The following is a 272788-nucleotide window of genomic DNA, read 5'->3' on the forward strand; positions in this document are numbered from 1 at the left end:
CGTCGCTCACCAATCAATCCAGCCCAGTGTTTACGGATTACCAGTACACGGTTGCCTGCAACGCCAACCTCTCATTTTCTTTTCTTGTCTCTCCCTCAAGCTTGATGATCATCAATCTGCCAAAAACACCTTTCAATATTTCTGCTGGTTATCAGTCATCATCTTCATGCCTCCTCCACACATTCTCTTTGTAATAGTTAAAAAAAAACAGAAAAGGATGTCTCTTCATCATCTAGAACTGCATGATTACGCTGCAAAAACATGATTCTAGACAAAACCAGAGCTTTTTGTCTCGTCAAGTTTCTTTCAGGAATTATCTCAGTCAATATCTATCCGTGACTCTTAATCAATCGATCCCAGTTTTTTGGGGCTCTAATGATTTTCACTTTGTTAAATACATGAATGAATTACAGCAGATAAAAGCTCGCTGGTCGCTGCGCAGTGATTAAGCAGTCCGGTCGGATGCTTCCCGAGAACGGTTGCCAGGCCAATAACGTCGCAGAGAAAAGCAGGAGCAGAAGAGGATAACGACATCATTGATGGGTTTCCTTGTCTTTATCCCTGCAAAATATACATCCGTCGAGCATCGTTGCTGGGTTCGATTATTGGAATACCCGGTTGTTTTCTCTTTCAAAAGATGCCGGATCGAATCTTTTTTGCCCCATGGGAGTTGATCTTATGAAAGCTCGAATCCACTTTGTCATGTGAAGAAAACGAAACGAAATAATGGATGACCTTCCTCGTCTCTATGCCAGCAGATATAAATTAATCATCGTTTCTGTGGGCGATTATTGGAATACCCAGTTGTTTTCTCTTAAAAAAAAAAAAAAAAAGATGCTGGATCGATCATTTTTGCCTCATTAGGACTTTGATTTGATAAAACTTGGAACCCACAATTCCCAGTACGAAACGAATGAAAAGATCACCAAACAGGATAAGATGGTGATTGAGCGTTCGGAACGCTTACCAGGTTTCAAATTTCAATTGCTTCTTCCGTTTTGTCAATGAACTCTGGCGTGAAGCTCGTGGGCAACAAAATTTTCTTCTCTCTTCTCGTCAAGAAATAAATCCCTTTTTTTTTTTTTTTTTCTTTTTGACAAACAGACATGGATGCTCTGTAAATCCCATTATTGTTTTTGACCCTCGAATTGACGACCTCAAATTCACCATTCGCAGTCAAGTACCTTTCTTCTTCACTCAAGTTTAATAGAGCTAATTAAATTAAGCAAGTAAATAATAATAGGTTTTTTATTAAGGAAAAATAATTAATATATTTTTAATTGATTATTTCCATTTATCTTTTGTTACCCAACACACGAATAGACATCAAAATAAGTTATACATCAATTAAATAAAAATAAAAAATATCAATAAATGTTTATCAAGTATTCAATTAATACTAGTAATACTATTTCGTAAGTCTTAAATATAAAATCTTCTAATTAGCATGCTAATTAATACACAATAATTTGATTAAAAAATGTGACACATTGTAACAAACAAAAGAAAATGATTGAGCAATGTCGGAAAGTCCCCGCCGCCTCTCTTGAAGACACGTGTGACGGCCGATACATTATCCAAATTATTTTTTATAAATTATTTATAAAAACCTGCCCAAGGATACTTTAATCGAATAATTAGTAAATTAGGTTCGTTTGTTTTTTCTTGGACTATCTGTTGATTATTATATCATAAGCCCTAAACCCTAAACCCTAAGTAGTTTAGTTTGAATAGAAAGTCAAAATAAATTACTATAAAAATTAAACAATGGGATTACTATTTTTCCGACTTTGGATTATTTTAGATTTGGTTCTACAAAGCACAAGGTGACTTTCACCTTTGGATTCATCCCAATTTGTGTCACACCAAATTCCAAAGAGTACCACGTTAAGTAGTGTGCTTGACTTGACTTTGAATGGAAATTTTTTGTCACCTTTGGAGGTGGAGATGAACTTGGACTAAAACCCACCAAGATTCGGGATAGGACGGATTTTACCAAATATAAATTTTATTTTTTTAAAAGAACTTTTTATGTTCTCTTTTTATAATATAATTATTTTTAAATCATTCTTATAATATTAAATAAATAGTAAATAGTGCCAAGTCAGGTTGCGGAGACTGTTTTACATTTTTCGTGGAATTTTATGATCGGAATTCCAGGTCGGATTCATATTTTCAAAAACCCCACCGGTGCCCGCCCCTCCGAACGTCACCGCAGGCCTGTTGCAATTTTACAGGCAAAAGCAAAGAGGATGCATGGACGGACAGCTTCTGGAAGCAGAGATGCTGCACGGGACTCGATCGATTTTACAGGAACAATTGATGAAGCAATCATTGAATCATTGAACGCACAACTGGTTTCGCTTTTCGGGTTTCAACCCATTTTGTGTCTTCACATCATGGGAATGCTTACTGGTGTCTGGTTTCCAGCAGGTTCGGGATAAAAGCTTCGTCCGGGATGCGTGATATCTGCTGCAATTGCAGTGAGGACTTCTCGAGGTTCAACCTGATCTCAGAAAGTTAAAACGAAGCAATCGGATTCTTTTGGGTTTTATGTTTGAATCATGCAGCAGTTACGATTGAGTTCTCTGGTAAAGATTCAGCAACAGTGATTCTTGTTTCTCCTGGGAAGAAGCTAGAGAGAACCCACAACTGTTCGTAAGTTAAAATTTTTGAAATTAGTTGAGTTAATCATGCAGAAGACACGGAAAAAACTTTAATTAATCAGTGCGATTTATTTAATTAAATGTATAAAAATAAAATGATTTAAAATTTCCTTACTTTTATAATATCCAAATGTTAATCACTACTTTCACACTATCTGAATTCTCACTTTTAAAATAGTCATTAAATATAATATTAAAAATAAGGAGTTTATATAAATAAAAAAAGAGGATATTTTATTATATAAAATTAATTTTATATATTTAACTTTTATATTTACTATTATTTTAATAAAATAGAATAAATTTTAACTTGTTTTAAATTTATAAATAACTTTAAATAGTTTTAAATTAAAAAAATTAATATATGTATAATCATTAAATAAATACTCACTAATATCCAGATGCTTAATCAAATTATTATTTTTTTAATATCTAAATTTTCACTCTTAAGTTATAAATAAAATAAAATATTAAAATAATGAATTTATATAAATTAAAAGAGGGAATTTTATTATATAAAAATAATCTAATATATTTAATTTGTATATGATAATTTTATTTAACTATTTATTTAAAAAACTAAGATAAAGTTTAGCATGTTTAAATTAATAAATAATTTAAAATTAAATTAAATATTAAAGTAAAATACTTAAAGAATATTTAATTTTATAATAACCAAATACAAAGAGTGAGAGCAGTATGAATATAAGAAGAGTGAGAGAACGAGTGAGCACACGAGTGAAAGTAAGTTCACTAGTCTAAGTGAGTAAATTCATTTTCACTGGTCAAAGTATTAACATGTTTACTTGTACACTAACAAATTTTGAGTTACTTTCACTCGATTCCATAACGTACTTTCGCTTTCATTTTCACTTTCAGAATACACTACCATGACCCACTTTCAAAATCGTTTTCTTTCATTTTCAGTAATTCTTCTTGTACCCTCACTACCTGACCATGAAATCTTTAACGTATCTTCTCAACTTTCTCCACCATTTGATCTTACGGGCTTATAAAAATTTCACTAACCGCCCCCTTGCAACTCGATTCAAAAGGATCAACTACTATAGTTTGCTCCGGCTTGAATTCTTGAACATGAGAACTCAAGCTTGTTCCTCTAGGGGGGTTAGTCCCCCAAATGGATTTTTGAAGTTCAAGTTCATGTCCAATATGAAGATCATGTTAGTCATGTACATGAAGATCATCTTCGCACTTGGTGTTAGTATTGACGACTTCATGTGCACTGGAAAACAGTTTCCAGTGTTAGTGTCCCAACATGAGAAAAACATAAAAAACAAGAGAATTCCTAAACCCTTATAGTACATTTAATTATAACATAATCCTTGAACCCCAAATTAGGTAAAACAACCATTATTACTACATGAATAAGTTATTTAATGAATAATTAAATATATTAATATATGTATTAATTGAATTATATATTTTATTGTGCATTATATATCGTAATTACATGAGCCAAAGAAATATGCACATGATTAATTACGAATAATAAATAAATAATGTTATAAATAACAAAAACGAAAGTAATACGTTGAGTGATTAATTTATTAATAACATATGATATACTTTAACCTAAAAATAAATAATTTAAAAGAAAAAATTGATCTAATCATAACTTTAACAAACTATATATTTTTAAATAATATATTTTATGTATTATTAATTAATAATATATTATCACAAAATTTAAAACCATTGGTTTAATTAACTATAGCAATCGGATAATTATGCCAAAATAATTTATCAAATATTTATTTTAAAAATATTTTAATTATGACTATTAAATCACTATTTTAATATATTAATTATAAAATAAATATATAAAAATAATTATTTTATAAATAATAATAATTATTTTATAAATAAAAATAATTATTTTTATAAATTTAAATTATAAATTAATGATTTTTATGACAATAGTTTAATTTTTCCTAACTTAGGAAAAATTAAACCATCGTCGTCTTCCTCAGCGGTGAGCCAGCGGGCAACGGTGACAGGCCAGTGGGCAACAACGACGGTGGCGGGCAACACCGATAGAGGTGGCGCTCCGACGGTACACCGAGAGGGAGGCCGAGAAGCTCTGGAACAGATGCTCGACCTCCCATGCTCTGCCACGGAGGTCGAGAGAGAGGAGCGAAGTCGTCGTCGAGGGAGGAAGGTCTCTCTCCCTCTCCTCTCTCTCTCAACCTCCGTCGCAGAGCCTCTCGGTTTCCCGTATTCTACAACGGAGGTCGAGAGGGAAATCGAAAAGAGGGAGACCAGAGAGGGACGGTGAAGACGAGAGAGGGAGCAGAGAGCTCGGGGTTTAGGGAGACTACAGATGGGCTGCGGGAGCGAGACGGTATACGCCAGAGAGAGCCCTGCGCGTGAGTCATGTACATGATTTTCAAAATCGGGCGGAAAACACTTTCCACCATTTACTCTTGGGACATGAACTCCTGAGTCATGGATGATCATGTATATGACATGAAGTTTGGCGCTCCCTAACAACATCAGGACATGAACTGTGTAATGCGCATGAAGATCATATCCTGAGTCATATTGACTAACCCTAATGGCGATTCGGAGCTCATAAAACATCTGGTAGGTTGGTTACTTACTTAAATATACTTCTTACCATCTTAGCTATATTTTATTAGCTTCATTTCACCATTTGCAGCTAAAAACATTCCGCTTTTACATTAAAAAAGGAAATGGGTCGGAGGATTTCGATCCCTGTCTGATTCTGATCGACTTCTGTGAAAACCGAAAGCAGAAAAAGTTGAAGAAAAGAATATACTAGAAAAAAAGTTAGTCATTACAGCGATATTTGGCTTTTCTTATCCCACCTTCCCGGTACTTCACCATGCATCGCTCACATTCAAGTGAACAGCAAGATCTTCATCTCTTTCGTCTTCAAGACAGGGAGAGACCACGTGGGATTCTCCCTCATCTTCTACATAAATCGAGACGGCGGCCATGGGAAGAACGCTGGGCTCGCTTCTGAGAAGCACTTCTTCTGGTATTCAGTTGAGTGGAGGAGCGAGCACGATGAGGGAGTACGACGACGACGAAATCGAGTTGCAGTGGGCTGTGATCGAGAGGCTGCCCACTTACAAACGGACCAGGTTCTCCCTGTTGGAAACTGTTGAAGGTGAAGACAGAGGCGGGGATGGAAACGGGAAAGGGATGCGAGTCATCGATGTGACGAAGCTTCGTGCTCTGGAAAGGACTGGTTTCATTGGGAAACTGATCAGACACATTCAGGACGACAATCTCCAGTTGTTGGAGAAGCAAAGGGAGAGAATAGATAGGTAAGAATTCAAATCTCTCTTCCTTCTTTAAATGCTACGCTGTGACTTCCTTCTTCCCTGGTCAAAGCTTGCATTAGTTCTTCCTCTGCATCTTCTCCATCAATGCCTTCTAAATCGATTACTTAACAAGTAAACAATGGAAACCTACTAAAATTTCTTGGTTTTGCATGAAAATCTTGGGTTTTTCCGCCGAAGTTAATTTAATGGTGATCCCGTGCTTGAACGCAATAAAAATGAAAAATCAAGATTTTCAGAAAAAACGAGATCTTCGTATGTTCAATGGATGAGCTCGAGTGCAGACTGTAGATGCCACAAGAGATCCCTGACTTCGGCAAAAGCTCAAAGCTGCTTTCGCCATTTTTTGTTCTCGTCCGGAAAGTGGAAGCAGAAAGAGCAAGGCCACTGCTACTTGCACTGCTGTTCATTAGCCATCACCAACAAAATGACGACTCGCGCCACTCATGTTGCAGAAAAAAAGAACACAGAAACGAAAAAAAGGGAAGCGGAGAAGCGCTATCCAGAAATACCGGGTCCGAGCACCGCGATTCGCAGCATTCGCGGTTTTCGCCCCCTCTGATCCAAAACTAACTAAATAAATAAACAAATAAGACGAACAAGAAAAAATAGAAAAGGGAGCTCAATCGATCCGTCGACAACCCAGATTCTCAGATCAAATTAAGCAAAGTCGATACCGGAGAGAGTTACAGCGGCATGTGAGGAGTTTCTGCATATTGTACAGAACAGACACCTAGGAATCTTTTCTTTACCCTTTTTCATCCATTTCACTGCTATCGATGTCGAGCCTGTCTCATCGAAGTGTCAGACATGGTCACATGGCTGCTGTATCTGTGTTTTTTACAGTTCTAGACGATACCGGAGAGAAGATGGGCTCAGTCAACCGCTCAAGCGCAACTTCGTTGCCCACAAGAGCTGAATTCTTGTTGAAGTCTTTGATTATCGTTCAGAAAAATAAACTTTTCAACTGGCAAGGGCTGGTGTACGCAACGGGTTTGTCGAACAGTACAGATTCGAATTAACGGAATCTGATTAGATACTTATTGATTCCAAGATTGAGCTGAGTTGGAAAGGTTTGAGTCCCTCTCTGCGACTTAATTTGTCCGGTCTAAGATCCATCTTATTTGTTCGAAACACAAATGACTGGAATTGGCCCGATTAGGACATGACAAGTCTAGTTGGGTCAAACTCAACCCTTGTACAAAGGATCCAGGGAGTCCCCCCAACTTCAGCCAAGTTTGGTCCCGACCGGACTCACCTAATCCAACTCAGAAATTCATAACCTAGAACCTTGAGTTAGTTTTCAATTAAATCTAAAAAAAAAAACCATTATTTTATCTAGAAGAAAATTGTTTTTTTTTTTTTTTTTTTGTAGAGATTTGGGTTTTAAGGCCCTATCAGTATCTTTTCCAAGAAATGTTGGAAATTTACTTCTAGTAAAAATACGTTTCCAAGGACCATTAATGCATCATGTTTCTTATAAACACTTTTTTAGTTGAAAAATTCTTACTAGGAATATCTTATAATTTTTCAGGTAAGATTTTCCAATTAAGGTTTCTTGGAAATGTGTATGTTAGGAAAAATATTTCTAGTTTTTCCTGGGATATAAATTTTCAACCAGGAGCACTAATGGGGCCTAATTAGAGTTTAATATTTTTATTATAATGAGAAATGTACTCGACAAATACATTTTAGAGAAAACTGAAAGTGAGAGGAATGGTATGTAATATGCATATATAGAAAATATTATTTATTTATTTTAAAATATAATTACATTAATAGGTCTAGTTCTACTAATATGCATTATATAATAAATATTATTTTATTTTTAGAAAATGTATAATTACATTAACGGGTCTAGTTCTACTATCTGGATAATGTGTTTCAATCAATCTCACTTTTAAAGAAATTCACTTTTTCTTCTGCTGGAATAATAATATCTGTAGTAAATAAAATTATTGTTAAGTGGAAATTATTGACTATACACATGAAGGTATTATAGTTAAAATGATTTTATAAAATTCTATTTACAAAATGCCATTGTGCCATTTTTGACAGGGTTGGAGTGCAATTACCTAAGGTGGAGGTCAAGTTCAAAAACCTATGTGTGGAAATGGCTTGTGAAGTAGTTGATGGGAAGCCTCTACCAACTCTATGGAACACTATCACAAGCTGGATTTTTGTAAGTAGGCTTATTATCACAAAATTCAGGTTATTGGACAGATCAATTATGTGCTTACAATCTTGAACTATGAGTTGTATCATGCACTACATGATACATATTGAGTGTTACATAACTATATAGATTTTAAATATTTTTATTTTATTTTAATTGACATAAACCCAAAATACGTCGATACATTGAGAGGTATTGGCATGTATTATAAGATTTTAGGGAGCTATGAATACCCGATATTGATATAGGTGCCCTTGATTATAATTAGTGTCATTCATTTAATTTTTTTTTCTTTAATATTCTATTGTTTTGGTTGGGATAGGGATTGGCAAAGCTTTCAGGTGTCACATATAAAGAGGCTAAAATAAGCATTATCAAAGATGCTAGTGGTATCATCAAGCCCTCCAGGTAAAACACTAATTGTGAACTCTCATATGTTAGGTTATGAACAACTTCTCCAGAAAAATCATTTAAGTTATGTACATAACATCAAATTTATATTAAGTAATAATTTATTTATTTTTTCTCTCAAAATTATGATTTTTACCTCTTTGGAATAAAATTTTTAATGCCATAGAGAACAATAATTCTCTAATCAAATATTAAATAATTAATTTTTTTGTTATTCTAAAAAAATTCATGTCTCATATAAGAGCCAAATAAATCCCTGTAATTAAGTAAAGTTAAAGAAGATTGTGATAAAATTTATAGACTAAAAGGTCTAATTTACCCAATTATACACAAAATCCTACAAGTAATGAGACATCTTCTAGTGTGTATACCTAAAACCCTATATTTTGTAATTTGAGTATCTGAAACCGATTTTTCGTTATCATCGACTTAAATGAAATTTTAAACTTAAGATATCTCTCGAATTAACCCAATTAAAATATCTATTTTATAGAATTAAATTAAATATCTTGCATGAATAATTGACTATGGATTAGTTAAATTTTATTATAAAACATAATAATTAAGATAAACAAATTTTAAGGATTTTCAATATGTAAAAATGCTAAAAATTTCCTTAAGCTAGATTTTTTAATTAAGGAAAAAGACAATATAGACCTAAGTCCAAGCATAAATGCACCAAGTGTTCAATTAATTAATCATCAAACTTGGATGGAATGTATATTTATTTGTTATCTATGCATGCATATTGATGTTGATAAAAAAGACAAAGACTGCTGCTTTTGCATGATATCATCGTTCCATGGAGGTCTCTCACACAGAATTCGTCATGCAGGTTGACTCTATTGCTTGGCCCCCCTGGATGTGGGAAAACCACCTTGTTGTTGGCACTTTCAGGCAAACTGAACCCATCTCTCAAGGTTCATTCTTAGCTCCTCTTTTTTAGAAGTTTAGAGCAAATGACAAATCTGGAAAAGAAATTTCATTGTTATGGAGAAAGTTTCTGAGTAGGTTGATAGAAGAGTTGCTGAGCGTGATTACAAATTGAACATAATGAGCTACAGGGAGTAGCGCATTTGAAGCGAATAGCAGAACTGTGCAGCATTTTCGGCCGAAAATGACCTGAAGATTGAAGTGACGTAGTACATAACAAGAATTAATATGAAAAATTAAGTTTCTCCTGTGAAATTGTAAAGTGGGAACCGTGTTTGTTCATTTGAGTATTTGATCAGAAGTGCTGTCTTTGTAAATTTCAGGCTACCGGAGAAATCTCCTACAATGGTTACAGACTCGGTGAGTTTGTTCCTCAGAAAACATCGGCTTACATAAGCCAACATGACCTACACATTCCTGAGATTACGGTAAGGGAAACGCTAGATTTTTCAGCCCGATGTCAGGGAGTTGGTAGCAGAGCAGGTTAGCAGCTCTTGCTGTTCATTTTACTCGGTTAATTTTTCTGTTAATGAAAATCGAAAGTCATGAAATGTAATTTGTTTGGCGTATTTGCCATCTCATCTGTGAAGAAATTATGAAGGAAGTCAGTCGAAGGGAAAAGCTTGAAGGAATTGTTCCTGAACCAGATATTGATACTTACATGAAGGTAAAATCACCTGCAATTTTCTTCCTTTCTCTTGATTCTTAGTAAGTTCCTGCTTGATCTGATTCCAAGTAACCAAGCTTTTGAACGAGTGTCAACATAAAAAGAGCATGTTTTTCAAATACGTCTTCTTCACAGTGAGTAGCCAAATAAGTTGCTATCTTACTAATTTGCCCTTTATGGATATATTTATATATTTGATTATGGGATCTCAAAGTTGGATTTTTTTTATCAGGCAACTTCTGTCAAAGGACTGGCAAGATCTCTTCAAACAGATTATATACTTAAGGTACTCCTTCTCAGACATAAGATTCTCAAGGAAAACTTTGAGGAAAATGACGCTCATGATCTTGCATGACATTCTTTTTTATATTTATTGTTTTATCACGTCTCTGAATGCTTAGATCCTTGGATTGGACATCTGTGCTGACACAATGGTTGGTGATGCAATGAGAAGAGGCATATCGGGTGGTCAGAAGAAAAGACTAACAACAGGTAATCAGAAAATTCTAAATGCAGTAGGATACTCATTGTTATAGTTGTTACTGAGTTGTGCCAATTTCACCTATTAGTGCCGCCAGAGGATCTCAACGAACATTCTTCCATTTGTTGATTTGATTTGATAGGAGAAATGATTGTTGGCCCAACAAAAGCTCTTTTCATGGATGAAATATCAACCGGCTTGGACAGTTCCACTACTTTTCAAATTATAGAATGTCTGCGGCAGTTGGTGCATATCACAGATGCCACTGCCTTGATATCACTGCTCCAGCCGGCACCTGAAACTTATGAGCTATTTGATGATATCATTTTGATGGGTGAAGGAAAGATCGTATACCATGGACCCAGGAGTGGAATTGTCCAATTTTTTGAAGATTGTGGATTCAGGTGTCCCCAGAGAAAAGGGACAGCTGACTTTCTCCAGGAGGTACAAGAACATCTAATTAACGTTTCTCTCTTATTTGGAATTTTATCTGGTATCATCAGAATAAACCCCAGCAGAACAGTGAATCACCCCGACTCTTTAACTGTGAATAAATGGCAATAATCTGTCCTCTTAAATACAGAAAAAAATGATATATGCCAATAACTCTTAAATGCAGAACAAAATGAAGTGTGCTGTTATTACTATTATTATTATTATTATTTTCTCTCATCGGCTTTCAGGTTATGTCGAGAAAGGATCAAGAACAGTACTGGTATCATACAGACAGGCCTTACAGTTATGTAACTGTTGATGAGTTCTGTGAGAGATTCAAGGCATCTCAAGTTGGGCAGAGGATGCATGAGGAGATTCTGAAATCTTTTGATAAATCAAAATGTCATAAAGATGCTTTATTTTTCAGTGTTTATTCTTTGAGCAAATGGCAACTGTTTAAGGCTTGCATGACAAGAGAGTGGCTTCTGATGAAAAGAAACTCATTTGTTTACATATTCAAATCATTTCAGGTAACTCAGATCTCTGGGTGTATATTCGATTGTCATTTTTTATTATGAGTACCTACAAGTCTTTATGAAAGCATAAAATGTTATGATTTTTTTGTGTTTGTTTCAGCTGATAATCGTTGCAACAATTACAATGACCACTTTCTTACGTACAAGGATGTCTGTTGACTTGGAGCACGCAAACTATTATATGGGAGCTCTGTTTTATGCAATTCTAGTGCTCATGTTTGATGGGTTCCCAGAGTTGTCCATGACCGTTGCTAGACTTCCGGTTTTTTACAAGCAAAGAGACTTATATTTCTATCCAGCTTGGGCATATGCTATTCCTGCATCGACTCTGAAAATCCCAATATCACTGGTACAAGCAACAGTGTGGACAAGTCTTACTTACTATGTCATTGGGTACAGTCCTGAAGCTGCGAGGTGAGCTAGAAATGCCAAATCTTCCGATAATTGACAGGAATTTAAAAAATTTCAACTCATTTGTTTTTCTTTTTATCTTACTATTTCGAATTTCATTTGCTACTACTGTCAGATTTTTCCGACATATACTCCTACTGTTTGCTGTTCATCAAATGGCAACATCCCTCTTCCGATTTATGGCCTCAATTTTTAGAACAATTGTTGCATCTACAATGGGTGGTAGTGTAGCCTTGATGATGATCTTACTGTTTGGCGGTTTCATTCTACCCCAGCGTAAGTCCTCTCACTTCTCACCTGTCAAGAATTCATTCAACTTTTTGGATGGATTTGCCAATTAGTTTTATTGGACTGCAGCATCAATGCCGGCCTGGTTGAAATGGGGGTTTTGGGCATCTCCATGGACATACTGTGAGATTGGCATCTCAGTAAACGAATTCCTCTCTCCTCGTTGGCAGCAGGTGAATTCTATATAGCTTATTTTCCTTTTCTTTTTCTTTTTCTTTTTGCTTCTATGGCTTCTGGTTAATGTGAAAACTGGAAGTTTCCCAAGTGAATAAAGATCTATTTCTTCATTGCCAATTTGTAGAGTACACCTGGAAAGACCACTTTCGGAATTCAGACATTGACAAGTCGGGGACTTAATTTCGGTGACCATTTTTACTGGATATCTGTGGGTGCCCTGTTAGGGTTCACAATTCTATTTAATATTGGATTCACCATCGCTTTGACATTCTTGAAATGTAATCTCATGTGACTTTCAGTCAATCTCATTTACGTATGGTTTTGGTATTGAGTGTATGTTGAATCCTTGCTTTTACTCATTGATGAGCTATATTTGATTCAGCTCCTGGGAGAGCCCGTGCCATCCTTTCCCGAGACAAACTCTCTGAGATAAAAGGGAAACAAGATAAGAAAGTTGATACATGTCTACAGAAAAAACCAAATCCTTATGCTTCAAACACTGCTTCAGAAAACAGAAATGCTGGTAAAGTTTAGTTCCAATTAGATTATTGTCTGGTTATATGGAAGAAATTATAATGCAAATCTCACTGATCCTAAAATCTCTTGGTTTTTTTCAGAAAGAGTAGTCATGCCTTTTCAGCCACTGCCAATTGCATTCCAAGATGTGCAGTATTATGTAGACACCCCTCAGGTACCAGAGTTGCACTCCCAGTACTGTCCAACGTCAGTTATGGAGATGTCATAAAAAGATTATACTCTCCATTTTTTGTTTCAGGAAATGAGAGCACAAGGTTTTCCTGAGAAAAGGCTCCAGCTTCTTCAAGACATTACAGGTGCCTTCAGACCAGGTATCCTTACAGCCTTAATGGGTGTAAGTGGTGCTGGGAAAACAACTTTTTTGGATGTTCTTTCTGGAAGAAAGACTGGTGGGACAATTGAAGGTTTAATAACAATTGGAGGATACCCAAAAGTCCAAGAAACATTTGCTAGAATATCAGGCTACTGTGAGCAGACTGACATCCACTCCCCACAAATAACTGTTGAAGAGTCAATCCTATACTCAGCTTGGTTAAGGCTGTCACCTCAAATTGATAAAAAAACTAAAGCCGTGAGTCAGTAGATATAAGTTCACAGTTTAGTGATATAAGAATGAAGTGATCTCATGTTAACATTGGTTGGGGTTTTCTTATCGACAGGAGTTTGTAAAGGAAGTCTTGGGAACAATTGAGCTTCACACAATAAAGGATATGCTGGTGGGTATTCCTGGTGTCAATGGTCTGTCAACCGAGCAAAGGAAAAGGCTAACCATAGCTGTAGAGCTTGTTGCAAATCCTTCCCTAATTTTCATGGATGAACCAACATCTGGTTTGGATGCAAGAGCAGCAGCAATTGTAATGCGGGCAGTGAGAAATGTTGTTGATACAGGAAGGACAGTGGTCTGCACAATCCACCAGCCCAGTATTGACATATTTGAGGCATTTGATGAGGTATTATGACAACTAATATGCATAAATATGAATAATGGATGACATCTATCAATAACTTTCTGCTGAAGTACTTCAGTATTCTTTCTAGGATCAGTTGGTTATAGTATAACGTTTTTTTTTCTTTCAATGTTGATTAAGCACACGCACATAAGTCATGAAGACACTAATTTGTAATTTATGTGGTTTCTCTGCTATTTGATTACTTCTGATTTACATAAAGGAAGCATCATTAAAGGGGTATTCTTTACTGGAAAGAAATATAATCTTGATAGACTTTGACATGCAGAAATTAGATGAGAAACTACTTTTAATGTGAAAGTTACACTTCTTGCAGTTGTTTCTGATGAAAAGGGGAGGACAAATAATCTATTCGGGACCACTTGGTCGGCATTCAAGTAGAGTCATTGAGTATTTTGAGGTAAGCTATCAATACTATTATTGCCTATCAGAGTTCCAACTGGCACATTGTCGTAATCTTTAAAAATTATTTAGGCATGCATGGACCGATTGATGCAGATGTATTTGCTTATGTAAAAACAGAGGTTGCTGGCTGTGCCTTCCTCATTGGACACCAATCACTAGACAATCTGTTTAACTCTGCATTGACTTTTCTTCGGTCTTTTTTTCTTCTAACAGAGAATTCCTGGGATACCAAAGATCAAAAACAACTATAACCCCGCAACCTGGATGCTAGAAGTCACCTCCACCTCAATTGAAGATCAACTCGGTGTAGACTTTGCGAAGATTTACAGAGACTCTTCTCTCTACAAGTGAGTGTAACACTTATAGCAGTCTGCGGTTTCCAATTTGGAGAGGCATTGCTTTCCTGGCAGTGGCTGATATTGCAAATTATAGCACATCATTATGGAAGAGATATGATATTAAGACAAAAATTTCACACTAATGGGCATCTGGAAATGTAGTAGTTGTTGTTTGTAATTTACTCATGGAAGCCCATTAACTGTATTGCAGGGACAACAAAGAGATGACGAAGCAACTGAGTACACCTCCCCGAGGCTCAGAGGATTTGCGTTTTCCTACTCGCTTTCCACAGAATGACTGGGAGCAGTTCAAAGCTTGCCTATGGAAACAACATTTGTCCTATTGGAGAAGTCCATCATACAACTTAGTGCGCATATTATTCATGATAGCCACCTCTGTGGGTCTGGCAGTGTTATTTTGGAAGCGTGGTACTAATATGTAAGTCCTGAAAATAGTATATAACTCACACATATACATCAAATTTACTTTCCATGGGTCTCCAATGGATGAGAACTAAATTGCATTACTGATTAGACTTTCTGGATTCAACTAATATTCTGTTTTATAAGTTATAGAGTATTTTCTTACGAATGACATTATATCTCCATCTCCGCAGCCAAAACCAGCAGGATTTGTTCACTGTATTTGGATCAATATACACTGCTGTGATCCTCTTAGGCATATTTAACTGTCTAGCAGTTATGCCCTTCATTTCAATTGAGCGTACTGTCTTGTACCGGGAAATGTTTGCTGGAATGTACTCTTCATCAGCCTACTCTTTGGCCCAGGTCTTATCATCTTCATTAGAATTTTCCAATTATTCCATTTCAGATGGGTTGTTTTATTTTGTTTCTTCCGGACAATATTAAACACGTTCTTGTTTTCTCTGCAGGTGGTCATTGAATTACCTTATACTTTTCTCCAAGCACTTCTGTTCACAGTCATCACGTATCCATCAATGGGGTACTACAGGTCGGTGGAGAAGTTATTATGGTACTTCTATGCCATGTTTTGCTCCCAGATCTACTTCATTTACCTTGGAATGTTGCTTGTTGCTTTGACTCCGAGCATTCAATTCGCTACTATTCTGGCATCGGCCTCCTTAACCATGCAGAATTTGTTCTCGGGCTTCCTCATTCCTCAACCAGTAAGTGCCTAAAGGACTGTGTGCTGTCATATGAATTAAAATGAGGAGAAAATTATTTTTTTCTAACCAATTTTCCCATGCGAAAATTTTCCAACTAGAAAAAATTTTCTGTTGAACAGTTTTCTTGTGTTTATGCCTTTTCAGTTTATTTATTCAATCGTTTCCTATTGAAGCAGTATGAAACTGATTTTCCAATGTCTATTACCATTTTGTGGGACAAGAGGAATTGGGGTGAAAATTCTCCCATCTCCTATAACCTGGCACAACTACCAGAAAATTTTGATCAAACTGAAAATTTTTATTTTCACTTTTTTCCTGTAGTTTCCTATTCGCACAAACACACCTTAACTCTCTTGATAATCAATCAAAACCTATCCTAATTCTTGTGTTATTTATACTAAAGCATCATAATCTCCTTATTCTCAAGTTCATATATCTACCAGAAGCGTTGAGACAGTCTTTCAGTCTTTGCAAGCAGAGACTACAGCTGAAAACTAACCAAACCATTGTTCTTTTTAATCTCAGAGAATTCCAAAGTGGTGGGTCTGGATGTATTGGATCAGTCCTGTGTCATGGACCTTGGATGGCTTCTTTACATCACAATATGGGGACATAAAGGATGAAGTAATCGCATTCGGAGAAGCGAAATCTGTTAAGTCGTTCTTGCGGGAGTACTACGGGTTTCATCCCGACCGCTTAGGCATTGTGGCTGTTGTTCTTGCAGTCTATCCCTTGCTCATTTGTTTCCTGTTTGCATACTGTATACGCAAACTAAATTTTCAAAGGAGGTAGGATTGTGTACATGTCTTGATGCCAAACGAAAAGTAGTAGGAGTCAGGCAAGATTAGTTTAGCCAGATTCATGTGTAAAAAGAAATATACAGTTGGAAGAATTCAACTGTAATACTTGTGTTGTACTAATTACAAGCTTATTACTTTTCCAAAGTGATCACTGGGCAATGAAGTATTCAAGCAGCTGCTAAGACTTTCTACTCTGCCACAGATGGCAGAAAATTGATGTAGTGGGGAAAGAGACAAGGTGTAGGCCATGACATTTCATACACTTCTGAATTAACGCCACCACGTAGCAGTAAGTGGTCCACTTAGAAAGTACGAACACTTGAGAGTCTGAACGCAGGAGGAGGACGCTACCACACACGTATGGCGATAAAGCAGCAGCGAGTGCCTCTCCTTCGCTTCACTATCACAACACGTGCTCTTGTCGTGCTGCTCCCCCTAATTGCCATTCCAGTCGCCGTTCCAGTCGCCGTTATAATCTTCCTTCTTATCTCGGGGTCTCTAGGCGTCGGCAGGCCATTCATTCCCCTTCTTTTAAGTGTGCCAAGTATCTCATGTCTTGTACCTAATTTAGTCGGGCTTTAGCAATTCAAAATTATCCCACGTCGCTTACGTAAGTCAGTCCCCACGGTGATGTATCTGCTTCAGTCACCTCTGCCGACGCTTATGTCATATGTCCTTCTTTACCTTTTTTCACTCAACCTCATGCCAATATCCCACGCTTACGTGTCCTAATTAAATACTATCTAAGACGATTCCCACGTCGTATACCTAATTTAGTCAGCTAAAACGATGTTAAATCTCCCATCTTGTTAGGCCCACTCTAGATGGTGCATCAATTGAAGAAAAACATGCCATATTGGAGTTAACCAGCCAGGAGCCTTAGCGTCCCTATTAACCATTTCATGAGTAGAGATAATTTAATCTTTTTTTTTTTTTTAAGTGGATCAGAACCTCATACGCCACAAGCTAAAGCAGATATTCCTATGCCTACTGATATTAGCCATCTTTTAGCACTATCATGAGCACAGGACAAATGTCAAAGAGTACAATTCAATTTTATTTCAGGAGGAGACGAAAAAGAAAGCAATTATTACCATGCCTAGCGGTTACAAGCAATGAGGTTGGAGCTGTACCGTCTCAGATCATACTTCTCTAAGAAGTTGGAGGATCAGGTTGACTTTGTAGCGAACGGTGCAAAATGAATTTAATTGCTGTAAAGACACGAAATAACTTTTATCTTACTGAAGCATATGACGAGATTTGCTACAGTCGGACATGTTACAGCAGAGAGAACCTAAAAAGCTCTCTTTTCTTTTTCCATTTTGTTTCTCACACAGACACACCTCAAGCATAGTAGAATCTCGCATAAGATAACAATCTTGTTTTGTCTTTTAAGAATATCGTCTTTTCTTCTGCCACTACGCACAAGACAACGAACCCATAACGGGAAAGATAAAAACATAAAAAGGAGATAAAAATAGCCAAGGGAGAGAGAATCATGATTAGCGGCTGCGATCGAGTAAAATGATGGAAGACACGAAAACCATCCCCCGCAGCTGTCTAAGCATCAGCAGGCTTCTCCCACTTGAGGGGCTTCACCACTTCCCAAGTGAAATCGGTGTCGTCTCTGCCGAAGTGGCCATAGGCAGCTGTCTTCAAGAACCTGCCGTTGCCGCCTCTCTTGAGGTCCAGGTTAATGGTGATCATGCCGGGCCTGAAGTCGAAGTTCTCCTTCACAATCTTCAAAATCTCCTTGTCCGGGATTTTACCGGTGCCGTAGGAATCGACGAAGACGGACAGGGGTTCCGGCACACCTATGGCGTAGGAAACCTGCACAGTGCAGCGGCGGGCCAATCCATTGGCAACAATGCTCTTGGCTGCCTGCCTCACTATGTAAGCACCACTTCTATCCACCTTGGTTGGGTCCTTTCCGGAGAAGGCACCACCTCCGTGGGCTCCCCACCCACCGTAGGTGTCAATGATGATCTTGCGACCGGTGAGACCGGCATCACCGTGAGGTCCACCAATGACGAATCTGCCCGATGGGTTAAGATGGAAGATGGTCTTCTCGTCAAGGTATTTCTCCGGGATGACGGGCTTGATAACGTGCTCCTTGAGGTCAGCAGCAATCTCGTCGTTTGTGACAGTTTCATCGTGCTGGGTGGAGATGAGAACGGTGTGGACTCTGATGGGTACCATGGCCCCATTGTCGTTGTGGTATTCCACAGTGACCTGAGTCTTACCATCGGGACGGAGCCAAGAGCAGGTGCCGTTCTTGCGGACCTCGGTCAAGCGAGCACCAAGCTTGGTGGCAAGAACATGGCTGAGAGGCATCAGTTCAGGGGTCTCATCAGTAGCATACCCAAACATGTGACCTTGGTCACCAGCACCAATCTCCTCGGGGCGCTTAGTGAAGTGGCCGTGGACACCCTGGGCAATGTCAGGGCTCTGCTGCTCAATGTTAACGAGAACCTTGCAGTTGTCAGCGTCAAGCCCAACATCATCAGAAACGAAACCAATGGTGCGGCAGGTGTCACGGACAATCTTCTCATAATCAACATTAGCCTTAGTGGTGATCTCACCGAAGACCATGACCATGTTGGTCTTAGTACAGGTCTCACAAGCGACCTTGCTGTCTGGGTCCTGGGTGAGGCAGGCGTCGAGGACTGCATCCGAGATCTGATCGCAGAGCTTGTCGGGGTGACCCTCGTTAACGGATTCAGACGTGAATAGGAAGGTCTCCATTTCTCTTGCTAAAAACTGCAGTCAAAAAATTAATGCCAAAATTAAAGAGACGCAATCACCACGTAATACCAATATTAAAAAGATGCATTCGCCACGGAATTCAACTGCCACAATTAAGCGGCATCCCTAATAGCACATCTCATTCGAAATTCCAAATGAAACAGTATAATCACCGAAAGGTAACGAGTTGGACCTCTCGTAGACGAAAGGATGCACAACAGTTAGAACAATATAAGCGAATCATTAAAGAGAACAATAGAAGCGAATCATTAAAGAGGGCAGCCATGACGAGCGGAGAAATCAAATATTGCGCATATTCTACTTTTTTACTTCAGAAACGATCCAATACTAGGGCGAGCGAACAAGCTAATAGGGCAAAACAGCACTCCAGGCATGAGGCACCTAAAAGCGTCAAAACTACAGGGATGTTGAACATCATGCTATCAGGTGAAAAAAAAAGTGCTTGAAGAAGCGAAACAAAACCCAAATGAGAAAAAAAAAAAAAACATTAGCAAGACAACGACGAGAGATCTATTAAGAAGAAACAGATGAACCAAGAAAAGTAAGAGATCTCAGAGTCTGGACATGAAAATTTTAAATCGGGAGCAAAGGCATGTTAAGCTAAAAATATAAACAGATCCTTTTAGTCCAAAGCAACTCAACCATATCCAAAAAAGATAGAAAAGAAACTGAATACAACGCTTGGCAAACCTACTCTACTACATGAAACACCTCCATATCAAGCAAACGCAGATAAAACGCGACCAGATGCGGAGTTCATTAAACATAAGCTGAAAACAAGTAGAAAGAAATCTCTCTTTAGCCCGAGACTCCACTAAGCAAATAGATCTACGCGTTTGCAAGCATTCTGACGCAAAAAACCGGTTCCAAAACTTCAATCACTTTAAAACATAGACAAACCAAACACCAGTCACCTCAAATGCGCAAGCAGAAATCCTATAATCTCAGAGCAACATCACAATCCTAAAAAAGAAAAATGAAGATCAAATCCCACACATACTTCTGCAAAGAACGAACAAACACAACCAGATCCACAGCACATAACCTCAAAAAACATCCAAATCCCTCAAAAACCTACTCATCCCCCACATTTCCGTAAAGATCTGCACAAAATCAACAAAAACCGAAACAAAAACCAACAACAGCGCTCCCACAAGGAGGAAGAAACCGAACCTGGAAGACTGGCCTTCGCCGCCGCTGCAGCAGATCTGATACCAAACAGTAAGAAAGGTCTCAGCTGCTTCCCTCAAGCGTTTCTTTTCCAGCGCCTCTATTTATAGACGGACTTTTGTCCCCAAAAAATGTCAAGAGCCGATTCGGAAACGCGTACCCAGCACACCAGATCCAACGGTTGGAATCGTCTTCACCGTCAAACGCCAACCGTCCGATGAAACAAAATATCGTGCGGCCATGATTCTCAGGAGTCGGTTGAGGAGAGCGACTTTCTTCGAACTACCGCGCTAGACGTGGGTCTGGTAGGGGTACTGGCTATCGCCTGTCGTACACCAACCCCCAACCGGTCATCACAGCTCTGCTGCCTTCCGCTTAGCCGGACTTGTCGATCGGCTTCTAATTAAATGTCCAAAGTTACCCTCACATATTTGGGGCTCCTTGCCGGATTAGCAATGGCGTTTCAGTCTTTTCACTTTTTGTCTTTTCTGTTTCTCCCTGCCACGGACCTCGAAGCTTTAAAACAGGAAAGAAACTCTGTACAGATTCACCTGATTTTTTTTTTATAAATGAAAAGCCACGTAGGAATCTGTTGAGGTAAAATGGTAAATGTCCGAAAATTAGGACGATTATTAAATCTCCAAATTAAACATTAAATACGGAGGAAGCGTCCCGCGTATTAATTAGCTGTTAAATTAAATGAAATTACCTTCAGCTGGAAGGCGAGTTAATGAATGTATCCGGCGGCGTTTGCGGCCGAGTGAGAGAACTGACTCGTTTTCAAACATTTTTATTTATTTTTATTTTTGAAAGACATGTAGTCATAGTGGGACCATCCAGCCTCACTTTCTTCTAATCCGAGCAACCAGTGAAAAGAGGCAAAAGAAAAGCAGGCGAAGAGGTGGCTCCAATCGGATCTGTAACCACTTATTAATGGCGGAATCGGTCCCCTTCTCCACCGGCATTTGAAGAAAACAGGCGCACGAGGTCACACAACGCGGCCAATCCGTTCGCCCGCGGAGGATGCCGGCCCTTTCCTGATCTGGCCATGTGCAATTTCGTCGGCGAACGCGTTTGCTTTTTCTGGGATCTGATTTCATGCGAAAAAACTGACGCGCTTCCCTCTTCTGTGCTGAAACTGGAAGCTGCTTCGTTTCCGAACAAAATTATACACGTGTTATGATCAAAGAAAACATCACAACGATGCCGGTGCGCCACGTCAAAGCCCACGTCCCGTCACGCTAACAACTCATATCGAGCACACGACTGCAATAGCCACAGGACAGAGCCGAGACCGTAGAGCCGTGTCTCAGTTCCGGCGTGGCGGACAATCATTAGCGGAGCCTGAAGTGTTGTGTCCTGCGTGGGAGTGCGGTTCCGAGAAAGCTCACGCGATCTTCCGGAAGGGCACCAGCCGGTCAAGTGGGGTTGGTGGCAGTTGGCTTGGTTGACTACGATCCAATAGAGTTTCGTGGGTTGGTGATTCAAAGGGGCAGTGGAAATTTTTATTCTAGTTTTTGCTTAAGAAAGTGTTAGGCTTCGTGGTAGATTCAACTACCTTTACTAATATCTAGCAAGTCATTAATTTAATTAATTAATAGTTAGTGGAAGTTATCCTCTTGATTGGACTGCACGAATCTGAGTCTTCTCAAGATCATGAATTTATACGATTTTCTGAGAGGAGTAAATGAATCCCTTTTAAAATACAGAATCGATTCACTGGTTTTAATCCCAGTTCCTTCTAATCTCACCGAGGAAATAATCATAGTATTTAATCAAATAAAGATTTTTTTGGCTTAATTGAATCAAATTTTATGAAAAATCAACTTTCAACCTTCCATCACGATTAAGAATTTTGGGCAAGCTCATCTTTTTTTCTGAAGTACTGATTTCTTATATGATGATATGAAACATGGTCATATGCTGGATAATGCCTCCACGCAACCAGTCTTTCTAATCTTTCTGCAAAAAAATTATATGCCATGGCGTGCATTTGAGACAAAGAGTGACTAATTTCGCGTGGGAATGGCAGCTGAAGGTCAGTCACGAGGGCATGTCTCACGTGGGGACTCTTCGTCTCAAATGCTCCAACGAGGTGACGAGGAGGCTCGAATTTCTCTGTGGAGAGAAGACGATCCTAGTCGAGTCTCGAGTTGGAGCAGCCATGACTGTGCTTTTGACTCACTGTAGATTCGCGGACCGCACTTACGCGAGTTGCGTATTGTTGTGAGATGAGAGCGACGAACCAGGAAATTGAATTCAACGATTTGAAGAGAATCGGACAAGGGGAGGTGTGCGCAAGAGTTGACTATGACTGATGTTTGGGTGTCCAAATTGACTCTATGATGCCTTTTTGTTTTTTTGTTTTTTTTCTGGTTGTGTTGGAAGAGGAAGCACCGAGGAAGAAGGGCATGTTTTGATCTCGGAAGCCTCTGTTTTTGTGTTAATCTCTCTTCTGTGAGTTTTTTTGCTTTGATATATATGTTCTGCGTTTAAAAATGCATGCCTGCTTTGTGTTAAACTCGTATCTGGTTCCGATCTTTCGATGGTATTTTAGTTCTCTGTTGTTTGGCTAATTGAAGGATTCATGGAATGAGTTTGATTGTTTCAAATCAATCTTGGATGATTGGCATTAATGGTGGAATTGGGTGTCCATGATCGAGAGCCGATAACATCTTCGTCTTTATAAAAGTTGAATGAGCTCTTGCAAAACAGATCTGCAGTGAAGATTTCTTCGATTTATTTCTTCTGGGTAGATTATTCTACTACCGAATTAAATATTTGTGTATCTTTTGATTTGCCTTAATTTTGATTCATTTCATTGAAGGAACAGAACTTGTGTTCAATGAGAAGTATTTATTTCAGAAATGATTTATGATTGAAAGTACAGAGATGGCCAACAAGAAACGACCAGAATCAGATAACGTACTAGAACTGTAGCTAATTCTTTAGTAAGGAGGTGATACACCTCTCCTGTTCATAAATCTCTCCTACTTACGAAGTCTGGAGAGTATGATTCTGCTATGAAACAGAGCAGTAGCAGCTCTGAGAATAATTTTTGAAGCAGTAAACACAACCCCTTCATATCTAATTTCTTCTTCTCGCAAGACGGGCCTCAACCTAAACAAGCTTCATTTTTCTTCTTGCTGACTGAAAAATGGGGATGATCCATTCATACGAATTAGACAATTCTCTAAGAAGCAGTCTTCTCCCACTTGAGGGGTTTCACCGCCTCCCAGGTGAAATCCGGATCATCCCTGCCAAAGTGTCCATAAGCTGCAGTCTTCAAGTATCTACCATTACCTCCCCTCTTGAGGTCGAGGTTAATGGAGATCATCCCTGGTCGGAAATCAAATTTCTCCTTCACTATCTTCAATATCTCCTTATCCGAAATCTTACCAGTGCCATACGTGTCAACGAAAACAGAGAGCGGCTCCGGCATTCCGATGGCGTATGACAACTGCACAATGCAGCGGCGAGCCAACCCACTGGCAACGATGCTCTTTGCCGCCTGCCTAGCAATGTATGCCCCGCTGCGATCCACCTTCGAGGGGTCCTTGCCGGAGAAAGCACCGCCGCCGTGAGCGCCCCAGCCACCATAAGTGTCGATGATGATCTTCCGCCCGGTGAGGCCTGCATCACCGTGCGGTCCGCCGATCACAAAACGACCAGATGGATTCAGATGGAAGATGGTTTCCCCGTCCAGGTACTTCTCTGGTATCACAGGTTTGATCACATGCTCCTTGAGAGCTGCGGCGATTTCATCGTTGGTGACAGTCTCATCGTGCTGGGTGGAAATGAGCACAGTGTGGATTCTGATGGGAACCATGGCTCCAGTGTCGTTGTGGTAGTCGACGGTGACCTGGGTCTTCCCGTCCGGTCGAAGCCATGGGAGGATACCACTCTTGCGGACCTCCGTCAGACGGGTTCCGAGGTTAGTGGCAAGGACATGGCTAAGGGGCATCAACTCAGGGGTCTCGTCTGTAGCGTATCCGAACATGAGGCCTTGATCACCGGCACCGATATCCTCCGGGGACTTGGTGAAGTGGCCATGAACGGCCTGGGCAATCTCAGCGCATTGCTGCTCTATGTATACGAGGACCTTGCAGTTGTCTGCATCGAGGCCTACATCGTCTGCAACGAAGCCAATGGCTCGGCAAGTATCACGGACAACCTTCTCGTAGTCTACATTTGCCCTGGTAGTGATCTCCCCGAGAACCATGACCATGTTAGTCTTGGTGCAGGTCTCACAGGCAACCTTGCTGTCGGGGTCCTGGGCAAGGCAGGCGTCGAGGATTGCGTCTGATATCTGGTCGCAAAGCTTATCGGGGTGGCCTTCGTTCACTGATTCAGACGTGAACAAGAAGGTCTCCATTTCTCTTTCAGAAACCGAGGCTGCAATCGGAATTCGAAATCAGCAGAGCCTCCAATAGCAATTAAAGCAGTAAACTGCAGCTTCCAGTCCAAGTAAACTCTCCAGTATCAACATCTAATAAAAAAATGCGAGAGGAAGAACTAGACAAAAGATTAAATTTTTGGAGGAAGCGCAGTGGAGTTCTGGCAGTAAAAGAAGACCGAATAGCTTCTAATTAAGTCTTTCACGAGAACTAATTTATAAACTGCAACCTATCACAAACTGTATGGATAATTAAATTCTAGTTCGAAATCAGTTTCAGAACTACGGAAAATGAAGGATATCTCAAAGTGCAGCAGGAACAGAGGAGATGTAAACGAAACCCAAAAGAAAATCGACGATTTTAAGCTTAACGAAAAAGGCAGGGTAACTTTACAATAGTCTATGTTGATTTCATCTTAGCAGTTTTATAAACTGTAATCTACTAAAATTGAATGGATCAACTTAGTTTCAAACTGAAATCAGTTTCTAAGCTACAGAAAAGAAACTTCAAATGATATCGAAGATTTTTTTTTTTAAATTATGAGATTGACAGGGTGATATTCAAATGAAATCAATAGAAAACCATGAAGTAAAAAGACTAACGATGATTACACTTAGATTGGGTAGGAGCAGTCAAATTAATCAAGATTGAAAACCACAAGTCCCACGACTGATAATTGGAAACTCAGTAATAACCCAAATCAACAATTGCTCAGATCATCCCAAAACAGCCACGTCTCCCAAACGCAAACAAATACGAGGTTAAATAGAGACTAACCCATCTGCGGAAGTTAAGAAGGAGCACAACCTTGAACTAAAAAAGCAACCCTAGCTGCTGCTACTGCTGTTGGGAGGTGGGGAAGATGAAAGAAAGCTGGCCTACCGACGCACCTTGCTTCAGCTCCCTCTCTTCTTTCTCAATCTCCGCTTCTGTTTAGGTTGTGAATCGGAGAACCTTCGGCCTACCGATGTAACATATTCTGTTACAACATTATTAGTCGTCTAATAGGAAATCAACTAGATATTTGTCAAACAAAAGAAGTCAACAATGCGGGGATAGCTCAGTTGGGAGAGCGTCAGACTGAAGATCTGAAGGTCGCGTGTTCGATCCACGCTCACCGCAATCGGTTTTTCTTCATTTTTTAATTTTTTTAATTTCTAATTATTCTTTTTCGGGATGGCTTTAAGTGAAGAAAGGAAAGAGATTAATTTTTCAGAGGGAATTTCACTTAAATACTCATTTAAAATAAAATATTTTTAAAAATACCGACGTCATCAAAATATTTCTAAAACTACCCAACTTTGACCGGTCAAATGCCTATGTGTGCAATCAAAAGCGACACATAAGCTTTGACTATTTATGTGTCGCCATGTCATCTGTGCAGTAAACATAGATCAACACATCGTCTGCCACGTCATTATTTTACCATGTCATCTGCCACGTAAGTTGACATGTCATTAAATAAAAATTAATTTAAAAAAAAAATCAGATACATTTTTATTACCTAATATCTATAATATTGGACATTTATCTTTGGGAAAAATAATAAATGTTATGTCTGGAAGCCTAAAATTATTTTAGAGTTTAAAAATATAATTTATTTGTATAATTTTTATCATATTATTTACAAAATAATAAATTATTAAAAATATATATTAGTTAATTAAAAATCTTACAATACCTTTTATTATCGATTAAAAATATTTATTAACTGAAAAAATATAAAAATTTTACTTGAGTTTCAAAAATAAATGTACCGGTACACTTTTTATTACCTTATATTTAAAATAATAAGTTATAAAAAATCTTATTCTTACCATTTTAACACCTTTTTATTATCGATTTAAAAATTATTTTAATAAAAATTTTTGAAAATTTTAGTTTTGAGTTTAAAAATCAAATTTATCAATAAGTTTTTTTTTTCAAATTTAGTATTACCTTATATTTAAAATAATTAAAAATAAAATAAATATATAATTAATTAAAAAAATTTACTCTTACTAATTTAACATATTTTATTATCGATTTAAAATATTTAAAATTTTTTAATTTTTTAATTTTTTAATTTTTTAATTGAGAGGGGGAGGCGTCAAGGGCAAAGTCTGAGGCCGAGCGGCGGCAGCAAGCACTGCGGGAGGGGAGAGGAGAGGGGGGAGAGGAGAGGAGAGGAGGCCGAGGTTGAGCGACGGCAACGAGAGGAGAGAGGGCGAGGCCAGAGGAGGCCGAGGTCGAGCGACAGCGATGGCGGCGAGAGGGCGAGAGGAGAGGAGAGGAAGCCGAGCGACGGAGGGTGAGAGGGCGAGAGGAGGAGAGGAAAAAGATGAGAGGGGACACATAAGGCATTTAATTTTTATTTAATGACGTGTCAGCTTACGTGATAGATGACATGGTAAAATAATGACATGGCAGACGACGTGTCGATCTATGTTTACTGCATAGATGACTACTTATGTGTGGCTTTTGACTGCACATATAGGCATTTGACCGGTCAAAGTTGGATAGTTTTAAAAATATTTTGATGATGTCGGTATTTTTTAAAATATTTTATTTTAAATAAGTACGTAAGTAAAATACCCTTTTTTAGATCCTTCAGAGCACGAAGGACGACGTCGGATCACAACCCTGCAGTTGGTCTTGATCTTCACCATCGCCGCCGCAAACCTATCCGGCCAGGGGCTGGGGAAGACAGCGTTGTTGTCGACCATGCGGCCATAGTGGAGTTGGTGATGACCGCGTCGGATTAGGTGAGGAGACTCAGGTTGCCCTTTAGGCCCACGTAGTACTTATTGTCGAGCACGTTGGGCGTCAGTGCGTCGAGAGGAACGACGAAGGCTCGCTGAAGGTGCTGTTGGCGGGGCACTGGGTTTTCAGCTTGGCGGGGTCGAGGGAGGGAGCAGTGGCGTTGGTCACGTTGTTGAAGTTGTAGAGTCTGATGACGAAGGCGCTGCAGTGGGGTCGACGGAGGGAATAGGCGCCAAAGAGGGTGACCATGTCTTCGGCGGTGAGGCTCTTCCGGGCAAACACTAATACAGTTGTACTTTAGTCGGAAATAGCGCCTGAGTTTCCAAGTTTGATTTTTCAGATGAGAGCTGGTTATGAACTTTTAACTTAAAAAAGGGTTACCGGAGTTACGAACATAGGAATCAGTTCATGTGGTCAATTAGAACATTTGCTAGGTTCCAGGTTCCTCACACAGTGTGGTAGATTGCCTGAATGTCTGGTTGTCCTAACCCATCTATAACAATCAAGGGATGGAAACCAATACAATATATGAAGATTTTTATAAAAAAGCAGGAAAGCTAAGCAAAGAGCATTACCGGAGACGCGAGCTGGTGTGGGACATCCAAAAGTATCATCATTTTATACATTGTTACATATGCAGTTGCGCACTCTCTGACACAGGAAAAATTTGGTATCAACAAATTAATCACATTTTCAAACAGAAAATTTCTGCCCATGCTGGATATTTTTTATACAAAACCCAGCATAAATACACACAAGATTCATATGGATAACAAAACCGAAAAAGAAAAGAGAAGCGACATGCAAGTACCTCACAAAAGTAAACTATCGTTTAAAGCCGCACTTTCAAGAATCCCTTTGGGATATTGCCTTTAATCTCTGCCCCCTACCATTCCGCCAAACCCCACGAACTGGTAAACCATCTGAAGAGTTCCTGTTCATTGTTGGTTCTTCACGCTCAGGGCTTGTTTCTGGTCGTCCCAGATCAAGTAGGGCTGCGGCAGAGCCATCACCAAGTCGGACCCTGCGAAACTTTGATGTCTTCAACCTGCGTTTACTGTTGACACCATCACCCAGATTTTGGCTTTGGTGCTCCCCTTCCAAACTCCACTTGTTTAAAGAATTAACTTCTGCTTGATCTGGTCCCTTCATCTTTCCTTTACTCACTCGATAACCATCTTTCTGCAATACCTCCACCTCTTCTGTAGGCTTATAATTTGACTGTAGTTTCCTTGCTGAATCCAGGAAACTATCAGCCAACGTGTCCTTGGAAGTGTTTGCACCATTTACAAATTTACCCTTATCTTTGCTAGGACCATTCTCAGTTTTATTCTTGGAAGACTTGATTTTTTCTTTCGAGTTACTACTACGGCCATTTTCAAGAGTTAGCAAATTAGCATTATAGGTCTCAATGAGCTCCCTTCGTTTCTCAAGATCAGGGCAGAGTCGAGCTAGCTCAAGAACCAGGTGTGAGAGACCAAACTGCTCAACATATGCAAGATACTCAAATGTACCAATTTCACCAAGACGAAACTTGGCTGACATTTCTTTGAAAGCTGTGTATTTGCTCTCATCCATTCCCAGACCAGTACGAATCCTCTCAACTAAAGATCTGTTTGCAGAATGAATATCTTCAACCTTCAGCAAACTCTCGCTACTATGAATGCTTGAAGAACCTCTTTCAACAAGATTTGGAGCTGAAAATGAATGGCTGACTCTCTTTTTCATGCTCTTTGAATTCCTTGGCAAGCTAGCAGAATTTGATCCCACATGGCCTTGATCAGTCATAGGCTTAGCCTGTGAACTGGAAGAAGATGAGAGTTGATTTATTGCCGGCCAAGATATAGTTGGACGAGCTGAACTAGATGAAACAAGTCCAGGATTTAGCGAAGACCCTACTGGGGGATAATTACTTGATGAGACATGGTTTGACCATGGACTTGATTGAGCAGAATTGAGTACTCTTACAGTTCCCTTGTTGCGTTGCCGTAGTCGAGCAGCCATTGTATCCTTTGCTGGTGCTTCTGAATCTTGTGCAAGTTTGGTTGTACTGCTGCTTGGGCCCATGGGTAATGGAGGAAATGAAGATTCTTCAAGGTGTGAGTTTCTTGAGCTTTGGCTAACTGCTTGCAGATACCTTGAAGAAGGTTCCACATCAGAGGCGACAGTTAACAACTCAAAGGGGTTTAGCACATCATTCACATCAGTTGAGACTCCAGGAATGGGACCTATCATAGCATTTGATGTAGAATCAAGAGCCGCATCATCTGCATTTGCAGTCTCCAGGCTTGCTTCAATTGCCAATGACAGCTGATTATCAGCAGAGTCACGATGAAAACCCCGCCCACGACCTCGGCGCTGATCTGGTTCATTACTGCGCCGATATCTGAAGCTAACTGGTATCTAAACAAACAACCAGAGAGAGATGGTTTTAATTGTAAGGCTGTAATACTACACTGGTGCAGAAAATGATCTCAAAGCTTGATTATGTATTGTAGCTCTATTATTTACACCTTTTCTCAAAAAAAGAAGAAGCAATATTATGCATCACATATGCTAATCAAGACAATTTCCTCAAAGGTTGGAAAAAAGGTTGAATTACTTGACACTCTCACATAAAACGTGCATTGATGGCTATCGATATTTCTAAGAGAAGGAATTTGACAGATAGGTCATCCACACCTGAAGTGCAGCATTGCGCTTAGATCGCGACATATGCCCTCCATGCTCTAAAGCATTATGCCTCTAAACAACAAGAAACAAACACATAAGTTTCTGAAAATAAAAAAATTGAGAAACTCAACATAAAAAAACAGAGCTGATGAAATCAACCAGTTACCTTCATCTCAGCATCAGATAGGAACACAACAAACTTCTTTGCAAGACAGGCCTCATTCTCACACAGATAATGCTCATTGCGGAAATGAATCTGTAAGGGGAATTTTATACAACATATAATAGGATCTCAAACCTGAGCAGGTTGTAGAATAAAAATTATTCTCAGATATAATATGTGTCAACAAATATGTTACATCAAGGGGACCAAAAGAAACAACTCACCTCTAGATCATCATAATTTTTGTAGTACTCATACTGCCCAGGATGCTGCCTGTACATGCCACAACAAGTGAGTCACCATCACATCAAAACCAAAACTGAACCAACATGCTAAAAGAAAGTTACTGTACCTTTGGCATATGTGGCAAGTATAATGTTCGGTAGACATGTGCATATACAGCTCATTATCCCCATAAAATGGATTCTGGCAGAACTCACACATTGGATGCCCCATGAAACCACCCCGATCAGCCTCACTGCCATCCACCACAGAATCACCTGTGCTAATGTGTTGATTTAATTGTGCCCTTGTATAAAGCTTCTGTTCACAAATAAATACCTGCTCCAATGCCAATAGAAAAGTCACTCGATTGATTTATGTTGTGCATATATATATATATATATATATATATAGAGAGAGAGAGAGAGAGAGAGAGAGAGGGGGAGAGAGAGAGAGAGAGAGAGAGAGAGAGAGAGAGAGAGAGAGAGAATGCATGGCTTTTGTTGCTGGTTACAAAACTGCCTATGAGAATAACTTATTACATTGTCAAAGTGGAACAGCAGTAAAGATGTTCTTGAAGAAAAAGAATCAGCCATCAACAATGACAGAAAAGGGTCACAAAAAGCCTGGTCATGGATTCCTCTTTCTAAATACACCAGACAGACAATAATCTTTCTCATGGTTCAGACGTGTGATGTAACAAGCCAAGACAATTTGAGAGTGTTCAACTTAGTAAAATTAGTTCCAACAATGAGTTAAAGAAACGTCAACTGGCAATGCTTCAACTCTTTATCAAATGATCATTAATGCATTTCACTTTTACACTGTAATGGCAACAAAGTTATGATGAAAATAAAGATGATGGTGGTTCAACTTCATATCTCCTTTCCAATTTCTTTTCTAATCACGTCTATTAGAATTTTCTTAAATGGACTCTCTATTTAAAAAAAGATAATCAAACACAAGTAATATCATTGTTTCTCGTCCTTGCACCATTTTTATTCTCAACGAGTCTTTCAATCTAACTAAAGGCTCCTAGATTTATTAGGTGAAATAAAACGTTTGGATAGTCAGAAACTCACCTTCCTTCCCTCCAGACATAAGCTGCACATGAACAATTTGTGCCTATGGAATAAGTGACCTTTCAATTGTTCAATATTCCTATACTTGGCCCTTTTTTTCAAGCCTTCGTTTCCTTGCTCCTCTGCCAATTTGTCACAGACTCTACAGGACAATCTGCACATGGCTTTGATCATCTTGTAGTGATCAGCATCATCAAAAAATGACCCAGTATCCTCATGGTACCAATACTTTCCAACTCGACCCTCGATAGCATCAGACCCAAAAACGGAGAAGTCACTTATTGTTGCTGTATAATCTCCTAAAGCCTGTAAAATCAAACAAAAAATAATAAAACCAAACAGATACCGTTACCCACGTTAGTCCAAGACAACACCTAGGATAAGCGTGAGGCTAATTGTACCACTTGATAGCATTGGCATATGGAAAAATAAATGAATCTCGGACAGCCGAAGTTTCTAAATCACCTAGTTTTGTCCGTTGAATCGACTTAAACTATCACCAAGAACAAAACAAAACAAACTTTATAGGAAACATGACCTTAACAAGTTTAAACTGAAACAAATGGCACCTAACTTTCCAAACAATCAAAGGATAAAACGAGGAGACACCATTTCAAGTTTCGCAATGCCATTGTTACTGCTGGACCGAAAGAAAAAAAAATACAAAACCCTCGAGACATAACAAAGAGATTACAGGAGACAACATCCCAGTATAACCAAATTATATTTGACACTGAAAGATGGAACAATGATCGAAAACAACTCCCAATTCAGAAACCGTGCCAACAAAGATAAATCCATAACTACACGGTTCAGAAACGTAGCAACACAATGGTGCATACGATCAAACAATCAAAACATAAATACACAAAAATTTAAAATATCCACCAATCCCTAAACATCGAAAATTCCAAAGAAACCCTACCTTAGTCACAAAGACGACAGCCGATTCGGTCTTGCACAGGCAACAACGCCGATCATCGAGAACAAACTTCAAACGAACAACGCAGGTGGAGCACACCTCTCGATGACCACAGGGTCCGTAGGCGACCCACTGAAGCGGCTCGGCGCAGACTGCACAGCAATCCTCCATGAGAATTTGATCTGAAAAAAATTCGAAAAAAACGATGATGAGATCGAAGAGATCAAGGGTTTTGAAAGGACGCCGAGCTGCCGCGGAGGGGAAAGGAAGGAGACCGGACGGAAGACCGAAGACGTAATAGTACTTTTTAATCTTTTGGGGGGTTAGTGCACTGGGTGAAGGAAATGGAAAGCGAAAGCTAAAGCCAAAGTGAAAGTGAAATGGAACTTTTTGGATGGAAACTGCAAAGGAAAATATTTTCTTGCGTAGTGCCCAAGATCGAAAATATAGTGGTAATAACACACCACCATTACTGTCACTAGATTTTGAATGCTTCGATGGGGCTTGTATTTTCTTATGGCTTTATAAATACTACAAGTCTCTGTTCATTCTTTGGCAGGCAATTTCAGCAACAAATACAGGAAGTTCATTACTCATCTCTCTCTCTCTTGTTGGTATCTATTAAATTTCAATGGAACTGCCCAATACAGATTAGTATGATTCGGCTTCTGCTATTTTTGACCAATTGTTTCCAATATATTTCTTTTGGCTTTCTCTTGATTGAGACGAGTGGAAACAGTTTTTGTCATTAGATGAAAATTGTGACAAATTGAGATAACTTGATAAGAATCGTAAACAAATAGTTAAAAGATATGATACAACCTAGCAATCGATCAATCAAGATGGTCTGCAACTCAAACATCGATTACAAAAATTACAAGGAAAAAAGACCACCAACAGAAACGACCAATAAATTTTATGGATCCTACAGGCGCTAAGCAAAGTCTTCCATATGACCAGATTGAGTTCTGTAGTCTTCCATATGACCAGATTGGGTTTTGTAGGCATCTTTTCAATGAGTTCTCTCGCCTCTTTCAGAAGCCCAACCCGTCCAAGAAGATCAACTATACAACCATAATGTCGAATATTAGGAGTTACCCAGTAAACATTTTTCATTTCATCGAAAATAAGTTTGCCCTCATCAACTAAACTTGCATGGCTACCAGCATTCAAAATAGTAACAAATGTAATATCATTGAGATGAACAACTAATTGAATTCCAGGCTGATAACTTCTTGATCTGGAGTTTGTTGAAAACCCCAACTGCATCTTTCACACATCCACATTTACAGTACATATCAACAAGAGCTGAATCTAAAACTCCATCTACTTCCATTTCTCGTCTTTCTACATAAACATGAATCCACTTCCCATGAGTAACCAGATGAGCAATAGCAGGAAGAACACTCACAAGCGTTACTTCATTTGGTTTAACTTTTGTACTTCTCATTAGCAGAAACATCTCCGCCTGCCCACGTTTGACATACCCTTTCAACCATCATGAAAGTCCAAGTAACCACATTCTTTCCAACCATTCCACTAAAAATCTGTCTCGTAGACTCCAGCTCTCCATTTTCTCCCTTCCATGAGTATCCAAACAAGAGAAATTAAACCTCTTTTCTTTTCTTTTCCCTTTCTCTATCACTTTCTCCTTTTTTCCTTTTCTTTTCTCTTCACCATCTGTGTTCCAAACACAACCTCAGGCAAACCTTCTTTTTTCTCTATGAATGAAAATAGAATTCCAAATTGCATAACTATTAAAAAAATATATAAATAATTATTATCTTAACATATTTAGAAATTTTAAAATAATAATTTTCAACCAACTCCAGCTTCCAAATGCACAGGTTTCTTATTAACGGAATCGTGCAAATCCGGATCACAACATATTTACAAAATTGATAGCAAAATGAAGAATGCATGAAGAGGTAGATGAACTGGTTTAGTAATGGCTTCAGTGCTTCGTTAATAGAGTCTAGGGATTTGCAGTTAAATATGAGCTTATAGAAGCCTGGATGGAACCAAAAGGATCTCTTGGACCTGCTTAATGTTCTATGACAAGAAATAATAATAACAATAACAAGGGAATAACAAGGGCACACTCGGACGCTACATGCTACAGCTACTGCAAGAACTCTGCCTTCATCATCAACAGACAGCACTATTCTGCCTCGGGGGGCAGAAAAAACATAGAATGCCGCTGAATAGATTTAGTCAGCAGACATGACGCAATCGATAGCTTGCTTGCAAATGCCAGTCATGGTGGCCTCCGGGCCATAAACCTGTAAATTGAAATGAAAAGGCAGTGAGTAAGCAGATAGATAAGAAATAGGAACAAAGAAAAAAATCAAATTCCTGTTGATGAAGTTCACCACCAATAAGGTTCAGCAATCAGCAAATAAGAAAAGAAAATATAAGAGTAAGCTGGTAGGATTTTATTCATTCTCACCTCCAGGGAAATCCCAAGTTCCTCTCCAAGAGCCCTCATTTTAGCCAGACCAGTTTGATAGTTGGGACCACCTCGTCGAACATAAATGTGCATTCTTGCTGCCTTTAACTTGGACTCCTACAAAATCAAGAAAGCTTTAATGTAATGGAAGTTTGAGAGAAGAAGACATGCTTCTAGAAGTGTTTTAAGTGAAGCTCACCTTCTCCCTTAAGGCCCGAATAATGCCATTAAAAGTAGCAGCCACATCAGTGAAGTTAGCTATTCCTCCTCCAATAAGAAGGGCTCTCTTACGGCCATCAGGATTTGCAGTAGCACACTGCCACAGAATAATTATGAGAAAAACAGGACTCCAACAAAAATACTGGTAGTGTTCAACCAACGCACAGATGAGCTCTTACGTCAATAGCGACTCTTGCATACTGCAAAACTTCCTCCTCATTAGGAGCTCCACTGTATTCAGCATAATTCCCAAGCTCTGAGGCATATCCCAAGTCCCCAACCTAAAATAATAAACCACTGGTATCAGTGATCAGTTGATGAAACATCCTTCGTATTGGATATCTCATCCCATATAAAGTTGGCATTTTCTGTTGTAAAGGTGAATAGAGAGTTGACATTTGTTCCTAAGATTATAATGTATGATAGACTCAGGACATGCGGAATGGAAAAGTTACACTTACCGTATCAGCATAAATGACACTAGCACCGCCTCCAGCAACCATAGTCCAGATCCGCCCTTTAGGGTTTAGAACTGTGAACTTCAAGGAGGCACTAGTCTGCAGTGAAGAGGAAATGATCAGCATCCCTCTAATATCACTCATCATATAACAATTTCTAAGTTTAAAAGATATTAACATAGGCATCTGACACCATCTCCTTGAACGGCATATTACATAAATTTAAATAGGTCTTCAGCTGACATAATGGACAGTAAATGATGCAGATAGGCAGTGTAAAAACTTTTTGCTTTTGATCCTCCTATCCATAAACAGAATGAAGTAGCTTACCTTTTCATCCAAGGTATGAATGAAGTTTTCTGAAGGGCTCATGACTCTTCCAAAAGGCAACGGAAACTCGATATTCCCCCATCTGGAGGTTGCAGATAGAACATTAACCCCGGTTTTCTTTTAATTTTTTTTCTAAAAAATCTGAAATATGCAGTCATTAAAAGAATCAGCTTTCACAAGACATAGTAACTAATGGGAATAGGTATTTACTTCTTGAAGTTTTTAAATGCAGCAGTGTCATCCAACTCTCCTCGCATGTCCAAGGGGTATGGTTCCCCTTTCACCAATGTAAAAGGATTCATCTCTAGGAAAGAGAAATCGAGGTCTGTGGCGGCAAAACTAAGTTAGTACAAATAACCAAGTTCAAGAACAAAAGGAGAGAAAGTGCTGGAGAAGCAACTGCTATGCTGTGTTTCCCATAGTTTACAGCTGTATAACATTAAATCAATGAAAAGCCATTGCTTCCACAATTTTTTTGATTCATTTAAAAATACGAACATTTATTATTATAGTTACACAAGACTAAGCTAGACATAGACGCACTTGAATTGTTAGTGAGACATGACCAGCTCTTTGCTTGTTTCAGGACGAGAAGACATTATTCTTTATCTTCATGCCTAAACATACCTTGAAATACAGCAAAAACTCCTTTTATGAAGTCACCAATTTGTCCTCTCACCTAAAGCAATAGAACATATAACAAGCACATAAAAACCAAATAGTCCACGTTACTGTAAAGAAAAAAATAGAAGAGAATTCTTATATTTGCGGAATAAAATGGCAATCTAAAAAAGAGGATTTACCTCCAAGGGGAGTGTAGCAATCAGTGGAGCACATGTCTCAGAAGTCATAGGCTTCTCAGTTGGCAGAAAGATGGTCTTAACCTGCATGTTAAAGGATAAAATAAATGCCCATCCAATTAAACATGGAAAAAATTATTTAAACATGCATATTAACAACTATAATACCTTGTCCCAGTTCTCTTCTATCTCAATGCCACCACACTCTGAAAAGCTTATGGTGGAACCAAGCCTCTCGGAGACAATTGAAAGGTAATATTCTTGGTCATGAGGGACAAAAGGCTCGATGATGAATGTGGTAATAGGTGCTTTGCACCCACCCATCTCAACCTGAAAAGATCAACATCAATCAGCCATATGAAAGAACTTGTCCGAGAGTAAACAACAATAATCAAAAGGCACAAATTACCTCTACACCCAGCCTTTCTTTCACAAACTGAGCAACCTGCGCTAGATCCAGATTCAGAGCAACCAGACCACTTTTCCCACGCTTACCGAACAACATGTCTGGCTTGACCACCAATCTATTGGCAGAAAGCCATGGTTCTTGGTTTGCTAATTCACTGAAGTCTGTTGTTTCCGTCACCTAAGTTGATAGAAACAATGCAACCAAATTCATCAGCTCCTCGAGAGAAACAACAGATTTATTAATTCTTCTGACTAACCGTATGACTACAAGAAGCGTAAGGGAAGGAATCAAAGAAAATGCGAATCATAACGTGGTTATTGGATCTAAAAAGTGGATCACTTTTGTAGGGGAAAGCATTGAGTCAGTTACTATTTTCCTATAGCAATTAAACTCGACCTGCATTCCGAAACAACGACGAGTTGATTGGCTTACTTAAATTAAGTTCCTAAACGATGAAACAGGAGCCTACTGTTAAAATTAACAACGCAATCTCTATCTTGAGTGACTGATCTCCAAAAACAAGAAACGTAAACAAGATAAAAGAGTTGTGATAAATCGAGCAAACCACCTATCGATCAAAATTTTCATCCAACAATCTAATTGTCTAACAAGGAACTGAAGCACGGACATTAGCAATAACCAAACACCTCCACAAGCAACTAATCATTGTCTCAAAACCTAAAAATAAAAAATTCCATGATCCACGACAAATATTTCTTCACTCAAAACCAGGGAACCAGATCCAAACCTGCGCGGAACAGATCTCCAGATTAATCCCAGCAACCCTCTTCAAATGCTCCTTCAAGAGCCGCTTCGAGTCATACTCTCTGATCTTCTTCCTCGCCATTTTCTTCACACCAGATCTCGATCAAGGTCTGTCAGGAGGAGAGCTTCAGAGGCGAGAACACGGGTGGAAATCCCAGATGCCGAGAGGGCTTTTATCGCAGAGGATTGGGCCAACCAACACCGTTGGGGAGTGGTTCGAGTGAGAAAGACAAGCAAGTCCGATTATGTTAAAAAACTCCAAAAAAAAAGGAAAATAGGAACAAGAGGAGAGAGAAATTGGGAGGGGAAACGTACAGGTCACCTAAAGCCTCTCAAACAAACAACGTAGGCTGCTGATGCGAGTCATGGCGACGAAGCCACGAATCGAAACAAAACAGCCGGACTAGACAGCAGCGAAGCTTGGGTCGCCAGCGAACGAAATTACTTTTTTGGTAGCTTTTTTATTCTTAATTACGAGTGTCTCCTAATGGTATCCGTATAGCTTCTTTATACTTTTACCGTATGTATCTGATTTTGGCTAAACCTACATGATAAGTCTTATGTTACCGTCTAATCTTGCTTTTATAGACTCATCATGGCCTCATAGATGGGCGTATCGGCTTTTTTAGAGTATCGAGCACCCTAAATTTTGATACGTATAAGCTAATACACGTATTTGTATTAGACGGATCCCATAAATAAGGACTATTTTAACCCTTGCTTCAATCGTAATCTTGTACCACATAAATAACGTGAGACCAATATAATACGAGTATAACAATAAAATGGTATTTATATTACTTTTTTTATAAGTCAATTTGCATTGCATTTTTGGACCTTATATTATATCAACCATACGCATATTAAATATGTAATATTTTATATCTTTCGTGGCAAGGTGAAATTATTAATATTTAAGAGTAGGTGTAACTCGTGTATATCAACATTTATGCCATATTTCAGGGTTATATTAGTAATTAAACAGTGTCACATCACAATCGATAATCCTCAATATCTAGTCGCTAAATAAGATTAAAATGATCTTTAACAAAGTCATTAGTCCAGTTTGATGAGCTTGGAGTGGTGTAACAAAAGTAAATATTTTGACCGTGACCACCCTCCTTATATGATGATGCACTCGGTCTGATACAAAGAAACCTGGATCTCATTTCCAAATCCTAAACCATGGTCAAGGATGGACTGCTGACCCAGATCGAACGGGTTGGTTCAAAGCAGATTTCCGTTTAAACCATCCGCTTCGAGTCGGATCTCTGCACCGTCCTCTTCAAATTCCCGGCGGTTTCAAACTTGAAACATCCGAGACGGCGGAAATTTGATTTTCTTTCCCCCATCCAATGCTTGAAAAGGAAGTGAAATCCTTAGTTTAATACGATGGCTGCGACACGAGGAACCTGAAACTATCATGGCGAAATTAAGAGACGTCAGCTTGGAGAGTGCATGAATCTCGCAGAGCATATCGTCGCCCTCCATTGGAGACCTTGAAAGGGATTGAAGCTTCTTCAAAGGGCGTTCCGCAGTCAGCCTGCCTTGAACGGTGTTTTGACTTTACTTGGTCCGGCTTCTTACTCTATTTTTCTTCTTGGTAAGCATGCTTTTACTGACCAATGGAGTGATCCAATTCAAGCCTGCCTGACCATTGAATAATTGTGGAAGAAGAGGTATCCTGGATTACTTTGTTGATTTCCCGCAATATAATATATAGAGTCCATTTAAGCCGGGGCAGCTAATCGAAACAACAATGAAGTTAATTTTTTGGTGATATGGGGTGCAAGATTGCACTATAAAATTTTCACATAATTAAATTTGATAGGAGCTAAAAAATCCGACATCATAAAGGCCCTCGTTAGTATCCCTGGTTGGAAATTTATATCCTAGCAAAAGCTAGATTTTTTTTTCAGGATATACTTTGTTAGGATCTGTGTTTGCCTCGGATCTCGTCACCTTTCTTTCTCCTATTTCCTCCAGATTTGCTATTAACGAAGAGAGGAATTTTCTGTGCTTTGAACGCCAAATTACTTGGGATGGAACGAGCCTTGAAGGAGGCTCAACCTTGGACCTCAAAGAGAGAGAATCCGACCGTCTAGACGATTCAATGCTTGATTTCTCATTCCAGCCCGTTCTCCTTCATACAAAGGACTAGGGACGCAAAACATCAAACCCAAATCGAGGGGCGTAAATTAGAAGAAAATTACAAATAAATCGTCCTAACACATAAAAAGGAAATTACATAAATTAACTCCTGCGGTTGTTTATTACTCGGGATGCTATGGAGTCCGTAACATACTTTTTCAAAAAACCTTTAAATAAAAATCCAATTAGTGCCTTACTAGGAAATTACATAGAAATTTTTTAAATTCACCAAGCAAAATTAGATGGATCTATTAGTGCATTTTTTTAACAAATAAATAAAAATTAATAATCAGTCTCATACATTACCATACCTATCTGATAAAAAATTTGTAAAACATATTCAAGGGCAAGTTTTAAACATGCTTGATTCAAGGGACATTTGTTTCAATCAAAGACTAAAAATCTGCTAATAGAGCTCTTTGTCGAAAATTCAACTTAAGAAGTTATTAGTCAATTTGCCTCTTGCTTTTCAATCAAACTCAACTCAATATACATAGATGCACATGACAAATATGTTTGTGGAAGCCAACCCTCAATTAGAAGTCAAAAATAAATTCCTTCACTCTCTTGTCAACTTTTAACTCCATATTCAATTAAAAATACAAGGTGATGAGCTTTTCTATTTGATGTACACAAGGAGACATTTGCATTCAATTTTCAAAGATCAATCATACATGACCAACACAATCTATATTAAGTCAACCCTAATTTGCACTAAATAACTCCAAAATGGTTTACATAAAGAGGCAATTCCCCGGGAAAATCATGAATGACTCCCTCTCCGCTTGCCTGCCCAGGTTGCCACTAGAACAACCATCTCTCTTGAGGGGAAGCCAAGCGATCAGACTTACACTATGGTGAGGTGCAGATTTCAATGATTCTATTTTCACATGTTCTAGTATTACTCTTTATCCAAAATTTCCAAATGGTAGTTGCCAAGGAAAACTGGCAAAGAACTTTGCCAGTCTTCCCCCCAAGGAACCGAGAAAATGAAGCATATGGAGGAAAGATTGAAAGTAAAAATGGAGACCAAACTTATGTCTAAAGGCTGTCCAAATCTTCTGCAAGAGTCGGAATGAAGTAAAAGATGGCTTACTGTTTTATTATGGTCTGCACAAAATTTGCAATTCAGATCTTGAATTTGGTTTCCCCATTAACAAAGTTGGTCTGCGGTAAGAATTTAGTCCTTTATTGTACACCAAAGACAATGGATGACCTTCGGAGGAGCTTTGATCATTCAGATTAAGCCCATTATATGATAAAGAGCCATAGCCACAAAAATGCATATATCCTGTATGATCTTGGCATCAGATCTCTGTCCCTAAACAAATGTGGCATCAAGGATGGAGAAGATTGCATGCTTCAGAGCCCTCATCATTTTCTAAGGCTCTTCTCAACTTCAGATCCCAATGACATTATCCATTTATTAGTATATGAGTCTTTTTCAGTGATATCTCGACTTCTAGCTGTGCTGCAGATTTGAGGGAAAGCCCTTGCCAAGCTGGTCCTCCCGACCCAAGTGTCATGCCAGAAGGAGGTGAAGACACCACTTCTAACATGGATTCTGATCATATGATAATTGTACCATTTCTGTTCTCTTTGATTTGAATTTGCAATGCAATGCAATATTTCTGGTGTCTTCTTTTCCGAAGGGTTCAAAAGAAAAAACACCTATGGTTTATGACTGATGAATCTTTTTTTTTTTTTTGTATGAAAATGACTGATGAATCTTTAGTTGTTGTGTCTATTGTCATAAACTGTGAAATCCATTTGAAGTAGCCAGACGAAGAAAATGATTGAAAGGAATGTCTGTAACTTCTGCAAGGCATGCTGAATCTCTCCTTCTTCTCTGAAGAGAATAGAACGTAGTAAGAACCCATGTATACTAAGATTGTAGACCATCTCTTTGTCCATTGTCCACTTTGAAGGCAGATTTGGAGTGCTTTTCTCTTTTCAATATGTGTTTGCTATCATGCTTTTCCTCCACCTTGTCTGGCCTCCTTGACCAAATAGTTTTAGTGCCTTGGGGAACAATTGGAAATATCTTTTAGATGTTACTTTTTTATGCCATAATCTGGAATATGTAGGAAGAAAGAAACCAATGAATTTTTAGGGTAAACCTATTCTGGGAATTATTGAAGGAACAATCCATTGTGTTTTGTTTTGGGCATGAACTTCAAGGGGCTTTCCATCTTCCTAGCTCAATTATAAGGAGTTGAAAGGGTGTTGTCAACTCAATTGATCACACCATTCCTGATCTTGTAGCTTGGTTGCCTCCTTTTGTGGGTTGATTGAAGTTTAACTTTCATGACAGCTCATGGGGTGACCTTGGCCCAGTGAGAGGTGGCAGAATCATTAGGGACTCATCAATTACGATCTTTTTTATATACTTTATGCCCTTGGGCTAGTGTGATGCTATGGTGGCATGATAGCTCTCCTCCGAGGTTTGTGGCTCTACTCTCAGTGTTTTCAAGATCCACTTATTTTGGAAGGGGACTCTGTAGTGCTTTACTAGTTGGGCCAAGGAGGGAAAATACCCTTCTGCTTGTTTCTTACTCTGTTTTTTGCCCCTGAAGTTGAAGATATTTTAAAAGCTTTAAAATGTCTTTTGATCTCATAGCTCTTTGAGTTCCAATAGCACAATTGACGCATTGTCAAGGGAAGGTGTGACTCTAAGCAGAATAAGCGAGGAAATTGACAAAGGGCTCCAAAAAAGTAAAGAGCCTTATTTTTGGATTTTAACATACTGCTTCTTTTCCTCCATTTTCTTTCTGCTGAAACTTTTCCTTGCATTTATTGTTAGAATATTTGCTGGGTTGTAGATTTTCACCTTTGAGTCGTGCATTGCTTTTTCTTAAGCATTAGGAAATTTGCACATTAGCCTACTCGAATTCTAGAAACTACATTAACCGATATCTGTTTACCATGTTTCTGACCATCTTTGACGGGGGCCTTTGAATTATGAAATGGTGATGGCATATTCGCAGGATGAGTCTAAGAGACTGGAATCAAAAGGAAGAAGCTTGAACACAGATGAAGAAGAATCCTGAATATCCCTCTTGTGAGTTCTAATCCTATCCGGCACCGGAAAAGTTATTATTCAGGGACAATGGATGAATATCATCTGCTTCTTGTTCTCTTCTTAAATGTTTTGCTGATAATTCTGTCTGCATTTCTTTTGGCCATTGTTATTATGCTATCAGCAGTTTGTTCCCCGTATAAAGAATTCATTGTGCAGATATCTCTCACTGAACATTGTCGACCGTTCATGATATCAATTTTTGTGTGCCATGGCTATATGGTGGTGTTAGGATGTGCTCGGAGCCAAGCACTTCCCCGTATATCTAGCTTGGGATTGAATTGCAGGTGGGTTTTCTTTAGAATTTCAGGTCCAATGGGTTTGAAGTTTCACTCCACTAAAATCCTTTTATGGATGGGGTTTTAGACCAAATCTATAACCCCTTCGGTATACTGGGGCTCACATTAAGTTTATGTAGTTCTGGTAATCATTTACTAGCAGCATCCTCTATCTAATTGACATGGTTGAGTATATATATGTAAAAAGTTGATGTACCATCTAACTGGTGACTGGTAAAGTCTTGAACTCAACTCAGTCCTCACATTACTATCCTTCGTGACCATCAACTGGAATAAACACCTCTCTGCAATTTTTTTCTACAGAAAGTCATTTATGGTTGAGGTAAGAGGAGTCATGCCTCAGCACACACAGAGTACCAGACAAGAAAAGCTCTATTTCGTTCCAGAATGAGTTGCCAGGGGAGTTCTACCCGGCACGAACCCATCCACCCGGACCTCTAACAGTCTCAGTGACGTCTGCTCAAGCTGCAGCCCTGAGGGATTAGTATGAATACTTGTATTGTAGTCCCCGTAAAGGAGATCTATTTGTGGGATCATTGACATTCTGAGTTGCTGCATCACAAAAAATTTCAAGTTTCGGCAGTTAAGGGAGCAAAAACAAGACAGCTGACAAAATTTATTCCTCCGTTACTGCTGATATACAGTTAATCGTTACGTCGACATGTTGATAGCTTCGCAGTCAACCCAATAAATGGAAGGCCATCTTTGAAGCAAAACAGCCTTAACACTTGGCCATGCTGCTGCATGACCCACCTCATCCTTCTTCGTTTGAGTCCTCTAATCGGTTGTCAAATTGAATGAGCAGTTAAGGAGCCATCTCTCGCTTTCAGCAGGCCATCCCCAGTCATAGCCTTGAAGAAGGGGAATCATTGAAGCTTTATGGCATTTCTTATAAGCTTTGCTTGCTTCTGGAGTTATCTTAAAAGCAGAAAGACAAATCTTTTTTATGATTTCTGGTAGTTTGTCTGGGGGAGGTTTATCTTTCTTTTTTAATATTTCTTAGACAGAGGAGATGCAGTTCTATTAGAATCTAACGTTCCAACTTACCATCAGTTAAATGTGTTGCAGGTGTTGATGTAAAAGAACAGTGTGAGCAAGATGTTGCTATCTCTTATTTGACTGTTATCAGATAAAATCCTATTGAATTTATCTCATGTATTTATTTTTCTCATAGTCCCACCGTTCCAACATCAGTGCATCAGTCTCAACCCCGTCAAATCCTGCACTGAGCCTTCAACTAAGAATGTCGTACATCGTTACAAAAATTCGAACCAGAGGAGCCACTTAGGTAGAAGCAACCTACCTGGAAGAACGAAGCGCAGCCGTCCAATTAGGCCCCGCCATAAGGAACTTTACAGCGTAATTGGTTACGGAAGCGACCAGCGAGAAGGATGGTAGAGGGAGAAAAAGCACATGGTGTGAAAACTGAACCGAGACCTTCAATTTCTCTCTCTTCCTGAACTGAGCATTTATTATTTGTTGGGCCTAATATTTAGTGGTTTTACTTTTTTCCGTTGGAAATTAGAAAACCGCGCACTTGTCTCCCTCTCGCTTTCGTGCTTTTTTTCTCTGTCGCTCGGTGTCGCATCACATGAACGTACTAGGGTTTTTTTATAATGCGGAAATATGGAATCATCTTGTGTTAATCTGTCGTTGTTTTCGAACATCACCTTCTGATTTACGCGTCCTACTCGCCTCGGGTTCTCGCTTACGCGTTTGATATCGAACTGGGGGGTTTGGAGCTCCTTGGGAGTGTCATTTGTTGACGGGAATTCGGGTGTTTGCTCATGAGAATAGGGGATAAGGTTGTAGCTTTGCTCGCGGATGGCAGATAGCCGGAGATATGGTTTAAATCAGCCGCTAGGTATGTCTCGTTTTTTCAGAGTCATAAGTGGTTCTGTTGTGAGCTCGGCTCGTGCAGAGTTTGTTTTTTTTAGTTTTTGCAACCGGCGGTGGGTGGGAATTCTCGCGTTTTGGAATGGGTTGCGCTGTGTTTCGGTTGTTTGTTGAACGACTGTGAATGTGTTCTGAGGGAATCGCTAATGCTCTCTTAGTTTATGACTTCTGCTGGTAACTTCAGTGCGGCATGGTTTGTCTGTTTGAACTTTAGGCGCAAATGGATTTGACATTTTTGATGTACAGTAGTCAGACCTAAGCAATATGTTGTTTTAAGAACCCATTTTATCCTTTTAACCATGCTTAATGGGTCTGATTTAACTGAAACCGTGCTTTTGAGTTTTTTTTTTTTCCTGATTGTCTGTTTGGAAGTACTTCCTTTATTTTAACCATGTTGATTGACTTTTGTAAACAGACATTGGACAAATTTTAGCAGAAGCACAACATCGTTGGCTACGGCCAGGTGAAATTTGTGAACTTCTTCGTAACCACCAAAGGTTTCGTTTGACATCGGATCCACCTTATAAACCTCCTGGTATGCATATGAATGGTCTTTTAACAATTAAAGTGGTTAATTTTTATACTTCAAATTTCTCAGTTGTTTGTTTAACTATTGTAAAGTTTTATGTTTTAAGCAAATATTATTTGGATCCAATATCAGTGAAACACGTGTTGAGAGTTAGTTTTATTCATTGTTATGAAACAAGTTTTCCCCAGAAGCCAACATAAAACAGATCTATCAAAGTGGAAAGAACATCTGTTCGAGGAATGCAACTTCCATTTGACACTTCCTTTAGTATCATGACAAGATCAAGGATTTATGCAGGTCTCTAGCTATCTCTAGAAGGCATACCTTTTAGAGAACTTTTAGTTTGCTGACTCCTTGCTAATGGTAGATGACCCTGTTGATAACTTATTGAGGGATATTCTTTGCCAATGGATTAGCCCTTGTGTTTTTTCTTGTGCTCTTCTATTGCCATCGTCATTTCTTGTAAGCTTTGCCTTTGAGTCGCTGTTTTTACCTTTCCCTCTGTAATGAAACTCTTTCTCAACCGACTAAAAGAAACCTTCAGCCATCTGGCTAATGTTGGGAGTTTTCTTTATCTAAAATCTCGAGTTTACGTCTCTTAGATGCCTGAATTGCCTAGTGTGTGCATAAACTATTCACCTAAAGAACTTTGCCAAGTTATCATTGTGTGTTCTGTAATGTAAAAGTATATCTTGCTATAAAGAAACAAAGGCAGAACAAATTATTATTATTATTATTTGAAATGTAAAACACATTCAAAATGATCATCATATAATTTGAAACTATACATCTAATATATAAATGGGATTGAGCAGTACATAGACCAGTTTTGTCGTGGCTACAAAGCACCAGGTGAGGTGAAAACCCAAAAGAGAAATTCACTGCTTCATTTTTCAAAAAAAATAAAACATACTAGTGACAATGGAATAGGGTGTTTACTTATATATGCCTTTAGAAAAGTGATTATGTTGTAACTTTGCATGTTTATATGTTTCATTTTTTGTTTCTTTTATTATACATCTCTTCTTCTTCTTCTTGCTTATACAAAGAGAAGTCCATATTGTGTTACTATTGAGTATCATTGCCATCATCTCCATCATCATTACGATTTTTTGGAATCATATCATTTGCTTGTAAAAAAACTGCTACAATTGATTCTGCTGTGAAAAGAGTCTAAGTGTCACATTAAATATCATTCATGTGGGATTAACTACTGCAGAAACTAATGATACTTTGGTTGAGGCTAGATGCTTCTCAGTGCTGGTGTTATGTTTCTTTTGTTTGATAGAGTGTTTGTTCTTTGCCTATTGATTCTGCATTGGGAATTAACCTCAATATTTTTAGGGGGTTCTCTCTTCTTGTTTGATCGCAAGACACTTCGGTATTTCCGCAAGGATGGGCATAATTGGAGAAAGAAGAAAGATGGTAAAACAATCAGAGAGGCCCATGAAAAACTAAAGGTGCATTATGATTTCTCATATTCTAGAGTATCATAGAGTATACTTGTGTTTTACTATTTTAGCTTACATTTTAATTGAGATTTCTATTAATAAAAAAAGAATATTACAGCAAGATAGAGAGATCAGGTCTCAGCTCACAGTAGGGAGTGGGAATGATTGATCCATTGATACTTTATTACATGACATTCCTTACTTTGCAAGAGCATCAGATGTACATACACTAGTGGCAGCCCTCAAAGTTTGCTGCTAAACTACAAAAGTGTGCAAGCTTTTATAACTAAATGATCAACGTGGATGAGTCCTGTGTTTCAAAAAAAAAAGAAAAAGGATGAGTCCCCCTCTGTGATCCCCGGAGCTGAGAACCTCTGCAAGAACGATTTTTTCTCGTTAGGTGTGCTGATAGCTTGGCTTTTACTGAATCACAATGGCTAGCATGCCCTGAGTAGGCTAGCTTTATCCTTGCATTTTGGTCCAAACACTTAGCATGCTATCACTCAAAATAATTTCTGCCTCATTACCAAAATTGAGCATCTGTGCAAAAAATTTATCCTTTGGTTCTTTATCCAGGCTGGGAGTGTGGATGTTCTCCATTGCTACTATGCCCATGGTGAAGAAAATGAGAATTTTCAAAGGCGAAGTTATTGGATGCTTGATGAGTAAGTGTTTAATTTATCTACAGTTTCATCTCCTCTCAAATTATACAGTTTTTATCAGTGTTTATATTGGCATTCATTGCTTAAACAAATGTATTTATATGTAGTTATCATCATTTTTTTCTCTTGCTCTTGTTTCCAGGCTGCTGCAGCATATTGTACTTGTGCATTATAGGGAGGTGAATGAGGTAAAAGTTTGAACTTGATTTTGTTAATGTATCTTCTTCGCTTTTGAAATTAATAGACTATCATTTGCTCAATCACATGAGAATAAGTGGATGTTAATCCAGAACTTCCCAATGCAGCTTCCCACTAACTTCTCATAAAATGTTTAGGAAAAAAGAGATTCTTATGTTAGTTCTTTTTATTTTGACCTTGAGTATTCTGTTTGGCTTAAGTGTCGGGAAAACTTGAAGATTCATGTTCCTGAGTTGGAGTGCTAATGGGCGTTGCGGATTTATGGGGTAGAGATGGAGGCTCCGGCAACATCTCAAGATGCCAGGAATTCTGTCACCATCTGGATGTTCTTTATTTTTGTTACTTTCAGCTGACAATTTTTTATATATCCATATTTTGCATTTTTCTTCTCCATATTTTTACTTTTGCCCTTTGAAATCTTTCTTATTGGAGTGTTTTTTTTCTAATTATTATAAAAATAAGCGAAATCTGGGGAATTCTATCACCATATGGAAGCCCTTTTCTTTAGTTACTTTTAGCTTTATATTTTTATTATCCGTATTTTGTATTCTTCTACTCTTTATTTTTACTTTTATCTTTCTCGTTGGAGTGCTTCTTCTCATTATTATAAAAAAAAAAGTGAGATCCTTTATATCTTTGGAGATGAAAATGTTTTTATAATGGCCTACGGTCCTTTCTTTGTGCTAAATGTTAGTTGCAGCCCTTCATGCTGTTTTAATCATTAGGCTATTCTTGTATCTGCCAATCAACCATGCACTGAGATAGTATGAGAAGTTTTGATCTATACTGTCGGAAGGTTACTGAACTTTTATATCTTCGTGATGAGATCTTGTTTGTTAGATTCCCCATGGCCATGTTATTCTTTTCCTTCATTGGTTTTATCACATATTGGTCATGAATAAGGAAATTTATCGTGCTAGTCTTCTTGCAATTTTTTTTTTCTTGGACTGACTACTTGTTGTGTATTATAGACTAACTGACTAATCTCCAGGGGAGCAGGTCTGCTATCCCTCGCTTGTTAAATGCAGATGGGGGAATGCAGAATGATGGTGGCAGTGCTTCTACTAGTTTGGTTCCCTCTTCTTCTGCACAAGTGAATTCTCCTGTTCTTACTGCTCATGCTTCATATGCATCAAGTCCTAGTACAACCCATTGGAATGGACGGGCACCATCTTCTGAGTTTGATGATGGGGATTCTGGAGATGATTTTGGAGTCTCTTCCCTTGGAGAACCCACCACAGCTGGCTTTGGTGTTGGCTCTCTGCACCCTAATGATACTGCAAAAGAAAACACATTGGGATGTACAGGTCCTGTACATCTTCCTTATGAGAGCAAGGGGTTGAATGATCTCATAGGGGTTAAAAATGGACCAATTAATCCTTTCTATATGAACCAAGTGGACCATTCAAATCTTATATCAGACAGAGTTCTTCAAACAAATTATGGAGTCTCAAGGGAAGCTGGTATGTACAAATTAATAGTTATATATGTTCAACAGGGTAGTGGATAGGGCTTTCTCTAGTGGCATTGGGGTTCCTAGTGTGAGGTTTTGGCTTCAAGTCTCACCAGGGTGGCGTTCAACGTTCAAAAAAAAAAAAAAAAAAAAATCAACTGGGTCATCACAAATTATGAACTCCTGCCTTTATTTTGGAGTGTTAGGAAAAAAAGTGTGTTGGTTTTGTAATATGCTGACTCTAGTGTCAAATTTGTGTTATATAACTGCTAAACCCTGCAATTTTGGAGCTCTTTGTTCAAATTTATTCCTTGTTTCACATTTAAGGTTTTGCAAAAGACAACAAAATCTGAAAATTTATGCAGTAAAACTTGTAGGAGTTACCCGCAATACGTTGTTGTTGGCACTTCTCCATTTAGTCTTTCTGTGTATGTATTTTGGAGCTTTTTTTTTCCTTCAATGGACTAGCTTTTTGTTCCTCTTTTGGGACTTTTTTTCCAAATGAATCCTCTCTTCTCATTGTCATAAAAAATTAATTTTTAGCATTTTTAAGTGGATCAGAATGTACTTCTCCCTTTTCTTTTGATTAACAGTGGTGACATCTCCGATGCAGGACTTTTAGGAGGATTACATTTTGGTCTTGCTACTGGTTCATCCTCTTGGCCAGAGACTCATAGCTCAAACAAAGATAGGACTGCTATACATGTGCAAAGAATTGACCATGCTCCCTTAAAAGAAAAATCACCCGAACTGACATTAGATCCTTACAGTATTAACAAGCATGGACTAGATGGGGAGCATGGACCATTTTCTGATGCTCAATTACAATTATCGAGAAGGAATACTCAAAAGTCCATTCAGGTAGGTTTGCACTGAATAGTGATTGAAATTAATAATCTTGATTTGAGTTGTCCCAGGCCTTCGGGACTGTTCCAACATGGTTTTTTGTGTCTATTCTGGCCTATCATAGTGCTGTGTAATATTGCACAGTGTATAACACATCTACTCTAACTGCTACCTAAGAGATTAATTCATTTTCTTTTGGCGTGCTAATATTGTGTAGCGTATAACATATCTAGTCTAACTGCTCCCTCAGAGATTATTTCATCTTTTTGTGGCATGCATCTTTGGTCATTAGTCATTTGTCCAAATAGTTAATCCAGGGGTGGGTATATCAACATGTAGGACTCCCTGTAAAATGGTCGGTATGCTCTCCCATATCGGCTTTATCCCTCAGGGAAAAATCTGATTTATTTTTGGCGATACACCCACCTCTCTAGTTACATTCTCCTTTATCTCTTTACTTCTTGAGGCAGGTGAAAATTCATCCTTCTTTCTCTCTCCTTTTAGTGATACAGTCTAGTAAATTAAAGGGGATCTTTTTTGGTTGTCAATGAGCATGATGGAGACTAGACTAACTAGAATATTGTTGGAGAAGAAAATGGGCAACACAGAAAAATAGCAAATCACAAACAAGTTGGTTTGTTGCGAAACACTAGATTGTTTTTGGGATATATAAACATTAGAGATGGTGGGAATTTTTTTTTTTTCATGAGAGAGCACAAAGATTTGAATGTGCCATCTTATAGTGAATATGGAAGTTTTTTCAAAGTATTGGAATCAGACTCTTTAAAAGGAAAGTGTCAGATATCAGAATAATGCATATACTTATCCTTGTTGCTGTTGTTTAATTATACAGGAGCAAAGAAACGAGGTAAATGCAGTAACTGCAGATTTTCCTAGCAACAATTCTACAATTAATGATTTGCCCAAGATTTACGAGTCTACACGGAAACAAAATTTCTATTCAGTGAATCCATCACAAGAAAATAAAATTGGGTCAACGATGAAAGTTTCTGTAAATGATTCATCATTGGATTCATTAACTGGGGATGGCCACACTCAAAAGAATGATCCAAAAAATAGCTTGTACAACAGTGAGCAGCAGGAGCTTAAGAAGCTTGACAGCTTTGGGAGATGGATGAATCGTGAAATTGGTAGGGATTGTGATGACTCTTTGATGACATCTGACTCACCGCTGTACTGGTGTTCTCTTGGTTCCGTAAGTAACAAAGATGTGTCCAGCTTATCTAGTCACATGCAATTGGATGTTGATTCCCTAGGTCCGTCCCTTTCTCAAGATCAGCTTTTCAGCATTATAGATTTTTCACCAGATTGGGCTTTTTCTGGTGAGGAAACAAAGGTACGCAACAGTTTCTTACAGCACTGTAGGCAACTGCACATTTTTGGTGAAAAGTACTGATTTTCTTTAATATGTCAGGTTTTAATCTCTGGTACATTTATGAAAAATTTGAATCAATATCCTCACAATATGAAGTGGAGTTGCATGTTTGGTGAAGTGGAGGTCCCAGCTGAAGTTTTGACTACTAATGCCCTTCGGTGTCAAGCTCCAGCTCATGTTCCAGGCTTGGTCCCATTTTACATCACCTGTAGTAATAGGTTGGCCTGCAGCGAAGTTCAGGAATTTGAGTTCCGCGAAAGGGTATCTGGGCTGGGCCTGTCAAGTGCTGTTAAAATTGAACCTGGAGAGGAAATGCAACTTCAAATACGTTTTGCAAAGATGTTGTTTCTAGGAATAGACAGAAAGCAACGGATTGGTTGCTCTGAGGGTAATTGTGATAAATGTTTGTTGATGATGAATATGTTCTCTGGAAGTCCTGAACATGAGTGGCATCAGATTGGCAGAACATCTCAACAAAATCCTAGAGAGGCACTGCTCCAGAGACTTCTGAAGGACAGATTGTACGACTGGTTGCTTCACAAAGTTCATGAAGAAGGAAAAGGGCCAAATATTTTGGATGACAGAGGCCAAGGGGTTATCCATTTAGCTGCTGCTCTGGGTTATGAGTGGGCAATGAGGCCCATAGTTGCTGCAGGGGTCAGTCCTAGCTTCAGGGATGCTCGTGGTAGAACAGGCCTTCATTGGGCTGCATATTTTGGAAGGTTAGCTAGCAGGACTTTCCATCAAACGGGTGACAGTTCTGCCTATATGTTATGATAAATGAACTTTTTGAAACTACAATCACAAGTTATGTTCTATAAGATAAAACTGAAAAAAAAATCATGTATACTGGGGAAAATTAGTAAAAAATAAGGAAAAAGAGTAGCTACTGCACAAGATTCTATATTTGATCTGCGGTTTTTTGTCTCTTTTTTCCTGTTTGAATAACTGGAGTGGGTATAACCAGTGGAATCATTCTGTAATTCGTGGGCTAGTTCCCTCGTTTTACATTTGATATTAAAGCGCAATAAAGCCAACCAAAATTTCCAAACAAGCTAGTGGAACCATCCCAACAGGAAATTCTAAAAGCCATTTGACTAAACCAGTTGAATGGTTTAAACTAGCTGGTTCATCATGTCTCTTTAAGACCCTTGTTTTGGTTGAAGCCATAAAGCCATATGGATTATGCGCTACATTGTGAGGTCTTGGGTTCAAGTTTTACTATAGGAAAAGGGTGTGTATGTGTGTAATGAATAATGATAGTAAAGCGAGAAAAAAGGCCATACTAATTCATTCCAGTTCAACAGCTGGGCATCCACTTTTACCAGAGAATGCATTATTTCTTACAGTTCTGTTTGAACACGTTGACATTGTGTTAACCATTTTGGTGTCTAGAGAGGAGATGGTTGTTACGCTTGTTGGATTGGGTGCTGCTCCTGGTGCAGTGGAGGACCCAACATCAAAATTTCCTGAAGGACAGACAGCTGCTGATCTTGCTTCAAGTAGAGGGCTCAAAGGAATTGCTGGGTATTTGGCAGAAGCAGATCTCACTAGTCACCTTTCTTCATTGAGACTTGAGCAGATTGACTTTGGTAGTGTTTCTGGAAATCCTGATGTGGCAGAGGATTCTGTTCAGACTGCGAAGGCAGAACGAATTTCTTCTTTTGAAGGAAGCAAAGAGCAACAGTTCTCTCTAAGAGGATCACTTGCAGCTGTTAGGAATTCTGCTCAAGCTGCAGCTCGAATACAAGGTGCCTTTCGGGTTCAATCCTTTATTCAGAGGCAATCAACACGGATTAGTGATGAACATTCTGAAGTTTCAAATGAATTAATTGCACTTGCTTCTTTGAACAAGACCCAGAAGGTTGGTCACTTTAGTGATTCTTTGCATGCTGCTGCTGTGAGGATCCAACAAAAGTTTCGTGGTTGGAAAGGGAGAAAGGAGTTTTTAAATATTCGCCATCGTATAGTGAAAATTCAGGTATGCTAATTGATAGCTTTTGTATTCTTTTTTCTCATTTTGGATTACTTCGTAGTATCTAAAATTCTAAATGATTATCAGAAGATTTTCCAGATGGAGTGGGACTTCTATATTTTTTGTTTGACTCTGTTGTGTCATAAGTTTACTTATTATGATGATTGCAATTGCTTCATGTTGGAACTTGAATAAATACAGTTTGAATTATTGTGTTGTTCATTTTAATTTAGTAATGTATATTATGATAGAATCATAAGTGTTGAACTACTGATAGATTACCGGTTTTCTTTTTGAGAAGTTCTATTATCTGATTCTTTTTGAATAGTAATTTGTAGTATGTTAGGTGAATTTGGTTATTTATTATGCTTTTTAATTTTAAAAAAACTATCATGCTTTTTATCTGGATTTCTTCTAGAAGGTATGAACATTGGTTGGTGCTCCGTCTTGGCAATTCCTCTTTGGGGACATTGGTCAAATCTGTATTTTATTTTCAGCATTACTTCTGTAATCTCCTGTTCTTGGACTCACGGTCCCCAATCAGCTAACCCTTATCTCTCATTGTTAAGGGAGGGCCCCCCTAATCCTGTCTTTTGCTTTGTTGGTCTTTAATAAAATCTCGCACCATGTAAAAAAAAAAAAAAAAGGTATGAACTTTCTTGCCTATTCTTCTCTGATGACATTGATGAGTTCTCAGGTTGGGACTCATAGGGTGAGTGTTATTTGATGGAAATCGGTTTGCCATCAGTGGTAGTCATTCTTAAGAGTATGCTAGTTAGTACTAGTAATTTTACTTCTGTGGTGATATTCTGTGATGATGATTGTTTTAGGCACATGTAAGGGGGCATCAAGTGCGTAAGCAGTATAAGAAAGTTGTGTGGTCTGTCAGCATTGTTGAAAAGGCAATACTTCGTTGGAGACGGAAAGGAACTGGCTTGCGTGGCTTTCGAGTTGACAATGCAATTGGCCACTCAGGTCCTGAGTTAGGTAAAACAGATGAGTATGATTTTCTGCGGGCTGGCCGAAAAAAGAAAGAGGCTGGTGTAGAGAAGGCTCTTGCAAGAGTTCAATCAATGGCTCGGTACCCTGAGGCACGTGACCAATATATGAGGCTGGTTCAGAAAGCTAAGGTGATTTGAAATTCCTCTAGTTTCCTGTTCTGGTTAGGTTTTTCTTTGTGAGGCTGGCATTCTGTTTGCTGGAGGAAGTGGAATTAAATTCCAGCGTGATCTGTTTGCCTGTTCATTTTTTTTTTTTTAGTGGTTAATACCTATAGCAGGAGGCAGTGGGAGGATGTTGGTTACTGATAACCTCTTATGGGGAGTTTTAGACTTTCTTTATGAAGGGAAGTGGGGGTTGTTTCTGGTTCATCTTCCTTGCATTCACAATTCAACCTACACTGATACGGGAAACTTCATCATAAAAAAAGCGAAATCTTACAATCGCCCTTCCTTTGCACTTTGGGATCTCTCTCTCTCTCTCTCTCTTATCTCGCTTTACCTGTTTCAATTAAGATACTTTTAAAGCAGTTTTAATGAAGATGGTGAGCAAAAAAACAAATAACTATTTTCCAATTAAATTTTCAGATGAAAGATGGAGGGGCTGTGTAAAGTCAACCATCAGCTGTGCAGGTTTTTAAAGTGCAAAACATCTCCTTGCACCAATGACAGGTTAAGAGTAGTAACAATCTTACGGAGGCGGTGCTGATTATCTTTTGGTACAGCCCTCAGCTTTCACAATATTTTATTGTAGTTGTTAGCGTTAACTGACATGTTTTGTTTTACCAATCTGTAGATGTAACTGGTTTTGTTAATGTGTAAAAGGAAAAATTTAATATACATGTATCATAAAGTTGTGGCATCAGTTTTCCTTGTAAAAACAGTACTTTTTCTCTCTTTTTTTTTTTTTTTTTTTTAGAATTGTAAAAACAGCTTTACAATGGTCAAAGGAAGTGAGGCTGTAAATTACAGCCCTCGCTTAGTCTGTAATGTTGAGCTAAGGTTCTCGTTGAGTGACAAATGGGCAATTTTGTGATGGGTGATGCGTAGAAATGGTTCTTCAAAACCATATCAGGCTCGTGTTGAGTGACAAATGGCCAATACATGAAACATAGCAGCATATGGTTTTAAAGCTTCTTCATAAAATTTCTGATATTGATATAGGCACCCCCTGGTCAATATGCTATTAGTTTAGGCAAAATCCTAAGATCAATAGGAAACCTAACTTATGTGCTCATTAGCCTTTTTATGCCGATGAAAAACAATTAACGTGTTGTATGAGGATTCACCTCACTATGCTGTAATTTTTTGTTTTGAACATTAGCAGATATGCATATGGGCATCCATCCAGCTCCCCCTGTATCAGAGACATGGTAAAGTCAATTATAATTTCAGTCTGTTGAACGTTCTGGCTGTGAATTACTGATTTCAACTGTCATATTTTGACCAAAAATTGAGAAGCTGTTGATGGCAATTCAGCGTGGTGAAAGTTCCCCTAGAGGATTTCCAAAAGCTGTAACACTCCAGAATGCGGAGACTTCTGAGAGAACCTGATTTTGTAGCTCTGAAACTCCAGCTAACGATGTTTCTTGCTCTCCTTGTTGATAGAAATCCTGAAACCTAAGATATGGAAAAATGAAAGAAATAGACCTCCTTTGGCTCAACTGAACATGAAATTTCTGACTCACATGATACTTAACACTCTAAGCTGCTCCAGTAGTCTTGCATTCTCCAGTGCAAATTGAGTTAGTTCAGAGTTTTTTTAGCCAGTCTTGCTTTGAGCAGCTCAATCTCTTCAGATAAAGCACTATTTTCTTCTTTGAGGCACACTCATTGGCAGACAAAAATCCATCTTGAAGTAAGTTCCAGTCTTCTAAGTTTTGCTTCTTGGGAGTCTTTTTAAGTACAATTTTAGTTCGCTGGGCATCCTCTTCTCTTTGGTGAACCTACTATCAGTAATGGTTATACAGAGTTTGGTTCTAAAAGTTGTTCATAGAACCTCCAAACTGTGATAGTATGAAATTAAACTATTAACGTCAAATATGAATGGCAATGTTAAGGAACTAGCCATTCCAGACGGTTCAAGTGTTTAATTTCAGCTTCTAGCTTTTGTCACAACAGTTTCTGCCATTTTCTCCCTTCTCAAGGTACCAAATAGAGTAGCTTCCAGACATTTCATCTGAAACCGATTATTTGTGGTCTTTCTATATATTTACAAGAAGAAAAAGATACATCCCATTGGTCTGGACAATACCTGCCTATATACTCGACTCTTACAGATCTTAGCCTTGAAGACAGCTACTACAAGGGTAGTCTCACAGGCCTCACGGATGGCACTGCTTTGCTCACAAGATGGCACATCCAATGACCTGAGGTCTCACAGTATTCTGATGTGTGAAGAGAAACTTAAGTTCGTCCTGTTAGATAAACATCATATTCAATCAAGAATACCATTTATCAAGTTTCTATTGAGAGCTATACAGATAAAAACAACTATTTCAGATCTTTAATTGTTGTATTTTCTGTTAAATGCCATGATATCTCCTCTGAAGTCCAAAATCTGTGTGCCCCCATCCGAAGCTTCTGATTTCTTCTCCAAATATCGACCGAGTTTGGCCGTGGAATCAAGTTCCCTCACCAGAAATTCTTTTGAGCTTAACAACGGATCTTGAATCGTGTTCAGTGGGGTTCTTGGAGGAGGACAAGGAACTGCATTGATGGGATTGCTGAATTTGTTCTCGTTACCTTCCGGTTGAGTGTTTCTCGAACTCATTTTCTTTCTGAGAAAAGAATGAAACCTCTTATTGATGATTCTAATGGTACAAGTTTTCCAGCTTCTATTGCCTCTCACTCTGGGACTCCGTTTCCATCTAATCCAATTCTGAGCTGACCTTTGCGTCATTTAATACTCGAATTTAATTTTTCGTGCCACAACAGTGTTTCAATCATGGTCGAAACTTCTCAGAGTTTAGCGTCCTCACCTTGGATTTGTTTTTGTTTCAGTCATGGTGGAGATTTTTCGGAGACGATGAGCAGCAAACACGGTCAGAAAAAAAACACAATCATCTTACAAGATTTTCAATCTCATAATCATATTCCAGTCCAGAAAAACAAAATACGAGACGAGTACAGCAGTCCAAAATATCCAAAATACGAGACGGTCAAGTATGAACTCTTTTTAGTACAGCTGTAGTAGAGGAATACGAGCTCCGAAACTAAACTTGAACAAAGCGCAGGTATCCTTTCTGAGAAGGCAGATTAGCAGTCTCGAAACCCTGAGGAAACATCTTCTTGGCCTCCTCGTCGGATACGCTTGGGGAGATGACGACCGGATCACCGGGTTTCCAGTTCACCGGAGTTGCGACCTTGTGCTTGGCACTCTTCTGGAGTGAATCCAGAACTCTCAACACTTCATCCATGTTTCTCCCAGTCGTCGCCGGGTAAAGAAAACTCAGCTTGATGGTCTTGTCTGGTCCGACAATGTGAAGGGCCCTCGAGGGAACAGGAGCTCCCGCTACATCTTTCTCGTCCGGGTCGACCATGTTCAGCTGCTTTATGACCTCTCTGTTCGGATCAGCTATTATGGGGTAGCTCACCTTGCTCCCAGGCTGCATGCGTGTATCGATACAGTAATTAAATTTTGAGACAGCACCATCTCCGACCAGAATAAGCGAATGAAGAAGATGAAATAGAGGGAGGAATTAATAGATAAGACCGTTGTTTGTTCTTACAGTATAAGCTTCGATGTCTTTGATCCACTCTTTGTGAGAATTAACATCATCACAAGAGAGACCAAGAAGCTTCACTCCCCGTTTCTCAAATTCCGGCGCGTAGGCGGCCATTTTCCCCAACTCCGTCGTGCAGACAGGAGTGAAGTCTCCTGCACCAAACCCAGAAGGAGATCAGACCAAACAAGAAAAAGTAGAATGGCGGAAAAATCTGCCCAGAAGCCACGGATGAAGAAATCTATCACACTGAGAGCATATAAAACAGTCTGCAGGTACCTGGATGCGAAAAGAGGATCACCCAAGAGTCTCCAACGAAATCATGCAGCTTGATTCTTCCAATGGTCGTCTCCGTCTCCAGATTGGGCAGGGAATCGCCGATTGTGAGGCCCGGCATCGCTCAACTGCTCTTCAATTGATACTTCTCCTTGGGGAATTCAAGCTGAATGCTGGCCATTGCAGGCTTGGCTGGGGTTTTATGGACTAAGGTGGTCATCGCATGTCTTACACGTAGCAGAGGTCCGCTGCGGGGTTAGGTGGTCAGTAACGTGCATGAAACCCGAGACAGCTGACTGCGTGACACGTGATGCGCCATCCTGGTCGCTTCTAGTCGTTTCGTATCGCTCGTCCGGTTCAATGAAAGCGTATCAACTTCGGAGACGTCGTATCGGGGTGGTCGGCGCATCGGATTTTTCATAATTATCGGGGAACTTAAAATCCAACATTGAATCCATTTATGACTTAAAATCAAGTCTTCCTATCATCTTTACCTCAACAAGTTTTGTAAAGGAGAATCATTAATGCTAGGATAACATAGAACAATCTGCTTCCTGAATCCGACGCAAAAACCTAAGCTAGCAATTTGCTCTCTAAAGTTTGCTGACCCAAGGATGAGTAATATAGAGAGATTTGTGTCATCACCAATATCCAGATTCAGTGCCGTCATAAGTAGTGTTAATAAAGAGATTACTCAAATCCGTGGTAACATGTGTGATGTAATAGAGAGATTGGTCAAATTTGTGGTAACATGTGTGATGCGCCACTATGCAGAAGCCAAGTAGAACTAGTAGAAGAGTTTACGGTCGCAAGATGAGTTTGTGATTGTCATGGTGCGAGGTTGTTAGTGAGGAAGTTGGCGAGGAGCTTGGGATGGTGGCAAGAGTTGTTGCATCTGATGAAAGAGAGGGCACTGTGGAATGGTGTGTCATTTTTTGCGACACAATTGGCAACGACTAAGGTAGGGTTGAGGCTGATATCGACCATTCAGTGTGATGGTGTTGGTAAGACCTGAGGTTGGAGCTGATAGTAGGCGGTAGGAGGACGCCCCAGGTTGTCGTTAATGACAATTACTTGACTTGTCGGAATTGGAGCGAGAATTGGGTAGATTTATTAAAGCTGGAAGTGGAGAAGAGAATTGGCTGGACTTATTGGCATGCTTGAGTTGTTCTTTAATCTTCTTTATGTGGTTGCGTGAAGGTTGGGCATAAGTTCGGGCCAGAATGAGAGATGGCATGAGAGAGCCAACAAGAGCACAAAAAATCAATTTGTCCTGACGAAACCATGTATAGTATTTTAGATTGGGAGCGAGGACATTATTGACAGTCTCTGTAGTTGAGAACGCACAATGAAAACCATCAACGAACATGTATAGATTATAACTGATAAGAATGACTTCCATTTGAAGCTTCTAACAAAAATAATTGGTGGATGTGAGTTGTAGATGTTGATCACCATAAGAGGTGTAGTTGGGTCATGGGCATTAGGAATGGTAGTTTGAGTTTCTTCAGGAGCCATGAGTGTAGACTTGAATGACAAGGAAATAATAAGTTTTTGTTGACGAGTTGGATGATCGTCAAAATAAATATGATGTACCTTGGAAATCGAGCTAGAACTTTGCTGAGTCGTCAATGTAGAGGGGAGGGCAGTGTGACTTTTTTTTTTTTTTTGCACATGTGAGATTCACACGTGAGACTTCACACGAACGATGCACATGTCGAACTTTGCAGAGTCAGAATCTGATCTTCGTCGGGACTGCCGATCCGGGCCGTCAGAAGGCAGAGTGGTGGTTCAGTTGTGGTTGTTAGTGACTTTTGGATGTTTCACCAAAGTTGGTCACCTGGTGGCAGTGATTCAGACGAGTGCAAGAAGATACGACGACAACCAGGAGGGAGGATTCAGAGATATTCATCACTTTTATACCAAGTAGAAGAATTAGAAGGGAGAAAAAAATATTTTTCGTGTATTACATTAATGAATCATAGGTACTTATAGGTTACAGATTACAAAATAAGCGTTATCGAGAGATTACATGATAAACATTTTAGGGGGGGTTAGTGCACATGACTCAGGACATGATCTTCATGCGCATTATGCAGTTCATGTCATGATGTCGTTAGGGAGCACCGAAATTTATGTCATGTACATGAAGATACATGACTCAAGAGTTCATGTCTCAAGAGTAACGGGCAGAAAGTGTTTTCCGCCCGATTTTGAGAATCATCTACATGACTCTCGTGCGGGCTCTCTCTCGGCGAGCGGGGCTGTCTCTTGGGGGGCTCTCTGCCGCACACCCTCTTTGCCATTTCATTTCCACAGCCCTCTCTCGTTCCACAACCCTCTCTCGGTGTTGCCGCAACCCTCTCTCGTTCCGGAGCCCTCTCTCGGTGTTGCCACAGCCCTCTCTCGTTCCGTCGCCGGCCGTCGCTGTTGCCTACTAGCCCGTCCCCGTCGCCATCGTCGCTGGCCGTCGCCGTTGCCGTCGCCTACTAGCCCGTCCCCATCGCCGTCCCCGTTGTTGCCCTTTGGCTCGCAGCTGAGGAAGACGACAATGGTTTAATTTTTCCTAAGTTAGGAAAAATTAAACTATCTTCATAAAAATTATTAATTTATAATTTTTATTTATAAAATAATTATTTTTATTTATAACTAATTATTTTTATTTATTTAATATATTTATTTTACAGTTACTATATTAAAATAGTGATTTAATAGTCATAATTAAAATATTATTAAAATAAATATTTGATAAATTATTTTTGGCATAATTATGCGATTGCTATAGTTAATTAAACCAATAGTTTTAAATTTTGTGATAATATATTAATAATTAATAATACATAAAATATATTATGTACAAATATATAGTGTGTTAAAGTTATGATTAGATCAATTTTTTCTCTTAAATTATTCATTTTTAGGTTAAAGTATATCATATGTTATTAATAAATTAATAACTCAACGCATTACTTTCGTTTTTGTTATTTATAATGTTATTTATTTATTATTTGTAATTAATCATGTAGGTATTTCATTGGCTCATGTAATTACCATATTAATGTATAATAAAATATCTAATTCAATTAATAAATATATTAGTATATTTAATTATACATTAAATAATTTATTCGTGTAGTAATAATGGTTGTTTTACCTAATTTGGGGTTTAAGGATTGTATTGTAATTAAGTACATTGTAAAGGTTTAGAAATTCTCTTGTTTTTTATATTTTTCTCATGTTGGGGCACTAACACTGGAAACTGTTTTCCAGTGCACATGAAGTCGTCAACACTAACACAAATTCTTACCTGATCTTCATGTACATGACATGACATGATCTTCATGTTGGACATAACTTGATTTTCAAGAATCCACTTTGGGGCACTAACCCCCCCCCCCCCCTAATGTACGTGATAAAGGTAATCTACATGAGTGTTATCATAGAGAATAAATATAGGAAGATGGGGTTACAAAGAGATCTTCAATAATTTCACTTTGTTTTTTTTTTTTAGTTTGCTTGTTTTATCTATACTTTGTGTCTACTTAACAGTCTCGTGTGGAACCAAATTAATGCCCTACACTGAGTTGGTCACAGATCAACATGTTATTTCATCAAGGGCAGTTTGAGAATTTTACTCTTGTATCGCGGTTGCCCTAATTTTTTCTTTAAAATTGAGGGGCACCGCTATTAGGGTTTCATCATTTTAATCCGAAGAGCATCTCGAGAGGTTAGAGAGAAACACCTATAAGTGTGTGATCTCTCCCTTAAAGTATTTCATCTTCATAGTGGATTACTATAGCGACGAAAAACAAGATGGAGTCTCACCTTGAGGTGAATCTCTATAAATCTTGTTGTGTCTTTTCGTGCTTGTTTTTTCCTTATTTCGGTTTATTATTATTGATGTTGTTAGTTTGGATTTAAGGCATCCTTACATTATTGTACAAAGGAATAATTTTTTTGTTTGTTTGAAGCAGGCTTCAATCGACTACAACAACAATCCCCCCCCCCCCCCCCCCCCCCCCAATTAACTTCCCCATAGATATGTTGAATATCAAATAAGATGTAGTAGGGCTTCAACATGTATCGTCGTATCATGCGTATGAAATCCGATTCAAATTGGTTGATTCAGTGAATAGTATCGATGTGTTTCTAACTTGCGGTAGGTCATAAGCTACTATAGATGCCTATTATGTTTATATGTACAATTTTATATTGTAGAACTGAAATGATATATAAGAGCCCAATACATATCCCATAGATATGTTGAATATCAAATAAGATGTAGAACTTCAACTTGATCACATATCATATTAGCCACAAGATCGCCTTTGTCAATTATAAAATGTAATTAGGCAAAAAATCATAAAACATGATTAATCCTCCAAAATCCTACCAAACAAGTATATAAAACATGATGGATCATCCTATTATTGCCAAAATTTGAAAATGGTTGATCCTTCTTAGAATCAATCATAACGCAATAGGAACCCAAAAAATGTAGTTGTTTGTTGGGGGTTCTTCTGCATAAAACATGATCAATCAACATATATGATATAATTAACCATCCTCTGTTCATAAAGGCAAAACTTATAATGCATGATTGATCAAACCTAATGGGTATGAATGATCATATAGAATGTTGCGAGGCAAAAATCATAAAACATAATTGATCATCCAACATCCTATGAATCATCCTGTTATTGCCAAAATTTACAAATTGGTTGATCCTCTCATAGAACCGATCATAATGTTATAGGAACTCAAAAATCAATTAAAAGGTATGATGAAAAAATCAGAATGACAAACCATTTATTACATTGGAAGATAGACCCAAGTGACCATCAATCAATTTATAGTTTCTAATGTGCAAAATGAAGCTTGAAAGTGAGAATAATCTTATTTTGAGGGTTTTTTTGGTGTTTTTCAATGGAATTGATTCCAGAGCTGTCTCTATCTCTCAAGAAATCTTTCTTTGAACTGACAACACAAAACCAGTATTTTACCTCAAAAGTGGCCGAGTCGGCACTTTAAAATTGGAAAGAACAATCAATCAATAAATAAAAAAACCTCGGCATTCTTCCAGAGTTGTCTCTATCCCTCGTTCCTTTCACCTTAGGTGCCTCTTTTGATGATAAAATAAATGGCCATATAAGGAGCGAGCACCTTTCTCTGTTCACGCATTGCTTCTTCAAGCTACAGCAAACAAACAAAATCTCTAGACAACATTGGATCGACTTGATTTGCCCTTGTTGCTTTTTTTGCGATGTGATTTCTTTAACTTCGACCCTTTGACAGAAAGGGCACCTGAAGCACTCTTTCCTTCAAACTTCTTTGCTAATTTGACCACACTTGCCATACCTCTTCTCGCGGTCACCTTGTGCTCCTCTCTTCGACTTAACATCTTGCGATCAAGTGGCCAGTAAGCATAAGGCTCAAGCTTGCCTTTCTTCTTGACATCCCCACGTGCTTTTTTAGTTTTATATTCATTACCTGTGTAGGCCCAACCAGCATCTGATGTTTTCTGCCTCTTCCTTCCTTCCGACAAGGACTTTCTAGTCAAATAACTATAATTACTGGTCTGACTTCTAGTTTCTGTATCATGACCTGAATTGGTGCTCTCTCGCAGCTTAGGTCTAACATCCTCACGAATTACTAAACGCCCATCAGAATCCATCTCCAGATCATTATCCACATCCAGTTTTCGCTTGAGCTGCTCTGATGACCCAAGGGCTGCTCTTGTCTTTTGTCGGTCTAGGAGGTCAAGTGGGTCATTTTCCAATTGATCAGAAAGGTCTTCTGCCAAACTCTTACCTGCTGGACAGGTTCTCATTGACCTACAACAACAGTCACACTCAAGACTCTTTGATAAGGGAGAGAGAAGAAAATAACATGTAAATGACAACTTCCTTTCCTTCATATAAAGATGTGCATTCAGCCATTTCATGGTCAATGTATTCGTTAGTAAGTAAAAGCTACAGACCTCAATAGAGAACCTTTTGAGGTGATCCTAGATACAGCCCTGCTCCTTGCATCAAAAAATGAACTTGATTCCATGAGCTGAGTATCACTATTGTCTGCTTCTTCATCCCCGACATCAGAAAATATATTTGTGTGATTCCATCTGCTTAATCTAGATTTTCATGTTGGAAACAAAAGTTTGGTAAGACACTTAGTAATTGGCCAGACTGTAGAGTAAAAACATTTTCTACCAAATCTGATTAATAGTAAAGAAGGGACTGCACCTTGAAGTAGTTTCTATGGACTGACGGGATTTGGTTTCGGCCTCAGACCTAGCTGACATATTTCGTTCATTCCGCTCTTTGGTCTGATTATAACAAGAATCAATTAGTTAAGGTTACAGTAAAGAAAAAAGCACCAAGCTTTATAAGCAGGCAAACCTTTCTTATGTTGGTGAGAAGTTTCATATGTTCATCCGGCATTACAGCTTTAACAGCATCAAGACCACATTTCTTTACCAGCATTTCAAGAAGCAGCTTGACCTGATTTGAAAAGACATTGGATGCAGCTGTTTAAAAGTGAAGGACAATTAAACATGAACTATCTCAAAAGTTGACAAAGCCATCTAGGTTTTTTTTAAAACAGAGCAAAGAAATTGAACAATAATCATGTCCCTATCTTAGTTTTTTGTCAAATGTATTCTGCTATCATGGAATCAGAAAACTCAGTTAACCAATGAAAAAGATCAGGATTCCACATTCACTATTTCAACTTCCAAAGAATATTAGGAAACTAAATGGGAATTTGAAACAAATTAGTCACGACTCATATCTTTTTCATTTATGAGCTAGTGGAAGATCACGAAAATATAAAAAAACAAGATAAAACTAATTTAAAACATAATACAAAATAGACCTTGGCTTTAAAGTGATTTTTGCTGTTGTCCTGCCATTTCAGCAATCCTTCAACCATGCTTTTCAAGTGTGCCTGCAATCCCTCAGCTTGTGATTTGGCCACAACTACCTTCAGCAGACCTAAATTAGCCTGCATATTTAAACAAAAGATAATACTCCGGCCATTTTACATTTATATCTTAAAAATGAAAAAGAAAAGACAAGGAAAAGATGAAAGGAAAGTAAACAGAAGAACACATCTGTTCTTGATATTTGATAGTGAAAAATACTGAAAGCACGCAAACACAGGAAAGCGGGGGAATCCGACTTAATCACTGCAATAAGACTGCATAAACTTGCAAAATTGCCAGTTTACCAGGATCTAGAAACCCAGTGCAAGAGAGAGAGAGAGAGAGAGAGAGAGAGAGAGAGAGAGAGAGAGACCTTAATTATTTCTCTATTTTTTCTCTGCAACAGCAGGTATGCAGATGGCAGTAAATTGTAAGCAGCACTAATGAGATCAGAAAACTCATATGCCAAGCGGGCTAGGCCTTTTACTGCTGCACTAATCATGTGTGGGGTTTCACCAGCTAGGCCCCCAGCTACCTACAACATGAACACATAAAATTTAACAGCCGTTTGAAACTAAAAGATGGTAATTGTGCAGTTTGTAAAAGTGAATCTACTATACCCATTACCATGTTAAAGAAATGTTGCAAGTTTTCCTTCTTTCCACCCTGATCTTCATCTCCACATGCATGACCAATTTTCACCAGCAAGTCATAAGCCCTATTTCTTGTTTTCTTGTTGGCCTGAAGTCATCAAGAAAGTTGAATTAGCACAATCTTTGGAAGCTGAAAGTGTTGAATCTTAGGATCCATTTATATAGCTTTTGAAAACCTTTTGAGTAAGAGAAAGGTAAGAAAAAGAGAGATTTGTGGAGGAAGAAAGGTGAGAAGAAAGGTGGAGAGTTGAGAGGCTCGAGAGTGAAAAGAGATTAGGGTTTTGAAGTGAAAACCTAATTCCCCTTTCCTCGCTTTACATTATAACTTCAAGGTGCATAATTACATAAATACCCCTTATTACAAGAGCTGGAATAAGGCTTGAATCATAAAGTAAATTACAATGATGCCACTCTTCTCTCCTGATTTCCAACAGAAAGTATGTGGGATACCAAATGCTCCCTGAAATTTTCTGTTGCAATGTTGCACTGATAACAGATATGAGAAACTCAGGCAAATGAAAGCATGATGACAAGTAGAGGTTAAAGGTGCAAACCCAACTACATGATTCTGAAGCATAAACTAACCAAAGGGTATCACTAATATACATGATACTGAAAAAAATGAACAATTAGTTTTAGCTAGCAACTGGAGCTCAAATACATCTACCAAAAAGTCTAGGAGTGGATGCTAAATACCTCCTTCAAAGCGAGTATTATTTCTGTAAGAAATGAACTGATAATGTCATGTTTCCTTTGTTCTGATGGATCCTGCAACCACAGACCAGAAATTTCGCTTTGAATGATCAAACCAAATGGCAAAAGCCCGTTTTCCAATATAACCATTATTTTATTGCTATGCATATGGTGAAGACTCAAAACAGGATAAAAGGTAGTTTACAGCAACATTACTAACCCTCACAGCATAAGCAATTAAGAAGAACAAGCTGTCCAGCCTGTGACGCTTGGCTGAAAAGTGGCAAAAGGGCATCACTTCAATCATCAGCTTAAGTAATTTATCCAGTTTACTTCTTACAAATTCCATGCGTTCCTGACCACACGTTTAGCCAAAGGTTAGTCACAAAAACCATTTCTTGAAATAGGAACAAACTACCTTTTTCAAAAATCATGATATACCTTAAGGATGATAGAGAGAATTTTATAAGCCTTTTTCTGGACAAAACCTTCTTCATCCTGCAGTTCAGAATATCATAGGATTAAGTAACCAGGACCCGACCATCAAACAGGCTAATGAGAAATAAATCTCTCAAAATAAATAACCAGTGAAACACCATAGAGTCATCAGCAAACCTGTAATACTGGCTCTATTGCAACAAATATTAAGTCAACTTCCTGAGCTCCAAGCCCTGGCAGGAGTGATATTGCCAAGTCCAATAGTTTGATCCTGAAATCACAAAAAACAAAAAAAGTTTGGCCTCCTTGCTCCAAAATGGACAGAAAAGTTTTGTTTCAAGTACTGTTGTAGTGCAGCCCATCACAATGGGGTGCTAATCTATAACTTCAATGTCATAGATAGTGCTAAAATTTTAACTGGATTAGTGCAGCTAATAGTACACCACTACAACACATAGCCATCAATTGAATTTCTCTGTTATTATCAAATTGATTTTACCTAGACTAGAAAATAATGCAATGAGCAAAACAACTTGTTCCACAACATCTTCTGCAAGGTATCAGGTTATATGATCAGCAATTTACATCTCCATTATTAATTGCGGAACATTCTTCCACTGTTATATCTTGGCTTTCAGGATCTTCAATCCCTGCTCGGTGCCATAGGCATTGTTATGATGAAATCGTTCATCTATTACAAGGCTTTCAAGTTACTTGAAATCATGTCTTGTATATCAGCTAATCATCTAGCTGATGGTCCTGCAAAGTCTGGTGTATCCAGGAAATTTGTTGCCAAATGAGGGCTCTATCCCCCCCAGGCCTTGCCTCTTTTGTATTCAGCCTATATTAATAAACTTTAACCATTTTTTAGAAATAAAAAAATACAGCAGTGAACGACCAAGCCAGATATATATTTTCACAATTTGTGACTCCTGTGGCATAAGAAAGTATGTTGTCCACCATTTAAATAGGTACATATATTTCACAGTTCAATGTGGGTATTATACTTAGTATACCTAATACACTTCTCCTCTCAGTATTTTAGCTATCTATAGATACGCAGTAGTCGGTGTCTCAGTTTTCCAAGACGTCCGCCCATGTCAAAATATGAGTCTCGGGTATAATTACATAACATTACTTCTATACAAGGGGTAGTCTTACGTCACTGACGTCTCACCTGATATGCAAAACACCCCTATGGAGTCCTACTACTTCCATTTGCCATTAAAAAATAATGATGAGAATAATTAGAAATCATGTAAACTATATTAAATCCTTTCATTCTTCAAATGAAAATATTAAACCCCTTCATTAGAAGTAAAAAGCCCGAAAAAGGAAATGCCTAGGGGGTAGTTTCCCCCCTTGGCCGAGCAAAGAACCACAATAGAGTACCCTTCCACAACAAGAAGAGCCTGAAATCTGTCCAAAGACCTTGAAGAAGGGTTATTAACTTTGCCACCAGCTTCAAACTGACCAAAGGACACAGAGTATACAAAAAACTTCACCTGATGGGTCTCTTATGACTCCTACGTCGCCAGCCAGGCCAGGATTGCTCATTGAACTACAGTCAAAGTTTAACCCTCCAGAGGAGGAGATCACGAAACAAGATTAGGAATAGTGTCATCAGCTGAGCTGATGAAGTCCTTCCAATTTCTCATTGACCAAACAAGGAGGATCAAAAGTCCCTTACAACTTGGCTGACCAGAATAACATGATGGAATATTGCTTCAATGATACACCCCATGGGTTTTGTTTGCCTTCACAAGTCCATAGGTTTCATATGATGGTGACAATTAACATCCAGAAATATTTTCTAACTGAACTCCTTGGTGCTGAAATCTTTTAGTCAAGGGGACCAGACAAGGAGTACGGGAAACATGATTGCGGAGTCGGACCCCAGCAAGGTGTTGGAATTTCTTCCCTGTGTGAATCCAAGTAGTAACTTGGCCAATAATGCCACTAGAAATGTCTTTAGCATTGGAGTATTTGCAGTTGAAACTGCCATTGTTTCTTTCTCTCCAAAGACCCCAAGGAACATGAGCAAGGCAAGCCTAGAGGAGGAGCTTGCCCAACCAGCGAAGGGGGATTCGAGCAACAAGTTGCATAGGGCGAAGATATTGCTAGGAAGGCAGACTTGAATCCTCATGTCAATCAGCTGAGTGCAAAACTCTCCAAGTATAGGGGCAGTGGAGCAAAAGGTGGGAGATAATACCATCATCAGCAAAGAGGGCATTGAAAGGAGGGGCCCGAGTTACCTCTTCTCTAAAGATTGTCCACCGTCAAGATTTTATTGTGAAGAGTACTTCAGATAAAAAGATTGACCTTGTGTGGGGCAGAGAGGCGCCAAGCGATGGCAGCATGATGAGTCACATGATCAATGGTCTGTCCAAAATTTGAAGATAGGCCAAGGTAGTCGAGAATGAGCCACTATCAGTAGGTCTCCAGATCCGCTTGTCCTTGAGATTGCTTCTGATCTCTATTGGATTAAGAACATCTGAAGACTGCAAACATCCTGGGCCTCCAAATCATTTAGGCTGTGTCGAAAGTGGAGGTTCTAGCAACCATTCGGATCCCAAGAGTCAGTCGTAGAAATAGAGGGGCAAAGACTGAGACCATGTAAGGCAAGGTAAGAGGCACTAAGTGGTCCCAAAACATTCCACGAATCATTCCAAAATTTTGTTCGATTCCCATTGCCAACATAGAGTCTAATAGCTGTAGCGAAAGTAGGGAGCAGGAGGAAGAAGGATCACCACAAAGTTGAGAGCTTGTGATGCAAGCCACTAGAAAACCACCAAGTTAGATCCTGACAAAGCCTAGAAGCAATTATTGGTCACCAAATGGTTGTCGAAGACGTATTGATTTTCCATAGCCACCAAAGAAGGAGAGCAGTATACATGTCTTTGGTGAGTCTGATCCCCAAACCACTAAGGGCCTTTGCTTACAAATGTCCTTCCAACTCATAAGACGGTACTTAAAACTATCATATGCCCCCCACCAAAGGAAGCACTTCTTGATACTATCAATTTGTTTGCAGATGGAGGTTAGGCAAAGAAAGATAAGAAGTGAATAGGAAGGCCAGCAATGCAAGAGTTCGTGAGGATGAGAAGGTCAGCCTTAGTGAGTAGTCTTTCGTGCTAGGTAGCAAGATGATTCAGTCATCCTCTCGATTAGAGGAGATCAAATATTTTTTTTGTGGGTGGTAGTCAAATAGCAAGAACCCCAAATAAATTGTGGGGAGAGTGGCAATGGGCAACCAAAATAGGCAGCCATGGCATGGAGATCTTTTGCATCAATGTTGAAGCCCGTAAGTGTGGTTTTGCTCCAATTGATTGTCTGCCGAGAAGAGCCTCTATATGCTTGATTTAGTCCAACGTGCAGTCGCCAAACCAAAGGGTGTCATCAGAAAATTGAAGAAATGGGATGTCAAATTCCCATTGATTAGCAACTGGCAAGAGCCATCCAACTTCCTTTGTCGAGTATATTATAGATGGGAGATACTCAAGTTGAAGAGGAAGGGAGAGAGGGGATCCCCCTAACAGATACCACGACTGCCCTTGAAATATCCACAAGAAGAGTCATTGATAAGGATGGAATATGTACCCGAGGAGATGGAGCTCTTCATCCAGAAACGCCATTGCTTCTCGTAGCCCATTCGCTCGAGAATGTCGTCAACAAGTTGGTAGTCGATACGATCAAAGGCTTTCTCAAGATCAAGGTTAATAACGATTTTGGGCTTTCCAGACCTCTTAAAGTGATCAACCATCTCGTATGCTGCCATTGCTAAGTCAAGAATATTGTTTCCCTTAAGCACTCTAGCCCTGGTGAACAACCATAGGGAGAGTGACCTTAAGGCAGTGGGCAAACAGTCTGGCGATGATTTGTAGGGGCTAGAGACAAGGCTGTTAAGCTGAAAGTCAAACGGGTGTTCAACTGTAGTCTTCTTGCGGATGAGTGTAATAAAGGATGCACCTAAGGCTCGGTAGGTGATTCCTTTGAGAAAGAAGCTTTGGCCATGCTGAGGATGTCATCTTTTATGATCGGCTAGCATCAATGGTAGAATTCACCACTGAATCCATTGGGACCAGAAGCATGGTCAAATGACAAACCCAAGAAAGCAGTTTCAATCTCCATAGTGGAGAAGGGAAGCTCAGAGAGGGATGCAACACACAAGGCTAGAGAATCTGATGTGTTGGGCCAAGGGGAGAATGTAATTTGCATAACCAAATTTACAATGTAATCTTCTTTTTTATTTTCTTTTGATAATACACATATATATTTTTTTTCATTAATTTGGTGCTAATATTAATCTATTAGTGTGCGGCAAATGATAGAATCCTCACGAGGCACCAACTCCCTAGAAGGGGAAGTAACATTGAAGATAAATCTTAATAGGGTTGTGATGACCATCCTGAAACAGTAAACTACCTCTTCCTCCACTACCCTATTTCAGAATAGATTTGGAAGGCTTTTTTTTCCAAGTTCAGCCTTCAATATTGCCTTCCCTCTTACTTTACTCCCTCCTCGAGCAAATTGACTTTTTGTTGTGGGGATAAACAAGCTGCTCTCTTTTGATGCAGTTATTTGGAATTTTTGGAATGAGAAAAACCGACAGACCTTTGAAGGCAAGCAAAAGTCCATCGAAGGCATTATTGAGACATCCATCCATTGAATGCTCTTTCAGGCGAGCAAGTTCAATGGCTCAACCTCCCAACTACTCCTATTAGGCGAAACTAGAAGGTGACCATCAATTCCTTGGACCGTACCATTCTAAACCTTGTTGTCTGGAATCCTCTGCCTAAGAGTTGGCTAAAGAATAAATTTGATGGGAGCTCATGGAGCAACTAGGGTCCAATTGGACTGGATGCTATGACTAGACTCTTCAAGTTATATCCTCCTTGTTTCCTCTGCTCCATTAGGCTTTTGGGACCCCCCCCCCCCCCCCCCCCCCCCCTAACACACACACACACACAACAAGGGACATTTCTTAATGTATATGTAAAAATCTGGTATTACATGGCAGCATGTTAGTATTTTTGACACCTTAGCAGCACCTCATTATAGGAACATCTCTTCTTTTTGGACTTGGTCTTCGCACTTCCATGGGAGCTGAATTTATTTCCATTTCCTCTTGTATTTTTATCTCCCTTGGGAGCTTTCTCAATGGAGTCCATGTTCTCATTGTTATGTATGAAAAAAATGTGGATTGAGTCTTTGCCTCAATGGCCACATGGGAGGGTTTCTAGTGTGATTCGAATCTCACCAGACAATGGTGATTAATGTTCACAAAAAAAAAAAAAAAAAAAAGAGGCTCTTTCCGATACTCTGGCCACCTTTTTTTTTTTTTTTTTTAATTAGAAAAGGACTAGACAAGGTCCCTTGCCAGCCTAAGCATGTACTGATGAGGCGTGGTATATGCATGTGCTAGATATTTAAAACATCCCTAGTCTTCCCACATAAATGGCTAACTAAGAGACATTAGGAACTAGAGACAGCTTAAAGATGAAATTAAATCAAGAGAAATTTTTCCATATAACTCCAAGTGAAGCAGACATCATAATGGATTTCAAAGTCCATGCCATTATCAGAGACAAATGCAAGGCCCTTCAACCACCAGCAAATAGAATTTTGTATGGCAACTTTCATGTAAGCAAAGGTCCAAAGGTCCAAAGTGGTTATAGAGCAATTAGAAGCTTTATCTATGCTTTACTACTAGGACTTGTAGTTTCTATGAACAATACAAGCAAGCTCTTCAAAGATTCAAGCAGTTTAAAGGTTACATTTCCACCAGATCGTTGTAAATGGCAATTTGTTCCATTTTACAAGTTCGATAAAATGAAGTGTTTCATCTCCATCTGATCAGATTCAGAATATCTGTAAAGGCATTTCCTTTGTAGGCACTTATACTACAGATTGATTTTTCATGATGGACTTCCTCTCTAAAGGAGTCCTCCAGAAAAACCTAGTTTCCAAGAACCATATTTTTATCATCTTTAGTGAGAAGGGGTGGTCTTGTGCCACCAACTTTCTTTCATTGAGTCTCTTCCTTTTTCAAATAAAATCCAACTGGCATTCACAAAAAATAAGGACAAATGGTAGCCAATAATCTTCTGATGCAATACAATCCAATACCTACCTCATGATTGATTGTGAACCATCGCTAATTGAATCATCAACATGCATTGAGTTCAATAGTTTAGGTTGCTCCCTAACAGCCTTAGTGACCTTCAGAAGCTCCTGCATGGTATTTCTGAAGAATCTCTTCACAAACTTTTTTTCTGCTACTGAAGCAAATTCACAGATTGTAGCCTGGAAATCATGAAAAAAGGAAAAGGTAATCCATCCAAACCATCTCAGCATTCACACTACATGGATATCAAAATAACCAATAATGGCCCAAAAATCATTGAAGCAGATTAGGTAATTCACCATTTTTTTTTTTTACTTTTTTTTTTTTTTTTTTTGAGAAAAAATGAGAGTTATTAAAGATTAGCAGGTAATTCAAGAAATCTAACTCATGCTTTCTAACGATGGCACCCAAGAAGTGCTATTCAAGAGAACCCAGGTACATCAAGGTATTGTAGCATATTACAGTGCTCACCCACTGCTGCTATTTTCTCTACTTTTCTTTCCTGTCAATATCTTCTAATGATTTACTTCCTTGAGTCTTTCCAATAAGTATACAATGCTAGTTGGCCTCTTACAGTTGTTTAGATACATACCTATATAAAACCTTTCACAAACATGTAACTCAAAAGCAGAAATTGTACCTGCAACCATCCGCCACTGTCCGTTGAAGATTTTAAGAAAATCCCTGACAGAACAGAGAAAATTTCAGGAGCTATCATTCTCAATGCATTCAAATTCTCAGCAGCAACCTGCTTTGTGTAAAGACTCCTAGTTCTCTGTTCATGGATACTTGCTTCATCATTAGTTGGTTCAACATTTTCTTCAATCGCTCTCTTGTTCTGTTGAATCAAAATCTAAAAACCACCATCAGACAAAAGTGAGTTCAACATGTCATTGAAATAGGACAAGAAGGGAAAAGTGGAACATGAAACAATTTTGTTTTATGACACAGCATAGTTCTTTTTCCTGCCCTAGTACATATTGAAGAGAAAAAAAAGAGAATTTGAATCATTCAACCAACCTGTAGACCAGAACAAATTAGTCCATGCAAATCAGGCCCATCACGAAGAGCAGAGCACAATGCCTTTGTAAGATCACCAAAGCTTCTGGCAGTGTCAACAGGGTAGTTGCAAAATGCAGGAAACAAGGACCATAAAGAGTATACAAATCCATCCACAGTCCTTGATGACACTATCCGTCCCTCTCTCTCAAGCTGTTAAGAATCAAGGCATGCATAGAAGAATATTATGACTGGAAATCAGCATTAGAATCAAATAGGTTCTTCTAAAAAGGATTTTACCTCTTTAGACTTTTGTTCCAAAATTTCAACCAAGCCCAGAATAGTCTGTGCAAAGAAGCTTAAATGTGCTCCAACAATGTATTGCTTCAGAACAGGTAGCAACCAGACATTAGCATCAGATAAGTCATCTACATCCAAGTTGAGTGGCAGAAGGCTTAAAAAATTTTTAGGTCCCATGGCACCTACTGCAGACCCAACGCATTCAAGCAGCTGAAGATTATCAAAAGCGTATCCAGAAAAGTAAATTAACATCAGAACCACGAATATCTATTACTTTGAAAGAAAAAAAATTGAAAAGACTTGTGAAAGAATTTCATAAAAGCCTATTATCAAAGTATAATGTTTCTATCACTAAATGACATACTTGTTTCCTATAAATGAGGTTCTCATCTGAAAGTTTCTGCATATCTGCAAGGCTCTGAATACTCCCCCTCATTAGATGCATAGAGGATTCTCCTGTAGATTAAGAAAAAAAATCATCATACATCCAAAAATTTTCCTTTGTTTCTGAACAATGACAATGCTCATTATTCTAGAACAGGCTAGCGGCTCAGACTATCACTCATAATGGAAGAAAAAAGAAATTATACAGCCAAGAAAAGCAAACTTCATATGCCAAAACAAAATCAGTTTACCCATAAATAAGATAAATTTAAAGGACAACAAATCAAAAATCAACGCACATGTAGGAAAACTCCAACCAAACATGCCCTTTTTCAAAATGATGGAAAAGAAGTCATATTCAACTCCTAAACTATTTCAGAAGTAGCTTGAAATTGTTTCAAACAACGAGGCACGATTCGGAATACTAAGGAATGGTAGGACCAGTGACTCATCCTACATGCTGCAAATGCGCTTTGGCTATTCATATGCAAATGCTACAAATAATGGCAAAAAACAGATATTTCAGCTCCTTTTTGACATTGTGTTTTGTAAAAACATTTCATTCAAAAAAGAAAATTCTGAGAAAATATAAAAAAGATAAAGAACCTCACTACCATTTTGTAGTCTCTTATAGCAAACTCTTGCTGAGTACAAGTGTAAAAGAACGAACCACTTACTCAGACAGGAAGAATTTTAAAAAGATTAAAAAAAGAAACATAAAAGTTCATGGTCTATCTTTTCCATATTTTCTTCTTAATATTTCTTCATTGTTCTTTAATTCCACCTGGACTCTTTATAAACAAGAGCAGAATCTTTACAAATCCTCTTGTTAAGATCCCTGATATCATGTAATGGAGCAACCAAACGGCTACTTTGACGTTGTTATTTCTTTACATTTGTCTTTATGGTTTTTGACAAATTTTCATTTTAAACCTCAACAAATTGCCATTAAAAAAAAAATTAGTTCATCATAGTGAATATTAAATCTATTAGACATTGTAGAATAGCATTCAAGTTGTCAACAATTGTGCTTGTGAGTTCTGAGATCATTAGAACTCAGTGTGGTTACACTACCACTTGATTGATGAACACCACAAAGCATCATAAATTCTCTTCTGAGCTAGTCCTATCAATAGGTTGCACATCAAGAGCATGACTGAGGGAAAAAACATGAAAAAAAATCACATTTTTAGTATTCAGATTGCTCATAGAACTGCCAAGATATGTTCACAAACATTATGACTCCACATAAAAAGTCATCATCAAATGCCAGTTTTAAAATCCATGTTTTTTACAAAGATATATATTTTCATGTAAAAACAGTATTGCTTGTAACAAAACCACTAGAAACATTAATTTCTAGTACAAACTAGAAAGTCGCTTGAGATAAGAAGACGTGAGACAAAGACACAAAGGTTTTACCTAATTTCTCAAACATAGCAGAAACCACCTGAAATGACATGTCCCAAACTGCACTATACTGATAACCCAGCAAGCTTTCAATAGTGACACATATTTTTTCAATAGCAATTGGCCCAGACCTCTCAGGTGGATTGATTTTTAACAGATCCAGACCTTGGTTGATCATGTTTTCATCAATACAGGTGTCTATCAGACCTTTCAATGCTTCTGTTGCTGCAAGTATAGACTCTTCATGCTCAGATGTCAAAATTTCTGCAACAATACAGATGGCAAAAATCAGTTTTTCATGTTCATGTGGGACCAACACATAATTATTCTTGCAGATTAGGGTTACAATAATGTTTTCTTCGTTACAAGTTCCACTAGTATCCAACCATATATATGGCATATGTAGTAATGAACAATGATTGCTACCAGAAGGCACCCAACACAAGTGGGATTGGGTCACATACTTTCAACAATTTAATGCACCTTACCACCCACAATGTGCATTCAGGGTTCCGAGTGGACACAATGGGTTCACATTGAACCAAGTGGAAGGCAAAGTTTGTTGCAATGTTGTCCAGATCATCTCCACTCTGGGTGGCGTTATCAAATTAGAAAGACGAAATTCTCCACTCACCTAGTACATATTTTCCTAAATTAGGATATTGAAGTGGAGCTTCAACTAAGAAGGCCCCACTGATAGGAAGCAAAAGGTTTACTTATAGAAGAGAAATTAAAATCGAGTTACCTCCAAGAGCCCTGAAAATATTTGGCAACTTTGATGCACATATTTGTCTATTAATGGCATAAACTTTTGTGATGCCAACATGAAGTAAGCGTGCTGTAAAAGTCATCTCCTCTGCTGTTCTCTCCTTCACAGTAAGAGATAAGGCTAAAGAGCACAACAAATTCAATAATACCTCAGGAGCAACCTCAGATGATGCATTGGAGCAAAACACTTGAAAGGCATTCATAACATGACGGGTGACAATAGGTTGTTGTAGCTCCAAGAGTGTCTTGAAGTATTTAAGAATGTTTGTAGTGTACTTCATTGACATAAAGGGAAGACAATCTTTCATAGCTGCCAAAATATAAAGGACCTCCAAAGCTCCTTTAGATTCCTCTGTTGAAGCTGTTCCAGAAGGGTGAGACCCACCCGCAAGTAGAAGAAACCTTTCAAAAAGACTTGTGATGCCTTCGCTTGCTTGTGCTATCAAAGGTGACCCTTGAAAGCTTTTCAGGACATCACAGAGACATGAATGAGATTGTTTCCTTACCTGAAAGCATGAGGAAAATTATTCAATTAATAAACTCTCAGAAAATTGTGCACCAAAAGAGTGACTAACTGCTTGAAATCACATGTATTATACTTTCACAATTCTCAAGTTATGACAGTGTCAATCAACAATTGAAGCAACAAAATACAGGATAGTAGAAAATGTCAAAGACAGAAAAGGAAAACCTAACCTGATTAGAAAAGCCAAAATTTTAACGAAATAGATTCAACTACTTTTATATCTATAAAATATATACAACTTCTTTTGGAAAAAAAAAATAATGCATAATACATACATACAAGTGCTCAATAAATTAACTTTGAATGGCATAACAGATTCAAGTTTTAACAAAAGCACATCAATTTAACCAGAACAGTCAATTGGCTTCACACAAAGTTACAGCATTCTCATCACATATCCGTCTCCAGTTTCACAACAGACATCAAGATAGGCACATATATGCATCAAAGATGAATTATCTTTAGAAATACCTTTGGGCGATGATCTGTGAGGAAACGTAGAATAATTTCATACAAGGGAGCAATGTTCAACCAACTCTTCTTATCACCAACCATAATTAAATGTGAAATACATTTCAATCCGGCGTTTATGGCACCAGGGGAAACCGAGCTAAATCCGAGAATCCTTCCCACTGTCTCCGAGATTAGGCTTCCCTTCACTCTCAAAACTGAAACAGAAATCCTTTGTGCAGCCAAAGATAACACTGTCAATAAAGTAGCAATTACAGGGTCGGACCCGGAAGAATCAGAAGACAAACGACACAAAGAAGAAATCGTGGCTCCGAAGTAAGAAATTGGAGTCAAAGGGAGATTGTGATCTTTCAGCTCTTGAGAGATGGTGCCTATGACAGCACAAAGATGTTCATGATCGTCCCGGTTGGAATTCCGGTACCGAGCAAGCACCAAATCGCAAAGATCCTCAGATTCTTCCATTGAGAGAGGAATCCCGTCAGCTTGTGACGTTTCACGACCAGCAAGCACCATGCCTCGAGCTGCGAGTTCTTTTATCTGCTTGAAGTGCCCGCGTAAAGGTCGGAGAGAGATCGGTATTTATAGGTTACAGGCGTTATCTAGAGATAACGAATAAGTGTAGGAAGACACGGATAAAAGAGATTTTCCTGGTGGGAACGACGAAACCAAAGTCCGTTAATATTACTTTGCGGCTGGGAGGGGATTCAAATTCAACATCTTTTCACAACACAGTGCACCTGCAACTCCATTTTTTGGGCATTATGTCCATCAAGATGTCATCCGGGAGGTGATCCATTCCTCGGGTGCCCTAGCGTAAGTTTATTCTTAAAGCAGACTCAGGTGAATTTAGCTTTGATTCCGAATTTGGAATCCGTAGGTTGTAGAGACCAGCTTAAACACGTAGGCACCGACGTGATACCCAGCTGAAACGGAGGGTTGAAAGAAAAAAATGTACGGGATCCTGCAAGTGCGTAAACGTCAGGATTTCCATGATAACAGAGCTCCAACTGAAACACAAATTTCTGTAAACAGGGTAGAGGGTTTTTCCTTCGGCGGCAATTGCTCGTTAAAGAATACCCAATTTGAACAAATTTAAAATGTATTTATGATTAAATATATTTTTTTTGTGCGCACGAGTGAGAGTTGCATGTGTGAAAATCACGCGCTCTTTTCTTCCCGGATTTAAATTAGGCCTCGGATTAAACCGAAAGTCGAGGGAGTAAAAAAAAATACGGGAAGGAGAGAGAGGATAAATACCTGCGGCGGCGGCGGGAGAGCGCGCGGTGGCACGGTGCTGCCGGCTCTGGCGGGTGCGGAACGTCCCGCGGTGGCTGCTGAGCGACGGCGACGGGCGCCGCTGTCAACAGTTGCAGACGCTCGGCGGGCGACGGTTCTCGGGGGAAATCGAAATGCCAGTTGTCGGCTGAGAGTTCGTTGGATGGGTCTTCGAGCAGTGGAGACGACGATCGGCAAGAGCAGAAGGGGAGAAAGTAGCGGCTGCGAAAAGGGACGGAGAGAAAGGGAGGTCGGGTAGGGAGAAAGAATATCGATTTATCGGAATCGGAGACTGCTGTTGCGGGGCGTCGGGAGTGCTGTAACAGTGCGTCGTTGTGCGCCACTGTGAGAGGAAGAATAGAGGCCGTGGGACTCTCCAGGATGACACTGGTCCCATTTTTGTATTGTGATTCTTCAACATAATAAAACCCTAGCTCCCGTGGACGTAGGCAATTTGCCAAACCACGTAAATCTTGTCTCTTTCGTGGTTACCGTTTAATTTATTGTCATTGTTTTTCGTAACAGGGAGACCTAGCAGTTGTTACCGAAACGCGAACAGCAGGGGTTCTGCCACAGGGGAAGGGGGGCTCTTCGACAGGATAGAATACCAGCAGAGACTCGGCGGCGGAAGCACTATAGTGGAGGCGACAATGTGGCTCTGGATACCGTATTTATAGGTTACATATAAGATTTTACATATAAGGGAGTTTACGTGACCGTAGAGAGAAAATCTCAACTTCTCTTTATCATTTATCTTCTTTTATCTCAGTAAACTGCCGCCCAGCAATTTGGCAGCTTTTCCGGCCGTTCGTGGTTCGAAATCAGGTAGACTCATCCGTTTTTCACAATGGGACGGTCATGAAAGAAGGTTTCCCGGATAACAGATAACGTCTACGGCTCTGGTTGTTCTACGTTCTTCACGTAAAGAAGAGCAGAGCCAGTCCGCTCCGAGACAAAGGTGACTGTGCTGTTCACGTCGACGAAGGAACCATTGAAATTACCGGACGTTTCGTCAGTTAGACGATGCTCGGTGAACTTGAACTTCGACGGAGAAGACGTCGAAGCCGTAGAAAGAACGGCCGATGGAGGAGAAGAGCTCGATGCAGAAAGCATTTTAGGCGCCACAAGGACGATTTTCTTAGGTCGCTTTTCTTGTCGACAACTCTTTCGAGAAGAAAATGTTCGAAGGAGGGACTATTTGAAAAAGAACTATACTTTCGTCTCGAACCGGTGTAAATTCCAGGCCGTGGTCTTATGATAAGCAGGGTCCCATTCTCGAACGCCACCCACGTCAGTCTCGTCAAATGGGTCCCGTCCGATCTTACACGCATATATGTCCCCAGATAGCTAAAACAACTACGGCATCGTTACCGACTCCGTCGACAGTCCGGCAGGATTGCGCGGGAAGAAGAGCCACTTGGAGTCAACCCAAAACACCACTTGGGTCTTGGAAATCCTTCGGTCCCCACCGCCTGTAGGCGCCTGAGGCCATTAACGTCCGATGGTGATGGAGCTGCAAGAATGAGATTTTCTAAGATTTCATATTTCCCAATATGGACGCTCCATTTCCCGAGAATTTTTCTAAATATAATATAAATTAATTAAAGTATTTAAAAATATATTTTTTATCAGTTAAGTTAAATCTTGCACATTCATTTAAAATTAAATATAATAATGAGTGCAAATTAAATCAAATCCAATGGCTAAAATATTTAAATAAAAATAATATTAAATATATGAAAATTATTTAAGTTAAATAAAATTAGATAGCTTTTTAAAAAAATAATCAATTATTATTAAAAAACCTAAAAAAGAAATTTATTTTTTGAAACTGAAAATATTCATCAGAAACGAAGTGCTTTTAGTCTCTATAAGCGTTTGAAATGTCGACTTTCCGTGGACTTGAAGGAATCTATTTTAATGGATTTCTAACCAATAATTACCGGTCAAAGTGTGTCAAACCCTTGGACTGAAACTGGAAGCAATAAATTACACGGGTGCCACTGATGTACTCCAATCCTTACATTGAAACTATTTAAATAACGTGACGACAATCTACCGCGTCGGCTACCGACGGGAATATCTTCAGACCACTTGTCCGTTCAACAATGGCGATCGGCTCTGGTAAAGAGAAAAGATATTCCGTTACCCACCAATCTGGACTGCGGTCTGCGGTCTGCGGTCTGCGGACTGCGGACTTCATAGTTCGTACCGGCCCCTCCTTACTTCCATTAAGACGTCGTGTATCGTTATTTACAGATATGAACCATGATTCTGATCCAAGTCGCGGAATGGGACAACTGGTCACTGGTCACTGGTCAGTGACAGATCCCCCGTGATAAGATCGCACAAAAGCATAGTATCACTATATAATATAACGGTTTATGACGTAAAAAAGAACAGATTTTACTCAGCACATACCCACGAGCTCCGACCTAACGCCAGAGAGAAAAAGACAGAAAACTTTTCAAGAAGAAAAGGAAAAGAGCTTCCACGAGATGGAAAGAAAAGCGACTGTAAAAAGATAGAGAGATAGGGAACACGACAGCCGACGTGTACCCAATTGTGTATTGCAGAAGTGGAAGCTTAATCACTACTTTCTGGATATCCGTAGGAGGGAGGTCCGGCTCCGGTGGAGCTTTCCGGCCAACGGAGCTTGGCTTCTAGTATCTGTTCGGCAAGCCGACGTTCAGCCACTTGATTTCTTCGAACTGTCCTTCTAGCTTGTCGCCGTCGGCGGGCTTCTTCGACAGGGAGCCCATCTCCTTCTCGCCGTGTGGATGCCAAGTGGAGGGTCCGTTCTCGTACATTTGCCACGTTAGCCTCTGGAGCCCCGTGCCATCGATCTTGCAGGTGTAGATGTCGCCGTAGGCCTGAAACTGGTACGGCATCGAAAGGTTCTCCGCCGATATGCCGCCGTAGTTGCCGGCGAAGACGACCCACTGCGAATCGTTGGCGAAGGTCACGTGGTTGGCTTTCTCTATGGTTCGGTCGACCGAGCCCAGCGGCCACTGCGTCTCGACGCGACGGAGGCCCGTGCCGTCGGGGTGGATGAGGTAAATGCTGTAGAACTGCTCCGAAGGGTTGTGCCGGTTGGAGGAGAAGGCGATGTATTTTCCGTCCGGCGACCAGGTCGGCATCGTGTCAATCCATTCCCCGTCCGTCAGCTGCCGGATTCCGCCGTTGTGCTCACCCTCGACGGCGTCCATGATGTACAAGTTTTTGTTGCCTGTTCTTCCCGACCGGAATACCACGTATTTGCCATCCGGAGATACGGAGGGGAAGGCGTTATTGCCGGTACTCTCCTTGGTGAGGATCTTCACCTCCGAAGGGACTTCATCTCTGTCGTCTGTCAAATCCGGTTCGTTGAACTTCACCCGTGCTATGTTGACTTTATAATCCGAACCCTGGAAGATCATCCCCACGGACGTGTACAATACCCCTTTCTCCGTCGGGCTCCACGCCACCGAAAACGCGATCTGGTTGTTCAGCACCGACCATCTCTTCGTCCCGTCCGTTCTGATCACGCGAATGCCCATAGCGCGATCGAAGCCCATGTCGAAGTCGGGATTGGTGGCGACGTAACGACCGTCCGGAGATAAAGACGGGCAGTCCCCGTTGATTCGGATCATGCGAAGATCCTTCACCGGCGAGTCGATCTCCTCCAGATGCGGCATTGTCAGCTCGCCGGACTCGCAGTCGCCTCTGAACCGGTGGTAACCCAGGATTCCGGAGTCGGGAGAAAAGAAGGGATTGTAGTGGTTCGATGTCGGATTGATAAGCTCCGTCACCTGCTGGAACGACTTTGTTTCGAGGTCGAAGAGCTCGACATGTCTGTAGTAGCTCCCATGCCGTCGAGTCACAAGGGCAACTTTTTTGCCATCGTGCGATACTGATGGAGTGAAAGCATGGACTCCCGGCGGAGTGATCCTCTCGGCTTGGAGGAATTCACCGTCGACCGGTAAATTCTCCGGAAGTTCGACTCTGAAGACACTAAACCATCCATCCTCAGCTTTCCGGTGGAAGAAGATGGTCGAATCGCCCAACCACGACGGCCAACCGCCGTTATCGCATATAACAGTGCGTGTCGCGGGATCAGATTCTCTGAAAACGACGACATCTGTGGGATTTTCTTTATGATCCTTCGGGTCCCATGGCTGCCACTTCTTCGTAACGTACGACGCAACAGCGATATACTTGCCGGATCTCGACACCGCCGGACTGAAATCGGAGGTACCGAACGGCGTCAACCTCCGGAACGCCTTCTTTTCCTCCGTTAAAGTAGCGGAATAAACAGCAGTCCAGCAACTTGGCACTTTCTCCCCCGGTTCGTGATTCGACACCAGGTACAGCTGCCCGTTCGTCAGCACCGGGCGATCGTGGAAGAGGCTTCCGGGAATAGACGGAAGCTGCTCAGGCTCGGGATTCTCCGGGCGGTTGACGTACACCAACCCACGGCCGCTTCGCTCGGAGACGAAGACGAGGCTCCCGTCTTCGTCGAGGAACTGACCGTTGAAGTTGACGGAGACGCCGTCAGTGAGACGTCGCTCGGTGAATTTCACCTGTTCGCCGTCGAATTTTGGGGGAATGTTGACGGAGAAGATGTCAAAGCCGTAACAAGTGCGGCCGACGGCGGAGTAAATGACGGTTCCAGTGGGCGCCATCGTTGTCGGAGGTTTTGCAGTCGCAGATTGAAGACTGCGATGATTTGTGAGCATTTTATAGGCGCTAAAAGGAAAGAGAAGAAGTAACAATAGTATTTGTTAGACTCCACGAGCATGAGACGCTCCTAAGAATTGTTCGCTCACGTGGGCGATTTTGATCGGGTTCACGACAGGCGATCTGCAACCGGAAACAACAAATACGGGGATTAAGCGTTACCACGTGATCCAATGCAAGAAAAATATATTCCCTAATTACAAAGTTTGAACATGGTTTTAATAATTTATTGGGTTTTATATTATTTCCTATTTGTATACTATCATTAAACTTAGGTATATATTTTTAAATTTCATAATACTATTTGAATTGATTTATATTATAAATATTTGATTTATATTTATATTATAAATATAAAATCCCTATGATGCCACGATGGGCCACCACCACTTAGCGGCGGCGGGCGGACAAGATTAAAAGAGGATGGATATTCCGGCTAAAGAACAGAATTAGCGTGGCATGATTGCGGTGGTCGTCACGCGCTTCTCGTGCATTGCGACTCGAATTTGCATGGGACGCAGGACGCCACGTCAAGACGTCAAAGAGGTGAGGCACGCTTCCCACTATCCACTAACCATATCAGACTTGGACTGGAGCTCGTTGTCTCTATCAGGAGCCAGGATTTATAGGTTGACTCGACTCACGATTCGAACGAGTTACAGGAATCGTGCAGAGACGAGACTAAAATACCTCAAAGGGGATAAAAAATTACTATAAAATGATTATTAATATAATATTATATTAAGGTTCTTTAAATTTACTAATTAATTGTTCACTTATCGGCTGACCCGGTGGACGAGCAGCATCTCCAAAAACCCCTGAAACGGTGTCGCCATTAAGGCCAACGCTCGAGCATTTCTCGGAAAAAATGGATCTGAGAGCCTTCTAACCTGGAGTTATTTACGCAAGATCTGAAATCGACAGGATTCCTCTTTCAGATTGAACAGAGAATCCTTACTTACTCTGGCGGAAAGTTTTTAATTGCCCATTTTTTTATTTCTTAATGTAAAGTATTAATTACATATTTTACTAAATTACTTATTTTTTAACAAATTTTAATAAAAATAACTATTTTTAAAACTTATTACAAAAAATACCTAACTTTGACCCATCAACAATACATGTGTATAGTCAAGAACCACGTGTCAACTTTGACCACTAATGAGGTGCCACGCCTATATCAAAATTTTACACTTTTCATTACCTTCAATTTAATAGATAAAAAAATTATTTATTAATTATTTTAAAAATATTTTTTTCTCATATAATTAATACATTACACTATATATTTAAGATATTTTTTAATTTAAATCAATATTTTATAACATTTTAATTTCATTTTTATAAAAATATTTTTTGTTGGTACACATCTTATTACGTTCCTTTTATAATACCAAATATTAATTAGTTAAAAATCAAATTATAATCTATTTAGCATATTTCATTATAGATTTAAGATATTTTAAAATTTTATTAAAATATTTTATTTTTAAAAATCTTATTTTTCTGTACGTGTTTAGTTACCTTAAATTATATTTTAGTGATATATAAAATTTGTATATTAATTAATTAAAAATTATATTATAATCTAGGGAACACATTTCAATTGAAGACCTTTTATTTATAATAATAAAATATAAAATTAATATATTAATTAATTAATTAACTTTAATTTCTATTTTATTATTGTAAATAGAATCTAATAAAACGTGTACTGATAAATAAGATTTTTAAAACTAAAATAAAATTTAAATTATAAAAATATCTTAAATTGATAATGAAAAGGTGTTAACTATATTAGAAAAATATTTTTAAGTAATTAATATAAAATTTTGATATTTTATTACAATAAACAAAAGGCAATGAAACATGTACCTATAAATAACATTTTTAAAATAAAATTATTTTTAAAATATAAAATATCTTAAATCGATTATGAAATGTGTTAAATTGTTAACAATATGAAATTTTAATTAATTAATATACAAATTATATATTTTATTATTATAAAAATGGTAATAAAATATGTGGCTTCAAATAAAAATTTAAAAAACTAAATATTTTTTTCAAAATATTTTATTAAGTTAAATAATATATTAAATTGATAATGTAAGGTATAAATTACATTAGAAATTTATTTTTAAATAAATTAATAAAATTATTATTATTATTATTATATTAAATAGATTGTAATGAAATATGTAAGATTTTTAAAACAAAAATAATATTTTTGAATTAAAAAATAATTTAAAATCAATAATAAAAGGAAAATGCGAAAAAAAGGTTGGTGATGTGGCACATTGATGATGTGTCATGTTGACATGTCATGCATGTCTCAAGGTTTATCAATGTGATGATGTAGTTGGTGACTTGGTTTTAATTCCTTTGAATGTTGATGTGGCATGACGACTTGGTATACTAGTTTTAGAATATATGAATAAAGTGTCATAAAAATTTAAATTAAGATAATTCAGATAAATAAATTTAATAAAATTATATAATTAATTTATTTCTTATATTACTATTTACTAGAAAGAAAAAATTATAGATGAGGGGATAAAAAAATTTCTTATTGTTTTTAGGGGATAAAAATGTAATATAAATAATATTTAATGAAATATTTTATTATAAATAAAATAAAAATAAAATAAAATTATTCTTTTTTTTTTTTTAAATAATAGGACGGTCCAGAGTCTCCAACTGTCTTTCTAGCCTACAGATCCAATAGACCCAACTCAGTGGGCCTGAGAAAACCGTGGCCCAGTACCAATAGACTTGCTTAAGACTTCAGTCCTCGGACCTTACAGCCTTGCGGGTTCTTCCGGCTTAAAGAGGTCAGAATCGCATATTAAGCAGCAGCACAGCCTCCCTTTCTCTGCGCTGTTCCCACGTCGTCCGTGGAAATAGAGCCGTGACTCAGAATTACAAATTACAGAAAAGAAGGGAACATGACTATGTTCATATAAAAAAAGCGGAAATGGTTTAGGAAGAAAGACGGCTACAAATTAAAAATTCTCCTACGAAAGCTTGGTAAATATTTCTTATCTTGCCAGCAATCTGACTTTATGATTCTATGTTGATTACCAATTGTTTGTTTATTTGTTTTAGGATTCTTGTCGATTGGCGTACTTAAATCAATTCGATTTCTTTCTGTTTTCTGGTTATGCAGTGTTTGCTGCTGATTTTATTTATTTATTTATTTGTTAGTTCTATTTTCGGTCAAGTTAATGTGGTCATGGTTGCCAATGCTGTTTTTTTTTTTTTTTTTAGGTAATGTGGCTTTGCAAAAATTAGGGTTTTTTCAGGGGGAAGTTGTCTCTGCTTGTATCGTTTGGATTCGTATTGATCAACTTTAGCTTAATCTATAATTGTCTTGTGAATCTGGTCAGAAAGTCGAATTATTTATTAGTTTTACTGTTATTCTCGGACCTTCTAGAGATTTAGGGTTTCTTTAGCTTTTCCAATTATTTCCCCATTTTTTGAAGCTTATTTCATTCTTTGGCTTTTTTTCTTTTAATCTTCCTTTTGACTATCAAAATTTTTGGTGATTTATGGTTCTTATGGACCAGCAAGGCTTTAAAATATCAGTTACCCATGGTAATATTTGTTAGTCAATATGTTATGCCGTTTTGAATTTTACTTCAGCCTAAGTTGTAAAGAAACAAATCAATTTGTTTTCTTTTTCTTTGTTTAACATTATTTTTCCCTTATCATCGAGTGATTATGTTTTCCTTAAAACTAGATTTGACAAAGTAGTTGCTGACATTCCAATATTGTTCGAGAACTGTCTTTCACTTTGGAATCTATTTCTGTAATTTCAGAAAAATCAGGATGTGATTTGCACTGTCTTGTTCTTGGTATTTTCTCATGGAATATTGTTTCTGGCTACTCTGTCTTTTCTGGTCATCATTTTTTCAGTGTACTTTTTCAAATACTATTAGTTGTAGTCTGGAATTCAAGTATGGACTTTTACAAATTTCTTTCTAGTGATTTACTCTTTGCAAATGATACTGTTGTATCAGTTCCTTGTGTTATTATGTAGTTCGTGCTGTGCTAGTATTCTTTCATGTTATTAGGCCATCTAGATGTGAAAATTTAGTTTCTGAGTGTACCCAGGAGTCTCTACCTAATCCTTATGCAGGTGACATTCTTAATTTTCTTTAAATTTAATGAATTGATTCACTATTTTTGGACAATTTCGTTGCTCTCATTGAATCATGTACTTCCTAGAGAAATCTTCGTTTGGTGACTTGTTTTTTAGTATTCCTGTGCTGACTTAGGTTTCTGGAAAGTACTTCAGTTGTCAGTTCATGGGCGCTCCTAAGCAGAAATGGACAGCCGAAGAAGAAGCTGCCCTGAAAGCTGGAGTAGTCAAGCATGGCCCAGGGAAGTGGCGCACTATCTTGAAAGATCCAGAGTTCAGTAGTGTCTTATCGTTGCGTTCGAATGTGGATCTGAAGGTATGCATTTCTCTCTCTACTTTGTGAGTGGAATTCCTCAATGGTTGTAACTGTAGGTGATTGTACTCTTGAAGAACATAAGTTTTCATAAAATAATGAAATGACATGAATATGTAGACCATCTTAGATTCCTCTTTAGATTTTGGTTCTTTCATAGTCTTACTGTGAGAAAACTAGGCCCCTTGATTAGTGGCTATTGGAAGTGGCATGTGAATTACTTGTTGCCTTTCTGTCATATTTCATTATGTAGTCAATCCATATCTGGACCCTTAATGGTTGATCTGTTGCATTTTATCTATCATGCGACTTGATTGTACCCATCCTTAGTACTTTTGTCATTTTGTTTATCCATATGAGGTTCAGGAATATGAATTATGTCTTAGCTTCCTGTTTGTACAGGACAAGTGGCGGAACATGACTGTTGTTGCAAATGGAGGGGGATCTCGGGAGAGGGCTAGATTGGCTATGAAAAGGAGCCAGCAAATTTCTAAGCATGATGACAATCCATTGGCTCTCAGTACAGTAGCAGAGGGATATGATGACGACATTGTTGATGCAAAGCCGCTGGCAGTCTCCAGTGGGATGTTGCAAATAACAGGGTCAAAGAAATCTATATCGAGGTTTAGAATTATATCTCTAGTATCCTCTGTCTGTCTCTGTCTCTGTCTCTCTCTCTCTCTCACTTTGCCAGTTGTGTCCAAATCAGTCAGTGAAGGAAAACAAGGATTACGTTCATGCTAGGATTCTGGCTAGAGTAATAAATTATTTTGTAGTCTTCAATGAATGATGCCATTGCGCTTTTTGACTCAAAAAGGCACTAAAGATAGGAAATATGCTTGTTTGTACAGATACTACCAATTACATTGTTTGCATTTTTAGATGACTGATGTATTATATTGGGTTTCCTTCTTGTGTTTTAAGGCTTGACAATCTGATATTGGAAGCTATAACCAGTTTGAAGGAGCCTAGTGGATCTAACAAAACTGCCATTGCAGTGTATATTGAGGTATTTCTGATTTTCTATTTTTCCTTCTCATTAAGAATAATGGGTGCCACGATGAGGAAACTTTTCTCTGGGAAACTAAATAACCTTGGACCAATTTTCCCATTGCTGAAAATTTGCTGATGATTTATTTTTTGTTCAACTAGTTTTCTAGCAGTTAGTGCTTTTGCGAGACCTATAGGTATACAATTATTTTTTAAGTGCTTAAAATGGAACTGCTTAATTTAAAAAAAAAAATAATCATTTTTTTAGCATAGACTCTTAGTAGGCTAATAACTGATAAATAAGTTAACTCCATATGGGTTTTTGTCAAGGCTTAATGGGGTTAAACATTTTCTTACCATCTTTTATGATAGCTAATAGAAATAAGAAACATTTTTCTCTTCCCTTCCTCCCGAAGATGGGAATTGATGGGATTTTAATTTCTTATTGGAAGCCGAGCCGATTCTTGAAAATCCTGGTCAGACTGTTGCAAAGGAAGATGTATTTCTTAATGTGATGTCAGTGGCTAATCTCTCACCCTCCTGCCCATGGGCTGAGGCTTGGCCTCTTCCCCCTTGTTGATTTTTTTTTTTTTTTTTTGTCGTGTTAATGAAAACTCCAAAAGTTCAAAGAAAAGTGTAACATTACCTTTCAAAAAATACCCCACATTCTACTTGTCCAACTGGCACTGAAAAGTTCCTGAGAACTACTAATTTTACCTGATATTTAGGAGTTACCATTTAAAGTCTCTCTCTCTCTCTCAAATCACCGAAAACACATGCAAAATATACACGAGATTCCACTTACCCTTGGTAAAAAATGTAAGTTTCTCTATTGCTACAGGAACAGTATGGGGCACCTCCTAATTTCAAGAGCCTCTTGTCATCAAAACTAAAGGGTTTGACAGCAAGTGGAAAATTAATTAAGGTGATGTTTCTTTAAATATTATATTGTGATTTTTATTGTCTTCGTACTGTTGGATATAAAGATGCTTCCAGACTTCTGAAAGATTTGTTGAGAAAGCATGCCAAAGTAGCAACTAAGCATATGAGTTTAACTGCTTTGCTTAAGTAGTTCAAAGTTGTGAGTTCTGTATCTTCAAGATGCCTTTTATTTATTTATTTGATCAAAAGAAGCATCCTGTGGTAGTTCACTTCTTCTCCACTTAAGTACACGGCACCATCTTGACAATATTCTTTGACTGCATGTTCTTCCTGCCTTCAAAATCCTGAAATATGGTGATAGGAAATTTTCAGGTAAAGCGTAAATATCGGATTGCTCCAAGTCCTTCAGCATTTTTGGAAGGGAGAAGCTCTAGTATCTTAATGGATGGAGGAAGGCAGAGAGACCTGCCCAGAGTAGCTGAGAAAGATGAGTTCAAGCCTCTGACTAAATCTCAGATTGATGCTGACCTTGCAAAATTGAGAAACATGACAGCAGCAGAAGCTGCTGCAGCTGCTGCTCAAGCTGTTGCAGATGCAGAAGCAGCCATGTTAGCAGCTGAAGAAGCAATGAGGGAAGCAGAGGAAGCAGAGGCTGACGCAGATGCAGCCCAAGCATTTGCAGAAGCTGCATTGATGACTTTGAAAAGCAGGGCTGCCTCAAAGCTGGTAGTAAGTTGTTGCAATGTGCTGTTATTTTTCCCTCTTCCTTCATGATAGCACATGTGTCTTTAGAAATATTCAGCACCAGATGTCTATCCTTATCCTTGTATCTCTAGATATATGATGAGATCCATCAGAACTCTTCTTTGACTCATTATTGTTTTTAGTTGTGTGTTGTGATTTTGGTCATGTGTGGTAGACTGCTTAACTTTAGATGTCAGACTTGTGCATGGTTTTTTTATGGTGTGTTTGAGTAATCTACTGGTACAACGATAATTGATTTGGTATTCTTGGAGCTTTGTGGCATGTTCTTCTTGAGAAGGTCTTTGTCTTGCTTCTTTCCTTCTTTCTTCTTTTCTTTCTTCTTCTTCTTCTTCTTCTTTTTCTTTTAGTGTTTTATTTTTTATTTACTAATGTTTTCTAATTATATAGAGGTGACTGTCAGTGGATGCATGTAATACAAAAAATATTTTTTGGTTGGTTTCTGATTTTTTTTTTTTTTGGTCACTCATGCAGATGGTTCCGGGTTGAATAAGTTTCATTTTTAGTCAAGTGGTACGTTTGGACCATTTCCTTGATGTTGAATGATGGTGTGGAAAGGGCTATAATTTACCTCATCTTGTCTGTAAATATCGGAATCCTGTATAGCCACCGCATAAACTGTTTACATTCTGCTGTACGCAGTATGACAAGGAGTTTTTCTGTAGAGTTCACCGCAGAAGCCATTGAGTGTGGTGTCATCTCTCCCTGAAACAAGCGGTTTCATTGTTTACAGTTTTGTCAGTGAAGCAGCCACAGATTATGGACTTATCGTAACTTTTATGGGTAGATTAGATTAAGTGTTTTTGTCTTATCAGATTATTGTACAGGGGAATCCTCTGATATGTGGACCTCTTTTATCTCTTCACCACCTGGTGTATTTTGAGTTGTAATCCTCTGAACTTGAAAGGGGAAAGAAACAGAGTGTGTATCCTCGGGAAGTTGTTAATGCACCGGTTAGTCTCTGCACCATCTGATGTGTTTTGAGTTGTAAATATGTGATCTGATGAGTTAAAAGGTTGAAACACAGGGCTTGTCACCCTCATCTTGATAGTTTTTATATCTGAACGTCTAATCCAAAGCTGTGAAGAGTTACTGTTCTGGGTACAACTGCAATGGATTTATCAGGTAGTTTGGTAAAACGAGTGCAAACTCATTTTGTTTTCTAAACCTAACATTGTTTATATTAACAGCTCCATCGTGGCCTATATAATATTGCCATTTGCACTCAATCCACAAAAAAAATTTTGGTTTGATATCTCTCTTCCATTTTCAAACCATGTTGCTTACTCCTTGATTAATTCTATATATTATATGTTCATTTCCATGGGGCGACTACAATTTTACTCTTGTCGGGTGATTTTAGATCATTAGTCTTTGATACCAGTTCACATGATTCATTGCTTCTTTTTTTTTTTTTTTTGGGTGTCTGATTTTCATCTCGGTGTCTAGATCATCCTGTATTGGTACTAATAACTGAAGATTGATCAGTAATTTTTCGGGAGAAGAACAGAATGATGAAAATCGGAAGGAACAGTCGAGCAACTCTTTTTTTCTTACTTTTGGCTAAAATATGATCTCAGTTTGCTTTTGCATTTCCACCATTAGAGACGACTGGATCAGTTAACAGCTCTGCAGTTCTTCCTGATCTCCCCTTGGGTCCCTGTGAGCACATCGATGGAGCCCATACGAACCATGGCTGCCGCATATTTTGCAGCCCAGGCAGCCGGGTGCTTGGCGTTGTACTGAACGAGCTTCGCTGTGGAAGGACTGTTGAACAGCGTCTGATCAGACGTCAGTACTCCCTTCTGCTTCATCAAGTTCTGGTAATATCTGTTATCAAGGTGATTTGGGGTGACGACGTCGAGATTCGCAGTTGGGTTTCTGTTTCCTTCCCCTCCTTGTTCCGTTCGCCGGCACTTGGCTTGCAGGTGGGAAGCAAGCCCCGAGTGCATCCATGGGTCCTGCTTGTGAGTCTCGTTGAAGGAGAAGAGACGGTCTGAGAAGGAAGAACAGTGCGAGATGCCGACGGAATGGGAACCGGAGAGCGTCACCATTTCGTCGAGGGACAGCCCTTTACGCTGGAAGCTCTGCTGGAGCTGATTGGCATTGAGTGAAGGCGGAGGGAGGTTTTCTCCGGCTTCGTCTTCGATGGAGACACTTCCGTCACGACGGCCGGCGGGGACGTTGTAGTCGATGCCGCCGAGCTTGTAGGCACTGTCGCGAGCGGCGAAGGCGAGAATGTCGGAGCAGGAGACAGTCTTTGGGCATTGAGCTTCAAGAATGACCTTTGCTTCGTCGATCACTTGGAATCCTTTTAAGCTCGGGTTGTTTGCAGGGTGATCCTTCTCCGCCCGCTTCCCCTCCGTCGAATCGAGCAGCACAGACCCATCGCAGCCCTGAAACAGCGAAAGCTCTATGAGAATTCAGAACAAACGAAAGTAAATCCATTATGAATCAAAATACAGTAATCCGATTACCCGCACAAAGCAATCATGGAAGTGCATTCTGATGAGACCGGCAGCTAATCCAGGATTGCGAGCTACTGCTTTGCTCACTGTTCGTCGGACGATCTCCTCCGCGGACGGGCAGGTGGATTGGTAGAAACCCACTTTCAGGGATGCTAAAGATTGAGGAATGACAGCCAAGACGGCGATGAAGAAAACCCAGAGACGCATTTTCATCTTCTCGGAGATAGGGATAGAACTTGAACTTATTGCGAGTTCCAGTCAGGATTTAGATCTTTTTATAGCTCATAGTACATTTATAAGCTTCTCCACCGAAAGGGAAACTCTGATTTGTTGGAGGGTTACTTCACAAGATAGCGAATGCTGCAAGAAACCAAATTGACTCTTTCAAGTCCATTGCGCTTTAAGCTTCAGCAGAGGATCCAGACTGGTTTTGAGAGAGCAAGCAAGCAACACCAAACCATGCATTACAACGAACTGAGGACGGCACTCTGATTTGTTGAAGGGGTTACTTCACAAGATAGCGAATGCTGCAAGAAACCAAATTAACTCTTTCAAATCCATTGCGCGTTAAGCTTCAGCCGAGGATCGAAACTGGTTTTGAGAGAGCAAGCAAGCAACACCAAACCATGCATTACAACGAAAAGAGGACGACAGAATTATCCTTGTCTCTCCCTTTGATTTTGCTTTATTGTAATTGAAGTGAACTCGTACAGCAAAATACAATCTCCAAACGAAAATTTTAAAATACGTGAGTGACGATTATTACTCTCTATCTCGTCTCCCACTGTCGAGTAATTCACACTTGGGTTAAAAAATCGAAAGCCGCAGACGAACACGGGAAGAATCCAAGAATACCAGCAAGCAGAAAGTTTCAGACATTGACAGCAGGAAGCAGCGATGGAAGAGGACCGTTCACGCTGTTCACAAACCTGCAGTTCTTCCTGATCTCGCCTTGGTTACCAGTGAGCACTTCGATGGATCCCATCTTCAGCATGGCGTACCCGAATTTCGTAGCCCAATTCGACCCAAAAATTGCGTTTTTCTTGACGGAGGAGGACGTCAGGGGACTGTCGTACAGTGTCTGATCCGATGTCAACAAGCCCCTGTGGTTCTTCAAATTATTGTAATATCTGTTATCCAGACGGTTCGGAGTAACGACGTCGAGAGCGACGGTCGGGTCACGGGCGCTTCCGGGAGGGGGGCATCTTCTCTTCAGGTAAGAAGCGAAGGATCTGTCCATGGAAGGGTCTTGAGGGTGGGTGGCGTTGAAGGAGTAGAGGCGGCTGGAGAACGAAGCGCAGTGGGAGACACCGATGGAGTGAGCCCCAGAAAGTGTCACCATTTCGTCGAGAGACAGCCCTTTTCTGGCAAAGTTGTCCCTCAGCTGCTGAGCGTTGAAGCCAGGAGGAGGGAGGTTCTGCGTCACCTCGTTGAAGATGGAGACTCTCCCGTCACGGCGCCCGGCGGGGACGGCGTAGTTGATGCCTCCGAGGATGTAAGCGCTATCGCGAGCGGCGAAGGTGAGGATGTCCGCGCAGGAGACTTTCTGTGGGCATCGAACTTCGATGAGGGCCTTCGCTTGCTCGATCACCTCGAAACCTCGCAGGCTTGGGTTGTTGGCTGGGTGATCCTTCTCGGACTGTTTCCCTAGGACTGTATCCAGCAGAACCGAACCGTCGCAGCCCTGAAACAGATTCAAAATCCCCATAAGACCACCGAAGATTTCGCCTAACACTGGTCAGCTCTACACAATTTGCGATCATTTGTCTGTAATTCATCCAACCCAGAAGCAACAGAGAGAAACCCTTCCAGCTTCCAGGTTTTCGATTACAGTAACTGTTACGAATGCCAATTAAAATACATAAAAATGGGAAGAAGATGATGCTCACTCGAACGAAGCAGTCGTGGAAATGCATCCTGATGAGACCAGCTCCAAGTCCAGGATTCTGAGCTAGCGCTTCGCTAACTGTTTGTCTCACAAGATATTCTGCAGATGGGCACGTTGATTTATAAAAACCAACTCTCAGCGGCGACGCCGACGCCGGTGCAATGGTCGACACTGCAAGAAGGACGATCACACAAAATCCCCACTTCGGCATTGCGATTCTGCTGCTTGCGTTCCTCATCAGAGAAGAGATAAAAGAGAAATACAAGCAGAAAATCTTATCAAACTTCTGAAGGAGACGACAGCTGCTTGATTGCTGATTAGTACGAGAAAGAAGAGCTGCACATCTCTGCTTCATCTCTAAATGGGTATTTATAATCTTCGAGGAATGATGATAGCTGGTTCGATTTACTTCCTAAACTAGAACGTGTACAACATCATGGATCATCATTGGCGATAGACTGTTTCCCGTTTGAGCAAGTTGGTGTTTTCAATCAACAGGAATCGGTAGCTACCGTTGACATTACAGAACTGGAGACCAAAATCCAATCGCGAAGAACCTTTCTCCTCTTCCTGATTCTGGTAATATAAATGAAGATAATATAAACAAATTAAAGGATAGTGGATTTAAGCAATAACTAATTAAGTTCTTAATTGGTCGATTGAAAAATTCTAAACGCTGAGAATGGCGTTGATGAAAGCACGATGCTAAAGTAACATTCTTTTTGATAATTTCTAATCGTTGTATTGTTAATTTGGCTTTTTCAATCCATATTGTGGAGGCCCCTATTGTTCGTACATCATCCCTTCCGAACCACAAACAGCGTGGATCTCTGCCTTATATCCCTAGCGATAGAGGGAGAGAGAGAGAGAGATGGTTAATATTGGCTCATGCAACATCTCCAGGGGACGAACTAGCTCATCTGAACTTGCTAGACCTCTTAGCCCTATGTGAATGGGACATGAACCACATGGGTTTCAGACCTTCAAAGTTTTTGCTCTTTCTGCTTCATCAAATCTGATTTTTGAGCAGGAGTCGTCCAGGCGTTTGGTCTCATGGATCGGAGACTGCTCAGAAGTCGTGAGAGTTCCTACATGTCAACACGATTTGAACAACTCAACCTTACTGAGATTGTTCACCTAGTCTCCTTCTGTTTAAAATCCCCAACTCACCTCCGGCCGGCAAACAGAACATTTACAGCTATTATCCCCTAGCTGTTCTTCCACTCATGAAAAGCGCTGAGGTTTTTCCTTTTTCGTTACTGCAAATTGATATCGAACCAGTTTAATCTCAGTGTTCACACACTAGAGTCAAAACAACTAGGACAAAGGCTCAACGACTTACCTCTCGTTTCTTGTACATTTGCCATTTGAGCTCCCCCTGTTCAGAAGCCAGCTCATGAACAGAAAACAGAACTTCCATTTTATACACACAAAAGCATCTCTTACAGTTGTTGGTGAGACTGGTTTGATGGCTACTAAGTAAACTTTAGCAGGACTCGGTCGTTTCCGTGGACGAAATCTCTGAACCGAATGAGATTGCTTGGATTGAAGATGTCTATGTAATCGATAATTTATGGATTCTTTGCTCCTTTCTCTTGCAGAACATTAGAAAAAAATAAATAAAAAAAATTCTGGGTCTCGTGCTAATCTTTTAAAATGGCATTGCACCTCCAATGAGAGGAAACCGTCTAACTTTATCGGCGAACGAAAACTGTCGACCAGATGAGCTTCCTTGCGTTGAAGATGTCTCCGTAATCAATAATTTGTTGATTCTTTAATCATTTATGCCGCTGAATCTTTTTAAAAAAAATTACTGGGTCCTGTGTAACCCTATAAAATGTCATTGCGCCTCCAATGAGAGGAATCTCACTATTTCTTTTATTCATGTCAACACTACTGGTTCCTGTTAATAGAAAAGATCAAGTTGTTGCACGCAGGAAACCGTCAATCTTCGCCAGTGAATGATAATGTTATGCGCGTTTTGGTTTACTAAGTAAACAGGGCCTACAATCCTCGTTAATTAACAGAGACTATAGTTCTATAAATACTCGTCTGGAAACGGGGAGGCCTGCAGACTGCAGTTAGCTAGCTCTTCTTGCTCATAGTCATTACACGTCTTCTTCTCCAGTTGATAAGTTCTCTCCTGGTTTTTCTATTTGATCTTTTCTATGATGAGGACGGTAAGCAGCAGAACTCAAATGCCGAAGTGGGAATTTTGTCTGATCGTCCTGCTTGCAGTGTCGGCCATTGCACCGGCGTCGTCTTCGCCACTGAGAGTTGGTTTTTATAAATCTACTTGCGCATCTGCAGAGTATCTTGTGAGACAAACAGTTAGCAAAGCGCTAGCTCAGAATCCCGGACTAGGAGCTGGTCTCATCAGGATGCATTTCCATGACTGTTTTGTTCGAGTAAGTATTTTCTTCTTGCCATTTTTATGTCTTTTGATTGGCACCTATAACCGTTACAGTAAATGAAAAACCTGGAATCTAGAAGGGTACTATTCTCTCTGTTGCTTCTGGATTGGATGAATTACAGATAAACGATCGATGATCGTTGTTAGTATCAATCTTTTGTGGTCTCATGAGGACTTGGAATCTGTTTCAGGGCTGCGACGGCTCCGTTCTGCTGGATACAGTCCCAGGGCAACAGGTGGAGAAGGATCACCCAGCCAACAACCCAAGCCTGCGAGGTTTCGAGGTGATTGAGCAAGCGAAGGCCCTCATCGAAGCTCGATGCCCACAGAAAGTCTCGTGCGCAGACATCCTCACCTTCGCCGCTCGCGACAGCGCCTACATCCTCGGAGGCATCAACTACGCCGTCCCCGCCGGGCGACGTGACGGGAGAGTCTCCATCTTCAACGAGGTGACGCAGAACCTCCCGCCTCCTAGCTTCAACGCTCAGCAGCTGAGGGACAACTTTGCCAGAAAAGGTCCGTCTCTCACCGAAATGGTGACACTTTCTGGGGCTCACTCCATCGGTGTCTCCCACTGCGCTTCGTTCTCCAGCCGCCTCTACTCCTTCAACGCCACCCACCCTCAAGACCCTTCCATGGACAGATCCTTCGCTTCTTACCTGAAGAGAAGATGCCTCCCTCCCGGAAGCGCCCGTGACCCGACCGTCGCTCTCGACGTCGTCACTCCGAACCGTCTGGATAACAGATACTACAAGAATTTGAAGAACCACAGGGGCATGTTGACATCGGATCAGACACTGTACGACAGTCCCTTGACGTCCTCCTCCGTCGAGAAAAATGCGAATTCCAGGTCGAATTGGGCTGCGAAATTCGGTTACGCCATGCTGAAGATGGGATCCATCGAAGTGCTCACTGGCAGCCAAGGCGAGATCAGGAAGAGCTGTAGTGTTGTGAATTAAGAGCTCTTCCTTCGCTGCTTCCCGCTGCCAATTTCTGATTCTGCCATTCTTTAATTCTTCTTCTCCATTGTGTAGCTTCTGCAATTAACGTAGATTTTCAACCCAAGTGTGAATTAATGTAGTGAGAGATAAGCTATTTGTTGAAGATTATGTCATTTTGAAGGAGAATAAAGCCTTCGAAATTCGAGGGAAAAATTGAATTATTTAAATAATTGAGTTTAAGCGATTTTTTTAATTAAAAAGAGGCACTTATTTCAAAAATAATAATTAATTTTTTAATAAATAAAAATTAGATTAGAAAATTTGTTGGCTACTAATATGCCATACCCTATCCATTACCTACTTTGTCATATGGCGGAGGTCTGAATACGCATCCCGGCCTTTTTGCGCCATTGGGCCACATACGATGCCTGCATATAAGCCCACTAGAGATAGGGCTTTCTAGTCCACCTGTGAATCTCGGAATGAGATAATCGGTAAGCGAAATCGGGTTATTTTCGTCCAAACGCGAAAGAGAATACGATATAAGAACAAGCTTGAGTTAGCGATTGGCAACCCTAGACACATTGCATCCCCCGTTCGCCCAAACCCTAGCTGTCCCAGCAGTCTGCGAAAATGCAGATTTTCGTCAAAACCCTCACGGGGAAGACGATAACGCTAGAGGTCGAGTCCTCTGATACCATCGACAATGTCAAGGCCAAGATCCAAGATAAGGAAGGAATCCCCCCGGACCAGCAGCGTCTGATCTTCGCCGGGAAGCAGCTCGAGGACGGGCGAACTCTCGCCGACTACAACATCCAGAAGGAGTCCACGCTCCATCTCGTGCTTCGCCTTCGCGGTGGTGCCAAGAAGAGGAAGAAGAAGACCTACACTAAGCCAAAGAAGATCAAGCACAAGAAGAAGAAGGTCAAGCTCGCGGTGCTCCAGTTCTACAAGGTTGATGATTCCGGGAAGGTCCAGAGGCTGAGGAAGGAGTGCCCGAACGCCGAGTGCGGGGCTGGGACGTTCATGGCGAACCACTTCGATCGCCACTACTGCGGCAAATGTGGTCTTACTTACGTCTACCAGAAGGCGGGAGGTGATTGAGTCTGATAATTAGGGTTTTGGAATCTGGAAGTGTTTAGTTTTTTCTTTTTTGTTTCGAGTATTTTTCTTGTTCAATGCGAACATTATATTTTTACTAGTTTCTGATATTTGATGGCGAACCCAGATTATTAGCGGTACCTATTTGGATTCAGATAAAGGCATGTTCTCTTTATCAGTTTTATATTTATGGTCTTTTAGTACATGGCGATAAAATCTGTTATAGCTGCGTTCGTTCCTGGATTGGTTGGTGGTCTATAGTTTCTTAATATATAAGTTCCGGTGCCATGTAATTGCTGCATTTCGGTAGTAATGGCTTTTAAATAAATTACTATCATTCATCGTATGATTTATTCGTATATTCCTCAATAGCCAGTTTTCTGTTGTGATTTGGGATTCCGTCTTGTTGTCTTCGATTTATAAATGAATTTTCAAATGTAGAATGTGTGGGTTACTCTGTTGTGTTTTCATTATTTGCTGTAATTCTCTGAATGAAAGCTTTGTTTGGTTTGCTTATTTTGAGTTTTTTGCTCAAAGAAACTAATAACTGTTGAATTTATAATCTTAATGCAGCATTTTGTTTCTTCTGACCTTCATAATAATTCTCATATGTCTTTTAAAGAGGAGATCAGGATTCAATGTGGTGAATTGTTTTTGTTGAGTAAAAGATTGTATATTCTGTTCATATATACATACTACTCAAATCCATTTGAAGCTTAACGATAGAGCATGAAGTTGTTTTGTGCGCACAAGAGTCTTATTTCTGTGGATGTGGCTGATAAACCTTTTGTGCAGAGATTTGGTTCTATTCTATGCTGTTAAGTATTGTTTTATTGGTTTCATGGCTGGTCATATTGGGATTTCTGATACTTTACATTTCCCCCTATTTTAATGGTTTAGGGTTATCAAAAAAATTGTGATCGCCTGAGTGATTCCTTCTGTATGTTATTTACTAGATTCATTTCATTTACTGGATAAATTGTTTGTTTCCTTTCCTAATCCAGCTTCTTGTATCTTCTTTTGGATTCTTATGAGATGTGATGTTATTGATGTAATTAGTCGGTGCCTTTTGTATCTATCTTCTTCACTCTTCTTACAAGGGTGAAAGGTATAAATATAATATCTTTTTTTTCCTAGACTTGTTTTCTCTTCTTTAACCGAGGAATCCTGAAAATCAATATGGTATGAGAACATTGATTTTTAGGATTTACAGTTATGGTTTTTTAAAATTCCAATCTTGTTACCTGTTCAGATTATTACTTATGTCTATTTCGAGTATATCTTATTGCTTTCCAGTCATATCATGGCGCTTCCTGACTACATCCTTTCAAACAAAATCCTTTTGATCTACCTCGTCCAGAGCTTCCAGTATTCTATTTGATACTTTAGTCTTTGCTATTTGATTGGAAACTCAGGGTTTGCAATAAAAGGTGGCTGAATCGAATTATCTTGATCTGTAGCCTTCTCCATGGGTGTTTTATAATAATCATTTTCCTGCCGCTTAGCTACCTTTGCATCTTCCTGTTTCAAAGCATGCATTTACCACTTGGAACTCTCAATTTCTGCTTCTCCAGTGGATGAAAGTCAGCCTGGTTTTATTCTTTGGCGGATGTGTTTTGCTCCCATCAAACCCGCTTCTGTTTGAATCGTTGCTTATGGCTTTAAAAGTTGAATTGAACTTCTTTTATGCTTTGGAAATTCAACTACTGTTATGCTCGTCATTCCGCGTTGCTTCTCTATGTGAGCATTCAAGAAGGCGAGTAGGAATTTTTGGGAAGTTGCTGTTTTTACCTGAAGGCCCACAGAATCTTCTGTTCTTTTGATCTTCGTTGGCATATTTTCAGCTTATTTTGTGTCATTCCTGGTTTGTCTTGTGAGTTATCTTGGCTGTACTGATCAGCCTGACGGAGAAATCGTGTATAAAGAGTGTCAACACATCGAATTACCGAGGATTACTTGGTTTTATTTTCATTATAAGCTGCGACTCTCTGGATGAAACCTTTGTTTGGTTCGCTTATTTTGAGTTTTTGGCACAAAGAAACTAGTAACTGTCATGTTGAATTTATAATCGTAATGTAGCACTATGTTTCTTCTGACCTTCTTAATATTTCTCATGTCTTTTAAAGAAGATCCGGATTCAATGTGGTGAATAATTTTTGTTGAGTAAATATTGGTATATTCTGTTAATTAAATCCATTTGAAGCTTAACGATAGAACTTGTGATACATTACATTTTTTATCATAATCCAGCTTCCTGCATGTTAAAAATTGTGATCGTCTGAGTGATTACTTTTTCATTTACCGGATAAATTGTTTGTTTCTTTTCCTAATCCAGCTTCCTGTATCTTCTTCTGGAGATTGTGTTATGAGAACCATTGTTGCATAAAATGTGTCAAGCACGGAATGGTGAATGGTTTAAGCATTAAAGATTCTAGTTTTCAGTGGTTCTGCTTTGTCTAATTTCAACATAATTGCCAATGTCTTAATCGTTAATGATCTCGCTCTGGATCAGTTCTATTATGTTCTTGGCGTCTATTTTTTTATGGTTTTAATTGATTGCTTCTCTAATCTGTACCATGACGAACATTTTTGTTTATCCTGTTTTCTGATTTTTCATCTTCCTTTTTTTTCTGAACTTTATAATATCAAAATACCCCTTACTGTTGGACACTGTAACAATACCAAAATTGTTAACTAATAATTAGCATGACTCAACTAAGGTGCGTTAATTGTTTTGGCGGAACAAAAGTTGTGCAGTATTCAAAGTCAACCGAAGATTCTCACCTGCCAGTCTCGTCGCGCATTCCGAGGCTTCCGTCCGTCCGCTCCACCTTTCAAGCATTCTCTTTCTTCTGCATCGTGCAAGGGTCGATGAAGATGCCCGTGGCTCACATAACCCCTCGGCGCTTTACATCATTTTTGCGTGAGTGATCTCTATGACCGAAGCCCTCCCCTCTGCATCCAATTCCGGCCTTCGTCTTCTTCCAGACGAATGAAAAGATGTGAAAAGAAACAAAGAGTTCTCAAACGGGAGAGTTCCTCCGAGTTCTTACCCAAGAAATAAAGCAGGAATTTGGCGAGAGGAGGACGGAGATAGATCTCAGAATCACTACACGCAAAAATGATACAACTCAAACCGTAGGCGCGTGTAAGCCACGAGCATCGTCGACAACCCTTGCATGAACAGATACCTCTTTACCGATCTTCACAGAGAGACTAATCCTCAACTTCCAACCGAGAACAAAAATACAAGATCTGCCTTTTGAGATCCTCCGGATGCTTCTCTTATAGGGGGCAAAAAAACCGTCGAAGCTGCGGTGAACGGTTAACCCTAACTGCATAAAACGTGTCTAGAGCGGATTAATGACACGTCGCCAATCAAACGGGTTTTCGTGGGGAGAGACGACGAAGAACCGTTTTCCCAGAGTAACGCCCTACCGCTTCGTCGTGTTGCGTACGCGCTCCGCGTCGACTCTCATCGAGGAGTCCGCGCGAAGTTTGTGGGAGCCATTTGGTCCGTGGTTCTCTCTGCCACGTCCGAACGAGGTATCGAATCGGATCAGATACTCACTCAATGGCCTTCCCGTAAGTAATTGGCTCTCCCAATCAACAAAATCTTCAGTTTGTTCCAATAATGCACATCAAAAGTTTATGTTACTTTTAGCTACTAAACTCTACAGAAAGAAAACGAAAAACTGCTGTATATTAATGTGTAAATTGAAGGTGCATAAAGGGATCAGCTAGCTTTTTCTGTCATAGGAAACATATAAGCTACATACTAACAAGACTGGATATGCGCATTTGGGAACAATTTTGGGAAGAAGGAGTGCTTTGCTTTTACAATTAGACTGTAGAAACCATAGCAGGGGATGTGAATAAGAGCCAAGCAGAGATACCTGGAAGGAAGATGGATGTACAAGATTAGATTTATAAAACCAGGAATTGGCCAAAACGAAATGCGGAAGTGTGTAGTTTAATTACCATGCAGGTGCCCAAGGTGTTGCAAGCTCAAGAAAAGGGTATGGCCACCTATTGAGAAGACAGATACAATGCAGCATCAAGGAACTTAGAACCACAATGAAGAACCAACACAGAAGTAGCTAACCCCGAATACTTACCATGTGAAACCACATGCATGAAGAATCCATTGAAAAATTACATAGATGCTGCTCCAGAGCACAAAATATGCCAAACGGAAAAATGGAAATGGCTTAAACAATAAAAACATATCGAACGTTAGTGTCAACTATGAATGCACAAAATGCACATGCTGTTATTGAGGATATGATACTCACCAGACTGTTGACAGCAGTGTCTAGAACAAGAAACACCGCGTTGAGAGAATGCATGCAACCCATCAACTGCCAAGAAAATGCTAGCACAATAAGAGAGAGCATAATAACAGAAACCAAAATGGACAATCAAGAAGATGATTGATATGATGAAAAGAAGTTATTTTGGGCTGTAATCATAGAAAATTACTGTATTACTTCTCTGATGATGCCAAGTGTACTATTAAGACTGCCCACTCACTTAAAACCAGCTAAAATTTTATGCAACTCTCCAGAATGAATTACTGTTAAAAATAGCAGTTTGAACATTTCTGTCAGGTTAACTTGACCTGATTGAAACAGATTCAATTAGTCCATGCCTATTCTTACAAATGAAGTTGGTTGAGGCAGCTCAAAGTCAATTAAATACCAGCTCTCCTAGATATCCTAGACTGTACAACCTCTAAAAAAATGCACTATTTTTCTAACCAATTAGAATTCTAGCCATAAGATGCCCAACCCAGTTTCATATAGTCCACTAACTAGATTACCATTTTATTTGATCTTGCAATGAAGTAGGTGATGACACTTTAACCACCACTATAATGAACTATTTATTTCAAAAAATCAGTTACTTCAATAAATAACAATGAGTTTCTCTTTCCTTTCTTTCTTTCTTTTATTATTTTTTCTTTCGAGATATTCTCTTTTCTCTTTTCTTTCTCTAAGCAGCAAAATAAACAAGTTATATTTTATATACAGCATGCACACAGGTAATCTACACTTAGCAATCCAATAACGTTAGATGCTGCTGGAGAGTTCAGACAGCCAGTAAATCGAAACAATGACAAGGGTGGAAGCAATATCTTCATCTTCACAAGGTCTGGAAAATTGGAGCTTTCATGCAATAAGGTACAGTCCAATGATTTAACATTTTTTAACTCAAAGATTTGACAAAGTGAAGGTGGTTCTTTCCTTTTTCTTAATAATGGATACCGCCAAGATACCCAGACATTCACAAAATTTGAACCCGATTCTTCACAATAAGAGATGCCACAATGCAGTCTCTGAGACAAAGGCTATTTGAACAGATAAATATACTTTCAGACAAGTAAGTAAATGCACAGATGATACATTAGAACCCAAACGATTCCAGAAATTCCAGAAACAACACTCACCAAATTCAACTTGAAATGGTCATTTGTCAGAAATGGAACTATGACACACCAGAAAACTATATCTGTTAGCACCACAGCACCTGCACAAGTCTGTTAAAAGTCTCAAATAAAAGTACATCTTTTAATGTTACAATCTGGAGGAAAGGAACAGGGGATATTTCACCCAAGAAAAGACTGAGAAAAGGGAAAAAGAAAAAAGATTTCTTAAATGATCAGAAGAGGATCATACTCCATACTGTTTGTCTGAAAATTTGCTCCAGTTTGTTTACATCAACTAACCTGATATAATATTTGCAACAGATATCCCCAAAACCCAGCAACTCTTTTGTTTTCATTTTGCTCGCCATGACTTGGAAGTTCAATATTTCCATTAATTTTATTTCTTGTGAGAGGTATGCTTGATGTACAGTCTTCCAAATCTGAGTTGAGAAATGGACCCTCTTCCTCCTTATCAATATGATTCTTTGAAAACATCCAGCATCCATGAGCAGAAATCACAGTGCCAAGCTACACGGAGGAACAAAACAAATTAATATCAAATGTTGGTTTAAAAATTAATTCATCAGTAGCTTAAGAAACAATCTGAACAAACTAATTAAGTGTGAGAACACAGACATGAAATTCATCAATCTTAACTCCCATGAAATGAATGAGAGAGGATTTACCGCAAAATAGAATATGACTAATGCAAAGGTCCACCTGTAAATCAGATATTAAACAAGGCAATATGGTCAATGTTAGAGGAGCAGAAATTGACATCAATAAACTTTTGATTTGAATGAAATTTCATATCCTACTTCACAGATTGTTTCAACCCAATTACAGAACCTAGAAGGTCTCAGACATTAACTAAATCATTACTTGCTGCAAGTCAAATGTAAATGTGTCACTTGAATCATGTAAAAAAATGTCCCACTGGGTAAATAATGAACTGATGACCATGCCTGATGGTGGCAGTCCAGTCTCATTGGTACCAATGCCATAGCACTATGGTGAACGGTACAATCCTCAAAACTGAACAGAGTGAAGGAAACACTCATCATCATAGGGGACATCAAGAAACCCTTGAGAGCAAGACAAAAAATGTAGAAAAAGAAGTTCTATTTAAAATATAAATAAAAAGAAGAAAAATGTAATGCCGGTAAATCAATTAATCAAAAGATGGACTGCAGTGTATTATCTGTGAAGTGCAAAACGATAGACACCTCTCAGACATTTAGGGAGAGTCAATTAGGCTTCTTTATAGATTTTATTGTGAGCAGAATTTCCACTATAAAGATGAACCGCAATTCTTGTCAATCTCTATACGTCAGTGAACATATTTCTCTGGAGAATAGAACATGGTGAGCAGGCTATGTAAGGTATTGCGCAAAATCAATTTCTGGGTTCAAAAGAGGCACATCTTATGATGAGGAAATGAGAATGTCACCCTGTAAATATAATGTGGAGTGACTTCTACTTTTTGTCTAATGGCAGTGAACCAGAAACTTAACACAGAGCTCAGCTTTGGAATGCAACTACATCATCACACGCACGTAGACGTTTGGTAACTTTCACAAGGAACATTGGTCATTCATTTGTTAGATTGAAATACTACTTCCATTTTAAGGTTCAAGTAATGTTCATGAAAAAATCTGATCTTACAGAGACGACACGACAAGGATGACTCCTCCCACTTCGGCTTAAATGAGCTGAATTCTACCACTGGATGTCACCCACAAAAGTAAATCAATCAAGAAACCCTCTCCTTAGAGAAGAGCGGGACACAACCCAACAGAACTTCCTACAATCTTTCCCATATTAAAACCTAAAACCATGAGAGAAGCAAAATCAAGCAGAAATTATCGATTCCAAAGAAACCACTAAAAAAGTCCTTACTGAGTGTAGAAGTAGAATTCGAAAATTCCACGGTCCACCACCATCCGAAGAAGAATGAATGACATGAGAAAAAAGACGATGGCCCTGTAGCCGAGAAGCCATAGGGGATGGAGCCGTCTCCAGCAGGGCATCCAAAGGTCGACAGAGCTCAAAGGAGCTCTCTTTTCCCTGAACACGAAAACGACAGCTATGATCGCGGGGATGACGAAGATCAGAGCACACACAGGCACTTGCCATCGTAGCCAATACTGTAATCCCAGTTCATCATCCGTCGCCATTTTGACGCCACTACTCCCCTTGATACCCCAATTACCCCCTTCTTCCTCAATGAAACAGAGATCGAACAGGTGGGCAACGCAGTAAAGGTCGTGCGAGCCTCCCAACTGCCGAATTCAATATCAACTCTGGCAGGTCGACGAGTCGAACCTCCTGCAGTTAGTCAAAAGGATCCCAAAAACTGGAAATTTTGAGAACCAATGACGTTCATACACATTTCAATGGAGAACGGACAAAATTAATTTATTTCACTGATCTTGACCGTCCATTAAATCTAATCGTATCAAATTAATCAGTTGGAAGAATTTACGGTTGCTATATAGACAGAATCCAACTCCGTAACAGCTTACTCGGTGTAGTAAACGAATATCGTCGAATCGTATCGGCTGATTTCGCAACCGAGGAGAACAGCCATGACGACGCCGGCGACGCCGCGAAGTCCCAGCAGCCACAGAGGGTCCATCCATCTCCAGCAACACATCCACAACTGACGGTCTGATACCAGACCGGCCTCCTCCCCTGTTGGTTCTCCGTCCAGCAGGGCCATTAGAAAGCTCTCGCACTTGGTTCCTGCTCGGCGCATTCCGGGGCCTTCTCGTCCCCTTAGCACCCACAAGGAGCCCAAAATGGCGCCTGCGACGATTGCAAAGCAGAGCAGATCATACCAGTGGATCACCATTGCCATGGGGACGGAACAAGAAGGAACGAAATGAGAGACAATGCAGTGCACCAACAGCACTTTTGTGTTCTATATCGGGTTAGTGACACTCGACCATCAGAGAGCTGGTAGTTTTGACTGTAAGGTAGTACTATGTGAAGGAGAAGAGTGTGAACTAGAGAGATAACTCGGCTTTCTCTTTTGAAAAAGAGATTTGCAGTAATATTCTCTGATTTTTGTGTGTAAACCTGCAGCTGAATTGAGCTAATATGTGTTAATTCAAGAAACTCCAATTCATTTTATTGTAAAAGCTCAACTTTCACTCGAGCTAATGGCTGACTTCTATGAAGAAATTAGTTTAATGTATATTTTATCAAGTGTTTGTCTCTAAAATTCCTATTTTGAGGTCTCTGACTCCTTTTTGATTGCCTCTTTAAAGTTTGGTTAAGGGTAAGCGAATTCCATAGAAAATTTTAATTTTAATATTTTGGCGTTCGAGCTAAGGCTCTTCGTAGGCTGGCCGATGAACTTTTTACTGGTTTTCCAACTTGTTGCCTTTCATCTTGCTTCATCAACATGCTTGCCTTCCCTCTCCCGAGTCCCAACAAGCAACAAAGAATCAAAAGCATTTTTCCTCTCAACCACACCTCGTAAAGCTTTAAAAAATGAGAAATTAATTAGACTTGGTTATCCATTTCAAGGGTTATTCTTACCTTAAACGACTGTTTGCTTTCTTTCATGGCGATGGGGTTGGCTTATGCTCCCTACCTACACAAACGCGCCCCTACCTTGTAATCCACTGACTTGAATCACAAGACAAACAAACTTCCTGCACAGGTTCTTCTTTCCTTCTTCCTTCTTCATCCGCGCTTATAATGAGTCCGTAGGAGCAGTTCAATTAATTCACAATCGAAGGGGCTGGAAACGCAGAGTTGGGGTTCAGAAATGGAGATCGTGTTCTTTGACATTGAGACGACGGTGCCAGCTAGAAGCAGCGGAGAAAGGAGGTTCTGGGTTTTGGAATTCGGGGCGATACTGGTGTGCCCGCGGAAGCTCGTCGAGGTAGACAGTTTTGCGACCCTTATAAGGCCGGGAGACATCTCGGCGGTTCCTCTTTCGTCCCCCAGATGTGAGGGGATCACCGCTGACGCAGTTGCTTCTGCACCCACTTTCGAAGAAGTTGCAGATAGAATCTTCTCCATTCTTAATGGTATAACGATGATAGTTACCCATCTTCCCCTCTGTTAATGATCTCTGTACACATAACTTATCTGCGTCTGCATTTTTCTGGGTAGGGAGAGTATGGGCGGGGCATAACATTCAGAGATTCGACTCCGCGCGCATCAGAGAAGCTTTTGCTGACATTGGTCGTTCTCCTCCGGAGCCTGTCGGAATGATTGATTCGCTGAATATCCTCAACCGGAGGTTTGGCAGAAGAGCTGGGGATCTCAAGGTAAGCCAAGAAACCTGACGAAAGATAGAGCAGAAACAGATTAAAATTACTGCGAACAATGATTTGATTAAAGCAACTCGATCTGTCTCTGTTCCAGATGGCTACTCTAGCAGCCTACTTCGACCTTGGGCGACAAAAACACAGGTAGGATAGGATTACACAAACCTGTACGTCTGGTTTATTTATCTTTGTCGCAGTCTCTTCTGAATCTCCGGCTCTAAGACTCGTGGAAGCTGAGTTGCAGGAGCCTGGATGACGTGCGGATGAATTTGGAGGTCATTAAGCATTGTGCAACAGTACTGCTGCTGGTAAGTACTCCATCTTGATCAGAATGGTCTCTGATAAATCTCGTTACGAGGTAATACGATTTCTATTGATGATCAGGAATCGAGCCTCCCGGACCATCTGCTGGCTTGCAGAGCATCAGGCTCTTCAGGCATCGTAACAAGAAGCAAAGCAAACGGCACATTATGCCAGGAAGACAGTACCAGAAAATCTCTCTCTACGTCTTTCCCAGATTGCCAAAGAGTTGCTCCTTACGCGAAACCGAAGCTAAGAAAGGTTAGTAATTCCCTCTCTACGTTGTTTTCTGCTGCTGAGAAGCTACTATTTAATTGTCTAATTGTGAATGAAATTTCTGCTGAAACAGATGAAAGAAAGAGGAAGATCGAGCTTGGTCATTTGTCAATGACATTAAGCAGAAATAAAATTATCTATTCTTTCTCATTTTATTTGTTTTTGTGAATATCTCCATTTGATTGATTCTTCGTAAGAGCTTTCTACTGCTGAACTAATCTGACAACCACTCTTCAAAGCTCAAATTTTGCAATTATGGTGGCGGGTTTAGTCATAGAACCACCAAACGGGTAACAAAAAAATAAAAATAAAGATCGCCGTTGCCGGGGATCGAACCCGGGTCACCCGCGTGACAGGCGGGAATACTTACCACCATACTACAACGACTTGTTGGTTTTAGTTATTAATTTAAAGAAATAAAAAAGGATAAATTATTCATATACCACCTTTTTTTTAATTAAAATTACCTACATATCTCATACCTACCATTAAGTAAAATAAATTAACTCTAATTTTTACTTGTGAAAAAGTCATATATATTGTAACAAAATTTAAAAATAGATATAGGTCTAAATAATAAATTTTAGTAGGGGTTCATATTATTTTCATAATTTCACAGTATATCGATTTTTTCCGTTTAGTTTAGAAGATAAGATCTTTGATGATTGTATTTATATTTTCTATTTTAAATTACACATAAATATCACACTTAATTAATATAAAGATGTAGTTCAATTTAATTTCTTTTATGATATCATAACAGATCGATTGTCTTATTTTAATGTTTTTTTGTTCATCACGCCCTCTCTTCAACGCCATCTTTGACGGAAACTCGCACTTCATGCACCTCCAACGATTCAAGCTGAACCACCAGAAGTGAGTTCCAATGTCCTGCAACAGCTCTTTGTGCAACACCCTCTAAAACTTACACCGATTTCTTCCCCAGTGACATCTTCAAGTCTATTTTGATTTTGAGTCGACATTTCGGAACGAAGCCATCCTAGAATCCCACCAACAAAGCTTCAGATTTTTTTCTTTCTCCCCAACCTAATATTTTAACCTCAAATCCAAAGGTTTGTGATAACTTGAAAGTAATTAGCACCACGTTATGCCCATAGGGATATGTCAACAACAAAGAGAGCCACAAGAATAAAATTAACAATAACCACCCAAAGTTTAACCCCCTTTATCTATCTTATCCGATAACCTACATTTAAAGCAATTCCAGTTCCGTTTCGCTTCCTTTCGTCTCCGGCCACGAATCAGGAAAGACGAGAGAGAGGACTGCCAGTCAAACGGAGTCATCTTGGTTTCAAACTGGGTGGGTGCTGACGTTTCAATGGCAGAGCAAGTGACAGGTTATCGGATCGTGGATCCGCATATGATAGTGAGACGATACGTTTTGGTTTCATGATTCGATTCCCCTTTCTATTATCTTCTTTTTCGCGTCGACGCGGGTTTCGTTCTAGCCATAATTTTCTGCTTTGACCAATGACTCCAAAACTTCCGAGTTAGATTGGGCGAATTAAATTGGAACTCAGTGAGTCTAATAAGAGTCTAGTACATTATGGATTCGTTATTATCAAAAAATAAAAATATCCCTAGCCATAAATGAAATAAGCATGCGCATTATTGTTCCAACTTGGACTTCACATGGTACGTAGAAAGTGGTTCACATAATGCACGTTCAAATGTCACACGCATGCGACTGTCCTTTTACCCCCAGGAGGGGCCCCCACCCCAGGATCCAGCACATAATACAAAGTAGCCACGCGAGTCTTCCAAAATAAAGAGTTTTAATTTCAAGTTCAAAGGAACACGTAACGGACACCCACCCCCAACGCTGTCCCGTTTCCTGTTTTTAAAATATGGGTTGACTTTGATTTTTCGCCTGACCCGAGATTTCTCACACGATATTTAATACGTAATTTTATTTTATTTTTTATTTAAAAAATTACGATAAATTTCGTTCTCCCATGAACGCTGTTGAAATGAAATGATCATTCAATTAAAATTAAGGTGAAATTTGGTAGACCCAATTTGGTAAATATGATAACTTACGGAGGTCCATCTAGTAAAAGCATAAAAAAGGCTCCCCTTCATGAGTCATCGTGGGAGAGGTGACGTCGCCTAATGTGAACACAAATAATCCTCTCGATTATTCCGTCGGCGAACAGATACAATTCCATAACTACCCTCATTCGTTTTTTAAAATTACAATTACACGCTTCTTCTTAATTTCGGTTCGGTTTCGCCGTTTATGTGGTTGGGTACGTGTCGAATGGATGGGTTTCATAAAATCTGAACCCGACCTCCAACCTTAAACCAAAATCTAAATCCAAAAAACACGTTCATGGGGTTGGGAAGCCCCATTCTTTTTAGGTTCGGTCCAATTAACTTACTAGCGAACCCAGGGTTTTTTTCTCGCTTTTAATATGCGAGAGGCCAGGTAACTGCAACGTGTCGGCTCCTAAGCCCCATCATCGCGACCAAGGAAATGGTCTCGCAGTATTACCAAAAGCCACCCAGACGCACAGCTGCCATTTGCTCTGATTGGGTTCACCCGTCGCCGCCGGTTTCCCAAAGCTCGCGGGTATAAATATCCTGCGTCCACTACTTTTTCCATGTTCACTTGCTCCCCGAGGACAGTCGATTGAAAGACGACCCAAAGATCCCACGCCTGTAAAAGACTTTTTGGTGCTTTAGAAGGTTGAAGAGAGAAAACCCTAATCGCTATCTTGGAAGGAAAAGAGAACGAGGAAAATCTTTTTGCGGAGAGGAGAAGATTGGAATCGATTCCATAGTCGGTGGCTTGTGTTGGTGATGATCTTTGATTTCGAGGTGTGACAGATGGTGGCTGGAGCGGAAGTTTGTCATCAGAGCATGGTGGTGTTGGATGTTCAATATCGGTGCAACTTGTCGAAGAAGAACGACGCGCAGAAAATTGAGGAAATCGTGGAAATTCGCGCGTCCGATTCGGTTTCAGTGGAGATCTCGCCTTCTGAAGTGGTGAGTACCTTTTTTATTTGATTTATGGGGTATTGGTTCAGTTTTGGTGCTCGGATGTTTGTTTACTGGTTGAGGTAGGTGTTCTTGCGTCTCTGATTTGTGGAGGATTATTTTTGTATCTGGCTGCTAGCTGGATTACGACAAGTGGTTGTTCTGGATGCATGTTGATGATAGGTTTTTGTTGGAGATGTTACGGTTCGAGAAAAGAATAGCCGAAACTGATTGTTTGTATCGGATGTTGTATTGGGCTTCTAGTGTCTGGCGTGATGGATCTTTGCCTTACGGTGTGGAACTCTAGCAGGGCAAACAATTGGTCTTCTTGCTTTTAGTTGATGAAATATATACCAATTTGTTTTTTTTTTCTCTATTTCTGAACGGTGTGAGATCTGGTTGTCTCAGCGGAGACTGTAGTTATTCATCTAGGTTGAGACTCTCGTGATTTGGGGTTTGGACACCGGAAAGCTCTACTTAGGCTGGATAAAGGGTATTGATCTATCTTTGATTATTGATAGATAGGAAAATCTTTCTTTGATTTAGGGAACTCGTGCTGTCAAAGAACTGGAAAATCGAATTTGCACCTTCTGCGGGTTAATAGATAGAACTCTATGGGGCTATTCTTTAAGTTTTACCCTTGTTTATTTTAGATGTTAAAGTTGCTACTTATTGCCTCTTAAAGGAAGACTAATTTCAGGTTCCGGTATTGTATTCATTCCGTGCAAAAATAGTCTTCAGTTGTTTTGACTTTCAAATGTAAATTCTTCTTCTTGTTCTTGATAACTTTGACCGATGCCGTAGTGGAAATTGTTTGCAGATGGATTTATTTCTGACTTGAAGGTGCAATTAATGAAAATATGTTTTATCATGTGCACTTCGCCTTTCTGACCTGTAATTTTTTTTCTATTTCTTCAGGAGTTGGTGGCCCCAGAAACTAGTGCTAACAAACCCTTGGAATCTTCGTTGCTTCAGTTTGTGCCATGCATTCGCTCTGGGAGCTTTGCTGATATCGGACCACGGAGATTCATGGAAGATGAACACATAAGGATTGATGATCTTTCCTCCCACTTGGGGTCTTTGTTACATTGTCCTGTGCCGAGTTCATTTTATGGGGTTAGTGAGCATTGTTTGACTTGTCTGCAGCAGGCCTATTGTAATTCTAATTTCTGTTATTGAGCGAGCTCTGCCCTCTTTTACAGATCTTTGATGGCCATGGAGGCCCTGATGCAGCCTCGTACATGAGAAAAAATGCTATGAGATTCTTTTTTGAGGACTCTGATTTTCCTCGAGCATTTCAAGCAGAAGCAGATGAGAGTTTCTTGGAAGAGCTAGAGAACTCAGTCAGGAAGGCATTTCTTCTTGCTGACCTTGCATTGGCAGATGACTGTACTATCAGCAGTTCATCAGGGACAACAGCTCTGACTGCTATGGTATTTGGAAGGTTGGTTTATCAGTACCTCGTTTCTACTATTTTCCTAACCCTGTTGGTGGTTTCTATTCTTATTTGGCTTCCATTTAATTGACGGGGTTGATGATGTTTGCTGCAGGGTTCTTGTGGTGGCCAATGCAGGAGATTGCCGAGCAGTTCTCTGCCGCAAAGGCGAGGCAGTTGAGATGTCCCAAGACCACAAGCCCATCTATGCCTCGGAGCGTAGACGTATAGAAGAATGTGGTGGGTTTGTGGATGATGGGTACCTGAATGGTGTGCTATCTGTGACGCGAGCCCTTGGTGATTGGGACATGAAACTTCCCAGGGGTTCAGCTTCTCCTCTTATTGCGGATCCTGAATTCCGACAAGTAGTTCTTACTGAAGACGATGAGTTCCTCATTATTGGGTGTGATGGGATATGGGATGTGATGTCTAGCCAACATGCTGTGAGCGTTGTGCGCCGCGCACTCCGCAGGCACGATGATCCGGAGCGGTGTGCGAGGGAACTAGTAATGGAAGGCTTGAGGCTGAATACCTTTGACAACCTTACCGTCATAGTCGTGTGCTTTGCAGCTGCTGATCGGGATCGGGAAGTGGTGGTGGCGTCGGAGCGGCGAGAAGTCCCGAGATTGAGGTATTGCAGCCTGTCGGCGGATGCACTGTGTAGCCTGAAAAGCTGCCTGGAAGATGAGAGCCGTTAGGTGGTCATCTCCTCTTGTATATAACTGCGTCACTCACTATTTGACACAGTACTCTAGTATCTAGAGTAGGAATTCCTGATATCTGTTTTTAAGGCTGCTTCAGGGGGGGAAGAGGGGAGAAGTTGAAAAAGCGGCCAGCAGTTTTGTTTTCGTTTTCTTCTTCGTTTTATGAACCGTGAGAAGGGATGGGATGCGTACGCCTGTTTTTAGTGCGGTTATACATACACAAATTTATGCGAGGAGGAGGAGAAAAGCCTCCCATAATAATCTGGCGAATTTGTCTTCCATTTGGGGCGTTGATTCTCACATGTTATCTGTATATAAACTGGTTTTGTGTATGATGGAACCCATTCTTCTTTCTCCGTCTCCAATAAATCTTTTGCTCTAATTTCGTAGACTCTGGAGTTGGGCTGAAAAATCGAGGAGCCTTCGTTTTCCACATTTGCGTCCTTCTACAGGAGATGTGGAAAGCAATCCAAGTACGAATAGGAAGATGACGCGAAGCATCTGATTAAAATCAATCTTCTGCAGACTTTTCGTAACAGCTGTGTTTTGTGGTCAGCAGTTAGGTGAGGCGTTGCGATCTACTTACTGAAAGCAAATCGACTCCTTGCGTGTCTCCAGTTCAACAAACAACAGACATGATAAGGACACCCTACTCAGACTTTTGACTGCATCAGTCCAAAGCTTAAGGAAATTATTGAGGAAATTATTGAAACCCACTAAAAATGAGCTTCTCTATCCAAACTCTTATGAAGAACATCAGTGGCTCTACGCTCACATCTTTGTGATTTTGTCCCAACCAAGTAAAGCTCAAATAAAGCTCCCATTTTATTAACATGAGCATGCAACAGTTGAAAAACAAGAGATAGGAAAGAAGAGGAGGATACGTTTGTAGCATTGCGAGGCCCAGAACGGTTAACATCAAGGGTAATTCACAAAGCTTCCTGACCTCCTGTTGCATCATAAAAAATAAATAAGATGCTTCAGAATCTCTTTAATAACAGGAAAAATAGTATTTGCAGTATAACATGGAGTCACCACCACCATTATTATGCTGCACATAATATGATCATCAATACTTGTTACATATTTCCCCAGCTAGCTAATAGATTAAATCATCACTAAAACAAATGGAAAAAGTAACCACCTGAAGTATGATACTAGACTGCAGTATTTACAGCTCAAAACAGAGGCCTGTCTATGTGGTGTCCTTTGTGAATCTTAAGATGAAACACTACAAGAAAATGCCCCACTCATCGATGCTTCTTTCACCCAAGCTTTCTGCACTCTCTTCAGAACTCTCATTGCTATTCCTCTCCCATCATCTCTGTATATGCACATGTAGCAACAAAATTGCTGAAAAGCAAATGTGTGCTAATTGGGAATAAATAAGAAGACATGCCTCGTCAGTGATAAGCTGTTTTCCATACGTGAAAAAGAGAACCACCTCACTTTCACAGGAAAAAAAGAAAAATAAAAGAGGGAGAACCAACTATGAAGGGTTAACAAAATCACTGACAAATCATTCGAGTAAGCAATAAAAGATGTGGAGATCTAAACCCGTAATATAGCCTGCCAATCATGTTCAGGAACATGATCCTTCAGTTTCCTGTCTTATTTCCTTCTCAATGTAACTCTCCTCTTTGAATGCCATTTTCTAGTGGTCTCAGCTCAGGTGGGTCAGAATGTTTTCAGTTCAAGTTGTCATGACTAGTGGCCATGATTCTATCATAACCCTAGAAAGCATATCATAGATGTTGCAGGATCAAATGTGTAAGCTTTACTAATCATTTCATTGAGTATCTTGATAGCCTTTTCTAACAGATCTTTCTTGCATAACTCCTCAATCAAATGTTTGTACATGAACCCCTCAACTCCAACCACTCTCCCCATAGCCATATTAAATGGCTTTCAGAAGCTCTCCCATGCTCATAAGCTCATCTCTTTTGTCCCAAAAATGGTGAGAGAGATCTCAAATACGTCTTGCTCTGATCCAAAATACGTCATCCTTGCAGAAACCCCTTTACAGCAAACTAAAAGAGGAAACTTGAGGAATTTGCTCCCTCTGTAACATCTCCTGTAAGAGTGTAGCAGCCTCTCTTACTTTCCCTCAATCAGACTACCATAAATAAAAACATCTGGAATAATTTCCTTTTATTGCATTTCTTTAAGAGATTATTTAACTTATCTGTCTAGTTTTTTCTTGCCAAACCCTGGATCAAGGAATTATAACTTTTACTGCCAGGTCCACAATTTTTCTCCATGTCTCGCAGAACATGGAATGTTTAGGACAGTTTCCCGTGCTTGCCAAAGATGTATAGAAAAATGTCATACAATACTGAATCAGGAACAATGTTCTTTGACATCATCTCAAGAAATTTCTTCTTAGCTTCATCTAATCTCCCATCCAACCCATTAATTATTATGAATTAGGAGACTAAATCTGGAAAACACTTATTCCTGCTATTGGAACTGTCTACGAACCCATGGAATGCATTATCAAGGCCTCCAAGGCGGCACTTCCGTGTATCCACATCTCATCCACAATTTCAATTGCTTTACCAAATTTCCATCCTTTTTGATTCATCTCCTCAAGAATTCTGTTTGTTTCAAAGATTTCTCCCTTACTGCGAAACCCATGAATGAAATAGTATGTGACCACATCTGGGGGAACTCCATTGCTTGTCCTGAGAGTCATCAGAGATCTTTGTATCTAAAACCAACCCCTCTTTGCAGAGACCATCACTTACAATGTTATATGAATAACTATAAGGTTGTACCCCCATTTTCAACCATCTCATCTAATACTGATCAAGCTTCTAAGAATTTCCTATTCCTCACTAAACCAGACAAACATACATTGTAAGTTTCTAACGTATCAAAGGAACCAACCTTTTTCATTGACTTGACCAGTTTCTCAGCTACCTCCAACACGCCCCTTTTACAGAACCCATCCAGCATCGCATCATACGTAACAACTAACAAGATTTGGTTTTGGCAACTCCACCGCATCACCGGTCTCCACCCACCCAACAGCTTGTAAGACCTTTCCAGACTTGCAAAGTGCTGAAATCCTAGAATTAAAAGTGAGGACGTTTGAAAAGATTTCTTCACTTTTCATCTTCTCTACCAGCTTCTCAGCTTCCTCTATATCACATGGTTGGATGAACACGGAAATGCTCCCATCTGATCCATAACCTCCAGCGCTTTGGTACTATTCCCACATTTACAGTACCCATGAGCTAGAACCCCAAAACTGAAATCAATCTGTTTGCAGGCCTTCAAATGCATTTTCTCGACCAAATTGCCGGCGTTATCGAAGCAGCCAAACTCACAAAGGGAAGACATCAAAATGTTGAGTATAAGTATCCGGGGAGGTTCTAGAACGAATCATGTCTATGCACAGGAAGGACACCAAATCGGTTCTATTTTGTTTGAGACAAGATTCGAGAAGCATATTGTAGAAGCGGACAGAGGGTGGTAGAGAGGGTAAATTGGTACAAAGGGATTGAAATTGCGAGATGTCTATGTCGAGCTAGCTAGTGAAGCGAGAGAGAACCGAAACACGTCTGGCGGAAGACGCAGAAGTGGTTGGTGGAGGAGGTCCGGTTCGGGGAGCATGCGCGCTTGGGAACAATCGCGGTGACGGATTCGAGTGTCTGTTTAGGGGATGGAGAAGAAAGAATCAGTTTGAAGAGATGCCAGCAAGAGCCATGGCTTCCTCTGCAGGGTCATGACCAGATGATCGACGGCCATGAGAGTGAAAGGTGGTTTCCGGTGATGAGCAGTTTTCAGTGGCATCCATAGACAGGTACTGCATGGCACTCATGTTCGTTGTCTTCGCGGCAACAGCCATCATTCTAGTCCTACCCGTTGGCATATATTGCAAAATTAACAAATAATAGCTTAATTTAGTAAATTACTCTCATTCAATTGATTACTGCCTCTCCACTCTAATCCTCAATGTTTACAAGAATGTTAGGGTAAAAACTGAATTACCTACCGTATTCATTTTCGCTCATTCTTATGTAAAACCAGCCAAAGTGATATTCCTCTCTTCCAATAACAAATTCACTTTCTCCTATCTTCCTAGCATTGCTCAGCTTACGCTCATTTCTCCTCTCCCTGTTCTTTCCATGCACTTTCTAAAATAGACCACCCTGTAATTCACTTTCACCTTACTTTCCCTCCCCCGACTTAGTCGATATTCAATATCGAACTTATGTTGGTATTACATCTGTCAAATGGTAACCAACATTGATAAATTAACTATAAGGAATAAAATTGTTGGCTACTTTTAATTCTTTTCATCAATAGTCAATGGAATTTTTATACATGATTTAGTTCAACATAATGTTAATGACATGCACATCAAGCATAATCCTGGATTTGGAATAATTGTTTGTGATTAGTAGTTCAATTCACATTTCTAACTGGTAGAGTATCGAACAGTCAATTGAATCCATAGATTTATATAAGGAAAATAGTTTCAAGTTGTCTGATTGCATCTATAAACATGCCCATATGCTCCTAGGAAGAAGTATGAGAACTTAAAAAGCAACAACAAGAGAAAAAGCAACTAAGAAACTCCAACAACTCCTTGGTGCAGAACAGATGGAGACAAATACCCAAGTTGTAGATTTGCCCAAATGTTCCTCAGTTCATGATATGTATTTAGAAGCTTACTGTTCTCTACTCCAGTGACATCCCGCTTCTTTTAGTATTAAATTGATGAGCTTTTAGATAAAAATGTAGCAGAGATCCTCAAGGACATATAGGAAAAAGCTTGAAGTTTAAAGAACATTGAATTGTCTTGATCAACGAGGTCTCTGAACTTTATATATGTTACACAGTGATGCCAAACCTACAGAGAGGCTCTGAGAGGTTTCACCAAACTGAAGAAACATTTCCTTGCAACTGGTAGGACAGCCAGATCAGGAATCCTTTAGATTTTTGAATAAATCTAGGCTGGTTTTTGACATTCCAAGTGATAGATAATGATCGAACAGCTAAAGAAACACTTACCGAGAAATAGTAACAAAGAAATGGTTATCTTCGAGAAAGACAGTTGGTTACATAAGTCAAATTTTATGGGAGTTTTTGTTGAGACCCTTCTGCATAGTTCGCAAATTGCCTCAAGCCAATCATCAGCAAACGTTCAAGCAAGGGTCTCAAAGCCTGAACAAAAATATATGTCAATCCAGTGAAAGCTAGGAGATAAGTGCATAGTAAAGTGTCTCCTATTCCAAATGTAGTATAGCTTTCTGGTAACTTACTGATCCAACTGGAATTAAAATTTGAGGAATTTCATATGAAACTGTCAGCTGAAACAGAAAATCCACTCTTGTTAGGGACTCTTTGCTATAAGCAATGACAAGAAGAAGAACGAACAACTGAGTACTGATTGATTCTCACATCTATTATACATGATGAAGGACCTTTTGGATAAAATCTTACAGCACCTCTGCAGAAGGCAGTTGAGTCAGTTCAACTATAACAGATAACCGAAGCATAAAAGACGTTGTATATACTTCAAAAAAATGAGATTTTCAAAAAAATGTCAAATCAGGTTACAAACATTCTTACTAAATTTTTAACTAGATGAGCAGAGATCTTAGTTATGTTGCTTGATCTTCCATGCAGGGAGCATTGAAAGGATGCTGCATTCATGGAAGGCCCCTTAACACTACTCATTTTCATAAAGGGGTAAAACAGCAAATACCATACTCTTTTGTGTTTTTACTTTGGTCATTTAGGCCAAACAGTCGAGAATCAATCAGTAAAATGGACATACTTGTTAGGGAGACCTTCTAGAGATCGCCAATGGATTTTTTGATTTGGAATAGGCTGCAACATAAGAGAAAAGGACCAAATAGGGGCTTAAAAGACTAAATAAATTTAAACACCCAAACAAAAAGGACCATCAAATGACCAAAAAATAGTAATAATTTTCACCTGCATATTTCGAGCTAGCCAAGCAAATTCAAGATCTTGGCCAAATGCTGTATATTTCATTGACCAACGTGAAAGGTCTGGTTTATCTTCTAAAACCTGTTAACAAAGAAACAAAGTTCCAGTTGTCCCTAGATTAGTTAGAAAAGGATAGCTGAAATTCGTCCAACTGACTGTTAATGTCGTCTAGGACTATCTTACATAAGCATTAATAAAAGAAGCTTAATGGGTATTCACACGAACCTTTACAGATGTTATGAACAGCATCCAACGGGGAATGGATTCCCGATCAGAGTAATAATTATAGGCTACAGAACAGGGAACATCAACCTCTAACTTAACCCTGCACTCAACTTTGACTAGTTATAAGCAGTAACTTCACTGATCCATGAGAAAGTAAAGGTGATTACAGTTACATATGAGACTCAACCAGATTTAATTTTTTGTATCCTCATTAGCTGAAAAGATAGATTTCAATCCATCATTTTGTGACATCAAGTAGGTTTGCATCACCAATTATACACCTTATTACATTTGCCTTCTAACAAAAAAGTTTAACTGTTCTCTGTTGATAATCATTCTATGGGACTTTGCTATTTTAGCATTTATATTCTAATTATCATGACTTAGAACACCCAGAAACCAATCCCATTCCACCACAGAAAAACAAAGACAAAGAAGCCGAAAGAAAGAGGAACACTTGACACACACATACAAAAAAGATACATAAATAAAGGAGGATATTTATCATGCAAACATTGTACCACATATGAAAACTACATAAAACGTTCAAGAGATTTCTTACATTATATCTAAAACTAGCACTAGAAGAGGTGAATAAACAAAAGAAAAAAAAAGATGTACTATAAACAGATTAAATAAGAGAGCAAGAATCCAACTAACAGATTGAAGTCACGGGGAGATTTGATGGGTATCTATCAAGTCATTTAGAATAGTCCGAGATGGATAAAGTAATAGCTTATTAGTTGAAAAGAGGCCTCTGACTTGGCTTGTCGTTTTGAGATGAACCTGGATCCAATATTCAGTTCTGGTTGGTGTCTCATATTCAGAAAATCTCACAATTGCGATAATCTAAAGTAAAAAACAAGTTCAAACGGGAAAAGTATGAAGTAATCAGCAAACCTATCGCGTTTTGTGAAGGTCAAAACATTGAGCAAAAATTCTAGCATTAGGCAAATGGGAATCTAAGATACAATTGGAAAGTTACCGAAAGAACAAAAAGAAAAAATCTACTCGTCTCCATGAACGGAGAATTTTTTTGGGAGAAATAGCTCATGGGCAAGGAGATAGTACGTGCAGTCTTGCCATTCCATGACCGGGGAAAAGGGTCTGACGCTTGTGAAGAAGGAATTTCTCCTCTCCAATCGACAGGGAATCCTGAACATGAGATGGCTTAGAGATGACTTCCGAATACCATTGCCAGTGAAAATTGTGGCCGGAAAGGCCCCTTTACTGGTCAGTTTGAAACGGGGAAGAGACCGTAGTCCTGAGATGAATAATGTCACCGCTGAGGACATCCCCGAGAGAGAGGGAGAGGCTTTCTGGGTGCAAGCCAAGAAACGGAGACGAAAATCTTCGCTCGCAGAGAAGCAGGAAGTGGAGCTGACGAGTTGTCTCAAGTGATCTGACTCGCAGACCACACAAGACATCACGGTCGGCGAAGCAATAATCGACTTTCTACCATCCACGGACGTCAAGGGCCATCTCAACCTTAAATTTCCGTGGGTCCGATTACACGGACGGCACGATTTCGTCTTACTTTTTCTGTTAACGCCAAATGTCAACTTTCGAAGAATGGACGGTCCTGATTCTATCTCTTACTATAACATAGATTAAGAATTCTTAATAACAATAATCAAAGTTGGAAGATTTTTCCATTTTAAAATGGTAGATTTTTTTAAATAAAATTTTATCTTAAATATTTTATATATTTTAATATATTTTGAAAATATTATACTATAATTATTTTTTATTTTTTATTTTTTATTTTTAAAAATAAAAATACTATGATTATTTACAATTAGTCATTAATACATTTTAAATTTGTTCAAATTGGGTATTCTTTAGCGAGCAATTTCGGCTCGAAGGAAAAACCCTAAACCCTGTTTACAAAAAAATGAGTTTCAGTAGGAACCTGTTTCTCTTTTACCCGTCTTATCCTATTTCAATGATATGTTGAACTCATTTTTGTCTGATGGTGGGTTTTAGATTTTGATTCAACAGAACAAGAGAGTGATTGAAGAAAATGTTGAACCAACTAATGATGAAGCAATCATCCATGAACAGAAAGCTAGGAATCTTTTACACAAAGCAGGTTGTTGCAGAGAATTTGAATGCATTGAGAATGTTAGCTCCTGAAATTTTCTCTGTTCTGTCCGGGATTTTCTTAAAATCTTCAACGGGATTCCAATATATCTTCCTTGTCGAAAAAATCAGAATGACAAACCATTTATTACATTGGAAGATAGACCCCAGTGACCATCAATCAATTTATAGTTTCTAATATGCAAAATGAAGCTTGAAAGTGAGAATAATCTTATTTTGAGGGTTTTTTTGGATGGAATTGATTCCAGAGTTGTCTCGATCCCTCAAGACATCTTTCTTTGAACTGACAACACAAAACCAGTATTTTACCTCAAAAGTGGCCGAGTCGGCGCTTCAAAATTGGAAAGAACAATCAATAAATAAATAAATAAACCTCGGCATTCCAGAGTTGTCTCTATCCCTCATTCCTTTCACCTTAGGTGCCTCTTTTGATGATAAAATAAATGGCCATATAAGGAGCGACCACCTTTCTCTGTTCACGCATTGCTTCTTCAAGCTACAGCAAACAAACAAAATCTCTAGACAACATTGGATCAACTTGATTTGCCCTTGTTGCTTTTTTTGCGCTGTGATTTCTTTAACTTCGACCCTTTGACAGAAAGGGCACCTGAAGCACTCTTTCCTTCAAACTTCTTTGCTAATTTGACCACACTTGCCATACCTCTTCTCGCGGTCACCTTGTGTTCCTCTCTTCGACTTAACATCTTGAGATCAAGTGGCCAGTAAGCATAAGGCTCAAGCTTGCCTTTCTTCTTGACATCCCCACGTGCTTTTTTAGTTTTATATTCATTACCTGTGTAGGCCCAACCAGCATCTGATGTTTTCTGCCTCTTCCTTCCTTCCGACAAGGACTTTCTAGTCAAATAACTATAATTACTGGTCTGACTTCTAGTTTCTGTATCATGACCTGAATTGGTGCTCTCTCGCTGCTTAGGTCTAACATCCTCACGAATTACTAAACGCCCATCAGAATCCATCTCCAGATCATTATCCACATCTAGTTTTCGCTTGAGCTGCTCTGATGACCCAAGGGCTGCTCTTGTCTTTTGTCGGTCTAGGAGGTCAAGTGGGTCATTTTCCAATTGATCAGAAAGGTCTTCTGCCAAACTCTTACCTGCTGGACAGGTTCTCATTGACCTACAACAACAGTCACAGTCAAGACTCTTTGATAAGGGAGAGAGAAGAAAATAACATGTAAATGACAACTTCCTTTCCTTCATATAAAGATGTGCATTCAGCCATTTCATGGTCAATGTATTCGTTAGTAAGAAAAAGCTACTGACCTCAATGGAGAACCTTTTGAGGTGATCCTGGATACAGGCCTGCTCCTTGTATCAAAAAATGAACTTGATTCCATGAGCTCAGCATCACTACTGTCTGCTTCTTCATCCCCGACATCAGAAAATATATTTGTGTGATTCCATCTGCTTAATCTAGATTTTCATGTTGGAAACAAAAGATTGGTAAGACATTTAGTAATTGACCAGACTGTAGAGTAAAAACATTTTCTACCAAATCTGATTAATAGTAAAGAAGGAACTGCACCTTGAAGTAGTTGCTATGGACTGACGGGATTTGGTTTCGGCCTCAGACCTAGTTGACATTTTTCGTTCATTCCGCTCTTTGGTCTGATGATAACAAGAATCAATTAGTTAAGGTTACAATAAAGAAAAAAGCACCAAGCAAGGTAAGCAGGCAAACCTTTCTTATGTTGGTGAGAAGTTTCATATGTTCATCCGGCATTACAGCTTTAACAGCATCAAGACCACATTTCTTTACAAGCATTTCAAGAAGCAGCTTGACCTGATTTGAAAAGACATTGGATGCAGTTGTTTAAAAGTGAAGGACAATTAAACATGAACTATCACAAAGGTTGACAAAGCCATTTAGTTTTTTTTTTTAAAACAGAGCAAAGAAATTGAACAATAATCATGTCCCTATCTTAGTTTTTTGTCAAATGTATTTTGCTATCATGGAATAAAAAATCTCATTTAACCAATGAAAAAGATCAGGATTCCACATTCACTATTTCAACTTCCAAAGAATATTAGGAAACTAAATGGGAACCTGAAACAAATTAGTGACGACTCTGATCTTTTTCATTTGTGAGCTAGTGGAAGATCAAAAAAATATTAAAAAACAAGATAAAACTATTTTAAAACATAATACAAAATAGACCTTGGCTTTAAAGTGATTTTTGCTGTTGTCCTGCCATTTCAGCAATCCTTCAACCATGCTTTTCAAGTGTGCCTGCAATCCCTCAGCTTGTGATTTGGCCACAACTACCTTCAGTAGACCTAAATTAGCCTGCATATTTAAACATAAGATAAAACTCCGGCCATTTAACATTTACATTTACATTTTAAAAATAAAAAGAAAAGACAAGGAAAAGATGAAAGGAAAGTAAACAGCTGTTCTTGATATTTGATAGTGAAAAATACTGAAAGCACGCGAACACAGGAAAAGGGGAGGAATCCGACTTAATCACTGCAATAAGACTCCATAAACTTGCAAAACTGCCAGTTTACCAGGATCTAGAGACCCAGTGCAAGAGAGAGAGAGAGAGAGAGAGACCTTAATTATTTCTCTATTCTTTCTCTGCAATAGCAGGTATGCAGATGGAAGTAAATTGTATGCAGCACTAATGAGATCAGAAAACTCATATGCCAAGCGAGCTAGGCCTTTTACTGCTGCACTAATCATGTGTGGGGTTTCACCAGCTAGGCCTCCAGCTACCTACAACATGAACACATAAAATTTATCAGCCGTCTGAAACTAAAAGGTGGCAATTGTGCAGTTTGTAAAAGTGAATCTACTATACCCATTACCATGTTAAAGAAATGTTGCAAGTTTTCCTTCTTTCCACCCTGATCTTCATCTCCACATGCATGACCAATTTTCACCAGCAAGTCATAAGCCCTATTTCTTGTTTTCTTGTTGGCCTGAAGTCATCAAGAGAGTTGAATTAGCACAATCTTTGGAAGCTGAAAGTGTTGAATCTTAGGATCCATTTATATAGCTTTTGAAAACTTTTTGAGTAAGAGAAAGGTGAGAAAAAGAGAGAGTTGTGGACGAAGAAAGGTGAGAAGAAAGGTGGACAGTTGAGAGGAGAGGGTGAAAAGAGATTAGAGTTTTGAAGTGAAAACCTAATTCCCCTCTCCTCGCTTTACATTATAACTTCAAGGTGCATAACTACATAAATACCCCTTCTTACAAGAGCTGGAATAAGGATTGAATCATAAAGTAAATTACAATGGTGCCACTATTCTCTCTTGTCTTCCAACAGAAAGTATGTGGGATACCAAATGCTCCCTGAAATTTTCTGTTGCAATGTTGCACTGATAACAGATATGAGAAACTCAGGCAAATGAAAGCATGGTGACAAGTAAAGGTTAAAGGTGCAAACCCAACTACAACATGATTCTGAAGCATAAACTAACCAAAGGGTATCACTAATATACATGATACAGAAAAAATTGAACAATTAATTTTAGCTAGCAACTGGAGCTCAAATACATCTACCAAAAAGTCTAGGAGTGGATGCTAAATACCTCCTTCAAAGCGAGTATTATTTCTGTAAGAAATGAACTGATAATGTCATGTTTCCTTTGTTCTGATGGATCCTGCAACCACAGACCAGAAATTTCGCTTTGAATGATCAAACCAAATGGCAAAAGCCCGTTTTCCAATATAACCATTATTTTATTGCTATGCGCATGGAGAAGACTCAAAACAGGACAAAGGTAGTTTACAGCAACATTACTAACCCTCACAACATAAGCAATTAAGAAGAACAAGCTGTCCAGCCTGTGACGCTTGGCTGAAAAGTGGCAAAAGGGCATCACTTCAATCATCAGCTTAAGTAATTTATCCTGTTTACTTCTTACAAATTCCATGCGTTCCTGACCATGCGTTTAGCCAAAGGTTAGTCACAAAAAACATTTCTTGAAAGAGGAACAAGCTACCTTTATGACAAATCATGATATACCTTAAGGATGATAGAGAGAATTTTATAAGCCTTTTTCTGGACAAAACCTTCTTCATCCTGCAGTTCAGAATATCATAGGATTAAGTAACCAGGACCAAACCATCAAACAGGCTAATGAGAAATAAATCTCCGAAAACAAATAACCAGTGAAACACCATAGAGTCATCAGCAAACCTGTAATACTGGCTCTATTGCAACAAATATTAAGTCAACTTCCTGAGCTCCGAGCCCTGGCAGGAGTGATATTGCCAAGTCCAATAGTTTGATCCTGAAATCACAAAAAACAAAAAAAGTTTGGCCTCCTTGCTCCAAAATGGACAGAAAAAGTTTTGTTTCAAGCACTGTCGCAGTGCAGCCCATCACAATGGGGTGCTAATCTATAAACTTCAATGTCATAGATAGTGCTGAAATTTTAACTGGATTAGTGCAGCTAATAGTACCACTACAACACATTGCATCAATTGAATTTCTGTTATTATCAAATTGATTTTACCTAGAATAGAAAATAATGCAATGAGCAAAACATCTCGTTCCACAACATCTTCTGCAAGGTATCAGGTTATATGATCAGCAATTTACAGCTCCATTATTAATTGTGGAACATTCTTCCACTGTTATATCTTGGCTTTCAGGATCGTTCTATTTTTAAATAACAAGCTTTCAGGATCTTCAATCCCTGCTCGGTGCCATAGGCATTGTTATGATGAAGTTGTTCATCTATTACAAGGTTTTCAAGTTACTTGGAATCATGTCTTGTATATCAGCTAATCATCTAGCTCATGGTCCAGCAAAGTCTGGTGTATCCAGGAAATTTGTTGCCAAATGAGGACTCTATCCCCCCCCCCCCAAGGCCTTGCCTCTTTTGTATTCTGCCTATATTAATGAAGTTTAACCATTTTTAAGAAAAAAAAAATACAGCAGTGAACAACAAAGCCAGATCCTTTTCACAATTTGTGACTCCTGTGGCATAAGAAAGTGTGTTCTCCACCATTTAAATAGGTACATATATTTCGTAGTTCAATGTGGCATTATACTGTATACCTAATACACTTCTATTCTCAATATTTTAGCTATCTATATATAGTAGTCGGTGTCTCGGTTTTCCTAGACGTCCGCCCAGTCAAAATCCAAGTCTTGGGTATAATTTTACATAACATTACTTTTATACAAGGGGAGACACCCCTATGGACTCCTACTACTTCCATTTGCCATTAAAAAATAATGATGAGAATAATTAGAAATCAAGTAAACTATATTAAATCCTTTTATTCTTCAAATGAAAATATTAAACCCCTTCATTAGAAGTAAAGAGCCCGAAAAAGGAAATGCCTAGGGGGTTGTTTCCCCCCTTGGCCGAGCAAAGAACCACAATAGAGTACCCTTTCACAACAAGAAGAGCCTGAAATCTGTCCAAAGACCTTGAAGAAGGGTTATTAACTTTGCCACCAGCTTCAAACTGACCAAAGGACACAGAGTATACAAAAAACTTCACCTGATGGGTCTTTTATGACTCCTACCTCACCAGCCAGGCCAGGATTGCTCATTGAACTGCAATCAAAATTAACCCTCCAGAGGAGGAGATCACAAAACAAGATTAGGAATAGTGTAATCAGCTGAGCTGATGAAGTCCTTCCAATTTCTCATTAACCAAACAAGGAAGATCGAAAGTCCCTTACAACTTGCCTGACCAGAATAACACGATGGATTATTACTTCAATGATACACCCCATGGATTTTGTTTTCCTTCAAAAGTCCATAGGTTTCATATGATGGTGGCAATTAACATCCAGAAATATTTTCTAACTGAACTCCTTGGTGCTGAAATTGTTTAGTCAAGGGGGGCAGGCAAGGAGTAGAGGAAACATGATTGCAGAGTGGGACCCCACCAAGGTGTTGGAATTTTTTCCCTGTGCGAATCCAAGTAGTAACTTGTCCAATGATGCCACTAGAAACGTCTTTAGCATTGGAGTATTTGCAGTTGAAACTGCCATTGTTTCTTTCTCTCCAAAGACCCCAAGGGACATGAGCAAGGCAAGCCGAGAGGAGGAGCTTGCCCAACCGGCAAAGGGGGATTTGAGCAACAACTTGCATAGGGCGAAGAGATCGCTAGGAAGGCAGACTTGAATCCTCATGTCAATCAGCCGAGTGTAAAAATCTCCAAGCATAGGGGCAGTGGAGCAAGAGGTGGGAGATAATCCCATCATCAGCAAAGAGGGCATTGAATGGAGGGGCCCAAGTTACCTCTTCTTTGTAGATTGTCCATCGTCAAAATTTTATTGTGAAGAGTACTTCAAATAAAAAATTTGACCTTGTGTGGGGGCAGAGAGGCGCCAAGTGATGGCAGCATGATGAGTCACATGATCAATGGTCTGTCCAAAATTTGATGATAGGCCATGGCAGTTGAGAATGAGCCACCATTAGTAGGTCTCCAGATCCGCTTGTCCTTGAGATTGCTTTTGATTTCTATTGGATTAGGAACATCTAGGAGACTGCAAACATCTTGGGCCTCCAAATCATTTAGGCTATGTCAAAAGTGGAGGTTCTAGCAACCATCCGGATCCCAAGAGTCAGTCGTAGAAATAGAGGGGCAACGACTGAGACCATGTAAGGCAAGGTAATAGGCAATGAGTGGTCCCAAACCATTCCATGAATCATTCCAAAATTCTGTTCGATTCCCATTGCCAACATAGAGTCTAATAGCTGTAGCAAAAGTTGGGAGCAGAAGGAAGAAGGATCACCACAAAGGTGAGAGCTTGTGATGCAAGCAACTAGAAAACCACCAAGTTAGATCTTGACAGAGCCTAGAAGCAATTATTGGTCACCAAATGGTTGTCGGAGATGTATTGATTTTTCATAGCCACCAAAGAAGAAGAGCAGTATACATGTCTTTGGTGAGTCTGATCCCCAAACCACTAAGGCCCTTTGCTAACAAATGTCCTTCCAGCTCATAAGATGGTACTTAAAACTATCATATGCCCCCCACCAAAGGAAGCACTTCTTGATACTATCAATTTGATTGCAGATGGAGGTTGGGCAAGGGAGGAAAGATAGGAAGTGAATAGGAAGTCCAGCAATGCAAGAGTTCATGAGAGCCCGTTAGGCTCTTCAAGTGATATCCGCCTTGTTTCCTCTGCTCCATTAGGCTTTTGGGACACTAGTGTGGTTGAGTTGAGAGCCCGTTGGAGGGCATTAGACTCTGTGTGATGTTTTTCTAGCCCCTTAGTCATGGTCAGGCAAGTTTCTTATTGTATATTAGATGAAATTGAAGATTTATGTAAAAATCTGGTATTACATGGCAGCATGTTAGTATTTTTGACACCTTGGCAGCACTTCATTATAGGAAGAGAGAGAGAGAGAGAGAGAGAGAGAGAGACTAGACAAGGACTAGACAAGGCTACCATTTTTTAAAAAGAGAGACTCTTTCCGATACTCTGGCCACCGTTTTTTTTTCTTTTTAATTAGAAAAGGACTAGCCAAGGTCCCTGGCCAGCCTACGCATGTACTGTTGAGGCGTGGTATATGCATGTGTTAGATATTTAAAACGTCCCTAGTCTTCCCACATAAATGGCTAACTAAGAGGCATTAGCAACTAGAGACAGCTTAAAGATGAAATTAAATCAAGAGAAAATTTTCCATATAACTCCAAGTGAAGCAGACATCATAATGGATTTCAAAGTTCATGCCATTATCAGAGACAAATGCAAGGCCCCTTCAACCACCAGCAAATAGAATTTTTTATGGCAACTTTCATGTAATCAAAGGTCCAAAGTGGTTATAGAGCAAGTAGAAGCTTTATCTATGCTTTACCACTAGGACTTGTAGTTTCTATGAACACAACAAGCAAGCTCTTCAAGGATTCAAGCAGTTTAAAGGTTACTTTTCCACCAGATCGTTGTAAATGGCAATTCGTTCCATTTTACAAGTTCGATCAAATGAAGTGTTTCATCTACATCTTATCAGATTCGAAATATCTGTAAAGGCATTTCCTTTTTAGGCACTTATATTACAGATTGACTTTTCATGGTGGACTTCCTCTCTAAAGGAGTCCTCCGGCAAAACCTAGTTTCCAGGAACCATACTTTTATCATCTTTAGTGAGAAGGGATGGTCTTGTGCCACCAACTTTCTTTCATTGAGTCTCTTCATTTTTCTAATAAAATCCAACTGGTATTCACAAAAAATAAGGACAATCGGCAGCTAATAATCTTCTGACGCAATATGATCCAATACCTACCTCATTATTGATGGTGAACCATCACTAACTGAATCATCAATCTGCATTGAGTTCGATAGTTTAGGTTGCTCCCTAACAGCCTTAGTGACCTTCAAAAGCTCCTGCATGGTATTTCTGAAGAATCTCTTCACAAACTTTTTTTCTGCTACTGAAGCAAATTCACAGATTGTAGCCTGGAAATCATGAAAAAAGGAAAAGGTAATCCATCCAAACCATCTCAGCATTCACACAACATGGATATCAAAATAACCAATAATGGCCCAAAAATCATTGAAGCAGATTAGGTAATTCGCCATTTTTTTTTTACTTTTTTTTTTTTTTTGAGAAAAAGTGAGAGTTATTAAAGGTTAACAGGTAATTCAAGAAATCTAACTGATGCTTTCTAACGATAGCACCCAAGAAGTGCTATTCAAGAGAACCCGGGTACGTCAAGGTATTGTAGCATTTTACAGGGCTCACCCACTGCTGCTATTTTCTCTACTTTTTCTTTCCTGTCAATATCTTCTAATGATTTACTTCCTTGAGTCTTTCCAATAACTATACAATGCTAGTTGGCCTCTTACAGTTGTTGAGATGCATACCTATATAACACCTTTCACAAACCTTATCTGTGGCATTTTTTCCTTGGTTAGTACACAAAAACAAATTAATCGGAGAATCTCATACCAAGTATATGAAACGTATGTCACAGTTTTAACTCCATTCGAAGAAGCAGACAAGCATCCACACAGTCCCGGGAGAAAACATAAAGAGAAAAACAAAATAAACAAGCTGTTATCTAAGATGCTTCTACCCAACAAGCAGCCCAAGCTGTTGCCTGGTTGACTTGGCAAAGACAAGATAGCCAAAGTAAGAATTTAAATAATAACTTTTTCAAAGAAACCATCTATGATGGAATAGAGAAACAAGTAAGAAATCGTGACAAGCAACTCAAAAGCAGAAATTGTACCTGCAAACATCCGCCACTGTCCGTTGAAGATTTTAAGAAAATCCCGGACAGAACAGAGAAAATTTCAGGAGCTAACATTCTCAATGCATTTAAATTCTCAGCAGCAACCTGCTTTGTGTAAAGATTCCTAGCTTTCTGTTCATGGATGCTTGCTTCATCATCAGTTGGTTCAACATTTTCTTCAATCACTCTCTTGTTCTGTTGAATCAAAATCTAAAAACCACCATCAGACAAAAGTGAGTTCAACATGTCATTGAAAAAGGATAAGATGGGAAAAGAGAAAGGAACCAATACAGGGAACTAAATAATTAGCATACTATACAGGTTGTTGGGACATGAAACAATTTTGTTTTATAACACAGCATAGTTCTTTTTCCTGCCCCAGTACATATTGAAGAGAAAAAAAAGAGAGAATTTGAATCACTCAACCAACCTGTAGACCAGAACAAATTAGTCCATGCAAATCAGGCCCATCACGAAGAGCAGAGCACAATGCCTTTGTAAGACCACCAAAGCTTCTGGCAGTGTCAACAGGGTAGTTGCAAAACGCAGGAAACAAGGACCATAAAGAGTATACAAATCCATCCACAGTCCTTGACGACACTATCCGTCCCTCTCTCTCAAGCTGTTAAGAATCAGGGCATGCATAGAAGAATATGATGACCGGAAATCAGCATTAGAATCAAATAGGTTCTTCTAGAAAAGATTTTACCTCTTTAGACTTTTGTTCCAAAATTTCAATCAAGCCCAGAATAGTCTGTGCAAAGAAGCTTAAATGTGCTCCAACAATGTATTGCTTCAGAACAGGTAGCAACCAGACATTAGCATCAGATAAGTCATCTACATCCAAGTTGAGTGGCAGAAGGCTTAAAAAATTTTTAGGTCCCATGGCACCTACTGCAGACCCAACGCATTCAAGCAGCTGAAGATTATCAAAAGCGTATCCAGAAAAGTAAATTAACATCAGAACCAAGAATATCTATTACTTTGAAAGAAAAAAAATTGAAAGGACTTGTGAAAGAATTTCATAAAAGCCTATTATCAAAGTATAATGTTTCTATCACTAAATGACATACTTGTTTCCTATAAATGAGGTTCTCATCTGAAAGTTTCTGCATATCTGCAAGGCTCTGAATACTCCCCCTCATTAGATGCATAGAGGATTCTCCTGTAGATTAAGAAAAAAAATCATCATACATCCAAAAATCTTCCTTTGTTTCTGAACAATGACAATGCTCATTATTCTAGAACAGGCTAGCGGTTCAGACTATCACTCATAAAGGAAGAAAATAGAAATTATACAGCTAAGAAGAACAAACTTCATATGCCAAACAAAATCAGTTTACCCATAAATAAGATAAATTTAAAGGACAACAAATCCAAAATCAACGAACGTGTAGGAAAACTCCAACCAAACATGCCCTTGTTCAAAATGATGGAAAAGAATTCATATTCAACTCCTAAACTATTTCAGAAGTAGCTTGAAACTGTTTCAAACAACAAGCCACGATTCGGAATACTAAGGAATGGCAGGACCAGTGACTCATCCTACAAGCTGCAAATACTCTTTGGCTATTTATATGCAAATGCTACAAATTATGGCAAAAAACAGATATTTTGCTACTTTTTGACATTGTGTTTTGTAAAACCATTTCATTCAAAAAAGAAAATTCTGAGAAAATATAAAAAAGATAAAGAAACTCACTATCATTTTTTAGTCTCTTATAACAAACTCTTACCGAGTACAAGCGTAAAAGAACAAACCACTTCCTCAGATAGGAAGAATTTTAAAAAGATAAAAAAAAAGAAACATAAAAGTTCATGGTCTATCTTCTCCATATTTTCTTCTTAATATTTCTTCATTGTTCTTTAATTCCACCTCGACTCTTTATATACAAGAAGCAGAATCTTTACAAATCCTCTTGTCAAGATCCCTGATATCATGTAATGGAGCAACCAAATGGCTACTTTGACGTTGTTATTTCTTTACCTCTGTCTTTATGGTTTTTGACAAATTTTCATTTTCAACCTCAACAGATTGCCATTAAAAAAAAACACTTTAGTCCATTATGGTGAATATTAAATCTATTAAACTATGTAGAATAGCATTCAAGTTGTCAAATATTGTGCTTGTCAATTCTGAGATCATTAGATCTCAGTGTGGTTACACTACCACTTGATTGATTAACACTACAAAGCATCATAAATTCTCTTATGAGGTAGTCCTATCAACAGGTTGCACATCAAGAGCATGACTGGGGGAAAAAAACATGAAAAAATTTCACATTTTTAGTATTTAGATTGCTCGTAGAAATGCCAAGAGATGTTCACAAACATTATGACTCCACACAAAAATAGTCATCATCAAATGCCAGTTTTAAAATCCATGTTTTTTGCAAAGAATATACTTACATGTAAAAACAGTATTCCTTATATCAAAACCACTAGAAAGATAAATATCATGTACAAACAAGAAAGTCGCTTGAGATAAGAAGACATGAGACAAAGACACAAAGGTTTTACCTAATTTCTCAAACATAGCAGAAACCACCTTAAATGACATGTCCCAAACTGCATTATACTGATAACCCAGCAAGCTTTCAATAGTGACACATATTTTTTCAATAGCAGTTGGCCCAGACCTCTCAGGTGGATTGATTTTTAACAGATCCAGACCTTGGTTGATCATGTTTTCATCAATACAAGTGTCTATCAGACCATTCAATGCTTCTGTTGCTGCAAATATGGACTCTTCATGCTCAGATGTCAAAATTTCTGCAACAATATAGATGGAAAAAAGTCAGTTTTTCATGTTCATGTAGGACCAACACATATTATTCTTGCAGACTAGGGTTACAAAAATGTTTTCTTCGTTATAAGCTCCACTATTATCCAATCATATATGTGGCATATGTAGTAATGAACAATGATTGCTACCAGAAGACACCCAACACAGGTGGGATTGGGTCACATACTTTCAATAATTTTTTTTTTGGAAAAATATGTATTTATATTAACAAGAGAAAATAATTACAAAGTAAGAGGGAACAGGTCCCTCACAACAAGAGATTGCAGGAACGCTCCCTATTTGGCTAGCACATCCACAGCTGAATTTACAGATCTCGGAATGTGAGACCAAATACAAGAGAGTAGTGAGGTAATTCATACTTTCAACAATTTAATGCACCTTACCACCCATGGGTTCCGAATGGACACAATGGGTTCACATTGAACCAATTGGAAGGCAAAGTTTGTTGCAATGTTGTCCTGATCATCTCCACTCTGGGTGGCGCTATAAAATTAGAAAGACGAAATTCTCCACTCACCTAGTACATATTTTCCTAAATTAGCATATTGAAGTGGAGCTTTAACTAAGAAGGCCCCACTGATAGGAAGCAAAAGGTTTACTTGTTGAAGAGAAATAAGAATCGAGTTACCTCCAAGAGCCCTGAAAATATTTGGCAACTTTGATGCACATATTTGTCTATTAATGGCATAAACTTTTGAGATACCAACATGAAGTAAGCGTGCTGTAAAAGTCATCTCCTCTGCTGTTCTCTCCTTCATAGTAAGAGATGAGGCTAAAGAGCACAACAAATTCAATAATACCTCAGGAGCGACCTCAGATGATGCATTGGAGCAAAACACTTGAAAAACATTCATAACATGACGGGTGACAATAGGCTGTTGTAGCTCCAAGAGTGTCTTGAAGTATTTAAGAATGTTTGTAGTGAACTTCATTGACATTAAGGGAAGACAATCTTTCATAGCTGCCAAAATATAAAGGACCTCCAAAGCTCCTTTAGATTCCTCTGTTGAAGATGTTCCAGAAGGGTGAGACCCACCCGCAAGTAGAAGAAACCTTTCGAAAAGACTTGTGATGCCTTCGCTTGCTGGTGCTATCAAAGGTGACCCTTGAAAGCTTTTCAGGACATCACAGAGACATGAATGAGATTGTTTCCTTACCTGAAAGCATGTGGAAAAATTTTCGATTAATAAACTCTCAGAAAATCGTGAACCAAAAGAGTGACTAACGGCTTGAAATCACATATATTACAATCAACAATTGAAGTAACAAAATACAGGATAGTAGAAAATGTCGAAGACAGAAAAGGAAAACCTAACCTGATTAGAAAAGCAAAAAATTTAACGAAATAGATTCAACTACTTTTATATCTATAAAATATATACAAGTTCCTTTTGGGAAAAAATAATGCATAATACATACATACAAGTGCTCAATAAATCATAGCAGATTCAAGTTTTAACAAAAGCATATCAATTTAACCAGAACAGCCAATTGGCTTCACACAAAGTTACAGCATTCTCATCACATATCCGTCTCCATTTTCACAACAGACATCAAGATAGGCACGTATATGCATCAAAGATGAATTATCTTTAGAAATACCTTTGGGCGATGATCTGTGAGGAAACGGAGAATAATTCCATACAAGGGAGCAATGTTCAACCAACTCTTCTTATCACCAACCATAATTAAATGCGAAATACATTTCAGTCCGGCGTTAATGGCACCAGGGGAAACCGAGCTAAATCCGAGAATCCTTCCCACCGTCTCCGAGATTAAGCTTCCCTTCACTCTCAAAACTGAAACAGAAATCCTTAGTGCAGCCAAAGACAACACTGTCATTAAAGCAGCAATTACAGGGTCGGACCCAGAAGAATCGGAAGACAAACGAGACAAGGAAGAAATCGTGGCTGCGAAGTAAGAAATTGGAGTCAAAGGGAGATTGTGATCTTTCAGCTCTTGAGACATGGCGCCTATGACAGCACAAAGATGTTCATGATCGTCCCGGTTGGAATTCCTGTACCGAGCAAGCACCAAATCGCAAAAATCTTCAGATTCTTCCATTGAGAGAGAAATCCCGTCCGTTTGTGACGTTTCCATGGGCAGAACACGACCAGCGAGCTGCGAGTTCTTTTATCTGCTTGATGTGGCCGCTGAAAGCCGGGCATAAGTTCGCGCCAGAGGAATGAGAGTAACGAATAAGAGTAGGGCAAGGAATAATTTCCCGAGTGATGCCGGCTTCCAAACAACACGGGGCAACAGAAAACCAGGGTCCAATTTGACTCGGTCCGAGTTAAATCGGTAAAAAACTGGTACGACTCGACAACAGCGAAACGGGCGAGTTGGGATGGGTTGACTCGGTTGAGTATGATCTCGGCAGAACGCGTTGGATTAAACCAACAGCACCTAACTTGGCGTTTTAATTCAGGTAGTCATCGTCTTCCCCTCGCCTCTCACTTCCGAACAGAGCGAGACAACAGCAACCTTCCTGGACGACAAGGTGATACGATTCTAGCGAAGGAGACAGCAGTGCGGTTTCGGTGTCTTCGTCCTCCCGAAGCGGCAATCCAGAAATAAATAAGCTGAGAAAGACCGGGGCGGCGCGGTTGTCAGTGGGGCTAACGGCAGCGACAAGGGGCAACGGTGAATGGAAAATTTATGAGAGAGGGAAGCGAAGGGGATAAAGGCAAAAACGAAGGGCAAAAAAAGCCCTAAAATCGCTCGACCGAACAGACTGACGAGGAAGCAATAGAGAGCGGCAAAGAGCCTGCTATACTGTATTTGCCTTTTCGATTTGAATTTCTATTGAATTAGGAGACTAACTTCATACAAAGATTTCTACGAATGTCAATAATCTATTTTGAGGTAGTTATACAATCTTTTTACAATTATACTACCTCATGTTTTTTTAAAATATTTTTCTAATTATAAATTTTTATTAAAAAATAATATAATTTTCTAAGTAAGATTTTGTTGCGAAAACCGTATAAAAATTTTTTTGAATAAATATTTGACAGTTGATACTAAAATATTTTTAGTATGATACAATTTTCATAGCAATTTTGTGTTTAATATTTTATTTGAAAAAAAATTTATATATAAGTATAGTAATATATAGATTAATTATTTATTTTTATTTATTTCCCTATAAGAGTCAATAAGAGGTCCATTTAACTTTCCTAAAAAAATTTAAAATATTTCTTGTAATTTTCTAGTAAGTCACAAATAGTAATAAGATTTTATTTAACGTTTTTTTTTTAAATATGTATCTTAGGAAAAATATTTATAGTTTTTCTAATTTTCAACCATGGGCACTAAGGAAGCCATAGTAAATTTATGGCTAAATTCAAAAATTACAAAACGAGCTAGACAACATTTGGGGTAAAAAATATTAATATTAGTGCGTTCTAATCTATTATTGAGATTCAATCCCAAACCTCCTCTATCATTTTTTTATAAAATATATGTATAATTTTATATATAATTTATTTGACATATATTTTATGTAGAGTATTAAATGTAGGTTAAGCTCGAACTCAGCTAGAGCTCGAGCTTGAACTTGGTTACAATTATTAGGCTCGAGCTCGATTACAATTTTAGGCTTAAAGCTAGGGTTAGCTCGAGTTTGAGTTTGAAATATTTAAATAAGCTCGGCTCGAACATAGGAAGGTTTGGCCTTAGCTCAATTTAATGTCACCCTAATGCCCAATTTTATATATAATTTATTTAACATGTATTTTTTGAAAAGTTTTAAATGAATGTTGAAACTCGAGTTCGGGTCGAACTCGGTTAAAATTATTGGGCTCGAGCTCGATAATAATTTGAAGCTCAAGGTTGGACGGAGTTCGAGCTCGAGTTTGAAATATTTAAATCAAGGGAATTTTACCAAAATACCAATTTAAAAAAACTTATTTATGAAAACAACGACGATTTCAACTTATTTGCAAAACTACCAGATTTTGATCGGTCCATTGTACATGTGGACAGTCAAAGGCGACACGTGTCGACACCTCATCAGTGCGTTATGGTAGTTGAACACATGGGCTATCACGTCATTATTTTTACACACGTGTCATCTAACTCATCATTAATTTCCCTCATTGCATCGTCATCTCTCGCCACGTCAGCTCGCTCAACGTAAGCCCTTCGTTATATCTTTTTCGTTCTAATGTTTCTTCCTCGATATTTCTCCTCTCCTCTCCTCTCGCCCTCGCTCCTGCTGCCACCGCTCGGCCACAACCGTTCCCCTGCTGCCGCCACTCGGCCTCGCCCTCGACGCCCCCCTCTCAACCGCTCTCTCTTTGTCTCAACTTCATCTCTCGTTCTTCTTCTCCGTTCCCCTTTGTTCATCCTCTCGCCGCCCTTTCTCTTAAAACCGAAGCCCTACTCACCCTCCAAACCCGAATTTGAATTTCAGAAGCCGATGTAGGAGGGTGATTTTTTAGGGTTTTTGTTAATTGAATCTAATTATTGTATTTAATTATAATGTTGATTTGAATTTAGGTATTTAATTACGATATTGATTTTTTTGTGATTTACTGTTTAATTTCTGATTTTATGTTAATGAAATTTCTACCAAATTAAAATTATTGTAAAGTTTGGTAAGATTTTTAATTAAATAATATATTTTTTAATAATTTTTTATTTTGTAAATAAGGTGATAAAAAGTATACAAATAAATTATATTTTTAAACACTAAAACAACTTTTTTGTATATTTTTTTTTAATTTATAAATATTTTAAATAGGTAATATATGGGTAAGACTTAAGAGTAAATTTTTTCTATTTATAAATATTTTAAATGGGTAATAAATGGGTAAGACTTAAAAGTAATTTTTTTCTATTTATAAATATTTTAAATTTCTAAATATTATTATTTTGTAAATAAGGTGATAAAAAGTATACAAATAAATTGTATTTTGAAACTCTAAAATAACTTTTTTGTACATTTTTTAAAAATTTTAAATATTTAAATCGATAATATATGGGTAAGACTTAAGAGTAAGATTTTTTAAATTTATAAATATTTTAAATCCATAATAAATGGGTAAGGGTTAGTTTTTTCTATTTATAAATATTTAAAATTTGTAAATATTATTATTTTGTAAATAAGGTGATAAAAGTATACAAATAAATTGTATTTTTAAACTCTAAATAATTTTTTTGTATTTTTTTAATTTATAAATATTTTAAATCTAATTAATTTACTTATTTTATTTTATTTTTAAAATATGAAGAAATAAAAAGTGTAACGATTTTTTTAATTAATAAATATTTTAATTGATATTAAATGGTGTTAAATAAGTAAGAGTTAATTTTTTAATTGTTTATTATTTTTTTAATAATTTATTATTTTAGATATAAGGTAATAAAAAGTGTATTTGATTTTTTTAAAATTATTTTTATCATATAATGATGTGGTAAAATACGTGTCTAACTATACTGACGTGGCAGACGATGTGTTAATCTATAGTATTGCATTGATGACGAAGCGATACGTATGTATAGTAGACTGGTCAAAGTTCGATAATTTTGCAAATAAGCTAAGGTCGTCGTTATTTTCATAAATAAATTTTTTTAAACTGGTATTTTAGCAAAAAACCCTTAAATCAAACTCGACCGGAACAAACGTAGGTTCGGGACTGAGCTCGCCTCGATGCCATCCCAGTTTCCGTCCCTTCATCTGATATTGATGGGATCAAAAGAGTGGCTGGATACGAGAGACCTCAAGTATTATGAGAGTAGGCTGAATCTGAACCGGGTCGGATCCTGAGAGTGCATCGGAGGATGAGGTTTCTGAGAGTGAGTCGCTAGTGGCTTCAGATGATGGTCGTTGGATGTCTCTGACCCGGACACAGAAGAGGAAGGAAAGACATGGGAGGAGTTAGAAAGGGAGGCAAGGAATGCTGATCGGGAGACGGCGATGAATCAGATAGTGAAGAGGAGAGGAAGAGAAGGAAGATGAAGGCCTTGGGAAAGGCACGCATGCCTGATCGGAGGGATTCAAGAGCACCTCCTTCTAAGAAATCGAAGCTTAGGTAAATTTATGTTGATAGATTATTAAATCTTCTCTTTGGCAGTCGGGTTCGGTGAAAGTGGGAAATATTAATACCGAGAGCAGATGGCCTTTGGGGGTTTCTCTGTGTAGCGTTACGAAGCAGTTTAGTTTGTACATTGACACAAGCTTCTCTCTTTTGAAATGTGATAATGAGTATGTTACTTGCTCGCCGCCCTCTGGTTTTCCCAATATGGCCAAAGATTATGGAATGGGTTTTTAGTTTTAGAGGAGAAATCTACTTTGCCTGTTGTAGTATTAGCTAATACTCCCTGAAAGGCAAAGGGCTTCCATGCGCTCTAGTTGCGAGGGTGATCGGAGTTCGTATTTTGTAGCTTTCATGAACTGTTCTTTATATTTTACCTTTTCTATCTTGAAAATCCATGAAGCCTGCAGAGCTCCAAGATCCTTTCATGATTGTTTGCCTGTTACTTTACGTTTTGGTCTTTCAACAACCTTCTTCTGATATAATAGATGTCAAATGAGAATTCTGAAACGAATCAATTTCTACAGCAGAAATTGCGCACTGATCGATCGGCACAGTCTTTGTATCAGTTACCAAAAATCCCTTATATTTCTTCTTCCTGTGTTTCTCTAGTCCCTCCTGAAGACCTTGACTCTGGTCACATGTAAGCCTTAAGCTTAAAATTTTTGTAAGAGTCTCAAATTGAGTTTGATTGGGTGAGTCAGACTGAAACTTGTCAGATCAGTGGTGGAGTTGGTCTGAGTTTGTGAAGGCTGAAAATTGAGTTGATCTGGCCTGCGACTCACAGAGTTGAGAAATCATGAATTTGGGCGCAGCAAAATTTCTGCTACGGTGGTATTATTGCTTATGTATAAGATTTTGATGTATTTATTAGAATGTATTTATTTATTTTATTAATTCATTTTATGTAATAATTGTATTTTTACTATTTTGCCCCTTACTTTTTAAAAACCCATCTGTATCCTGTAAATCAACGGAATGATAAAATTATTTTTGCCTCTCGTCTTCGTCTTCCCGACTGTGTCTCCCGACGACAGAGCTCAACGGCTCTTTGCCATTCGAGGTTCTAACATGGTATCAGAGCAGACGATCCGCCATTTCTGATTCCCCTTCCGATGACGGCCCTTCCTTTCCCTTTTCGGCCACTGTTTTCCGGCGATTTCGCCATTATTTCCGACAAAGAGGTTTCCGCCCTCTGTTCGGACTTGAATCTGCGATTCAAGCTATTGGGAGGCTCATCTGGTATTTCCGGCGTCTTGTTTTCGGTGGTTATTCCCGGCAAAGAGGTTAGTTCCCGTTCCCATTTAATTTTTCTCTGGCTGCGTTCGTTTCCGATTTTTTGGGCGTCTTCCTGGATTCGTTGAGGAGACATCGTTTCCGGTGCCGAGAGAGTCGCCGAGAGCTGGTTTTCTTCTGGCCTTCTCTGGTTGGCCGAGAGCTGAACACTGTTGTTCTTTTTTTTTTCTCGAGGTTGGTATCATCTCAAGGGCAGTTTGGGTATTTTCTGTGGATTATTCTTGCTCGAATTTTTTTTGAGCTCGCTGGTGGATTCCGAAGTCACGGCAACGGGTTTGATTTATTTTGAAGTGCTTTGGTGGAAGATCTGAAAAAAAAAAAAAAAAAAATTGGAGCTGCATTGGTGGTCAGTGCTCCATGGAGACTTATTCATCTTCCGATTCTGGTTTACGTACCAGTTCGGCTCGTTCAGTTTTTTACGAATCATCGAATCCGTACTATATCCACCACTCAGACAGCCCCGGGCAAGTCCTTGTCTCTCAACTTCTTACTGGCGAAAATTACACTAGTTGGAGTCGTGCCATGTTGATTGCCCTATCCGTAAAGAACAAAGTTGGTTTTGTCGATGGCACCATTCTTGAACCTCCCAGTGTTGATCCTATTCTGCTAAACTCCTGGACCCGGAACAACAATATGGTTATCTCTTGGATCTTAAATTCCGTCTCCAAGGAACTTTCTGCGAGTGTTATCTTTGCTGCATCTGCCAGGGAAATTTGGCTCGATCTTCGGGATCATTTTCAACAGCGGAACGGCCCTCGTATTTTTCAGCTTAAACGGGAATTGATGAACTTGCGTCAAAACAAGGATTCAGTTAGTACTTATTTTACCAAATTAAAAACCATTTGGGAAGAACTGCGCAACTACCGTCCTCATTGTTCTTGTGGGAAATGCTCATGCGGTGGCGTTACGAATCTGAATGATCACCACCATATGGAATATATCATGTCCTTCTTAATGGGCCTTGACGACTCTTTCTCTCATGTTCGTGGTCAGTTGCTCCTCATGGATCCGATGCCCCCTCTTAACCGTGTTTTTTCTCTGGTTGTCCAAGAGGAACAACAACGACGAACTACTTATGCCTCGGGTTCGAATGCTCCCACTGACACAATGGCGTTTGCAGTTAAATCTGACAAGGTAGAAGTTAGTAAATCTGGGAACCACCCCCACCCTGACAGAGGTTACAATGATCCACGCCCTCCGCCTTACCACACTTCCCGGACTCAAAATTCCAGTGCTCCTCGGAATCCAAACAAGGACAAGTATTATTGTAGCCACTGCAAGATTACCGGCCATACCATCTCTCGTTGTTTCAAGCTCCATGGTTATCCGTCTGGATCTACATTCAACACCAAGCCAAATTCTCCTGCTGCTGTTCATCAAGTTTCCCTTGCGGATGCTCGCCCTGGTTCTTCTTCTGTCGGGGGTTTTATTCAGAATCTGGACCCCACTCAATGTCAGCAGCTCATATCCATGCTTTCTACCCAACTGAGTAGCTCGGCAACGGTCACCACTGCTCCAGACTCTTCTACATCCAGTTGCTTGGCAGGTACTTGTTTTTCTGTCTCCTTACGTGGTTTATGTTCTTCCACTCCATTCTGGATTGTCGACTCCGGAGCTACTCGACATATTTGCTCTCAAGCTCATATTTTTATCTCCTTGCATGCTATTCCTCATACTACCGTTACCTTGCCAGATAATTCTCATCTTTTAGTCCGCTTTGCTGGTGATATTAAATTACATTCTCACCTTCTACTTAAAGACGTACTATTTGTTCCTCAATTCCAATTCAACTTAATCTCTGTTAGTGTTTAGTTACTGCTTCTGGTCTTACAGTAGGTTTCTTTCCTGATTGTTTTGTTATCCAGGATCTCTCCACCCAGCGGACGATTGGCAAGGGTGACAAAGTTCAAGATCTTTATGTCCTCCGTGCTCAACATTTGCCCTCTGCTTCTCATGTTTTTGTTAGCAATGTTTCTGCCCATGTTTGGCATAATAGGTTAGGACACATTTCTTTCAAGTGACTTGATTTTTTGAAGGATCAGTTGCACTGTGAAGTAACTAGATTACACAAAGCAGATCCTTGCTATATTTGTCCTCTTGCTAAACAACGTAGACTATCTTTTGAATCTCATAATCATTTATCCAAATTTCCTTTTGATCTTGTGCACTGTGATATTTGGGGACCATATCAAACTGTCTCTTATACTGGCCATCGTTTTTTCTTAACTCTTGTTGATGATTGTACTCGATTTACTTGGATTTACCTACTGAAGACTAAATCTGATGCTATTTCTGTGATACCGCGTTTTTTTACCATGGTTTTTACGCAGTTTAATGCCAAAATCAAAAAAATTCGTTCTGATAATGCCCCTGAATTATCCTTTGTTGATTTTTTTCACGCTCACGGCGTTTTGCACCAGTTTTCATGTGTTGAACGGCCTCAACAAAACTCGGTTGCTGAAAGAAAACATCAACACCTTTTGAATGTGGCTCGGTCTTTATTTTTTCAATCACGCATTTCTGTCTCTTTTTGGACCGAGTGTATTCTTACTGCGGCTTTCTTAATTAATAGAACTCCTTCTCCCCTTTTGCAACACAACACACCCTTTCATTTGCTCTACAACCGCTCTCCTGATTATTCCCTCTTTCGTGTTTTTGGCTGTTTAGCTTTTGTTTCCACCTTAGCTGCTCATCGCCCCAAGTTCCACCCACGTGCTCGGGTTTGTGTTTTTCTTGGTTATCCAGCTGGTGTAAAAGGGTATAAATTCTATGATGTTGAGACTCACCAAGTTTTTCTTTCCAGAGATGCCGTGTTCCATGAAGAGGTTTTCCCTTTTCATACTATTACCAGTTCAACTCAACTTACTGACCCCTTCCCTGATTTTGTTCTGCCTCATTCCTCCCTCCACGCTTCGCCTTTTCCTGACCTTGATTCTTCCCCCCTTCATGATTCTCCAGTTATTCCTGGTGTTCCACTTGATGATCCCTCCCCTCCTAATCTTCCTACACTTGTTCCTTCCTCTTCCGCTGTTGCTTCTCTTCGAACATCTACTAGGGCGACTCATCCACCTCATTACCTGCGGGATTATCACTGTAATTTAATTACAGGCTCTTCATCCTCTGCTTCCTCCCGTACGTCTTATCCACTCTCTAATTCCATTTCTTACCATGCTCTTTCTGATTCGCACAGAAATTTTGTACTCAACCTATCTTCTTAAGTTGAACCTTAGTACTATCACCAAGCCGTGAAATGTCTTGACTGGAGGTTGGCTATGCGTGATGAGTTGGCCGCCCTGGAAGCCAACAATACCTAGACCGCCATTCCTCTACCTCCTGATAAACATACCATTGGCTGCAAATGGGTCTATAAAATCAAACTTAATTCTGATGGCTCTATTGAGCGATATAAGGCTCGTTTGGTAGCTAAAGGTTATACCCAACAAGAGGGTTTGGACTTTGTTGACACTTTCTCTCCAGTAGCCAAATTAGTCACTGTGAAGGTTCTTCTTGCCCTTGCTGCTTCTCACGGTTGACATCTCGCTCAGCTTGATGTCAAGAACGCCTTTCTACATGGTGATCTTTTTGAAGAAATCTATATGGATCTTCCTCTTGGGTACCTTCGACAGGGGGAGTCCTCTCCCTCTTCCACCACACTCGTTTGCAAGCTTCACAAGTCCCTTTATGACCTCAAACAAGCTCCGCGGCAATGGTATTCCAAATTTTCTCATGTTTTAATCACTTTTGGCTTTCTCCAATCGAAATCTGATTACTCTTTTTTCACCAAAGGTCATAGTTCCTCCTTTGTTGCACTATTGGTTTATGTGGATGATATCATCCTCACTGGTCCTTCCTCTAGTGTTATTAATGAGCTCAAACATTTTCTGCATACTCAGTTCAAGCTCAAGGATCTTGGTTGTCTTAAGCACTTCCTTGGTCTTGAAATCGCTCACTCCAAGACTGGTATTGTGCTTTTTCAACGTCATTACACCTTACAATTACTTGAAGACACAGGTTACCTAGTTTGTAAACCTACTCGTGTTCCCATGGATCCCAAGCTTAATTTAACTGCCACTGACGGCGACCTGCTTCCTGATATAACCCATTATCGGCGACTTGTTGGGAAACTACTTTACCTCACTTTATCTCGTCCCGACATTACCTTTGCCGTTCACAAGCTCACTCAATTTGTGGCCCAACCCCGCCTTCCTCATCTCCAGGCAGTCCATCACCTACTTCGATATCTCAAGACCAGTCCTGGTCAAGGTTTGTTGTTTTCTTCTACTTCTTCTTTGCAGGTACGCGCTTACTCTGATGCTGATTGGGGATCATGCCTTGATTCTCGCCGCTCTACTACCGGCTTTTGCATCTTCATTGGTGATTCTTTGGTCTCCTGGAAGGCCAAAAAGCAGACCACCGTCTCTCGCTCCTCCGCCGAAGCTGAATATAGAGCACTTTCTTCAACTGCCAGTGAACTTATTTGGTTACAGCAACTGCTTCAAGATTTTCACGTCAAAGTCGACTCTCATGCGTTACTCTACTGTGACAATCAAGCTGCGATACATATTGCTTCTAACCCTACATTTCATGAGCGTACCAAACACATTGAGATCGATTGCCATTTTGTTCGTGAACGTGTTAGTTCGGGCGTCCTCAAGTTACTTCCCATTTGTTCTCCATACCAGTTAGCTGACATGTTCACTAAACCTCTTTCCTTCACTCACCTTTTTTCTTTGTTGTCCAAGATGGCTGTCAAGGATATTTATAAGCCACCTTGAGGGGGAGTATTAGAATGTATTTATTTATTTTATTAATTCATTTTATGTAATAATTATATTTTTACTATTTTGCCCCTTACTCTTTAAAAACCCATCTGTATCTTGTAAATCAACGGAATGATAAAATTATTTTTGCCTCTCGTCTTCGTCTTCCCGACTGTGTCTCCCGACGATAGAGCTCAACGGCTCTTTGCCATTCGAGGTTCTAACAGTATTGAAAACTTAAAAGAAAATCAGCCTCCGGGTGGGTTCAAAGAGCAAGCAATACAAATGCAAGCTTTGGGCTTAAAAGAACAAACAAAACTAAAGTTGTGTTCGGGATCACTTCCGGCACCGAGGAGGAACCTCTCTTGTCGTTCTCTCTTATTTTGATATGACAAGCCGGTGTGCTAGGCAGGGATGCTGGCCATCTTAGATTCCAAGAAATTTATCCGAAGTCGGGACAAAGGGAAACTGGAATTGGAGCAAACAAAGCAAACGACATGTAGAGGGAGAGACGGGTTCATCTATCTGTAAATGTTATTTAGAGAGAACCAGGCAAGATTTCTTTGATGATCACTGGAGTCAATTGAGAAGTCATGTCCAAACCAAGGTGAAAATTTTCTTCCACCTCTCTTTCGTTTTTGCTTCTGATTAGTTTGACAATTTATACCCATTAATCATAACCCCCTTTGTTGCGCCTATAGGTTGGAAAGCAAGGTGGCACTGATCACCGGGGCAGCAAGTGGCATCGGCGAAGCAGCTGCGAGGCTTTTCGTCGAACAGGGGGCGTACGTTGTCATCGCCGACGTCCAAGACGAACTGGGTCGTCACGTCGTGGACTCCATCGGTCCTCATAGGTCCAGCTACATCCACTGCGACGTGAGAGACGAGAAACAAGTCGAGGACGCCGTGAAACACGCGATAGCCACGTACGGCGGCCTCCATGTCCTGTTCAGCAACGCCGGCGTGATGGGTCCTCTCACCAGCATCCTGGAAATGGATTTACAGGAATTTCATCACACAATGGCCGTGAACGTCATGGGCGTCGCCACAACCATCAAGTACGCAGCTCGAGTGATGGTGGAGAGGAAGATACGAGGATCCATTATCTGTACAACGAGCGTGACGGCATCAGTAGGTGGTGTAGGGCCTCACTCCTACTGTGCGTCCAAACATGCTCTGCTCGGGATCGTTCGATCGGCAGCGAGTGAACTGGGCAAGTACGGAATCAGAGTCAACTGCGTGGCTCCTTACGCAGTTGCGACTCCTCTCTCATGCGGACTAAACAACACGGACCCAAGCGAGCTGGAAGCTGGGTCTTGTGCCATGTCCAATTTGAAAGGCGTTGTCCTGAAATCCATACATGTTGCAGAGGCTGCGATGTTTCTGGCGTCGGAGGAATCCGCGTTCATCAGCGGCCACAACTTGGTCGTAGACGGAGGCTTCACCGTCGTGAATCACAGTTTCTCAATCTACAAGTGATACTTCTTCTATGAGTAAATTTCGTGATTTGTCGCTGATCCTGCGAAACATGAATTGAATCTTCAACGTTTTGAGTTTATGAATTCTCAAGATAAATAAGTAACGAACCAAAGATTCGAGCAGGAAGAACAGGCCTGTGGCAGCAGAATACAGAGGATCCGAACTCGAAACGATGGGGTTGGGTCTGCTCTTAGTTTTACAAAAGCTAAGCCATGAATCAAAGTTCTAGTCTGGAATGAAAATATGGCGAAATTTATTGCCTAAGCGTAACCACTAAGAAAATGTTAAGCTATAACAGGGTTATAAGACACAGAACAGACCTGCCGGTTGAATCGAATTCAATCGGGAATCCAATTCCTTGTTTGAATTACATGTCCGTAAGACTAAGAGAGGGACAAGGGGGGCAGCCTCATTTGATATGGTAGTAGAGGAGCCCGTGCCGCCCCTCCCTCTTTCATCAATCGACAGTGGAGGGAACTGCCGCCCTCTCTGCGGCCGTACTACACTGGGGAGGAAGTTGAACTCCTCCCTCATCCCCCGTCATTGAAATTCATAGAAGGGAGAGCTCCGATTGAAATTCAGCGCAGGCGTGAAAGGTCCTCCCACCAGCATCCATGGCCGTGAACGTCTTAGGCGTCGCCACGACCATCAAATACTCTGCTTCAGTGATGGTAGAGAGGAAGATACAAGGATCCATCATCTGTACCACAATCGTGGCGGCATCGCTGGGGGGCTGGGCCCTCATAAATCCCTTTGTGGGTCTAAGTAAGATTACCTAGTTAAGTTACTAAAAAATCCTTTCCAGGTTGGATAACTTAATTTGTTCTTGTATTTTTATGTGAAGGCAGTTTGCTATTAATTGGCTATGACGGTCAATTGAGTAGTATAAGTCATTACGTAAACAACGTTATAATTGATTTTAGAAGTATTTTGTTAATCGGGTGTCTTGAATCTGATTACCCGACCTGACCCGATTACCTGGTTCCGATCCGCACAGGGACCCGATTAAGTGATTAAATCGGGAGCTCTCTGTTGGGAGGTTTTTTGAGTTGGTTGAGATTTGGGGATTCTTTGTGCGAGAAATAGGGTTTCGTTGAGGGAGAAATCTGAGCTCAATTTTGTATGCTTGAAGCCGCAAAACTTCACCCTTTTCGCATTTAGTGGATTCTCGTCTCCTCCCGTGGATATAGGCTGTCGCCGAACCACATAAGATCGTTGACTCTTGTGCTGTTGTGTTGATTTACTAATATTCTGTATCTATTTTTTATTTATCTCTTTGTTATATACTTTGTGGTGAATACTCTGGTTTATGTGCTCGGATTTGGTCTCTCCGTTGTAACATATTTTGTAGTTAGTGCAGTTTGACAACCCAAACATAGTTGATGAATGCAAAAATGCAAGAAGAACGACACAATCAGAGCAGAAGAATGAAACTGGGAATCGCTCTTCAGGGAAGAAAACCCAGAAGAAGATACTCCGGTTGGTGCAGCAGCAGTACTACTGCAGTTTACCTAGAATATTTAGTCTGCGGATAGATCAGTTTCATACTCTTAAGCATTTTAAGAATTCTTAGTGATTATTCCAATCCGAATATAGAGGTGCTTTGACTTTTTATTTGAAAATAAAGTATCTGTCTGAATTTCTTTTGATGATTTTTTTTTTCTGTTACAGCGACTGAGTGAATCGATTGTTTAATTCTGATCCTCGCGTGAGAATCGGAGATTGCTTTGCTTCTTCTGACTTTACTGCTTTTGATTCTTATCTGTCATTCTCTGAGATTGTTTATGCAGATGAAGATGACCCATTATTTGCAGAAAGGATTTGAATCTGAGTTCATCGTCTTTAAAAAATTACGATATCAGAAAGAAACAGTGGCGTCGGGGGCGGAGAGGGAGTAGAAGACACTCATTTTATTTTATTGCACGAGTCCTGAAACACACAGCTACTAATCATACGAGGTGCTTGGAGTGATCTCATGGGAGATCTCAAGCTTATTCAAGAGAGATACAAACAAAGTGACTATCCCTGGATCAGGAACTTCACACCCTGGTACGAACCCTAGAATTTACTCTTCAAACACTAAATCATGGGCTGTTTATTTGCTCAGGTATTTCTTATCGAGGTTCGTTATGATATCCTTGGCTCCTGCGATAAATCTCTCGATGATTTCACCGGCCGGAAGAATTTCCTTCACTAGACCCACACCTTGTCCGGCGTACATCACCATGTTCTCCACCTCTCCGGCGGTGGTCGGGTTCGCAACTTGTCCGGCGAATCTCCGGAGAACCGTCTCCTGCAGTTAAGAGAAGATGATCGAGTGAACGAATGAACTAAAAAAATTCGAGTTTTGATTAGGGTTTCGGGTGATTACGCCTCCGTTGATGATAGAGTAACCGATGATGGGCTGCGAATCGTCATTCTCAACGTCTTCTGGAGCGTTCTTCCATTTTTGGTGGAAAGGAGTGTTGAGGCAGCGAACGAATGCCCTCCATGACGCACGGCTGTAGAGGTCCGTGCGGTCGGTGTCCTTCTCGGTGTAGTGCAGAAGCTGGTGCTTGTAGTAGTCATTGGCGTACGATTCCTTCGAGGCCACGAACCTGTAAAATTCACAGAGAAATCAAACCTCCATCAATTCAACTTCAGAGAGGAGAGACAATCCTGTTCAGCAGCTGCCCAGATACCTTGTTCCCATGGCGACGCCGCTGGCTCCGAGTGCAAGAGCGGCGACGTAGCCGCGCGGGTCTGTGATCGATCCAGCAGCGAAGACTGGGATCTTTCCTGCAATGTCGACTATTCTTGGAACCAAGGCGATCAGACCGATCTGCACAATCAACCCATCCATGTAATTCTGCAAATCTTTATGCAATCAAGATTATTAATTAATCATCAACAGATCCTTACAGTCCCAATGATGTGCCCTCCTGCTTCGACTCCCTGAGCGACGATACAGTCTACTCCAGCTGCTACTGCTTTCTCGGCATCAGCAACCGATCCAAGCTAGACGAAAGGCAGAGAACGCTCAGCAGACGAGTAATGAGGTACAGAAAACCATCAAGAAAATAGAAGAACTCGGTACCTGGTGGACGACCTTGACGCCATGCTTGTGCGCCTCATCTACCATTTCCTTGGGGTAGTCTCCCCAGAAGACCTGCAGGAAGCCAACCTTCTCCTCAAAGATGGCCTGAACGCTCTTGGAGTTGTCGAACTTCAACAGGATCCCCACTCCAAACGGCTTGCTCGTCAGCTTCTTCGTCTCAGTAATCAGCAGCTTCGTGTACTCGTAGTTGTTCTGCGTTCATGGAAGGAGACAACGACTCAGTGCATTAATTCTCTGTTACCCCATGAGAGAAATCTCAGAGGAGTGGTCGATTATTGCATGAGAAGAAAACACAAGAAATCCAAGCTTTATTTTACAAGTTTGGTGAATTGTTTTGGCGTGTAAAGTTGAATTTTATAGCTCAAATCTTTGAAAAATCGACATGACAAAGTAAGAAAAACAAGAAAATCATATCGAACGTTCATACTCATTTCTTTTAGCAGAAGAAAAAGATAACTAGGGTTTTCCATCACGCCGTGGTCGATTCCTGTGCGTCACACATGAATGGACAACCCTGATTTCATCTCCTCGGGGGGGGGGGGGATAAAAAGATGACTATGATGAAGATATGAGAAACAGAAAAAATTGACACGACGGCCTATATTTATTGCCTTCATGCCCATGCAGTTACTGCATTAGGTCGTGTCTGTTGAAGCCTTAAATTTTCTCTTAAATGATTCACAACTGGCAACCCAGTTGCTATCACTTGGACCCATTCGGTCCGGAAATCCTTCAACCTGTAAATCACCTGGTACGTGAATGAACGATAAAACTTGACAAAATCAAACACGCGACAAAGAAAATATAATCAAACAATGGTAGTGGTGGTGATGGTGGTGGTGCTGATGGTGGCAGAATTCATACAACAGGGCTGGCCAAGGTGCCAATGCCGCCGGCATTCGCGACAGCCGCGACCACCTTCGGATGCGACACATCTGCACCCATGGGTGCCAACATGATGTTGTTGTCGAACCCAAGGACTCCTCCGAACTTCACCATTTTTGCTTTCTTTCAAAGAGAAGGAACAAATACAAGAAGAAGAATAAGAGGTGAGCTCGAAGAATGACTTGCTCACTGCTTCACTGAGATACACATTCGCACTCTCCACCCCTCTATTTATAATCCCTGAAGGAGAGGGTGAGATCTCTGCAACCTTCATTGCATGTCCTTTCACGTCACCTACTCGAATCGATAAACCCTGAATCTGTGCCCACTCCTTCCGAATGTAATTACAGAAGACCCTATGGAGCCTGTATACGTATTCTTCTTCGTAGATTAATCGATTTTTTTAATCAGGTTTGATCGTTTCTTATTAAGAAAAGACCCAAACTGTTTGGATCGTGGGTTTTTTTAGATGTCAACGGATCGATGTAACAGAGATGTAACAGAGTGTGGCCGAAGAAATCGAGTCAGAGAAATTAGTTGAAAATGGGGGTCGAGTAAAGAAAATTTATGAGAAGAGATGAAGAATTGAACAAAATCAATCAATCTGTATGGGGTTGCGTAGAATCATTAAACAGTTTGCTGCCGCGTCTTTTCATCAAGCACTATATAGTGAGATGAATAGTCTGATTACAGTCTACTGGTTAGAAAATTCGCATGAACTCGATCTTGAAATGATTTTTAAACCTTAAACTCATAATTAGCTCATATAATTTTGAAGTTCATCACTTCTTCAGCCTTCTTGAATGTTAATTAGATATTTTAAAACAAAATGACAAGGTTAAAAAAAATTAACAGATTATTCTCAAACCAGTATATGTTACAGAGGGATCAAGGACCATCCGATAAACGAATCGTAAACTTAAATTATAAGAAGATTTTTAATCTTCGTAATCACCACGAATGATGAATGATGGTGAGGATGAGTATTCAATTTATGCAGTTTTAGATTATAACAGCTTCAATTAGTTCGTCTTCTGCCTCTGATGCAGGTGACTAGTCTTTGGGCTTCTGTGACTGCTTCTGTTAGGGTTTAGGGTTCATTTCCGACCTGTGTTTCAGCAAGAAACTGAATCAGGACCATCAGATGCCCTTGAAGCAATCAAGATCTCTTAACCTTACTGCTTACGATTTAAAAATAAATAAATAAACAAGTAACGAGATCATAAGCTCATTTATTACGGAGAAGGTGATCGAGAAAAAATAGAAACGTGATGTTAAAGCTTATTTAATAAGGAGAAGCAACTGTCAAAAAAGGCCAAGACGAGGGACCTAAACTCATTAATATATTGACATGGTCGGATTCTAGCATCCCACGAGCTTCTTGCAGGCCTCCATCCCACGAGAACCTCTCCTCTACTTCACTACCAACCCCACATGCCTATTCAGAAGAGAAGCCTCTGCAAGTCTAATTAAACTACGGAAAGAGATTTGATGCCACAAGATAACAACTACTGCTGGATTGTTTGAATTAATTGGCTTCACACTCTGTCCAGCTTTCTGTTTATGAAGTTTTATATGTCGGTGGACTTAGATGGCAATGTTTATAGAACAGAAGATCTGATCATATTCTCTGAGGCTGGACGATGATGCTTCGAAGTTGAGATTCGGTCTGAACGGTGTCATTCATCAATTAGCTTCTCCTATATAATTAAAATGGGGAAAAGCTTTCTGTGTCTTCAGCTAGCCATTTGGGAAAAAAATTTAAACGCAACTTCAATAGAACATGGTTATTTGTGACAAATTAACCGAGGGAAGAGGATCCGTGAAACACAGAGGTTGTAAACTTTTGACACTCCCCTTTGGGAAGGTTTCATTAATATGGGGTAAATGGATCTTATTCACAGGACCATTTGCGGAAGCTGGTTTTCCAACAGATCTCTACCATGGTCTTCCATGCTCAAGCTTTAATGGCTGCAGGCAGTATTTCCCACTCTCTATCAACTGAAATGGCTTACAAAATATTGGGAATGGAAATAAAGAGTAACTGCAGTTTGATAACACAAAGAATACTATCTTATCATTCTTATCATTCTTCCCCAAAGATTTCTTGAGACGTGTCTGAGTTCGAAACTGACCCATCAAGGTTTCCCCTGAACAAACGACCCTGACCATCTCACAACAAGAAAATCTAAAACCCTAATTGAATTCTCTTGGTATAAAATCACATTAGATATACATGGGATTGATTGCTCGTTTTAAATGGAGAAATCAATTTTCAATGAAAAAAGGGATGAATAAAGCAACATGAACAGTCCTAAAGTAGCAGAAAAGTTCTTACAGAGATCCTCATCAATGGAATAATTAATGAATCATGCAAGTAGAGAAGGAAACAGAAGTCCCCATGAAACCAGAGAAGCCTACTCAAATAATTAATTCAAAAGTAGACAAGGAAGAAGAAGATGGTCCTAGGGAAACAACTTCTCAACAGAACCGTACGTAAATGCCATAGCTTCTGCATGCAGGCAAGATTAATCACCCTTTTACATAAACAGATCAATCTCAAAATACTTCCATGAAAATTTCATCAAATCTTCCTGCACCTGTTCTTCTTCGTACAGACTTCAGATTCAGTACCTTTCTTCTGTAATACTGTACGCCTTCCTCCGATTAATGAGATTCTTACTCCCTGCAAGAAACTGAATGAAAAAGATTGTAGCGGATCCATGGATGATTGCTTAATTCCTCCCACTTCTGCAGCTTAATTACGGCAAATGCTTGGAATCAAACCTTTTCCGTTCTGGGAAATGGAGAAGTATTTCAGATAATCCACCGGTTACGTTCTCTTAAATCCAGAAAGAAACGAGAACTCATCAAACCTGAGAAGGGTTTTAAGGATTCTCTGAGGAAGACGAAGCCCTGGAAGAAGAACTAGAGGAGACAGAAGCAGCTCCTTTCATAGTGGGCGATTTTATATAGGATAACGGCAACTGCTACAGCTTGAGGAACAGTTGCCGTTCTGTCTTCTACTGATAATTTCTTCTTGTCTGCATTCGTGTGATCAGCTTTAACAAAGCTTTATTAATCAGACAACGCATGGGGATTTTCTCTCTTCCTCGAATAAAAAAACAATGGTTCTGGCCTTCTGGGCTCATTTCAAATTGTGGCGGCCAAATCTAATTTTATAACAGCACTTCAAAGCAGTGAGTTTTCGTTCTAATTTTGATTTCTATTAGCGGTTACATAAGCCTATTAAGTTCTGCTTCCTCGTGTGTATAATTATACTCGTCTTGAGTTTATAAAGACAGAATAAGTTGATTAGGGACAATTACATAAGACTTCTCTGTCCGTATGAACTTTGGTTATAATTCATCTTCATTGGATATTCTCAAGTTGAATCCGGATTAGACTAACTTCCATACGTAAATGAGTCTCATTCAAAGTAAAATCGTGGGTCAACCAGGTCATGTCGTCGGGATCATCCCTTGTATTCTCAGTGAGTATCTATAAATATACGGTTTTGGAGTTGGAAAAACTGACTTAACTTGGGAGATTCAATCTAAATTTCACTGAGGGCTGAGCTTTAATGCCTTGTTCGGAGTCATATAACCATGTTTTTTTTTGTGTGGGAATTTTACCAAAATACCAATTTAAAAAACTTATTTATGAAAACAACGACGATTTCAACTTATTTGCAAAACTACCGAACTTTGACCGATTCACTGTACATGTGGACAGTCAAAGGCGACACATAAGCTTTGACCGCTTACGTGTCGATACCTCATCAGTGTGGTATGATAGTTGAACACATGGGCTGCCACATCATCATTTTTACACACATGTCATCTAACACGTCATTATCAATTTCCCTCATTGCCCCGTCATCTCTCGACGCGTCAGCTCACTCCATGTAAGCCCTTCGTTATATTTTTTTTCGTTCTAATGTTTTTTCCTCGATCTTTCTCCTCTCCTCTCCTCTCTCCCTCGCTCCTGTTGTCGCCGCTCGGCCACGACTGCTCCCCTGCTGCCGCCGCTCGGCCTCGCCCTCGACGCCCCCCTCTCAATCGCTCTCTCTTTGTCTCAGGCTCATCTCTCGTTCTTCTTCTCCGTTCCTCTCTGTTCATCCTCTCGCCACCTCTTCTCTCAAAACCGAAGCCCCTACTCCCCCTCCAAACCTGAATTTGAATTTCAGAAGCCGATTTAGGAGGGTGATTTTTTAGGGTTTTTGTTAATTGAATCTAATTATTGTATTTAATTATAATGTTGATTTGAATTTAGGTGTTTAATTACTATATTAATTTTTTTGTGATTTACTGTTTAATTTTTTATTTGATGTTAATGAAATTTCTGCCAAATTAAAATTATTGTAAAGTTTTGTAAGATTTTTAATTAAATAATATATTTTTTAATAATTTAGTATTTTGTAAATAAGGTGATAAAAAGTATACAAATAAATTATATTTTTAAACACTAAAACAACTTTTTTGTATTTTTTTAAATTTATAAATATTTTAAATGGATAATATATGGGTAAGACTTAAAAGTAAATTTTTTTTCTATTAATAAATATTTTAAATCCATAGTAAATGGGTAAGAGTTAGATTATTTTTATTTATAAATATTTTAAATTTCTAAATATTATTATTTTGTAAATAAGGTGATAAAAAGTATACAAATAAATTGTATTTTTAAACTCTAAAATAACTTTTTTGTATATTGTTTTTAAAATTTTAAATATTTTAAATCTATAATATATGGGTGAGACTTAAGAGTAAGATTTTTTAAATTTATAAATATTTTAAATCCATAATAAATGGGTAAGAGTTAGATTTTTTCTATTTATAAATTTTTAAAATTTGTAAATATTATTATTTTGTAAATAAGGTGATAAAAAGTATACAAATAAATTGTATTTTTAAACTCTAAAATAACTTTTTTTATTTTTTTAATTTATAAATATTTTAAATCTAATTAATTTACTTATTTTATTTTATTTTTTAAAATATGAAGAAATAAAAAGTGTAAGGAATTTTTTTTAATTAATAAATATTTTAATTGATATTAAATGGTGTTAAATAAGTAAGAGTTAATTTTTTAATTGTTTATTAATTTTTTAATAATTTATTATTTTAGATATAAGGTAATAAAAGTGTATTTGATTTTTTTTAAATTTATTCAAAATTTTATCATCTAATGACATGGCAGAATACATGTCAACTATACTGACGTGGCAGACGATGTGTTAATTTACAGTATTGCGCTGATGATGTGACTGCTTACGCGTCGCCTTTGACTGTCCACATATACAGTGGACCGGTCAAAGTTCGGTAGTTTTACAAATAAGTTGAGGTCGTCGTTGTTTTCATAAATAAGTTTTTTCAAACAGGTATTTTGGTAAAAAACCCTTTTTATTTTTGTTTTACCAAGGCCCCCTATTTTCCTTGTTCATGTAAGCCTAGCAGATATACTTAACATGGAAGGAAACATTCCCTCTTTTATTCCGTTTCATTGGGACGTTTAACACATACACGATGAAGACCACAGAAATTCAAGCCTATTCAATTCCCACGCCATTACACTACATTACGTGAGCTCCTGCGTCTGCATCTGCATGCATAACGCTTATTCTTAACTAGCCCTAACATGGACACAACCTGACCAGACTCAATTCCAGCACAGACGATTTTCAACCAGGCCTCTTAGTGATGAGCATGATCCCCTTAGGCGTTTGATGGGAGGAACTTGGATTTCAGGTTTTTAATAACAATTTGTACTCCCTCGGCCATCCTCTTCACGATCTCGGCTGCGGGGAGGATTTCGTTGATGTAGCCCACACCTTCCCCTGCGTACATGACCATCTTGTCGAGCTGTCCGGTGGTGGTCGGGTTAGCAGCCTGTCCGGCGAATCGCCGGAGAGTTACTTCCTGTGACAACAACGACAAGAAGAGACAATTCAGATACTTGCCCATGTTAAGATTCAGGTGAATTCCTGATGGGAAGAATGTTTACATTTCCCCAGATGACGGAGTGACCGATGATGGGTTGGGTGTCATCGTTTTGAATCCAGTCAGGCGCGTCGTGCCACTCCTTGTTGAATGGGGTGTCGAGGAAACGAGCAAAGGCTCGCCATGACAAGCGGCCGTAGAGGTCAGAGCGCCAGGTCTGGCCCTCTGTGTACTTCACCACTTGCTGCTTGTAGAAGTCATTCGCGTAAGCCTCCTCAGAAGCCACAAACCTGTTTAAATGATTCAAAACAGTTTATGTCAACCCAGATGATTCAGAATTCTGCATGTGAAGACGTGGTTGTGGAAGACGAACCTCGTTCCCAGGCAAATCCCTTGAGCTCCGAGCACAAGAGCAGCAGCGTAGCATCGTGGGTCAGACATGGACCCTGCTGCAATGACTATAGTACCCTTGTTACCGATCACATCCACCACTCGAGGGACTAATGCCGTCACTGCAACCTAAGATTTCAAATATCTTCGATTCAGTTATCCATTTTACTAGATGAGTTCGAGCTGCTCGTTTCAGTTTTCAGATATACTTTCTCTAGATTGGATAAGATTGTAGTTACAGTGGCGCTTGATGAAGAATAAAAGGAATTGAAACGTCTTACAGTTCCAATGATGTGTCCTCCTGCTTCCACCCCTTGAGCGATTATGACATCAACTCCTGCAGCAACTGCTTTTTCTGCTTCCTCGACCGACCCAACCTGGAAGAAGAAAGGATATTATGTCGAAAGAGAAACTGAAAAGAAGTATTTATGTGAAGAAAAAAGTTAAAAATCAGATAAACTTGCACAGACGGACCTGGTGGAAGACCTTGACGCCGTGCTTGTGTGCCTCATCGACCATCTCCTTCGGATAATCCCCCCAGAAAACTTGCAGGAAAGCGAGCTTTTCGTCCAAGATGGCACGGATACTTTCTGTTTGCGGGAATGCCAGCAGAACTCCAGCTCCAAAGGGCTTTGTCGTTAACTTCTTCGTCTGCTGTATGGTCGTCTTCGTCAAGTCGTAGTTATTCTGCAAGCAGCAGCAGCAGAAAATCCATTACCAGTTTCTCTCACTTGATCCAAGAATCTAACAAGGATTCGGACAATCGCAAGGAATGAACGACAGAAACAAATTAACAAGACAATCATGCATTTAATTGAAGGACAAGTTAGCGAATCATGCAAGCAAAGTACGTAAGAGGAGGGTGAATTCTTCAACAAAATTCTTCCAGCCATAATTTCAAACAGATGAGATAGCGACTGTGCAACTTCTGGAATTTAAGGTGCCAAATGGTAAAAGTCTCTTATAAATCATCAGAATTGACGAAAGAAGAAGAAACGGAGACTTAAAAATGGAGATCATGAAACACATCAGACATAAAACCAGAGCACAGATGAGCAAGTCTCTACGAATAAAATGGACGTACAGGCGGGACGGCCAGAGAGGCGATGCCTCCTGCATTTGCCACAGCTGCAACCAACTTTGGTCCAGACACATCCGGACCCATTGTTGCCAACATGATGCCATTGTCAAACCCAAGGATCCCTCCGAACTTCACCATTTTTTTTCTAAAGAAGAAGAAGACGAAGAAGAAATAGCTGAAGAAGACGAAGAAGAAGAAGCAGGAATGATGTTGCAGACCTCCTTCCCCCCCCACCATCTATTTATAGTTATCTATCTCCTCCTTCCCTGCATGTCTCAGTCACCTTCTTGATCAAGAAGAGAAGTTGATGGATCATGACCAAATCACCCATAATTCTCCCTGTAATCACATAAACAACCTCACGTTCTCTACATCGTAGACCTAATCTTTTTATAATAAGATTTTGGTGTATAATTGCTCTGATCGTGGGTATTTTTTTCTGATGAAGTCACACCCATGAGGCAATTTGATGATGGAATATAATAATAATAAGGTATAATTCCGTGATCAAATGGAGAAGCCTTCTAGTAAATATAAAAATACTTTTAGTAATCTTAAGCAGATCAGAGAAGCTACACATAAGAATTTGGAGGACGTAAGGAGGGAAGAAGAGGCCAACCAGGTAGGAGTGATAGGGAAGATTGTCCCTATCTTGTTAGTCCGAGAACTAAAGAGGGGCAGGTAAGGGTTGTTTTCGATAACATTTCTAAGTTTTCTTGGTTATAATTTTGTTTAGTTCAATCACCAATCTTTTAACTTAAACAAGTTTCAGCTTCTTAATCCATATAGATTTTCCCATAACTATGAGTTAAACAGCACAAATGGTTAACTACATACCCATAACCCATAATCCATTATGGAGATTAAATTTTACATTGGATCATCCAATGAGACTCCCAGTGATTAGTGCAAGAAGAAGGGTTCTGCTAATCCCTGTGATTAAAGAAAATTTCTAATTCGTCTTTGAGATTTTCCTGATCTGTGTTCAAGTAAGAAATTGAATTAGAGCCTGAAACTCGACTTGATAATAATGGGAGGTTCTTTACTAGTTCTAAACATGATCCAGCTTCGAGTCGACGACATAAAATTTCGTGTTAACTTGTGCATAAATGACTCATGGATGAGCAGAAATCAGTAACCTAATGGGCTTAATATATTAATTATAGCACCCCACGAGCTTCTTGCGGGCTCCTTTCCCACGAGAAGCTTTCCTCGCTGCACAAGGGGAAAACATTTCCCTCAAGTCGCAGTCCAGAGAAAGTTCCCCAGTCCCTACAATCCAGATATAAGCCAGTAATTGAGGGCAATCACTTCCTGTTCTTTTCACTCTTTTCTCTCTTCTCTTTCTTGTTCTTCTCTCCTCCTGTCTTGAAACCAAGAACGGCGAAGAAAGTTCACAGATCCAGATTGCTGGTAATTCTTGGAGAAAGGAGGGGGAAGAAAGAGCTAGATCAGCTGGGACTATATCATTCACCGGCCTACAGTAGGGAAATTAGAAGCAGGACTTCTCAATCCATGTCCAGCTACCAACTTCATGCTCCTGAACAGTGGAACTTGAGGAGGAGAAGATTCAGGCTCAGAAGACACATAGTTTTCATTTAAACTCTTTATTATGGGTTTTGCTCCTATATACCTCCTGATGACTTCACCAGCTGGGACTATATCATTCACCGGCCCTACTCCTTGCCTTGCCAACATCACCATGTCCTCCTGCAGACCGACTGTCTTCCGGTTCGCCACTTGCCCGACAAATCGGCCAAGAACCATCTCCTAATGATTTCAACAAGTTGTCTTGACGAAGTGAATTTATCTGAGAGATTAAACAAATAAATGATGAAGTTCAAGGGTTTGTCACTAACTTCATCATATGTGATTGAGTACCCAATGATGGGTTAATTTTCATCGTTCTACACATCGTCTGGATCGTTTCTCCTTCTGTGGTGGAAATGGGTGTTGAGACATCGGGCAGAGGCTCTCCATTTTAGCCTTCCATAGAGATCTGTCATGTTTGTATCTTGTTCTACGTGTTAGCTATTGAATAGAACCACATTACAAGATGAACTCATTTACAATTGAGTCATATAATTTAGAATAGAGAAGATAAGTTTTACATGATAAGATAAATAAAAAAAGGGTTAAATCTAATGGGATATTATCCAATAACTGAAAGGATTATGCTTATCCCTTATCATGCCCCCTCAAGATAGGTTACCTGTTAGAAAGGCCAATCTTGTCTCATAGCAATTGAAACTGTGAACTTGGCACTGGCTATGTAAAGAGATTTGTTTCGAGAATTTTTGGAAACAAAAGGATGGAAGAGCAAGATAGCGGAGAAGAGCAGTGGCACTATTAGCGGGGAAGAACAGCAACACTGGTAGCGCCTGGGGTGAACAAAATCGAAGAAAACACATCATCCGATGAAGATATGGGGAAGACCAGGGAAACTGGTAGCAACTGGGAAGAGCAGCAACACTGGGAACGACTGGGAAGAGCAACAACACTGGGAATGGCTAGGAAAAGCAGCGACACTGAGAGGGGCTGGAAAGAGCAACAACACTAGTAACGGCTAGGAAGAGGAAGAGGGCGAGGTAGAGAACAGGAAGAGAATGCTTTTTTAGGCAGACGAAATTGTGAGTAAATCATCCAAGTAGTTCAGGTTGGGATGGTGTGGCAGAGAGTGAATTACGGGTGTGAAGAGAAAGTGGAAGTAGGAAAAAAAATTGGGAGGACGACAGATACAAAAGGATCGATCTGCTCTAATATCATGTTAGATATTGAGTCGAAATGTATTAGAAGATGAACTGAACCACTCTTTACAATTAAGGGTGGTATTTATACAAATTAGAATAGAAAAGATAGGTTTACATGATAAGATAAATACAATATCGGATAAATCTAATAGGATCTTATCCAATAACTAAATGGATTATGCTTATCCCTTATCACTGCACAGTGAAGAAATTACTGCTTGTTATAATCATTTGCATAAGCGTCCTTGTAGCAATAAACCGGCAGCAAGTGGAGAGGAGAGGGGAGTAACTCTGATCCTCTCCCCCATGCTGATCAAGGGATATGACTCTCTCCCACCTTATAGGATTTTTTTTTTTTGAATTTCTTTAAAATTAACTTGCGTTGTATGATAATATCATTGTTGAATAAACAATGGTTAACCTAATTGACCGGGGTTTAGCTGAACCTAATTACTATACTAAGTCAATAAGCAGCTCAGGTTTTATAAAATTAGCCATGAAAACAAAAGAAAGATTAGAAACTAACCTTGTGCCCACGCAGATACCCTTGGCACCGAGTGAGATGCAGCAACATAGCCACGGGCATCGCTGATGGATCCGGCTGCAGCAACTGTAACATCTCTGTCACCAACAACGTCCACAATTCTGGGAAGTAAAGCCATCAGTCCAACCTACCAGACATGGAAATGAAACGGTAAGAAGCAACATCTTCACCATTTTCAATTTTTTATTATTTATTCAATTCTGGTCAGTCATCGGGTTAAATGGGAAGCACTTGGTCATACTCTGTGCAGTAACATGTTTGGTATAAAAATTAAAATATTTAAAAAAAAAAAAAAAGCTTGGGTTGGGCCATACGGGACCTTATTATCTTATACCTAAGGGCCAAGGGGTGGACATCGGATCGGGTTTTAGGGGAAACCCGACCCGATCCAACCCAAAAAACATGGGTTCGGTTTGTAATTTGACCACGTGGGTCAGAGACAAGGCAAAGGAAAAGTGTACAGTAGAGGATGTTCGACGACCGATCAGCAGCAAGTTCTTCTTGCTCTGATTAGAACCATTAAGAAAGCATATATAGATTTCCAGAGGAGACCAAATATAGAGAAGGAGAAGGCGTATAACAAGGCCAGCCAAGGGCTCAATCCCTCCGGCGTTGGCGACGGCAGCAAAAAGCTCCGGCCCAGAGACGTCTGCACCCATAGCAGCCAAGATGATCCCATTGTCAACCCAAGAATCCATCCAAATTTCATCTTTTAATTTGCTTCTTCTTCCTATGCCGAACCTCAGTTCCCTCGATTCCCTTCTTAACTTGATACTGCCAGTACCTCCGAGCACGCAAGTTTATATCTTCTTCTCAGATAACACTTTCGGTCGCATCCTCGCGGACTTCCTTCTATAAGAACGTAACCACATCGTTCGGGCGCCCCGTGATAATCAGTTTTTTGTTTATTTTTTCTTCTCTCATGAACCATGAACAAGACTGTGCAGCTCTATCTTAACCACATAAAGGATATTACATCAAGGAGCTACAAGGATTACAACGAAGAAAATCGCATCTGTTTCTTCCTCTGTTGCTCCAATTTTGGTCAACGAAACACATCCGTGGCCTGGTTTTAATGAGTCCTAACATAGTAAAGCGATTCCACTCACGATCGACCAGGTACTCTTTTATTATATGTGATAGATAATAATATGGACCAAAAGAATTCTTCCATACGGATAGTTTACACAGACAATACGAAGTAACGTGCTCTTTTATGGGTTATGAAACAAGGTTCTCAAAACAAAAGATGTACAACCTCTAACCGATCAACTATATGACAAGGAAAGTATATTGAAATTTGGACTCCAATGATAATGGCAACCGAATAAATGACAAACAAAACTTACAGCCTTATTTGTACAATTCAGAGAGTTCCTGTCCTGGTTTTCCTTACAGCAAATGAGCATTGCATTGCCTGGAGAATAAAATTGATGTAAAACAGAAATTCCAGGTGGCTGATCATGAAAATTAATTCACTCACAGCAGTTTGGCTCGTGTTCTCTTTGCAGTTTCTCCCAGAGGCACAGCATCAGCCTCGGTCCTTGATAATGTGCAAGAATATAGTTAGCTTCACAACCTGCATTGTTGAACCGATCATCAGTGATGTAGTGGATCTCTTTACCACTCTTTTTGTACTGCTCGATCCAGATTCCCATTGCCACATCTTCGAGCTTAAAAAGCTGGAAAAACATACTGCTGTTACTACATGATCCAGGAGGGGTAAAAGCATTTATATATTCATTGTCATTTGGTCTGAAAGCAACTTTCTAACTTCAAGTGATCGTGGAGCAGATACCAAATACTACAAACATTATGATATAAGAAAAAATACTGAGGAAACCCTACATGGGCTCCACAAATGATGGGGAACTCCACAAATGAAAGTTTTCACATCATTTGTTGGGAGATCATATCAAGTTTGATGATTTTACTATTTTTTTCTAATGTTATTCATGGTATATGTTTGAAGACCTAGAAAGTAGTCAAAAGTGAAAATAACCGGAATTTCAGAAGCAACCCTGATTTCAAGAAAATTATAGCCTAGGTAGGTAATCTAGGGAATCATACAAACACTGTTGAAGATCCAACAGTCTTCAGAAGTAGCACCAAACAAAGAGAACATCAATCATAACCTAATGGGTCATGTTAACTGCTACCTTAAAGCATCTCTACAGAAGTAGAATGTTGTGACTTGTGCCATCCAAGAAAGAATTCAGTGTTTCTCTTATGGAGAGAACATCAGTCGTAGCTAGGCGACAATGGAGTGAAGCATTTTTAGTGCTGCTACCTTAAAGAATGTATGTGATTGATAAAAAGGAACAACAAAATCATTCCATGAATACCTCAAGAGGTTTGGGCTTAAACTCAACTTTGATGGAAGCTATCTGAACAACCCAGGCCCAACTGGTTATGATAAGGGATCACACTGGCAAAATTTTACTGATCTACTTAGTGCATGTGACTCTGCAAAAGCACAATGTCTTGCACTCTAAGAAAAAATTTAAGTTTATCTCTCATCACTTCAGCTCCCCTGTGGTAGTTCATGAGGATTCAACAAGTGTTATTGGAATGATGAAAAGGAACTCTCAACCTCCATGGAGACTCTCATGTCTTTGATAAAATACTGGATGTATGTTCCCGAATCATTGTAAAAAGAAGCATGTACTACAATCTGCCAATAGCATCTTCAATTCTCTAGCTAAGGAGGGAGCATCCAGGATCTCCCTTCTAATTGCTCCTACTCCTTCTGAGGCTTGAGGTTTCCCTCTCCCTCCACCATGTATTCATTTACCTCTGAAGCAATTAAATCTCAAGAACTTCATCCTTTTGAAACCAAAAAAAAGGAAGAATAACAGCAGAAAAACTGAAACATCAATAAATAGATTGCTTTATATAAAACAAACTAGAATTTTCACGAGAGTGAATAGGTACTAAAGAGTCTCTCTACTCCCTAACTCTAATAGAAATGCATCGTTGAGATTATGTGCCACACCACAAGTACAAATTCCATGAGACTGAAGAGATAATAATCAGTCTCTCAACTCTCTAGCCCCAAGAGACAATAAAGAGTCTCTCAACTCGCTGGCACTAAGAAAGATGCATCATTAGATCATATGCCACACCATGAATACAATTTCCATGAGAATGAAGAGGAAATAATCAGTCTCTCAACTCCCAAGCCGAGCATCATTTAGACCATCACACTAAAAAACAGCTATCTGGTAGTTGAAGAAACTGATCCTGGTTAGTTGTTTCACCTTAAGGCATCCCTAAACCTTTTCCAGCCAAAAAGATTACCGAAAAGGGAGAAAGACAGAAAGAAAAAATTGGGATTCCATCAAAACCAAGAGAGAAGACAGAAAATGTACTGATCCTAAAAAGAAATGAAAACTGGTGTTTTTATCAAATTTATCAAATAAACTTGGGACATTCTAGACTACAAAATCCTAACCTTGAGATCTCTTTCCTGATGACCTTGAACAATAAATTTTGCTACATCCCTTGAAATAATGTACCCGGGGCCATGGGCCCAGGGAGGATATTTAGCATATGGCCATTCCTGCAAAGAACAAACTCCATAAATAGACTTCTCACTTGACTTTCAGCATATGTATAACAGTTTGAAATTCAAATACCACCAAGAAGGTGCTGAGACAGATGTACCACTTCACTGATGTACCATTTGCTGTCCCCTTCTCTGATGGGAGCAGAATCAAAGGAAATTAGACCATATAAAAGACCATTAGGGATGTTCTTCTCCCTAAGATTAGACAGGACTTCATCAACCCTAACAAAAGCATCATCATCTGTCTTCATTATATATTTTGCTGGAATAACTTTAGTCTGCAAAAGCCAACCCAAAAAGGGATTAACCCAACAAAAGAATAGGAACGAACACCAATGATATACGCATGCTATTTTCGATTCTTTAATCTAATTCTCAACAATTTAAAGAAAAAAATCAATAAAGAGTCATAAAAATTCTATTTTTTTTTCAATGTCATAAAAAAATTATTTTATTTTCTTGACTTTAAAATTCCAGTTTTAAATTTTTTGGCAAGATACAAATTAAAAAACATACTCACCCCAAATATGCATATTGCAATAGTTTTCAAAGTGATAAGAGCATAATAGTCAACAAATGGCATCAATTGGATATCCCCATATATCTGAGCTTCTCTCCACAACTCTGAATTGACTTGCTTGTTCTTATGCTGATATTCACAAAAGTTATGGGTGTTATGAGCATTAATCATGTCACTGCCTCCAATAGATGAACTCACAGCTGAGACAGAACATTAGAGAAATACGGATTGCATACATAATCGACATTAGCTTATTGAAGAATTAGCTCAGAACCGAAAGATAATCAAACACTATTCATGAAGCCATCACTTACGAAGCCAATAAAAAATCGAACAACAACATCTCCACTTCGCACAGCCTTGTACTGCATCCATGACCTCCTCACAGCCATTCGCCGTTCAAAATTATTTCCAGTTGAGAAAATTCCAACAAGCAGTAAGATTCTCTTCTTGGAAACTGGAGGAGCTTTGAGGTGTTCGACACCCACAATCAAGTCAGGATCTTCAGAAGCAGGTAAACCATTCGCTAGAACAGATAGGACATCCAATCCACCTCCCACCCTGAAGTCATTGACCAACCATGGTTCAAGTCTCTGCAAGTATAAACTAACAATCATGTTGCCTCAGCTTTTACAAATTCCAGGTAGATTTAATCTCTGTAATCCTAGGACCAATACTGAGTTAGAGTTCATCTCTTACCTCCCTATATGAAAATGATGTTTCATGTCTCCCATTCACAGTCATGTGGAACCCCTCTCGACCAACCCATAATGTGGCAGCAAATGGATGGTCAGCAATGAATGGAAAATTGACACTTAAATGTGTTCCTTTGGAGGTGTTAAGTGCCTTTCTTTTATCAAGTTCAGTCATGTTGATGTTGCGATTATCTTCCACAACACTTCCACCCATTTGTTCATTACAACAGACAAGCCCATCAACTGTATTATATAATACAGAACGTTAGAAAAGGTTCCATGAACAAATTAATACCAAAAGATTAATCCAAATTTACATAAGTAAAGAACATAACCAACAGTTCCACATTTAAAATTCAATGAGAAAGAGAATAAAGTGTGTTTACAAAAAAAAAAAAAAAAATTTCTTGTCACTAAATTTATGAGGTTATTGAAGTTCTGGACAGACTCATTTTCTTAATCATCCAATGGCATTTTCGGAGCTAGAGTAGGTAGCGTTTCAATTTCCACTTCCTTCATACTTAAAAAGTATTCCTATGGTTTCATCCGGTTATAGAAAGTGCAGAGATCTGCATGTAGTTCTAATCATGTCCCTAAAGTTGGATTTATAGCTCTCTTTCAGGATCCATCAGAGACATGACAGACTGAGGATGTTTTTTCACTGTGCAAAATATTAATTATGGAGCTTACCTTCATATACTTATTCAACATTTTGAGAGCAATATTTGGTTCCATGGACTTTTAATACCCCGGAAGATGATATACTACAGTCAGAATGACAAAACAGTAGTTAAGAAATGTGAATTTAGATATTTTAATAAAGTACTTCACTTTTATGGCAATTTGACAAAATAGTACAGAAAGAGGAAAGAGAAGAAAAGGAAGCAGAAAATGAAATTACCATTGCAGGTTGCCGAAGAACCATAAGTAGGACATTTTTCCTCTTCACCCCAGCCATACTCGGTAGTCCATGAATTCTGAACTATTATTGAGCCATCTGTCGAGGTACCACCTTGTAAACTTACGTTGTAATGGAATATAATAGGCGGCTCTTGTTCGCCAGGAAATCTTGCACCCACTACTTTGAACTGAAAACTCCCAAAATCTCCAGAAGGGATACCAACCACGGTAATAGAAGAATCTTCAACAAGCCCACAAGGAAACTCAAGTAGAGTTTCATTTATTGGCGATGTTAGATTCAAGGCACTTAATGTAAGAGGACAATGCTGCTCCTTTATATTGTTACCCTCATTGTCGCTATTAACAGCTCCTGAAGGTGTTTCCTTCTCAATTGTTTCTATTAGTTCTTTCCATGCAATGGAAGCTTCTTTAACTCCTTGAGCTGTGTCAGGCAAAGAATCAGGTCTAGACATCAAGTCATGCATCTGGCCCCACAGAAGAGTGACTCTAAGCACATCTTCGGAAACATTTACCACCGAATATAGATCATCCAATCCTTCAACAGTGATAAGATAAGGTTTCACAATTAGATAGTGCGGCCTTTCAGGCATTTGAAACTTATGGCTGTCTCTGTCTTCTGATTGGGCCACATGTTTGAAGTCGCCATTGAAGAAATCATATGGTGATTGCTTCCGTGGATGGGTTTCCATGAGGCTGTATCGTATAACCAAGATAATTGCCAAAGCAACAATCACTGTGCCTCCAGTCCATTTCCTCATTCTCAAATGAGATGAAATTTCACTGGCATGACAGAAGGTTTTCTCTCATACTATTTCACTTGTAAAGGAAGGCCCCATTTGCATACCTAGGCACCGGCTGTTATCCTACTGTTCTAAGAAAAACGAAGGAAACTTCAATGCATTTCCAGGTGTCATGTAGCAGCTGAATATATTCTTTTTCGAAAAAAAAAAAAAATCAGCTAAAGAAGAGACAGCGCAGTCAAAAGCGATCTCTAGCTACTAAACAACTGCCACTCGATAGAAATCAAATTGTAATCAGTAGTTCAAGATGGCAGCAAGTACCCTAATACTCTCAAAGCTCAAAACATTGTCGTCAGGGGTATCACGCCTCTTCTCCCTTTCCGCATGAGTATCCACCTAACATCCTAATAACTGATCGACTCCTAAAATTCCAATGCTCTTTTCAGAGCCGAAAACAACAAAGCCTAAAGTATCCTACAATGTATACATTTTCTCCGTCGATCTAATTCCAGCCATCCTGAATACAACGAGCAGCCACATTCAGTTGTTTAACGCATTTCTCATCTTGTTTCTCAAGCACACAAAGAAATGAAGCAACCAACCTTCGTCTAATCTCGACCTCAAGATCAAACACTTAAGTCTACTGAAACCAATAAATCGAACTAGAGAACAAATTATTCAAGTTTACTCCGGCCTCAAGCGAGCTGCAAAAATAACAACGAGATGAACTAAAGAGTATATGTGAAATTTTAACATTAACAAGAAGAAAAAAAAAATCATCAGCGATTTTGATCTAATCTCTCGTAAGTAGGAAAAGAGCATGAGAATAAGAAAAAACGTAGTCTAGAAGTAGCTTCCGAGTACCAATTCTCTGTCACCATTCTGCTATTAGGGCTTCGATTTTCGAAAGACCGCCAACAGGTATTCCTCTCGACGTGGCAAAAGCCGGGTAAGTTTCTCCGATGTAGATCATCGGCCTAACCAACAAGGCTGTCGCGAGTCACTAAGAACTGTAATAGAGACAGTATCCCTCTCTCGGCGTGCAATTCTATCAGACAGAGACCCGTCCCGCCGGTTTCGTCAAACGAACTCAACTAATAATAGTGTAAATGGATAAAATAACTACCCTACTTGTGAGTCACTCGCCTCAAATCATAATTTGAGAGACTCAACTCAACTCAACTCAACTCGAGTGACTGGATTTGGATTTCGTGGTTGTTGATTTGGGTAAATTGATACTTGTTCATATGTAATCAACCAATAAATGTGCTCACTAAACACATAATTAATCTATATTATTTTTAAATTAAGATAATTATCTCACCATTTTGTTTAATAAATCAGACAAAAGTAAATGGATAATATAAATCTAAATCAACCTTAAATAAAATTATCAGTTTACTAATCATCCAAATTACTAGTTCTAGTGGTCAATGACTATAAATGCTAAGGGTCGTCATAGGTTCGGTTGGGGGTCTGTTTTCCTAAAACCCAAAGCTCGGCTGAGAAAGATATTGGTTATTAGCAAGGCAACTAAGTAAATCAAGTTTAATTTGTTTTTAGTAACATTAAAGACCAAAGTTGTTGGGTATACGACCAAAGTCCCACATTGCTTAGAAGTGGGGATATCATGGATATATAAGTGTGGACACTATCTTCATTGGTATGAGGCTTTTTGGGGTAATACCTAAGAGCAAATCCATGAGGGCTTAGGTCCAAAGTGGACAATATCATACCAATGTGGAGATAGGTAGTATCGATAGTCTTTATAAATGGTATCAGAACTATGCCCCAAAATTAGTCATTGGTGGATGGATCTTTTAAATACATGAAAGTGGTAGGCCTCAAATTAGATCCTTGATCTGGATAAAACATGTTCTCGAGGTACTCCATGTAAGGCATGTGTTTCCAACGCATTGGAGTGAAAAATCCAGGTTGGTAGAGAGTGGACAGATGGGTGATTGTTTTAGGGAAGGATCGGTGGTTATTTGTTTGAGGGGAGGATTGTTAGGTGTACGACCAAAGTCCCACATTGATTAGAAGTGGGAAAGATTATGGATATATAAGTGTGAACACTATCTCCATCGATATGAGGCCTTTTAGGGTAAAGCCCAAAAGCAAATCCATGAGGGTTTAGGCCCAAAATAGATAATATAATACTAATGTGGAGATAGGTACTGTCCATATTCCTTATATGGAAAAGAAAAAAAATAAGAATTTAACTATTATTATTCCCAAAATAGTTAATAAAAAGGAGAATTTGATTATTATATCTTTTCACTAACTAATTTTGGGAATAATAATGGTCAAATTATCATTTTTTTTCTTTTCGACCCTTAAAAAAGAGAAAAAAAGTTATTTTATACCGTTTGGCAACAAAAAATCATGGAAAGAAAATAAAAAAAAAGGAAAACCTTTTTTTCTTTTAATTAAAAAAATTCTCTCAGATAATCAAATAATTTGGAGAAAAAAAAGAAAAAATATGGAAAGTGAAGAGAAAATTTTATCAGGGTGATTTGGGATCTTCGACATTTCATCCGTCCCCTTTCTTGTACCCAATATCCTCCTCAGCCGAGCTCCTTTATCACCCTTGAACTAGAGTTTCTCAAAATTTTATCCAAAACTCGTCTACGCGGGTTTTGAAAGTTTGAAACTCAAGGCTCTGTTTAGACAGATTCGCAACACGGCACAATAAATTTATTATTAAAATCATAAAGGGCAGAAAAGATTACATGACAGAGGAATTGAGACAACGACAGGAGGAATGATTGAACAGGGTGGAGAAGAGTTTCGCGATGTAGTTAGGCTGGCCTCGCGGTGCTTTTGGCCTATATGATCATGTGGTTGGGGATTGGTCCAGCTGGAATTACAACTTGCTACTGCATTGTTAATTTTATGAAAAAATGTCCACTTATATGCACAAGTCTATATTGATTTTTTTTTATAATAAATATAAGAAAAGGATTGCACCCTATAAATAAAATTTTATCAAGGTGATTTGGCATCTTGGATGGTGATCGGGTTTGACATTTCGAGCTTTTTTGGGTTTGGGTTTCGGGATCAGAGATTGAGGTCGTGTTCGGGTTTTGAAAAACCTGACCCATGCCGAGTAGACTTAAGTTTTCAACTTGCAATATTTTTATGTTCATTAATTACTTTTTTAGGTTAGATCGGAGTATTTTATAATTAGAATCTCTAAATATTATTTAGAAATATTATTTTAAAATAATAATAATTATTACCATTATAATAAAATTATTGTTCTTAATTGATAAATAAAATTTATCGATAAAATTGTAATAATTATAGATATTTTAGTTTATATGTTTGTATATATTTTTAATCATTAAAAAAATATAAAATTATTAATTTTCATCCAAACTAGAGAAACCTCGTTTCTCTTTTGTTTTATCTCTTATTTTCCACGGGCGTCCAGACAAGAGAAAAAAAAACCTCTTTTCTTTTCTTAGGGTTTTCGTGTTGACTTATTATTATAGAATATAAAACATTAGAACAAGTGTAAGATAGATAGCGAACCTTAGACATATATTTATTCAAGTGAAGACAAAGTTTGAAAGCTAGACAATTCTACTTTATCTTTAACATATCAATTTCAAGGTTTTCCGATTAGAACCTATTTCGTTAACATGAAATATATGAGTTGGATCAGGAGACTTGGGATAACTCAGGAGGAGCTTCAGTCCGAATAGAAGAGTGACTAATTTTTTGTGACATTAATGATACCAAGATATTAGTTTAAAATAAGTTTTTTTGATTCATTGAGTTGACCCGCGACTCGATCAGCTCGGCTCGTGTAATTTGAAACTAGACAAGTTGGGTCAATGAGTCAAATTTACCCATGGGTGAGTCCTTCCAAACTCGGGCTAAGTTTGGCCGTCGGACCGATGAATCCCTCAAAGATGCGTATTATGTAAGCAGTTATGTCGTATTTTCAGGGGTTGCAATGAACCTTATAATATAGTCTGACCATATGAAAATATTGATCTTAAGTCACATCCATTACTATCATCACTAAGGTCCAGTTGGTGGTGGACCCGGTTGACCCGGTCGAACCGGCCAAGGCATTAAGCGCCTGCCGATCCGGTCTCCTAAACATTGTTTTAGAGAAAAAACAGTGAAATTAAGCTAATAGTACACTCTAATTAAGGAAAACACACTTGCTGATTAATTAATCGCGCTATTAACTCATAGGGACGTGGTCCATGTATGTGGCTGCTCGCCCAGCCATCGTGTGAAGCGACCTGGGACCGGTCGCCGGTCACATGGAACCCGGCTTATAATCCATTAATTATCTCTCGCCCCCACATTGCTATGTCAGGCGGGTCCAGTGATTGGTTCAAATTTTTTTTTTTTTTTGGGGACGTGGGAGAAATTAATTATTAGAATTGAAGGTTCTGCCGGTAGTGTGACGTGGCCAATCATCATCCAACTAACCAATAACTTCCAGGGTCCCACTGTGATGGGCCCGAGAAGGATCCCAACCATTTGTTTAGTGGGCCATCTTTAGAATTATAATTGTCCTATTTTGTGTGATATGACTAGCCAGACTAACTGATTAATCCGGGTTCACCTGAATTAATAATAGGTCGGTTCAACCGGACCATGGTTTAACAATGGGAAAAGAAACATGGTAGGTGAACCGGGATCCCTACTGTGTATAATATTTCTTATTTGATCTATCTTGATTCTTTCTCATATGCTAAGAAACGGACCATTTTTCTAGCCGGTTCAGTTAATTGGTCTGGTTTGAAGAATGATAATTTTAGGATTTTTTGGGGTAGTTGTGTAAATTCACAATGTCTGATAAAAAAGCTGGACACAGTAAAGATGTGCGGCCCCGGTCCGAGAGCGGCAAAAGGCGCGTGGTCGAATATTCGCAGGTACGAATATTTTAATTCAGGTATTTAAAGGTAGTTTGAACGGTCAAAAAAGAGGGAGACTCTCTAACATAAAAATAAGATAATTCTGTAGAGCTTTCTTTGATTGTCATCAACACGCCCCAAACCCTCTCAAAAAGCTTCTCGTCTCTCTCTCTCTCCTTCTCTCTCTGCTCTTGTACGAAGATCAGAAAGAACATTTGCAGGAGAAGGAACACAGGCGAGGTCTTGATCGTCGAGCTACTGGTTCAAGATGTTGCCGTTGTCATCACCGAGTTTTGGTTTGGTGCATGATCAGTTCGGAGAATCGCGAGTCTACGGGTATAAATTTCTTCCCGGATCGACTCTTCCCTCCTCTGGAATGTATGGGTGTCGGGGTTCGTTTGAAGGGTTTTTGGTGAATGATGGTGGATTTGAGCGGGTCGGGTTGCTCACTGGGATGAGCTTCGGCTGAGTGAATTTATTTGGGGTTGCTTCTTTTAGATTCGTAGATCTTCCCCATTTTTCGGCGCTATTTATTTTTCTTTTGGATTTCGTGGGTTTTTCGGTTCTTAATTATGAGAGCTGGATTTGGATCTTCTTACTTTGTTTTTCTCTTTTTAGAAAAACTTCTGGATGTTTAGTCGTGGTATGTAGCGAGATTTTTTTCTTTCTTCTCTTTCATTTATTTGTCCCGAATATTGGTGAAGAAGTGGGTTTGTTTAACTGTTTTGGCTGGATTCTTTTCGCTATTTTTACATTTTCCTTCGATCTCGGTGTTGACCTTACTAAATGAAGATGTTCATATCCCACGATTTACTCCTTTTTATTTTCTTGTTTGTCCCCATCTCTCGTCGTTTTGGTTCTTATTTTTGTTTCCATCCTTGTTGGATAAGATTGTGCTTGTCTTTTAAGCTAAGTTCATGGTGGGTTTTACGTCAGGCGAGGAGAAATTAGACTGGATTGGTTTTGGTGCAGCAACTTACAGGAATCTATTTTTGCCGCTGATCCAGGAACATAAATCTGGATTATACTATGTGCTTCACTCCACCTCTTCTTCCTCATCCCCCCTTCCTTTCCTGATTCAGTTCCCATTTCTATTGGATCTTCGTTCATTCAATAAGGAATCTCTTTACGAGCTGGCCCTATTTTATAGAGAAATACGCGCTTCATGTCCTTTAATGAGACTTTGTTATCGCTGAGTTTGATCACCAAAACCGCGTCTATAAAATCTAAAGTGAATGTACCTTGTTTAGATGACTTCTCGTCTGGAGGTTCACCAGTTGTTTCTTTTTCTTCTTCCTCGTATTGTGTTTAAAGATGATGATCGTTCTAGGGAAGCTTGACCTCTGAAATGAATTTATATCTCGTGGTGAATTGATCTGAACATCTTTCAAACATCTAGTTCTATTTTTTTCTTTCTTGGGTGCACATTGTGAAGAATCCTTTTCTGTTTTATTTGCGACTGCAAATTTTTGTGAAAAATTTTGTTTTTAAATTGACTTATAAACCTAAATGGAAATGGTTTAAACAGTGTGATGCTTTTGGTATCCTTTGTGTAAAAAATTGAATTTTCAATTTAGTATTAATTGTTCTAGTCACACGTTCCACCACTAGATGGTCTGAAAAAAGAAAAAAAAAAGAAGACAATTGGCGTTGCTTTAAATCTTTTTGTCTTCTTGGTTTGGTTTTCTCTTGTCACATAGACCTTAGAAAAGTAATAAGTTTGATGGCATGCCTACCTGAAGCTGCTCATGTTTTCTAACTTCAGTATGTTGTTATGATTTGGTAACCTATGAGCTTGTTACTACTGTTACCCTTGTGGTTGGCGGATCTTTGGACCTATATATTTTTTTAGTATAGCTATCATCTGAAGCATTTAACATGGCGAATGTCTGAATTCTGCAGGAATCTTCTGTGTTTTTTGACCTTTTGTTGCTTTTTGTTGTTGGATAATTTATCTGTTCTTTTGGTTCAACTTGGTACATGGAAATTTGTAATCTGATTTTCAGGAAGCCTTAAAAGCATACCTTAATTATGCACAAATATGGCATATTTTAGCACGTTAGTTTTAGTGATGTAATGCTCTAAAAAGCAGTTCTGTTAAAATATCTTTATTACTACTTTCTAACTTGTTTATTTGGTTTTGGTTGGTACATGTAATTCATTTTTTTGTTTTTTAATTTTTGCAGATGAAAGATTTGCCTTCATTGAGGTGAAGTCAAATTTGTAAATAACAAATTAGATTTCCAGTGTCAGTTTGTGCTAATGGCTTCAGTGAGTGTGGTACCTGCATCTGGAATGAGGGACACCAGTGGGAACGCTATTGGCGTGGATAGACTGCCCGAAGAAATGAATGATATGAAGATACGAGATGATAAGGTAATGACATGGGTTTTCATGCGATTTGTAATCCTACCATTCATTGTGTTTTAGTCTCTCCTTCCTAAAGTAAAGTTCCTTTTAGGAAATGGAAGCAACTGTGGTTGATGGAAATGGGACAGAGACAGGTCACATAATTGTCACAACAATAGGTGGCAGGAATGGGCAACCAAAGCAGGTGATTCTACTGGGCGAGTTTGACTAAGCATTTTATATTTTTTCTTAATTATCATTACTATTATTTCTTAAGCTATAAGCATGGGCTAATGAACACTACATTTTCTAATATCTATATATGTTTTTTCCCCTGACCTTTTTTTTTTTCTTTGTTATATTTTTCGTTTTCTGACACTTTTCTTGTTTTGTTGGTAGACTATAAGCTACATGGCGGAGCGTGTTGTAGGTCATGGATCATTTGGTATTGTTTTCCAGGTTTGTCTTGTTAGCTATATTTGAAATATTTGTTCTTTAAGTGTACTATGCATGTAAAGGTCTCATGCATAGATTTATATTTATGCGTTTCTTTGCATTTTGTCCAGAACGGGCTTCATATCTTTCAAATTCTGATATGCTCGTTGGTCTTGTGGTTATGTAGGCCAAGTGCTTAGAGACAGGCGAAACAGTAGCAATTAAAAAGGTTCTTCAAGACAAGCGGTACAAGAACCGTGAGCTCCAGACAATGCGTCTCCTGGATCACCCTAATGTAGTATCACTGAAGCACTGTTTCTTCTCAACAACTGAAAAGGATGAACTTTATCTCAACTTGGTGCTTGAATATGTACCCGAGACTGTTCACCGTGTCATCAAACATTACAATAAAATGAACCAACGGATGCCATTGATATATGTGAAGCTTTACGTGTATCAGGTACTAGGATCTGTTCTTGCTATAGCTCTTGATGCATATATATTTATTTAAATTTAGCGATGATCGGCCTTCTTTATGTTGCAAAATTATTTGTTCAGCTATATCTTGCAATTTATTTTAATATGGTTTTATACATTTCAGATTTGTCGTGCATTGGCTTATATTCATGGGAGTATTGGTGTATGTCACAGAGATATCAAGCCACAAAATCTTCTGGTATGATTACATGCTTATTTGCTATGCTTCCATTTGCTTCAGTCATTTTCCCAACAGCTTTGATATCTAATCTTTCTGAATTACTATTGTTTCAACATTTGGCTAATGAGTGCTCCTTTCCTTTATCAGGTTAACCCTCATACTCACCAGTTGAAGCTATGTGATTTTGGAAGTGCAAAAGTCTTGGTATAGTTTGGATTAATTGGATACTGATGTTCTAGTTGTTTGAGGAAAAGTTTTATGATTTAAGTCCATTCCTTTTTGGTTTTCTTCTTGCAGGTTAAAGGGGAGCCTAATATTTCTTACATCTGCTCTAGGTATTATAGAGCACCTGAGCTTATATTTGGAGCCACTGAATACACTACAGCAATTGACATATGGTCTGCTGGCTGTGTGTTAGCTGAACTGCTTCTTGGACAGGTTGGTTTATTATTCACTGGTATCCTTTTACTCTTCACTATATTTGAGCTATGAATTTCAATGCTGCTAACATTTTTTTCTATGGACACAGCCTCTTTTTCCTGGAGAGAGTGGAGTTGATCAGCTGGTTGAAATTATTAAGGTATTTCTTCTGCTTGTCTATTGGCAGTATTGCTATTGAAGTATGTTTGGTACTTCATAACCACATTTTATGACATTCCATTTTTTTCAGGTTTTAGGCACGCCAACCAGAGAGGAAATCAAATGCATGAATCCTAATTATACAGAGTTTAAATTCCCTCAAATTAAGGCTCACCCATGGCATAAGGTACCTTAAATTACTGCTCTTTGCATAGGGAATATGAATTTGTTTTATTTACAAACTACGATGCTATGTGTTCTCATCTGTTTTCAGATATTCCATAAGCGAATGCCGCCTGAAGCAGTGGACCTTGTCTCAAGGCTTCTGCAGTACTCCCCAAACCTACGTTGCACTGCCGTGAGTGTTTATACCCATTTTTCTGTTATGTTTTTAAAGCTGTTTTTTAAGCTCTTGTTCCTCTTAGCTTCAAATTGTCTGATGTGCAGCTGGAGGCTCTGAGTCATCCATTCTTTGATGAACTCCGCGATCCAAACACCCGTCTACCTAATGGACGTTTCCTGCCTCCACTCTTCAACTTCAAGCCTCATGGTATGGAATGACTGCAAACGTGGGAATTTATTTTTCTTGATGTATCTAAAGTCTAAATTCTTGGGGAATCATAGGGACCTGATTGATTTATGTTGGTTTGTGATCACAGAACTGAAGGGAGTGCCAATGGAGATTCTTGTGAAGTTGATCCCAGAGCATGCAAGAAAACAATGTGCTTTCCTCGGATTGTAATTCTCCTCTTGCTGAACTCAGTTGTGGACTACTGCTACTACTAGGACTAGCCAAAGGTACCTTATCCTCCTAGGAGAAAAGTGAAAACCATCTTGGGCGTATGTGACTGCGGATAAATCATATGTCAAAACTAGTAGGTTTTTCCTTCTTCGGTTTCTACCTCTTTTTTCTCTTGTATTACTCGTTTTGTAAAGCAGATTGAAAAAGGGGTCTGCTAATCACCCAAAAACCTGATGGGTCTGCTAACCCTTGTCCCAAACCACAGATTGTAACATTATATAGAACAGAAATATTGGTGTTTTATTTAAGCGATTTGTTTTCACTTAGCTGACAGGGTTTGTGGATGAGTGTTTTTAGCTAGGAAGGAGGGCGTCAGTGTAAATGGAGTTTCCCAGGGTTGCAGCAAGCTAGTAGGGTCACCGTAGTTTATGTTGGTGTGGAGACGAAGCATTTTAAGCGGTGATTATGAATGTGGATGGTGTCTGAAATCGTTGGTCTCGTTATTTTTCTTTTTGGTTTAAAGAAGGCTAATCGTGATATTATAGTTCTGTGCGCATTTTCCTTGCAGCCCATCCTAACTTGGAAAAATTTCTGAGCCATGTTTTATCAGGAGACAAATGAGGGCCATTCTCCTGTGTGATTTATATGAATGGATAGGCTTAGATTCTCTTTTATACTACAACGTCGTTAACCAACCAATATTTTACCTTGTATCGAACAGTTTAATGGCGTCTCGATGTAATTGTAGTAGGGAATCGCTATTATGAAGGATGATGCAGGCACATTACCGTTTAAAGTAGCATTTCTTCCCTCAAATGGACTTTTCTGTCTCAAAAATTTCACCTGTGACTCTATTTTAGTTTCCTGACTCGTCAAGCAAAATTTGTTTCTTAAGAGAAGGATTAGAATCAAACCAGTGATTCGAAATCGACGAAATCTATATATACAGAGAGAGAGAGAGAGAGAGAGAGACTGAATTGAAGGGGCAGGGAGAATGACTGGCTAAGACATTTACATAAGAAAACCTGGGGAAGGCTACGACAATGTTGAGTTTGTTAACTGAAACCCACATGAATGAACGACCCTAATGACCGTCTCAAATTGAGACTCCTGAAAAACCCTTGGGTGAAGTCCGAAAGCGTGCACTGTATACAGAGAAAATTACAATGGAGCTTACCAAAGCACCACTGGCCCTTGCCAACTTGTCTCACCAAAAGCAATACAACATTCAGAGATCTTGATCATTGAAATCTTAGTTTGTCTTGATGATGGTTCCTTGTTCCTTATCATCCAAACTAAATGGTATATTCAACTTCAGAACAAGCATCAAGATTAACTAAGCAAAACCACCACTATCTCACACAGATTATTCGTTAAATACTTTATGAGAAAGGCTAAGCCCGGATATTCTCTTCTTCCATCTAGTTTAATACTTCCAATCACCATCAAACTTGTCCTTTAATGAGGTCAGTGAAGCCTAAATCTCTTAAATTTATGTTGTTCAATTGTCTGCTCTCTTGTCACCAAGTGAAGCTCAATTCCTTGCACTGTGGCATCTTTCTCTCTTCCTTGCTTCCACTCTGCTTAAACTTAATAAAATAGGAAACACCAGATCCCTCCATGGACACCTATGACCTTCTTCTCCACCCGTGACAGAAGAAAACAACCAATCCGTGATACCAGGGGTGACACATGTTGCACCTGTGTTGGTCGAACTATCGAGAGGGAGAAGTTCTACCTGCCTCTCTGTTACATTGCAGTTCATTCATCAAAAGTTTCAGGAAATCACCAGAAAGTCTAAGTTCACCTGCATCTGTGTTGGAATTGTTGATCCTCTCGGGAAACTCTACAATGGGTCTGCTCCATTTGGTTTGTTCGTCACTGTTTGCAGCAGAAAACCACATGCCATCTACTAAACGAAACCAGGGAGTTGCAACCATGCTCTGCCTCGTGACACACACAGACAATTTCAAACCCATTAAGTTCAGATTCTGTGGTAATGGAGTGAGGTTAGGAAGGTTGGAAGCTTCGAGAACCCAGTAGCCTGTAGAGCAAGAGAATTCGGTACAGCACGGTGATTGGTGAAGCTTTTTAATGCGTCGTTTGTTCAGGCATTTGTTCAGACGTGATATGTGCAGCCGTGAAACTGGGAAGGAAGGGTGACTCTAATATTCAGTAAAGTGTTTGTTTGTTGGTTCACGTGAAAGTGGGTTGAGTTGCTTTCTATGGGTCTCTGTTAGCCACTCATGGAGACGGAAGGGAAGGGAGAGGGAGAACCAGTTTAAGCCACCCGTGACTGATTTAAGGCCATTGTCGTCACTCGGCTTCTTTCAAGATCCACGAAAGTAAAGCACAATGAACGGTTCACGAGACCTTTAGATTGATTTCATCATCACCACATTCGCCAAAACTTCATTTTCCCTATTTTCTTATGCTTCTTCCCTTCATGGTCCCTTCTTCCTCCTTTTCTTCAACTGCCGGCAACTGCATCTACTCATTTTGTAAGATTATCATCTGCCGACATGTTAGCTGAATAGCTGCTGGGGGGAATACTGTTTAGTGGAGGGAAAAAGAGAATAAATCCCTTGACATGGACAAGAGATTCAGAGTGGAATATGGAGCAAAAAAAGAAGAACCGTGAAAAGAAATTCAAACAGAGATCATTAAATAGTAAAAGGATTTGTCTTTATGGTTGGAATGGCATAATATGGTTTTCCAGTTTAATGTTTTCTTCTCTTCTTGAAATGCCATAATCATGCAAACTTTTCTGTGACCTTTTCTTGCATTATTATTCCAAAAAGAAAAAAAATCTTTAAAACGCTGACTACTAGCTTTTTTAATGAAGTTTGTCATGGAGTTGAGAATTTCAGACAAATCCCTGATACAAACCAGCTGATTCAAGTATTTAAAACAGGCATTTGGGTTAGTTCTTATTCAAAATCCAGAAGCACCTTTGAAAATACATCTTCTCATCAGACTCATTGATGCATTTAAATACCCATGAACAGAAATTCATGATAAAGTGATTAATGGTAATTTTTTTAGCTCTTCACCCACATTGAAATTAAAAACGCAGAAGGGAATGGTATAGAAAGAAAAATTCAAGATGCATGGGTTCCTGTGTCCTGCTTTAATGGTGACTTCTGTTTGTCACATCTTACTGCCAAAGGGCTGCCATAGCGCTGAAGCTCCTAAACAGAAATAAATAAAAGGGAAGAAAACAAAATGGCTTCCAGGGGCGAAAAAAATAAGGAGACAAAATCGTAAGTTCTTGAAATAAATCACTCTAGAACATTAAAACAGAAGCTCCTGCATAAGAAATCCGCCAAAAGAAAACACTTTCAGAAAAAAAAGGCATTTTCATCAATCTGAGTTCGACACGCGGCCGGCCTTGCATGGAGGCTTTTTGCAGTGAGACTCCTCCGTCCTGGCAGTATATAATGAGAGCCTCTGCTTCAGATGATCTTCGCAAACCTGAAGCTACTGACACTAGCTTTCCTTCTCAATCTCTTTCTGCTTTTATGAGAGGGAGTTTCTCCTGATTCCTTGATCATTACATTTCGTGTCACTTTCCAGTCACACACAGTGCCCATTCCATTGACGAATCATAGAGAGTTACATTATTAATTCTGGGCTGTTGATTTTTTGCTGGATGACACAACTAATGGAGCTCCCTCAGTTGTTGTTCTTCGTCTGGATCATCTTTTCGTTTTGCTCAAGTAGTCTGTACAATGTGGAAGGAAGAACCCATTATCACAAGAAACAGAAGAAGTCTCGTTCAGGTCATCAGAATCCTGTTGCTGAGACACCTTCTAGCCCCAGTCCCAGTTCTCCTTCAGACCCATCTTTCATTCCCAGTCCCAGTCCACCCAGTTCCAATGATTCAGATAGCTGTGTGTTTAATGTAAGATCCTATGGTGCTGTTGGCGATGGCTCGACAGACGACACCTCTGCTTTCAGAGAGGCCTGGAAGGAGGCTTGTGCTGTGGAATCCGCCGTGCTTTTGGTTCCATCTGATTATGTTTTTACAATCACTTCAACCATCTTCTCCGGCCCCTGCAAGCCTGGTTTTGTTTTCCAAGTACGGATGGCGGGAAATTCCTCTGTTTCTGAAAATGTCATGATTTTGCTTCAAACGACCTCTGATAATACTTCTCTGTTTCTGTCATTGATCAGATAGATGGGGTTCTGATGCCACCAGATGGACCTGATTGCTGGCCGGAATCAGATAGTAAGCATCAGTGGCTTGTGTTCTACAAACTCGACCAGATGACTCTAAGAGGATCAGGGATTATAGAAGGCAATGGGCAGAAGTGGTGGGAACTCCCCTGCAAGCCTCATAGGGTAATCCAATGCAACCCAGTAAACTCACCCAACTGAAGATTTTTTGTAAGTTTAGATATTGCAGTAGCTTACAAACGATGCTCTCGAATTCTGATAACAGGGCCCCAAAGGAACAACTCTGCCTGGACCCTGTGACAGCCCTGCTGTAAGTTCCAACTTTCAAATCATTCCAAAATTCAAATTTCAATCATCAGATGAAAACTTCGATTTCCTGATGAAGAAAAAGGTGGGTTCTGTTTCAGCTGATTCGGTTCTTCATGAGCTCCAATCTCCATCTTCGTGATATCAGTATTAAGAACAGTCCCCAGTTCCATGTGAAGTTCGATGGCTGTAATGGTGTATTGATAGAGAATATCATCATTGATTCCCCTGCTCTCAGTCCCAACACAGATGGGATTCACGTTGAGAACACAGAGACAGTTGGAATCTACAATTCCCATATAAGCAATGGTAATAATTTTTGTCACGGAAAATTCATACTTCTCCTCCATTAGAGAATATTTCTCTGCCTCCACTAAGAGCTAAAAAAACATCTTAAACAGGTGATGATTGTGTCTCAATTGGACCTGGCTGCTCTGGAGTTGACATAGATAATGTCACTTGTGTGCACAGTCATGGAATCAGGTAGTCACTTCATCAGATACTCACAATTAGTTGGTAATCAGTACTGACCAAATCTCATTAACAGTTTTTTTTAAAAAAAACCTGTTCATGACAGCATTGGAAGCCTTGGTGTGCACAACTCCCAGGCCTGTGTCTCAAACATATCAGTGAAGAACAGTGTTATAAGGAACTCTGATAATGGTCTAAGGATCAAGACATGGCAAGGCGGGACGGGCTCGGTCTCGAGCATCAGCTTCGACGGTGTGTTCATGGAAAACGTTCGAAACTGCATCATAATTGATCAGTACTACTGCTTGACAAAGGAGTGCTTGAACCAGACTGCAGCTGTTCTAGTCTCAGATGTGTCCTACACAAACATTAAGGGCACTTACGATGTCCGGAGTGCGCCGATACATTTTGCTTGCAGTGATACATACCCTTGCACCAACATAACAATGTCAGAGGTGGAGCTGCTGCCTGCACAGGGGGAGCTGGTGGATGATCCCTTCTGCTGGAATGCCTATGGGGTTCTGCAGACTCTCACCATCCCACCCATTGACTGCTTGCAGGATGGGTTCCCACAGTCGGTGCAGGAGAGCTCCTCATTTGGGTGTTAATGAAATTCTCAACTTAGAATAATGGAGTTCAAGCTACACATGTACAGTATTACTATAGAAGGCCCCATATGATCGACCCCTTTTAGTGTTGAACTGTTTCAGGGCTTTTTTCATTCATCTGGACATGCCCTTTTGAGGTCTCTTTGTTTGGCCCTGCATTTGTAAATTTAGTGATTGAGATTTCAATAAAGGCAGTGATTTCTTGAAGAAAATTGACTCTTTTTGGGCTCAGAATTGAATGGTTTAGACAACAGTGATCAGAAGTCAAAAAATGAAAAGCCAATACCTAAATTTCAACTCTTTTACCATACTAAATGAATAAAGGAGAAAATATTGATTGACCAAGCGAATTGCAAGCAAAATGGGCCTCCTTCGAATTGGAGGCCCATTGTTCATTTCAACCCAATTTGACGCGACCCAAAGTCGATAAAGGTTTGAAGACTCAGAGCCGCTCCGTCTTGTCGGAGTGTTTGTCGTTTAGAATTTCGATCATCTGGGAGAGGAATGCCTTTGGGCAAGTATCATTGCGACTACTGCGACAAGCAGTTCCAGGACACGCCCGCGGCCAGAAAACGCCACCTAGAAGGCATTCAACATCAGAGAACTAAGGCTCTTTGGTACGATTCTCTGAAAGGTGCTCTTGTCTTTCTATTTTTCTGTCTGTTTCATCCTTTTATTTCTTTGTGCCCTATAAGATCCTCATTGAATTTTTTTGTCGAACAGAGGGAGGGGCGAAGGGAATCTGTAATCGTTTTGTGAGGACGGTACGCGTTTGTCTCTTCTGTGATTTCAAATTAAGTCATTGGCAGTGGCAAGGACTACGAAGATATTCCTGTAATTCTTGCCCAGTGTGTGTTCAATGATTCAAACGAAGATCATACCTGTCGTCTGCCAGGAAACTCCTAATTTATTGGAGAATTTTTAATGAGCTTCATTTAGTTTTTCTAGTGTATGTTGTTATGGAACCGCAAATGTTTGTGCTTTGTAGTTTTAGGACCTGGCCCTTGAGTGGTTATACCTTATAGTATGTCTCATTAGTTTTATTTGCTTTATCAAGGGGTTTTGTCAGTACGGTGATGCCTGTAAATATCTTCACCCACAGAAAAATACAGAAAATCCTGCTCGAGCCATTTCAGGTCAGTCATTGCGTAAAGTTTATTTTTTAAATTTACTATATTTTTAAAGAACTTTAACATTTACGCCTGTTTTATGATTCTATCTGTGATGAACTGGAAACCCTGGCTCCTATTATCTAGTCGCGTTTATGACAAACCATTCAATTGGGTTCACTGTCCCTAAATGGTCCCCTTGCAGCCTCTCACTTGTGCTTCACTAACTTTTCTGGAGCCATGAGTTCCATTTCTGACACTTTAATTTTATCATTCAAGATATGGTTCCACATGCACCACACTGTGACTCAATATTAGGGGAGGAGCACAAATAATTTGTCTTTTCTGATCGATGTTTATACCTATATGCTAATGAGGAAAAGAAAAAATAAGAGATGTATAATTTAGATGATTAGTAGAACAGTTTAAAAAGATGATTAGTAAAACAATCGGAAAGAATGATTCCAAGTTTGATTATTTTGATTTTTGGCATTCAAGATAAGAGATTTGATAGACTGCTAAGCTAGCAAATTGTGTACTGCCTACTCAGACATAATTTTAGCGGGCCCACTTACAGGCATCATGGAATTTTTTTTATTTTATTTTTTGCAATTACCATTTACTGAATAACAGAACTCTCCAACATCTGTAACCTCTTCTCTCAAAGTGCTACAGTGATTAGAGGGAGCAAGATTTTTACATATAAGCTAACTAATGAACCATGAACAGGAGGAAAAAACACTTTTATGTTCTACTAGGAGTCTAACAACATCCAACTTATGGACATTCCTTCATAAAATTTCTGAGTGCCTCATATTAACAGCCAAGGTTTCCTAGTGTTGAATGTGATCAGTGCAAATCAGTGTCAGCTGTTGTTTATGCAAATGTGATACCTTTCTTCATTGTGGAACTTCATGCAAATACTGAACGTTCAGTCATTCACTGTCCGTTGGTATCAATAGTGAAGAGTACTCATGAATATCAGACACCAACTAATGAATGAGTTTCTCTCCTTTATCTTCATATTTTTTGTCCTTTTCCTTTTTAGCTCATTGCCTCCCTTGGTGATCATGTGCAGGGAATGTTGTTAAAGATACCTATGGAGTTTCAATGCAGAATATCCCACCATCTCTAAGGCCCCCTCCAGAGGGAGGATATCCCCCTCTTCCCTTTGTAGATTGGGGATAGGTCTGGTCACATATTTTTCTATCCTTACACATTGTGATGATCTTGTAAGAGCTTACAGGTTGTGATCATCTTGTGAGAGCTTTCGTTGTTCATATTTTTTATCACAAACTCAGAGATTGTCTTTATAGACTTTCTTGGGTATAAAGGTTTTTTACTATCATTGTAACCCTTCCATTACTGGATTATAATTAAGAGATATTGTAATAATGAAGTTCTATTACGCTTGTATGGTGACAAAGATAAGGTTCTACCTTTATAGGATGGTGCTATAACCAATGTTCAGTGTTCACATGAATGAATACAAAAACTGACTGCTGCTTAAGCAATAGTTTAGCCTAGTTGAAATTCGGCTAAGAAGGTAAAAGGGCATAAAAAACAGAGCTGGCAGCTCTTGTAATGTAGGTATTCAACAGTATGCCTCATCTTTTTTCCTTTTCCTGATTTCCTTAGCATATAACTGACATACATCGATTCATTCTTACTTATAGGTGGCTTAGTGTTTCAATGTTGCATGAAAGCAGAAACTGAAAGAAAGATCATATGCATGTTAGACTGAATCGCCAAGTCGCTGTCACTAGCCAGCCTTTCCCATACATATAAACCAGCTGGCAATCTTGGGCATCCACCATGTTATCACATTTTGAAGTGTTGCAGTAGAAGCTGGTTGATGTAAGTACATCTATCGCATATTGAAACAGGTTGCTCCAAAACATCCATCTGTGAACACAATGCCAGAGGCTGAGATTCACATTGAGGTGACAATTGACACAGTAATGCTGCCAATGTAGGTGTTGGAGCTAAGAATGCGATCATACCAAAGCGACTAATTGTGCAGATGAACTGTTTCAACCAGTATATTAGGAGCTTAAGTGCTGTATTTGTTGCATTGCCTGCCATTCTGTTACCTATTCCCACAATTCCTAGAGTCCTTATGAAGAAATATGGATTCTCACCAATTTCCCATGCCATTAGGTAAAGGATTGGTGAATATGTACCAGCTCTTTTCTCTCTGATAAAAACCAGCCTGTCAGAGCCCATCCGGAGAATCACATTATTTGCTGAGATGGCTCCAATGAGTATAATTTTGCATATAGATGTGATGGTTAGGGTTATTGACACCAAATATTTATCAGAGTACTCAATGTGGAGAAGGAGAGAATCCACAGTGGGTCAACTACACATCCTGAGAATCCTCAATAAGAACCTCTGCCCCTCATAGTACCAGACCTGCTTGCCTTGCATGTCGTGACAGAAATGTAGAATATACAGCTCAATTTCCCCGTCCATACTTACCTTAATGTGGTCCATTTCCTTATTCTTTGTTTCACACAGGGAATCGGTCTTATAGCTGCTAAAGGGTTCCCGTTCTTTTGATCCCAGTCTTATAGCGAGCTTGTTTGATTTAGAGTGGTCCCGATTCTTGTTCTTGTGGAGGTGAAGAGTATTTTGTTTTCACTTAGATCTAAATTCCAAAGGCATGGTTTTGAGAAGAAGATATATAAGGTGTCTTGCCAGTCCATGGCTTTTACAAGTGAAAAATAACACACAAATCAGGCAAAGCTCTCTCTAATAAAGCAATGAGAGAGAGAGAGAGAGAGAGAGCAATGAAAATGAGAATCACAAGAGGAAACAATACACAAATGAAAGAAAGTGTGAAGAAAAAAAGCATAATCTCATTAATCCCATCTTTCAGTTTCTAACAACTCTAACAAGTATAATGTATTATCCAAATCTTATCTATGGCAATTAATATTCCTAACTCCATCTGCAATGGAAGTTGTATTTTAAACAGCAGAGCCCATTTGAGACAAAAAGGGAGACAGTGGGTACAGACATGTGCCTGTAAAAGGAACTGTGGACACAGTAATTTATACTAATTCGCAAGGCACCCCAGATTCAAACTCAAACTCAGAGCTCAAAGTGGCTGCACCATGACCTCTGCAACAAAAAGAAGAAAAAGAGAATCAGATAACCTTTCTTTTCTTAGTCCCAAACCTTAGTCTACAAAGTCTGTGAAGCACCCAAATCTGGTCTGCATGACAGTAAACCATTCCAGATTTTGCAACAATAAATGATTCTGAAGATCTCAAACCTACTCTTTCAATTTCCTGTAAACCGGTTTTAATGGAAAACTAGGCAGAAAAGACTCGTTCTTGATATGGTCTGCTCAGGACCATCTTCAGCAAAAGGAAATCTATGATTCTCCAAAATGGGTCTAGCTCTACAGCTTTACCCTCAAAAGTCGAAACAGAACGAATTTGCAGAAAAAAAGAAGAGATTAGTTGCTAGGTTTAGAGTTGCAGAAAGTGAAAGGAATGGGAAGAACATGGGGTTGATCTACAACCCATATGAACTGCTTATTCCCTCTTCCTACTTTTTCCTCAACTCTGAATGCAGACTCCACATTCTCAAAAAGACATCCCAGAATGGAATTGGTCGGTTACAAACCATATAATATTCTCAGTTGATGAAGGAAACAGACTATGCTGCTGCTATAAAATGGACTTCAAAGTTCTTTGTCATCTCCCACCAGTTTCCCTCAGCTCATGCTGCAAACTCTTCTCTCTGTCGTCACACGCTCCAGTTCTCAGTTCCCAGTTTCAAGTCTATTTTTCTCTAGAGTTTGCCCAAAGTGCTTGGTGAGGTCTCACCGGATCAATATAGTTGATGATGGTGACAAAACCCATCAAATCCTGACTTGGGTTCGTTAAATTCCAGAATTGCTATCCTGTTCCAGTGCTAGCTAGCTTCTCTATCCAATAAGAAGAAGAAGACCGTTTGAAGCAACTTGAGGAGACCGGAGAGCTGAGAGCTTACTTGTATAAACCGTTCCTTTTGCTGCGTTGCGATCTGCCACCAATTTGCTCAGTTTCCATGGGAGGAAGACAGCTCTTCTTCTTCTTAATCTTCCTCCCGTTGTTTGTTTCTTCCAGCTTTTTCTTCCCTTTCGCATTGGCAAGAATTCAAAGCCATAAACACAAGCATCATGGCCACGAACACCATCACATCTCAATCCCACCAATGGCTTCCCCCCCAATTCTTCCGCCAGAGGTTCCTGGTGCGAGCCCCGACGATAGTTCGTGGAATTCTAGTCTGGTCTCCAATGTGCTGTCCTTCGGTGCGGTGGGAGACGCCATTAATGACGACACTGCAGCTTTCAAAGCTGCATGGGACGCCGCTCGCTTGGTTGAAAACGCAACCCTGCTCGTCCCGCAAAACTACTCGTTCATGATCCAGCCGACTATCTTCACGGGTCCCTGTCAAAGCGGGTTCACCTTTCAGGTAAAGGGGAACGGGTAGCTTCATCTTCGGTTAGATTTCTCTTTCATGGCGATAACAGAAGATCAATAATGAGTGTTTGAATTTTGCAAAAAGGTGGATGGGACTGTGATGCCGCCAGATGGACCCCAGTCATGGCCACAGAGCAACAACAAGCGCCAATGGCTGGTTTTTTACAGAGCCGACGAGATGACGCTGCAAGGAGGAGGACTCATCGACGGTAAAGGCGAAAAATGGTGGAATCTTCCCTGCAAGCCTCATCGGGTAAGCGCTTCCTTTACTGAGGAAGCGAGCTTTTTCTGCAGAATTTCCGTAAATTTCAGTGCTCTGATTGCTTCATTCGATAGGGGGTAAACGGAACGACATTACCGGGACCTTGCGACAGCCCCGTGGTGAGTTTTGCTTCTTCTGTTCTTCGGCCTTTCTGTGCCACTTACAAGTCGTCGATCGTCTTCTACTGATTCTAACCCGTTCAAGTACTCTTCTGATTTGCAGGCGGTGAGATTCTTCAAGAGCTCGAACTTAACCGTACGAGGCCTGAGAATCAACAACAGTCCCCAGTTCCACTTCCGATTCGACAACTGCAGAAACGTCGTCGTCGACACGATCACCATAAACTCCCCTCCGCTCAGCCCCAATACAGACGGAATTCACGTCGAGAACACAGATAACGTTGGAATATACAATTCAGTCATCTCCAATGGCAAGTAAAACCGAAACTTCTCCTCCGTTTTCAACCCAGAAATCTCTCCCACTCGCCATCTTGAAATTCTTACTCCTCTGCACACACAGGCGATGACTGTGTCTCCATTGGATCAGGTTCCTCAAATGTGGAGATAAGAAATGTCACCTGCGGACCCAGCCATGGAATCAGGTACCAGTGCCACCCATCGCTCACTTTCTGCACTTCTGTGTAAATTACCCACCAAATTCAAATCTGTGAAACTCGTAATTCCTCCACCTCCGCAGCATCGGAAGCTTAGGAAACCACGAATCCCGCGCCTGCGTCTGGAACATCTCCGTCACCAAAACAACCATCCGACACTCCGATAACGGCGTCAGGATCAAGACATGGCAAGGCGGCTCCGGTTCAGTCTCCGGGGTTACCTTCAGCGACATTTACATGGACGTGGTGAGGAACCCCATCATCATCGACCAGTACTACTGCCTCGCCAAGGCCTGCGAGAACCAGACCTCCGCCGTCTACGTATCAGACATCGCCTACCTGAACATCAAGGGCACGTACGACGTCAGGAGCCCGCCGATGCACTTCGGTTGCAGCGACGCCATCCCTTGCACCAACCTGACATTATCTGAAATCGAGCTCCTCCCTGCACAGGGCGACGTCGTTCAAGACCCGTTCTGCTGGAACGCTTACGGAGACCCGGAAACGCTGACGATCCCTCCAGTTTCCTGCTTGTTGGAAGGTTTTCCGGAATCCACCATGGATGCTGCCGTCGAGAAGTGCTGAAGAATTAATATACGTAATACAGTCATATATATGGATGTAAAATTGCTGTAGATGCATGTAGAATTACAAAAAACCAGCATTAGCAGCAGCTGTATCAGAGACGAAAATGGAGAATTGGGTTTTTAATGGAATCTGCTTTCCCATCATCATGAATTCATAATGATTGAATTTAGGACGATTTCGTGTTAGAACCAAAAAGCACATAAAATAAAAGTACATTTCGATTCATAAGGGACCTACGAAAATGGGCAGTCTGATTCTATCTTCTACAGAGAGACACATTTGAAAAGAAGGACCCATATGTAACACGTCTCGCTGATACGTATCAAATTATAGAAATACCGATAACACTAGGGTATTATATCTCCATCTCCATCCATTTGCCATTTTTTTTATATAAACGTGCAGCTCATGCAAAGCTGAGAATTGAAACGCTACAAAGGGCTGACGAAGGGATGGATGGGAAGCTGGAACTTGCAATGAAGGGCTCTGGGGCTCCAAAGCTTTATCTAGCTTTTATGGAGGTAGTTGCCGGGAATCCTGCGAAATTAAATTAGTTAACGAACGGTTGCCTGCCAATACGAGTCTGAGGCGATTCTTCCCATTTCTATTTCCAGTGAAGTGAAAAGGCAGGACCCCAACCCAGTTAAAATAATGAAGAAGGAAGAATTAGAGTTATGAGACAGAGAGATCGATTTTGATTTTGTTAGCTGTGTGTAAAGGAATAGGAGTAGTGGGGGTAGGAGAAGATTACTCAGGGTCGGTTTCATGGCCTTGCTTTCTGCGGTTCACGCGCGGGCGGCGGCCGTGAAGTGGAGATTGACAGCGACTTCGACATTTTATCAATCATATGGCGTGCAGCTGCTCTGAAAAGGGGATGGGCGGTGCACGTCCTAAACTCCAAAAGCTTTCACCAAATTGCACTTTTCTTCCCTCGCTTCTCCATCACTCTCTTCTCCCATCTCTGCATCTTGCTTGGCTCGATCTGCAAAGGAGCGGTAGAGAGAGAAGGAAAGATTGTTCGAGAATTCTACATTTGGGATTTTCTTAGGAAGACGTTCTTGTCTTTTTCCTTCCAACCCAGTGGGTCTCTTTTGGCTGTTTTCAGTTTTTTTTTTTCTAGTACAAAACTGCAGTGTGTTTGGATTTTATAAACGCAGCAAATGGATCCATTGAGAATCTTTCTTGATGTTTTCGGTAACCCATTTGATAAATTAAACACCTGTGTTAAACAAATAGTAGAATGGAATCGAAATTCACCCAAAACGGTACGAAGCTGCAGCAAATCAACTCCTTCCTGCGGCTTACCCAGTGATCTGAACCTGAAACCAGGGTAGATTTTGCTTTCCAGATTACCCAGAAACACTTTAGAGAAGTGGCCGCTGACAAAGAAGAATAATAAAAACAGAATGTCGCGAGAAAGAGATGAAGCAAAGCCCCTGCACAAAGGGAAGAATTACGAAAAGAGATGTGGTGAGGAGAATCTTTACCGCTCACCAGTGAATAAACTAAAAGCAATAACAAATGATTCTTGTTCCTTTATTCAGGAATGGCCGAGTCAAAGAGGGAAGAAAACACAGAAACACAAAGGTAGCACCTGTACCAGTCGTCTATCGTGGACTGGGCGTGTAAAGAAGAGAACGCCATTCGAGAGGCATTAAATTAAATAATCTCTTGAAGCTCATCAGATAAATATGGTAAATCACAGAGAATTCCCGCACCCCCAAACAATCTTAATTTTGCATCATGAGTCGGCTCTTGCAAGTAATTACTAACCAGAAAACGGGACAAGAGGAGTTGGATAGAAAAGGATGATTTATTGCTTTCTCAAATAGCTAAAGTCTGTCTGGACAATTCCAAAAGCATTCAATTTGAATCAATCAACAGGCCTGCAGTCATCTTCGTCCACATTTCGCCGTTCTCCAGCCTAGGAAAGTATCTGTTCTCACCAGTGCCAATTCTTACAGGCAAGATGAAGCCATATTCTTTCCTGGATAGGATTTTTTTTTTTTTTTTTCTGGGAAATCAGTTGAATCTTAGGGACGAGAGACATAGAAACCACAGCCCGTATAACGCAAAAACACATTAAGAAAAATAAACGCACGAACGAGGCGGCCCCCATGGAAGACCGACCGATTTGAGACCGACTCTACTACACACCTTGAAAACATGCAACCGAGCCAGCCACTTGGATTTTTAGATCCGAACTCCGAAGACTGTGAATCGTACTTTAATAGAGAAAAATCCAGAATGCTATTCAGAAATGCCAAAACCTGCTTAATTTTAACATGTTCAATCAGTTTATACAATAAGATGTAGGTTTCATGACTAACCATTGACAAAAGCATACCCGTTTCTGTTCTTCCATTCACTAGTACATACACAAATCTGCAAGTTCGTCCTCTGCAATACGTAGTATAGTAGTTGTTCATGTACAAATGCACTGAAATCTAATTGAAGACTCAAATCTTTCACCCCAGGAAAATGATGTGATACTTTGAACATGCCAGTAACTACAGATCTTTACTCTTTGACGTGTGGCATAAGAATAGACTTTGTGAAGAGCCCTAGTTTAAGGATGCAAGTACCTCCAATAGGGAAGCAGCAAATTGCATCTGGGTTTCCTCATCTACAGTCATGAAGAGAGGAACATGTACAAAGAGTGACTTTATGCCATTCTGCTCTGCAAATCGAAGTGAATGGTAGTAGACATAGTTGCATACAAAGCGCCCTGCATCCTCGGAGGGCATCACTTCGTAGCCCATCTTGGCCAAGGATTTGGTAATCTCATTGACAGGAAGAGTAGTCTGCGTGAAATCAATAGGAAATTCCAATTTTAGATACTAGAGGAAAGTCAACAATAGATGCATATGGTTCTAAGAAATACATAATGCCACAGAGCAAATGCCAACGGTACACTACTTAAGAAGAAATGGCCCAGAATCACCAGCATTTCTAATGTTTCAATAAATTATTCTTATAGACAAGCCACTTGCACACTCATCCCCAGCAAAGCAACCAGCATATATAAAAACTGACCAATACAATCAGGTTAGGATGTCCAAACAGCAAGATCCTCATTTGACCCAGAAGATCTCTTGTAAGAACCATCATAACCAGATACTAAAAGCATAAACGAATTTTGGCATCTTCCTCCAAAGCTAAAATGTTGGAAGATATAATTAGGTTTTATTTATATTATTGGAATATATTTTCCCTTAACAACTAGTTTCCTAGGGTTTACCGCTTGCAGGGACATGGATGTGATTTTAATAACTCTCCAACTCTTTTCAAATTCCAAGACAACACTCAGTAAAATACTCCCATAGGGCTAGTACAATGTCATAAATGAACTTTTTCAGATTGACAGTTGAATCCAGTGCAAGTTATGTTTATTATCAGTACCAGCTAGAGGTTTCTAACAGCATTTTACAATGAAAAACAGGAAAATAGCTTGACCATAATAAGGTTGTACTTTATTTTGGTTCAAACAAAGATAGCTAATCTTACTTAATAATGTAACAAAACTATGACTGTGCCACCCAAGTAACAAGAAAATAATGGAAAAAGTACAGCCAAACTTCATTTGTACATCAACTGAGGACTGCAGAGAATGTAAAGACAGCAATGTTCCCTTATATCGGTTTTGCTTCAACTACTTTCTTTGCATTACAGAGAAGTTCCATTACTGTCTCTGATAGATTCATGGTTCATCAAAATCAGATGACACCACAAGCCACACACTTTTAACCCACAAAAACCAAAACCATGTCAGATTAAATCAAACAAATCTCGACAATGTTAGACATCTGCGATTTTAAGCAAGCAGTATTAACCCCATGTTGTGATCTCCAAACTCCTGTCTGCCACATCTTGTACTTTTAAGGTTAAGAAGGACTTTACATGTTGCACAGGCTTAGCTCCAAATATGGAAGATTTTCGAATTATTAAACCACTTCATTAGCTCATAGCCATGGGTGTTTCTAAATCACAGTCACGTTTGAAGGACAATACTTCCTAAAGAAACATTTGGTGAAAAAAACAAAGGTTTAGGGGCACCAGCGAGTGGCACCATTTATGAAAGTCACCACATCCAATACATGAATTAAACTTAGTGTTTATTCATAACTGTTATTCATGTCAATGGAAACATTTGTATGGATAGCATCAAGGAGACTCCTAATTATTTCCCAGTAAAATTGACTAAGACAGACCTATGGGAGACTTAGCTTGAAGAAGCTTATGGCCAGTTATTACATAAGCCCAACAAACATGGAGATAAAACTCTGTATGGAGAAATAAGCATCAGAAGAATGTACTGTGAAAGTGAATTACCTCCCGTGTTCGTGAAATACCTCCATCTGAGGGGACAATTGGCACTTTCTGGAAAAAAAAAATGAAACAAATCCAATCCAATGAATGGGGTTGGCTGATTTCAGTGGAAGTTTCTGAAAGTTACTCACAGAAAACCTAAATGAATAAATAAATAAGAACATTTTAAGAAAATACGCACTTGAGGTTTCCATCCTAATTCATCAGGACAACGGAAAGTAGCCTCGTTAACTGCTTGCTGCTCAATTGCAAACCTGGTTGCACCACTGTTGACACCAAAATGAACCTACACCAAGAAATTCTATTAGAAGAGGTGCAGAAAGAAAAACCATGTCACAAAAACAGAGACAATTATTCATTCCACATGTGCCTAAGGTAAGCAAATGACTAGGAGACTGATTTTGAAGGATACCACAGTCAGTTATTAGCAAGTTAATCAAATTGATGATTTATTTAATGAATATTTAATACAAATTACTTATAGCACTACAACGGTAACTGAATGTGCTCTCCAACCCATGGGATCTTCAAGTTTCCAGCAGAGCATTTGGCTCAATGGTGACATGAGGGGCCTTTCCCACATAATGCCTTGGGTTCAAGTCTCACTAATGGCTCAAAATAAAAGTCTCACCAATGGCTTGGGATGTTCATGTGTGTGAATCAACATTTTATAAGAAAAAAAAGGAAGTTTTCAGCAGGGATGTCGATTTTGCTTCTGCAAGTCTGCTGAAGCCTTTCAAATATGCCACATTGATCATCTCCAATTTTTTTGTGATTTGTAATCTTGGCAAAACAGTTTATGTTATTTAACGGTATTTCTTGGATAACCCACCAAATTTATCCAGATAACGGATTCCATTTCATCTGGAAAACAAGAGAAATAGAAGAACAACTGACCAGAATAACTCGCCCTGAATTTGAAGTTTTAGAGTTGAGCCCTGACTCGAACATCTGATAAAGCGGAGCAAGAGCTCCTTGTCCAGCAGTCTCAAGAACTTTACAGCTGCCAAGAACTAGACCTTTCGGCAGTCCCTTTTTCTCCATAAATTCTTTCAGATTACCGACAATTGTTTCCGTAGGATTCTCTGCAACTCCATGGAATTTCTTGAATCCAGTAATATGAACTATCACTTCCGAAGGCCCTTCGGACCCCATTTACGGATGATACGAGGTAGAAAAAATACGATGGGTTGCAGTGCTGGGGTTCGTAATTAATGACCCGCTACCTGGCTAAGATACATGAATGAAAAATAAGAATTCTCCTAATTCGAGTAAATCAAAATATATACTCCGACATTAAAAATAAGCTAGTGTCACCAGTCACTTCATAAAATAAAAAAAAAGCAAGAAGACACAAAAACACGGAGTTAAGTATTCACCCTAAAATGTCGAGACATTAAATAGTCGATCAATTTAGGAAGTAAGAACTAATGAAGCGAAAGATGTTACAAGAAACAAAACAATAATTACTATATTATCAAAAACACCGCAAGATGACACTTCAAACTATAAAAACACGATGATCAAACTGGACTCTCCACCGCAATATCTCCACAAGCCAAAAAGCCAACGTTACGGAAAACCACATCAAATAAAGACAGGTCAACCATCAAAATCCCTAATTAATTCGCTGTCATAACAATAATTCGCTTTCCAAAAATACCAAAACAATACAAATAAAATTTACCACACAAAAAACACCAAGTCAGTGGCTTTAACTGCAATAACTAAAATCGGACGACTGCAAAACAAACCGAAACAACAAAATTCCCCAAAATCAGAGCTCCACCGATCAGTCACCGAACACAAGATGCCACTAAACAGTCCACACCAAATCTCAATCCCCCAGCAACAAAACCTCAATAATCCAAAAACCCTAAACCCCAGAACACACAAAATCAAGGCAATTAAACACGAACCATAAAATGTCATCAAAATACAAGCTGCTTACTTTCTCTTCCTCCGAAGCTCTCCCCGACTGATTCGATTCGATGAACGCCAAGAGAGAGAAGGAGAAGAGAAAAAGCAGGTGGTGGTTAGTCTTTTGCCTTTTCCGCATTCCAGTAGGAAAGAGACGAGATATCGACCCTTTATTCAAAAGCGAGAAACCCCAAAAAAATTAAAATTCCTGTGCTATTAAAAATTGGAACGATTCTTCATTGTTTCGTCATGACAGTGGCTTTGACCTTTACGCAAGTGATGATGATGCCACCGACAACGACCTCGACTCTCCTTTCAGCTTATTATATTATCGGAGCTCCTCTTACAGGATGGCCTTGTGGGTCCCGTCTCACCCGAACCGTCCAATGGGACCCACGTAACGATAGTCTCGCTCTTATCGCTCTTGAGTTACGGTGTCGACGAGTTGCACAGCCTGAGTCCACTTGGCCACGCCGGTGGAACTGATCTCAACCGTCTATTTTGTATTATTATTATTATTATTATTATTATTACATATCCACTTTGGTTAAATAAACAAATTACAGCTAATCCTATACGCTTATAATTTTTGTGACGATAATACCCTCTCTAGACATTCCAATATGGTGATGATTTAATACGAAGTTAGTGAAGGTAATTTTGTCATAACCGATGAAAGTAGCGTGTATTCGCCAATGATAGGTGGAAGAGTCCGGGTACGAGACTCACGTTGGAAGCGTGAGCACCGGTGGGATATAATAAATGAATATAAAATAATAATTAAATTAAATTCAAAATTATCTTTTCTATTTTAATAATATTTTATTTTTATTAAAATGTATTTATTTAATATTAATAAAATAAAATTTTAATTATTTATATTTAATAAAATAATTATTCTTTAAAATCATACATTAAAGTAGTCATATTATATAAAATAAAAAGTCATAATATCTATCTTAATTCCTAATATTTTTTATCATGGTAAATTGGGAGTTAGTTGATAAATTTTAATAAAATTAAAAATAATTTTTGTGATATTATATTCGATATGGGTATATAAATATTAATTAAATCTAAGAGACTAAAAGTATTTTTACAGAGTTAAATAATAAAAATATAATACAACTATTACAGATTTTTTTTCTCTTCGCGGGTAAATTTAAAACTTTTTAGTTTCTTTGGAAGCATCGTTTTCGACGGGTCTGTCTGATTTTAAACCCATCGTGTCATTTCCTCCAATGAAAACAAGCTGCAGGGCATGCCATTCTGTTAGCGCAGGTGACATCAGCAATCGGGCGCGATCGCCCGTCGGAAGATTTTCGTTGAGCTCAAATCTGGTTTGGCTCTGTCGAATTATTTCTTCTTTTCTTGAAAATTTACAGGAACACAGGGAGTTTCAGTTCAGTACTGGCGGAACACTGAAGCTCAGGCACCTGAAGTAAGAACGAAATTGCTCTTATGGCGTTCTTAGTCACACCGCCTGCCAAACCCTTTCCGCACTCTTTGATCGGTAGATCTTTTCCGGTTAGATCGAGTTGCCGGAATTGCTCTACAATTCTCAGTTACCGTAACTTGCCGCCCGTGAGTTTTCTGATTAAAACTTTGTACTAAAATCGTTGTATTTTGCCCTTTTCTGCTAGGTATGATGGATAGGGCCGATTTTTGGTTCCATTTTTAGTCGTGAATAGATGTTGTGTGTTTAATTAGTTCGTAGCAGTTGAGATTATTGCGATGTGTAGGTAGCGTGCAGTTACTCCACTTCATTGGTGGATAGCTGTTTCTTCCTCAGCCATGCAGCCAATTTCAACCGAGGATTTTGTGGCATCAGGTTGTGGGTCCTTCAAAAGTTTAAACTTCTCAACCAGGTGAGGAAACATGGACAAGGAATGAAGTATAAGGAGCTTGAAGTTCGGGCGAAGGATCAGTCTCCAGATTCCCTGGAAACTTCATTGTCATCATCATCAACGGAGGCAATCTACGAGGAGGTTTCCAAAAGTGCGTCAGTGGACGGTTAGTAGCATTGTTGCAAGCAGTAATGGTCAAGCTACTTGGACAATTTAAGTAATTTGCATTATTTTCTTAGTAGTACACTTTCTTTAACGTGATTTTGAGGCAAATAGTCTGGTGCTGAAGTGAACTTGTTTGGTGCATACTGACGGTTGCATTCCCTATCAAGCTTAAATTTTAGGTTTCGTTTGTTATTGATTTGTATGGTAACCCGTTCTGTCCTTGTCATAGGATATTCTTCGTCTCCTTTTATCGCTCGCAAACTCTGACAGCATCTAGATGGTCATAACTGAACTGTGGAGTTCGTGGATGTCTGAGAATCTTAAATGTATGATTCTGATTCTCTGAAGTCTCGGACTCATGGCCTTGGCTATCATAGTATATTTGTTTGCTTGGGCGAGCCTAACAGTCCTTATTGGTTATTCCCATAAACTTTACTTGCCCGCTAATTAGAGGAGAAAGCATGTATTGAACATGAAAAACTACAAGAATATTGGATTATTTAATTATTCTCAGTTACCCTATTGTAGTACCTAAATCTCTGGTACTGTTCAGTTAAATGATGAGCTCTAGGTGATTAAACATTTTCTGTGACTTTTGTCTTCTTACTTTTCTTTAGATGTTTTAATTTCCACTCTAGCTACTTTAATCTTTCCAGTGACTCTTGTTTCAGAAACCATATTAGCAAACACACATGCTGAGTCAATTAAAGAAGTATCTTCATCCATTTCTCAAGTTTCTCCATGTTCAGTAATACCTGAAAATCCAGCCAATTCCTTAGGATCTCGTTCAGCTGCACTGCAAATGGACTCTCTTAAAAATAGTCAGAGTACCAGGGTGCCTTCCTTGTCCATTGCCGTAATAGGGGCTACGGGGGAGCTTGCAAGAAGCAAGGTTTTTCCAGCTTTATTTGCATTATATTACAGTGGCTTTCTTCCTGAGGTTAGGCTTCCATGTTTTACCTCTATCTCTCCACTTGAACAATAAATCTCTCCTGTCTTCTGCTTATACCTTGATTCTAGTAGTATTTACATTTATAGACGATTATTTTATGACCTCTTGCTTTACATTCCGTATGTACTCTTTTATGGTGAAATATCTCCTCCTATCTATGATTTGTGTCTCATGGTTGTAGAATGTTGGAATATTTGGCTATTCAAGGAAGGATATGACTGACGACGATCTGAGATCCATGATTATTGGAAATTTGACATGTCGAGTTGATCAACAGTATGTGCTCATCACGCAGCTTCAACAATATAACTTCTAATTGATATTCCCAAGTAGTTAGTCTTGATTTAAAACATTTTTCTGAGATGTACTAGCTAGACATCATTACTAGGAAACATTCTCTACAGACAAAACTGCGGGGCCAAGTTGGATGCTTTCCTCAGCAGAACATTCTATCTCGATGGAGGTTATGACAATAAAGAGGGGATGACTAAACTTAATTCTCGAATGGTACAGATTGAGGTAAAGTGAAGGAATCCTGAGTTACACTGAATTCCTCAAATATGGAAATGAGGGAAAACATGAGCTTCTTTCAATTCTTGCAGCTTTTGCCTGATTTCTTTCCAAGTTTCTAAGCCACTGATGTTATAGCTTATTGTAACAGGACGAGTACGAAGCAAACAGGATATTTTACCTTTCTGTCCCGCAAGAGGCACTCCTGGATGTTGCAACATCCCTTGCTGACAATGCACAAACACATAGAGGTTGGACGAGGATAATTATTGAAAAGCCATTTGGTTTTGATATGCTCTCCTCCTCACATCTGACACAGTCTCTACAGTCCAAGTATGAAGAAAAGCAGATTTATAGGTGCGTTAGTACATTTTTAATTTTATCTTGGGCACTTACTGGTTTACTTTTCAACCCCCTTGAGTTTGCTTACTATATCTGGTGTTAGTGAGTTTAAATTTCAGAATAGATCATCTTCTGGGAAAGGACTTAATTGAAAATCTCACTGTTCTGAGGTTCTCAAATCTGGTTTTTGAGCCACTGTGGTGTCGAACTTACATACGAAATGTGCAGGTACTGCCTGTTCCTTCTGCTGCTTGGGTCCACAATTAGTCTCATCACATGTTTACAAATATTTGAAACTGATTCTGGTAAGTTTGTAAACGTTTACTGTAGGTCATTATATCCGAAGAATGTGGAGTGGGAACGAAGGGAAGGTAACCACAGTGTATAAAGGATTCCTCTGTAAGCTTCAGACAATGTTAATGTGGTTGCTTCTTGTCAAAGTGTTTGATGATTGCAATCTTCTGTATTTTGTAGATACTTCGACGGTTATGGGATAATACGGGACATAGTTCACAGTCATGTTTTCCAAACAATTGCTTTATTTGCCATGGAGCCCCCAGTAAGTCTTAGTGGGGAAGATATTCGCAATGAAAAGGTGAAAACCCCTGTACATGCAATTTGCTTTTATGGTGCAAAAGCTGCCTTGTGCTGATGTGATGTTGTTTAGGTTAAAGTACTTAGGTCAATCCGGAAATTGGAGCTTGATGACGTAGTACTTGGCCAGTATAAGAGCAGCACCACTGAGAAGTCTAATGTTTACTTTGATTCTTTCACGCCAACATTCTTTGCTGCTGCCTTGTACATAGACAATCCACGTTGGGATGGGGTACCCTTCTTGGTTAAAGCTGGCATGGGTCTCATAAAAAATAGGTAGGACTCTCTCTTCAGCTTAGTAATGATAGCTCTTCGTATTGGATGCTTTCATCCTCTGTATTCAACCTTCAATTAGCAACAAGAGGAAAAATCAAGATTAAGATACCACTAGGATACCATATGAGGTTTCAAATTCCACAGCCATTTAAAGAATACACATCAAGAAGATAGGCCAAGTAAATGACAGTAGATAACTACCTTTTACTTTTATCTATTTTGGTGGGAATCCCTTTTGCTTGTAGCTTGCGTTGGTCAGAATGTTATTGGTCTGATATAGAAGCTAAGGTAACCTTGGAAGAATCTATTTTGTGATATTGAATGGAGAACTACTGAATCTAATTTCTCTGGTTAAGGAGTAATTATTGGTCATAGATCTTATGAATGTTTCTTTACAGTAGTGATTGAGAGTTTTCCTGCTGAAACTAATCTCAGTATCTTTCATGGTGCCAGTTCAGAATTCCTAAGTTTTACAGTTTTCTTATCTAAATACTTTTAACAGCAAAACTAATTTTTCATTAGTCAGTCACATTAGTAAAGAAATAAATTCAGCATCTTCCTTACTGGTTTCACAGAGGTGAGATACGTATCCAGTTCCATAATGTGCCCGGAAATCTATACCATGAACGTGTTGGGCATAATGTTGATCTTGCCACCAATGAGCTCATTTTACGTGATGCCCCTGATGAAGCAATTCTTGTGAAAGTTAACAACAAGGTCCCTGGATTGGGTTTACAATTGGATGCTTCAGAACTCAATCTGCTTTACAAGGACAAGTAGGCATACATACTCCCCGAACTTCCACTAATCACTTTCAATCTATTTGATGATATTGTTATATGTAATGTATTTTCTTGGATATGCCTAGGTATAACATTGAAGTGCCAGATTCATACGAGCATCTTTTGCTCGACGTGATTGATGGAGACAACCACCTCTTTATGCGGAGTGATGAAGTAGATGCTGCATGGAAAGTTCTAAATCCTGTTCTTGGAGAGATAGAGAAGAACAAAGTGGCACCTGAGCTCTACGAATTCGGTGGTCGGGGTCCTACCGGTGCTTACTATCTTGGTGCAAAACACAATGTCCGTTGGGCAGATGACTAGTAACCATCCCAAGTCCTTGATCTCTTTCTTTCCTAAGCTTTTGGTGGTCTTTTCACCTTGAAAAACTAGCTGTCTGCCAAAACAAGAGGAAGAATAATGAGGATTGGGTTCTACTGTTGAAATTTCTGCTCTTCCTGTTAAGTGAAGACTAAGAGAGAGAGAGACAAAACAAAGACGTGCAGCTGTAATTGTTAGGGGTTAAGCCCTATGCAGAAGCCATCTAGCCTCGTGTTAGTAAAGCTAGATGGAAATTGTATTGCCTATGCTGGATGACATTCCAACTGTTCAATTTGGCACCTACATGAGCTGAATGGGAAAATCTTGTTTCTAGTGAGAGATGATGCTAACATTTTACTGTTTTTTCTTTCCTTTCCTGTGAAAATATAGAGTCATTATCATGCTTCAAGTATTCAAAATAGCGCTTTACAAGAGCAACCATACTGAAGCATGTCCTCTGATGGGACATCCTATCTTAATAAGAATAATTTTTAAATGCTTCATTAAGTTTTGGCTTAATTTTGAATGTGGTCACAAGTTTGAATTATTTTTGGGTGTGATTAATTAACTCAAGTCTAATGAACAAAAACTTTATTAAATAGTTTTAATGACTTACCTCCCTTTCCTTTTAAGCCATGTTTTATATTTCATTTGTTTTGTTAAAAGGGAATAGGATGTATCTTCCTACCTTTCTATGAAATGTTGGAGAAAAAGAAGGGGAATATTCGTCTTCCGTTACTCATAGGGGTGGCACCAACCCAAACTGTTTGAGCTCGACTCAGTTAAGTTTTTACTTGAGTTTGGCTCGAACTCAAACTTTAAATAAAGTTCGTTAAATATAATAAGTCAAGCTTGAGGTTTTCCCAGCTCGATTTATTAGCTTGTGAGTCGTCTCGTTAGCATATGTTTTTTTTTATGAAAATACCCTTTATTCTAATTACTTTCGACAATTCCTTCTTTATTTGGTTGATAGTTGTTCTTATTTACCTCAAAGACTATCGATCGTTCAACCCTTTTGGGTCCCTCAATATTTAATATTGTTGTTTGCCAATATAATAAACATTATTAATGAAAGTGTCTACTCTTTCTTTCAGGTCTATTAAGCTAGTTACACATTAACATACTCCATTACAAAGTCTTGTTTTCCTATATGAAAACTTGCAATTCAATGATACTAAGTTCATAATAATATTATCTTTATTTATTTTATATTTTTTTGTTTTAAATGTAGGTTGGAGCTCGAACTTGGCATGAACTCAAGTTCAAACTTGATTAATTTTTTTAGGTTTGAGCTCGATTTCAATTTTATGCTCGAGGATAAACTTGAGCTCAAGTATGCAGATTAGGCCAAACTCAAACATATGCAAGTTCGAGCTTAGTTCGACTCGATGCTACTTCTACTACTCGGCCCAAAAGAAAAAGCTACCCATTATATATTGTATAGGAGAGCGAGGATGTGATTGGAGGATAGTCCATCCCTCTCCTTTTAAAAAAATATATTTAGAGAGAGTAAAACGAATTATAAAAAGCATCCCTCGTGAAGCTGAAGCATAAGGCTATAATAAAGGGAGAATGATTTAAAAATATATCCAAATAAAGATGAAAAAGGGAGCCTGACTAAACAAGTTGAGTTATTTCCGAGTTTCAACTCGGAGTCACTCAGCTCAGCCGGGGCGGAACCCGGGCGGACTTGTCAATCTTGTCGCACGTGACAATGGTCTTCACCTTCCTGGATATAAAAACAGAACTTTTTCGAGCCATGTATATAAGGCAACTGATAATCGCCGCGACAGAAAGGGCGCGAAGGAGATCACCATCGTCTCTTTCTGCTCTTCCTAACTTCCCAGTATTTGGTATCGAATTTCCAGACACAGTGGTGATTTCACCTCCTCGAATTGTTGTCCCTCTGTTCTTCTTTTTTATGTCTGTCCAAAGTTCTAGGGTTTGTGTTTTTCTTCAGGCATGCTCGAGATCTGATCAAAACTTTTTGTTTTCTTTCGAAATTTGAAATGAATTGGTTTTCCGTATCAGTTACTGAATTTTTATTCTATTTCGGTAGACATGGAAGATCTAGGGTTTTCGTTTTTTCAGAATTTTGCACTGTATGTTCTTATATTCCTGGTGGCATGGCAGATCCACTTGAGGAATGGCGACATTTGAGCTGTACCGGAGGTCAACGATTGGTATGTGTTTGACGGAAACATTGGATGAGATGGTCTCCAGCGGTACGCTTAGTCCAGAGCTTGCAATTCAGGTTCTCGTGCAATTCGACAAGGTAAAATGTTTGACGTCCGTAAAGGGCAGTTTTACCCTGTTATAGGTATTTCAAGTTTTGACGTAGTATTGTTTTCTTCTTTTTCATGTTATAGTCGATGACTGAGGCGCTGGAGACTCAAGTTAAAAGCAAGGTTTCCATCAAGGTAGAGTTCGCTGATTCCCTTTCTTCATGTTTAGGCTCTGATGTTAGTAAGGGGTGGTGTTCTGTACTAGTTTGTCAGGAATTGTTTCTTTAAATTATCATGAGTTCATGTCCATGTATTTCTTTATATATTTGAAATATTTACTCTTTCACCTGTTACGGTGTTGAGTTGTTCAACCATCCGAATTGTAGTGTAATTTTTATAAAAATTTAAATTAACTTACTCATTTTCTTTCACACTCTTCAGTAAACTATGCTACACAGTGGAAGTCATTGTGAGTGAGGATGTGGCTAGACTTTCCTCTGTTCCTTCCTTTGTGTGAATTGCAATAATACTGAAAATTCACAACTCATTTTTTTCTTTAGAACAATATTCCTTGTGAACTTTATGGTAAAAATAACATTTGTACTTGCACCGTTTTCCTGCTTGGTTGTTCCCAAACTTAAGACATATATTGCTCTTATATATGAGTGCATTTCATGCCCTTCCATTGTGATCTATATTGGAAGTTGATAGATCCAAACAACATGCTAGGTTGATCTTACAATTAAATAATAATCTTAAAGTTCCTTGTGGCATGCAAATACATGGAATGGAACTCTTAGGGGCGTATATTTTACTGAAGAGGTGCCACAATACCTAAAAATAGTTATACATTTGGAATTGTATTAAACGTATTGATATTTTGAATATTTAAAGCATTGAATAGAAACTTGACCTTAAAAGCGAGTGATGGACTTTTAAATTTTCTTATATAGTATGTTAGACAGCTATTGTTATGTTAGAAATTAAGATTTTAATAGATTTTGAAAACGTGTTACATTTTAAAATTTGGCAAGTCTATAAAATTGTGAAGATGGTATGACTTTCTTTTTTTTTGAATGTTGATTATACATGGACACTACACCCCTTTCCTTTTGTGAGACTTGAACTTAAGCCTCATATGGGAAATCCCCCATGTGGCCATTGAGCCAAAGGCCCAATCCACAGTATGACTCTGGATGAAGTAGTCTGTTTATGTACAACTGTCTCATTATTGTGGTAAAATCTTAAAACCAATTGCCATGTCAAACATTCTATCGAGTTCAATTTTCAACTTCCATACCATTAAAATGCAATCCATCAGATTTTTAATTTTTTAATTATTATCAAAATGAGAAGGCAGATATCCTCAAAACAAAAAAAAGAAAATGAGAAAGAAGATCTCATTGAATGAAGGCTTCTAGTGGAGTAAGGATCCGTTAGTGCTCTATAAGTTAAATCTAGTGGTGCATTAAAAAAAAGAAGTTAAATCTCAACTTCATAATCATGTGTCATGGAATGCTTGTATTTGGTTGTGTGACCACATGATCAATCACAGTCATGTTTCAATTTTTTTTTCATAAGAAACTTCGCTACCAGTAAAGAAAATCTTTTTTTTTTTAAATGAGAAGTAGTTAAAAAAAAAACAAGAAAAGGAGAATGAAGATATTAAAAAAAACAGCAAATGAGAATGAAGATATTTTCCAAAAAAAGAAAACGAGAATGAAAATCTCATTAAAAGAAGGCTCCTAGATGAGTGAGGAACCATAGATACTTCATACATTAAATTTTAACACTCAAAAAGAAGTTAAATCTTACCCTTTTAAGGTAAACTTCGTACTCATGTGGCATGGAATACTTATATTTGTTGTGTGACCACATGATCACTAACAATCGATTAAAGAAAACATATAGGTCTGTGCTATTAAAGATGGTCATTAGGCCCTGCTTGAACCACCCTTACTTGAAGATCATGCATGAAACATTGAAGGTTTGCTTGGGAAAAAGCATATCACAGTACCCTTCATGGTCAAGTTGCTCATGTTTTAGCTACTGTGACTAATTTTCTTTACTAGATATCTTTATAATGTTGAAATTGCAAGAAAATGTTGACTTAATTGTGGTAGACCCTCTTGCTTTGATGAACAAAGAAAAAGATTATCAAATGTGAAGTGTTTATATTATCCATGTTTGTTATTCACTCTCGCGTCTGTTGGTCACAAAGACAGGATTCAATGTTGCTTAGATTCTTCAAACACAATTACTAGATATCTTTATAATGTTGAAATTGCAAGAAAATGTTGACTTAATTGTGGTAGACCCTTTTGCTTTGATGAACAAAGAAAAAGATTATCAAATGTGAAGTGTTTATATTATCCATGTTTGTTATTCACTCTCGCGTCTGTTGGTCACAAAGACAGGATTCAAAGTTGCTTAGATTCTTCAAACACAATTTAATGAGGAAAAATATTTAGCTTCATAATGGATCAAAAAGTGTCGTCAGCTAGTCTGACAACATCTGAAAATCTGCTATTAACCACTTCTGTTTGTGAATAATATTTTTCTTGTATGTTGATTTTGAAATAAATGTTCCGATGCTTTGTGGAGACATACAGATGCCAAAGCTTGCGGGTTTCCTTCTTCTATGTAAATGAGTCACTCTTCTCTGTCTAGAGTTTTTGAACTGCAAACCTTAGATTTGTTTTCAGTGTGGTGTTCTTTTGCACTTCAACACTCACTTATCTCATCATTAAGAGGGCGGTGACTTGATTCTTACTGTTTCTATCTGTCCCATTGTTGCTATTTGGTATTATGTTATTAGCCGAAAGGGCAAATTCCTTGAGAGCTGTAGAGTAATTATTTGAAAATTGATGATGTTCCTGTGTTCCTTTCTTTCTTTTCCAAAATTTTACTAATGGGGATGAAGAATGAACTCTCTTCGTACTCCTTTGGTCGATGATTTCATTTGCTCATAGCATCTTATATGCATCTAATGGTTTAGGAAGAGCATGACATGTCCCAGTAATAAATTGGCATTGGTGAGGGTAGGGGACTTCTTGATAAGAAAATTGTAGATGGAGGTGGTTTTGGCATTAGTTTCTGCTTTGTTTTATGTCTTGTATTTTATTCATCTGTTTTCCTGTTGATACACAATCAATTGTCTGACCCAAGAACATTTTACTTTCACAGGGGCACCTACACACGTACAGGTTCTGCGACAATGTATGGACCTTCATCTTGCAAGATGCAATTTTCAAGAACGAAGAATGCCAAGAGAACGTGGGGAGAGTTAAAATAGTGGCTTGTGACTCCAAGCTGCTTACTCAGTGAAGTTGCTCATAAATGCGTGTATCCTAATTCTGATTGATATTTGGATTACAGATTTAATATGTTAGTGGCCCATTTTATTGGGGCTGATTGGAAGCATTCTCATGACACACTGTTTCCACCCCTGTCAGTGTATATATACACAGGGAGTGGATGAGCATTCGATGATCATCATTGCCCTTTTGCGACCTACTTGATGACTGCTTCAGTTACCGAAAGCATTAGGTGGTTTTCGGGCCTGCATTCCAAATGCAGATTCTGGGAATTTGTGTGGTTGGCTTCTCGTTAAATTGCTCCTCCCTTTTGCAAAGACAGGCTTTTCAACCGGAGAGTGAGAGCAGATTTTTCAGATTGCCCCCTATAGGTGGATCATGGATTGTAATTATAATCATAATACATTACAACTCTTGTTTAAGTAACTGAGTTACACAATGACTTAACGTTAAAAATTGGTTGGATATTTATCCAAGGAGGGCTGTTCTAATATGAAAGTTATTTTAATAGCTATTTCAGCCGTCTGATCATGATTAATAGGTAATTGGGTACAAATGCTTCATACTTATATTTAATTTATTTAAAATGTTCTAAATTTTCTATTATTTTGAAGTTTCTTAATGCAAAAGGTTATTGAGTTGAGAATTGAAATTGTGTCTGATATCTACACGGAAGGAACATCTCAACCTCTGTACAGATGGTCGAAGGACAAACACATTCAAATCGAAATAGACATGGCAATAAATCCGTCCAGAAGTCTCACAGCTCTCCACTTCAATCAGAAAAGCAAAGATTCTGGTGAGACATCTGTTGCAACTTGCAAGTGTTTTCCATCATTGCGTTTTTGGAACCAAGATTTCACCAGCTAAAGAAGTCGGAGATTGATCAGTAGAGAAAACAAGCCGACCTTCAGCAAGGATGGGATGGGGGAATTTTCCGATTCAGGAGAAGTCAACGACGTCAAATAAACATGAACAGTCTCCCCACCAACATGATTATGGAGGGATTGTAGTTTCTGTTTTCGCCTTCCTTTTCTTGCAGATGATGAATCACGTCCAGGGTTCTGCGGGATGATCTTTTCTCTCTCTTTTTTTCTCTTCTGGGTCTGCAAATAGGTGGTTGTGGTGAGAATTGGTGCCCCTGTAATGATGAACTAAGCTTCTGATTATTAAGTAAAGACTCACTGAGGTGAGGTCGGTGATCATTTCTTTTTTGTCTTTGGTTAACCGAGCCGTGAATTCCTACTTTAGGAACCGAAAGGAATATTATGTCTTGTTGAATATGTTGCTTTCCTCTGTTAGATTCCTCAATCCTTTTTTTCTTTTATTTTACTTCAGACTTGTTATCTCATTATGATATTCCTGAACCTTTTCTGTGGTTACTGATTACTTGGTGTGGAAAGAACATTTTATTCACGATTTTGATGAAGAAAACTCCAGATGATGTTACAGATCGACTACTAGAGAAATCATTTACCTTTCATGTGATCTGCCTTAATTTCAATTGTTTATAGTTGATCCTTTCTGTTTGTTGTGTCACAACTGCTCAACTTGTGTTTTGGGTATATCTACTTCTTTGCCTGTGTCTGTAGCTTCATCCTTTAGACTTCAGAAGTTAAGAATCATTCATTAGGGGAAAAAAGAAGGAGAAAACTACAAATCACCAGACCAAAGATCTCTTCAGAAATTGGCAGCTTGATTTCTGTTTTTCTTTTGATTTAAAATTTTAATATTACAGGGCCTATCTTCATAAAAAGTGAAGGGAAGATGAGTCAACTTCAAACGTTACATTACATTTACATACAACAACAAACCACAGATTGAACTGCAACTCAACCTTGACCATATTCTATACTTGCAGCACAAAATCAAACATCAGCAATAATGCTTGTGCCTTCTACTTTGAAGATGAACTTCGATCGGCCTGACCAAGGGTGGAAGACCTTGTCTCCCCTATTCTGGGACTATGGAACCCTCTCCCACCACTTCTAGGACTCTGTTCCTGCTTCAATTCACTTACTTGAGGGCTATAAGCTTTTTCAGAAAGCCTAGGGCTCTGAAGTCCTCTGACATCTGCAAGTGGGGTTGCTGTTGAACTGGTCAGCTTTGAGCTACAGGTTCGTCTGATCTCTCCACGGCTTCGAGTTATCACCTCATCCAGAACCTCTCCATCATCAACATAAGCAGCTCTCAAGCCAGAGGTTGCATCCTGCTAGGATTCATGAGAACATGTCATGGGTATAAGCCAAAACTCTGCCATAAGTGGAACCTTGTTGAATTGAAACACTTATGTGTTTCCATCAGAATGATCTGCATCAAGCTTGTGAAATTAAAAGTTGCAGTTTTCCTGTTTTGATTTCGTAATATACTTACAGCAGCAAGGTTGAATGGCAAAGCGGGTGCTTCTTCATACCCGCCTGCATCTAAATCTTGAAGGTGAGCTCCTTTATAGAATTTGGGCAATATATACTGTCGCACAGGGACTAAAAGCATAATCATCAAAGGGAAGAGAACCCCTGCTATAGGAACCCATGTAATCCCAAAACACACCAAGAGATATACTGTTTGGAAAATTGTAAAAGCTGCAATTGTCTTGAACGGTACAGTTTCCACGAAGGTGGCATGGTAATCCTCAAGAACCCTGTGAAGTGTGGAAAGGGTATAATTAACTTCAGTTCATCAGGGAAGATCAGAAAGTGCAAATCTGTTATGGGATAAGACATACTTGTATCTTCTACTTGGAGCAGTGAAGAGTAGGAGAATCCGCTCCCAGAACTGGTTACCAGGTAAGCTTTCAATGGCCATAAAGGCGAAGTAACCGCAAAGAACAGAAGTGGGAATTTTTCGGAGAAAGGGCATTGCTGCAACACAACCACCAACCATAACAGATTGAAGCAAGTTGCTCAGCCTTTGTTCTTTAACTTCTACGGGTAAAAGGTCATCTATATCCTTCTCTACATCAAATACTGACTCGTCCACTGGTGCATCAATGTTCCCCATACTGGAAGCTAATTGAATTGCCGAATTCTTCAATTCCTTCAGACCCTAATCAACAAACCAGAGGTTGAAGGAAGGAAAAATTAATAATATAGATATATGACAATCAAGCATGTTTCATTACTCTGACAGAAGGCTCTTGGTATATTAATGGAGTCTGCATCTGCTGATACGCTTCTTGCATATCTCCATATAGTTGTCCCAGACTTGCATTCTTGCTGATACTCTTACGGGCTCTTGCAACTAATCGATTCCGCAGGATCTGCAGAGGTGAGGTAAAACTTGCATATCAGCTCAAACAAGTCTCCCATAATAAGAGACTGGTAGAGTGATACAAACATATACTTTAGTCAGCATACCTGGTGTTTCAGTGTAGCCAGGCTCTTTGTATGCATTGGAGATTGTGGGATGACACCATTAGCTGGGGGGATTCCAATCAGACCACAAAGTATGACCTTGTTGATGAAAAATAGAATGAGCTTAAACCCAGAACATGGAATAAGAGAAAATGCAGGAGAACCACTGAGAAAGAGAAAATCTCCATACCATGAAGCCCAAAAGAAGTAAATCGTAGTGAAATGAAGGCGGTTTTCTTAAATTGAACTCTTTCTGCTGTGCAAGTTGAGATGCAACACTGTGGTCGAAGTAATAAAGGACTGCAATCATTGTAGCAGGAATGAAAGCTCCCAAAATGTACAGAACGGGAACATCCAGCATCTCCTGTAAGTAGGGATTATATTAAAAAACTCGCCTTTCTGAAATGGCCACAGATTTACTGATCTTGGAGAAAATCAAATAAAAATAATATCAGTAGAAGTTCTATTCAGTTAAGCAGATCTGTAAACAAGTTTCTAAACTATACTCAAGAGCCATGGACATCAGACAAGGTAAGAACCTGCCTTGATAACTGTCCAGTTTTCATATGCACCAGGTGACCATGGATTGGGGCTAAAGAGGCGCCTGGGGATCCCTCTGGGAACGCTATTGTGGGGTATATAAGAAACTCCAGTCCATATGAGCACCATCAGAGGGACCCCATAATCTGCAATGAAGCCTCGCAGTGAACCTGCAAAGCTCAACCATTAAACTAGTCAGACAGAGAAGTATTTTTCTTTAACTGCTCACCTGCTATCGAATATTTGATTCTTAGCACTAGTTTCATGTAATGAGTTTATTATTGTCGCACACACCAGACCCATATCGCCATGAACGTGCTTTTCTGCTTCTCAACGAGGTGAGAAGAAGGCCGAAAGAGAGAACTAAGGCAAACATCCCATTGGCAAATCTCCAAGAAGGTTGAAATTTTGTTAGTTTCGGATCTTCTCTCTCCGGAATGCGGAACTCGTCCACAATGCCCTGGAAAAGCCAATCTTCGGGTTAATGAATACCATTCAAAGAACCTTCTGAATATTGAAGCAAGAATCCATCTGTTTGAACTAAAAAACTATAATGTTGAACAACAGTTAATTAAATTTCAATTTTTATACCATTTAACTGGTCTCTTTAGTAGGCCGATCAATAGAAACGAAGAAAATAAAGTTGTAAAAATCCTTACTCTAATGGCTTGCTGCATGAAGAGCATTGCAATGAGTAAGCCAAAGAGTTCACCTGCCAGACGGGTGAACCGATTGATGATGGAGCATGCCCCCAAAACTGCGAACAAGAACAGTAGCAATGCCGTCCAGACGCACACCCTGCCCAACAGTAAATGGAAATCAAGCGTTTGTTTTATTGAAAAACAAGAATCCCAAGCTCAATTCCGACGTGACATTCCTCCATTGAATTCCTGCAGATGAGCCAAACAAACCATACCATCCAGTCCATGCTAGAAATAGCCTTCGTCCCAAATCTTCTCTGTCTTTGGCGAAGTTAAACATGAAAGTGTACATGAGCACTGTTGGCTCCGCTACTCCAAGGATCAACAAGGGTTGACCACCCATGATAGAGTGCAGGATCCCACAGAGAGCAGTTGATGCCAGCGTTTGAACTGCTGTTAGAGCTCCCTCTACAGATCAGAAACGAGGCATGATTCAGAACATCGGCAGAGTTCTTGTAAATCTACCACGAAGAGGTTACTGCTTAATTGAAACAGAAAGCAAAACTTCATAGTACCAGTATCTCTCTCCAACTGTTCGCCGAATGATATGACAGGGATTGCAGACGCAAAAAAGATATAAGTCGTGGGAGCCAAAACCCTGGATAGACAAAGATTCATTATCATATTATATTTTGAACCAGTACAGGAGCATGATTAGAGTCATAAGAAAGAATACCTGAAGCCTGCACTGAACCCGCCAGTCCAGTCTTGCTTATAGCACATCAATCTTCCTCGAAGATCATTCATAATACCACGGAAAGGCACGAATGTTTCCTCCATAATTTAACAGAGTTAGACCAGTGAATGCGTTATAATTGAAACAGCTGAAAACAGGACTGCATACTTCAAAACTACAAAGCCAATGCGCTACATAATCGAAGCACCAAAACCAGTTCAGGACTCTTTAAGTCAGAAGCTGGAGCTAAAAGAAGAGATTACATATCAGAGGAGTCCTGGAGACTGCTTAATACAATCACTAAAGCTGTTGTGGATTGACTAAGATACGAGGTACCAAGGAAACTGAATGGAGGAGAAACAGATTGCTCACACAGACAACCACTACGCTGCAGAAATTTGAAAACTGAGCGGCATTACATGATTCGGCTTTGAAGTGCAAATCCCACTTAGATAAATTCGAAAACCCAGAAGAGCATTGGGAGATTCCAACAAGACCAAGGATACTGTTTTGCTTACAGAGGAAAACTATAGGGTAAGGACGAGAAGAATGGTCCAAATATATAAGCTCGGAAAGGGTTCAAAAAGGGCACACTGTAGATTTGACGCAGAGAGGCAGTGGGTGTGTAGAAGTCGGTTGTTCGGTCAAAAGGGAATGAAAGGAACCACACTGTCAGCGTCCAGAAGCGCAAAAGAATAGAAAAATGAAAAGACCTAGAAAGGATGAAAAGGAGAAAAACCAGGAAAGCAAAATAAAATACAAAAACAAGGAGATTCAAGGGGATGCTTCTAAGACTATCGTGAGTGAGAAAGATGATTAATGATGGAAGAGGCGCCACTGAGGGAGGCTGAGAGGTGTTGCATCCCAAAATGGCTGCCAGAGCATACCGAGCTGGCTGGTAGAGAACGAGGACTGCTTCTACTGCAATTTTTTATTTATTATTCTTGCGGTATCAGAAAATGCTCCCACTTCGAGTCGCATGTTTGTCTACACAGACTGGTACAAACTACAAAAGACTCTTCCCTCTAAAAAATGAAAGATATGCTTCAGAGACTGCCATTGCCAGTCATCTCAGTCCAGCCCAGTCTCTTCCTTTGAGATCATGAACTAACAAAAAACTGATTTAGAATGTTAAATCAATATTGGTGCTTCCCATCTCAGTGGGAAGGAAGAATGGTCAAAAATCGTTTCTTTCCACAGATCATGATCTCAACGAGTAGAATGAAATACCGATTTCTTTTTTGATTAAACAGAACTGCAAATGGCCAATTAGCCAGTTGCTATATGAAACTAGAAAATAGTGAAACCTGATTCACTGTTGATTTTGTTTTCTGAATCATAGCAAAGGGAATTTACGAAAATATTCAATGGTTCCAACTCTATCGACATGATTGGTATATATATTCATGGTCATTTCCATCACAATACTGATAAAAACAGAGCAGTTTTCTTAAGAATACAGGAAAATTAGGCCATTAAAGTGAGATTGCTATAAATATAATGGACAGAATTTAGAAACTAGCTCCGGTTTTGCCATTAAGAGCTGATGAATGCCAGGTTAAACTGATTAATTTCCACTTTTGTTCAAATTTCTTAAAAGAAAACTCACCCTCCATTTGATGAATTATTGTTTGTTCATCCTGGGCTAAAAAATTAAAAACTAACAAACTAAGTCCTGCTCTTCTTCTCCCATCCAAACCAAATCCTCAAAAGGAGGAGCTGCCATTTGATTCTCCTTCATCAACAAACAAAACCCTTCAATCAAATACTCAATAATTGATTACCCTCTTGTTTTCTTTATTCCAAATGCACCAACCACTCGAATTAACAGGAATGGAGCTTTAAAAGCCAATTTCTAATGGATGACTTATCATTACTGAACTTATAGCTTCGTTTGTTAAAATATCCCATGAAAACACCACCTCCATTTAAAGAATGCATTGACCCAAAAAATGAATCATGTGTCATCATGTGCTTTCTTCCTGGAAGGAAGAGGAAAAGAAACATCCTTCCTTAACTATCACGCCTCCAAGTAAGAAGCCTTTCTGAATAGGTTTGCTCCGTGTTTCATTAAAGAAGCCAAGTAGCTCTTGAGCTTACCTTCCTGTATGTATCATTCTTGAAAAAGGATTGAAGAAGGTAGTTCAATTAGGGTCTTTTTGGTTGGGTGTGATAACTTGTCTTTATAGAGAGTGCCCTGGTCAATGATAGCAATCGGTTATCCATGGCTTTCCTTCCTAGCCTGTTAAAATTGGCAGGAGGGGAAAGCCTTTTACCCTAGATATAGAATCTGTGGAAACGTGAGGGACTTCCTTACTCCTTGTTTTGGAAATTGGACAGAAGGGTGACAACTCCTCGACATTCTCCTTCTCTTTAGTGTTAAGAGAAGAGAAGAGAAAAGCTTGAGCAAAGGGAATACTGTTATTTTACCTAACTTGACCCACCCAGGTTTCTTGAACTACAACTTTGAAAACCTAATTTGACTACAATTATCCCCTGTAAATTATGAGACTCCATCTTAAAATACTAGAACTAGATGTCTAACTTAAAAATAAAGTATCTAAGACGATTATATTTGAAATTTTTTCTCACATATTGGTTTATATATATCAAGTGCCTGCTAATGTAGACCAAAAACAACATTTTACATTTGATCAAATGAAGTTAGACAAAAGTTTCATGTAATGCACTGTTATTTCCAGTAAACTACCAAAGTAACATTTTATGAATTCTGAAACTAGAAAAGCCTGTTGTCAAGTGGAGCTATGCATGAATTATGACCTCCACTAAGCACTGTTAACCATCAGTTTTGCCTCCTCAGGCAACTTTAACAAGAAGAAGAAGAAGAAGATAAAAGGGTATCATACTCACCAACTCTGAATATACTCAGTATCTTGATTAGGGTTACTTAAGAATCAATTATATACTAATGCAGAAGTTATCAGTCCATAATTGAAGCAACAATGGATCTCTTCTACTCTTGCCTGCACTGTTCACATGAATCTAAAGAAAACAAACAATGGAAGCAGGAGTTTTTGTATATTCTCATTAAGTGGGTTCCTCTTTCAACTATTAAAAAGGAAAGAAGACAGCAGCAGAACTACCTAATAAGAATTCAGACACAAACTGATCATTTAGTCTTCAAAAGCATTACAAGCACTGAGAAGAGGAATCTGCTTTTGAGATTAAAGGCATCAAAGTCTGTTCCCACTCTCATTCCTTGAACTCCTCAAATCTTTTAGATAGTAGATTAGCAATCATGAACCAAAAAAACCTGAGTTAACCATGATATAGAACAAAACGTAGTGTCATAAGTTTAATTCTTAGTGAGACCCATTGCATTGTAGATCTTCAATCAGAGGTGAACAGTAGAGAAACAAAAGAAGGCTGAATTATTGATGCATTCCCACCACAGATCAGAACCCGTGATACATTCTCCTGTTTTAAAGCTTTCCAACACTAAAGTTGGTCATAAATATGAGGTCGTTTAACACTTTTAAGCTGGTAATCGCACTAAAAGGCATCCTTTTCCATGGAAAAGAAAAGGGTTTTGGAGTAATCAATCTTGCTGATGATGTCTCGTTTGTTTAACGAAAAAGAAAGAAGAAGCTCACTCACATACGAACCACGCAAAACCCTTGGTTCTTTTTTGTGTTTTTTTTCTCTGCTTCTTCTTTCTTGTCCCGTTTTTTTCCCTTCTTTTCGCGTTAAAGCTATTGCATTGAATTGGAATGATTTCGTCTGGCCGGAGGCGGAAATTATTGCGATCATCGCAGCCACTGCTTGAGTGGAGGACCCCAGGTTAAATGACAGAGAGAGGTGTCAAGAATTTTAATATTCTGCGGCTTTTAACATAGCCAGATGAAATTCTATGGTGATCACTTCTGGTGTTGTTGATTGGCTGTGGAATTAGGCTGAGAATTCCTCATAAAATCAACTGTTGTCTGTCGGGCAGAAACCTGTCTGGTCTTGTCATGGAGAGTTGAGTTCAATGTATCTTCTAAATTTCTGGAAATGACACTGAACAGGTAGATGATATAATCAGTGAAGACACAGAGCAATCATGGATTTGTTGTTTGTAGGACCCCAAGCAGCAGTGATCAGGAATGCTCTGAGCTTCCCATTAGGGGTTGACAATTGAAGCCATGATTACTGTACTTATTTTGTCTTTAAGAAAAGAAGAGGCTCTCTCTGAAATCTAGGAATCACATTGCTTTGGCACAGGCTTATACTTGATCATAAAGGATCCCCTGAAAGGAAGAACGAGCTAGCCTCTAAACCGGCTCACTCTTATTCGAGAAATGAGATCCACCCATCACCCTTAACGAATAAGAGCAAGCAGTTTCAGAGGCTCACTCTCTTCTTTGGTTTTTCAGGGGACTCCAATCCGAGTTCCAGTACTGCTCTATGAAACTATAAAATAACTGATCGAAGCATGGCACTGGCATCTGTTTAAGAAGTGCAATAACTGATGCATTCAAAGGGTTTTGTTTAGAGATATCTGTGATATTATTGCTCTAATACAATTGGTTTTGTTTCCATCCATTCATGCTGCTCCTTAGATGAACCTGTTACTGTTTCCATATCTCCAGCTTCAGGCTTGGGCTTTCTTTAAGCCAGAAATCTGAAATATCTCCAGCTCCAGGCTTGGAGATAAAATTATAAAAATTATTATAATTCGTTTATAATGTTTAAAAATAATAAATAAATATATATAATAGTATGAATAATAAGGTCCTTCCCACATTGGTATGTAAAAATCACAATAATACCCTTACATAATGGATAATTAAATAAAGAGTATGAACCGGTTACATTCTATCTAAGCAATGGGTAAAGGGGTAAAATTACCATTTTTTTATTAACAGAAAATCATTTCACTTTAAGAACTAACGGGTCCGATACCACGTTTAAAAATTGCGGCAAAATTTTCCATTTCCGATTCGGATCCCACGAGTCCGATTTCGAGTCCCTCTTCGTCGCCTCTGCTCTCCAGTAGCGACATGGCCCCCGTCGACTCTATCGAAATGATCTCCACCTTACGCGGTGGACCCCAGCCGAAGTCTGTTTCGTATATTCGGAGTTTCGGCGATCCCGCGACCGTCAACGTATTAGCACTCGGCGAGGCGAAAGCGAGACATCTCTGCGTCCAGCTCGTGGCGCCTTTGAGTACTCCCTTGTCCAGTTCCCAGACGCCTCTTTGGATGGCCGCCGACGCGGTGGCCAGTCCGGTCGCTCGACGGAGTTCGGTCTCAGTCGACTGGACGAAGGCCGGTCGGATGCAGTTTCCGAAGTAAGGAACCGGAACCGGCGGGTTCAGGCGCGCGCGGCAGCCTGCTACCCAGCCGAAATGGAGGTTCTTCCTGTCACCGGGACCTCTCGCTTCGACGAGACAGCACCAGATGTACGCGCAGGCGACCATGAATTTTGACATGTTGGGGCCCGTATCCGGCGCGGTCGACGAAACTCGGTCTCTCAGCTTCTGGATTTGGGCTCCGGAGAGAGGGAAGGAGGAGAGAACAAGGCGGTCAGTGGGCCGACGTTTCTCCAATTTCACCGGGGATTTGTATCGTTTCAGCTGCGTCAAGAAGTTTCTCTTCAGTTCTTCAACGTCTCCGACCAGGGTGCGATCGAACAATGGGACTGGTTTGACGACGGAGACGTCGCCGCCACCGGCCAAGAAAATCGATGCCCATGATTTCATGAAGTGAAATGTGCTGCTGCCATCGGCTACCACGTGGTGAAGGGTGACGCCCATGCAGATGCCGGAACCGGGGAAGATGGTGAGCTGCAGAGCTAGCAGGGGCTTCTTCTCTTCGCCTTCCGTCTCAGACGTAACCAACCGAGGGACTAGATGATGAAATAGTGTAACATCTCTGGGGCCGTCGGCCACGAGATGACTCAATTCCCCTTCGGACTGAGCGAGAGTGAGCCACACTCCGTCCCCGTTGCCGTAGGTGATAACATGGTCCTCGGAGTCCCGCGACCGAGTCAAGTTACCGGCGAGCGGGTAGAAGAGCTGAAGCGAGAGAGAAAGGGCGTGTGCGAGTGTCGGGAACTGCTTGAACTGGAAGTTCCTAGCCGAGATGGGCAACTCGTAGAAGAGAAGGCACTGGACCGGCGGCATCGGCAGCCAGCACACGTCGAAGAAAGAGAGAGGCAGAGTGGTCCCCGGGACGGACCCGGGAGGCGGCGACACCCACTCCTTCTGGAGCACTTCCATGGAGGGCTTACCAATCGCCATGGAAAGAGACGAAAAAAAGGCCCCGTACTTTCCTCAGCCTCTCACCATCTTCGTCTTTCAGTCAGTCTTGTGGACACCAAACAACTGTCTGCAGCAGGAGTTGATAAATAGACGTGACAATGTGGCCACCACAATTTTTATTTCATCGATTGACGTATCTTCCGTTACTGGGTTTTACTCTTTACGGTATCTTTTCAGTGTTAACATGAAGATGACGGAGCTGATGGAAAGAGCAGAGATGATTAATCCACAACCTGAGGGCAGTAGAAGACAGAACCTCGACCCACGTGTTAGACCCACGTGCTTCACCCAAGTGTTAAACCCACGTGTTTGAACTCTCTTTTATTTTCTGAATGTATTTCTCTTTGGTTTATAGAAAATGACAGATTGTAGTTGATCCGTAAACCTTCTCTTTGACAAGTAATAGGCTATGTAACTCCATTAGTGTTAGTTCAACATTCGTATGAGACCTGGATGCCATGCGCTCCATCAGAGCAACGACAACAACAGCAAGGCGTCGCCTGGAGTTCGTGGGTCATTGCTGTCGGTGGGGTTCCAGATCCTGGTTAACAGCTTGCCAAAAGTCAGTTTCTACCGGCAGTGCGCCAGCCTTCGGTGTTGTACATCCATAGACAGCGAAGTAGAAGACGAGAAGGCAACAGAAAACAACAAAGCAGAGGGTGGTGGTGCTCGGGGAAGCCAGAAACCTTGTCTGGCTTTCGTAAGAGACGCCCAACAGAAGTCTGGTCTAGCCTTTGTGAGAGACGCCCAACAGCGGTGAAGAGCTTGACCACCGAGACGTGCTGATGGCCCGTCTGGATGCACGCACTGTCGCCTGCGTCTGCTGTTTCTAGAGCAACATCTGTAGACTCGACCCCTAGAAGAAGAACTTACTATAATCTCTGTAGTAACCAATTCAACTTTTATCGAAGAAGGCAACTTTCCTTCCTCTTCTAAGTGCTCTCTTCAACAGGAGGGAATAGAGGAAGATGAAGAATAACTTCGTCCTTGGTTCACTCGAGACAACAAGGGCACCACTGCCCCTCTTTTCCAACTTGGATATAATGATGGGAAGGCTCTCCCTATGCCAAAAAAAATGGAAGAAGCCCCCCTTCCCATACCCACCTATGTGGAAAGATGGGGAAGAGAGAAACCCTCCTTTGCTTTTGATAGGAGGGTACCACCCCTCTAACAGGGGACCCCTCTTCCTCAAATGCAAGCCCCTACATGGAGGGGGCTCTCCTCTTGGTTGCACTCAATGGGCTTGAACGGGGCCTAGATAAGATTAAGCAATGGTTTAACCAGAATTAGTGAGCTGCCCTGGCTTCCAAAACTGCAGCTTTTTTTTTTCACGCAGAGATACGACAGACCACTCAGCTCAAAGCATATGTAACGGGGAGCAAAGATCGATAACAGTCCAAACTAACATTATCATGACAACTCCAAGGCCACGGCCCATTTCTGTACGTCTGTTCAAGAAGCTTTTTCTTTTACAGCCTGGTCACTCAACATTGAAATTCCAAATTTCCTATCACACACAGAATAAACTATAGGAATTCTTTCTACTTACTAAACCCAATCCACACAATAGTCACTCTTAAAAGCAGGATCTATCACTGAAAGAACCATTTCGTCCCTGTTCCTCTTTAATTACCTCCTCTGATCGCCAAATGGGTCGTCATCTTCTTCTTTTTATAAATAACCAGATAGTCTTGATGTGCTTTTAAGAGACAAAGAAGAGAATGTTCCAACTTCCAATCACTTCTTTTATCTTTCTTTATTAACTAGATAGGACATCAGATGGGTTTTGAATATATAATTGTTATTAATACACAATTGAAGCTATGGTTGAACCAGAATTAATGAACTGCCCAGGCTTCCAAAAGCATTGATAGTGAGAAAATTACTCCAGAATCTCAAAGTAATCAAGGAAATATTTTTTGAAAATTTTCAGGCATATCTTCCCTGTTAGAGAAACTATTTCCTAGACATGAAATTATCAAGCATGACAGAAATAATCAAATCTGAGAGGAGGGTCGGAGAAATTTGTGGAGAGAATTTTGGAAGCCACAATTGCACTGGCAGCCTCTGTGTAATGAACTCCATCCCAGTTTACGTATCCCAGTCCCACTCTGCATGCTCGGGAAGGAGGCAGTCCACAAGTTACATTGACGTTGTAGTTGTAAGGGGGTCCTCCGTATCCACAACATGCCATTAGTGGATTATTGAATCCTGCAAATACCCAGAAGAACAAAAATTATTGCAGTCATGCTTGGAACTTTGAAATCCTTGGCAGTATATTTTCTTACCCAATTTTGCAGAATTGGCAATGAGGTCATACTTGATGGAATATATATCTACGTAAACGACTGTGGCATTTCTCAACTGGGATCTCAGTTCTTTACAAAGGACACGAAGGCCAGTATTGAAAGCTTGTGCAGCATCATTGTAGGACTTGATGCAGCCTTGCTGATCTTTCAGTTCGTTGTTATTCAAGGCTAGCTTTTGGGGCAGACAGCCCAAGGGCCCTGTGTTGTGTATCCAGAAGTTTTTGCCACCTTCGTCATATATCATCTGCATTTGCATACAGGGAAGATGAGTTTACAACCACATCAATCGAGAAGATCATCTCCAGGAGCTCCTTTCAAAAATCTTGTGTTAAGGACTGCTAGTTTTTAAAAAAATTTGGTTAACAAAAGACTCAGATGAATGGACAGTTCTGATTCAGTTTCAAACTGAGAAATCTTGAAACCAGCTCAGGCTGTCCAGCTAGCAATCTCGGAATATTAATCTCCAGGCACAACAATTTCACTTCTTTAACTCCAACAGGAGATTAAAGATTAATCTATGAGCAACTGGGCAAAGAGTCAAGGAACATGAAGGAGCTACGCATCTTACTATAAAGAGAGCAACAGACGACAATTCCAGACAAAGCCAAACACACCTTAATGGCCCCTTTTATTTCTTCAAGGACGGATGGTATTTTCTGAAGGACTTGTTGATAACTCATGTTAGAGAAGGCAGCGGAGAGGTCGTTTTGCCCAATGTCAAATGTGTAGAGCGCATTCTGGAACCCGTTACCACTAATCAAGTGAGGTGAATCTGAAGCAACGTTCAATACTAAATTAGAGAAATGCAAAATGCTCAAGATATGGCTGCAACATACTTTCTTAGACATTTGCAGCAATGGTAGTAACCAGGCCATAGCCCAGAGTGGTTAAAACTCCATTTTTATTATACTAATACCCATGGCTTTGCTATGCAAAATTCAGAAGATATTTTCAGGATTAAGAATATATACCTCTTGCAAGTTCGATAGAACGAGCTTTAAATCTAAGGAATTGGAGAACTTGGATATACAGAGAAAAAGGTTGAAATTTTGGTTGAGTAGCAGAGCCAGCAATTGCAAAATTTGCTCCTTGTGAAAAATCCGATCCAAGGGCTTCTAAATACGGGCTCAAATATTTCATTCTCAAGCTCCCACCTGAAAAAAGCAAATAAATCTTAGCAACCTGTTAACGAATAAACCATTCCCCAAAAACACTGCTTCACAATTAATTTACACTCTGAATATCATTTTCAGAGTCAACGCCCCATAGCAAAATCTGATAACCCTTTTCTATTTAATAGTGAAGGATCTTTCACTGAAAGAACCACTTCCCCACTGAATTCCTTTTTCATAATCTCCCCAGATAGCCAAATGGTATTTATTTTCTTGTTTTTATTTAGAACCAGATGTGCTGCCGACGGGATTGGTGATCCCATTTAAGAGATAAAGAAGAGAATGTTCCAACTTCCAATCACTTTTTTCTCTTTCTTTATATGTTTGCAAATTGACTATTAAGTACTAACTGATAACTGACTTTCCTTTTCCCCATTTACTAGCCCGTCAGGTGCGTTTTTAGTCATTTCACGCTAATATGAAAGGCGAAGCACGAGATGGAACAAAAAAAAAATCGACAGCATTCCCCCTAGAACTTTGTGCGATTCGGAAATTTGAATTTCGAAAACACGTCTGCTAAAACTCCTCGAAGAGTCCTTAAATCAACAGGCATTGCAAGAAAATATCAGTGATACTTACACAGAAAATCGATGATCAAGCGGCCATCGCTCAAACGCCCAGTCGATCGATGGAAAAACTGACGTCCATTCGGAAGATTAATGGGGTAACCGAGGCCCGCCATGAGACCTCCGGTATCCGAGTTGGAGTCGCCGAAGTTGAAGATTATCGGCTTCTTCAAGCATCTCGATTCAACTCCAGTAAGCAACAAAAGAAGCAAATGAAATGCCACACGAACTACAGCCACAGCCATTTCTGTATCCCGTAGAGGAGATGTTTGAGAGTACCGTAAACGAATAAGACAGCTGCTTATATGGTCACTCGAAAGAGCAGTGGCAGAGCTCACATCTCATCAATCCTCAAATCTCGTGAGATGTGACGATAGTATCCTGCAGGTGCGAGTCTGTAAAAAGGCAAACTCGAAAAAGCAACTTTTGAAATTTGGAATTTGCCATGGAAAAACGACAAATAACCAGAATTTAAATCACATACCGTACAAACTACGACATGGGCGCAATAAACTTCGAGGATCCGTCCTGAAAAACTGATTATTTTACAGCAGTATATTGTCGCAAGGATCTGCAGGAGGCCATATGAGACATGATTTTGCTTCGATTTATACTGGTCAACTGACACTGACGACCGTGATGAGACCACAACGATCAAGCCGAGATACCTCCAACTACTTATCAACCTCAAATGCTCAACAAGTGTTGCCAATGTAAATGAGACGCTTGAGAATGGTTGTGGAAGGGATCCTCAAATGCCGCTAAATACCAGTTCATATAAGCATGATTGGATCACACAGCCAAGGTATATAGAACCTAATCAAAGGAAATATAATTTATCTACATTAAAATATTAATGCTCGAAATAATTAATTATTGTTTCATTTTTTTCTAGGCTACTAACAAGGAGATCACACTAAATTAACGATAATTCATCTACTAATTATGCAATACCATGGTTAAGAGGCTCACTGACCTGTGGCAAAACCAAAAAAAAAAACTGCAAGAGGCATCAAGGAAGGAGCAGAAGGGGCCCTTAAACCGTATAGCAAGCGAGCCCATTGAGAATGAAAGGAGAAGATCAACGTTGTGAATAAGACCTGATCATCCGTGAACCACAGTCGCTGTTATTACTTGACCATTTCGTGTACCAAGGAAGCCAGACTTGGCAGGAGGATATGCCGCTGCTCCTTTTAAAGAGCCATGAGTCATAATTTTTTTTCTCCCACTTTTATTCCTGGAAGAAGCAAATGAGTCATTTGCTGCCATTTGGAAAAGAAGACAAGACATGCATGCGGGAACCCATCTTTGATGACCTCGCTCGCCATTGATTCATGAGAAGCAGCCGTTGCTTTAGGCTTGTCTTGACTGGAACAAACAGTTAATATTGTTAACATGGAGATGGGCCCAGAGATATTAACACTCTCTTCAGATAAATCAATGGAGTGCGAGCTCATTTTCTTCATGATAGTGGTTGTATCCTTATTCCGTTCAACCACCTCATTGACCATGTTTATACCACTTAAATGAAGAATCCTGCACATCCTGTTTTCATATAGCTTGGTCACTACCTCACACCGTCTTCTTTTCCAACAAAATCACCTCATTCTGCTTATGAAGGTTTTCGTTGGCTTCACAATTGGTCTCATTGTACTTACTTCCAGGAACAAAAGAGGGAAGAAAGACGGCGACTCATAGCTCTTAAACAGCCGCAACTTCTCTTCTTGCCTAATCTTCTGGGTTTCCTCGTGGTACAAAAAATCGTCTAGTTCGATGTATAATTCTTGAAGATCTTCATACCTGTACCAGATATGGATGGCCATACAAAAAAATGAGAACCAACAGAACGCAAAATCATGCTTCAACCCTCTAAGACTATATTAAAGTGATGTTAACATGAGTAATTACTTTTGGGGTCCAAGAACAAGCAGGTTAAAACATCTCCATTGGTGCTGTTGTTGCAATAGATAGCCCATTTGTAGGACCTCAACAGTATTATGCTGGCCCTGTTTATCAACTCCCTGTATCTTCTCCAGGTTTGTTTTCTGTTTTTGTCCAACACACTGCTGATCTTCTCCACCAAACCGTACTGGGGTGAAGCATATAGCTCCACCAAATTTTGATGTAATGGTTGTATGACCACCTAGCTCTGGTTCTGATCAACAAGCTCATACTACTTCCAATCTAACTATTATTCTGTTGTCTAAAATATATCAGAAGTTGTTCAAGTAAAGTTTGCTTCAAGTGAACAGCCTTCTTCATATGCGCGGATGCTACCCCCAGTGGAATATCTATATCAACTTTGCCGCTTGCTCCATGCGGACTAGAAGTGTTTCAGCCTCAAATAAGCCAGCATAAAACTTTGCATTTGGAAGAACTCCTATGGATAACCCACTGAAAGCTTCTTTGCCTGTTAATAATGGGTTTCATTTTGGATCAGAAGCATATGGGCGGGCAGCAAAGCATAAGCTTAGAAATGTGGGTTTGATATTGGACCCACATTTCTAAGCTTATTCTTTGCTGCCCACCCATGTGCATCTGATCCAAAATCAAATCCATTATTAACAGGCAAAGAAGCTTTCAGTGGGTCATCCATACGAGTTCTTCCAAATGCAAAATTTTATGCTGGCTTATTTGAGGCTGAAACACTTCAAGTCCGCATGGAGCAAGCGACAAAGTTGATATAGATATTCCACTGGGGGTAGCATCCGCATATGAAGAAGGCTGTTCACTTGAAGCAAACGTTTCTTGAGCCACTTCTGATATTTTAGACGACAGAATAACAGTTAGATTGGAAGTAGTATGAGCTTGCTAATCCCAAGGTTACCACATCATCAATAGACCCCATTGAGACGGGCCCAGAGATAGTAACACTCTTCAAATGGATCAATAGATAAATGAACTCATTTTCTTCATGGTTATGATTGTAACTTATTCCCTTCAACCACCTCATCGACCATGTTTTTACCACTTAATCAGCACATACTGTTCTCGTATGGCTTATCACCTACCTGAAACCGTCTTTTTCAAACAGTTCACTTCATTCTGCTTCGGAAGGTTTTCATTTGCTTCCAAGGGGTGACAATTGGTCACATTGGTCTTACTTACAGCAACAAAAGAAGGAAGAAAAAATAACTCATAGCTTTTAAGCAGCCGCATCTTTTCTTCTTGCCTAATCTTGTCTTTCCTCACAATAAATGAAATCGTCTAAGTCAAGATGTCTTGGATGAATAATTCTTCAAGTTCTTCAACATCTTCATACCTGGGGAATATAATACCTGTACCCAATATGGTCCACACACAAAATGAGAACCAACAGAAAGGAAAACCATCCTTCAACTCATAGATTACTCAAATACACAGTTCTACAGTTTTAAACCCTACCCCTTTAATAACTCACTAGATATGGATAATTTAATTAAAGAATAGTTAAATTACTCGGGCCCATAATGGGGTCTGGAAGGAACTCATGACTCATTCCTGGCGAAGGGTCTACAGAAACATACTTTTTTTCCAGCTCTAGGACTAGAGAAACACATACATCAAATTAAAAAATAAAAATCACATCGTGTCTCTACTATATGTCACTGGCTTATTTTCATTGGTCTCCAATATCACATGACGAAAGCTACTATTAGCTACATCTTTTACAATGTGCCACTTAACAGGAAAGGTGCCACTCAATTTGTCTTGCTGCCATAAATCCATGTCTTTGTTATAATCCACAGGACCTATCATCTCAGCAACCACAAAAAACTGCCCACTTGCATTGACCTGCATAGGAACCATCTTCTGACTCAGAAAAGGCACATAGTTACCAAGCCACACATTCAGCATATTAAGCATAGAACCCAAATAATAACTAACAGCACATCAAAAAAGGTTAACCCACCGAGAAGAAGACAAAAACAAGACAGTTTCCTGGCTTCCCACAAGATATTCTGTAAGCATCCCTAAAAGCAGTATCAAGTTTGTTATTTTCAGCTGGAGTGCTTGAGCAGACGCTGTATTTAATGCTTTCATGCACATCAACTTTATCACAAAGAACTTGGCATTTGGATAGTAAACAAGAAAATGAATAGCATATATTACAATGTTCCCTTGTGCATGGCTACCACCCATCTTTGTATTGTACTCTTTCACTGCTATAGATCTTGACAATTTATTCTTCAATAAGCTTGTTCTTGGACCCGATTCTGCTCACCATATGCATCTGAAGCCACATTTCTAAGCTTACGCATTGCCACCGAGGTATGTGCATCTGATCCAAAATCAAACCCCATTATTAAAAGGCAAAGAAGCTTTTGGTGGGTTATGCATAGGAGTCCTTCCAAATGCAAAGATTTCTGCTGGCTGATTTGAGGCTGAAACACTTCTATTCTGCATGCCAGTGTTTTTCTAATTAGCCATCAGATACCACACAACTTCAACAAGTAAAGAGAGAATTAAATGCTCCCTTCATCATCTGATTAAACTATAAACTATTCTTTTTTAAATAAGCTATTAACTGTTTGAATTAAATAACAGAAAAATGTCATTCATGAGGAGGCTAGCTACTTGAGAAAAAACTGTGGCCATTTCTGAAAACATGCAATCGTTATTATCATGATTTGACACACGACATTTCCTTTAAAAAAAGTAGTATCATACTAACTAGAGAAGAACCAATAGCATACTATGAAATGGACTCCAAAGAAATTATATTAATGTCTAGATATTCTTCATGATACGACCATCAAATAAAGTGTTGAGCTGAAAAAAGTCTTGAGCATGTGAAGAACTGATTGAAATTATAAGATCCACCAGCACTTGAAACACTCGATAACACTATGGTGTCTGCAGAAGCATTTGGGAGAAGATCAGCAGTATGTTGAACAAGAACAGGAAAATAACCAGGAGAAGATACAGGGAGCTGATAAGCAGGGCCAGTATAATACCGTTGAGGTCCTACAAAATGGGCTATCTATAGCAACAACAGCATCAGGAATGTAAGGGTTGTAGGGGTTGTAAGAAGAATCTACATATCTGTGGCTAGGATTGTAATATACATAAGGCAAACTTTCAGTTTGCACACCCTGGTAAAAAATGAAGAAGAAACAACTAGTGTGGATTGGTTTTAATTTTTTTTGTTTTTGAGAAAAAAAAAAGGAAAAAAGAAAGCTTTCAAAATTACCGTGTACTGGGAATCTAGACCATCTAACCCAAAAAACCTGTAGTGGTCTTCCCACTCACCAGGTGACTCAATTCCTGAACATTTAAAAATTACGGAACTGATTTAGAACATAGAGTCAAACATAGTGAAGCATAAATAATTTCATTGATAGATCATATTCACAAGGAAGAATCCACACCTGTACAATAGTAACCATAGTAGTTGGAAACAGCAGGATAATATGGTCCCTGGTCAACAACTAATTTGGTTCCCACAGTGTTATCCATGATGACTGTTTCTTCCAGAGGTGGAACCGCTACCAAATGTGGGTTCGGATAGGAACCAATCTAGATGAAAAGGAAAATATTACATTACTCCCTCAAAGATAACATCAGTGTTCTAACCAATAATAAATAGGAAAAAATAAAATAAAAGTGAATCATACTTGCTAATGAATCTTATCATTCTTTTGAAAGCTCCAGCTAAATCTATTTTGTTCTTCCATGAGTTTTTGAATCTCAATGTGCTTTAAAGTTTTATTGAGACAGTAACAAAATAGTTTCACTGGTTTGTTGTATGCCCATGTTGAATACTATTAGCTTTTAATAATATAGAAGCTGGTATATGAATATTACCATGGTATAAGCTACTCTGTCAAAAAGCTCACCACATATGCTTCTGCAGTTGGGTTTTCAGAACCACCATACCTTTCCATATTGGCACTGCCACCCCTCCCGAGGAAAGCCGGGGACAGGTATAAAAAAGTCAGTAAACATTTACACAGAAATCATATGAAATAATAACTCAACAAGGCAACCCTAAAGAGGATTTTCCTAGTTTTTACCAACTGCAAACTAAATAAAATAATCACATGAATATAAAAAACTATTCCAAAGAACTGTACAACATGTTAAGCAGCAAAGGTAAATGAAACTTCACAGTAAAATAAAAGATTAAAGAAACTTCACAGTAAAATAAAAGATTAAAGAAACTTCACAGTAAAATAAAAAATTAAAGAAGCTTCACAGTAAAATAAAAGATTGAAGAAATTAAGGCACAAAGCGGCTACCTCCTTTTAATCCATCAAGGAATAAAGAACCAAAAGAAGAAGTACCGTAACTTGTCATAATACAGACAAATCGAGCACAATTCAGGAAAGAGCATGCATCAACATTCGAATAATTCTCAACGCAAGAAACCCAGAACAACCGGTAAAGTTTCAAGTCAATTAGTGAAAGTTGCCAACCATACGCGTATTCATCATCACATAAAAGCATGAAACAATACGACCCAACAAAGAGGTATTAAGCACCCTTCGACCGAGAAGACATCACACAAATAAATTTTCCAAATCAATGAAGAGACCTGCTGTGAAAAACTCGGACCGAGTACAATTCAAGAAGGAGAATGCATCGCCATTTAAAAAAAACTCGATTGAAAAGACCCCGAAAAAATCCCATAACACCAGCCATTCACGGATTCATCGTCATAAAGAAATCGGGAACGTGCGACACAACGGCTAGGCATAAACCACCGCTTGACCGATAATTCGTCAATACTTTAACAGCATTTGGATCTTTCATCAAGAAGAATAAGTTCCAAACAGACCAAAGGATTAAAAATAAAGATTCATATCAAGAATCATTAAGAGAAGAAGAAACGCAAGAGTACCGAGAGACAGAAAACAAGAAGCAAAGAAGATGGCAGAGGTGCGAAATACTTACCGAGAAAGGCAGGCCTCAAACCATGTAGCGAAATTGGAGAGGTAGAGAGTTGTAAATTGAGGAAGCTACGAGAGAAGAAGCCTGCTCTGCGACATCTACGAAGCAAGGAGGCAGCAAAACCCTGACTCTTGGAAACAACAATGGGAGAGGAGAGGACAAGAAAGGAGGGCCTCTAAATAGGAGTAATTTGGCAACGGGGAGGTAGGGATTCTCAGTCGTGTCTTTATAGTCCCAAAATACCGAATCTGCCCTTCAGCGTGCGCCGTTTCGAGAAAGGGAAAACCTCGTGGCTCCAGCATCTCTTGCCGCGTGCTTTATAGTACCTCGCGCTTCCTACTAGTGGCCCATTCGGCTCTGGAGCCTGTCGGCGAGTCGTGACTCAGTTCCGGCCTGAAATGGGTGAAATAAAAAACGATTTTGAATCAAATGCTGCTCGCTTGTTTCCATACCCTAATTTTGTTTCAATCACGGCCTTAAAACGCATTATCATCTTAACCTTCCGAAGATACTTTTGAATTTTGATTGATCATCATAGATGTCCAGGCTGAATAACTCAAATTCAACTAGCAGAAGAAATTAAGCTAGTTATAAATGGTCAACTTGCTCATCAAGCTACGTATCATATAAAAAAAATGCAAGTACACTTCAAAAGCAGCTTCAATGAAGGGAAATCCTGACAAATTCAGAGCGCATCCTAGTCCAAAAACCTCACGCTAGTTGCAGCGGTACAGATCTTCATCTTTACCAGCATTCTATAAAGCTCTGTAAAACCGTTTCCCACCTGCATCTCTCAGATGGGAGAAACGGTACACGACGTGATAGACATTGAAATGGAATTTAACGAGTTCTCAAGACTTGACAATCCCTGATTCCAATAAACAACATTTCCAACTTCATCCAATACAATCCCCCTACTCCCATTAATTCCACCTGATTCCAATCAATAACAAAATTCTTCCAATTTTCACCAGACCAGGACTTTGTAAATTTTCTCGGCCTACGGAAAAATAGGAACACCATCCTCATAATATGCAAGATTAGGGACCCACCTCAAATCACCCAGGCTAATCAAGCTTTCGGCATTGGTCCCTTGATTTTTTTTATTTTTTTTATTTTTATTTTTTGTAATACCTCCAACCTTCTCTGAATGCATACACACATAAACAATCGAGGATGGAAACAGGGAATACGAAGAGCATTACAGCCAGCACCTCATCCGCCACTCACAGGCTGATGACCAGGTTCTGGTGCGGGATCCCCATGAACAGCTCCATAAGCCTGAAACGCTGGCTCCTGCTGCAGTGGCTGCCGTGGGGATTCCACTGACAAAGAAGAACCTACCTGCCTTACCGGTGACATGGGGGACATGGGAGACAACTCCTGTTCTAATGAGGGCCTGCCTGGGCGTTCTAAAGGTAGAGGTATCTGTGCGACAGGAAGTTTCCCGACACCAGGTGCTTGTGAGGCACCAATTGCAGCATCCAGACCTGGCTGGCTCTGGGGTTCTGGTGGAGGCCCAAATCCAGTCCTACGAGGACTTCGTCGGCTACGTGATGACCTCTCATATCTATCGAAGCTGCGACTCCGACTGCGACTGCGACTATGACTACGACTGCTGCTCCAACTACGACTTCGACTTCGACTACGACTCCATCTCCTGCTTCGGCTCCTACTCCGACTGCAACTTCGTCTTGGGCTTCTACTGTAATCCCATGTCCGAACTCTCTCTGGACTACGGCTATAAATCTGGCCTCTACTTCTGCCTCCAAAACCTCCTCTTTGCTTATCATACCTACTCCGTCCATCATTACTGTCATACCGGTCATGCAGGGCTCGTTCATGACGACCCCGACCACCAGGCCCACCAATTCCTCGGCCCCGGTTTCCACGACCACCAAAGAAATCATTTCTACCCCCACGGCCACCCCCATATCCTCCGTCTCTACCACCAAACCCATCTCTTCCACCACCACGTCCCCCAGACTCCCAACGGCCACCACCAGATTCCCAATGGCTGCCATTACGGCCCTTACTGAAACTGGGCGCTCCACGTGCCGCCATCTCCCTCACTTCAGGTGGGACATGCTGGTTTGCTCCTTCCAAAAGTTTCACCAAATCAGCTGCATACTTCCAGTCCTGATCAGAAAAGAAAGTGTATGACACTCCTGTGGCACCAGCCCTCCCAGTCCTACCAATCCGATGGACATAATCTCCGATCCCTGTCGGAAAATCGTAGTTGATTACCACCCTGCAAAATATCAATTTCAGGTGAGCATAGTTTCACTGTCGACAGTTATCTTTCCCACAAATGAATTGAATTAGTAACTTTAAATTAGTAAAACTCAAAACATTTAACTAGGTTTGCTACGTTCAATTGAACAGGATCTGGTACATATTTCCTCCCAAAATATGTCACTGATTCATCTCAAAAGTCAACCCATCATTTTTTTAATCATAGCTCTTTTACAGAATGAGGACAAACTTGTAATAGAAGCATAACAAATATAATCCTAGAATAAACACCTAATCCTGCATCTAAGAAATCTCTGTCAAACACGTAAATAAGAGACCAAACTTCCAACAAGGACTGACCTAATATCTTTAATGTCTAGTCCTCGCGCAGCGACATCAGTGGCAACTAAAATTGGGGCCTTGCCACTTCGGAATTGGTTTAAAACCCAATCCCTTTCACCCTGACTCTTGTCCCCATGTATGGCAGCAACACCAAAATTGTGCCCAATGCTGCGAGCAAGCTCATCACATAGCCTTTTGGTGGAACAGAAGATAATTATCCTGGATCCCCGCTCCTGCGACCTAAGGATCTGCTCCAAGCGTCGCTGCTTTTCCATTGGAGAAACCACCTCTACATACTGCACATAAGCCACACTATGGTTCGTGAGAGTTGAATTTATAAAATAACATTCAACAACTGAACAATAATCACAACTCCACATATCAAGAGATCAACAACCATACATTCTTCAAGCATTCCTACAATTCTAGAAAATAAAGATTAATTACTCTAGCATACCTGACTGATAGATTTATTAGCAGCAAGCTCATCGATGCTGCCAATGTTAACCTGGACAGGATTCACCAACAAGTCCCCAGCAATCTTTCTCACCTCTTTAGGCCATGTTGCTGTGTACATGAGAGTTTGCCTGCGTGGTGGGATTTCATTCACTATCTTACGAATCTGAGGTTCAAAACCCATATCAAGCATCCGATCTGCTTCATCAAGAACAAGGAAAGAAACTTGGTTAAAATTGATCTTTCTCATCTCAAGGATGTCATTGAGCCGACCAGGAGTTGCCACTACAATGTCAGCCCCACGTTCTATGTCTCTCAGCTGGGGGCCTTTTGGAGCTCCTCCATAAAGACACTGAACCAGAAATAAGAGAAAACAAATAAACAACAGATTATCCACATCACCAAAAATAATTTTTTTAAAAAAAAAGTCATATAACATGCCAACACATATACATAGAACTCCAGCAAAGTGGCTCAAACTGCAATACTTGAAGATAAAAATAGCAATTCCTTTTTTTTTTTTTTTTGACACAAGGGGACACGGCACCAGTCAACGTCTTCAAAATTTTTACAAAGATATATGCATCCAACAAGACCAGGCAAGCTGATATAGTGATGGCCGGTTTAAACAAAGACAAAAAATAAAGAGTTTTTAACAGATTGACAAACTACCTGTTCATTAAAAAACAAACAACCACAAAAACAATAACAACAGCAACAACAATTTTTACAACAAAGTGGCTCAACCTGCAATACTTGAAGATGAAAATTTTAACTCTTTTTTAGTTTGTCATGAGGGGACATCAACAGTCAACATCTTCAAAAAATTTACAAAGATACAGGCATACAACAAGACCAGGCAAGTGAGATAGTGATGGACGGTCTACACATTAGCCAAAAAATAAAGAGTTTTTAACAGATTGACAAACTACCTTTTCATTTCAAAAACAATAACAACAACAGTTCACTTTTCTTCTTCCAGCTCTATGACATACAAAAGGTTGATAACTAAGAACAATGCCATACTATGGTACAAGGACAAAGTTATAAGTAGAATTGCATTTGATCAAGTCAGACTTAATGCTTTAACCGAATTGTCAGCCTTAACGACTTAACTCTAAACTCAATTAAGCCTTAGTTCAGATCCGCTAACTTGAGCTCAATTCAGTAAGAATTTCACTACATAGGTCGGAAGTAACTCAATCAGTGAGAAAATCTCCTCTTGCTAAAGCAATATTAGTTAATGGTAGAGTACCCATGATAGCTATTGGATTTGAATGGTTTCTAAAAGATACCGAGATTTTGGGACAATTTTTGTATTTATGCCCTAAGGGCACCATCTTATATAGTCTTTTTTATGGAATGTGTGAATATTATAAACAAAGGAAAGAAAAATACAACTTATAGAGATGGGCCACCCTCCACAATAAGGTTTTGGAGGGAGGTTCCCCGTTTAACATGGGAGTTTGCCAGGTGATTGGCAGATCTAGGGGTGTGGGTCCAAATACAATTAAGGGAGGAAGAGATACTACAGATTTCAAAGAAGGCACCCCAGTGCCACCAGGGGGGGGGGGGGGGGGGGGCGCAGCAACTTAGCACACCAGTCAATGACAACTTTGTAGTCATCTTCAATGATAAGGGGGCCAGAGAGTCCGTGCCAGAAGATCTTGAGGAAGAGCCATAATGAAGGCTAAAATTAAGAAGGCACAGTAAATTTGACTCAAGATAGTGCAATTGAGGAAAGGGTGGTCAACCATTTCAGATTGCACACCACAGCACTTGTACTTTTGGTCTTCAATAATCTGCCCTCTCCTACGGAGTTGGTCCACGTAATGGATCCATTGTTTTGTTGTACAACAGAGGAAGCAGGTGACCTTCGGTGGGGCAGGGATAATCCAGACAATAGCCATAGAAACCTTTTTTACTTCAGATCAAAGCCATGGGCATGAGCGTATTGGGAGGTGACGGTGTATGACCCATAGGTTTCATGCCTCCAAATCATCACATACTCTGCCAAACCTCTGATGTAGATACTTTTTAGAAGGTCAAGACATTTCTAGGAGAGCTAAAAGGCCTGTCCCCTTATTTATGGAATTTTTTATTTGAATGTGAATTTTTTTATTTTTGAAATATTTTCCCAAGACCCTCCACAAGGGTGGGTGAGTCCGTGGGAACCAAGACCGATGGGCGATGGGGAATGGGTTCTGAACCGGACAAGTCTTAGAGTCCTCTTGAAGACAGGTCCTCTTCCTCCCCCAACTCAGGGCAAGGTAACACCAGCACACATTCTCTATGGCAGCGCCGCTAAAAAGTGGAAAGCATACCATGAGAGAACAGCTTTGGGGTACGCAGTGCCCTGAATTGGGAATTGAAGGAGATTTTCATTAATGAAATAAAAAATACCCAAAATACAATAATGAGGACATGCCTCAACTAGGAAAATAGAGCGGGAGAGACTCTCCTACCACACAGGTAGGCCAAGGGACTCCTTGTTGGCTAAATTGTCTGAGACACTGTTGGCAGCATGAGGAGTTCGCTCCCAACTTACATGGAAAGATACATCTCATATCTTGGATTGGCAGCATATTAATGTATCCATAAAACAGAAATTCAACTAGTCAGACCACCTTTTTAATACTTGTCACTCAATTAATATATCATTTTTCGTTTCAAAAAAAAAAAAAAATATATCATTATTTGCATCATTTGTCTTAGTACCTTCTAACAAAATAGCAGTCAGCAAAGAAAATAAAAAAACATGTATGAGTAGGTTAAAGAATGGAACATACAGCACAGGAAACTCTTGAAGATCGACCAAATTTGATTGCTTCATCTTGTATTTGTGTAGCAAGCTCACGAGTTGGTGCTAAGATTAACACAGTTGGACCAATCTGCGCATTATTACGATTGCGTCTAAGATGAATAAAGGCAGGAATAAGATAGCCCAAGGTCTTTCCTGAACCCGTTCTGGCAATTGCCACAATGTCCCTACTCTGTAGTGCTACCGACCATGTCTGAGCTTGTATTGGTGTTGGGGAAGTGAAACCAGCAAATTGCAGCTGAAAAACATAAAAAGTAAATAAAGATAGTGAAATTAGGCATTCAGAAATTTAATTCGCATTTCAAGAGAAGAATATTAAGATATTATAGTTTAAGAAAAACAAAAAAAATAGAAAAACCCCATGTGTATGCAGTTGCTTACTGTAAGCAACTCGAGGCAGCAACAGGGAGCATTTCCGACCAAGTGGCAGGATCCAAGAAGTCACATCATGTGAGAATTGGAAGAAGGTCCCACCCTCTCAAAAACTTGTCACAGGAAACACTCCAACTAAATATATGTTTACTCTAAGGACAAAGCAGTTGCTGAGTATTCAGGGCGAGTACAGCAGCACAGCGTACGACATATGCTCCTCTCTGGAGCAAATATCGCACCTGCGACAAGCGATAAATCAACATAAGTTTGAACCTCTAGTAAAGAGAAAACTAAAAATGCCTCAAAAAATCAATAGAGGAAAATATTCATCAGGATGAGAGCTCAAGACATGAAGCAGATCAGGATGGACATCAAACAACCATCCTAAAATATCTAAACCAGTAGGAAGAAAAAACTTACCTCTTTGAGAATTTCTGGAGGGAAACCAGTAGCTTCAAAGGTCATGAAAGGTTCTGGCACACTGTCACCCTAAACAATTTTTTGTTTAATCAAATGTAATAAGAAAATGCTAAAAGTAACAATATAACAATATTCATAAGATAAATCTTGACTTTGATATAAACATATTTTATATAAGTAAGTTCTCAACATTAATAGTTCCAAGTAGAACAGTAAGCTTTGGCCAGTTGCACAAAGCAACCAGAATGCATGTTATACAAACCATTGCAGTAACTTCATGTTGTTGGCGATAGACATCTGCAGCTGAATGATTAGAAGTCTCAAACGGGGCCATCATTCTAGGAGACGACCTCAAATGATTAACGTTAGGAAACGGTTGACCTGCCGCACCAGATTGATGATTATACATGTCAGGCATTGGATGAGAGACAGCACTATTCAATCCACCAGGGTGACTAGAAGAAACGCCTTGTTGAGGAACACCCATTCTCATGCCCTGATGAACAGTAGAGAGAAAATAACACTCATCACTTGAAATTGAGAGTAAAAAGAACAACCATAACTTGATGATAATTCAGAAACACTTTCGTGATTACCCATATTTAAAACAAGATCAAGAAAAAACTATCAAAACAAGGAAGACTTGAGCCTAAAGGCAGAAGCGGAGAAAGATAGAGAAAGAGAGTATGCAGTTGTTATTTTGCCACTCCACAACATCTTCAAAAAACCTAGAAAGAGGGAGGCCATTTTGTCCTGACACTATATTTTCCCAGCATAAAATCAATGAAACTCTTCAAGAGTGCCTAGCATATCTCCGTTTCTTGAATAGCACACTACGATCTATAAATTTGCAGCAAGAAATTACATGAAGTAACATTAGAAAGCCTTGGGACAAGATCAAACAGCTTAAGCACAAATTAACTTTGACAACAGGAGGAAATAAAACCCACAACATAAAATAAATCGCAATTAGATTAATTGTTATAACAAAAAAAATTTAAACCAGCACCATAATAACTTCATTGTTCGTGTATACTGTTATAAAAAAATTATTGTTCGCATACATTACAGATCCAGAACTCGAATAAGCTAAGGATTTTTACATGGTGATTTGGGCTAATCTTCCATCTATGATTATTGAATAATTACTACTAGCATTGAATTATAATCTTTACTGACATACCTGTTGATTGTGAGACATCGGAAAAGCTGCAGGATTAGGCTGCTGTGAAAACATTCCAGCAGCCTCATTATTATTGAAATAGAACTCATTCCCCATTCTTCCACGTTGATCTTCACCATTTCCCACATGCAATTCGACAGGACCACTCCGCTGATTATGAACATTTGGAAACCCTGAATGATCATGAGACATGGGCCCAACCATTTCTTGCCGCATGTCAGCTTGCTGCACATGAACCAAGGAAGAACCAGATGCCCCTGTTTGTTGGGGATGAACTGAATGAACACCCGTTTGAGGAATCTGACCTGACTGAGTCCCAGCTGGCACATTCTGAACAGAAGAGAACCCACATTGCTGAACTTGAGATGAAGAAAAACCTGTTTGCTTTCCCTGTCGAAAACCAATTTCCTCCCTTGGTGTAAACCCAAATGGCTGAATTTGAGGCTGTGAAATCTGTTGTCCATGTGGCTGTTGCCCTTGTTGGACTGCAGGTTGCTGGTACTGTGAGTGTTGCAACTGTACCAGTGGAAATTGCTGTCCTTGTTGAAGAGGAACTTGTGGACTTTGTTGCTGCGGCATTTGCTGTGCCTGAACTTGTGACCATTGCGGGCCTTGTTGATGTGTCACCTGTGGACTCGAGTGCTGCAACATCTGCAAGGACTGTTGTTGTGATTGTTGCTGTACATTACGTCCCAAGGGGATGGGGGCAAGCTTTGGGGTAGAAACTGTTGGAGGTAGACCAGGGGGCAGTGGAGGCGGCACAGTGGCGGATGGTCTCTCGTATTGCGTGACGTTTGTTTCAGGATTCCAGTAGTACTGAAGACCGGTACTCCCATCAATTAAACCTTTCCATGGTTTTGGAAGCGTAGGGTCTTCGGGTGCGTATCGTGGCCCCAACGAAGCCGCAGGTGACTCCGTAGTAGCCATTTTCTGTAAGTAATCGAGAACGTCCCAAGGTCGATGTTCTTCAAACTACATGGATAAATTCAACATTTGAATAAGATCTCGATCACCAAATCTAGTGTGGAATTTCCCACCAGTAAAAAACCTTGAAGCTCGAGTTTAAAGGAAAAGTAACAAATTGTTTCCACTGCCGCACGAAAGAAAAAACAAATCCATTCAAGAAATAAAGCTCCCAGTCTCAAGTTCAACTTTCAGGCAATTTTCAATCCTACAAAAACCCCAGTAAATAAAAGAAAGCAAAAACCATCTTAACCGGCAAAAACTCGACACATAGAAATCTGCAAAATAATAATAATCATAGCAAAAAACAATAATAACAATAATAATAAACATGAACAGAAAGCAAAATCACATACCTTAGATGCAGGCAGGAAAGCTTATCTCGATAGAGGAGAAAATCCACAAAGAAACTCGAATCCTTCCCAAATAAATTAAAAATATATATATCCAGGACTCAAGAAACAGGTAGGAGTTGTATGAGCCTCGAATATTTCAAGAAGAGAAGAGAACCGGAAAGAAGAATGCCCCGAGTGTCTTGTGATTAGGGCTTCCTTTCAGATCATCGAGGTACTCCGCTTCCCCGTTAAGGCTATTTAGGGTTTTCACGGACTGCGAGAAAGGACATATCCTAGTTGTCGACTCATGTGCGAACACTCATGCTCGTGTGTGCGACTGCAACTCACACCTTCTCCCAACTCGGTAGCCGGTACTCGGTTCGGTTGTGCATCGATGCTGGGTCACAATTCAGATCAGAACCCAGTGGTGGCTCCGGGCGGGTTCACGCTATTTTTTTTAACCCGACCCTGCCTAACCCTAGTGATGCTTTGATATTCCATGATAAAATTGTCCCAAACGAAGAAGAAAATTGATACAAAAACTAAAATTTGAATCTCCTCCAGGAGCTTAATTTCATTTTTTAAACCAATTATTCTAGTTTCAGATCTTTGTTTTTCGTCTTTCGCAATTTTGATTCAAAAACCAAAGGCAAGAGAATAAAATAACAGGGGAAGGAGAGTCTCAGAGAGAGGCCCGAAGTTTCAGATCCTTGTTCTTCACAACTTGGGACAAATCAGTGTTTCTATCAGTTTTCTGGTTTAGAATTGTTCCTTTCTATCAGGGTTTGATTGGGACTAGGAAGGGAGTGGGTGTCTCGATCAGAACCCAGTGGTGGCTCCTGTTCACGAGTTCCTGCATTAACGGGAGTATCCGTTTCAGCAGATCCATCCAAAGGGCAGATCAGAACAAATCATGAACAAGGCTGTAAAGCAGCCACTTTTTTAATCATTGGTTCTTGTTTCTACGTAAGGATTTCATGGAATCAGAGAAGGAGAAACGCGTATTGGTACATTTATTCTTTCTTTTGGAGCTGAAGAAAAAAAAAAGAACAGAAAATGATGGCTTTTAAACCGAAGAGGATGGGCAAGGTGAACAGAAGACGGACCGTGGCGTACATTCTCTTCACTTTTTTCCTGGAACCCAGCTATTCTAGACGAGAAAGATGATGAATGAATCCCTCCTACAACTATCTCCTCCTCTTCAAGCCTTCCAAATTCATTTATGAATTTGATAACAATCTCCCCATGCAAGCAACAGCGCCTGAGATTCCTTAAGCCGTCTTTGTTCAATGAAACGGAGTTAAAGCTGACTTACAGGAGCGAATAACCTTGATTCTGTCTTATCCTAATGGTAGAACATCCCGCATGGGTGAAAGATTAAAGAGATCCTATATGAAAATCTTCATTTTTGGAGGCTTTGTAATTGAGTTCGTGTTTTTAGAAGGAAGACATAAGGGTAGTTTGGTTCTGATAATACTGGATTGAACTATCAAATTTCTAGTTTATCTCAAAAAATGTTTTCTGGTTTTGACTAGAATTGTTAAATTTGACAGAAATTTAACACGCATAGCAAAGAATCAGTAGATAAGCCCTGAAATAAAGGCCTCTTTGTATTTTACGTCTTGATGCTGGCATGCATTTTGAACTGAAACTCTAATTGCAGAATATCCTACCCAGAATTCAAGACTTAAGAGCAACACTCCCAATAAATACAATCTTGCTTACCGGAAAAGATACTCACTGCGTGCACGTCTTAGATTGAGGATTGCTCATTCACCATGGACGACCATATTTACTTTCATTCTGTAATGATCTGTAACTCCCAGAAATCAATTTAGATGAACTCAGAATCACTATCTTTCATTACCCAAATAGGGAAATCGCAGTTGCGGTGGAAAAACAGATTTCTGTGTTCAGAGATGAGTGACTCAAGGCACTGGAAAACACCAGTTGCATAACAGCAGAAAATGCCACCTGGTGAAAGCTCAAAGAAACGGCCGTCTGCTAAAATCTGTCACTCGCGGTCACAGATTTTCTTTACTGTAAATTAGATATTTTTCACCAGAAACAGACACCTGGGGAAGGAGACGATAAACGAGAGGTATCTACCTGTCGCAAGAAACATGTCCAGGTGGTGCAACGGGCCTGAGCGGATACTCCTCTCTTCTCTGTCTTCCACTCTTTCTGCTCTTTCTACCTGAATAAGTAATGGGTGATGAATCCACCATGGTCAAGGTTTGGAAAGAAACGCGAAAAGGCAGTTCGAAAGGGAACTCCAAAATCCCCCCAAAGCTGTCCTGTTCGCTTTTTTTCTGTTGGAGATTTCATAGTCAGTCGTCACTATTTGTTTCTTCCTTCTCTTCACTTCCCTATAAATCTCCAGACCCGGCTCTTTACTTCTCAAGTCTCTCAGAGAAACCGAGGAAGAAAAGGAAGATAGAGAGAGACGGAGGGAGAAAACGAAAATGTCGAGAGACTTCATCCCTGCGTTGGCCATGGTGATTGTTCAGGTGGGTTTCGCCGGGTTGAACATATTCTCGAAACTCGCCATGGATTCCGGCATGAACCCGTTTGTCATGGTCGCTTACCGACAGATCATCGCTGCAGCCATCCTGATTCCCTTTGCTTATCTCTGGGAAAGGTATTTTATTCCTAATTTTATCAATTTCCTTGTATCGTCTTAGATATCACTGAAGAAAATCCACGTTTGGACTGGAGTATGCAGTCGACAGCATTCATTCCATGTCTTCTAGGATTTTCCGTCTCAGTTCCAGCTTATCAATATTTGAATCTGGCAAGAGTGGACAATGAATTTTAGTAAAGTTCAGTAACTTAAGTTGTCATTAATATCCATGGAACTGAAAGCTCCAAAGTCCAATCACTCTCTCTCTCTCTCTCTCTCTCTCTCTCTCTCTCGCTGTCATTTCCAGAAATCATATCTTCTGGCATTAATATTATATATTCTTCAAACATGAACACTATCTTACCCTTTCAGTTACACCACCGGATTTTGCTTTCGTAGTTCCTCTTAATGGCAAAAGTCTTCAGATTCCTTCCTTCTCATCTCATATTCAGAAAGTTCTGTTATAGTCAGAAAGGCAAATGCATGGCAGCCATGGCCGTTTCTTCAGTGTCTATCTGCTTCCATTCCCCTTCGCTTTTCACGTACAAAGAAAAAATCAGCTAACGTAAAGTTCAGTTAGTTCGTTTCAAATCTCATTTCTGGGTGGCCATGCAACTACCTCCATTGATTCTCTCTCTCTCTCTCTCTCTCTCTCTCTCTCTCTCTCTCTCTCTTTCTGCTTGCGTATGAAATTAATAACAAAAACATCACACGCCCTTGTTTCAGGAAAACTCGTCCGAAGATTACGCGGCTTGTTCTCTTCCAGATTTTTCTCTGTTCAATCTTCGGGTAAATAAAATTTCCCGGTTTCTGCTATTTCAATCGCCTCAAGTATATGACGCTCATAAACAGTTTGATTTTTTAATGGATTGGCGGAAGAACAGGGCGACGATGAACCAGTGCTTGTATTTTTTGGGGCTGAAATACACCAACCCGACGATTGGATGCGCCCTCACCAACTTACTACCGGCTGTCACTTTCATCATCGCTGTTCCTTTCAGGTATCAGACAGTGGCCACCAAATTTTTTACGGTTATTTCAATCGGAGAAGAAAGAAGAAGATTAATGTCACGATCCACATTAAAAACTGAACAAAAAAAAAAAAGTGACAACTGGCAAAAGAAAGAATTTCAAATGGAGAAGAAAGAAGATGATTAATGTCATAATCAACACTAAAAATTGAACAAACAAGAGTGACAACCAGCAAAAGAAAGATAATCTTAAGTACTGTTTATCTATCAAGATGAATTTAAGTTTTCGTTTCCGTAGTATTAGACGGAGACGGACCAGCTCTGTTTTTCTCCCATTGTTCCTCCTTCCTTTACCACATTTAGCATCTCATGCCTTATCTGTATATATTTTGTTAAGACATTTGTATTTTCGGAACAAGAACCTCTTTAAGCTTCTGAAGCCCGAATCAAGACAAGATTCCTTACTCCATCGTCGCTACTTTGCTATTTGAAATATGCAGAATGGAGACCGTGAGAATAAAGACGGTGGAAGGCCAAGCCAAAGTCTGGGGCACGGTTCTGTGTGTTGGAGGAGCCATGCTGATGACGTTTTACAAAGGGAAGCTCATCAACACCTGGGAATCCAGTATTCACTGGTCCTACGCTGAAAGCTTGACCAAGGAGGTTTCTGGCAATGAGCATCACTACGTACTTGGCTCTATGCTTGTTGTAGTGAGTTGCCTTTGTTGGGCCATTTGGTTCATAGTTCAGGTAAGCATAATATCGAAACAAACACTCCCCCCCCCCCCCCCCACCAAAAAAAAAAAAAAAAAAACACAGAATATTAACCATCAATCTCTCTTTTCAGGCCAAAATGAGCAAAAGTTTCCATGCCCCATACTCGAGCACGGCGATGATGATTGGCATGGCCAGCATTGAATGTTCAATTGTAGGGTTGATTGCAGAGAGGGACTTATCCCAGTGGGCTCTCGGCATAAACATTCGACTGGTAGCTGCAGCATATAGTGTAAACTTACAACCACAATCTTGTAGCAACTTCTGCTTTTCCCTTCTCAACATCAGGTTTCTGAAATAGCTGGTTCTGTTTCAGGGCATTGTGTGTTCTGGGATCTCCTTTGCCTTAATGACATGGTGCATTGGACAGAGAGGCCCTCTGTTTGTCTCCATGTTCAGCCCCTTGCTGCTCATAAGTGTTGCTGTGCTTGGATGGGCGATCCTAGCCGAAAAACTCCATGTGGGAAGGTACTCAGCAGCAGTTCAATAAACCCTCGTTTATTCCCAACAGTATTTTGAGTTTCTAACCAAATGTTCAGTGGTTTTCTGCAGTGTTACAGGATCTGCTTTGATAGTAGCAGGGCTCTATGCTGTTTTGTGGGGGAAGGGGAGAGAGCTGAAGCAGTTCCCAAATATCAACGGGAAGACGATAGACGGGGAGCATGAGGAGCTAGATGAAATAGCGTTACCTGTGAACAACAAAATGACTGAAACAAGAGGTAGTAAGCAGGAAAATGAAGCAAACAACACTCCACCTACATATCACTCCATTGATTGCTCCAACTTTGACAAGTAAATTGGGTGACAAGTGTTTATTTATGTTATACACAGAAAAAGGGTATGAGATAAAAGTGTAGCCGTTACTAGATTTTCTCTTTCCTGATTGCCAAGCTTGACAAAATGGGAGAAGCCTCTGAGTCTCTCTCTCTCTCTCTCTCTCTCCCTTTTATTTGATTTGCTTCTGCTGTTGGCAACATATGTCTACAATTGCATCACTGATAACACCATACCATTGCTAGATTGAAGAGTTCTACAAAACAGGAAATAAATTTAATAAACTTTGCTGCCTAAAACAAATAAACTCCAGCCAAAAATGGTGCTTGAGATTTGGAGGGTTGGAAGAACAACAGAGAGATGCGTCCTTCTAATTGTCCTTCACCTTGAATTTTCACGGCTATTGCACAAAAACTTCCAACCCCCGAGCTGGCAATTCATAGTCAACCTCATCAATAAACTTCAGAGGTTGTCAAGTACCTCGAACTGGAAGGCAACCTTAATCTTGTTTCACAGACAATCTCTCTAGCAGAAGAGAAGGAGAGACAAACCAGAAGAAATTAGGAAACAGAACAAGGACATCGACGATCAGAAACACACTAAGAACATCTTCATCAAGAATAGTTGGACTAATACTCACTTATAAGTTCATATGTGACAATCATTGAAGTACCCCACAAGGACATATTCAGGAACCTTGGTCCAAATCCTCTGTAGAAGCCTTTCCAGCCATCTTCGGCAAGAAGTCTCTTTGTTGTCTTGAGAACAGATGGCCTTCTGTCACCATAATTATCCATGACCTACAAGTATATCACACATCTATGCTGTAGACTAGATTTCACTCGGAAATAGAAAATTTATGTTCTTCTTTAACAGTATACTTCCACAAACATATTCACCTGAAGTCGAGTCTTGATTGTATCTATAGGAGTGGTAATAACAGATGAACAAGCACCAGCCACGGTTCCAGCAGTTGCCTGAACAGTTACCATCTCCATATGAGATGGCCTCTTCTCTGAATCATTTCTAAAACCCAAGCTCCTGCAATCACAGGTACAAGGGATAATTGATTGAAGAACAAAAACTAACAGTTGGGGTATGAATATGACCTAAGGATTTTTATCATGTTTCTTAAAGACATTTATATTACCTCCAAATTACATGTTGAGCTCCACCATAGACACCCCACCAAAGTGCTGATGCCGGGGATTGGGATACAGCAGTTATTCCAAATCCTCTATAGAGGCCACGAAAGCCTTCAACCTTATGCACTTTGCGTATCACATCATAAGGACCATTGCATTGTGTGGTACCTGGAAGACCTTGGACCATTAGTCTCTGGCAAATCTGAAGACAGAAAGATATAGTATAAGAGCAGGTACCCGTGCAAAATTTTTACATTGAACAGAACGACAAGAAGATTTTAGCAAAGGAAAAAGCTTGGAATGGGACCAAGAGCAGGTATAGCACACCATGGATGCAAAATCAAGAGAAAGAAACACAACAGCTAATTGACAGGATGGTCCTTTCCAAAGTTGACAAAAGACTCCATTTCCACCCTAGAAATCAATTGGCATTTGGGGTGGCGGTGGGCAGTGAGTGGGAGATGTGGAGGGAGAAGGGGGGGAGAGATTTCCAGGACTTAATCAATGCCTACATAAATCCTCAGTCTCATTGGCAATATATAGGACCCCAAGGAGGAGAAGTTTTCCCAAGAACCAGCTTATCATATGTTCCTAATTTTATAACGAGAAGTCCAGGAGAACGAGTGTTCCAATCCTGTCTCATTTTCACATTTCCAATTTTATTATTTATTGTACCACATACAAATTAAACAGTCCTAACTCTTTTTTTGATAAAAAAAACAGTCCTAACTCTCTCTGTCATTTATCTTTTCTGTTCACAGTTACGAAATCACCATAAAGATAAGGAGATGAGTTGCACACAGTAATATCTGGGATTACTATAAAAACCACATCCGTTTGAACACCTTTGTCCCTTTTATTCTCTAAACCTTTGTCCCTTCCATATGAGGTCAATAATACCCTCAACACCCAATGCTTGCAGCCAGCATCACATATCAGTTGATAATACCATCTGCTTAGGATACACAACTTGGGGCATCAGGACCCTGCACCTAACATGTCTAACCTTCAGCATGCCCATCTGCTCATGATTCAACTAGCAACCATTTCTGTCCAGTTCAGAAGATGAAAAACATTTATCTCACTGTATAAAGTATATGAACATTAAACTTGACACTGCAAATTTAGTGTTCTGGGAGGACTGGCTCCATAACAATCAATCTTTGCATACATCTAGCTCCACAATGTCTTGAACTTTTTCTTGAGGATATTACTACAGAACCTCATATCAACATATCTAGTGGATCTTATTAAAATCTTCAACACTCCCAGCTTCTAGAAACTTAATCAACTTGTATGGTTTGGGATGAACCTGGCTAAACCATTGTCCAAATGAGTGATATAAATTTTAAATGGAAAAGTTCCCCACATCTGAATCATTAAAATTGGGTCAAATTGACTCCTAAACAATGTCCAGATAATTAGACTTCATAGCTATCATATAGCTAATTAGTCAAACTGAACCAACTCAGTTAAAGGTCTTTGATCCAGAAACCAAATTTTGAGCAATGATATAAGGATATAACTCCTCGTATGCAACAAAATCTGATCAGTGAACAGCTTAAGGCTGACACTTCTGTACGTGTTTAAGGTCAAATGACAACAATGATCTCTTAAGAGACTTTGAATTACAAAAAAGATACGATCAAATTCTTCTTCTACATGATCAACATGACCTAACAGTATATAGTACAATAGCATTGCAATAGCAAGTAAGGCAAAAGAAAAACAGGGTAAGGCAAAAGAAAAACGGGTAAATTTTTACTTACGACATCCAATGGCACATAATAAAAGCATGAAACGAGATTTGATACCATGCCTGCCACTCCATTTGCTACAGCTATACGTGATGCCTCAGGCATTTCCAGATCTTCTGTATTCTTTAGAACCATTTCCTTTGAAACTTCAAGTGAAGACAAAAGCAATACTCTACCAGGTAAAGATCCAATAGCAGACGTGCCAAATCCTCTAAAAATACCACGAATTCCATCATATTTTAATATATTTTTGAATACAGAAAAACCATGCATTTGAACAAGCCCTCCTCCAACCACTTGCACTCTGGTTTTGACAACAGCAATTGGATGCAATGATGCTGCTTGAGCGGTAAGGAGAACTGCTCCAATCACATGAAATCTGGTCTTGTCCAACCTAAAGTCCAAAAGAAAGAAAATAAAAAATGAGGTCAATTTTGAGCCATATACAGATGAAAGCAGAAAAAAGTCCAAAATGTATCCCCCCACCATATGAAATCAAACTGAGATCTCTTACCACAAAAGAAAGCACAAAAAAACAAAAAAACTGTTCAAAATTAGGTCGTGTTTAAGTGGGAGAGTAACACATAGGTTAATATCTCACAGTATTACCCATACTTCTGTCGAGAAAGAAATGAATCGCCACACAAACGATGCGATTTCCTGCTTATTTGTGTCTACGTTCAAGAGAAGAGACAAAAACTTTGAAATGCCATTTGTTTTCCAACCTGCTAATAATAAATACCGGTCCGGACCAATCTGCTGTACTGAATATCTAAACCCAAGCTTAAGGTTGTTTATGCAATACCAGAAGAATCAGAAAGCAACAGATATTGTTTAAGGAAACAAACCCCATCTTCCCGATTCTTGAAAGCATTAATGTTTGAAAACGAAGACAGACAACAGCAGGAAAACAAACCCAACAGCTAATTTCGTCCCATCAACACCAAAGAAATGCGTTAGCTCAGAAAGTCACAATAATAATAAAACAGAAGCAAACAACGCCTATAAGCATGAGGATCCTAATGCAAGTAGCCCAACCCCCAATAATAGCAAGAGCCTGCTTTATTTTCTACACAGGCACCGTAACCCTGAAGAGAAACCCAACATATAACAGAAACTCATACACCACACATTGATCAGAACTAAAATGGGTATTAAAGAGAGCGAAAAAGGGCAAGAGAACCAACAACCTCTCCCATTTAATGTTGGTTTCGGAGAGACCAAGCTCCGGAGTAGCAGCCTTTGCTTCGATCGCCATCAATTTCCCGCCAAATCCACCAAGTTGCAGTTCTTGAGGTTTTCTGCAGATCCCAAACTCGAGGAAAGGGTTTCAGCCGGACCCTGACAGATTTTAAATGGAAAAATCTGTCGGGAACGAAGAGCAAAGAAGGTTCCAGGGTTGCAGTCGTCAAGCTTGACGGTCAGGGAAATTTTGAGGGAGAGCCCAACCGCCCTGACAACAACGACAGCCAGTAAACATCGGTTTTCTCCTGGACATTGTCTAGCACGAGCAGGCAGATGGGTTGATCGGAGCCGTAGAAAAATTTCAAGCTGTCGTGCGGAAACACGTGTAACAGACCGTCTTACCGTGTTATATTCGGCACGTGTTATTCCTTTGGTTTTTTTTTCCCGCTAGGCTAATATAGTTTAATTTTAAATAAGCGGTACGTGGAATAACTTATTTCGTATATAAATGGAACGTTCATATACGGTTTACACCAAACGAGTTAGATGTTGGACTCAGTGAGTCCAGTAGTGGGGAGGACCCTCCCTAAAGTCTAGCCAGCGAACCACCGAGTTCCAATCTGATTTGACTAATCTTAAGTTAGATTTTTATGCGTCTGAGTCAATCCAAAATCCGAGTCGGAAAAAAAAAAAGTAATCTTAATGCCATTCAAAATAATAGCATAAAGGAGATTTAGGCCCACTAATCTCCATCCGAAGTGGCTGGTAGTCTGTAGGTCCAGCGCGTTTTGCCTTCATTCGAAGGTTCCACCCCACTCGTTTTGAGGCGTACAAATCAAAATTCGCTTTTCTGAGTTTCCAATAAGCGTACGATTAACGGCATTGTTAACGGTGGGCACCCGACCCAACACAACCCAGCTCGATCCATTTTTATGAAGGAAACGTACACGCTTGGCCCGGTCGAGTCGAAGTTAACAACAAAAATATTTTATATATTTTATATTTATGAATAATTTTTTTGGAAAAAAAGAGTCACATGTATCTAATTTTTAATATAACCATAAAAATTTGAGTTGAATGACTTTCAAACTTTTATTTTTATTTTATTTATTTATTATTAGAAGATAAGTTCAAACCCACACGATTGAGGCAGGCCCACAAGATGGGTCAAAGCGTATAAGAAATAGGACCCACAATGATTACTATGAGCTAACATCTTTAACATATTAGTTGGAAGATCAAGAAGGACACAAAAGTATATTTATCTTAGGGTCACGACCAATAAGAGTTTTAGTTTGAGTTATATTTGTCTTTTATCTATATTGAGTTATTTAATTATATTAGGACTTGTCTTTTAAGTGTTAGAGTTTAGGTGTAATTGAACTGTACTACATTCCTCTATTATAAATAGAGGTCTATGTACTCTGATTACAACAAGCTATTGATGTTAATTAAGTATTTCACTTTTTCATAAAATTAATAATTATTATTTTAATAATAAAAATAATACATATTATTATATATATGATTAATAAAATGATATTTTTAAATATAATAATTTTAAGATAAAAAAAGCAATCAATAGTGATTTATAGTCATGCCTAATAACGGTCGCTTGGACATGGCTACTCCTAACATATTTTAATATGCATAATTCTTATTATATTATAAATGGTAATATAAGAATATAAGTATCAATTTTAATTTTATTTTATTTTGATTAAAAATTTATGTGGACAATTAGTTAGAGGATTAATTGGTATAATTAATTATAAATAGGGGACAAGGTTGGGTTAATGGAGACAGAATTTAAGGATGGGTTAGAGGGGGACTAGGGTTTTCCAAAACCCAACCTCAATTAACTCGGTCGTTGTCATCCTATTTCAAACAAGGTTTTATGACTCGAACCAAGGTTCGAACCGGATCAACGAGTCGTACAAGTGAACCATGACCCTCTTGCCTCTCGTAATCTGGGGGAGGTCGGATATTCTGGGCGATTCCACCCTGAACCAACTCGGGTCCTCAAAAGCCGGGTCAACTAGCCCGCGTCGCGAGTGGCTAAATCTTGGTTACGAGGGAGACCTGTGCAACGGTGAATTAACGGGCGTTAAGTTTTTTGTCCTATAAAAAAGTCACTCTCTCCACCATTGCTTGAAATCCGGCGGTGGGAAGCAGCTAGAGATCTGCTCGATCGGATCGCTTAAAACCGTCTCGTTTCTTCCTTGTAAGTCGTACGTTCTCACGTTTATGTATTTTTCTCTTTGTTTTCTCTCCGATCTGGTCGATAGAGGGAAGCTTTGTAGGGTTTTTGGACCCTAGGTGAGGTATCTTCTTCAGATCTGATGGTTTTCGCGAGTGGTGTGTCGATCTGGTTGCATATGATCTTGTTTTATTGTGATTGGACGGAATTTTGATGCCAACGTGGGATTTGCTCAAACTAGCTTAATTTTCACGCGTAGAGTTTAGTTCTGGTCTTAGAATCGGTTGATTGATGGTTCATTTGAAGGATTTGTTGTCTTAGCCTTCCCTTTTGGGCGTCTCCCTTGGCATGGCATGTTCTTTTGTCCTGAATTTGATCTTTCTATATTACCATGCACAGGACTGCTGCTTTCTCCCTTCATTTTGTTTTTTAGTTTTTATGTTTCTCATGTTTTTATTGTTCTGTTTTTTTTGTTTGGCGATGCCGAATTCTTGTTCATGTGTAAGAGGTCATTTTTACTCGGTCCTTTTTTATTTTTTTTAGTTTTTAATTTATTTATACAGATGTGTCCTATTTTTATGTAAAGCTTTACTGATAGTCGTCAAATTTTGGTGCAATTTGATGTTTAAGAATATCTGCAGAGTTACTATGTAGAATTCGTTCTTCAATGACGTAAAGTTAATCTATGTTTTCAGAAGAAAAAAAGGTTAACTTTATGTTTTTGACTGGATCTTTTTCTCTGGAATCATGCTGTCAGATTTCAACTATTTTTCTAAATTAGACGAAAGTGCCATTTATGGATATCTTATCGTAATCTCATGGGAATGGATCTTTATTTTTTTGTTTTGAGTCACTGCTTTGATGATCTGTCCAGTTCCTACCATTAATGAACATAGTTCAGGGATGGATTGGTTATAGCTCTTTCTTTGTGGCCAAATGACTGGCGGGAGTATAATTCTGTGTAGCAACCTTATCCCTCATTCAATGTTTGACTTTTGCTGTCTATTCTAAGGGATGGTGATCAATAGACCTTTGCATTTTTTGACAGTTTTAAATAACCATGCCTTAGGAAAGTGCAGTTGCACTTAGTTAATTGATCTGCATGTGTCATAGAACAGCAATATTGTAATGGATCTGACTTGTATTGTGATTTTCTTCTCTTCAGGTACAGAGATGGGGCTGTCTTTCACGAAACTCTTCAGTCGGCTCTTCGCCAAAAAAGAAATGCGTATCCTTATGGTGGGTCTTGATGCTGCTGGTAAAACCACCATTTTGTACAAGCTCAAGCTGGGAGAGATTGTGACAACTATCCCCACCATTGGTAGGTCTCTGCGTGATGTGAATGTCAGTTTTCTTTCTGACATATTGATGCTGTAGAACTGCAATTTACTTCATCTGAATCGGACATTTGTTCAGTCCTGGCTTCAGTTATTTGTCCTGTAGTTATATTGGATCTAATTTTGCTTTATGAAGGTAGAGCATGTCTCTCGATAAATTTGTTGTTTTTGATGTTCTGATGTTTATTATGTGTTAGTGCTTAATGACTTATTAGGCATGCACCATTTATGATTGTCAGCTGCACCGAAGATTGCTCATGAACTTGGGTTTTTTTTTCTTCCAACATTTGTTTTGTCTGTTTTCAGTTCTTTAAGGCCCTGTGTTCATGGCGGCTTGGTCCCTTGCCACTTTTATGTTTTTATGAATTGTAGCTCACAACTAATTTTTGAAAGCAATGCTGTGTTTCATGTATCAATTCTTTACTGGATAAAAAAAAATGTACCGATTCTTTCTATCTGTTTTATGGAATAATTTTTTTGTTTTCTCTTTTTTGAAATAAACTTTATTATTCTACTTCTTGTTCAGGATTCAATGTGGAGACAGTGGAATATAAGAACATAAGTTTCACAGTATGGGATGTTGGTGGTCAGGACAAGGTATGTAGTATGCTGCTTTCTGTCAGAGGAAAGATTTGATCTATGCACAGAAATTTTCTGATGTCTTTCATTTCATGGGGAAATCTCAGATCCGACCATTGTGGAGACACTACTTCCAAAACACACAGGGTCTTATCTTTGTGGTTGACAGCAACGATCGTGATCGTGTTGTTGAAGCTAGGGATGAGCTGCACAGAATGCTGAATGAGGTGAATTTGCAGTTATTAAATCATGTCCATTTCCTGTCTTTACTTGATAGCTTGGATGAATTATGTAATCTTTTGGAAGTTAAATAGAATATTGCGGTAATAATGGCAGGATGAGCTGAGGGATGCTGTGCTACTTGTTTTTGCAAACAAGCAAGATCTTCCAAATGCAATGAATGCTGCTGAGATTACTGATAAACTTGGTCTTCACTCTCTCCGCCAACGTCACTGGTATGTTCTTGACCTGGCAGTTGAAGGAATTGATATGCTTGTCCGTGGCATTTCATGTTCTTTGAATAGCTAACTATTGTTAAAATGATTATTGTTTTGTAGGTACATCCAGAGCACGTGTGCCACTTCCGGGGAAGGTCTGTACGAGGGGTTAGACTGGCTCTCCAACAACATTGCTAACAAGGTATAAAAAAGTTAAACGAAAGACAATTGTGTATATAATGTTATTATCTTCTAGGGAGTGAGGTTGTTCCTATTGCTTACATTGTTCACATTCTTGCAGGCTTAGAGAAGATGCGCTGATAAAAATGATGTTTCAAGTTCCAACGAACTAGTAGATATTATTTGGGTCTTCTGTTGAGAAAGAAAGCGATACAATACCCTTCAGTCCTTCGATTTTTATTGTTTAATGACGGACCCTGGCATTTGTTTTTGTAGACTTTGATGATAATAATTTGGAAATCTGTTCTCTAGCTAGATATGGTTGTTGTTCTTGATCTTTTTCTTTGGCTCGTTTTAGTTCATGTCCAGGTTTGATGCTGCTTCCTTTCATGTATTATTTGGGTCTTTTCTGATGTGAGGGAAGTGATTGAGGCTCACGAGTCACGACCACTATCTTGTTTTATGCTTATGACATGTTTCTGCGGCACCCGCTGGCATCGTGATCTCAAATGGTTCGTGTGCTTTCGTTTACTTTCCTTGCCAGAGTATGGTCGTCAATGAACTGCTTTGAACAGGACGACAAGTTAAATGAGAAAGCCTGGGATTTACCTCGTCGTTTCCACGGTGGGCGTTATGGTGGGCGTTGCAGAATTTTAATGGGCCCATAAATCTGTATTATGATTATACGTTCAAAAAATTAGGCCTGTCAATTTTACCTAATTATTTATTTAAAATTTTATATAATAATTAGTATAATTTTTATTTAAGTAAGAATTTAATAAAACTACTGAATTCAGCAAAATATGCGTTAATGTGTTTTTCACCCAATTACCAGATTATTTGCATATAAAAAAGTACCTTTATAATTAAGTTTCAATTTTTATATGTTAAAATAAGTTTTAAAAATATCAATTCTGACATATTATTGGTTTACAAAGAAGACATTTAGTTTTCCAACTCATTGAGTCTACTCGCAATTCAGACGACGGATCTTAAACTGGACAAGTCGAGTTGTAGGAAGGGACTCCATTCTTCTATTTTGGCCAATCCTGATCCAATTCAGTCAATCTAACTCAGATTTTCATGTATCCCTTCCACCAGGATTTGATATTTCTATGGACCATTCGTTGCTTAGCTTTTAAACTAATAATCATAACAAAACAATAAAAAGGAAGCATTTTCTTATTCATCGAAAACATGCATTACCCAACTTGTCATTTCACTGATAAGGACATTCAGTGCTCAAAGTCATCACATGTGAAGATCTTTTCATATAAAGAATTCGCTTCCCGAATTGGACAGGCTCACTTTAGCACATATTACAACAATTTGTTTATGTACTAGTATGAAAATACGAGGCTGGCAATTCTGCTGATTCCTCCTCTCTTTCACACAACTGCATTGCACGACCAAAACTTGCCATCTTCTCTGACAAATTCCTTAGGTTCTCATGCCTATTGGCAAGTTCCATTAGAACCTTAATCCTCTTAAAAGATGCAATACTTGGCCTCTGCCCCTTCTCAACCATCTCCAGAAAACATCTCTCCGCATCATCCAACTTACCCATATCACAAAGCAGATCGAGCAAAAGATCTGATACCAGTGTGTAGGAACCAAAACCCTTCTCTACCATATCTCTCCACAACACAAGAGCCATTTCTACCTTCTCATGCTTGCGGAACAATTTTATAAGGAACATACAAGATTGAGTATTTGCCAAACAATCAGCAATCATCATCCTTTGGTACAGACTCCACGCACTTTTCAAATCATTTGCCCAATAATAATACCTATAGAATAAGTTATATGTCGTTGGGTTTGGGTTCAATCCTTTAGAGACCATCTCATCCATCAAATCATATGCATCTCTGAGCCTCTTTGCTATACAGAAATTCCTTATTGCAGCATTGTAAGCAGGAACATCTGGGAAGCAACTATGTTCCTTCATCTCTTTAAGAACATCTTTTGCCTTATCTGGCTGGCCGACCAATCCCAGTCCGCCAATAATACTTGTATATGTGAAGATGTCGGGATAAATCTCTTCTTCTCTCATCTTCTCAACCAACTCAAAGGCCTTCTTTACTTCTCGGTTCTTACAGTAGACATCAACCAAACAGTTATAGGAAACTAAGTCAGGCTTAATACCTAAAGTCAGCATTTCACTAATAAAAGTTTCTGCTTCTTCTGAAGATTTCCATCCTGACAACAGTATATTAAAAGTTTGTATACTTGGTTTAAATTCTCGTTTCAGACGATGATACACATTTCTAGCATCAGTCATGCTTTTCTCTTGACATAGAGTTCTGAAAAGTGCGTTGTAGCAATCAGTATCCAACACAGAAACATATTTTCGGAACTTGCGGAAGCTTTCAACAGTCATGCGAACTGAGCATACTTTGGCAACTCTTCCAAGGACAACCATAAGTGTGCGTGCAGTAATCAAAGATGGATCCTTTCTGCGCATGTCAGCTAAAACCTCCCACACCTTATCAAACTGCCGGCTTCTTCCAAGAATGTAAAGCATGGTATCACATGAAAAGGAAGTATGGAAAAAGCCTCTTCTTTTACTTGTATAGTCAAAGAATTCCAGAGCTTGCAAGGGATTTCCATGGCTGAATCTGACTCTTTTTAAAACTCTGTCAATCATGTCATTTGACAAAAATATCCCACTTTCTTTAAGGGACTCCTTAACATTGTGCTTGTCAGAGGACTTGCTGACTATTCGAAAGATGGTCTCAACATCATCTTCAGCTGATTTTTCAGAAGAAATAGACCTCATTAACCACTTACATGATATTGCTGAGATGCAGGGAGTGTACCTTTGGGGAGATATGAACATGGATAAATTTGAATACATTTTTATAACCCTCATTTGTGTAGCTGGGATATTTTTGTATTTCCCTCTTCCTTGGTTCAGTTGGCTGATCCATTACATGGCAATGATCTACAGACTTTCATCAAGAACTTTAGAAACAGTTGCTTGAAGAGAATTGAATTCTTCAGAGAAAACCAGCTACTGAAAAGATGTCAATAAGGAGTTGCCAAAATTAAGATAGCAGTCCTGCAAAAGTGAGATCCACACAACAGAAGAAATAAGTCAGGGACCTGGCCACGGTTGGGAGGAGCACAGGCAGCCAAACATGTCAGTGTGATTGATGCTTTTGAAATTAATGATGAGCATGGTTGAAAACATGCACACACTTGGGATTTTTTTTTCTTTTTCATTCCCTTCATTTCAATAGCTTATATACTTTATAAGAAGTAGCAGAAGAAAGGTTATCTCATACGGATTCAGAACCAATACAACAGCTTCTAAATATTTTGTTTTTCTTCCAACAGCTGTTTCAAAAGCTTGAAAACTAGAGCAGCATTCCACCAGAGTCTTGTGGGTAAATAGCAGCAGTTTGATGGCTTGTTTTCTGGGGGGTCACTAGAAAAGGCTGTGGCAGTTTTCCATTTGGTTTATTTCACCCCAAAGACCCACACAGAAAAGAGAACCAACCGTAGTTTATCTTTCTCTCTTATCAAAAACACTTAAACAACTCAAACCCAGATAAAACTAACTCCACAAAATTTTTTTGATTAACTTAAGCTAATATTTAAATTCCTCATCAACTGTGTATGACCAAATCAGATTCATTTGAATGAGTTAATGATGAACCAATCAAGTACTAAAAGTTTCATAAAGGTTTGATTACCTCTGACCCTAGATATCTTCAAACAAGGAAGTCCCACTCACTTAAAATAAATAAATTGGAAAAAAAAAAACTGGATAGTTAAACTGAAACTAGAACTCATTGCACACAGACAGGCATCTGACTGGGTTTCTCTAATGCAACAAGTTGGTAATGCCCTCAAGCTCAAACACAGGATATCCACTTTCCACTGTGACTTTACAGAGTTAGGTCTCCCAGATTCTTACTGTTCAGATACACCTGAAATAAAATTTTCAACTTGCAAATCTATGTTTAGCATTAACAGCTAGAATAGTGAAGCTCCCATGTCTTAGTTAAAAAATGGTATCTTTTCCAAGAGCTGGCTCACCTTTAGTTCTGATACACATAAGAAGAGCCCTTCCAACACATCCAAACGCCAAGGCAAGGAGAACATACGAAAACAAACATCGAAAAAATTGTAGGTTTGGAATATCCAGAATTTTCTCAAAACAACAAAAGAACATTTTTTTTTTTTTTTTTTTGCTTCCGGATATCAGCCTGAGCAAGCATTGCGCATTATCATCTATTTCAATCCAGCCCTCCCCGAAGCAACAATTACAGCGTCAAAAGACATCAAAGTCGAACTCACTTCTAAATCCCTAAACGTCCTACAAACAAACAGAAAGAAGGTTAAAGAAAACGAGGAAGAAATGAAAGCCCACCTTTTATAAGAGATAAGCAATGAGAAGTTTCTCAATCGCGGCTGCAGTGATTGCTCTTTCATGAAAGGTGTTCGGCAGTGACGGCACCGCAACAGCTGTAGTGCGAGAAGCACACGGTAGGCAACTTGGAACCGAGTGAACTCAGCGCAGAGTCGAAGCCTAGTGAATACTGCCTACTGAAAGAGGAAAAGCCAACCCGGCCCTAAACTAATACCCAGCCCATCAACCCGGTCAGCACCCCTTGAACCAAACTCCTTCTCGGGTCCTACCGGAAGCCAACGAACCAGTGGAGGCCATTGCCTACTCTCTAAGTTCATCGGTTCTAAAGGAATTCACTTTCCATTTGTTGAAAATCCAATAATTGAATATTTGAATAATTAATGTAATGTATTTTGTAAACCTTTAAACAAAAATAAAAATAAAAATAAAGGAAAAATAGATATTCCAAGAATCTTGGAAATGTATAAAATTGTTCTAAGCTGCATAAATTATTACGTTCTTGGGGAAGGATAGTAGGAGCAGGTGGGGAGCTTCTTCATCATCCTTGGACAGAATTCCAAGATAGCATTACAGGACCAAATTGACACGAGAGGTGATCCATGCCTTTTGGTCTAGTCGAATTTTCAATAAATATTTAACCGAAAGCCCATACGATTCATTGAAATTGTGCCTCCTTTAAAACTACTCAAATGGACCTGAAGAAATCTGCTGGATATATGCAATCTCTTTAGCTTCTTTTCTTTCTTATATCAACATCCTTCTCGCCTCTTCATTTTGACAACAACTACCGTATTCTTTAATGTGCAAATCCTGGAGAGGCAGGAAGACGGATATGTACAAGAAAAATAAACCAGGAAATAGTTCACTCAAAAAAACTGTACAGAAACAAGAAAAGGTATTCTACATCAACTAGCAAGCAGAAAATTGACAAGACTCACTTCATATATTTACTGGTTTAACATCACTTTGCCCAAATGGGGTGCCACAACCAGGGCACTTACGATGGCGAATCTCCAAATTCCTCTGTATACATGGATTGCAGAAAAGATGGTAGCACTTTGTTATCACAACCTGCAAAATTGATGGAAAGTTAAAAAGTCATGATCAGAAACAGCACTTCCAGTAACACCTTTTATGTTTCAACTCAAATATGCTACTTGACTTCACATGAGACTACTGGACCAAAATTGAGATCCTGAGCTGTACAACCAGAACTAGACAATCTTCTCTTTGTCATGGGAAAAGGCCAATGCACAAACTACATCTAATTAATTCATTCAGCTGACTAGGTTGAAGCAAATAGTCATGGATTGCTCATTCCAGCAGTCAAAGAGCACGGTTTGCTTATCAATGATACCGGCTGCTGCATCCAGCATATTGAATCGATTTACCTTCGGTTATGGCCAGTATAGACTATTATGGCAAATATTATTACACCTCATAGTAGAAAATAGATCTTCTGGAATCAGCTAAGGCACTCATTACCAAAAAGTATAATGTCTATTTGTACCAACCCGAAAATTTGATATTCTATTTTCTTAAAATCAGAATATGGACCACAGTTCTCCATGATAACTACTAATGCAAAGCAAGAGATCTAACGTATTTTAGTTTTTCTTTAATCTGAAGGTCCAAAGAGTAGTTACTATTCAATTTAGTCTACATAAGTACCGGAGGAAAATTGTCACAAGGAATTAGTTAAAATAGGATCTCCATGACAAGTATTACATATTGCTGAAGTCAAATGAGAAAAGGTGATATGAGACTAAGGGAAAAGGGACTTCACTAGGCCCAAAAACCTGAAGAGACAAAGGGAAAGGGGGCTTCACTCGGCGAAAAGACCTGAATCTATATCATACCAGATAGTACACATGGCCCAATTGCCAGTCTAGGATGGGTAAAGCATCTAATTTCAATTCCTTGCTGAAAATAACAATTTGTAACCTTTGAACCTAATTTATCACAGAATAAGCAATTCAAAATAAATCAGTGTCTGTTAAAACATACAAACTCAAGAATAGCTACCTCTTTTGGTCGGTCAAAACACACACCACACTTGAGAATAGCTTTACACTCCTTGATCTCATCCTGGAGCTTTTGTATCACAGCCTCCCTTCTCTCAGGACTCATCTCAGCAACTTGACTGTTCAATTCCTCCAGCTCCTCATCTAGCTTTTTTTTCTCACATCTGATTCATCATTATATGATCAGAAACTCCGCAAAGAGAATCAAAAGGAAACAGGCAGAAATGACAACAGTAAAGTCATAAACAAGCCGAAACAATGAAAAGTCACAACTTAAACATACTTAGGCATGGGAAGAGATCCAAAAGATGTCAGTATGTAAGAGTCAACCAAATGAAGGATAGGGAATCTTGAGGCAAAAGCATTTAGTCAAAAATAAATTCAACTAACAGTCAAACAATTAAGAGACATTGCACCTCTCAATCTCCAAGTCCTTTTGGAGATCATGTATCTTCCGCTGGTTCTGCTCATATTCTTTTTCACAAGAGTCAACTGCATATTTGAGCCACTTCAACTCTTTCTCGGCTTCTGCCAACTCCAACTTTGCAGCCTCCACATTCATCGCAACCTTTCTGTTTTCCATGGAAGTTTTTCCAGCTTGAGTGAATAATGCCTTCATCTGTAAATAAATGAAGTCATCACTATCAAAAGAAAGAAAAGCATCAAATTGGTTACCAGAATGTTACATGAATGTTGGTGTAAGGAATCACCTGCTCTTCACCACGGGCAACCTTTAGTTTGAAGAAATCTAAAGACGAATTAACTTGCTGCAGTTGCTTGCTAAGAGCCTCTTTCTCAGAGAAGAGACTACTCTGGGCTTGTTTTGCCTTAACACTTTCTGAGACCAGCTGCAATGTGTTCCACAAGTCATTAACTAGGCCAAGTTAACTCAGCAAATCAGATGAAAGCTTGCCACAGAAAACCAATCCAGGTCCTATTTTTGCTCTATTCTTAAGCAAAATGACATACTATTGCCGAATACTTTTGCTTTTTACCCAAAATTGCTGCTTCTCTTAGTATCCATGGAAAAGAGACAAAAATAGTAATTGAGCGGGTTCCACTTGTTTGAATATTCAGTACCTCTTTGATTGTTTCGGACCGAATTACAAGTAAACCAAAAGAGGATATAAAGAAGAATGGTAAAGGTCATTGAAAAACAGTTTCAACTGCAAACCTATAGAAAAGTCTGGCATAGGTTAAAGAAGCCAAACTAATTTTATTTTTTATGACAATAGAACCAAACTTCTGACAGACCTTAATGTTGTAATCATCCCTTTCCGTGACTTGCTGCAGTAAATGCTGGTTCTGGGTCTGCATATCTTCATATGCTTGACCAATTGTCTGTCAGGACAAACGAAAAAATGTTTACATAACCGATCATGGAGCACATTGACTATATAAAAGGACTGAAGGATCAAGTAGACCTCAATCTCGGTAATATAAGTTTCTGCTTCTTCATCTTTTATTTTAATGGCTTCAGTCAGTTCCATCACATTCCTGCAATGCAAATGCCAAAAGAAAAAGGAAATTACGGATGGTACCCAGCCTTCTGAAGGGATTACCTGAACTAAGATTAACACCAGCTAAGCAAGTAGCATAGAATTAAGTTGCTAGATGCAAACAGATTAACCAAGATTTATTTTTTATTTTTTCTGAACTAGGTCTTCATAGATCTATTTGTTATAGTTGAAATAGCAGAAACCATCATGTTGGAAACTAAAACCCATAAATCAAGTACTCTTAGCAAAATGGACATGGAGAGCTGCCTAAAAAAAGCAAGCACCATGATGAAGGGTAGTCCGTATGAAATATTGTCTCCCTTGAGTCAGTTGGCAACCTTTGAATGTCCCCCCTAGGGAGCTTCTCACATATGAAAGCAATAATCAAGAACTGGACAGCTTTCCAAAATAAACTCAGGTATCATCTGAGAAAGAGTTCCCTGGTTAGTTTCAGGTCAGATCTGTGGATTGGGAAAACTCCTTTTCCAACTTCCCACAGGCTAGCCAGGAATCCAGAAGTCTCAGTAAAAAGTTCAAGAAGGGTGCCAGATAGAATTTCAACTTCAGGAGGAATTTGAAGGATGGCAAAGTATGTACATAACAGGACCTCTAGCTACTTCTTATGAGCTCCTTCATCAGCAATCAGGGAGATGATATGCGAATCTGGAGCTCCACAACCTCCGGCCCATTGTCAGTAGCATCATATTACAAGCTCATCAAATATTTCTCTCCACCAGATGTCACAATAGAGGCAAGTTATGCTAGGATTGGGACCTAGAATGCCTTCCACTATATATGAACTGCTCATGGAAAGGCCCTTACCTCTGATGAACTGAGCAGAAGGGGTCAGCCAATCCTTAATAGCTAACATAAACTCTGCAGAGATTGATGGAAAGTGGAAACACCCAATCATGTTCTTCTTCACTGTGCCTTCAGCTCTTCAGTATGGGGAGCAATTCTCAGCATGTTTGATATTCTCATTTGCACCTTCTCGAGTTTACAAGACAATGTCACACTTGTTCTCTTCCCAGGTATCGGAAAAATCTATGGATGGTAGCTATGGCAGCAGTCCTTGTAATCATTGGCTTGAGAGACGGAAGAATCTTCAATATTCAGCTAGTTCACTGGGATATGTTACAGAATAAACTCTCATTTCATCCTTCTCTGGGCCAGTATACTTCAGAAAATGCCCCCTTTTCCCACTTACATCGTTTGAAGGCATGGGAAAACTGTCATCCAATTCACAGATCATAACTCCCCTACCAGCACTCCAAGGTAGCCTCCATCAGATGGCAGGCAAAATTAAATTTTGATAGCTCCTCAGTCAGCAGCCCAGATCCTGCAGGCATTGGTGGGACCATCAGAGTCCAGAATGGTGCTGTCCTCTTGCTTGTCTCTGGCCCAGCAGAGGAGTGTGACACAAACTGAAGCAGAATCCTGATCTCCCTTTGGGTGTAAAACTATTTACACAAAGATTCAGATACCCTATAGTGAATGAAGGATATTCAGCCAATATAATCTCACAGATGGCTAAGAAATCAGATCCTCCTTGCAAGCCAGGCTACTGATTTGAAAAAATTTCAGCTATCAGTTCCAATGGTAGATAGATTGGAAAGACACTGATAATGGATCTATCTGATCAACTAGCCTAAGAAGAGGTAACCTTACAACTCTAGCTATTGGGAATTCTGGCCAATGTAGACTTCGGGATGGAACATAACCTTCCCTTATGCATTTCTATTCTTTCTAGTAATAAAAGTAAATCACCATTTCCAAAAAATGAAAAGAAATAAGTATTAAAAAAGAGTATGCATTTCAAAAAGAAATAGACACCAAAACCTCTCGCAAGCATCCAACTTTGCCCTTAAATCAGCAATTTCAGCTTCAGCAGCAGAAAGTCTTTCCTGGCAAGCTGCTTCTGCCTCTGTGGCAGCTTTAACACGCAACTCTAGACTGTGTTCGTTAAGTGCAGATGTCAAGACCTCAGCTTGGGCTAAAGCTCTACGTTCTGATTCTTTGATTTCCATCATATCCCTAAAAAGATCATGAATCAATAGAAAGACAACAGCATTTAAGAAGCAAATCTATGTCCAACTGAAATAAAAAAATACACAGATAATAAGTCCCACGAAAATAGGTATATTTTTTTAAAATGAAAGTTAGGTACTTGATTATAAAGACTGAACAAAAAACTAGAATACACCAGCAAGGAAAAAAATTACAAATCTTATAGGAATTTTTTTTTTTTTTTGAGAAGTAAGTGTGAATGTATTACTGAAGAAAAAGAATCTTATAGGAATTCATCACCCAAAAAAAAGAAATTTAGTCAAGAAATTTTTTTCTTACACACACACTGGATATCACAGAGAGAATCTACAAGAAGCACAACTGTTTTAGGGGCTTATGCTAGCTGGGCAGCTACATTTCCTGCAGTTTGAGACATTAATGTGATCCTCAAACATCTGTTCTTGATTCTTACACCAATTCTAGCAATAAAAAATGTTGGCACTTGATCTTTGTATGTTAAAGATCTCCTCTTGATGATGGAAAACCACTATCTTAAGGGATCAGGTGACCATCAGTTTTCTTCTTTTTATGCGTTCCTTATTAAGGATAACTCTAGCAGGTTTTCATGCTATCTCCTTTGGGTAATTCTAGCACCTCCTAATATCAGTCACTTTCTATCGCAAGTGGTAAAGAGGAATTTTATCAACTGAGAAATTAAACAAAAGAGAGCAGATAATTTTTATTTTTTATTTAGAATTTAGGGAGAAATTTTGAAAAAAACTGGGGTAGCAAACTATTCACCAGCTTCCACTCCTATCTTTTTTAGTCAATTCATTAGTTAGCCTGGCCATTTCTGGAATGAGAGAAATTGTAAAATGTCTTCCAAAGGAGGAATCATAAAAAATATCAAACTGAACACTCTGTAGTCAGTACCTTATATAGCTGGATGTTTAGAGGATTTTAGCATCATGTGACTACTAAGAAGAAATCTTACCCCCAGTCTCCTCCTCCAAGGATATCACAACCTTAATTTTCATGGAAGTTACTGAAGTAATAAAAGTCCTACTGGTGGCGAGGTGTTTAGTTATAGTGCTAGAATAATCAAAATTGAATATTCTTTTCCTTTTGGATAAATTCACTCTAGAAGGCAGACATGTAGACACTCCTTCAAGGTCTGAGGTGAGAAAATTTCTATGGTCTTGTCCCCCCCTCAAAAAAAAAAAAAAAAAAAAAAAAAAATCATTCCTATTTGCTGATGATGGAGAGTGACTTAATGGTAGCTATCAGCTGGTTCACTGATCTTCAACCACCTCCTTGGAGATACATAAATATTTTGATGAGATTTTTGGATTTCTAACCAGGCATTTCAATCTCGCAGATGAACACTCCTGACAAAACTAATAACCTAGCCAACTGGTTGGCTTTGGGTTGGAGTATCTCCACAATATCTTGTTTTTGTTCAAAATTGGACAACTAAGATGATAGTTGTTTTCCTCTGAATCAGCACTAAGTTCATTGGATGTGTTTGTTATCATTTTTTACTCTTTTTTCTTATTTGTGGTCCCTCGTACTCTTTTATGTACTAGTTTTCCAGAATGAGATTCATTTCATAACGATTTAGGCAAACACCTAAAAAATAGAACAAATTTAAAGTATCATAAAAAGATGTTAACCACCACCATCTTAGAAGTACAGCAGAATTCTTTTCCAGTTTTACTGCTTCATTAGTTGGAGTATCTGCCACTGAGGTAGCAGATCATGGATTACAGGACTAATAGGAATTATCTCCAATGAATCAAAACTTTCTTCAAAGCTGCAGGCTAACCTCGGTAGCCCCAAGTGACGGGATCAAACACACGAATTCACATAGTAAGAATTTCCTTCCACCAATGGTGGGGAAGAGAAAGCCTTCACATGACCTTTTTTTTTTTTTTAAAATGCCTTTACATAATCTTAAAACGGTTACCATAGACACAACCTCTGCTTGAGTTTATCTAATGATCCAAGTGTCCAGAATAACATAGTGAGACATCCTCACTAATCTTGAAAGTTCCTCCACTTCCAAAGGCACCTATAACAGTTAAGACAGTTAAGAACTTATTTTGTGGTCCAATTGTGACCAAATTGTTTTTTACTCGGCATTATTTTTTTCAAATGTTTTTTTCTTTACTTCGCATTCCAAATTGAGAACATAAAAACAGAAATTAAAACTGCTAGAAAAAATCAGATGTGAATGAATGAATATTGCTGGCTACTCTATGCAGGAAGGTTTATATGAAAAAATCCACAAGAAGGGAAGAAAAATAACATTCAGTTTCAGATAATCAACTTGAACTTCAAGATTGCATCATTATACAGATAAAACAAATTTATACCTATTGTCAAAGCATTGCTGGCCATACATATCCAAGAAGATCTGCAGCTCCTGTTTCTCCTTTTGTAACTTCTCAATCTGGAATAACAACGATAATAAACTAATTGCGAAAATGAATAGTAAAATAAATATTTTGGAGAATGTGAGAAAATTTTATTAAAGAGAAAGCAAGATAAAAGGAGAAGAATAAATAATTGAGACAAGGAAATAAAAGAATACAAGAGGCTCTTTTGAGACCAGGTATCCCTAATAACAAGAAACTTCCTTTCCACACCCTCACTAGCAAGAGGATCTGCATGAGAGTTTTCATTTTTTGTAGTAACTTTTTTTTACAGAGGCGAGAAAAGGAATCCTTTGAAGAAACTCCAGGTGGAGCAAGGAGTACAAGAGGTGGACAGGAACTATACAAAAACAAAAGGCTAAAAGTGGTCAAAGGGGAAAAGAAGTTCCCACAGCTGCCGGGGACCCCTTCCCTGGCTAAAAAGTTGGCTAAACTGTCACTTCTAAGAGTATGCTGCCAAGCAACATTCAAATTTGTACGAAGGTCTTCAATTTCATACAAAATTACTAGGAAGTGACTGAAAAGGTCTTTTTTCCTGCTTGCCCAACTAATGACGACTGCAGAGAGGGCTCAAGAATCTTCCCGTAAATAATGGGTGGGCTTAGACTAGAGCTCTGGTTGCATCATCATGACCAAAGGGAGCAAAATGGATAAAAAGGATTTCATTTGCTGAGTCTTGAACCATGCCACCCCCTCCAGCCGGACCCAGGTTGCCCCATGAGTTGACATCAAAGTTGAGCTTTTGCCACCCCCTTTGTGAAGAAAATCAAGCAACTAAGGTAGGAATGATGGAATATAAGGAATTTATGATACTATTCCTGTTTCTTCTAATTAAGGACCTGCACAGTAGGACGTGTTTTGAAGTTTCCTTGCCGAAAACAGGATAGAGAGTGTTGTAGCTTCCACAATGCTCTTGACATTCATTTGCTTACCTTCCAAAGTTTGATGGGTTTTTTTTTCCATATGTTCCAAACAATTGCAGCAAGGGTTATCATCCAGAAGTTTTTCCCAACTACCCCCTAAGTCGAAAAAGGATTTAAGATGGGAGGGAAACACGGTTGAAGGTCAAACTTGAGGAGGAAGGAGCTTTGTAGCTGTCCTAAGACCGGGTAGTGAAGCAAGAGGTGATCCGTAGTCTTAGGCTGGCCACCACAGAGCTTGCAAGTTTGGTTTTCAACGTTGTTTCCCCTTCTATGCATTTGGTCCATTGTGAGGATTCTTATCTTCAGCTATGCACCAAAGAAAGTGATTGGCACTAGGGGGAGCTGGTATATTCCAGATTAGTGCCTCAGGGGCCCTTTGCTTAAGGTCATAGCTGCTGAGCAATGAGTATTGAGAGGTAACAGTGTACGATTCCGAGACGTCACACCTCGAGACCATAATGTCCCCTCCCAAACCTCTTATGCATACGCTTCTAGGAGTGACAATAGATTCATGGCTTCAAGTATTTCATTGGCCCTTGGTACCCTAAAGTTCAAATCTCAAATTTGAGCATAGTTTGAGTTGTAGAATGAATTTTCAACTGATATGCTTTGACCTCTAGCAAGCCTAAAGATTGGTGGAATGCAACTAGAAGACTCCACTCCCCCACCCATGTATCCAGCCAGAAAGAGGTGAGGTCCTTGTGTTAGAGGTGAATGAAGAAACCACTATCAAACCAGGGAAGAAGTTGTCAGATTGTTTCCAAAAGCTGGAGGTGGGGCACAAAAGGGGGAACAAGAGACACTCTACCTAGAGGTACTTCCTTACAATGATTTCTCTTCACATGCAGCTTTTATCATTTCCAAATTTCCAGAGCCACTTTGACAAAAGTGTGGAGTCATAAGCGTTATGTTTTTTATGCCTACTCCACTGACGCTTTTGGGTTTACAAACTTCCTCCCAATTGACCAAGTGGTACTAGAAATCAGAGGTGTCCTACCAAAGGAATCTCCTCTAGGTGGCTTCAATCCCGTTTACCGCCAAGACAGGGGCAGTGGAGAAAGGAGAGAAAGCAGTTGGGCAAGGCCACCAAAGTGGATTTAATAAGGGTGGCTTGCCCAGCAAGTGAGAGGAGATTACCATGCCAATTCACTAAACACTCAAAGATTGGGATCCAAAGGGCTTTCATTGGCCTTCTGATAAATAGCAGGAGACCAAGGTCAGGGAGGGCACCCATTTTATACCCAAGAACATCTCTGATCATTTTTTGTAGTAATGGTTCTGAACCTTTGATTTTATATTTACTTTCTTCAAAAGCTTTTACTCATCGGTTTTATGGGTTTCAATTCCTCAACTCAATGAACCCGAAAGATTGTGTTTTTCTACTTCTCTAGTCACTCTGAAGACCTTTGTGATGGGTAAAAGACCTAATCCAGAAGCTGTCTAAACATTGGAATTGAATTACAAGGTGTTTTCTGGTATTAAGTACTTGAAATTTGTGTTTACACAAACTCACTGCAGTTCGTTTTATTTATTACATCAACTGCTCTTTTATCTGAAGTTTCTAATATTCATAACTCAACAGTAACAAGTAAATTCCTCATAAAGCTGCTAGCTAAGCAGTTCGTTTTATAATATTTTAATTATTCTTTTTGTTTGTCAACCCCCTCCCCCCCCCCCCCCCCCCCCCAAAAAAAAATAAAAAAAAATGGCTTTCTTGCTCTTGGTTGTTTTCTCTCTCTTGCTTTTTTTAAAAGTTCTTCAACTCCCCAAAAAAATGTAACAAATAAAAGCTAAATATAGATGCTTTACTTATAGGCATACCATAGCTTTCAGGGATTTGATCTCAGCAGCTTGTTTAGAACATCCATCTGCGATGCTCAGGTGTTCATTCATCTAGCAGCAATTAAAGTTTATTAGTCCGCAAAATACAGGAGGTTTATGCAGTCAGACGCAAATGAAAAGATAAGTCAAAACCTTTTTACTAAGTTCAGCTCTCAGAGAATGAGCTTCATCACGCAAAGAGAGGGCTTCCAAGGCTCTCTCTTTGCACCGATTCAGTTGTATTTCCATCATTTCCATTTCCTTGGTCAAAGCAGATGCCATTACACGGAACTCTGCTTTAATGTCTTTCCTCCCTGAAATGAAAAACAATAATACTAACGGGAAATCTGAGTAACTCTGCAATCAAATACCAAAAGTAGTGATTTCAATTTTACCTACATCCTGTTCAGCTTCTTCCATTTTAAACTCAAGATCATTTTTCTCAGTCATACATTTCTGCAGTTGGATCTCTAGATCACGTATCTTTGCCTCAGACTCAGTAAGCGAACTCTTTGTAGCATCTGCAGACTCTGATTTTAAGCTCAATTCCTTCTCCCTTCGTAGGAAATAAATCTTCTCACCCTAAAAGTTGAAAATTACCATTGTGAATAAAGTACTGGAAGGGCATTAAAAGACAGAAAAGAAAAAGGAAAGAGAAAAACATGGAACCTGCAATGAATCTGTTAATCCTTTGTATCTCTCCAGCTCGGAGTTCAAATGTTGCAGATGATCACTTAGTAAGGTGTAAGATTTGGAAGAAGTCACATGTTTCACATCCTCAAGTTCATTCTAGAAGAATTACGAGATGCATTCTAATTCAGAACAAGTTTACAAGATTACACATAATTACAATTTTAAAGGAAAGTGCAAGTAATCAAATTGGATCCTTGACCAACCTGAAGAGATTGCAACTGTTTCGATAGTCCTAGATTCTCCTGCTGTGCCTCCTGAAGTTCTGAATTACGAGCTTCTTCCAATAACTTCAAGATTTAATTCAGGACAAATCAATCAATATGCAACAAAATTTCCATTAGATGGCTGGAGAGAGAGAGAGAGAGAGAGAGAGACCTTTGCCTCCTCAATAGAATCCTTCAGCTTGCGCAACCCCAAT

The 272788-nt window shown here is 39.3% G+C and overlaps 40 protein-coding genes, 1 long non-coding RNA gene, 2 other non-coding genes and 2 pseudogenes across 76 annotated transcripts in view; 19 read left to right on the forward strand and 26 right to left on the reverse strand.

Moving 5' to 3' along the window:
• Positions 1-5573: 5573 nt before the first annotated feature.
• LOC137956780 (pleiotropic drug resistance protein 3-like) lies at positions 5574-16872 on the forward strand. The gene is made up of 24 exons (XM_068804402.1): positions 5574-5980; positions 8054-8177; positions 8494-8579; positions 9418-9502; positions 9839-9998; positions 10106-10182; positions 10415-10468; positions 10584-10674; positions 10806-11107; positions 11347-11628; positions 11735-12048; positions 12161-12321; positions 12403-12506; positions 12635-12788; positions 12893-13033; positions 13128-13201; positions 13286-13618; positions 13707-13997; positions 14332-14415; positions 14634-14767; positions 14970-15197; positions 15376-15547; positions 15652-15906; positions 16432-16872. Exons 1-24 carry the CDS (start codon positions 5646-5648, stop codon positions 16696-16698), a joined length of 4308 nt encoding a protein of 1435 aa, XP_068660503.1. The 5' UTR covers positions 5574-5645; the 3' UTR covers positions 16699-16872.
• A 1052-nt stretch (positions 16873-17924) lies between these two features.
• Positions 17925-20727, reverse strand: LOC137955293 (S-adenosylmethionine synthase 5). The gene is made up of 2 exons (XM_068802165.1): positions 20646-20727; positions 17925-19466 (listed from the first exon to the last, which is right to left on the reverse strand). Exon 2 carries the CDS (start codon positions 19449-19451, stop codon positions 18267-18269), a length of 1185 nt encoding a protein of 394 aa, XP_068658266.1. The 5' UTR covers positions 19452-19466; positions 20646-20727; the 3' UTR covers positions 17925-18266.
• Positions 20728-23494: 2767 nt separating this feature from the next.
• LOC137956119 (S-adenosylmethionine synthase 2-like) lies at positions 23495-25955 on the reverse strand. 2 transcript variants are annotated; one of them, XM_068803464.1, is made up of 2 exons: positions 25847-25955; positions 23495-25037 (listed from the first exon to the last, which is right to left on the reverse strand). In XM_068803464.1, the coding sequence occupies exon 2, from the start codon at positions 25015-25017 to the stop codon at positions 23836-23838; it is 1182 nt and encodes a 393-aa protein (XP_068659565.1). In that variant the 5' UTR covers positions 25018-25037; positions 25847-25955; the 3' UTR covers positions 23495-23835. The 2 variants fall into 2 exon arrangements, with proteins under 2 accessions (XP_068659565.1, XP_068659564.1); XM_068803463.1 differs by having other exon boundaries at positions 25817-25955.
• A 133-nt stretch (positions 25956-26088) lies between these two features.
• On the forward strand, positions 26089-26161 carry TRNAF-GAA (transfer RNA phenylalanine (anticodon GAA)). Its single transcript has one exon. It is a non-coding gene; the product is annotated as a tRNA-Phe (tRNA).
• Positions 26162-28376: 2215 nt separating this feature from the next.
• On the reverse strand, positions 28377-33146 carry LOC137955870 (uncharacterized). Of its 2 annotated transcripts, XM_068803053.1 has the most exons (8): positions 32847-33146; positions 31922-32227; positions 30970-31178; positions 30842-30890; positions 30621-30710; positions 30464-30526; positions 28593-30184; positions 28377-28432 (listed from the first exon to the last, which is right to left on the reverse strand). In XM_068803053.1, the coding sequence occupies exons 1-7, from the start codon at positions 33012-33014 to the stop codon at positions 28628-28630; spliced, it is 2442 nt and encodes an 813-aa protein (XP_068659154.1). In that variant the 5' UTR covers positions 33015-33146; the 3' UTR covers positions 28377-28432; positions 28593-28627. The 2 variants fall into 2 exon arrangements, with proteins under 2 accessions (XP_068659154.1, XP_068659153.1); XM_068803052.1 differs by having other exon boundaries at positions 28377-30184.
• Positions 33147-34760: 1614 nt separating this feature from the next.
• Positions 34761-38604, reverse strand: LOC137955937 (ATP-citrate synthase alpha chain protein 2). The gene is made up of 12 exons (XM_068803165.1): positions 38257-38604; positions 37509-37685; positions 37268-37429; positions 37103-37183; positions 36927-36978; positions 36510-36624; positions 36300-36381; positions 35973-36068; positions 35691-35792; positions 35492-35608; positions 35293-35409; positions 34761-35125 (listed from the first exon to the last, which is right to left on the reverse strand). Exons 1-12 carry the CDS (start codon positions 38353-38355, stop codon positions 35054-35056), a joined length of 1272 nt encoding a protein of 423 aa, XP_068659266.1. The 5' UTR covers positions 38356-38604; the 3' UTR covers positions 34761-35053.
• A 4486-nt stretch (positions 38605-43090) lies between these two features.
• On the forward strand, positions 43091-44229 carry LOC137955499 (uncharacterized). Its single transcript, XR_011113158.1, has 4 exons — positions 43091-43139; positions 43412-43485; positions 43663-43790; positions 44106-44229. It is a non-coding gene; the product is annotated as an uncharacterized lncRNA (long non-coding RNA).
• A 775-nt stretch (positions 44230-45004) lies between these two features.
• On the forward strand, positions 45005-58894 carry LOC137957258 (calmodulin-binding transcription activator 3-like). 7 transcript variants are annotated; one of them, XR_011113332.1, is made up of 14 exons: positions 45332-45666; positions 46114-46233; positions 47572-47687; positions 48255-48343; positions 48483-48528; positions 49530-50001; positions 50605-50852; positions 51691-52194; positions 52273-52955; positions 53629-54214; positions 55039-55338; positions 55795-55925; positions 58210-58371; positions 58443-58894. XR_011113332.1 is itself a non-coding variant. In XM_068805009.1 (12 exons), the coding sequence occupies exons 1-12, from the start codon at positions 45194-45196 to the stop codon at positions 55816-55818; spliced, it is 3213 nt and encodes a 1070-aa protein (XP_068661110.1). In that variant the 5' UTR covers positions 45005-45193; the 3' UTR covers positions 55819-56242. The 7 variants fall into 7 exon arrangements, 3 of the variants coding, with proteins under 3 accessions (XP_068661110.1, XP_068661108.1, XP_068661111.1); XR_011113331.1 differs by lacking the exon at positions 58443-58894 and adding an exon at positions 56531-56579 and having other exon boundaries at positions 58210-58224; XR_011113330.1 differs by lacking the exons at positions 58210-58371; positions 58443-58894 and adding an exon at positions 56531-57950.
• LOC137957259 (1-Cys peroxiredoxin) lies at positions 58283-59354 on the reverse strand. Its single transcript, XM_068805011.1, has 3 exons — positions 59211-59354; positions 58938-59086; positions 58283-58814 (listed from the first exon to the last, which is right to left on the reverse strand). Exons 1-3 carry the CDS (start codon positions 59326-59328, stop codon positions 58422-58424), a joined length of 660 nt encoding a protein of 219 aa, XP_068661112.1. The 5' UTR covers positions 59329-59354; the 3' UTR covers positions 58283-58421.
• A 4731-nt stretch (positions 59355-64085) lies between these two features.
• LOC137956546 (uncharacterized) lies at positions 64086-79935 on the reverse strand. The gene is made up of 19 exons (XM_068804086.1): positions 78899-79935; positions 77879-78407; positions 77146-77397; positions 75704-75795; positions 75340-75549; positions 75061-75252; positions 74681-74893; positions 74047-74219; positions 68091-68184; positions 67917-67973; positions 67696-67830; positions 67479-67550; positions 66757-66870; positions 66503-66664; positions 66081-66209; positions 65606-65707; positions 65450-65532; positions 65188-65337; positions 64086-65041 (listed from the first exon to the last, which is right to left on the reverse strand). Exons 1-19 carry the CDS (start codon positions 79409-79411, stop codon positions 64423-64425), a joined length of 3891 nt encoding a protein of 1296 aa, XP_068660187.1. The 5' UTR covers positions 79412-79935; the 3' UTR covers positions 64086-64422.
• A 2901-nt stretch (positions 79936-82836) lies between these two features.
• LOC137956358 (uncharacterized) lies at positions 82837-84837 on the reverse strand. The gene has a single exon (XM_068803824.1). The coding sequence runs from the start codon at positions 84835-84837 to the stop codon at positions 82837-82839; it is 2001 nt and encodes a 666-aa protein (XP_068659925.1).
• A 2882-nt stretch (positions 84838-87719) lies between these two features.
• Positions 87720-93052, forward strand: LOC137956072 (telomere repeat-binding factor 1-like). Of its 2 annotated transcripts, none has more exons than XM_068803386.1 (7): positions 87720-87922; positions 89193-89352; positions 89752-89972; positions 90274-90358; positions 91181-91264; positions 91594-91950; positions 92458-93052. In XM_068803386.1, exons 2-7 carry the CDS (start codon positions 89203-89205, stop codon positions 92470-92472), a joined length of 912 nt encoding a protein of 303 aa, XP_068659487.1. In that variant the 5' UTR covers positions 87720-87922; positions 89193-89202; the 3' UTR covers positions 92473-93052. The 2 variants fall into 2 exon arrangements, with proteins under 2 accessions (XP_068659487.1, XP_068659488.1); XM_068803387.1 differs by having other exon boundaries at positions 91594-91947.
• A 547-nt stretch (positions 93053-93599) lies between these two features.
• Positions 93600-94658, reverse strand: LOC137956363 (peroxidase 5-like). Its single transcript, XM_068803832.1, has 2 exons — positions 94461-94658; positions 93600-94379 (listed from the first exon to the last, which is right to left on the reverse strand). Exons 1-2 carry the CDS (start codon positions 94656-94658, stop codon positions 93600-93602), a joined length of 978 nt encoding a protein of 325 aa, XP_068659933.1.
• Positions 94659-95322: 664 nt separating this feature from the next.
• LOC137956370 (peroxidase 5-like) lies at positions 95323-96694 on the reverse strand. The gene is made up of 2 exons (XM_068803844.1): positions 96341-96694; positions 95323-96135 (listed from the first exon to the last, which is right to left on the reverse strand). Exons 1-2 carry the CDS (start codon positions 96692-96694, stop codon positions 95323-95325), a joined length of 1167 nt encoding a protein of 388 aa, XP_068659945.1.
• A 1816-nt stretch (positions 96695-98510) lies between these two features.
• On the forward strand, positions 98511-99711 carry LOC137957368 (peroxidase 5-like). Its single transcript, XM_068805134.1, has 2 exons — positions 98511-98747; positions 98944-99711. Exons 1-2 carry the CDS (start codon positions 98511-98513, stop codon positions 99709-99711), a joined length of 1005 nt encoding a protein of 334 aa, XP_068661235.1.
• Positions 99712-100273: 562 nt separating this feature from the next.
• LOC137956603 (ubiquitin-ribosomal protein eS31 fusion protein) lies at positions 100274-100934 on the forward strand. The gene has a single exon (XM_068804156.1). The coding sequence runs from the start codon at positions 100327-100329 to the stop codon at positions 100795-100797; it is 471 nt and encodes a 156-aa protein (XP_068660257.1). The 5' UTR covers positions 100274-100326; the 3' UTR covers positions 100798-100934.
• A 3543-nt stretch (positions 100935-104477) lies between these two features.
• On the reverse strand, positions 104478-109082 carry LOC137956857 (uncharacterized). 2 transcript variants are annotated; one of them, XM_068804507.1, is made up of 8 exons: positions 108748-109082; positions 106909-106942; positions 106523-106750; positions 106244-106333; positions 105090-105155; positions 104913-105004; positions 104776-104823; positions 104478-104690 (listed from the first exon to the last, which is right to left on the reverse strand). In XM_068804507.1, exons 1-8 carry the CDS (start codon positions 109080-109082, stop codon positions 104573-104575), a joined length of 1011 nt encoding a protein of 336 aa, XP_068660608.1. In that variant the 3' UTR covers positions 104478-104572. The 2 variants fall into 2 exon arrangements, with proteins under 2 accessions (XP_068660608.1, XP_068660609.1); XM_068804508.1 differs by lacking the exon at positions 108748-109082 and adding an exon at positions 108122-108546.
• Positions 109083-109799: 717 nt separating this feature from the next.
• Positions 109800-111199, forward strand: LOC137956377 (protein NEN4-like). The gene is made up of 7 exons (XM_068803853.1): positions 109800-109846; positions 109943-110265; positions 110351-110508; positions 110606-110652; positions 110753-110816; positions 110893-111069; positions 111158-111199. The coding sequence occupies exons 1-7, from the start codon at positions 109800-109802 to the stop codon at positions 111197-111199; spliced, it is 858 nt and encodes a 285-aa protein (XP_068659954.1).
• A 200-nt stretch (positions 111200-111399) lies between these two features.
• TRNAD-GUC (transfer RNA aspartic acid (anticodon GUC)) lies at positions 111400-111471 on the reverse strand. Its single transcript has one exon. It is a non-coding gene; the product is annotated as a tRNA-Asp (tRNA).
• Positions 111472-113650: 2179 nt separating this feature from the next.
• On the forward strand, positions 113651-116414 carry LOC137955577 (probable protein phosphatase 2C 2). Its single transcript, XM_068802584.1, has 4 exons — positions 113651-114093; positions 115003-115200; positions 115287-115528; positions 115635-116414. Exons 1-4 carry the CDS (start codon positions 113935-113937, stop codon positions 116215-116217), a joined length of 1182 nt encoding a protein of 393 aa, XP_068658685.1. The 5' UTR covers positions 113651-113934; the 3' UTR covers positions 116218-116414.
• A 606-nt stretch (positions 116415-117020) lies between these two features.
• LOC137955850 (uncharacterized) lies at positions 117021-123804 on the reverse strand. 3 transcript variants are annotated; one of them, XR_011113187.1, is made up of 8 exons: positions 123487-123804; positions 122416-122515; positions 122176-122271; positions 122015-122067; positions 121636-121684; positions 121497-121544; positions 121246-121398; positions 117021-117172 (listed from the first exon to the last, which is right to left on the reverse strand). XR_011113187.1 is itself a non-coding variant. In XM_068803025.1 (7 exons), the coding sequence occupies exons 1-7, from the start codon at positions 123708-123710 to the stop codon at positions 121309-121311; spliced, it is 660 nt and encodes a 219-aa protein (XP_068659126.1). In that variant the 5' UTR covers positions 123711-123804; the 3' UTR covers positions 120818-121308. The 3 variants fall into 3 exon arrangements, 1 of the variants encoding a protein (XP_068659126.1); XR_011113186.1 differs by lacking the exon at positions 117021-117172 and adding an exon at positions 120818-121137; XM_068803025.1 differs by lacking the exon at positions 117021-117172 and having other exon boundaries at positions 120818-121398.
• A 901-nt stretch (positions 123805-124705) lies between these two features.
• Positions 124706-138810, reverse strand: LOC137955651 (uncharacterized). Its single transcript, XM_068802686.1, has 19 exons — positions 138100-138810; positions 137126-137654; positions 136212-136463; positions 134765-134856; positions 134401-134610; positions 134122-134313; positions 133689-133901; positions 132740-132912; positions 128681-128774; positions 128507-128563; positions 128286-128420; positions 128070-128141; positions 127347-127460; positions 127093-127254; positions 126697-126825; positions 126220-126321; positions 126064-126146; positions 125802-125951; positions 124706-125655 (listed from the first exon to the last, which is right to left on the reverse strand). Exons 1-19 carry the CDS (start codon positions 138595-138597, stop codon positions 125052-125054), a joined length of 3861 nt encoding a protein of 1286 aa, XP_068658787.1. The 5' UTR covers positions 138598-138810; the 3' UTR covers positions 124706-125051.
• Positions 138811-144191: 5381 nt separating this feature from the next.
• LOC137956384 (uncharacterized) lies at positions 144192-148609 on the forward strand. Its single transcript, XM_068803860.1, has 3 exons — positions 144192-145380; positions 146502-146927; positions 147621-148609. The coding sequence occupies exons 1-3, from the start codon at positions 144192-144194 to the stop codon at positions 148607-148609; spliced, it is 2604 nt and encodes an 867-aa protein (XP_068659961.1).
• Positions 148610-149187: 578 nt separating this feature from the next.
• On the forward strand, positions 149188-150073 carry LOC137957281 (short-chain dehydrogenase reductase 3b-like). The gene is made up of 2 exons (XM_068805038.1): positions 149188-149201; positions 149296-150073. Exons 1-2 carry the CDS (start codon positions 149188-149190, stop codon positions 150071-150073), a joined length of 792 nt encoding a protein of 263 aa, XP_068661139.1.
• Positions 150074-151965: 1892 nt separating this feature from the next.
• Positions 151966-154240, reverse strand: LOC137956677 (uncharacterized). The gene is made up of 6 exons (XM_068804260.1): positions 154035-154240; positions 153150-153362; positions 152975-153070; positions 152755-152894; positions 152445-152670; positions 151966-152366 (listed from the first exon to the last, which is right to left on the reverse strand). Exons 1-6 carry the CDS (start codon positions 154167-154169, stop codon positions 152169-152171), a joined length of 1008 nt encoding a protein of 335 aa, XP_068660361.1. The 5' UTR covers positions 154170-154240; the 3' UTR covers positions 151966-152168.
• Positions 154241-159772: 5532 nt separating this feature from the next.
• Positions 159773-161705, reverse strand: LOC137956389 (uncharacterized). The gene is made up of 6 exons (XM_068803874.1): positions 161472-161705; positions 160862-161074; positions 160669-160764; positions 160371-160516; positions 160062-160287; positions 159773-159976 (listed from the first exon to the last, which is right to left on the reverse strand). Exons 1-6 carry the CDS (start codon positions 161703-161705, stop codon positions 159773-159775), a joined length of 1119 nt encoding a protein of 372 aa, XP_068659975.1.
• A 1255-nt stretch (positions 161706-162960) lies between these two features.
• On the reverse strand, positions 162961-165460 carry LOC137956393 (uncharacterized; annotated as a pseudogene).
• A 630-nt stretch (positions 165461-166090) lies between these two features.
• Positions 166091-172269, reverse strand: LOC137956759 (hydroxyproline O-galactosyltransferase GALT3). Of its 9 annotated transcripts, none has more exons than XM_068804365.1 (9): positions 172071-172269; positions 171809-171910; positions 170447-171723; positions 169550-169788; positions 169165-169443; positions 168851-168979; positions 168429-168608; positions 168217-168324; positions 166091-166444 (listed from the first exon to the last, which is right to left on the reverse strand). In XM_068804365.1, the coding sequence occupies exons 3-9, from the start codon at positions 171222-171224 to the stop codon at positions 166238-166240; spliced, it is 1920 nt and encodes a 639-aa protein (XP_068660466.1). In that variant the 5' UTR covers positions 171225-171723; positions 171809-171910; positions 172071-172269; the 3' UTR covers positions 166091-166237. The 9 variants fall into 9 exon arrangements, with proteins under 9 accessions (XP_068660466.1, XP_068660467.1, XP_068660468.1 ...); XM_068804366.1 differs by having other exon boundaries at positions 170447-171332; positions 171528-171910; XM_068804367.1 differs by lacking the exon at positions 171809-171910 and having other exon boundaries at positions 170447-171332.
• A 3911-nt stretch (positions 172270-176180) lies between these two features.
• On the forward strand, positions 176181-181160 carry LOC137955275 (shaggy-related protein kinase alpha). The gene is made up of 13 exons (XM_068802140.1): positions 176181-176425; positions 178276-178465; positions 178551-178643; positions 178838-178897; positions 179061-179333; positions 179475-179549; positions 179679-179735; positions 179829-179969; positions 180061-180111; positions 180202-180297; positions 180385-180468; positions 180558-180660; positions 180770-181160. Exons 2-13 carry the CDS (start codon positions 178352-178354, stop codon positions 180850-180852), a joined length of 1230 nt encoding a protein of 409 aa, XP_068658241.1. The 5' UTR covers positions 176181-176425; positions 178276-178351; the 3' UTR covers positions 180853-181160.
• Positions 181161-184340: 3180 nt separating this feature from the next.
• On the forward strand, positions 184341-186607 carry LOC137955592 (polygalacturonase At1g48100-like). Its single transcript, XM_068802603.1, has 6 exons — positions 184341-184933; positions 185029-185196; positions 185297-185341; positions 185439-185646; positions 185739-185820; positions 185915-186607. The coding sequence occupies exons 1-6, from the start codon at positions 184505-184507 to the stop codon at positions 186414-186416; spliced, it is 1434 nt and encodes a 477-aa protein (XP_068658704.1). The 5' UTR covers positions 184341-184504; the 3' UTR covers positions 186417-186607.
• A 284-nt stretch (positions 186608-186891) lies between these two features.
• Positions 186892-189804, forward strand: LOC137955593 (zinc finger CCCH domain-containing protein 3). Of its 2 annotated transcripts, XM_068802605.1 has the most exons (6): positions 186892-187050; positions 187140-187180; positions 187474-187552; positions 188604-189111; positions 189202-189382; positions 189502-189802. In XM_068802605.1, the coding sequence occupies exons 1-4, from the start codon at positions 186921-186923 to the stop codon at positions 188711-188713; spliced, it is 360 nt and encodes a 119-aa protein (XP_068658706.1). In that variant the 5' UTR covers positions 186892-186920; the 3' UTR covers positions 188714-189111; positions 189202-189382; positions 189502-189802. The 2 variants fall into 2 exon arrangements, with proteins under 2 accessions (XP_068658706.1, XP_068658705.1); XM_068802604.1 differs by having other exon boundaries at positions 188604-189382; positions 189502-189804.
• Positions 189805-191734: 1930 nt separating this feature from the next.
• LOC137956408 (polygalacturonase At1g48100-like) lies at positions 191735-193567 on the forward strand. The gene is made up of 6 exons (XM_068803893.1): positions 191735-191995; positions 192089-192256; positions 192340-192384; positions 192488-192695; positions 192785-192866; positions 192962-193567. Exons 1-6 carry the CDS (start codon positions 191735-191737, stop codon positions 193461-193463), a joined length of 1266 nt encoding a protein of 421 aa, XP_068659994.1. The 3' UTR covers positions 193464-193567.
• A 2160-nt stretch (positions 193568-195727) lies between these two features.
• LOC137956111 (uncharacterized) lies at positions 195728-199998 on the reverse strand. 2 transcript variants are annotated; one of them, XM_068803455.1, is made up of 5 exons: positions 199747-199998; positions 198693-199021; positions 197977-198081; positions 197799-197846; positions 195728-196270 (listed from the first exon to the last, which is right to left on the reverse strand). In XM_068803455.1, the coding sequence occupies exons 2-5, from the start codon at positions 198948-198950 to the stop codon at positions 196031-196033; spliced, it is 651 nt and encodes a 216-aa protein (XP_068659556.1). In that variant the 5' UTR covers positions 198951-199021; positions 199747-199998; the 3' UTR covers positions 195728-196030. The 2 variants fall into 2 exon arrangements, with proteins under 2 accessions (XP_068659556.1, XP_068659555.1); XM_068803454.1 differs by having other exon boundaries at positions 198693-199025.
• A 980-nt stretch (positions 199999-200978) lies between these two features.
• LOC137955602 (inactive glucose-6-phosphate 1-dehydrogenase 4, chloroplastic) lies at positions 200979-205875 on the forward strand. The gene is made up of 12 exons (XM_068802616.1): positions 200979-201299; positions 201458-201728; positions 202399-202667; positions 202861-202955; positions 203084-203198; positions 203341-203546; positions 203651-203759; positions 203862-203902; positions 204006-204126; positions 204199-204401; positions 204977-205177; positions 205270-205875. Exons 1-12 carry the CDS (start codon positions 201177-201179, stop codon positions 205505-205507), a joined length of 1992 nt encoding a protein of 663 aa, XP_068658717.1. The 5' UTR covers positions 200979-201176; the 3' UTR covers positions 205508-205875.
• Positions 205876-207283: 1408 nt separating this feature from the next.
• LOC137956842 (transcription initiation factor IIA subunit 2) lies at positions 207284-211520 on the forward strand. 4 transcript variants are annotated; one of them, XM_068804483.1, is made up of 4 exons: positions 207284-207357; positions 207638-207779; positions 207874-207924; positions 210916-211520. In XM_068804483.1, the coding sequence occupies exons 2-4, from the start codon at positions 207651-207653 to the stop codon at positions 211054-211056; spliced, it is 321 nt and encodes a 106-aa protein (XP_068660584.1). In that variant the 5' UTR covers positions 207284-207357; positions 207638-207650; the 3' UTR covers positions 211057-211520. The 4 variants fall into 4 exon arrangements, with proteins under 4 accessions (XP_068660584.1, XP_068660582.1, XP_068660581.1 ...); XM_068804481.1 differs by having other exon boundaries at positions 207286-207401; XM_068804480.1 differs by having other exon boundaries at positions 207286-207380.
• A 1170-nt stretch (positions 211521-212690) lies between these two features.
• LOC137955522 (probable boron transporter 2) lies at positions 212691-217065 on the reverse strand. 2 transcript variants are annotated; one of them, XM_068802501.1, is made up of 12 exons: positions 216317-217065; positions 216156-216238; positions 215856-216048; positions 215599-215737; positions 215234-215399; positions 214943-215109; positions 214590-214763; positions 214403-214498; positions 214168-214305; positions 213772-214091; positions 213420-213687; positions 212691-213258 (listed from the first exon to the last, which is right to left on the reverse strand). In XM_068802501.1, exons 1-12 carry the CDS (start codon positions 216418-216420, stop codon positions 212944-212946), a joined length of 2163 nt encoding a protein of 720 aa, XP_068658602.1. In that variant the 5' UTR covers positions 216421-217065; the 3' UTR covers positions 212691-212943. The 2 variants fall into 2 exon arrangements, with proteins under 2 accessions (XP_068658602.1, XP_068658603.1); XM_068802502.1 differs by having other exon boundaries at positions 212691-213255; positions 216317-217062.
• A 4047-nt stretch (positions 217066-221112) lies between these two features.
• On the reverse strand, positions 221113-222643 carry LOC137956112 (phenolic glucoside malonyltransferase 1-like). Its single transcript, XM_068803456.1, has one exon. It carries the CDS (start codon positions 222558-222560, stop codon positions 221199-221201), a length of 1362 nt encoding a protein of 453 aa, XP_068659557.1. The 5' UTR covers positions 222561-222643; the 3' UTR covers positions 221113-221198.
• A 1776-nt stretch (positions 222644-224419) lies between these two features.
• Positions 224420-226894, reverse strand: LOC137956441 (GDSL esterase/lipase LIP-4). Its single transcript, XM_068803940.1, has 5 exons — positions 226642-226894; positions 225862-226044; positions 225505-225662; positions 224870-225134; positions 224420-224792 (listed from the first exon to the last, which is right to left on the reverse strand). Exons 1-5 carry the CDS (start codon positions 226871-226873, stop codon positions 224560-224562), a joined length of 1071 nt encoding a protein of 356 aa, XP_068660041.1. The 5' UTR covers positions 226874-226894; the 3' UTR covers positions 224420-224559.
• Positions 226895-230121: 3227 nt separating this feature from the next.
• LOC137956033 (YTH domain-containing protein ECT2-like) lies at positions 230122-233685 on the reverse strand (annotated as a pseudogene).
• Positions 233686-234000: 315 nt separating this feature from the next.
• Positions 234001-242870, reverse strand: LOC137955390 (DEAD-box ATP-dependent RNA helicase 14-like). Of its 2 annotated transcripts, none has more exons than XM_068802307.1 (8): positions 242650-242870; positions 241331-242260; positions 240410-240643; positions 240148-240216; positions 239324-239593; positions 236536-236886; positions 236097-236374; positions 234001-235752 (listed from the first exon to the last, which is right to left on the reverse strand). In XM_068802307.1, exons 2-8 carry the CDS (start codon positions 242255-242257, stop codon positions 234717-234719), a joined length of 3165 nt encoding a protein of 1054 aa, XP_068658408.1. In that variant the 5' UTR covers positions 242258-242260; positions 242650-242870; the 3' UTR covers positions 234001-234716. The 2 variants fall into 2 exon arrangements, with proteins under 2 accessions (XP_068658408.1, XP_068658407.1); XM_068802306.1 differs by having other exon boundaries at positions 241331-242302.
• Positions 242871-245018: 2148 nt separating this feature from the next.
• Positions 245019-247874, forward strand: LOC137956802 (WAT1-related protein At1g09380). The gene is made up of 7 exons (XM_068804429.1): positions 245019-245269; positions 245978-246040; positions 246136-246252; positions 246723-246972; positions 247070-247228; positions 247313-247464; positions 247549-247874. The coding sequence occupies exons 1-7, from the start codon at positions 245094-245096 to the stop codon at positions 247790-247792; spliced, it is 1161 nt and encodes a 386-aa protein (XP_068660530.1). The 5' UTR covers positions 245019-245093; the 3' UTR covers positions 247793-247874.
• Positions 247875-247939: 65 nt separating this feature from the next.
• LOC137956803 (uncharacterized) lies at positions 247940-252107 on the reverse strand. 2 transcript variants are annotated; one of them, XR_011113272.1, is made up of 7 exons: positions 251863-252107; positions 250685-251066; positions 248921-249117; positions 248670-248811; positions 248411-248570; positions 248156-248295; positions 247940-248026 (listed from the first exon to the last, which is right to left on the reverse strand). XR_011113272.1 is itself a non-coding variant. In XM_068804430.1 (6 exons), exons 1-6 carry the CDS (start codon positions 251928-251930, stop codon positions 248270-248272), a joined length of 975 nt encoding a protein of 324 aa, XP_068660531.1. In that variant the 5' UTR covers positions 251931-252107; the 3' UTR covers positions 248025-248269. The 2 variants fall into 2 exon arrangements, 1 of the variants encoding a protein (XP_068660531.1); XM_068804430.1 differs by having other exon boundaries at positions 248025-248295.
• Positions 252108-254012: 1905 nt separating this feature from the next.
• LOC137955919 (ADP-ribosylation factor-like) lies at positions 254013-256905 on the forward strand. Of its 3 annotated transcripts, none has more exons than XM_068803144.1 (7): positions 254013-254081; positions 255223-255378; positions 255921-255991; positions 256081-256200; positions 256310-256428; positions 256531-256612; positions 256712-256905. In XM_068803144.1, exons 2-7 carry the CDS (start codon positions 255231-255233, stop codon positions 256715-256717), a joined length of 546 nt encoding a protein of 181 aa, XP_068659245.1. In that variant the 5' UTR covers positions 254013-254081; positions 255223-255230; the 3' UTR covers positions 256718-256905. The 3 variants fall into 3 exon arrangements, with proteins under 3 accessions (XP_068659245.1, XP_068659246.1, XP_068659247.1); XM_068803145.1 differs by having other exon boundaries at positions 254070-254088; XM_068803146.1 differs by lacking the exon at positions 254013-254081 and adding an exon at positions 254119-254176.
• A 924-nt stretch (positions 256906-257829) lies between these two features.
• Positions 257830-259462, reverse strand: LOC137956333 (putative pentatricopeptide repeat-containing protein At1g02420). The gene has a single exon (XM_068803788.1). It carries the CDS (start codon positions 259460-259462, stop codon positions 257924-257926), a length of 1539 nt encoding a protein of 512 aa, XP_068659889.1. The 3' UTR covers positions 257830-257923.
• A 107-nt stretch (positions 259463-259569) lies between these two features.
• LOC137956332 (E3 ubiquitin-protein ligase BRE1-like 2) overlaps positions 259570-272788 on the reverse strand; it is a 17537-nt gene continuing 4318 nt past the window's right edge. Inside the window, exons 6-20 of one of the 4 annotated variants that reach the window (XM_068803785.1) lie at positions 272746-272788; positions 272574-272657; positions 272347-272466; positions 272073-272259; positions 271831-271991; positions 271678-271749; positions 268874-268950; positions 266331-266525; positions 264417-264489; positions 264247-264333; positions 263703-263840; positions 263409-263611; positions 262994-263156; positions 261907-262039; positions 259570-259651 (exon numbers count right to left, since the gene is read on the reverse strand). The exon at positions 272746-272788 is cut by the window's right edge and continues 109 nt beyond it. In XM_068803785.1, coding sequence (XP_068659886.1) covers positions 261908-262039; positions 262994-263156; positions 263409-263611; positions 263703-263840; positions 264247-264333; positions 264417-264489; positions 266331-266525; positions 268874-268950; positions 271678-271749; positions 271831-271991; positions 272073-272259; positions 272347-272466; positions 272574-272657; positions 272746-272788 — 1735 coding nt within the window. In that variant the 3' untranslated portion in view covers positions 259570-259651; position 261907. Of the gene's footprint in view, positions 259652-261658; positions 262040-262993; positions 263157-263408; positions 263612-263702; positions 263841-264246; positions 264334-264416; positions 264490-266330; positions 266526-268873; positions 268951-271677; positions 271750-271830; positions 271992-272072; positions 272260-272346; positions 272467-272573; positions 272658-272745 lie in introns of those variants that run through there. The other 3 variants (XM_068803784.1, XM_068803786.1, XM_068803787.1) reach the window with 3 other exon arrangements.

Source organism: Aristolochia californica, unplaced genomic scaffold (genome assembly GCF_029961685.1).
Source record: "Aristolochia californica isolate CCGP_79_NKW_82.1479 unplaced genomic scaffold, dmAriCali1.0.hap1 SCAF_2, whole genome shotgun sequence".
Classification (NCBI taxonomy): domain Eukaryota; kingdom Viridiplantae; phylum Streptophyta; class Magnoliopsida; order Piperales; family Aristolochiaceae; genus Aristolochia; species Aristolochia californica.

Bases quoted from the DNA above. Each gene is read 5' to 3' on its own strand.
- LOC137955293 (XM_068802165.1), bottom strand. From the start codon at position 19,451: ATGGAGACCTTCCTATTCACGTCTGAATCCGTTAACGAGGGTCACCCC.
- LOC137956111 (XM_068803455.1), bottom strand. From the start codon at position 198,950: ATGGGGTCCGAAGGGCCTTCGGAAGTGATAGTTCATATTACTGGATTC. The intron at 197,847-197,976 runs GTGCGTATTTTC...TTTTTTTTCCAG, and splicing joins AATTAGGATGGAAACCTCAA to AAAGTGCCAATTGTCCCCTC. The intron at 196,271-197,798 runs GTAATTCACTTT...GATTTCACGCAG, and splicing joins GTATTTCACGAACACGGGAG to ACTACTCTTCCTGTCAATGA.
- LOC137957368 (XM_068805134.1), top strand. From the start codon at position 98,511: ATGAGGACGGTAAGCAGCAGAACTCAAATGCCGAAGTGGGAATTTTGT. The intron at 98,748-98,943 runs GTAAGTATTTTC...AATCTGTTTCAG, and splicing joins TCCATGACTGTTTTGTTCGA to GGCTGCGACGGCTCCGTTCT.
- LOC137956842 (XM_068804483.1), top strand. From the start codon at position 207,651: ATGGCGACATTTGAGCTGTACCGGAGGTCAACGATTGGTATGTGTTTG. The intron at 207,780-207,873 runs GTAAAATGTTTG...TTCATGTTATAG, and splicing joins TTCTCGTGCAATTCGACAAG to TCGATGACTGAGGCGCTGGA. The intron at 207,925-210,915 runs GTAGAGTTCGCT...TTACTTTCACAG, and splicing joins AAAGCAAGGTTTCCATCAAG to GGGCACCTACACACGTACAG.
- LOC137956803 (XM_068804430.1), bottom strand. From the start codon at position 251,930: ATGGCGATCGAAGCAAAGGCTGCTACTCCGGAGCTTGGTCTCTCCGAA. The intron at 248,812-248,920 runs GTAATATAAATG...CTGTGATTGCAG, and splicing joins GCTCAACATGTAATTTGGAG to GAGCTTGGGTTTTAGAAATG. The intron at 248,296-248,410 runs GTGAGTATTAGT...CTCTTCTGCTAG, and splicing joins TGTCACATATGAACTTATAA to AGAGATTGTCTGTGAAACAA.
- LOC137955390 (XM_068802307.1), bottom strand. From the start codon at position 242,257: ATGGCTACTACGGAGTCACCTGCGGCTTCGTTGGGGCCACGATACGCA. The intron at 240,644-241,330 runs GTATGTCAGTAA...ACTGTTCATCAG, and splicing joins CGATGTCTCACAATCAACAG to GGCATGAGAATGGGTGTTCC. The intron at 239,594-240,147 runs GTAAGTTTTTTC...TATGTTTTTCAG, and splicing joins CTCCAGAAATTCTCAAAGAG to CTGCAATTTGCTGGTTTCAC.
- LOC137955870 (XM_068803053.1), bottom strand. From the start codon at position 33,014: ATGGAGGATTGCTGTGCAGTCTGCGCCGAGCCGCTTCAGTGGGTCGCC. The intron at 32,228-32,846 runs GTAGGGTTTCTT...TTGATTTTACAG, and splicing joins CTGTCGTCTTTGTGACTAAG to GCTTTAGGAGATTATACAGC. The intron at 31,179-31,921 runs GTGAGTTTCTGA...GCATTGGAGCAG, and splicing joins TATGTCTGGAGGGAAGGAAG to GTATTTATTTGTGAACAGAA.
- LOC137956112 (XM_068803456.1), bottom strand. From the start codon at position 222,560: ATGGCGATTGGTAAGCCCTCCATGGAAGTGCTCCAGAAGGAGTGGGTG.
- LOC137957258 (XM_068805007.1), top strand. From the start codon at position 45,627: ATGGCAGATAGCCGGAGATATGGTTTAAATCAGCCGCTAG. The intron at 48,529-49,529 runs GTAAAAGTTTGA...ACTAATCTCCAG, and splicing joins ATTATAGGGAGGTGAATGAG to GGGAGCAGGTCTGCTATCCC. The intron at 54,215-55,038 runs GTATGCTAATTG...TGATTGTTTTAG, and splicing joins ATCGTATAGTGAAAATTCAG to GCACATGTAAGGGGGCATCA.
- LOC137956759 (XM_068804367.1), bottom strand. From the start codon at position 171,224: ATGAGGAAATGGACTGGAGGCACAGTGATTGTTGCTTTGGCAATTATC. The intron at 168,609-168,850 runs GTGAGTATGTTT...TGGCTTTTGCAG, and splicing joins TTGCAATATGCATATTTGGG to ACTAAAGTTATTCCAGCAAA. The intron at 166,445-168,216 runs GTTAGGATTTTG...ATGTTTTTCCAG, and splicing joins ATCAGGAAAGAGATCTCAAG to CTTTTTAAGCTCGAAGATGT.
- LOC137955592 (XM_068802603.1), top strand. From the start codon at position 184,505: ATGACACAACTAATGGAGCTCCCTCAGTTGTTGTTCTTCGTCTGGATC. The intron at 185,342-185,438 runs GTAAGTTCCAAC...GTTCTGTTTCAG, and splicing joins GACCCTGTGACAGCCCTGCT to CTGATTCGGTTCTTCATGAG. The intron at 185,821-185,914 runs GTAGTCACTTCA...TGTTCATGACAG, and splicing joins GTGCACAGTCATGGAATCAG to CATTGGAAGCCTTGGTGTGC.
- LOC137955275 (XM_068802140.1), top strand. From the start codon at position 178,352: ATGGCTTCAGTGAGTGTGGTACCTGCATCTGGAATGAGGGACACCAGT. The intron at 178,898-179,060 runs GTTTGTCTTGTT...GTGGTTATGTAG, and splicing joins CATTTGGTATTGTTTTCCAG to GCCAAGTGCTTAGAGACAGG. The intron at 180,469-180,557 runs GTGAGTGTTTAT...TCTGATGTGCAG, and splicing joins CAAACCTACGTTGCACTGCC to CTGGAGGCTCTGAGTCATCC.
- LOC137956441 (XM_068803940.1), bottom strand. From the start codon at position 226,873: ATGGCTGTGGCTGTAGTTCGTGTGGCATTTCATTTGCTTCTTTTGTTG. The intron at 226,045-226,641 runs GTAAGTATCACT...TGCTTTTTTCAG, and splicing joins CTTGATCATCGATTTTCTGT to GTGGGAGCTTGAGAATGAAA. The intron at 225,135-225,504 runs GTGTGTTTGGCT...ATGCAAATGCAG, and splicing joins AAATAAAAGGGGCCATTAAG to ATGATATATGACGAAGGTGG.
- LOC137956677 (XM_068804260.1), bottom strand. From the start codon at position 154,169: ATGGTGAAGTTCGGAGGAGTCCTTGGGTTCGACAACAACATCATGTTG. The intron at 152,671-152,754 runs GTATCTGGGCAG...TGAATTTTACAG, and splicing joins GGCGTCGCCATGGGAACAAG to GTTCGTGGCCTCGAAGGAAT. The intron at 152,367-152,444 runs GTAATCACCCGA...TCTTAACTGCAG, and splicing joins ACTCTATCATCAACGGAGGC to GAGACGGTTCTCCGGAGATT.
- LOC137956377 (XM_068803853.1), top strand. From the start codon at position 109,800: ATGGGGTTGGCTTATGCTCCCTACCTACACAAACGCGCCCCTACCTT. The intron at 110,266-110,350 runs GTATAACGATGA...TTTTCTGGGTAG, and splicing joins AATCTTCTCCATTCTTAATG to GGAGAGTATGGGCGGGGCAT. The intron at 111,070-111,157 runs GTTAGTAATTCC...CTGCTGAAACAG, and splicing joins CGAAACCGAAGCTAAGAAAG to ATGAAAGAAAGAGGAAGATC.
- LOC137955919 (XM_068803144.1), top strand. From the start codon at position 255,231: ATGGGGCTGTCTTTCACGAAACTCTTCAGTCGGCTCTTCGCCAAAAAA. The intron at 256,201-256,309 runs GTGAATTTGCAG...TAATAATGGCAG, and splicing joins TGCACAGAATGCTGAATGAG to GATGAGCTGAGGGATGCTGT. The intron at 256,429-256,530 runs GTATGTTCTTGA...ATTGTTTTGTAG, and splicing joins TCTCTCCGCCAACGTCACTG to GTACATCCAGAGCACGTGTG.
- LOC137956370 (XM_068803844.1), bottom strand. From the start codon at position 96,694: ATGAAGCAGAGATGTGCAGCTCTTCTTTCTCGTACTAATCAGCAATCA. The intron at 96,136-96,340 runs GTGAGCATCATC...AATCTGTTTCAG, and splicing joins TCCACGACTGCTTCGTTCGA to GGCTGCGACGGTTCGGTTCT.
- LOC137955577 (XM_068802584.1), top strand. From the start codon at position 113,935: ATGGTGGCTGGAGCGGAAGTTTGTCATCAGAGCATGGTGGTGTTGGAT. The intron at 115,201-115,286 runs GTTAGTGAGCAT...CCTCTTTTACAG, and splicing joins TGCCGAGTTCATTTTATGGG to ATCTTTGATGGCCATGGAGG. The intron at 115,529-115,634 runs GTTGGTTTATCA...TGTTTGCTGCAG, and splicing joins ACTGCTATGGTATTTGGAAG to GGTTCTTGTGGTGGCCAATG.
- LOC137956546 (XM_068804086.1), bottom strand. From the start codon at position 79,411: ATGGTGCTTGCTGGTCGTGAAACGTCACAAGCTGACGGGATTCCTCTC. The intron at 78,408-78,898 runs GTATTTCTAAAG...TCATGCTTTCAG, and splicing joins TCACAGATCATCGCCCAAAG to GTAAGGAAACAATCTCATTC. The intron at 75,550-75,703 runs GTATGTCATTTA...GATAATCTTCAG, and splicing joins ACCTCATTTATAGGAAACAA to CTGCTTGAATGCGTTGGGTC.
- LOC137957259 (XM_068805011.1), bottom strand. From the start codon at position 59,328: ATGCCGGGCCTCACAATCGGCGATTCCCTGCCCAATCTGGAGACGGAG. The intron at 59,087-59,210 runs GTACCTGCAGAC...GGTTTGGTGCAG, and splicing joins GATCCTCTTTTCGCATCCAG to GAGACTTCACTCCTGTCTGC. The intron at 58,815-58,937 runs GTAAGAACAAAC...ACACGCATGCAG, and splicing joins AAGACATCGAAGCTTATACT to CCTGGGAGCAAGGTGAGCTA.
- LOC137955651 (XM_068802686.1), bottom strand. From the start codon at position 138,597: ATGGAAACGTCACAAACGGACGGGATTTCTCTCTCAATGGAAGAATCT. The intron at 134,314-134,400 runs GTAAAATCTTTT...GATTCTTAACAG, and splicing joins TGGAACAAAAGTCTAAAGAG to CTTGAGAGAGAGGGACGGAT. The intron at 125,656-125,801 runs GTCAGTAGCTTT...CTGTTGTTGTAG, and splicing joins TCAAAAGGTTCTCCATTGAG to GTCAATGAGAACCTGTCCAG.
- LOC137956363 (XM_068803832.1), bottom strand. From the start codon at position 94,658: ATGCGTCTCTGGGTTTTCTTCATCGCCGTCTTGGCTGTCATTCCTCAA. The intron at 94,380-94,460 runs GTAATCGGATTA...TCGCTGTTTCAG, and splicing joins TCCATGATTGCTTTGTGCGG to GGCTGCGATGGGTCTGTGCT.
- LOC137956780 (XM_068804402.1), top strand. From the start codon at position 5,646: ATGGGAAGAACGCTGGGCTCGCTTCTGAGAAGCACTTCTTCTGGTATT. The intron at 12,789-12,892 runs GTAATCTCATGT...TATTTGATTCAG, and splicing joins CGCTTTGACATTCTTGAAAT to CTCCTGGGAGAGCCCGTGCC. The intron at 14,416-14,633 runs GTAAGCTATCAA...TTCTTCTAACAG, and splicing joins GAGTCATTGAGTATTTTGAG to AGAATTCCTGGGATACCAAA.
- LOC137955602 (XM_068802616.1), top strand. From the start codon at position 201,177: ATGGCGTTCTTAGTCACACCGCCTGCCAAACCCTTTCCGCACTCTTTG. The intron at 203,760-203,861 runs GTACTGCCTGTT...CGTTTACTGTAG, and splicing joins CTTACATACGAAATGTGCAG to GTCATTATATCCGAAGAATG. The intron at 204,402-204,976 runs GTAGGACTCTCT...CTGGTTTCACAG, and splicing joins ATGGGTCTCATAAAAAATAG to AGGTGAGATACGTATCCAGT.
- LOC137955937 (XM_068803165.1), bottom strand. From the start codon at position 38,355: ATGGCGAGGAAGAAGATCAGAGAGTATGACTCGAAGCGGCTCTTGAAG. The intron at 37,184-37,267 runs GTATTATAGTTG...TTTAACATGCAG, and splicing joins TAGAAGAGAACTGGGACAAG to GTTAAGACCATCTTTCTGCC. The intron at 36,069-36,299 runs GTAAGCTACTTC...TCTTCACTGCAG, and splicing joins TTCATACCTTGGATGAAAAG to ACTAGTGCCTCCTTGAAGTT.
- LOC137956384 (XM_068803860.1), top strand. From the start codon at position 144,192: ATGGAGACTTATTCATCTTCCGATTCTGGTTTACGTACCAGTTCGGCT. The intron at 145,381-146,501 runs GTACTTGTTTTT...TTGGCTGTTTAG, and splicing joins TACATCCAGTTGCTTGGCAG to CTTTTGTTTCCACCTTAGCT. The intron at 146,928-147,620 runs GTAATTTAATTA...TTTTCACCAAAG, and splicing joins TTACCTGCGGGATTATCACT to GTCATAGTTCCTCCTTTGTT.
- LOC137956333 (XM_068803788.1), bottom strand. From the start codon at position 259,462: ATGAGGGTTATAAAAATGTATTCAAATTTATCCATGTTCATATCTCCC.
- LOC137956389 (XM_068803874.1), bottom strand. From the start codon at position 161,705: ATGGTGGGGGGGGAAGGAGGTCTGCAACATCATTCCTGCTTCTTCTTC. The intron at 161,075-161,471 runs GTACGTCCATTT...TGCTGCTTGCAG, and splicing joins CCTCTCTGGCCGTCCCGCCT to AATAACTACGACTTGACGAA. The intron at 159,977-160,061 runs GTAAACATTCTT...TTGTTGTCACAG, and splicing joins ACTCCGTCATCTGGGGAAAT to GAAGTAACTCTCCGGCGATT.
- LOC137955593 (XM_068802604.1), top strand. From the start codon at position 186,921: ATGCCTTTGGGCAAGTATCATTGCGACTACTGCGACAAGCAGTTCCAG. The intron at 187,051-187,139 runs GTGCTCTTGTCT...TTTGTCGAACAG, and splicing joins TTGGTACGATTCTCTGAAAG to AGGGAGGGGCGAAGGGAATC. The intron at 187,181-187,473 runs GTACGCGTTTGT...TGCTTTATCAAG, and splicing joins GTAATCGTTTTGTGAGGACG to GGGTTTTGTCAGTACGGTGA.
- LOC137956358 (XM_068803824.1), bottom strand. From the start codon at position 84,837: ATGGCGCCCACTGGAACCGTCATTTACTCCGCCGTCGGCCGCACTTGT.
- LOC137956857 (XM_068804507.1), bottom strand. From the start codon at position 109,082: ATGGCAATGGTGATCCACTGGTATGATCTGCTCTGCTTTGCAATCGTC. The intron at 106,943-108,747 runs GTAAGCTGTTAC...TCTGATTTACAG, and splicing joins ATATTCGTTTACTACACCGA to GTGGACCTTTGCATTAGTCA. The intron at 106,334-106,522 runs GTTAGTTGATGT...GACTTTTAACAG, and splicing joins TGTTGCAAATATTATATCAG to ACTTGTGCAGGTGCTGTGGT.
- LOC137955522 (XM_068802501.1), bottom strand. From the start codon at position 216,420: ATGGAGGAAACATTCGTGCCTTTCCGTGGTATTATGAATGATCTTCGA. The intron at 216,049-216,155 runs GTACTATGAAGT...TCTGATCTGTAG, and splicing joins ACAGTTGGAGAGAGATACTG to AGGGAGCTCTAACAGCAGTT. The intron at 214,499-214,589 runs GTATGGAGATTT...TTCATCAACAAG, and splicing joins TACTTCTTTTGGGCTTCATG to GTCATACTTTGTGGTCTGAT.
- LOC137956408 (XM_068803893.1), top strand. From the start codon at position 191,735: ATGGCTTCCCCCCCAATTCTTCCGCCAGAGGTTCCTGGTGCGAGCCCC. The intron at 192,385-192,487 runs GTGAGTTTTGCT...TCTGATTTGCAG, and splicing joins GACCTTGCGACAGCCCCGTG to GCGGTGAGATTCTTCAAGAG. The intron at 192,867-192,961 runs GTACCAGTGCCA...CCACCTCCGCAG, and splicing joins GGACCCAGCCATGGAATCAG to CATCGGAAGCTTAGGAAACC.
- LOC137956072 (XM_068803386.1), top strand. From the start codon at position 89,203: ATGGGCGCTCCTAAGCAGAAATGGACAGCCGAAGAAGAAGCTGCCCTG. The intron at 89,353-89,751 runs GTATGCATTTCT...CTGTTTGTACAG, and splicing joins GTTCGAATGTGGATCTGAAG to GACAAGTGGCGGAACATGAC. The intron at 90,359-91,180 runs GTATTTCTGATT...CTATTGCTACAG, and splicing joins CCATTGCAGTGTATATTGAG to GAACAGTATGGGGCACCTCC.
- LOC137956603 (XM_068804156.1), top strand. From the start codon at position 100,327: ATGCAGATTTTCGTCAAAACCCTCACGGGGAAGACGATAACGCTAGAG.
- LOC137956802 (XM_068804429.1), top strand. From the start codon at position 245,094: ATGTCGAGAGACTTCATCCCTGCGTTGGCCATGGTGATTGTTCAGGTG. The intron at 246,973-247,069 runs GTAAGCATAATA...CTCTCTTTTCAG, and splicing joins CCATTTGGTTCATAGTTCAG to GCCAAAATGAGCAAAAGTTT. The intron at 247,229-247,312 runs GTAAACTTACAA...GTTCTGTTTCAG, and splicing joins TGGTAGCTGCAGCATATAGT to GGCATTGTGTGTTCTGGGAT.
- LOC137955850 (XM_068803025.1), bottom strand. From the start codon at position 123,710: ATGTCCTCAGCGGTGACATTATTCATCTCAGGACTACGGTCTCTTCCC. The intron at 122,068-122,175 runs GTGAAAATTATT...CTTATGTTGCAG, and splicing joins GGCTAGCTCGAAATATGCAG to CCTATTCCAAATCAAAAAAT. The intron at 121,399-121,496 runs GTAAGTTACCAG...ATTTTTGTTCAG, and splicing joins TTTTAATTCCAGTTGGATCA to GCTTTGAGACCCTTGCTTGA.